General features: G+C 38.7%; 1 protein-coding gene and 1 non-coding gene across 4 annotated transcripts; one reads left to right on the top strand and one right to left on the bottom strand.

The window, feature by feature from the left end:
- Positions 1-941: 941 nt before the first annotated feature.
- On the bottom strand, positions 942-150,469 carry WNK3 (WNK lysine deficient protein kinase 3). Of its 3 annotated transcripts, none has more exons than XM_088833809.1 (22): positions 149,849-150,469; positions 123,804-123,976; positions 123,010-123,230; positions 122,016-122,173; positions 109,912-110,000; positions 106,189-106,408; positions 99,169-99,463; positions 98,175-98,368; positions 97,932-98,081; positions 49,323-49,387; positions 44,361-44,508; positions 43,606-43,722; positions 42,260-42,415; positions 42,127-42,178; positions 40,689-40,829; positions 39,201-40,129; positions 34,280-34,514; positions 33,756-33,886; positions 32,399-33,018; positions 29,807-30,018; positions 5,785-5,987; positions 942-1,271 (listed from the first exon to the last, which is right to left on the bottom strand). In XM_088833809.1, the coding sequence occupies exons 1-22, from the start codon at positions 150,383-150,385 to the stop codon at positions 942-944; spliced, it is 5,376 nt and encodes a 1,791-aa protein (XP_088689935.1). In that variant the 5' UTR covers positions 150,386-150,469. The 3 variants fall into 3 exon arrangements, with proteins under 3 accessions (XP_088689935.1, XP_088689936.1, XP_055249921.2); XM_088833810.1 differs by having other exon boundaries at positions 34,283-34,514; XM_055393946.2 differs by having other exon boundaries at positions 34,424-34,514.
- LOC129535329 (small nucleolar RNA SNORD52) lies at positions 138,770-138,835 on the top strand. Its single transcript, XR_008681604.1, has one exon. It is a non-coding gene; the product is annotated as a small nucleolar RNA SNORD52 (small nucleolar RNA).
- Positions 150,470-243,793: the final 93,324 nt, after the last annotated feature.

The raw sequence follows: 243,793 nt of genomic DNA, 5'->3' as shown, positions 1-243,793 counted from the left end.
AGTCTCAAAACCTACTGTATCAAGTAAATTTCTCTTCAGAAGAATGGATTAATAGAGGTGTAACTTGAATCATCTTTGTTAGGAATACAAAGATTCCCCCCAAACGAGATTCATATCAGCTGCAGTATATCCCTTGCAAAAGAATGCAAGCCAAACCAATGCCTCTCATGCTCAAATACAATGTAGTGTGCACATGAGAAACAAAGAGATAGCTGCTTTGAATTACTATGGAAATCCTAAAGCAGCTACATTATCTGCAGAATCAAGGAACTGTTACAGTTCTGTTTTTTCCTTCCTCTCCGCCTCACCTAAAACAAGGCTTCACTCCTACTGCTGTGACGACGGGAAGAAAATCACATTAAAAAGGGCTCATGTTCTATATTGGTTGACAAAGTTATTCTAATTTTGTACACCAAAACATTTCCTGCAGCAAGTTACCCTGCCATCTGTGATAGGTAAACCTAAGATAAACAACATGAAGAATCTCAGACCCTGCTGGAGAGTCTCACTTTGTCTATGTTTGGGGAATATAAATTTAAATAGTTCTTATACCTTTTAAAGAAAAGTATCATCTAGCTGCAGAGAACTGCAATTAAAAAAGGGGGGGGCTTCTCAGCAATGCATGGAAGTGTCCTGGAAATGATAATGCTCAAGCTGAGCATATTAAAGCATTCTGAAAGGTATTTTTAAAAAAATCAAGTATCAAAGAGGATAGGATTTGAAGTGAAAAAACATTTCTATGTGCAGTGTTCTATGTACAAACTGCACAGTTCTACAGGTGATGAGCTATATCAAATACTACATTGGAACAAAAAATAAGAGTGGAAAGTAAACTCAAAATGAGGGAAAATATGGCAGAACCCAAGAAGAAGAAAGCTTAATACCTTAGGTATCCTGAAAATAATTCTGGAAAAGTCTCCCTTTTCATTATCTACTCTGATTTACTTGGGACCAGGAGGGATCGTAGATGGATTCTGCAATGATGAAGCTGGAAATGCCTGCAAATTCATCCCTGGTTGGAACGGTCCCCCAGGTTGGTTAGGAATTACTAGAGACTGTTGTGGTGTTCCTGAAATTCCTACCCACTGTACTGGATACCCTGGCCCCACCACAGCATTATATTGACAAACATGGGGTATTCCATATGATGATAATGGCCCAGGAAATGAAGGGAGTGACAGTCCTTGTGGCAAGGAGGTTGGGACAGCTCCACGGATTTGGGACAGAGAAGAAATCCATGTTGGTGTGTAGCCCATAGTAGATGGAGTATTCTAACAAAAACAAAAATAAAAACAAAAACAAAAGATCAGTTTATTTGATAGATGCTTTTACTCTATATTCCTATTCTTTTTTATCTTACTACTACTCTCTCATTATTATTCTGAGTATCTACCATTTTGGGAGTAACTTTCTGTGTGCTCATAGTTATATACCTTATTTCATCTTCATAACTGTCCTGCAAGACAAAGCATTTTTTGATGAGGAAACACAAGCTCAAAATTAATAATGCCCATCACCACTTAGCAAATTAATAGTAAGGTAAGGATTTGAACACAGTTCCAGATAACTCCAAGGCCCCTGGTAAATTTCTGTTCACAGTTCAGTGTCTCCTTTCCTCATGCTAGCACTACTCTTCTATTTTTACTTCCTTCTGCTAGTCCCAGGCATTCTTTCATTCAGGGCCACAGACAATAGGTCATCTTACTACATAATTCTCTGAAGACAGAGGATCATAATTTAGTGTGGCATAGGGAAAACAGCCTGGCATATAGTAGGTGCTCAATAAATGTCACCTCCCTACCTCCTTCTACTACTCACTACTTGAAGTCTGATATTTCTATTATATTTTGGGAAATTTAAACTCAAGACAATTATGTTTTTGACAGTTCTGAGAAAATATATTCCTGCTTGATTCTTATTATATCATATTGTGATTATGTGTTATGTATAGAGATTACTAAAATCAACTGAGCACACACATAGAGATTACTGAAATCACATGGGAATAATATGTCTAAATGAAAGTAAATAATTCTTCCTTAAGGGAGAGCTTGGTATCAGTCCCAAATTCTTAGTTCTTTTAAATTGATGCTCAAGTTAAAACCCTTTCAACTAAAGTTTCAAGTTTAAGATAAAGGTTTTCTTGCTTGACTCAAGAATGAATGACAAGATCTCTTGAGGGGAAAAAAGAACTTTTATTTAAAGTCCAGCAATCCCATTTTTATATCAGTATTTTTGTTGTTAAAGTAAAATTAAATACTTCTGGTTTAAAAATAGCACATATAGTACGATCACATGTTTGTAAAGCTATTTCTATGTATCCATATATAGACATACAAAGATACCTGAAATGATGTTTATCTAAAGTTAGTGACAATCATTTCTGGGTGGTGGGATTTGAAGGTGGTATTTTAAAATTTTGTACTTTTCTGCATTGATTAACTTCTATAACACACATTATTATTTTACAAAAATACTAATGTGATTTTTATTTTTAACAGACTGAATTGGAGATGACTTGTTATACTTAATTTTCTCTTGGATATTTAAAAGGCATCTCAGGTTCAAATAACCAAAATCAAATGTATGATTTTTCTACTACCAAAACACACTGCCTGCTCATGTTCCCCTTCTTGATGATTGGTACACTGGAATGATAGCCAGTTATACCAGCCAGAAACCTAGCCTTGACACCTCCATCTGGTCCATTTTATCTCTTAAACATTTTTTGGAATCTGTTCATTTCTCTTCATCTCAGCTTCTCTCTCTTTTTGTAAAAAAAATAAAATAGTTAAAAAGTTCAACTTCTCTTTATCAGGCCTACTGTGACTAATTCTTGATTGGTCTACCAAGCTTATCTTCTTCAATAATCTTTCTTCTTGCTTCAAGTCAGAGTGATCTTTTCAAAAAGCAAATCTGATCATGTCAACCCTAGTGCTTCAATAGCTATCTATCTTTCTTAAAATAAAGACAAAGATCCTTATCATCACCACTTTTAAGACCCTATAGACCTCCTTAGATTCACTCTGCACCAACTCCTCTCTGCTCTCTTCACTTCAGCCAAATGGGTCTGCTTTCAGTCCTTTCAGTCTCTGTTTCCCCATACAGGGCTTTGCATATGCTGTTCTTCCTGCTTAGAATCATGTTCCCTCCCCTTTTCACTTAGTTAACACTTATCCTTCAGATCTCTGCTTAATCATCACTTTCTCAGGAAAGCTTTCATTGACTTCCCTTTACTAGGTCAAATTTCCCTTACTGTGTGATATCTTATATCTCTCTTTTGTAGTCCTTATTACCTGCTGCAATTTTATATTTTTTATACAAGTCTGTTCATATCTAACTTTCCCACCAGGATATAAGTCCCATGAGAATAGGGAACATACACTTGTTGTGACTAATCAAACCCAGTGCCTAGCAGAGGGCTTGGCACATAGTAAAGGACCTGGCACATAACTGTGACAGTTTTCTAAGGCTACATAACAGTAACATGCAAGATCATTAGATAGTGAGACAGGCTCTCCACATAAAGATATAATCAACTGAACTTAAAAATACAAAAATAGTTACGACATACAGGATACTACTATGTGCTAGGCACTTAAGATGTTAATCTTCACAACAATCTTGCAGAGCAGAAAGTATTATCTCTGTTTTAAAGGCATGGAAACTGAGGCACAAATGACTTGTCTAAAGTCACACAACTAGTAAATGACTGAGCTGACCTGGAACCAAGTCTGTATTAAGAACGTTTACCACTTTTATTCGTACTCCATTTCCTACGCACTCTTCCTCCAAGCATCCCTCATTATAACTGCAATAAACCACTCTTCAACTCAGCAACAAAGGCTTCCATTCACATAATGCTCAGAGCATCTTTCACTGGCAGCACAAACACATTTATGCCTTGAAATCTGCCTCTAATGGCTTCGAATTTCTACAATGGTGATACTATCTGTGTATAAATACGTGCCAGGAATAATATAAATACAGAGAGCCCTCAAGCAGATATACTGTTTACTAGTTTGGAAAATCTAGGCTTTTGAAAATTTTTATTGAATGTTAACTCTAAATGTATCTTCAGACTCTTTATCAAACTACATGCAATGACTATATATACACACATGTATGTGTATACAAACATAACAGACACAGACATATCTCTTTCAATTATATGGGTTCAGATTCTAAGCCCTGATTCACATTTTATTTATTTATTTATTTTTTTTGGTTTTTTGGTTTGTGCAGTAGGTTTGATTGATTGAGTCATTCATTCATTCGCTTAGCAAATACCTATTAGGACCTACCATTTATCAAGGTAAAGAGCACTGTAGGAGACCCCATTTGCCTTTCAAGGGGGAACCAAAGTGGCCATGTTTAGGAGGCAGTTGAATCAACTGATCTGAACTCAGAAAAGAGGCTCTGGGATTGTGAGTGCACATTGGTGATGACTGAAGCCATTGGTCAAAGATGACACCACTTAAGAGAGTAACAGACTAAGGAGATCTACAGGTGAGTCTTAGGGGGTCTGCTTTTGACACTGAGAAGAGACACAGAGGTGGCTAATCAGAGAAGGGGAAGAAAAGCCAGGACTATTTTATCACAGCCTCCAAAGGTCTATTTATCTTTCTCTCTTCTGTCACTATTTTTTTTATCTATTTTTTTTTATCACGCTTTAATATCTCTTTCAATTATATGGGTTCAGATTCTAAGCCCTGATTCACATTTTAATAGACTTATTCATTTTGAAAAAAAATGATACTTTAAAAATTCACACACAGAAAACAACAAAGTAAAATAAGATCCAAATTCCATCATCCAGGATATTTTAAGGGCTTTTCCTATTTATATGCATATATAGGCTAGGCTAAGTCGCTTCAGTTGTGTCTGACTCTTTGTGACACTATGGACCGTAGCCCACCAGGCATGCCTGTCCATGGGGTTCTCCAGGCAAGAACACTGGAGTGGGTTGTCATGCCCTCTTCCAGGGGCTCTTCCCAACCCAGGGATCGAACCTACATCTCTTATGTCTCCTGCATTGGCAGGTGGGTTCTTTACCACTAGTGTCACCTGGGAAGCCCATATGCATATATACATGTATCAAATATATATAATTTTACCTAAGTACTATATATACTATTCTGTGATCCTATCTTCTTTCTACTCCAGAATGCATTTTGGACATCTTTCTACACTTCGATTGCCATGTACACCTAAGACCAGATGCAATTAACCAGACATCTCATCCATAAAATAATAATTAAAGATCTTTAAAACTCTTTTTCATATTGAATACATAAAATAATTTATTGGCTCTGAGAATACTGATCTACCACTAACATAAGATAGCTTTTCCTTAAAATCCAAACTTCTTGTACCACAAAACTGAATTAACCCTTACTCCAGATGCTTTCTTTTTTGATACTTGATGTTTTTTCTTCCAGGTATAATAGCCTAAAACAAGGGTCAGCAATCTACAGCCTGCCAACTCTTTTTGCAAATAATCAAGTTTTAACGGAACAAAGCCATGCCTACTTGTTTATATACTGTCTGTGGCTGTTTTTGCAGCATTGAGTAGCTGCAACCCCACGGCTTGAAAATATTTACTAACTGGCTCCTTCCCAGAAAAAGTTTGCAGGCCTCTGCCCTAAAAGATAATTTGCATGAAGACATAATGAATCTAGACAAGGATAACCACTCTCTCATGGTAATTATAACCATAGACCTATGTGAGTCAATTTTTATGGTTTTAGTTCTCATAAATAGAGTCAGGTATAAACTACTTACTTCATATGCTTTGTTCCAGTTGTCTGTTTCTAGTTTCTGTTGACTCTGTTTAAGTTGGTTTAAACTTGGCTTAATAAGTGAATTTCCTACTGTTTCCTTTGTCCAGTCATCCACCAATTTGTGTAAGTCATCTGTGAACATTCCTTTTTTACTAACTGAAGATTGCTGGAATGATGCTGCGCTACTTTCCACACACAGTGGATCTATAAGAAGAAAAACAGAGAAACCATGAAAAGGAATTAAAACATAAACAAATACTCTTTTGTGGCTGATAATGCAGAACTACCTATTGGGTATAGATAGGGTAACCAGGTATTCTAGTTTATCTGGGACAGTTCTGGTTTAAAGCTATTATCCTGGTGTTAATACTAACAGTATGCCCTTCACTCTCAAAAGTTTCCTCTTGTTTGAATGGCAAATTATATGGTCACCTTAAGTATAAATCAAATATAATAAACAGTATCTCAAAAACATCTGTATCAACTCTATAATCTTTTCATCAGTTTCCTCAGATAGATACTTAGAAGAGTTAAAAAACAATCAGAATGTTAAAAAGTAGAAAGAATCTTAGAATTCTAATCCAAAACACCATTTGTTTTATAATGGGGAAATGTGGCTTAGAAAAAAATAAACTGACATGCCTGAGAGCTTGCAATTAGTTACCAGCAGAGTCAGGCCTGGAACTCTTAAAGTCTAAATGAGAACTCACTCTTTTCAATATATCATACTGACTTTCAAATTTTTCAGAAAACTAGAATCTCATTTTTTTTTAAATCAGTATTTCTGTTTATATCTAGAATAGCAGAAACCAGGAGGCAGATGGTTTGTTAGTCTCATGAGTTCTAGAGCACAAAATGTACAAATAGATGAAAGAAATCAATATAGATGTCTCTATCAATGAAAAGTCTCCTAATCTGAACATCAAAGTAAGTCTTTAATTTAGTACTCTTATACAAGCTAACCAAATCATTCTCATAGAAAAGATTCACAAAATTCCTCTGACTGATTTACGAGCCAAAACTTGCAGAGTGGGTCTAAAATGAATTTTAGGAAATGCAGTTGTGAAATTTAAGCACAATAACACTTCCAGGGATTTAATTAAATACATAAGTGACAAAATCTTGTACAATTGTCATGTTACTTTTTTTAATTGTGAAAAACTATTTAAAATGTAAAAGTTAAGGCAAGAACATCAGTATTAACACTTTCAAAGTACTTTTATCTTCTTTGAAACTCATAACAGGGCCATGATATAGGTTCAGCAAGTTATCATTCTGTTTTGGGGATGGGAAGACTAGAATCCAGAGGGTAAACAGCTGAGGTTATATGCTGGGGTTAGAACCAAGTATCCTGACTGTTTTGTCAATGTGCTTTCCATTATACCATGCCAACCCCATGCCTTTTCCCATGGGAAAAGGATAAGAAAATTCCTTAATAAGGAGGAACATAATAATCTCAATGATTGCTTATACATAGTCTGTCATTCTCTATGACTCCTGAGCTACTGAAGGCTTAGATTAAACGATATTAAAAATTAAATGGACACAGGGAACTATATTCAATATCCTGTGACAAACCTTAATGGAAAAGAATATGAAAAACTCTCTCTCTATATATGTACGTATGTATGTATAGCTGAGACTTTGCTGTAGAGAAGAAATTAACACAACATGGTAAATCAAATCAACTACACTTCAACCGTGAACTCCCAGATGTTCAAGCAGGTTTTAGAAAAGGCAGAGGCACCAGAGATCAAATTGCCAACATCCGCTGGATCATGGAGAAAGCAAGAGAGTTTCAGAAAAACATCTATTTCTGCTTCATTGACTATGCCAAGGCCTTTGACTGTGTGGATCACAATAAACTGTGGAACATTCTGAAAGAGATGGGAATCCCAGACCACCTGACCTGCCTCTTGAGAAACCTGTATGCAGGTCAGGAAGCAACAGTTAGAACCGGTCATGGAACAACAGACTGGTTCCAAATAGGAAAAGGAGTGCGTCAAGGTTGTATATTGTCACCTTGCTTATTTAACTTATATGCAGAGTACATCATGAGGAACGCTGGGCTGGAAGAAGCACAAGCTGGAATCAAGATTGCTGGGAGAAATATCAATAACCTCAGATATGCAGATGACACTACCCTTATGGCAGAAAGTGAAGAGGAACTCAAAAGCCTCTTGATGAAAGTGAAAGAGGAGAGTGAAAAGGTTGGCTTGAAGCTCAACATTCAGAAAACAAAGATCATGGCATCTGGTCCCATCACTTCATGGGAAATAGATGGAAAAACAGTGGAAACAGTGTCAGACTTTGTTTTTTTGGGCTCCAAAATCACTGCAGATGCTGATTGCAGCCATGAAATTAAAAGACGCTTGCTCCTTGGAAGGAAAGTTATGACCAACCTTGATAGTATATTAAAAAGCAGAGACATTACTTTGCCGACTAAGGTCCGTCTAGTCAAGGCAATGGTTTTTCCCGTGGTCATGTATGGATGTGAGAGTTGGACTGTGAAGAAAGCTGATCGCCGAAGAATCGATGCTTTTGAACTGTGGTGTTGGAGAAGACTCTTGAGAGTCCCTTATACTGCAAGGAGATCCAACCAGTCCATTCTAAAGGAGATCAATCCTGGATGTTCATTGGAGGGACTGATGCTAGAGCTGAAACTCCAATACTTTGGCCACCTCATGAGACGAGTTGACTCACTGGAAAAGACTCTGATGCTGGGAAAGGTTGGGGGCGGGAGGAGAAGGGGACGACGGAGAATGAGATGGCTGGATGGCATCACCGACTCTGTGGACATGAGTTTGAGTGTACTCCGGGAGTTGGTGATGGACAGGGAGGCCTGGCGTGCTGTGATTCATGGGGTCGCGGAGAGTCGGACACGACTGAGCGACTGAACTGAACTGAACTGAACTGAACACTTCAATAAAATTTAAAAACAAACAAACAAAAATCAATGGAGTCTGAGGACAGACCAAGAGGAGCTTAGAGACATGACAAATAAATATCAGGTGGTATCCTGGATGGGATCCTAGAACAGAAAAATAATTTATGTAAAAACTCAGGAAATAAAAATAAAGTATGGACTTTTGTTAATAAAAAATTAAATGTAAACATATTAGTGAAAATTGCTTAAAAAGAGTTTAATGAAATAAGTGGAACATATTCGAATATACAAAACAGTTTCACAAAATTATTTTTACTAATTTTGGGCAACCATGGTGTACTAAAACGATGTACCAACCTTGTTGGAATTACTACTTTTCTAAGTTTTAAAACCGAAGAACATACAAGTCAGCCTATAATAAAAGTATCATTTTTTCCTGTTTTCCCTCTGCACATTCATCTGATTCTCTGCCAACTACAATGAGCAAACAATTAGCACAACAATGTTGGGGAAGACTTTGGAGCTGAAGCCTTTTATAGATTGTGTTCTTACCCTGGAAAAATGTCAGTGGATAGGAATAAAAAGGAAACAATAGCCAGAAACATATACATATTATCATTCTATTCATATCATAATAGTCTATACATAATCTTCTATACATATTATCAAGTGCCAGCATTTCTATCCACACAGCTAATCTGGAGGAGGATTTCTGTGCTCATTCCCCTTTAGTTTCTATTAAAAAGCCCTGTTACAAACAGCTAAGTTTGGATGTCATGCATTTACGAACATTTCTGTACTAACGGAAAACCCAGTGTCAGGATTTTTCTTGTGTACAAATCTGGTGGAACAAATGATCTTGAGCACTCAACTGGTGGCCAGTGATGGCTGCTACACTAATGGTACAATTGCCAACAAGGGGAGGACGTATTTATTTATTTTTATTGAGGAAACATTGATCTACAACATTATATGTTTCATATATACAACACTGTATTTCTACTTTTGTATACCTTACTGAATGTTGTTCAGTGCCTAACTATGTTTTACACATGGAAGGAACATTTATTGATTGATTTCATTTAAAAGTTATTCATATCATATTAAAGTTCACAAACCAGAAATTAACCAACAAATGCACATTAAGAGAAATACACTTCAAATGTGTTTTATGATAGTAACATAACTTGTTAACTTCAAAAGTGCTCTTTTAATATTCATTTCTTATTGATGAAATGAGTAAAGTCAGAGTTTAGTCCTTGGTATTCTTTTTTGTTTTTCCCCCAAGTTAATTCCTACATTCAGGTAGTTCCAGTAATCACATTACTGGAATTTGCAGTAAAGTGCAAATGTTTCCATATCTTTACCTCAAATCTTGATCTTTCTTCAATCCAACCTCACATCCAACTCCCAAATGTGTTTCTCCAATTCAATTTCAATAAATTGTTCAATTAAATACACCTATCATTGTGTTAGAATGACAGTTTGCCTAAATGGTGTACTTCTGTTAAAGATACCACATTTACTCCACTCAGACTAAGACCCTTTGAATCTCCCCACAAACACACACATATTCAGTTTATCTCCACATCATTGCAATTCATCCTATATGACATCTCTTACCTATTTTCACTTCCATAATTCTCTAAATTCTTAATTATCTCATGCATGAACTGCTATGATGGCAATGATCTAAACAGACTGACTCCCTGGCTCTAGCTAACACACTCTTCACAATGCCATCAGATTAGTACCAGTTAAATGCTGTTTTCAGCATATCATTCCTCTGCTCAAAGAAAACCCCTCAAACCCAAACTTTAATAGTTTCTTAGAACTAACAATAGTGGGTTTTCAACTTGTTTTGGTGGCAAAGTCCTTGGGAGTCATGATTATCTTTGCAGAGCATGCAAACATACATTATCTTATTATCCTTAGACATTATATTGTTAAGCTTAAATACATAATAAAGTGCTAGATTAGATATATTATCTTACATCAAACTATAGCAATTTTTTTAAGGTGTGAGGGAAAACCTTCTAATGTAAAGCCCTCCATTTAACTCAATCATAAACTTAACATAAACTTAACAGTTTATGATTTGCATTTCTTTATATCATGCAGTTCTACCTACGGACAATACTCTTCACATTCCGCTTCATCAATTTTATTCCAATCCATTTACCTTTCAACACCAACTCAAATCCTATTTCCTGAATGCAACAGTCTCAGACCACTATTGCCTTTAGATGATCTCCTGTTGCCTCCTTTCAATCCAGGGAACACACAATTTCTGGTATTGAGAGGCAATGAAATATAGCAGTGAAGAACCAAGGCTTTGGAGTCAGATCTGCTTAACCCCATTAACTTTAGTCTCCTTGTCTGTAAGGACAGACTTACTTCTAACTAGTTGAGAGATGTTTTGAGGATTGAGATTAAGTAATGTGATTATGTTTCAGGGCTCCCAAGACTACTCACAGATTCAGTGATTCAACAGAAAGTCTTACAGGACTCAGCATATAGTTGTACTCACAGATGAGTTTACTAGAGCAAAAGGATGCACGACAAGATCAGCAAGGGAAAAAGACACAGGAATCTAGAGAAATTCATGCACAGATTTCCCTATGCTCTCTTCCGACGGTGAGGGAGCATTCTTAAGTATGCTTCTTTCTCTCAGCAACAAAAAATACAGTAACATATGGGTAAGTATCTGGCCAGGGAAGACCAACAGAGACTCAGGTTTTTGTTGAGACTCAGGTCAAATAAGCACCTTTTGCCCAGCATGAACCAAAATACCAGACTCTAAAATTAGAGTCTATATTCAGCATAAATCACATAATTTGTACCAACAATTTAGGCAAAGTGAACTATACTTATCAGGGAAGAAAGGGTAACCAAATACCTACACAACAGCCAAAGTCCCACCTTGGAAACAGGCCTTCCTAAAGACAGCAGTCGCGTACCTACTATACTAACTCTTTTCAGCATAGTTTAGCACAGTGCTCACATTCAGTATTATAAGTTAACCACACACCTACATTGTAAATACCATTACATTGCAATATGCATCATTTCATGTTTCTCAAAATAGGTATAACTCTGGGCAGACAAAGATGGATATGGATCTTAGTATATATGTTAAGGCAGTGCTTCGTTAAATGTATTCTGTGAAAAGTGGGTTCTCTGGTAAAACTGTTTGAGGAAGTGTACATTTATTTCCTTTCTTGAAAATTCTCAATACATATTAGTACATTAAAGGATCTAAGAGGTTCTACAGAGGAAAAATGATTTTTATATGACTGACTCCAACATTTCCTATTTGACCATGCAACACCTATTATTAACTCCTTGCTGACAGCTTATAAAATGTGTGCTAAGGCTAACAAATGTGTTCATTAATCATGGGCAAATGGGGAAAATATGAAACATCAGCAAACTTTGAAGGAAAGCTATTAGAACTAGAAATATGAAATTACTTGGTTCTATGATGGTCCATGAAGTAATAAAACCATTAGAAGCTATGTGTGGAACACTCTATATTTGCAAACTTGTCTTTAATAAATTCTTAAAGGAAAGAGAAAATGAAAATAATTTAGCTTCCGTTTAGGGAAATAATATTTTCATATTAGGTATGCTTAGGAATTAACCTAAACATTTTAATAAATAAATTATTTTAATGGAAGTTTAATAGATACTCTCATTTCTACCTGATGAAAAATAATTTCTGTCTTCCAGCATGACAGAGTGAGATTATCAAATTCTCTCCCTCAAAAGCAGTAATAAAAGTGGACAAAACTCTCGAAAACAATTATTTCAGCAATCTGGAATTTGGCCAAAGGCATGCAACAAAATCAAAAGTGTTATTCATGAACACCACTCAACTTTTAAGAACTATGTAATCTGTGGCGTTTTTGCCCAGGGCTGTTTCTGTTAACTCTGCATCAACTCTTCTTGAACAGCAATTCAAACACAGTGGTGGCGAGGCGCTGGAATGGCCCAGACGACATACCCCACATACAAGTTCAGGAGCAGCGGCCGAGAGGAGATACCCCACGTCCAAGGTCAGGAGCGGCGGCCGAGAGGAGACACCCTATGTCCAAGGTAAGGAGCAACAGGTGCACTTTGCTGGAGCAGCCCTGAAGATACACCCCACGTCCAAGATAAGGAGCAACACGTGCACTTTGCTGCAGCAGCCAAAAAGAGACACCACACGTCAAGGTAAGAGAAACCAGTAAGACAGTAGGCGCTGAGAGAGGGCATCAGAGGACAGACAGACTGAAACCAAAATCACAGAAAACTAGCCAATCTGATCACATGGACCACAGCCTTGTCTAACTCAATGAAACTAAGCCATGCCGTGTAGGGCCACCTAAGACAGACGGGTCATGGTGGAGAGTTCTGACAAAATGTGGTCCACTGGAGAAGGGAATGGCAAACCACTTCAGTATTTTTGCCTTGAGAACCCCATGAACAGTATGAAAAGACAAAAACATAGGACACTGAAAGATGAACTCCCCAGCTCTGTAGCTGCCCAATATGCTACTGGAGATCAGTGGAGAAATAACTCCAGAAACAATGAAGGGATGGAGCCAAAACAAAAACAAACCCAGTTGTGGATGTGACTGGTGATAGAAGCAAGGTCCAATGCTGTAAAGAGCAATTATGCATAGGAACCTGGAATGTTAGGTCCATGAATCAAGGCAAATTGGAAGTGGTCAAACAGGAGATGGCAAGAGTGCACGTCAAAATTCTAGGAATCAGCGAACTAAAAGGGACTGGAACGGGTGAATTTAACTCAGATGACCATTATATCTACTACTGTGGGCAAGAATCCCTTAGAAGAAATGGAGTAGCCATTATAGTCAACAAAAGGGTATGAAATGCAATACTTGGATGCAGTCTCAAAAATGAAAGAATGATCTGTTTGTTTCCAAGGCAAACCATTCAATATCACGGTAATCCAAGTCTATGCCCAGACCAGTAATGTGGAAGAAGCTGAAGCTGAATGGTTCTATGAAGACCTACAAGAACTTTTAGAACTAACACCCAAAAAAGATGTCCTTTTCATTATAGGGGACTGGAATGCAAAAGTAGGAAGTCAAGAAACACCTGGAGTAACAGGCAAATTTGGCCTTGGAGCTCGGAATGAAGCAGGACAAAGGCTAATAGAGTTTTGTCAAGAGAATGCACTGGTCATAGCAAACACCCTCTTCCAACAACAAAAGAGAAGACTCTACACATGGACATCACATGATGGCTAACACTGAAATCTGACTGACTATATTCTTTGCAGCCAAAGATGGAGAAACTCTATACAGTCAGCAAAAAGAAGAAAGGGAGCTGACTGTGGCTCAGATCATGAACTGCTTATTGCCAAATTCAGACTTAAATTGAAGAAAGTGGGGAAAACCACTAGACCATTCAGGTATGACCTAAATCAAATACTTTATACAGTGGAAGTGAGAAATAGATTTAAGGGACTAGATTTGATAGACAGAGTGCCTGATGAATAATGGACGGAGGTTCGTGACATTGTACAGGAGACAGGGAGCAAGACCATCCCCATGGAAAAGAAATGCAAACTGGAAAAATGGCTGTCTGAGGAGGTCTTACAAATAGCTGTGAAAAGAAGAGAAGTGAAAAGCGAAGGAGAAAAGGAAAGATATACCCATTGGAATGCAAAGTTCCAAAGAATAGCAAGGAGAGATAAGAAAGCCTTCCTCAGTAATCAGTGTAAAGAAATAGAGGAAAACAAGAGAATGGAAAAGACTAGAGATGTCGTCAAGAAAATTAGAGATACCAAGGGAATATTTCATGCAAAGATGGGCTCAATAAAGGACAGAAATGGTATGGACCTAACAGAAGCAGAAGATATTAAGAAGAGGAGGCAAGAATACACAGAAGAACTGTACAAAAAAGATCTTCATGACCCAGATAATCACAATGGTGTGATCATTCACCTAGAGCGAGACATTCTGGAATGTGAAGTCAAGTGGGCCTTAGGAAGCATCACTATGAACAAAGCTAGTGAAGGTGATGAAATTCCAGTTGAGCTATTTCAAGTCTTGAAAGATGATGCTGTGAAAGTGCTGCACTCAATATGTCAGCAAATTTGGAAAACTCAGCAGTGGCCACAGGACTGGAAAAGGTCAGTTTTCATTCCAATCTCAAAGAAAGGCAATGCCAGAGAATGCTCAAACTACTGCACAATTGCACTCATCTCACATGCTAGTAAAGTCATGCTCAAAATTCTCCAAGCCAGGCTTCAGCAATACACGAACTGTGAAATTCCAGCAGTTCAAGCTGATTTTAGAAAAGGCAGAGGAAGCAGAGATCAAATTGGCAACATCCACTGGATCACTGAAAATGCAAGAAAGTTCTTGAAAAACATCTATTTCTGCTTTATTGACTATGCCAAAGCCTCTGACTGTGTGGATCACAACAAACTGTGGAAAATTCTGAAAGAGATGGGAATACCAGACCACCTGACCTGCCTCTTGAGAAACCTATATGCAGGTCAGGAAGCAACAGTTAGAACTGGACATGGAACAACAGACTGGTTCCAAATATGAAAAGGAGTACGTCAAGGCTGTATATTGTCACCCTGCTTATATAACTTATAATAAGACCACATCATGAGAAATCCTGGGTTGGAGGAAGCACAAGCTAGAATCAAGATTGCCAGGAGAAATATCAATAACCACCACCCTTATGGCAGAAAGTGAAGAACAACTAAAAAGCTTCTTGATGACAATGAAGGAGGAGAGTGAAAAAGTTGGCTTGAAGCTCAACATTCAGAAAACTAAGATCGTGGCATCTGGTCCCATCACTCATGGGAAATAGATGGGGAAACAGTGGAAACAGTGTCAGACTTTATTTTTTTGGGCTCCAAAATCACTGCAGATGCTGATTGCAGCCATGAAATTAAAAGACGCTTACTCCTTGGAAGGAAAGTTATGACCAACCTAGTTCAGTTCAGTTCAGTCGCTCGGTCGTGTCTGACTTTGCGACCCCATGAACCACAGCACCACCACAGGCCTCCCTGTCCATCACCAACTCCCAGAGTCTACATAAACCCATGTCCATTGAGTCAGTGATGCCATCCAACCATCTTATCCTCTGTCTTCCCCTTCTCCGCCTGTCCTCAATCTTTCCCAGCATCAGGGTCTTTTCAAATGAGTCAGATCTTCGCATCAGGTGGCCAAAGAGTTTCAGCTTCAACATCAGTCCTTCCAATGAACACCCAGGACTGATCTCCTTTAGGATGGACTGGTTGGATCTCCTTGCAGTCCAAGGGACTCTCAAGAGTCTTCTCCAACACCACAGTTCAAAAGCATCAATTCTTTGGTGCTCAGCTTTCTTTATGGTCCATCTCTCACATCCATACATGACCACTGGAAAAACCATAGCCTAGACAGCATATTAAAAAGTAGAGACATTACTTTTCCAACAAAGTTCCATATAGTCAAGGCTATGGTGTTGGAATTATCTGACAGATACTCTGAAGAAGCTATTATGAAAATGCTCAAATAGGTAATCACAAAAACTACTGAACCCAATGACAAAACTGAAAATCTTAACAAAAAAATAGAAGAACTAGAACCAAAAAATATAGAAAAACAGTAACAACAAAAAACACCCACCAAGAAACCTCCTTGGATGAACTCAGTAACAGAAGGGAGATGACAAAAGAAAATTTAATTTTCCCCAGTTTTATTGAGATAGCACTGTATAAGTTTAAGGTATACAGCATAATGATTTGAACTAGAATACATTATGAAACGACTACCACAATAACTTTAGTGAACATCCACTGTCTCATATAGCTAACAAAGTAAAAGAAAAAAATTTTTTTCTTGTGGTAAGAACACAGATTTACCCTCTTAACAACTTTCATAAAATATATAGCAGTGTTAATTGTGTTAATCATGTTGTACATTACATCCCTACTACTTATTTATCTTATAACTGGAAATTTGTACCTTTTGCCCATCTTTTTCACCACAAAAAGATACGGCATTTTTATTGACTATATTTTTCATACTATATATTTCATCCCCATGACTGATTCAATTGTAACTGGAAGTGTGTACTTCTTAATTTCCCTCATCTAATTCACTCATTCCACCCACTCCACAAAAAATTCAATTTAAACAACAGAGAAATAATACTGAAGCTTAAACAGGCACAGAAACTAAGGGACCTACGGGACAAGAGCAAAAAGTCTAAAATTTGTGTCATCAGAGTCTTAGAAGGACAGAAAAAAAAGAGAATGATAAGAAAAAAGTATCTGAAGAAATATTTGCTGATAACTTGCTAAATTTGTCAAATGATGTAAATCCACATATTCAAGCTCAGTGAACTCAAAACAGAAATAAACACATAGAACCTCACACCAACATACATAATTATTACTGAAACAGAAATAATTTTCAGAAAAATTACTGAAAATTAAAGAGAAGAAAAATTCTGAAGGCGGCCAGAGAAAAACAATGTAGGAATTTTATACAGGAAAACAATGATTCAAATGTCTATGGATTTCTCATTACAAACCATGGAAGCTAGAAAGAAGTGGCATAGTATTTTTAAAATGCTAAAAGATATGTGTCAACCCAAAATTCTGTATACAGCAAAAATATCCTTCAGGAATCAAAGTGTGAAAAAAGACGTTCTCAGATGAAAAAAAGTTAAAAGAATTTGTCACCAGTAGATCTGTTCTAAAAGAGTAACACTAAAGGAAGGGCTTTCCCGGTTGGGCAGTGATAAAGAATCTGCTTGCCAATGTAGAAGATGCAAGGGATATAGGTTCAATCCCTGGGTGGGTAAGATTCCCTGAAGTAGGAAATGGCAACCGACTCTATTATTCTTGCCTGGAAAATTCCATGGACAGAGGAACCTGCCAGGCTACAGTCCATGGAGTCTCAGAGTTGGACGTGACTGAGCGCGTGCGCGCGTGCACACACACACACACACACACACAGGAAGAACATTAAAGGAGGGGAACTTATAAGAGTAGGAAACATGAAAGAGCATGAAATGAAGGCAGACAAATAGAAATGGTATATCAGATAGCCTGAAACCCAAGTGAAAATGAAAATTATAATGCAGTGTGATACAGCTTTCCATATATGTAAAGGGAATACTTAATATAATTATAAAGAAGAAAGAAACTATATGAATGTAAGGTTTCTACATTCCCCTTGAAGTGGTAAAAGATTGATGTTAGGTAGACCACAAAGCTATAATCCCTAGAACAACCACTTAAAATGTAAAAAGAAATGAAGAAAAAACAGAATAGATAAACTGAAATGGAATATTAAAAGTACATTCGAATAAACCAAATGAAGGTAGAAAAGGAGAAGGAATGAAAAACATGAACAGAAAACAGATTTAAAATATGACAGACCAAAATCCAAACATATTGATCAGTACGTTCACTATAAATGGCTTAAAAATAAATGAAAGACAAAGACTGCCAGAATGGATTCTTTTTCATGTGACCATAAGTTATCTGCAAGAAACAAACTTCAAATGTAATAATATAGACAGATTAAAATTAAAAGGATGAAAAAGATACACCATGCAAACACTAAGCAAAAGAAAGATGGAATGGGTATTTAATATCAGACAAAGGAGACATCAAAGCAAGCACAAATAACTAAGAAAAAGAAGGATTATGTAGTACTTAGTATTATGTAATACTAAAAGAATTAACCAAGAAGATATAACAATGTTGGGTCTGTACTGCAGCCTCAAATACATGAGGCAAAAACTGACAGAACTGAAAGGAGAAAGAGACAAATCTACAATTACACTTGGAGTCTTCTACACTCTTCTCTCAGTCAACAATAGAAGCAGTAATGTGGTTTGGGGAGAGGGCAGGTGAGATGAATGAGGAGATTGAGACTAGCATATATACATCTCTATGTATAAAACAGATAGCTAATGAGAACCTACTGTATAGCACAGGTATCTCTACTCAGTGGCCTGTGGTGACCTAAATTTGAAGGAAATCCAGAAAAGGGGATATATGTATACATAGAGCTGATTCACTGTGCTGCATAGCAGACTGATACAACATTGTAAAGCAACTATACTTCAATAAAGATTTTAAAAAACAATAGAAGTAGTGCATAGTAAATGAGCAAGGATATAGAATAAGTGAACAATACCATTCAAACACCTAGATCTAACTTTTATAGAAAACTCTACTAAAAAACAACAGGGTTTACATTATCATGAAACATTCACCTAAATAAACCATATCTTGGGTAATAAAACAAATCTGAACAAATTGAAAGTAATCAAAACCACTGAAAATATATTCTCTGATCAAAATGAAATTGAAGTACAAATTAGTAACAGAGATAATAAGAAAAATCTCAAAACATGTGGAAATTAAACAACACAACCAAATGAACACGGAAGAAAGAGGAAGTCTCAAGAGAAGTAAGAATATATTTGGAACTGAAAAAAAAACCCAAAATACAGCATATCAAAACATAGAGGCTCTAGAGAACAAAGAATAAAACTTAGTGTGTGGAAAAATTTTAAATCACTTAGGAGGTCATGAGATCCAAGGATAGGATGCATTTGTCAAAAAATATAGAACTTTACAGCAAGGAGATCAAACCAGTCAATCACAAAGGAAATCAGTTCTGAATATACTTTGGAAGCTTGAATACTTTGGCCACCTGAAGCAAAGAAATGACTCATTGGAAAAGACCCTCATGCTGGGAAACACTGATAGTGGGAAGAGAAGGGGACAACAGAGGATGAGATGGTTGGATGGTATCAGTGACTCAATGGACATGAGTTTGAGCAAGCTCTGGAAGTTGGTGATGGACAGGGAAGCCTGATGTGCTGCAGTCCATGGAGTTGCAAACAGCTGTACATAACTGAGCAACTGAAGTGACTGATAGAAATTTACAGCAGAAAGAGCCAACAAAATACAGGAATGAAATGTATGAAAATTTTAAAAAATCATTTAGGGGTCAGAAATCCCAGGATGCAATCCCAAAATGTAACAAAAGAACCTAATCATATTCAGTTCAGTTCAGTTCAGTCACTCAGTTGTGTCCAAATCTTTGCGACCCCATGGACTGCAGCATGCCAGGCCTCCCTGTCCATCACCAACTCCTGGAGTTTACTCATGTCCATTGAGTTGATGATGCCATCCAACCATCTCATCCTCTGTCATCCCCTTCTCCTCCCGCCTTCAATATATCCCAGCATCAGGGTCTATTGCAGTGAGTCAGTTCTTCACATCAGGTGTCCAAAGTATTGGAGTTTCAGCATCAGTCCTTCTAATGAATATTCAGGACTGATTTCTTTTAGGATGGACTGGTTGGATCTCCTACAAATGTATAATAGAGTCTCACATAAAGGAGCAGAGGAACAAGTGCTGACCTACATAACTTTGGAAATGAGTGGGGCCGTTAATATTAAAGGCAAAAGAAACTATACATAAGCACTGCATTCTAGTTGATAAAGGTATTTCCCACTGGGTTACAAATTAACAAATCTGAAACCACAACACGTTATATTGAAATTGAACAATTAAATGAAGGGAAAGAGGATGGTGAGGCCTCTCACTGTTGGACTGGGAGGTTACAGATAAACAAGAGAAGGCTATAAAATCTATATGTTAATGGATTAGAGTTGGAGATAATAATATCAATGTGTGTTTACTTTAATATAGATACAGATGATTACAAATAAAAATATTCAAAGACATGGATATATATGAGTTAGCATGCATAGATATATTCTTTATCTGTCAGCTAAAATAATCTAGAAGCAATGACATCCCAGAAGCAAGGAGTACACCAAGCCCATATCTTGGTTTCTAATCTGTTCTCCAATAAGATGAATTATGGTTCTTTGTGGAAACAATGGCTTCTAGGAGCAGGAAATATACAAGATGAGCTTGGAGAGTCTTCTGGTGTCTTTGTGAAAGTGTTGCTCAGTTGTGTCCAACTCTTTGCCACTCCATATGACTGCAGCCTGCCAAGCTCCTCTGTCCATGGAATTCTCCAGGCAAGAATACTGGAGCGTGGATGAAACTGGAGCCTATTATACAGAGTGAAGTAAGCCACAAAGAAAAACACCAATACAGTATACTAACGCATATATATGGAATTTAGAAAGATGGCAACAATAACCCTATATGCGAGACAGCAAAAGAGACACAGATGTATAGAACAGGCCTTTGGACTCTGTGGGAGAGGGCGAGGGTGGGATGATTTGGAAGAATGGCATTGAAACATGTATGTTATCATATGTGAAACGAACCGCCAGTCCAGGTTCAATTCATGATACAGGATGCTCGGGGCTGGTGTACTGGGATGAACCAGAGGGATGGAATGGGGAGGGAGGTGGGAGGGGGGTTCAAGATGGGGAACACATGTATACCTGGGGCAGATTCATGTCAATGTATGGCAAAACCAATACAATAATGTAAAGTAATTAGCCTCCTGGACGGAGGTTCGTGGCGTTGTACAGGAGACAGGGACCAAGACCATCCCCATGGAAAAGAAATGCAAAAGAGCGAAATGGCTGTCTGAGGAGGCCTTACAAATAGCTGTGAAAAGAAGAGAGGCGAAAAGCAAAGGAGAAAAGGAAAGATATAAGCATCTGAATGCAGAGTTCCAAAGAATAGCAAGGAGAGATAAGAAAGACTTCCTCAGTGATCAATGCAAAGAAATAGAGGAAAACAACAGAATAGGAAAACAAGAGATCTCTTCAAGAAAATTAGAGATTCCAAGGGAACATTTCATGCAAAGATGGGCTTGAAAAAGGACAGAAATGGTATGGACCTAACAGAAGCAGAAGATATTAAGAAGAGGTGGAAAGAATACACAGAAGAACTGTACAAAAAAGATCTTCACGACCAAGATAGTCACGATAACGTGATCACTGACCTAGAGCCAGACATCTTGGAATGTGAAGTCAAGTGGGCCTTAGAAAGCATCACTACAAACAAAGCTAGTGGAGGTGATGGAATTCCAGTTGAGCTATTTCAAGTCTTGAAAGATGATGCTGTGAAAGTGCTGCACTCAATATGCCAGCCAATTTGGAAAACTCAGCAGTGGCCACAGGACTGGAAGAGGTCAGTCTTCATTCCAATCCCAAAGAAAGGCAATACCAAAGAATGCTCAAACTACCGCACAATTGCACTCATCTCACACGCTAGTAAAGTCATGCTCAAAATTCTCCAAGCCAGGCTTCAGCAGTATGTAAACCGTGAACTCCCAGATGTTCAAGCAGGTTTTAGAAAAAGCAGAGGAACCAGAGATCAAATTGCCAACATCCGCTGGATCATGGAGAAAGCAAGAGAGTTCCAGAAAAACATCTATTTCTGCTTCATTGACTATGCCAAAGCCTTTGACTGTGTGGATCACAATAAACTGTGGAACATTCTGAAAGAGATGGGAATCCCAGACCACCTGACCTGCCTCTTGAGAAACCTGTATGCAGGTCAGGAAGCAACAGTCAGAACTGTACATGGAACAACAGACTGGTTCCAAATAGGAAAAGGTGTACGTCAAGGTTGTATATTGTCACCTTGCTTATTTAACTTATATGCAGAGTACATCATGAGGAATGCTGGGCTGGAAGAAGCACAGGCTGGAATCAAGATTGCTGGGAGAAATATCAATAACCTCAGATATGCAGATGACACTACCCTTATGGCAGAAAGTGAAGAGGAACTCAAAAGCCTCTTGATGAAAGTGAAAGAGGAGAGTGAAAAGGTTGACTTGAAGCTCAACATTCAGAAAACAAAGATCATGGCATCTGGTCCCATCACTTCATGGGAAATAGATGGAAAAACAGTGGAAACAGTGTCAGACTTTATTTTTTGGGGCTCCAAAATCACTGCAGATGCTGATTGCAGCCAGGAAATTAAAAGACGCTTGCTCCTTGGAAGGAAAGTTATGACCAACCTTGATAGTATATTAAAAAGCAGAGACATTACTTTGCCAACCAAGGTCCGTCTAGTTAAGGCAATGGTTTTTCCCATGGTCATGTATGGATGTGAGAGTTGGACTGTGAAGAAAGCTGATTGCCGAAGAATCGATGCTTTTGAACTGTGGTGTTGGAGAAGACTCTTGAGAGTCCCTTATACTGCAAGGAGATCCAACCAGTCCATTCTAAAGCTCAATCCTGGGTGTTCATTGGAGGGACTGATGCTAAAGCTGAAACTGCAATACTTCAGCCACCTCATGCGACGAGTTGACTCACTGGAAAAGACTCTGATGCTGGGAAAGGTTGGGGGCGGGAGGAGAAGGGGACGACGGAGAATGAGATGGCTGGATGGCATCACTGACTCTGTGGACATGAGTTTGAGTGTACTCCGGGAGTTGGTGATGGACAGGGAGGCCTGGCGTGCTGTGATTCATGGGGTCGCGGAGAGTCGGACACAACTGAGCGACTGAACTGAACTGAATTAGCCTCCGATTAAAATAAATTTAAAAAAATAGAAATTCTGGAGTTGAAAAGTATAGAAACTGAAATACATTCACTAGAGGGGTTCAATAACAGATTTGAGTGAGCAAAAGAAAGAATCAGCCAACAAGAAGATCACATAATAGAGAAATCCACTCTGAGAAACAGAAAGAATGAAACAAAATGAAGAAATCCTTGAAGACCTGTGGAATACCATCAAGCAGTACAAAATATGCATAATGGAAGTTCCAAAAGGTGAAAAGCAAGGGGCAGAAAAAATATCAATGAGATTCATACCTACGCATATCATAATTCAACTGATAAAGTCAGTGTTATCCAATATGTATCTCATTGAGTTTATTCTAGAAAAAACTTTTAAAAGAAGAGTAAACTAGAGCCTGTAGAAAGAGGGAAATAATAAAGATTAGAATGGAAATAAAGAAAAGAAAAACAATAAAGTCAGTGAAACTAAAAGTTTGTTTTTTTTTTAATATCAACAAAATTGACAGTCCTTTTACTAGACTGACCAAGGGAAAACAAAAGAGAGAAACGATTCAAAGTATTAAAATAAAAAATAAAAGAGGGGACATCACTACAAATCTTACAGAAATAAAAAGGATTTTAAGATAATTCTATGAAAAATCGTATGACAACAAATTTGGTAATTTGGATGAAAGGGCCAGATTTTTATAAAATCACAAACATTGATTCATGGAAAGAGAAAAATCTTAATAGACCTATAACAAGGAAGGAGACTGAACTGATATTTCTAACATACAAAACCAAGGTCCAGATGGCTTTATTAATTCTACCACACAATTAAGGAAAAATTAACATTCATTCTTTATAAATCCGTCTAAAAAAACAGGATACAAAAAATGGCAAAAGCCTGAAATAGGCACTAGACCAAAGAGGATATATGGATAGCAAATAAGCATAAGGGAAAATAATATCTAATATCACAAATAATCAGGGAAATGAAAATTAAACCACACACCTATTAGATTCGTTAAAATTAAGAATACCAGTAATATGATATACTGAGAGCATCCAGAGAAAACAGAAGTTTCACACATTACTGATGGGAATGGAAAATGATGCAGGTGCTTAGGAAAACAGTTTTGAAGTTTCTTAAAAATTTGAAATGTACATATATATGACCGAGCAATTTTACTTCTGAGTATTTTATCCAAGTGAACTAGAAAGCTGTACATGAATATTACAGCAGCTTTATTTGTAAAACCCAACATTGAAACAATCCTAATATCTTTCAACAGGTAAATAGATAAACAAGCTGTGGTACACCATACCATGTCATGCCATGGACTATTACTCAGAAACAAAAAAGGAACAAGCTATTAAAACAGAAAATAACTTAAAGACGATGTTTTGAGTCAAAAAAGGCAATCTCAAAAGGCATGATTTTTTACCATGAGATCCTATGGTTGATTAGAAACATGCAGTGCAGTGCAAGTGCCTACAATTAGTTTTTTTTTTTACTGTAATATAAGTGCGTGGCATTAAGCTTTTTTTTTTTCCCCATGGGTGTACATGTGTTCCCCATCCTGAACCTGGCTCCCACCTCTCTCCCCATCTCATCTCTCTGGTTCATCCCAGTACACCAGCCCCAAGGATCCTGTATCACTCATCAAACCTGGACTGGCAATCTGTTTCACATATGTTAATATACATGTTTCAATGCCATTCTTCCAAATCATCCCACCCTCGCCCTCTCCCACAGAATCCAAAAGACTGTTCTATACACCTGTGTCTCTTTTGTTGTCTCGCATACAAGGTTATTGTTACCATGTTTCTAAATTCTATATATATGCATTAGTATACTATTGGTGTTTTTCTTTCTGGCTTACTTCACTCTGTATAATAGGCTCCAGTTTCATCCACCCCATTAGAACTGATTCAAATGTATTCTTTTTAATGGCTGAGTATACTCCATTGTGTATATGTACCACAGCTTTCTTATCCATTCGTCTGCTGATGGGCATCTAGGTTGCTTCCATGTCCTGGCTATTATAAACAGTGTTGTGATGAACATTGGGGTACACGTGTCTCTTTCAGTTCTGGTTTCGTTGGTGTGTATGCCTAGCAGTGGGATTGCTGGGTCATATGGCAGTTCTAGTTCCAGCTTTTTAAGGAATCTCCACACTGTTCTCCATAGTGGCTGTACTAGTTTGCATTCCCACCAACAGTGTAAGAGGGTTCCTTTTTCTCCACACCCTCTCCAGCATTTATTGCTTGTAGACGTTTTGATAGCAGCCATTCTGACCGGCGTGAGATGGTACCTCATTCTGGTTTTGATTTGCATTTCTCTGATAATGACTGATGTTGAACATCTTTTCATGTGTTTGTTAGCCACCTGTATGTCTTCTTTGGAGAAATGTCTGTTTAGTTATTTGGCCCATTTTTTGATTGGGTCATTTATTTTTCTGAAATTCAGCTGCATGAGCTTCTTCTATATTTTTGAGAGTAATTCTTTGTCAGTTGCTTCGTTTGTTATTACTTTCTCCCATTCTGAAGGCTGTCTTTTCACCTTGCTTATAATTTCCTTTGTTATGTAAAAGCTTTTAAGTTCAATCAGGTCCTATTTGTTTATTTTTGCTATTATTTCCATTACTCTGGGAGGTGGGTCATAGAGGAATCTGCTGTGGTTTATGTCAGAGAGTGTTTTGCCTAAGTTTTCCTCTAGGAGTTTTATAGTTTCTGGTCTTACGTTTAGATATTTAATCCATTTTGAGTTTATTTTTGTGTATCGTGTTTGAAAATGTTCTAGTTTAATTCTTCTACAAGTGGTTGGTCAGTTTTCCCAGCACCACTTGTTAAAGAGATTGTCTTTTCTCCATTGAATATTCTTGCCTCCTTTGTCAAAAATAAGGTGTCCATAGGTGTGTGGGTTTATCTCTGGTCTTTCTATTTTGTTCCATTGATCTATATTTCTGTCTTTGTGCAAGTACCATACTCTCTTGATGACTGTGGCTTTGTAGTAGAGCCTGAATCTAGGCAAGTTGATTCCTCCAGTTCCACTCTTCTTTCTCAAGATTGCTTTGGCTCTTCGAGGTTTTTTGTATTTCCATAGAAATTGTGAAATTATTTGTTCTAGTTCTCTGAAAATTACTGTTGGAAGATTGATAGGGATTGCATTGAATCTACAGATTTCTTTGGGTAGTATACTCATTTTCACTATATTGATTCTTCTGATCCATGAGCACAGTATATTTCTCAATCTATCTGTGTCCTTTTTGATTTCTTTCACCAGTGTTTTATACTTTTCTGGCAATGGTTTTTCCCGTGGTCATGTATGGATGTGAGAGTTGGACTGTGAAGAAAGCTGATCGCCAAAGAATCGATGCTTTTGAACTGTGGTGTTGGAGAAGACTCTTGAGAGTACCTTATACTGCAAGGAGATCCAACCAGTCCATTCTAAAGGAGATCAATCCTGGATGTTCATTGGAGGGACTGATGCTAAAGCTGAAACTGCAATATTTTGGTCACCTCATGCGATGAGTTGACTCACTGGAAAAGACTCTGATGCTGGGAAAGGTTGGGGGCGGGAGGAGAAGGGGACGACGGAGAATGAGATGGCTGGATGGCATCACCGACTCTGTGGACATGGGTTTTAGTGTACTCCGGGAGTTGGTGATGGACAGGGAGGCCTGGCGTGCTGTGATTCATGGGGTCGCGGAGAGTCGGACACGACTGAGCGACTGAACTGAACTGAACTGATATATAGGTCTTTTGTTTCTTTTGGGAGATTTATTCCTAAGTATTTTATTCTTTTCGTTGCAATGGTGAATGGAATTGTTTCCTTAATTTCTCTGTTTTCTCATTGTTAGTGTATAGGAATGCAAGGGATTTCTATGTGTTGATTTTATATCCTGCAACTTTACTATATTCATTGATTAGCTCCAGTAATTTTCTGGTGGAACCTTTAGGGTTTTCTATGTAGAGGATCATGTCATCTGCAGACAGTGAGAGTTTTACTTCTTCTTTTCCAATCTGGATTCCTTTTATGTCTTTTTCTGCTCTGACTGCTGTGGCCAAAACTTCCAAAACTATGTTGACTAGCAGTGGTAAGAGTGGGCACCCTTGTCTTGTCCCTGACTTTAGGGGAAATGCTTTCCATTTTTCACCATTGAGAATAATGTTTGCTGTAGGTTTGTCATATATAGCTTGTATTATGTTGAGGTATGTTCCTTCTATTCCTGCTTTCTGGAGGGTTTTTATCATAAATGGATGTTGAATTTTGTCAAAGATTTCTCTGCATCTATTGAGATAATCATATCATTTTATTTTTCAATTTGTTAATGTGGTGTATTAAGTTGACTTGTGGATATTGAAGAATCCTTGCATCACTGGGATAAAGCCCACTTGGTCATGATCTTTTTAATATGTTGTTGGATTCTGTTTGCTAGAATTTTGTTAAGGATTTTTGCATCTATGTTCATCAGTGATATTGGCCTGTAGTTCTCTTTTTTTGTGGCATCTTTGTCAGGTTTTGGTATTAGGGTGATGGTGGCCTGACAGAATGAGTTTGGAAGTTTACTTTCCTCTGCAATTTTCTGGAAGAGTCTGAGTAGGATAGGTGTTAGCTCTTCTCTAAATTTTTGGTAGACTTCAGCTGTGAAACCGTCTGGTCCTGTGTTTTTGTTTGCCGGAAGATTTCTGATTATGGTTTCAATTTCCGTGGTTGTAATGGGTCTGTTAAGATTTTCTATTTCTTCCTGGTTCAGTTTTGCAAAGTTGTACTTTTCTAAGAATTTATCCATTTCTTCCAAGTTGTCCATTTTATTGGCATATAATTGCTGATAGTAGTCTCTTATGATCCTTTGTATTTCTGTGTTGTCTGTTGTGATCTCTCTATTTTCATTTCCAATTTTATTGATTTGGTTTTTCTCCCTTTGTTTCTCGATGAGTCTGGCTAGTAGTTTGTTCATTTTATTTATCTTCTCAAAGAACCAGCTTTTGGCTTTGTTGATTTTTGCTATGGTCTCTTTTGTTCCTTTTGCATTTATTTCTGCCCTAATCTTTAAGATTTCTTTCCTTCTACTAACCCTGGGGTTCTTCATTTCTTCCTTTTCTGGTTGCTTTAGGTGTAGAGTTATTTTGGCGTTAAGCTATTGATTGCTGAGGCTTGTATTTCAAAGTGGCTCGGTGGTAAAGAATCTGCCTGCCAGTGCAGAAGACATAAAAGATGCAGGTTCGATTCCTGGATTGGGAAGATTCCCTGGAGAAGGAAATGGCAACCCACTGTAGTATTCTTGCCTGGGAAATCCCATGGACAGAGGAGCCCTGCAGGCTACAGTCCACAGGGTCTCAAAAGAATGGGACATGACCTGACAACTAAACAATGCATTTCAAAGAAATCTATCTCAAATAAACACACTGCCAGCTATACAGCTAGATAAAGAGACAGGCCACCCCACCTATGAAGCTGCCCTTTTAGAAAGTCCTGGCTGACCTAGATAACTGATCATTTGGGTGATCCTGCTTTTCCCTCCCCATGCTTTAATTCCTGCTCTCTTTTTAAATTTACCTATAAGGAGTGAACTTGCAAAACCCTAGGTACCTTACCCTTAACCCAAATAAATGAAGAATCCCAGGTCTGCTAGTGTTTGCTCTTGCTCTCTAGTGTGTGCTTCTGTTTCCCGTATCCCGACTAAACCTCTCATTATGCAGTCCCACAGAATGTGTACCCCCCATAAACTGTGAATAATAAACCTTGTTTTTTCAAAGTTCCCCAGCCGTTTCAAGCTTCTAAGGGCTGCCTGCATTCCTTGGTTTGTGACCATTTTCTGCCACTTTCCAAGCCAGTAATGCTGCATTCTCTCTGATACTGCTTCCTTTTTCACATCTTTTCTCTGACCCTTTCTTCTGCCTCTTGTACTTCAGAGGAACCTTGTGATTACTCTGGGCCCACTCAGATAATCCAGGATATCTATTTTAAAATATTGATTCAGTTCAGTTCAGTTCAGTTCTACCATCTTTAATTCCATCTACAACCTCAATTACCCTTTGCCATACAACTGAACATAATCAAAGGCTGCAAGAAATTGTACATGGACATCTTTGGGGGGGGGAATCATTATTCTGCCTACCACAAATTCTTTTGAGATGTCATACATACCCTTATAGTTCACTCTCAACCCTTATAGTTCACTCTCAACCCTCACCTTGACTATGCAGATGGAACCAAGGAAGTCTGATGTGATTAACTTGTTTATTAGTTAAGTAGAGATCAATCCTCTCTTTTTACAAATTCAAAGACATACATTTTTCCTAATATTCTCATAATAAAGATCTCTTACATCAGATAGAACATGACTTTACTTTCAAGATTATCTTTGTTAGCAACAAACTCCTCAACAAACTCCAAATGCTGGACCAGTGGTTCCCATTGACTACCAACATTTCAAAAACTGTTTTGGGGATTGAAATTGGGCTTCCAGGTATTTGTTTTCCAAATGAAAACAACACTCGTCTGCTCTCCAAAATCTATCACCTATTCTTATCATTATTTCATAAAATAACATTCAGTACCAAAAAGAAAAGAATGTCAGAAAAATATGTACTTCTTTAAATAATCTTAGGTTAATAAAAAATAAGTTTATTAGTGTTCTTTTTCTAATTTTGCTGATCTTTGACCAAGTTTTTAAAATCATTTATAAGACTGATTTACCTGTAGCAACTGTGCCACTGTCCACACGTGTCAAAGACTGGGGACGGCTTCGAAGTTTGCTTTTTAAAGATCTTGGTCTACGTGGTGATGCAGGTGATACAGGAGCTTCTGATGATTGGACTTTGCTATCTTTAATTGCTCGAAGGCGTTCATAGAGCTCCTGTAGCTCCTTATTCTGCTGGGTTTGAAGATTTACCACCTCCTGAATATGTCTGAAGGAAAATCATGCAGAAAGCACTTTAATGGCACAGGTGCCATATAGATGAGCCAAGGAACTCTACTAGTACAAGTAAAGTTTAACAAGGAATTTAGATTAAGAATGTGGAAATACAGAATATTTTCACAAAATTAAGATGATCAGCGCATTCCTAAAGTGCGACATTAAACTAATCAGACATAAAGAAAAAGCTCAATAAATTGATAAGAACAAATTTATAAAACCTCAATAGAGTAAAAGATAATTAAAAAATTAAAGTTCCATAGTACTGATAATATTAACATGATTATATGTTGCAAGTGTAAACAGGAAAAATTTTTTCAACATAGTAAAATGTTAATATTCAGAACATATAAATATCTGCCAAAAATCAATGACTTTGTAGAAAAGGGAAAGAATAAGAAAAGCTAACTAAAGGAGAGGAAATACAAGTAGCCAATAAATATGAGATGATGTACAACCTTAGTATTAGTTAGAACACAAATTTTAAAAAATAATTTTTATTCATCTGATTGGAATAAAATTAAAAGAATCAATAACACCTAGTCTAATGTGAAGGAGTGGGAAAACAGGCACTTGTACAAACCTCTAATCCAGCAATTCCACTTTTAGGTATCTATCCTTCTAATATAAGTACACAAACATAAAAGGATGTTTACTTCAACATTTTTTATATAAGCAAAATATGGGATAAAACTGAAATTCTCATTAAGGAGGGATTAAATAAATTTTGGGGCTTTCCAGGTGGTGCAGTGGTAAAGAATCCACCTGCCAATGCAGGATACGAGGGGTCAATCCCTGGGTAGGGAAGATACCCTTGAGAAGGAGATAGCAACCCACTCCAATATTCTTGCCTCGAAAACTTCATGGACAGAGGAGCCTGGCAGGCTACAGTTCATGGGGTTGTAAAGAGTTCGATGCAACTGTGCACGCACACACACACACACACACACACACACACACACAAATAAACTTTAAATGGCTATATGCTATCCCAATGCATGGAATAAAGATTATTTGTGCAAACATGAAGAGGAGACAATGTTAAGCCAAAAAATGCAGAATAACATGTATATTATGATCCTACTTTTATAAACTTAAAAACTATATATTTGTAAATGCATAAAAAATTGACAGGTAAGTTATATACCAGTGGTCGCTTACGAGAAATGAGGTTAGAGCATGAGAAATAGACTGTTTTGTGTGCATTTTTTACTGTTGTGATATTATGATTTATAATAAAAAAACAAGATGTTATTTGGTCTTGGTCCCTATACCTGGCACACTGCTCCTAAAACCCTTGTAAATTTCTAAATGATAAGAGTGATGGGAGAATCTTTGGTTACAATGTTTGGTCTTTTGTCCTCAAATAGCTCCAGTTCCTGAAATATTTCCAGAGTGATAAAGGAGTGTTTCATTATTCAAAACAAGCCCCTTTAAATCACAAAGTGACTTTTGGATAGCCCCTAAGGATGGGTACCTCTAAGGATGGAAAAGAGGCTGAAGGTTGAATTAATTACCAATGGCCAATGATTTACTCAGTCATGCCTACATAATGAAGCTTCCATAAAAATCTGTGGATTACAGGGATTCTGAGAGCTTCTAGGCTGATGAAGGTATGGAGGTGCTGGGATAGTGGCACACCTGAGAGGCCATGAAGTTCCCTGCCCCTTCTATATCTTGCCATCTGGCTGTTCTTGAGTTTCATCCTTTTATAATAAACCAATAATCTAGTAAGAAAACTGTTTTCCTGAGTTTTATAAGCCATTCTAGCAAGTTAATCAAACCTGAGGAGAAGTTTGTGGGAACCTGTGGTAACAGCTTGGTCAGAAGCATAGGTAACACTTCTTGGACTTGTGATGGGCATCTGAAGGGGGCAATCTTGTGGGACTGAGCCCTTAGCCTCTAGGATCTGATGCTATCTTTGTAGTTTTCAATCATAATTTTTTTTTGAATCATTAAAATGTCACCAGGGCTTCTCTGGTAGCTCAGCTGGTAAAGAATCCACCTGCAATACAAGAGACCCCAGTTCAATTCCTGGGTCGGGAAGATCCCCTGGAGAAGGGATAAATTATCCACTCCAGGCTTCCCTGGTGGCTCAGATGGTAAAGAATCCACCTGCAATGCGGGAGACCTGGGTTCTATCCCTAGGTTGGGAAGATTCCCTGGAGGAGGGCATTGCAACCCACTCCAGTATTCTTGCCTGGATAATTCCCATAGACAGAGGAGCCTGGCGGGCTCAAAGAATAGGACACGACTGAGTGACTAATCACACAGCACAAAATGTTACCAGTCTCAATTAGCTACCAGTGAAATACTTAGTTCTATAAAACGCAAAGCAATCAGATTTGTGACAAAAGAGAAACAGTTCTTACTTTTCTCGTAATCTTTGAAGCTCCACCTTTAAGTCCTCATCCTCTATTTCTGACTCATCATCACTGCTCATTGGGGAAGATGGTGAATAGAAGTGTGAGCTCTGTGTTTGAACACAGGCTTTTTCTTCACAGAGTGGTAAGCACTTTTCTCTCTCTGTACCAGTCTTTGTCACTGATTTCCCTCTGTCAGGAAGAGTGGCTGAAAATTCACTATTAGAGCTAGGCTGTTTCCTAGCAGTAAGTATCTCTCTCTCTTTAAGCAGTTCAGATCCAGACTGCATGCTACTTCCTGTGGCTGAATTTTCTTTCAACTCCTTTTCTGTAGTCATTGAAGATATATCAGTCTCACAAGCTATACTAAAAGATGAAAAGTTGTCAGTTTGTTTTGAAATTCTTGGATCTTTTTTGAAGGTTTCATGAAGAGCTTGTAACTTCTGAGAAGAAAGTGAAGTTTGTGGATTGTGTGTGACAGGTTCCATTTCTACCAACTGAGACTTTGCTGTTTCAGTAAAGGCTAAAGCTTCTTCACTAGACTGACTTGTCATTTTATTGAATGCTGGTATGTGTTCTATTCCAAAAGATGTTACTTCCGCTGACTCCTGCTGGGGAACTGTAATCACCTGAAATACAAAAAGGCAGAGGTGGCTGGCTCTGCCTAACCAAAGAGTAAACCCACAAAGAAATTCAATGTAATATATGGCACAGACAATTGGATGGTCTTTTGTGATGTACACACATTGATAATACCAAAACTTTAAAATCCTATTTAGGACTTCCCCAGTGGTTCAGTGGTTAAGACTCTGCACTTTCACTGCAGGGGCCACAGGTTTGACCCCTAGTCAGAGAAGTTCTGCATGTCACATGGAGCAGCCAAAGGAAAAAAAAGTTTAAAAAAATCCCATTTATTCTTGCCATATTCAAAGGTTTTCAGTTGAGCCCTTTGTAAATTCAGTTGGCTACATATTGCTCAAATAAAATACTGCAATTAAAACATTCCACAGGTGCACATACAACTAACACCATTTTGTAAACCATCTATACTTCAATAAAAAATTAAAAATATTTTAATTGCCAAGATTCTAAAGGACATGAAATTAATTTATAAAAAAGATGACCCAACCACCCACCGAAAAATAATGACACAGATCTATGCTCTATTCCAGTTACTAAAATCCTCATTTCTTTACACTCACCTTTAGTGGATGGCTACAGAAGGTGAGAAGATGCATATAAGGGGGAAAAATTTAATATGATAATAATCTACATTTAAAATAATTACCATCTACAGACCTAGATCTTCAATGCTGTCACCTTTCATAATGCCCCTGTAGAAAATGATTCTACCAAAGACACAAACCTGAAACCGACCCCGCTGAAATGATCCACTCATTGCTTTACATTTACTCAAAGACCTAGTATCAGTTGTGGACTCTCCTGTCAGATGAATGGGGTCAGGAACAACTGCTGATCTCGTATCTTCCATTTCCACTGCAAGTTTTGCCAAATTGTAAGCAGAAAGGAGAAAATTGTTTGTTAATATTACATTTGTTTACGTTACCAGAAATGAAGAAAAGTAGAAAAAGCTTAACTCCTGCTAGACAATTAAAAAAGTGTTAATGTAATAAGCAACACTGTAGAAGCCCCTACCTCTAAATCAGACATTTCAAGATTTATCCTGAGACTTAGTATCTATATGAAATGAATACTTTAAAACTGAATTAGTTACAAAAGGAAAAATATGATGGAAATGACATTAATGGGACGTGTTACATACATGGGCTATATGGAAAAGGTGGCAAGATTTGTGTATGAATAACAGAAAGAAACAGAAGTAAATGAAAAATGATGTTACCTAGTCTATGTCCCTGACTGTAAGCACACTACCTTGACGGACTTTTGATCTCTTGAAAAAGCTGGTTGACTGCCGTAGCCTGTATGCCCAGCTTTTTAATTTGCGAGTCCAGGATTTCTTGCTAATAGGATTTTTGAGACTAGGACAAGTAAAGCTTAGGCCAAAATATCCACCTCCTGTCTGCAGATGAATGGCTCCACCGCTTGACACAGCAGCAGGATAGGCCTCTGGATCTCCTGGAAGTGAAGCATCTGGGGACATCTCCTAAAGGAGACAAAAAGAGGAAAACCAAAATGGTAATAATTTACGTGAGGTAGAGCAGTTGTTTATACCATTGGAGTTTCTTGTATGGACCAATCAGCAATCAAAAACAGAATGCTATGTATACTTCTATTAATAGTACTATGTCAGACTAAACCTGAAGTATTGAACTTACAGGAATTAAGCCTTCTTTTCTTTAAAAATATTATTTAGACTTCAGATAAATAAAATTGCAGAATATTAAATTTCCACCCTAGGATATTTTTTATCATAGCAACTTTGAAAACTGAAAATTAAAATTTGAAGTAAACAACCTTCATTGAACCAATTTACTAAAAAAAGTTCAGTTAAACCTTATGATCTTAAAATGGAAATTTTCATCTATGCTTATATTACTTAAGACAGTTAAAGATGCCTGACACACAAGATAAACATAGAAAATCAAGATATCTAGGCATTTAGATTTACAGAAATATATTACCAAATCAAATTTATTACATTATGTAATCACACAGAAATTTAATTTAAAATGGATCTCAAAATTATTTCAAATTCAAACTCTAAAAATTGTTAACATCAGGCCACAGCTGACTATAAAATCACACTTCCCTCTTCTTGTATTCCCATTTTCCCCCAAAAAATAAGAATTAACTGCTGTATTCTGAGTACTTTAAAAATAAATTCCTTATAATAACTCATACAAAAAATTAATATACATAGCAAGAAATACTTTGGGAAACCTGAGAATGGCCCCTACAAATTTAGAAAATTAAAAAAGTATTGAAAAGCTCAAAAAATAGGATTTAGCATTTGTCTGAAGGAAGACCGCCTGAAGTGAAGTTGCTCAGTCGTGCCCGACTCTTTCAGACCCCATGGACTGTAGCCCACCAGGTTCCTCCATCCATGGGATTTTCCAGGCAAGAATACTGGAGTGGGTTGCCATTTCCTTCTCCAAGATAGCCTAAAAGCAGCACTAAGTAAACTGCAGTTTGGGATAAGCATTTTTGATATTTAGAGTCAACAGTCATTAAAAGTAAAATTCTGAACAACTAGTTTTTATTTTCCAAAGTCCTATTTTAGACTAGCAATACTACTTTCATAAAGAGAAAAAAAACCTCTCAATAATATTACAATTTAGAAAGTGTTACATCGGTCCCACTGAAATTACAGAAAAAATTTTTATTAAGTAATAACTGGATCAAGATGATAAATTAAATACAAGTTCTAGCTTCTCTTACCAACCCAAAGCTATAAGTGCAACAGGAAAAACAGATGTAGACACAAGCATATAAGATTAAAAGAGGAAAAAGTAGCCTCCTTTAATCTGCATAATGACATATGCAAGAACTGTTTCAAAATGCAGTAAACTCAGGTGGGAGATATGGGCAGCAGGAGAGAGCGCCCTGAACAACCAAAAGGATGAGTAGTTGGATAGAATGCTTACAAAGCTACACACAATTTGTCTCCTATCTGTCACTTCAACATCATCTTGTAACACCCTACTACTTACTGGCCTTCTTTTGATTCCTAAAACAGGTCTCTACCTGTGAATATCACCATCACAAACAAATCCTTCCGTGACCACCCTATCTAAAGTAATTCCTTAGTCATCCTATCATAGCCCTTTTTATTTGTTTAGGATTTATTTTCCTCCACTAGAGTGTGAGTTCCACAAAAAACAGAGATCTTGACTTATTCACTGCTCAATAGATATCCACTGAATGGAAGAGTGAACTGGTTGGGGTTACCAAAGAAGGAACAGCCAGGCAGTTCTGCACCTTCCTACCCCATCTCCACAACAAAGAAAAGACATCAGAGGCATCTGCTCCCAAATAAGAGTGGCAAGAGGAAAATGTTTGTGGCCAAGAAAAATATCGGCAATATAGGGAGGAGATAAGATCTAGGTTTAAGGGGAAGCCCTGCTACTTTTGAAGACTAGCTATTAGACCTCCCTCTAGGCAGCATCAGAGACAAGTTGCAATAACCAGTGCCTGGAAGCATGTCCCACGCTTTCCTCATAATTACTACAGTATGACTATAGTAATTATATATAGCATTTACAAACAGACAAAGAGGGAATCTCAAGGAGGAAAAAGAAAAACTGAGTACACAATGAAGAATCACCAACACTTTTGGGAAATCAGTACTTTAAGAAAACACTAAACTCAACTAAACACTAAACAGAATAGCCAAGGAAATAGCATTAATAACATAGAATAAGGCTTTAATATCTTCAAAGACATGTGTGAATATAGTACATCCATAAGAAAAATAAATTATTAGAAATTAAAAATATAATCCTTCACATAAAAAATAGCTGAATAGGAGATTATAAACAGCTTATAAATAGAGAAATTCTCCCAGTACAAAAAGCAAAAGGACAACGAGATGGAAAACATGAAATGAAAAGTTAAATAGATAAGAAAAAAAGGAAATTAAGAAATAAAACTGTCTATTCACAGATGATACGATCTTATATACTATATAGAATATCCACCAAAAGCTATTACAGCTAATAAACAAAGCAAAGTAGAAGGATATAACATCAACAATCAAAAATCAATTGTATTTCTATATGCTACCAATGAAAAATCAGAAAAGTAAATTAAAAAAAGCAATTTCATTTATAATAAAAATAAAGAGAATAAAATAACAAACAGTGCTGGAACAACTGGATGATCACATGCAGAAAAATGAAGCTGGATCTTTATCTCACACCATATACAAAAATTAACTCAAAATGATGCTACTATCTATACTTGACTAAGTGTAAAACAAAATAAAGACATTTTTGGACATTTAAAAAAATCAAATTGCTAATCCATGCAACATATTTAAAAATATTATTTACAGAAGCATTTGAGGGGGAAAACAAAATGGAATTCTAGGACACCAGAAACACTGGCAGGTAATAAGTTTGATCTAGATGTAGCAACTGGACATTTGAAACGAATAAAAGAATCCATTTGACACTTGGAAGATTTTCTTTTGAGCAACAAAGCTTAAATGATAATTACATTTCATTTTTTATGGTTCTAATCACATTACATGATCATCAAATAACAAATATAATATGTTATTTACTGATTTTCAATTCTTCCAATCAACCTACAGACAAGGCATAACCAACTATTAAAAAATGCAGATGTTATAAACTTTGCTAATGCTAAAATGCAATTCAAGTAAATAAAAAACGGGAGGTGTATAGGGAAGAAATATAGAAGAAAGAGAAAATATAATTTCTCCATCACTTAGAGAAATGAGTCAGATTTTATTGTATGAAATTGCTAAATCCAAAAATCAGTAAGTATATTATTTACAAGTTATTAATAGCAATGACCACAAGAACTAAAACCAGGAACTTAAATGTTCGGGGACTGGGAGTGTCAACACAACAATTTCCTATCCTTCTGGATTTTTGTGTTTATGAATTAACTGCATAATTTTAAATTACTAGTTTACAAAAAAATAAGGAAGTTATTTTTATTCAATCAGATGTTATTCTGTTAGGTGAGGTAAAACTATGTATTCTGACATGGATAGATGTCTGTAAGTAGGGGAAAAAATGCAGAACAGCACATGTATATAAGGAAGGATATGTATATATAGTATATATCTGTATCTTTGTAAATAGATATAATACATATAAAAAAGTACTATATAAATATTTGTATGTTAGTTAAAACCATGTCTGGGAAGATTTATTAACAGCTCTATCTATAGGTTTGAAAGTGGGGTGGATTTTACTTTATATACATGCATATATTACTTACATAATAACAATAATAGAGATACAGTGATAAATATTTTTAAATATGTCTATGGTATACTATAAAATAAAAAATTAAGTTGTAGACCAATATGTTTATAGCACAATCCTATTTTATTGAATAAAATGTTATAGGTTTTTAATTAGATCTGTATAAGCTTAAGTCAAGAAGGATAAGTACCATACAGTGGATAAGCACCAGAGAGTGTTTATCCCTCTGAGCTGAAGGAACAGAAAAGAGAAGTTAAATTCTTACATTACATAAATTAAAAAAAAAAACAAGCCAGGAGATTAGGGGGGATTTTAATTTTCTTTTAAAAAATTTTTTCAAATAAATAAAAAACCCATAAACAAGATTATATTAAAACCATATTTTAAAAAGGAAACTGATAATAGGTATTTTTAAGTGGAAATCTAAAAGCAAGTTCTTCCTACCACCTAAAACAATCTATCAGTCCTGTTCTGTCATTAATATAAACATTGCTCACAAGTTCCTAGCTAATTCAACAGAGGGGTCTCTCACCAAAGATAGTTCTACTGCCTCTATTGAGAAGTTTTAGGCCCCTGCATCCTAAGCCATGGCCTTTTAAACACCTGTGACCTCAGAATCTTCAGTTCAGTTCAGTTCAGTTCAGTTTTCAGTCGTGTCCGACTCTTTGTGACCCCATGAATCACAGCATGCCAGGCCTCCCTGTCCATCACCAACTCCCGGAGTTCACTCAAACTCATGTCCATCGAGAAGGTGATGCCATCCAGCCATCTCATTCTCTGTCGTCCCCGTCTCCTCCCACCCCAAATCCCTCCTAGCATCAAACTTTTATCTTATGACATAGATAATTTCATTTCAAAGGACAGAACTTTAGAAAAGAAGGCATTTCTTTTAAAAGCATAAGGAATTGGTTAGAAAGAATGATACTTACATGTAAACATAATTCGCTGGGTATAGAAGTTATCACATTCAGGTCCCTTTTGAACACTGATATGTTAGCAGGCTGATTCACAGCCACATTGGACAGAATCTTAGAGCCTGTCTGCTGAAAATCAGGGGACTGTGCAAGACTATCTTGAATTCCACAGTGACTGGTGCCTATGACTTCTGGCACTGGACATGAGAGTACATCTTCAGCAGAGGAAGAAAATGGAGAGTCTATGCTTTGGGTATCCTTCTGACTCTCAGGGTAGATGCTAGGTATGTTATGCTCCTGATAGAGCAAATTTCTTAATTTTTCATCCAGAGTTTTAATCCGGTTGTCTGCAAATTCCATTTTTGGAGGTCTTTCCCCATCTGATTCCAGGACAGTAGAGGATAGAAGGCTGGTTGGTTCAAAGCCAGGATTCTGAGTGGGAACAACCATCTTAGGTGAACTTGCTTCCATGTTCACTGCAGTTTCTCCTTCTTGGGAAATAAATTCTGCATCCGTAGTTCGCTGCTGCACTAGTAAGGATTGAGGCTTTTGATCAGATATAAATGCCGGGGTTGTAAGACAGTTAGCAGCAGTCTGAGTTGACTCGCCAGAAGCTGCCTGACTGGCAGCTTGGTGACCCAGATACACAGGTAGAAATATGCCTGCTTCGTTGGTGAGTCCCTCACATTCAAGTGGAACTGCACGAACTGAAGTAGCAGTATGACTGGAACTACCAGCAACTGGTGCCATTATCTGCCTGTCATCTTCCACTTGATAAAGTGTAGCTGGCTGCTTAGTTTCTACACTGGCATATTCAGAAATCTTACCATCAACTACATCCTTGTGTTGTGATGCGGAGGTGAAAAGTACACGCTGGCACGGATTACTTTCTAGAGTAAGCAGTGTGTCCTGTGATATTTCCTTATTACTTATGTTTCTTGGACCTGAAATAATAACAAAGAATGGTTAAGCATATATTGGTAAGTACAAAGCATAGACTAATCCAAACTCAAAAAGGACAGGGAGGAACAAGGGGCAAATCAGAACCAGTGTAAAACTACTCTTGTAAATAAGAATCAAAATACACAGAATTCAACCTGACAAGGAGAAAAACCTTTTTTTTCATAAATAATAAAATTTAAATGGCTTAAGTTATATTCTAATATTAACATATTCGAAAATGCTTATGGAATTCTCACAAATGGAATAAAATACCCATGTTATTGTTCAGTCGCTAGTCATGTCCGACTCTTGGCAACCCTATGGACTGTAGCATGCGAGACTTCCCTGTCCTTCCCTATCTCCCAGAGTTTGCTCAAATTCATGTCCATTGAGTTGGTGATACTATCTAACCATCTCATCCTCTGCTGCCCCCTTCTCCTTTTGCCTTCAATCTTTCCCAGCATCAGGGTCTTTTCCATGAAAACAACTTAAAGATATTGGTATATATTTTGCATTCCCGTCTTCCAGAACTGGATAAAGGTGCAGACAACAAACACTTACTAGAATGTAGATTTAACCCAGGAGCTGTAGGCATGTACTGCTGAAGAGAAGGAGAAGATTGAACCTCACGGTTTCTTATTGTCTGATTTATACAAAATCGCCAACGACCAACTGGGGATGACTGAGGAGGAGCAGATTCATCTGTAGAAAGAATTGGCAAAAATTAATATGCTAAGCAATTGTCAATATGTTTTACTTGTTAACTAAGAAAATCAGGTTAAAACAACAAATTGTCTTTCATCTCCATTTCCAACAGCACTAGTAACTTATAAGACCAGACCTCCCAAATCTGACTGACAAATACTCTAAAAAACTAAGCACAAGATATCTTTACAGAAGGATTTTGGATTCTTCAGAAACAAACATTGCATGAGTAGTGATTTAAAGCAGGGCACTTCATTTTGGATAAAAACTAAAAGCATTTTTTCCATTAAAACCTACATCTTTGTTCTGTATCTTGATTATGGTGGTGCTTACACATATCTATAAGAGGACTAAAGTTCACAGAACTCTACACCAAAAGAAAAAAAGCAAATTTTACTTTATAACAACTTAAAAAATAAAGTAAAATAAGCCCCTACATCTGTATTCCTACTTTGTTAACTTATTCAGATAAGTAATTCTCTTTTAAACTTTACCCTACTTTGCCAGTTAGAAATCTACTCAAACTCCCACTAATAAGAAAATGAAGATAGAGGAGAACCCTAGCATCCTAAAACAATCTAACTTTCAGGATAATGGTATCTGGTTCCATGACTCCCACACCACCTGTTGTTTCTTCACATTATTATAATTCCTTCAGAGGTTCTCATTTGTCTATGGCTCTTTTCCCCCTCTCAGATACTCTAAATATACCTATGATCAGAGCTGAAAAGAATGGAGAAAAAAGGTTGTGAGAAGAGAAAACAGAAGACCTCATTTTTAGTCCATGGAAGTTTATCTGGTATCTGATTACAAAAACTTATTAGTGATCAGAGCAGGTAGAAGCATATCATTGGTGGAATGAAATCAAGAAACGAATGCTACTGATATTAAACATGAGGCAAACTCAGAACACAGTGATTTTAGTTAAGAAAGTCGCTGTCCATCTCATATCAGGAGAAAAATAAAACTTGCCAGTTAAGTTCAAACATTAAAGCTGTTAAAGGTCATCAGTACTATGACAGCTTTTCTGGTAACATACCATGCAACAACTCAGAAATAAATTAATCAGGTAAAGAACCAATACTTGGAGGAAATTTGGAGAAGAGTTTTACTTCTCACTTTTTTTTACTTCTTATTTCTGAGCTATAAAGTCCTTTCAAAGTGTGGGGAAATCTATATTAACAATTTATCAAATTCCTTTATTGGTTAATATCCTTCCCAAGGTATGTAAATTAAAAGTTTACAAATGTCTTGCTTCAAAAGCCAAATGGTAAATTTTGTTAAATATACTTACTGCTGGTTTGACTGGATGCAGAATTTATCTGTACTTGTTCAGATGATCCTGTCTGAATTAAAAATGAATAGATAAATAAAGAAGTTCCTGATACATATTTGAGAAGACCTATTTGCTATGCAACTGGTCTTACTTGGCTGCTGCTGGGTTCCACAGTAACAGAGTCAACTCCAACAGCTTTTTCTGTAGCACAGTGAACATGAAGGATCTCCTGGGCTTGACCTACAATAGCCCTCAATTCTTCCACAAATTTTTCTTTTTCACTTTCCAGGACAAAGTTATCTTCAACCTATCCAAAAGGAAAAGTAAGTCTATTCAAAAGAATCTATTTAGTTTCTTAGAAATTATAATATGGTGACTACCGTAAAGAAAAATTAATTGGTATTTAGATCCAATTGCCACAACAGAATTAAGAATGACTAGCAATAAAATGCCAGACAACACATTAAATTATTCTTTCTACTTGAGATCACCAACATTTGTCAGATTGGCACTACTTACCAGAAGCCAGCATTTAAAAAAATTTTGGCATTCTATAAATTAATTGCCATTTGAAGAACATAACTGAGGCAATGTTTACATTTAAAACTAGGATGTCCAAACCCAAAAGCTTTTAAATGAAAAATCACAAAATGAAACATCTCTAAAGATGATAAAGTATGGCCCCGAGACAGTTCAGAAAATACTAAGGTGAATAAGAGGCAGAATTCACAAAATTATTATCATTTTAAAATATTAAATTCTGCTTGGCCAGGAATGTATATCCAAAGAAAACTGGCAGAAACGAAAGTATTATGTACTCTTCCTGCCACCCTAGCCCATTCCCCTAAAAAAAGAGGGGAATACTAACTTAAGCCTAACAATTCAAAGACAAAAACTAAATGAAACGATGAACATTACTTGAACACCTATATGTAAGATGTTATAACTGCATAAACTATTAATGAGACCTCATCCCCCAAAATTCTAATTTAATTAGGGACCCAGGCAACAGAACTGTTTTTGTCTTAGGGTTTTTTTGGCCACACCATGAGGTTTACAGGATCTTAGTTTCCCGACGAGGGACTGAACCTGCGCAACTGCAGTGAAAGTTCCAAGTCCTAACCACTGGACCTCTAAGGAATTCCCCAAAGGACTGTTTTTTTTTTTTACTTTTTTTTTGAGATCTGCTTTCTTTTTTTTTTTTTTGATCTTCATTTTTAAAAGCTCTTCTGTTGATTTTGACATGCAGCTAGAGTTAAGATCCACTGACCTAGCTCCTCTCTTAATGAAACTCCCTCATATTTTAAACATAAATATACTGACACCAGAGGGGGTACAGTGACTTACTTTTGATCATAACCAATTTAGCTCTTCATGAATTTTAAAAAGCAGCAGTACCCTAAGAAAATATGGCTCTGAGTAAATGAGGGGGGAGAATTAAACAGGAAAAAGACACAGAATGCTGAAGGGAAAATAATTTGTCTTTTCTATACTTACCATATAGTCTGCAATATCCTCTGGTGCATCACCATCAACATCAAACTTGAAGGTGACCATCTTGTTATTGTGTGTCTCCAGTTGACACTCCACCATGTTGTCTCCAGAGGTTGAAATCTGGGCACAAATATTTTACTAGTTTAAGAGTCAGTCATTGCCTTCTCTTTGCAAATGGAACACGAAATATTTTGATGAGCTCACATAAAATATATGAAAAAATGGTCTAAAATATTGAGAATCTAAAAAGATTCTACTTTTCCCTTGGTGAAACACTGTCTAAATAACCACTGTATGACAAATCTAAGGCTCAAATTATTCAGCAAAAAAATCAGGAAAGAAAAGGAACACAACTTTTATAAAAATACAAAAAAAGTTACAATAGTCCCTATAACTATCTGCAATGCAAACATCTAAATCTGGCCAATCATTTTCAAAATTCTCCTAATCCCACAAATTGACCTTTAAGCAAAAGAAAATGCACTGATAATAGAAATGTAAACTGGTCCAACCTTTCTGGATAGCAATCTAGAAATATGTATTGAGAAAGTTTAAAAATCTTCATACTCTGATCAATAATTCTACTTCCAAGAATCTATCATAAGGAAATAATCAGCATAAATACAAAGATTTGTGCTCAAGGGTATCTGCTGAAGAATTTCTTAATACTCTACACTCACTGCCACAGCAACATCGCCCCTCCCTGACTCCCCAGACCTCAACATGCACTCTTAACCAAATCATATTTACACACTGACCTGAAGAACAGTAAGCTGAAATTTAGTTCCCTTCTCTGACCGAGGACAGGAAGCTCTTCTCTGTTTGATCCGATCTTGTTTGCCATTTCCACTTGGGTTATCAGGGGTATTTGTGTTTTCCTTCACAGGTGCCACATCATGATTCAAACTATTATTTTAAAAAACAAAAACAACTCCAATTCAATTTCTCAGAGAAGACATTATTCTATGATTCTCAAAGTCCAATATTTAACCCAAATCAGATTTATAACATCTGAAATTCCTGTATGGCTAGAATCATTCCACTTTGATGGTAAAATTCTAAGAAAAACCCTCGATTATAAAATAATAAATAATGAGTTTAAATAAAATATATAAGTAGTACAATATGTCTCAAAAAGTTATGATTGTACAACTTTGCAAATACACTAAATGCCATTGAATTGTACACTTTAAATGGGTGAAAATTTAATGGTATGTGAATTATGTCTCAATGAAGCTGTTTTTAAAAGTTACAAAACATTGAGATTATTTTGTATGTATTAGGCAAACATCTCATAGTAGTGGGAGTGAAAGAAAAACACTGCTAGTGATGGACCTCTGTGGAATCTTTTATTAGTAGATGTTCTTGACCAATTTTATTTTGTTTGTTTAGGGTTTTTCTTATTAATATGTTCAAATAAAATTCTAAAAACCAATTCTAACTCAAAATAATATACCTGTTCATGTAACGAAATCAACAGAGGATAGACGAGGTGTGGAAGACAGGAATAGTGCAGGAAACAGAACAAGAAATGAAAATGAGATTTTTTAAAAAATGAATATTATTTAGCTATAAAAGGAATTCCTGAAAAAAATCTACTCCTGATCATTGACTATACTAAAGCCTTTGACTGTGTGGCTCAAAACAAACTGTGGAAAATTCCTGAAGAGATGGGACTACCAGACCACATTACCTTCCTCCTGAGAAACTTGTATGTAGGTCAAGAAGCAACAGTTAGAACCGGTCATAGAACAACAGACTGGTTCCAAATGGAAAGGAGTATGACAAGGCTGTATATTGTCATTCTGCTTATTTAACTTATATGCAGAGTACATCATGCAAAATGCCAGGCAGGATGAAGTACAAGCTGGAATCAAGATTGCCGGGAGAAATATCAACAACTTCAGATATGCAGATGATATCACCCTAATGGCAGAAAGTAAAGAGGAACTAAAGAGCCTCTTGATGAAGTTTAAAGAGGAGAGTGGAAAAGCTGGCTTAAAACTCAACATTCAAAAAACAAAGATCATGGCATCTGGTCCCATCACTTTATGGCAAATAGATGGGGAAACAATGGAAACGGTGACAAACTTTACTTTAGGGGACTCCAAAATCACTGCAGATGGTGACTGCAGCCATGAAATTAGAAGACGCTTGCTCCTTGGTAGAAAAGCTATGACAAACCTAGACAGTGTATTAAAAAGCAGAGACATTCGTTTGCCAACAAAGGTACATATAGTCAAAACTACGGTTTTTCCAGTAGTCATGTATGGATATGAGAGCTGGACCATAAAGAAGGCTGAGTACCACAGAATTGATGCTTTCAAATTGTGGGGCTTGAGAAGACTCTTGAGAGTCCCTTGGACAGAAAGGAAATCAAACCAGTCAATCTTAAGGGAAATCAGTCCTGAATATTCATTGGAAGGACTGATGTTGAAGCTGAAGCTCCAATACTTTGGCCACCTGATGTGAAGGGCCAACTCACTGGAAAAGACCCTGATGCTAGGAAAGATAGAGGGCAGGAGGAGAAGGGTGTAACAGCGGATGAGATGGTTGGATGGCATCACTGACTCAATGGACATGAGTTTGAGCAAACTCTGGGAGATAGTGAAGGACAGGGAAGCCTGGCATTCTGCAGTCCATGGGTTGCAAAGAGTCAGATATGACTTAGCAACTGAACAAAAACATAAAAAGAATGAAAGTTTGCCATTTGTAACAACATACATAGAAGTTGAGGGCATTATGCTAAGTGAAGTAAGCCAGAAAGAGAAATACAAATACCATATGATCTTTTTGTGTAATCTAAAAATAGAAAAAAACAACCAAGCAAAAAATTCCCCAGGCTCAAAGATATAGAGGATAGACTGGTGGGTGCCAGAGGCAGGAGTGGGGGGAAGGTAGAGAGTGAGTGAAATGGGTGAAGGGAGTCAAAATGTACAAACTATTAATACCAGTTATAAATAATTAAATCATGGGGATATAATGTACATCATGGCGATGATAGTTTATAATCTGTGGTGTTGGAGAAGACTCTTGAGAGTCCCTTGTACCGCAAGGAGATCCAACCAGTCCATTCTAAAGGAGATCGATCCTGGGTGTTCATTGGAAGGACTGATGCTAAAGCTGAAACTGCAATACTTTGGCCACCTCATGCGACGAGTTGACTCACTGGAAAAGACTCTGATGCTGGGAAAGGTTGGGGGCGGGAGGAGAAGGGGACAACAGAGAATGAGATGGCTGGATGGCATCACTGACTCTGTGGACATGAGTTTGAGTGAACTCCGGGAGTTGGACAGGAGGCCTGGCGTGCTGTGATTCATGGGGTCGCGGAGAGTCGGACATGACTGAGCGACTGAATTGAACTGAACTGAACTGCATATTTCAAAGTTTCTCAGAGTAGATTTTTTAAATTCTCATAAGAAAAAAACTTTATTAACTATATATGGTGATGAATGTTTAAACTAGACTTACTGTGATCATTTCACAATATATAAAAATAGTAAATCATTATATTGTACATCTGAAACTAACATAGGGTGTACTTCAGGTCTACCTCAATAGAAAGAAAGAAAGAAACAAAAGAGGAGGGAGGGACGGAGGAGGGAAAAAGAAAAAATACACCACAATTTTGGTTGAAAAAAACTGAATGAATAATGTGAAAATGATTCAACATTATTAATTCTAACTAGCTATATTTTGCAGGTTCAAGTCAATATGATTATGACTTCACTTTCAGTTGATCCGTATCAAAGGTATTTTCAGTTGATCCGTATCAAAGGTATTTTTCAGCTTTTTCCTTAATAAATTTGAATATATTTCAATAAATACATTTGAAACTTAAATGAGGTCTGTAAGCACCAGATATTTTTAAAATTGATTTTTAGGTTAAATCCTTTCTCCTAAAGAACTACTCATGAAGTATCTGTATAAAGATATACAAGAAAAGATAAAAATAACCCCTAATATTTTTTCTATGTCCCTGTGAAAAAGAATTTTCATAACTACAAGTGGAGAAAGAAGATTCAGTAATACTGCTCTTAGTTCTTTAATAGACAGAGAAATAGCAGTAACACAACACCTTAAGAGGATAAAAGGGATATAATTTTAGTCAATGCAGTTGTATCATTCATTTTACAAAGTTATCTTAAAACACTAGTTTAGGGTTTGGAACAAGATGGCAGAAATTATACCCCTAAATATAACCATAAAATCTGGAAATAATACAATAGAGTATCACAGGAGGGCACTGAAGAGTGAAAAGTTGAAGGCAGACTGGCTAGGGACTCCCAGGACTTGAAGAAAAATATAGCAGCTAAGCAAAAGCAGTCCAGGTTCAGTGTCTCTTGACTCTTGGCCAAAAGGCAAAGGTAGCTCAAGCACAGTGGTCTCCTGAGCCCCAACTCAGCAACAGAAAGTAGTTAAAGTGGGCCCTTCCCTCCCTTGGTGATGCTGGTGGGAACTCTACCAGTAGCATGTGGTCTGGAGAGATAGCCTAGGGCAGTGGGCCTAGGGCACTGCTCTCTAATCTCTTGGTCCAGCAGTGGGTCCCAGTGATATAAGATGAACCAAAGCAGACCAGAATAGTACTACAGGGACTCTGAAAACTGAATTGGCATTAGAACCATAGTCCACAAAAGTATCGATAAATGAGTACCTTGGCACCTAAACACAGTGACTGCCTGCTAAAATAGAGGATTTAAACAGGATCCAGAATATCCTAACATAATGTCCAAAATGTCCAGGATACAAATGAAAATTCTTTGTCATACCCAAAACCAGGAAAATCACAACTTGAATGTGAAAAGTCAATCAAGAGATGCCAAGACCAGGATGAATCAGGATGAATCACAACTATCTGACAAGGATTTTAAAGCAGCCATCATCAAATTGTTTCAAAGATCAATTACAAATACTCCTGAAACAAATGAAAAGTCAGAAAATCTCATAATAATAGAATATATTAAGGAAGAACCAAATGGAAATTATAAAAGGAATATAATCATAGAAATAAACGATTCATTTTGTACAATAGCAGAATGAATAGGACAAAGGAAAGAATCAATATCAGTGAATTTGAACACAGAACAAATGAAATTAAGCCAATCTGAACAAGATAGGGACTTCCCAGGTAGCTCGGCTGGTAAACAATCTGTCTGCAATGTAGGAGACCCCAGTTTGATTCCTGGGTCAGAAAGTTATTACCAAATGAAAATACAATTGTATATATATATATATATATATATACACACAATACATAAAATTATGTTTTTTAAATAATATATTATTATATCTGGTTGTAAATTATTTATTTAGATTAGCTGGAACTTTAAATTACATTATTTCCTTTTTTAAATTCTTACAATCTTTTCTTAAGAACAGAATATGAAGAGAATTCCCTGGTGGTTCAGTGGTTCGGACTCTGCACTCTCACCGCCAAGGGCCTAGATTCGAACCCTGGTCAGGAAACTAAGATCCTGCATGCCAAAAAAAAAAACCTAGACTATTATAATAATGCGAACAAGAAAATGGTCAATAATATCACAATCCATATGATCCTTATTAACATAAAAAAGTAAGAATAATATCTACTATTTTTATTGAACATACACACAAATACTAGAACACAGAAGTTTCTGTAGTCAAGAGACTAATCACCTAAAGAAGGCAAATACTTCAATATGCCCTCATAGCTTTCATGGTATTAATTTGAAGATTCTCACCTTCGAACTAAATCTGGTTTTAGAAGAGTTGCTTGTTGTTCAGCTCCAACTGCTTGGGATACAGGCTGTAAACAGCACAGAAGTAAAATTTATTATAACAGCAAACTTCAAGTTGAATGTGCAATTTGCTATTATTGCAGAAAACATGTCTGTTACATTTCATATTTTGGTTACCACACAAACCAGGTAGAATGTCTACATTACTGAATGTCTATATCAATCCTACTACTGATGTTACTACCAGAAAAAGAAAAACAAAATGCAGCAGTATTGATACTCACCAAGACTTTTTCATAAAAAAGACAGCATTGTTTCATATACTTTTGTTTGTTATCTTTCAGTGGCTTCCAGTCCTAATTGTAAAACTACTAATGAGTTGCTATCACTCCAGAAACAGATAAATCAGTGATTCAAGGTTTAACATGTTATATGGTCTCTCTCTCTCTCTCTCTTGTTCTCTCTTCAGTAAACTACTGCCAACAATCCCTTTGAGGTGTTAGTATCCAACAGCTGCAATACTGGCTTCTAGGAGAAAAGTTTAAGCCCTTTACAAATGCAAGTTTCAAATCTGTTGGAAAATAATTTTAAACGTTTATCTAATCCATCCAATGTATTGCCACTGGTGACAGCAGAGTGACTTTAAAATGCAAATCTATCAAAATCAATCATTTATCTACCTAGTTCAAATTCTCTAATGATGGTACCTCATCTTCTATAAGGTTAAGTCCCTTTGGATGACAAAGTCCATAATGAACTGGTCCCTGCCTCATTCTCTAGTTCTTCTCTCCTTGAAGTTACACTGAATTCTAGCTCCTGTGAATGAGTCAAGCTCTTCCATATCTGGTGACTCTACTTATATTCCTTCATCTCCCTGGACTATTTATAACAAATATTATAATCACTACCATGTTAAGAAAATAGCATTCTTTGGTGATTTTTCCCCATTTTATTGATTTTTATGTTACTACTTACATTGTATAATTCAAAACTTTCAAAGAATAGCAAATACTAAGTGTACAGAAAAACAGGCATTTTCATAAACCACTGGGATTTATGGGATTGTAAACTGCTTAGACCTTTCTGAAGGGTAATTCAACAATTAAATTATCCAATTTTTTAAAATGTCTAGCGATTTCATTTCTAGAAATTTAATCCAAGGAAATAATCAAAACTGTATGTGAGTCACTGAGTTGTGTCTAACTCTTTGCAACCCCAAGGACTACAGCTGGCCAGGCTCCTCTGTCCATGGAATTCTCTATGCAAGAATACTGGAGTGAGTAGCCATTCCCTTCTTCAGGGGATCTTTCTGACTCAGGGATTGAACCTGGGTCTCCTGTATTGCAGGCAGATTATTTACAACGTGAGCCACCAGGGAAACCCTACTGATAAATACTCTTCCTATAAAAGGACCAAACTTAAAGAAATGCCATAACTGAATAGAAGCACACGAGAATATCAAGTGTGCTGACTGGAAAAAATGTATTCCATCTTGTTAATTCTCCTACTGATTTTAAGAAGTGTTTTGTAAACCAAGATATGAAATCAAATTAACAAAGTTCAAGTTTCTTCTTTCACTTTCACAACAAAGAATTTTTGTCACAACAAAGAATTATATCAGAATGGAAAAGTAGAACTGCTTCAAATGCACAAAAGTTAGCTACTACTCAAAGAAACACTGATTTTAACCCAATACTGTACAATATTTTATTTTAACAAAAATACTTAGGTGTGGCTTATAGCAATATATTATCATGTAGGTACTCACTGAGAAGGCTGAGTCTGATAAACTGTAAAATTGACAATATCTTACTATACATCCTATTAATCTGAGTAATTTGGGAGGGGGAAGAAGACATAAAAGCATCCCATTTTATATAATTCCATATTTTCCGCAGAGTTTATAGACAACACAGAATCAAAACAGCTGTAAATAATTCTAATTTTAACCTTAACATTAGAATCTGCAACATGTAAAAATTCTAGTCATATATTGCTAGGCACTGCCAAATGATAATCAAATGTTTGTCATACAATGGTTTTAAGCTTGTAAGATAATATTAAAAAAGTTTTATACTACCCTGGTCCTTTTGTCTAAGTAAATTATAGTAAAATCAGGAAATAAATCAAGAGTTCATACAAAGATTTAGCTATAAGGATGTTCTTCACAACATGGAATATAATTACAAACAGCAAAAAAGAAAAAGAAAAAAAATAGACACTTGTTTATTTTACCTGCTCCATTAAATAAATAATGGATGATGGGTAAACCAGGATAACCACAGAGGTGTGATCACTCACGTAGAGCCAGACATCCTGGAGTGTGAAGTCAAGTGGGCCTTAGGAAGCATCACTGCCAACAAAGATAGTGGAGGTAATGGAATTCTAGCTGAGCTATTTCAAATCCTAAAAGATGATGCTGTAACTGTTGCACTCAATATGCCAGAAAATTTGGAAAACTCAGCAGTGGCCACAGGACTGGAAAAGGTCTACTTTCATTCCAATACCAAAGAAGGGCAATGCCAAAGAATGTTCAAACTACCACACAATTACACTCATTTCACATGCCAGCAAGATTAGGCTCAAAATCCTATAAGCTAGGCATCAACAGTACATGAACTGAGAACTTCCAGATGTACAAGCTGGATTTAGAAAAGGCAGAGCAACCAGAGATCAAACTGCGAACATCTGTTGGATCATAGAAAAACTAAGAGAATTCCAGAAAAACATCTACTTCTGCTTCATTGACTACACTAAAGCCTTTGACTGTGTGGATCACAACAAACTGTGGAAAATTCTTCAAGATATAGGAATACCAGACCACCTTACCTGCATCCTGAGAAATCTGTATGCAGGTCAAGAAGCAACAGTTAGAACTGGACATGGAACAATGGACTGGTTCAAAATTGGGAAAGGAGTACATCAAGGCTATATATTGTCACCCTGCTAATTTTACTTATATGCAGAGTACATCATGTGAAATGTCAGGCTGAATGAATCACAAGCTGGAATCAAGATTTCAGGGAGAAATATCAATAACCTCAGATGATGACACCACCCTTATGGCAGAAAGCAGAGAGAAACTAAAGAGCCTCTTGATGAAGGTGAAAAGAGGAGAGTGGAAAAAGCTGGCTTAAAACCCAGCATTCAGAAAACTAGGATCATGGCATCCAATTCCATCACTTCATGGAAAGTAGATGGGGAAGCAATGGAAACAGTAACATACTTTATTTTCTTGAGCTCCAAAATCACTGCAGATGGTGACTGCAGCCATGAAATTAAAAAGACGCTTGCTCCTTGGAAGACAAGCTACAACAAATATAGACAGTGTATTAAAAAGCAGAGACATCTGTTTGCCAACAAAGGTCCATATAGTCAAAGCTATGGTTTTTCCAGTAGTCATGTATGGATATGAGAGCTGGACCATAAAGAAGGCTGAGCACCAAAGAATTGATGCTTTTCAACTGTGGTGTTGGAGAAGACGTGAGAGTCCCTTAGACAGCAAAGAGATCAAATCAGTCAATCTTAAAGGAAATCAACTCTGAATACTCATTGGAAGGGCTGATGTTGAAGCTAAAGCTCCAATATATGGCCACCTAATGTGAAGAGCTGATTCATTAGAAAAGACGCTGAAGCTGGGAAAGATTGAAGGCAAGAGGAGGAAGAGATGACAGAGGATGAGATGGTTGGATGGCATCATCAACTCAATGGGCGTAAGTTTGAGCAAGTTCTGGGAGATAGTGAAGGACAGGGAAGCCTCCAAAGAGTCGGACGCGACTGAGCAGCTGAACAACAACAAAAAATAATGGTATATCCATACTAAAGGGTTTATGCAGCCCTTTAAAATGTACTAAAACATATAAGACGTTATAAGTGGAAAAAGATTTATATTCATTATGGTTACATTAAAATTGCATGTATGCATAAGCTTATAAAATGATCTGGAAGAATACACACTTCGTGTTAAGCAAGCTTAACTACATTCATCTTGCTTTGGTAATAAGAACTTTATACAGATTTATCAACCCTGAAATCTGGTAATTTCAGGGCTGGTCCCCATTATTTCAGTGTACAACATTATAGTTGTTATAGACAAAAGTAAAAATGGAACATTTCACTAAATTTTAAAGACATCTACAAAAATGGCCAGGCATCTATTTGCAAATATTAATTTTGAACTCCCAGAAATATTGTGACAGAACTTGATATGAAGCTGGCAATTAAAAAAACAGATGAATCAACTATTAGCTTTGATTTTGAGGACCAAAATAATTCTGTTAATAATAAGTGGTTATAAAATATAATTCCAGATTGTTGTCATAGAAACTATGTTTTGTTTATGTTACCTCCAGATTTAAGCGTGAGGACACCATGTCACTGCTCCATCTTGCTAGGACTCCCCATAATTTTTTGAAGTTTCTTTAATACAAACATTTGTTAAAGCTGGATACAACAATGTTGTTAATGTGTACACACACAAAAAAGAAATCTCTTTGCCAAAGTATTTGCTTTCAAATACTTTGAAATGTTTAAACAGTGACTATATTAAAGAGTTAATCATCTAATTTCTAATTAGAAGCCAATCTAATTTATCCAGGGGAAAAAAACTTCAGTAAGAATTGACCAGGTTAGATGGGGGAAGGGGAAAGTGGGAAACAGTATATTCTTCTTATTTCTCCTCAGTCCTTACCTTCAAATCCAAATCAAAGACAAATCAAAGACAAATCCCTTTTCCTAATGAGACCTTGATATCTGGATATCTGAGACCTTGATAACTAGCTAGCAAATTTCAATAAAACTAAAGTACCTCTTATCACTTGTAGAATGAGGACAAGGCCAAAATGAGAAGCAAATCTAGACCTGAATTCCATGGGCCACACCATTCTCTCCTGTTTACCATAGCATTTAAAATGCTCTCTTGTTACTTCCCTAGTGGTCCAGTGATTAAGAATATGCTTTGCAATGCAGAGGATTCAGGTTCAATCCCTGGTCAGGGAACTAAGATCCCACATGCCAAGAAGCACCTAAGCCCCCATGCTGCAACCACTGAGCCAATGAGCCACAACTAGAGAGTCTGTGCACTGCAATGAAAGACCCTGCATGATGCAATGAAGACCCTGCCTACTGCAACTAAAACCCCAAGCAACAAAATAAGTAAATATTATAATAAATAAAATGTTCTCCTGAACTTGTTTCTTGATCTTTATTTCCTATGAGGAGACTGTGTCTGTAAGATTTATCACAATATCCCCAATGCCTAACCAACACTTGAAATAAGAATCTTTCACTATTATAATGTTCCCATTTTTACTGTTTTTATTGTTATTATAGCAATAAAACAATCACTATTTATTATTTATTAAGAACTAAAGTGAAAGTCACTCAGTTGTGTCCGACTCTCTGCGACCCCATGGACTGAGGCCTGCCAGGCTCCTCTGTCCATGGAATTCTCCAGTCAAGAACAGCCGTTCCTTTCTCCAGGGAATCTTCCCAACCCAGAGATCGAACCCTGGTCTCCCACATTGCAGGCAGATTCTTTACCATCTGAGACACCAGGGAAGCACTTTGTATTCATTATTTAACTAAATTCAACCCTTATGACAACTCTAAGCATAGGTACTATTACTTTTGTTTTACCAATAAGGAAACTGAGACTACAACTGATGGAGGCAAAAATTAGAAGAAAATGAATGAATAGACAACTGACTCCAAAGAATACTGAAGAGCAGAGACTTTTTGTGCATACCACAGAAGCTTTTCTGTTAGTTCTTAACCCTTCTCTCTCTTTTATAAGACTTACTTCACTATTACTTGCCCTCCTCCCATCAATGGTTCTTAGCCCTGAGTGCGCTTTAAAATCTTAAGGGAAGAAAAGGCAGAGGGAAGGAAAAAGGAGAAAAAATAAAACAGAAGGAAAGAAAATCCAAGCTCAGGCACATTCTAGAGATTCTTATTCAGTTATTCTGGAATGAAGGAGAGCAGTAAAACTGGGAAAGGTTTTTATTTTAAAGTTATTTGAACCAAAGCTTTCTTATCCATTCATCTGCAGATGGACATCTAGGTTGCTTCCATGTCCTGGCTATTATAAACAGTGCTGCAATGAACATTGGAGTACATGTGTCTCTTTCAATTCTGGTTTCCTCGGTGTGTATGCCCAGGAGTGCGATCGCTGGATCATATGGCAGTTCTATTTCCAGTTTTCTGAGGAATCTCCACACTGTTCTCCATAGTGGCTGTACTAGTTTGCATTCCCACCAACAGTGTAAGAGGGTTCCCTTCTCTCCACACCCTCTCCAGCACTTATTGCATGTAGACTTTTGGATAGCAGCCATTCTGACTGGTGTGAAATGGTATCTCATTGTGGTTTTGATTTGCATTTCTCTGATGATGAGGGATGTTGAGCATTTTTTCATGTGTTTATTAGCCATCTTTATGTCTTCTTTGGAGAAATGTCTGTTTAGTTCTTTGGCCCATTTTTTGATTGGGTCACTTAGTTTTCTGGAATTAAGCTGCAGGAGCTGCTTGTATAATTTGGAGATTAATCCTTTATCAGTTGCTTCATTTGCTATTATTGTCTCCCATTCTGAAGGTTGTCTTCTCACCTTGCTTAGAGTTTCCTTTGCTGTGCAGAAGCTTTTGATTTTAATTAGGTCCCATTTGTTTATTTTTGCTTTTATTTCCAATATTCTGGGAGGTGGGTCTTGGAGGATCCTGCTGTGATTTATGTCGGAGAGTGTTTTGCCTACGTTCTCCTCTAGGAGTTTTATAGTTTCTGGTCTTACATTTAGATCTTTAATCCATTTTGAGTTTATTTTGGTGTATGGTGTTAGGAAGTGTTCTAGTTTCATTCTTTTACAAGTGGCTGACCAGTTTTCCCAGCACCACTTGTTAAAGAGACTGTCTTTTCTCCATTTTATATTCTTGCCTCCTTTGTCGAAGATAAGGTGTCCATAGGAGCGTGGGTTTATCTCTGGGCTTTCTATTTTGTTCCATTGATCTATATTTCTGTCTTTATGCCAGTACCATACTGTCTTGATGACTGTGGCTTTGTAATAGAGCCTGAAGTCCGGCAGGTTAATTCCCCCAGTTCCATTCTTCTTCCTCAAGATTGCTTTGGCTATTCGAGGTTTTTTGTATTTCCATACAAATTGTGAGATTATTTGTTCTAGTTCTGTGAAAAATATTGTTGGTAGCTTGATAGGGATTGCATTGAATGTATAAATTACTTTGGGTAGTATACTCATTTTTACAATATTTATTCTTCCAATCCACGAACATGGTATATTTCTCCATCTATTCATGTCCTCTTTGATTACTTTCACTAGTGTTTTATAGTTTTCTATGTACAAGTCTTTTGTTACCTTAGGTAAATATATTCCTAAGTATTTAATTGTTTTCATTGCAACAGTGAATGGAATAGTTTCCTTAATTTCTCTTTCTATTTTCTCATTATTAGTGTATAGGAATGCAAGGGATTTCTGTGTGTTGATTTTATATCCTGCAACTTTGCTGTAATCATTGATTAGCTCTAGTAGTTTTCTGGTAGAGTCTTTAGGGTTTTCTGTGTAGAGGATCATGTCATCAGCGAACAGTGAAAGCTTTACTTCTTCTTTTCCAATTTGTATTCCTTTTATGTCTTTTTCTGCTCTGATTGCTGTGGCCAAAACTTCCAGAACTATGTTGAATAGTAGTGGTGAGAGTGGGCACCCTTGTCTTGTTCCTGACTTTAGGGGAAATGCTTTCAGTTTTTCACCATTGAGGATAATGTTTGCTGTGGGTTTGTCATATATAGCTTTTATTATGTTGAGGTATGTCCCTTCAATTCCCACTTTCTGGAGAGTTTTTATCAAAAATGGATGTTGAATTTTGGTACATATACACAATGGAGTATTTCTCAGCCATCAAAAAGAATGCATTTGAATCAGTTTTAATGAGGTGGATGAAATTGGAGCCAATTATACAGAGTGAAGTAGGCCAGAAAGAGGAACATCAATGCCATATATTGACGCATATATATGGAATTTAGAAGAATGGTAACCTGAACCCTGTATAAGAGACTGCAAAAGAGACATAGGCATTTAGAACACTCTTTGGGACTCTGTGGGAGAGGGTGAAGGTGGAATGATTGGAGAGAATGGAATTGTAGCATGTATATTGTCATAGGTGACCAGTCCAGGTTCGACGCATAAATTTTCCTCTGTTCATTTCTTTGCATTTGTGCTTTTTTAATAAAATTCTTTTTTAGAAATAAAAAAATAAATAAATAAATAAAAAATAAAGTTATTTGAAACATTTTATAATCTGCCTTGCTGCTGCTGCTGCTAAGTTGCTTTAGTCATGTCTGACTCTGTGCGACCCCATAGACGGCAGCCCACCAGGCTCCCCAGTACCTGGGATTCTCCAGGCAAGAACACTGAAGTGGGTTGCCATTTCCTTCTCCAATGCATGAAAGTGAAAAGTGAAAGTGAAGTCGCTCAGTCGTGTCCAACTCTTCGCGATCCCATGGACTGCAGCCTACCAGGCTCCTCCATCCATGGGATTTTTCAGGCAAGAGTACTGGAGTGGGGTGCCATTGCCTTCTCCGATAATCTGCCTTATTGTACTATTATTTTAAAACATTTTATAAACTGCCTTGGTACTACTGACACTATAAAACATGTCTCTCCCACAAAGTACTTTTAAACAACCATTATGTATTGAGCCAGAGAAGGCAATGGCAAGCCACTCCAGTACGCTTGCCTAGAAAATCCCATGGACGGAGGAGCCTGGTAGGCTGCAGTCCGTGGGGTCACTAAGGGTCGGACACGACTGAGCGACTTCACTTTCACTTTCACACATTGGAGAAGGAAATGGCAACCCACTCCAGTGTTCTTGCCTGGAGAATCCCAGGGACGGGGGAGCCTGGTGGGCTGCTGTCTATGGGGTCACACAGAGTCGGACACGACTGAAGTGACTTAGCAGCAGCAGCAGCAGCATGTATTGAGCATTACATGCTAGGCATTTCTCACATGTATCTCATCTAGTCCTAAAAAGCCTGCAAAATAGGCATTTTTTTCTAACATTATGAAAAATTTCCAACATACAGATAATCTGATAATTGCTTAGTGAAAACCCATACATCCACTGCCCACAGTCTACAATATTTTACTATATTTGCATTACCACATGTATATCCATCGATCCATCTTATTTTTTATGCATTTCAAAGTAAGTTGCAAATGCAAGATAGGCATTTTAAAACTTCATTTTAAAGATGAAAAGAACCTAAGCTAAAATAAATAACTTGCCTAAAATCATACAATAAATAATTCAAGGAGCAAGAATTCAAATTCAGGCCCAACTAAAGATATAAAGTAGCTCAAACCTATTTGTATGATGTATATACCTATTTAACAGTGAAATTTTGCTTATTTAATAAAAGAAAATTATCAGGTGAGAAATGTGCATGATACCCATTTCCATATTTTTTACAGAACCCCTTATATATAAAGTCATTGCTTATCTAATCCCATTTTTTTGACCAAGCCAAGATTCTGAATAATGAAATTTACCCTAAGAAATAACTGATTCACACACAGCATAGTTCCATGAATAAACTCACATAATGATGCCCAGGCTATTAAACAAATATGAATAAAAAGATGGAAACATACCATCAACACAGTGATTAACAGACAAGAGTAATAGAAACTGGAAGAAATTTCATTAATTATAGGGCAGGTAGTACTGAACTGAAGAAAACATTACTCAGGCTTCACTCTAGCACCTTTCTAGAGATTGCCTCATCAAAGAGAAGCTAACTTAAAGGAGACATACTTCATATTTTCCCCCTTAGTATCTGTTGCTAGTTGAGTTATCAAGAGTCTGTATCAACCAGCAAATTGCACTACTCTTGTTTCAGCCCCTCCAAACTTTCTATAAGTCCATGGAATTCTCCAGGCAAGAATACTGGAGTGGATAGCCATTCCCTTCTTCAGTGGATCTTACCAACCCAGGGATTGAACCCAGGTCTCCTGCACTACAGGAAAATTCTTTAACATCTGAGCCACAGGGAAGCCCCATACTTATTTGGAGAGAGCAACCAACATTGTTTTTTGTTTGTTTATTTTATTTTTTTTATTTTAATGGTAGAAGTGAGAATGCATATCGGAGATAAAAAGGAGACTGAGTCATTTGGCATTCTAGGAGGAGGAGTCTCCACAAAGTAAAGCCAACTCAGCAAGGATGCAGAAAAGGAAAAGTTTTGGTATCCATATATGTTGGATGGATCCACACATTTTTAGAAGGGCCACTCTGCTCACTATCATGATAAAAAGGTAATAAAAGAACAAAAGCACAAGGAAGAACAACAATCAGAAGTCTAATGAAATGATGCAAGAAAGAGAAAGTAGACTAGCATGGTTATCATTATGCTAGTAATTATGGTGGAGGTGGTGACAAGTACTCAGATTGTAGACATATTTCAAAGGAAAAGACAAAAGACTTTCTGATGATGTGAAGTGAGACATGAGAGTAAGAGAGGAATAAAAGATGACCACAGATATATGGCTTGAGTAACAGGAAAGACTGAGTTGCTATTTGCTGAGATGAAGACAACTGTGGAAAGAACAGGCTTCGGGTGGTGGTGGGAGGGGAGTGCAAAAAAAGTGTTTAATTTTGGACATATTAAATTTGAAATTCCTGTTATACAATCAAGTGGAGGTATTGGATGTATACTATGGAAATATGGCAAAAAAAATTTTCCTAGAAAACAAAGTCAAAACCAAAATGGACTGGAGGTATCAGGATGAAATACACAAACACACACACACACACACACACACACACACATCTGCATGTGCACACACACATTTTAATCTATGCAATGGGAATCCTAGGAGCTATGACTCCCAAGAAGCATCAAGCATTACAACATCCAGATTTTGATCCTTAAATTACCTTCCTCACTAAAAGGAATCAAGGCCCCATGAAGAAATGGAGAAATAACTGACCTAGGTAGCATATTAAAAAGCAGAGACATGACTTTGCCAAAAAGGTCCGTATAGTCAAAACTATGGTTTTTCCAGTAGTCATATATGGATGTGAGAGTTGAACTATAAAGAAAGCTGAGCGCCAAAAAATTGATGCTTTTGAACTGTGGTGTTGGAGAAGACTCTTCAGGGGCCTTTAGACAGCAAGCAGATCCAGCCAGTCCATCCTAAAGGAAATCAGTCCTGAATATTCATTGGAAGGTCTGATGCTGAAGCTGAAACTCCAATACTTTGGCCACCATATGTGAAGAACTGACTTGTTGAAGACCCTGATGCTGGGAAAGATTGAAGTGGGGAGGAGAAGGGGACGACAGAGGGTGAGATGGTTGCATGGCATCGACTTAATGGACATGAGTTTGAGTAAACTCCTGGAGTTGGTGATGGACAGGGTGGCCTCGTGTGCTGCAGTCCATGGGGTTGCAGAATCGGACATGACTGAGCGACTGAACTGAACTGCATTTTGGACTCTTTTGATGACTAAGAGGACTACTTCATATCTTCTAAGGGATTTGGGCCCACAGTAGAAGATGTAATGGTCATCTGAATTAAATTCTCCCGTCCACTTTAGTTCACTGATTCCTAAAATGTTGATGTTCACTCTTGCCATCTCCTATTTGACCACTTCCAATTTACCTTGATTCGTGGACCTGACATTTCAGGTTCCTATGCAATGCTGTTCATTACAGCATCAGATTTTACTTTCACCACCAGACACATCCACACCTGGGCCTTGTTTCCACTATGGCTCAGTCTCTTCATTCCTTCTGGAGCTATTTCTCTGCTCTTATCCAGTAGCACATTGGACATCTACCGACCTGGGGAGTTCATCTTTCAGTGTCATATCTTTTTGCCTTTTCATACTGTTCATGGGATTCTCAAGGCAAGAATGCTGAAGTTGTTTGCCATTCCCTTCTCCAGTGGGCCACATTTTGTCAGAACTCTCCACCGTGACCCATCCATCTTGGGTGGCTTTACACGGCATGGCTCTTAAGTCATTGAGTTAGACAAGGTTGTGGTCCAAGTGATCAGTTTGATTAGCTTTCTGTGATTATGGTTTTCATTCTGTCTTCCCTTTGATGGATGAGGATAAGAAGCTTGTGGAAACTTCCTAATGGGAGGGACTGACTGTAGGGAAAAATGGGTCATGCTCTGGTGGTCAAGGCCATACTTGGTAAGTCTTTAATCCAATTTTCCACTGATGGATGGTGCTGTGTTCCCTCCCTGTAGTTTGTCCAGGCCAAACTAGGCAGGTGTAATGGCAACCTCCACAAAAAGAACTTATGCCAGCATACTGCCCCTCCCAGGACTGCTGCAGTCAGTGTGCCTGACCCTAAGGCCATCCACTGTCAACCCACGCCTCTGCCGGAGACTCCCAAACACTCATAGGCAAGTCTGGCTCAGTCTCTTGTGGGGTCACTGCTCCTTTCTCTTGGGTCCTAGTGTGCACAAGGTTTTGCTCGTGTCCTCCAAGAGTTTCTGTTTCCCCAGTCCTGTGGAAGTTCTGTAATGAAATGCCACTGGCCTTTCAAAAGTCAAATTCCCTGGAGATTCTCAGTCCTTTTGCCGGATGTCCGGGTGGGAAATCTGTTGTGAGGCCTACAACTTTTACAGCAGTTCGAGAACTTCTTCACTATATTCTTTACAGATGAAGACGGAGCAGCTCTATACAGTCAGCAAAAGAAGGCCGAGAGCTGACTTTGGCTCAGATCATGAATTCTTTATTGAAAAATTCAGACGTAACTTGAAGAGAGTAGAGAAAACCACTAGGCCGTTCAGATGTGACCTAAATCAAATCCCTCACAATTACACAGTGGAAGTGACAAATAGATGCAAGGGATTAGATCTCATAGACTGCCTGAAGAACTATATATGGAGGTTTGTAACACTGTACAGGAGGTGGTGATGAAAACTATCCCCAAAAAAAGAAATGCAAAAGGCAAAATGGTTGTCTGAGGAGGCCTTACAAATAGCTGAGAAAAGAAGAGAAGCAGAAGTCAAAGGAGAAAAGGAAAGATATATCCATTTGAATGCAGAGTTCCAAAGAATAGCAAAAGAGATAGGTAAGCCTTCCTAAGTGAACAAGGCCAATAAATATAGGGAAACAATAGAATGGGAAAGACCAGAGATCCCGTCAAGAAAATTAGAGATACCAAGGGAACATGTTATGCCAAGATGGGCACGTTAAAGAACAGAAATGGTATGGACCTTTGCCAACCAAGGTCCGTCTAGTCAAGGCTATGGTTTTTCCCATGGTCATGTATGGATGTGAGAGTTGGACTGTGAAGAAAGCTGATCGCCGAAGAATTGATGCTTTTGAACTGTGGTGTTGGAGAAGACTCTTGAGAGTCCCTTGGACTGCAAGGAGATCCAACCAGTCCTTTCTAGAGGAGATCAATCCTGGGTGTTCATTGGAAGGACTTATGCTAAAGCTGAAACTCCAGTACTTTGGCCACCTCATGCGACGAGTTGACTCACTGGAAAGGACTCTGATGCTGGGAGCGATTGGGGGTAGGAGGAGACGGGGACGACAGAGAATTAGGTGGCTGGATGGCATCACCGACTCGATGGACATGAGTTTGAGTGAACTCCGGGAGTTGGTGATGGACAGGGAGGCCTTTCGTGTTGTAGTTCATGGGGTCACTAAGAGTCGGACACGACTGAGTGACTGAACTGAACTGAACAGAAGCAGAAGGCATTAAGAAGAAGTGGCAAGAATAAACAAAAAAATTATACAAAAAATAAGATCTTAATGATCCAGATAAGCATGATGGTGTGATCACTCACCTAGAGCCAGACATCCTGGAATGAAAAGTCAAATGGGACTTAGGAAACATCAAAATGAACAAAGCTAGTGAAAGTGATGGAATTCCAGCTAAGCTATTTCAAATCCTAAAAGATGATGCTATAAAAGTGTTGCACTCAATATACCAGCAAATTTGTAAAACTCAGCAGTGGCCACAGGACTGGAAAAGGTCAGTTTTCATTTCAATTCCAAAGAAGAGCAATACCAAAGAATGCTCAAACTACAATACAAGTTACACTCATTTAACATGCTAGCAAGATTATGCTCAAAATCCTGCAAGCTAGGCATCAGTAGTACATGAACTGAGAACTTCCAGATGTACAAGCTGGATTTAGAAAAGGCAGAGGAACCAGAGATCAAACTGCTAACATCCACTGGATCACAGAAAAACTAAGAGAATTGCAGAAAAACATCTACTTCTGCTTCACTGACTAGGCTAAAGCCTTTGACTATGTGGATCACAAGAAACTGTGGGAAATTCTTCAAGATATAGGAATACCAGACCACCTTACCTGCATCCTGAGAAATCTGTATGTAGGTCAAGAAGCAACAGTTAGAACTGGACATGGAACAATGGACTGGTTCAAAATTGGGAAAGGAGTATATCAAGGCTGTATATTGTCACCCTGCTAATTTTACTTATATGCAGAGTACATCATGTGAAATGTCAGGCTGAATGAATCACAAGCTGGAATCAAGATTTCAGGGAGAAATATCAATAACCTCAGATGATGACACCACCCTTATGGCAGAAAGCAGAGAGAAACTAAAGAGCCTCTTGATGAAGGTGAAAAGAGGAGAGTGGAAAAAGCTGACTTAAAACTCAATATTCAGAAAACTAAGATCATGGCATCCAGTCCCACCATTTCATGGCAAATAGATGCGGAAACACTGGAAACAGTGTCAGACTTTATTTTTGGGGGCTCTGAAATCACTGTGGATGCTGACTGCAGCCATGGAATTAAGACACTTACTCCTTGGAAGGAAAGTTATGACCAACCTAGATAGCATATTAAAAAGCAGAGACATTACTTTGCCAACAAAGGTCCGTCTAGTCAAGGCAATGGTTTTTCCTGTGGTCATGTACGGATGTGAGAGTTGGACTGTGAAGAAAGCTGATCACCGAAGAATTGATGCTTTTGAACTGTGGTGTTGGAGAAAACTCTTGAGAGTCCCTTGGACTGCAAGGAGATCCAACCAGTCCATGCTAAAGGAGATCAGTCCTGGGTGTTCATTGGAAGGACTGATGCTAAAGCTGAAACTCCAATACTTTGGCCACATCATGCGAAGAGTTGACTCACTGGAAAAGACTCTGATGCTGGGAGGGATGGGGGGCACGAGGAGAAGGGGATGACAGAGAATGAGATGGCTGGATGGCATCACCGACTTGATGGACATGAGTTTGAGTGAACTCCGGGAGTTGGTGATGGACAGGGAGGCCTGGTGTGCTGTGATTCATGGGGTTGCAAAGAGTCGGACATGACTGAGTGACTGAACTGACTGACTGACTGTTTTTTTCCAGCGTATGGATGTGAGGGTTGGAGCATAAAGAAGGCTGAGTGCCAAAGAATTGATGCTTTTGAACTGTGGTGTTAGAGAAGACTCTTGAGAGTCCCTTGGACAGCAAGGAGATCAATCCAGTCAATCCTAAAGGAAATCAACCATGAATATTCATTGAAAGGACTGATGCTGAAGTTGAGGCTCCAATACCTTGGCCACCAGATGTGAAGAGCTGACTCACTGGAAAAATTGCTGATGCTGGTAAAGACTGAAGGCATGAGAAGAAGAGGGTGACAGAGGACGAGATGGTTGGATGGCATCACCGCTTCAATGGATATGAGTTTGAGCAAGCTCAGGGAGATTACAAAGGACAGGGAAGCTACATGTGCTGCAATCCACGGTGTCACAAAGAGTTGGACATGAATGAACAACTGAACAACAACATGAGTCCATACTGATATAAACAAATGAATGAATTAATGAATTAGTGAATGAAGGAGGTAGAAAAGCCAACTAATTAATATAAGGAGGAATGATGAACTTAGATTATCATGAACAGATACTAAAACTAATGGGTGAAAATTTTGATGAGGAAAGGCATATTTACATGGCCTCAAAATATCTCCTTACAAATTACTCATAAATTTTATAAAGGAAAACAATGTAACTTTATTGTGGAAAAATCTAGCAGGCCTTAAAAAGAAATAAAAGTAATAAATTAATAAAATAATAAAGTAATAAAAGTTAATATCATCAATATTGGCATTACCAGTATGCCTAATAAGGTGGCCTGAGTAGAATACAAGGCCCCGTACATGGTATTCCTGTCAAAAATGCATGATTTGACTCTAATCATGAGGAAATATTAATCAAACCCAATTGATGGGCATTCTATAAAAAGCTGGCCTCTGCCTTCAATACTATCAAGAAAAGCAAAGACTGAAGAACTGGTTGAGATTAAAGCAGACTAAAGAAAACGATAAACGATTTTTTAAAAAATGACTTGATGAGGCACCTTTCACAGAAGAAGATATCTGAATCTCTAATAATTACATGAAAAGATGCTCAATATCATTATTATCAGGGACATGCAAGGTAAACCATGATATATACCACATCACATCCACCAGAACAGCTAAAATTTAAAGGACTAGCAATACTGTTCATACAGATGTGGAATAACTGTAACTTTTAAACACTGCTGCTGAGAATGCACTTTAGACAACTACTAATACAATGGAAAACTGTCTGGCATTATTCAGTATAGCTACACATACCTTTATCCTGTGACCCAGCAATCCCACTCCTAGGTACATACACAAGAGAAATGAGTGTGTGTGTCTATCGAAAATACATAGAGGAGCATTCACAGTACCTTTATTTTATAAGAGCCAAAAACTAGAACCAATCTTAATGTATTTCAACAGAATTGAACAATTCATACCAAAAAAGAAAAAAATGAAACACACTACTGATACATGCAACAATGTGGATGAATGTAAGTGAACCTTCTAGGGAGCTGGAAGTGCTCTGTATCTTCATTTACACTTCACACATCAAGCTGCACATTTAAGATTAGGATACTTCAATGTATATATGCCTTGAAAGTGTTAGTCACTCAGTTTTGTCCAACTCTGTGACCCCATGGACTGTATCCCACCAGGTTCCTCTGTCCATGGAATTCTCCAGGCAAGAATACTGGAGTGGGTTGTCATTTCCTTCTCCAAATATATGCCTTATATACTTCAATTTAAAAAAGAAACCTTTTTAAAAGCTACTATGATCCAATTCTGATCAAATAAATACTAAAAAATGTGTTTGTGTATGTCTATGCACAGAAAAAAATGTCCAAAACTTCAAAGGTTTTAATTTCTCAGAGGTGGGATTACAGGCAATTTTCTGTTATATTTTTCTGTATTTTTAAGAGTATAAGAATAAAAGTTATTTTTAAAAAATTATTTTCATATGAGGATTTAAATTATCCATACCAAAGACATATAAAAGACAAACACCAAAAGCCTCCTATAAGCACTAAAGAGGAAAAAGGAAGCAAAAATTTGACTAGCTTTAGGCTTCTCTTATGCAGCATTAACTAGAAACCAACAGAACAAAATATCTTGTAGAAATAAAGAAGAGCTGTTAACTCTATTTTTTAATTCAGTCAAGTAATATTTCATGTGTTATATTTCATGGGTTAATTTCAGAGAGCTACAGAATTAAAAACTGTATATCCAAGTAACCTTGAAATATTACACAAAGCCATTCTTCAAATTTAGCAAAGTTAAGAATCAAGAATAGGGAACTTGTGGTGTAAATACTGGAAGTTTTATACTAAAAACCAATATACAAAAATGAATAGTATTAAGTTCAAATTGTTAAAACTGTATTTTAAAACTGGTTGAACATATAAAAACTACTGACTTAGATGGTCAAGAATCAGCCTGCAAAGCAGGAGACTCGGGTTCGATCCCTGGGTTGGGAAGTTCCCCTGGAGAAGGGAATGGCAACCGACTTCACTATTCTTGCCTGGAAAATTCCATGGACAGAGGAGCCTGGTAGACTACAGTGCATGGGGTCTCAAAAGAGCCTGACATGACTGAGCGACTAACACTTTCACTTCCTTCATCCCCCAAAACAACAGTTCACCTTTTCCTTAAATACCTTATATAAAAGTAATCTACAGATAACCAGCCTCTCAGCTCTTTCATCAACCTCCATAATCGAAGATGTCAGTGGTGCTCCTATTTTGTAGGATGGTTCCCTCCTGGAGAATGGGATCAACCTGAAAGATTCCAATCCCTTCAAAGTCCTCTATTTCCAACTAATTTACATTCAGTTCAGTTCAGTTCAGTCGCTCACTCGTGTCCGACTCTTTGCGAACCCATGAACCACAGCACGCCAGGCCTCCCTGTCCATCACCAACTACCGGAGTTCACTCAAACTCATGTCCATCAAGTCGGTGATGCCATCCAGCCACCTAATTCTCTGTCGTCCCCGTCTCCTCCTACCCCCAATCCCTCCTAGCATCAGACTCTTTTCCAGTGAGTCAACTTGTCGCATGAGGTGGCCAAAGTATTGCAGTTTCAGCTTTAGTATCAGTCCTTCCAATGAACATCCAGGATTGATCCCCTCTAGAATGGACCGGTTGGATTTCCTTGCAGTCCAAGGGACTCTCAAGAGTCTTCTCCAACACCACAGTTCAAAAGCATCAATTCTTCGGCGATCAGCTTTCTTCACAGTCCAACTCTCACATCCATACATGACCACGGGAAAAACCATTGCCTTGACTAGACGGACCTTGGTTGGCAAAGTAATGTCTCTGCTTTTTAATATGCTATCTAGGCTGGTCATAACTTTCCTTCCAAGGAGTAAGCGTCTTTTAATTTCATGGCTGCAATCAGCATCTGCAGTGATTTTGGAGCCCAAAAAAATAAAGTCTGACACTGTTTCCACTGTTTCCCCATCTATTTCCCATGAAGTGATGGGACCAGATGCCATGATCTTCGTTTTCTGAATGTTGAGCTTCAAGCCAACCTTTTCACTCTCCTCTTTCACTTTCATCAAGAGGCCTTTGAAGGGCAAATAATGTGGGCTAAATAAAAAAGGCTAAATAATGTGGCTGTAAATCAATCCAAATGACTCATGTCCTTAAATTTACCAGTTTCAACATTATGAAGATACACTAAGCAACACGTGCCTTTTGGGAACTTTTTTTTTACAACGTTCAGAAAAAATACGCACTGTTTAGACCAATTTCCCTTCAATTAGAGCAAAGTAATTTCACACAAATACAATATTGTGCTAAATAGAATTTATATATAAATGGTCTAATAACCAGGAAGCCACAATATCTCTCTCCAGGAAAAGACATAACTTTAATGATCAATTTTTACTCAAACATTTTATTTAATGGAATTAACTTCTTTATAGATGAAGTTACAATTAAGACTGAATGAAATGACACTGCTTGATACATAGCAGGTCCTTAATGTCAGCTCCCTAACTGTAAGATTTATCCTTTAGAATGCCTTAGAAACTAATTACAAAACATTAAATAACAAGGGATAAAGTAAACATCTGAAAGGCACTGATATCTTCAGTAACTATCTTTATGGGTCTTAAACATATTATGGCTAGAATTAAAATCACCTGACTGAAGACTGAAACATATATTATTTCACTGATTAAGAAATTGGAGCTGAAAATTATGATTCCATAGAGATCAGCTACAAAACAGATAAAACAGTAGTAAAGTAGGAAATGCTAATAAGAAACACAGTTTCCACAGTAATTTTACAAATACATAGCTCAGATATGCTACCATGGCGGGTATAGCTTAGTGATAGAGCATATGACTACAGATATGTTAACATTCCTGCCTGGCGCTGGAATGGCGACTGTGCGGGGCTGGAGTGGCTGTGAGGAGATACCCCACGTCCAAGGGCAGAAAAGCCCAAGCAAGAAGGTAGGAGGGGTGAAATCCTATTTAGAAGCAAACCCCATACCCACCAGAGACCCTCAGAGTGCTCAAACATACCTTGTGCACACTGGGACCCAGAGACCCCGCAGAGACTAAGACAGAATTGTGTTTGAGTGTCTCCTGAGGAGGTATGGGTCAGCAGTGGACTTCTGCAGGGGCAGGGGCTCTGGGTGCAGTAGACCTGGGTATGGCATAAGCCGTCTTGGAGGAGGTCATCATTAACCCTACCATAGAGCCACGAGAACTTACAGAGGACTGGGGAAACAGACTCTTGGAGAGAGCACAAAGAAAACCTTGTGCACACCAGGACCCAAGAGAAAGGAGCAGTGACCCCAAAAGAGACTGACCAAGACTTGCCTGTGCGTGTCCAGGAGTCTCCAGCAGGGGCGTGGGTCAGCGGTGACCTGCTGCAGGACTGGGGGCACTGAGTGTAGAAGTGCATGCATGGGACCTTTTGAAGGAGCTTGCCATTATCTTCATTACCTCCACCATAGTTTGGCCTCAGGTCAGATAACAAGGAGGGAACACAGCCAGCCCATCAACAGAAAACTGGATTAAAGATTTACTGAGCATGGCCCTGCCCCATCAGAAGAAGACCCAGTTTCCCCCTCAGTCAGTCTCTCCAATCAGGAAGCTTCCGTAAGCCTCTTATCCTTCTCCATCAGAGGGCAGACAGACTGAAACCACAATTACAGAAAACCAACCAATTTGATCACATGGCCCACAGCCTTGTCTAACACAATAAAACTATTAGCCATGCCGAGTAGGGCCACCCAAGACAGACGGGTCATGGTGGAGAGTTCTGACAAAACATGGTCCACTGGAGAAGGGAATGACAAACCACCTCAGTATTCTTGCCTTGAGAACCCCATGAACAGTATAAAAAGGGAAAAAGATAGGATACTGAAAGACGAACTCTCCAGGTCAGTAGGTGCCCAATACTCTACTGGAGATCAGTGGAGAAATAACTCCAGAAAGAATGAAGAGACAGAGCCAAAGCAAAAACAACACCCAGTTGTGGATATGAGTGGGGATGGAAGTGAGTCCAATGTTGCAAAGAGCAACATTGCATAGGAACCTGAAATTTTAGGTCCGTGAATCAAGGCAAATTGGAAGTGGTAAAACAGGAAATGCCAAAGGTGAACATCAACATTTTAGGAATCAGCAAACTACAATGGACTAGAATTTAACTCAGATGACCATTATATGCTACTGTGTGCAAGAATCCCTTAGGATAAATGAAGTAGCCATCATAGTCAACAAAAGAGTTTAAGTGCAGTACTTGGATGCAATCTCAAAAACAAGAGAATAATCTCTGTTCGTTTCCAAGGCAAGCCACTCAATATTACAGTAATCCAAGTCTATGACCCAACCAGGAATACTGAAGAAGCTGAGGTTGAATGGTTCTGTGAAGACCTACAAGACCTTCTAGAACTAAAACCCCCAAAAATATGTCCTTTTCATTACAGGGCACTGGAATGCAAAAGTAGGAAGTCAAGAAATACCTGGAGTAACAGGCAAATCTAGTACAGAATGAAGCAGGGCAAAGGCTAATAGAGTTTTGCCAAGAGAATGCACTGGTCATAGCAAACACCCTCTGCCAATAACACAAGAAAAGACTCTATACATGGACATCACCAGATGGTCAATATTGAAATCAGATTGATTATATTCTTTGCAGCCAAAGATGGAGAAGCTCCACATAGTCAGCAAAAATAAGACCGGGAGCTGACTGTGGCTCACATCATAAACTCCTTATTGCCAAATTCAGACTTAAATTGAAGAAAGTAGAGAAAACCAATAGGCCATTCAGATATGACCTAAATCAAATCCCTTACAATTGTACAGTGTAAGTGACACATAGATGCAAGGGATTAGATCTGATAGACAGAGTGCCTGAAGAACTATGGATGGAGGTTTGTGACACTGTACAGGAGGCAGTGATAAACACTATCTCCAAGAAAAAGAAATGCAAAAAGGCAAAATGGCTATCTGAGGAGGCCTTACAAATAGCTGGGGAAAGAAGAGAAGTGAAAGGCAAAGGAGAAAAGGAAAGATATACCCATCTGAATGCAGAGTTCCAAAGAATAGCAAGGAGAGATAAGAAAGCCTTCCTCAGTGATCAGTGCAAAGAAATAGAGGAAAACAATAGAATGGGAAAGACTAGAGATCTCGTCAAGAAAATTAGAGATACCAAGGGAACTTTTCATGCAAAGATGGGCACAATAAAGGACACAAACAGTATGGACTTAACAGAAGCATAAGATATTAAGAAGAGGTGACAAGAATACACAGAAGAACAAAACAAAAAATATCTTCGTGACCCAGATAATCACGATGGTGTGATCACTCACTTAGAGCCAGACATCCTGAAATGCAAAGTCAGGGGGGCCTTAGGAAACATCACTACGAACAAAGCTAGTGGAGGTGATGGAATTCCAGTTGAGCTAATTCAAATCCTGAAAGACGATGTTGTGAAAGTGCTCCACTCAATATGCCAGCAAATTTGGAAAACTCAGCAGTGGCCACAGGACTGGAAAAGGCCAATTTTCATTCCAATCCCCAAGAAAGGCAATGCCAAAGAATGCCCAAACTACCACATGATTGCACTCATCTCACACACTAGTAAAGTAATGCTCAAAATTCTCCAACCAGGCTTTATCAGTACATGAACTGTGAACTTCCAGATGTTCAAGCTGGATTTAGAAAAGGCAGAGGAACCAGAGACCAAATTGCCAACATCCAATGGATCATCAAAAAAGCAAGAGAGTTCCTGAGAGTCCCTTGGACAGCAAGGAAATCCAATCAGTCCATCTTAAAGGTAATTAGTCCTGAACATTCATTGGAAGGGCTGATGCTGAAGCCAAAACTCCAATACTTTAGCCCCCTGATGCGAAGAACTGACTCACTGGAGAAGACCCTGATGCTGAGAAATATTGAAGGCAGGAGGATAAGGGGACGAGAGAGGATGAGATGGTTAGATGGCATCACCAACTCAATGGACATGAGTTTGAGTAAACTCCAGGAGTTGGAGATGGACAGGGAGGCCTGGCGTGCTGTAGTCCATGGGGTCATAAAGAGTCGGACATGACTAAGCAACTGAACAGAACTGATGCTAACATGGAGATTCATCTGTGAAAATAATTAATACACGCTGTCATTTCAATGACTCCTGATGCATTCAAAGAATGAAATCTGGCCAATCTTGTCACTGTTTTTTAAAAAAAATATCAACAAAAATATGAATGAAACCCCTGCCCCTGGTTATCATTGCTAACTGTTTACAATAACAAAAGTCACAAAGTGACCTTTTCCTTAAAATGTTAATGCATATTCTTCATGCAGATAAAAAAATTCCAAGAGACTGATTCAATATGGTAACAATGAACACATGATAACACTCTAATACTCTAGAAAGTGACAGTAACTACATTTTTAAGAAACTAGAATGAAGACATAATATCTAAAAAAACTAAAAGAGTGCCATCCACAAATCATAAATGATGGAGAATCTCCAAAGGAATAGAAACCAGTAGATCACATCCGTACGGAAACAAAATCTACAGAAACCAAAGGTTCAAACACATATATACAGGAGAAAATGAATACAATGTTAGGAGTGATTTGGGAAGCACCAAACCTACTCAACAGATACCAGAAGCATGAGCTGGCCTTGAGGATTCCAATTCATTAAATGCGAAGGTAATGAAGAGCAACAGTTCAGTTCAGTCGCTCAGTCATGTCTGACTCTTTGCAACCCCATGAATCGCAGCACGCCAGGCCTCCCTGTCCATCACCAACTTCTAGAGGTCATTCAAACTCATGTCCATCGAGTCGGTGATGCCATCCAGCCATCTCATTCTCTTTTGTCCCCTTCTCCTCCTGCCCCCAATCCCTCCCAGCATCAGAGTCTTTTCCAATGAGTCAACTCTTCGCATGAGGTGGCCAAAGTATTGGAGTTTCAGCTTTAGCATCAGTCCTTCCAATGAACACCCAGGACTGATATCCTTTAGAATGGACTGGTTGGATCTTCTTGCAGTCCAAGGGACTCTCAAGAGTTTTCTCCAACACCACAGTTCAAAAGCATCAATTTTTCGGTGATCAGCTTTCTTCACAGTCCAACTCTCACATCCATACCTGACCACGGGAAAAACCATAGCCTTGACTGGACGGACCTATACTGGCAAAGTAATGTTTCTGCTTTTTAATATGCTATCTAGGTTGGTCATAACTTTCCTTCCAAAGAGTAAGCGTCTTTTATTTTCATGGCTGCAATCAGCATCTGCAGTGATTTTGGAGCCCAAAAAAATAAAGTCTGACACAGTTTCCACTGTTTCCCCATCTATTTCCCATGAAGTGATGGGACCAGATGCCATGAATTTAGTTTTCTGAATGTTGAGCTTCAAGCCAACTTTTTCACTCTCCTCTTTCACTTTCATCAACAGGCTTTTTCGTTCCTCTTCACTTTCTGCCATAAGGGAGGTGTCATCTGCATATATGAGGTTATTGATATTTCTCCCGTCAATCTTGATTCCAGCTTGTGCTTCAGCCAGCCCAGCATTTCTCATGATGTACTCTGCATATAAGTTAAATAAGCACGGTGACAATATACAGCCTTGACGTACTCCTTTTCCTATTTGGAACCAGTCTGTTGTTCCATGTCCAGTTTGAACTGTTGCTTCTTGACCTGCATACAGGTTTCTCAAGAGGCAGGTCAGGTGGTCTGGTATTCCCATCTCTTTCAGAATTTTCCACAGTTTATTGTGATCCACACAGTCAAAGGCTTTGGCATAATCAGTAAAGCAGAAATAGATGTTTTTCTGGAACTCTCTTGCTTTTTCAATGATCCAACAGATGTTGGCAACTTGATCTCTGTTTCCTATGCCTTTTCTAAATCCAGCTTGAACATCTTGAAGTTCACAGTTCACGTACTGTTGAAGCCTGGCTTGAAGAATTTTGAGCATGACTTTACTAGTGTGTGAGATGAGTGCAATTGTGTGGTAGTTTGAGCATTCTTTGGCATTGCCTTTCTTTGGGATTGGAATGAAGACTGACCTTTTCCAGTCCTGTGGCCACTGCTGAGTTTTCCAAATTTGCTGACATATTGAGTGCAGCACTTTCACAGCATCATCTTTCCATCGCTGCTAGCGCGCTTCTGCATGGTCCATTAAGGTAAGGAGCAGCGGCTGTGCTTTTCTGGAGCAGCCATGAAGAGATACCCCACATCCAAGGTAAGAGAAACCCAAGTAAGACGGTGGGCAGTCCTATCTATCCCCAAACCCTTGTTGTGCTAAGTGCTGAGCAGCAATAAAATCTGCCCCCAAACTCAAGCGGTAGCCTGGGTGGAAGGACAGATCCACAGGTGACTACTGAAGAAAATATGCTCCCTCTATAACTTACTCCTCCTCTGCTGAGACTAGAGGGAGGAAGACTACTGTTTTCAAATCAGGTAGGTGAGCAGGATCCTTAAATACAAAGGACAGAAAATCAAGAATCACCAAACACATGAGAAACACCAAGGATTAGAAGAAAACAAGCACCAAACTCAACAAAGAAATTAAGTTTTTAGAACAATTAACTTCAAGTAGGTACTTGATGCTGTCTGGCAATATTACTACCTTTTATTCTACCACTCTCCTAGAAAATGACTTTATACCTTCTCCTCTATTCTCAAACTTTTAATACACATTCCCTCCCCAAAGTCATGCCTGGATGGCCGTGCTTGTACTTAACTGAGAAAATAAAAAAGCAACCAGGAGAGAATTTCCATAAGCTCCCATTACCATATCTACTCGCCCAATAGCATTTGTGGCCATATGCTCTGCCTTTGCCCATATTATCAGTATTATGGACAACCTATCTGGACTCCTAAGCTAAGGCTAGCTCCTTTATTTAGAAACTAAACTATCTCCTCGCATCTTCTCAAGGATATCAATCCATTAATTTTCCTTTCTCTCTCTTATCTCACCTATTTTTCCCTCACTCATAAATCATTCCTCTTATAAATATGAGATTATATCTCCAATAAAACAAACTCTCTCAGCTCACTGAAATACAACCAATTATGACGTTTGGGCAGGGAATAATAGAAAAACCATGGAATACTTTGTTGTATAAAGATAAGTTCAAAGAATGATGGAGACTTGTCAAAAGGATAAAGGAACCAGCCTGAAGAGGATCACTAGCCAAATCTGAGATGGCTCATTTACCAAAGTAAAAAATGATATTACTGGATTGTAGTTTATAGAATAAAATTAAAATCTACACAGTTACATTTAAATAAATGAATTAATAAATAAATGTGGAAGAATGGAAAGTTCTAATCCAAATAATAAGTGTTGTTCAGTCACTCAGTTGTGTCTGACTCTTTGAGACTCCATGGACCCCAGTAGGCCAGGCTTCCCTGTCCATAACTATCTCCAGGAGTTTGCTCAAACTCATGTCCATTGAACTGGTGATGCCATCCAACCATCTCATCCTCTGTTGTCCCCTTCTCCTCCTGCCTTCAGTCTTGCCCAGCATCAGGGTCTTGTACAGTGAGTCAGTTCTTTGCATCAGGTGGCCAAATTATTGGAGCTTAAGCTTCAGCATCAGTCCTTTCCATGAATATTCAGGGTTGATTTCCTTTAGGATTGATTGGTTTGATCTCCCTGTAGTCCAAGGGATACTCAAGAGGCTTCTCCAGCACTACACTTCGAAAGCATCCATTCTTCAATGCTCAGCCTTCTTTATGGTCCAACTCTTAGATCTATACATGACTACTGGAAGAACCATAGCTTTGACTATATGGACCTTTGTCAGCAAAGTGATGCCCCTGCTTTTATTTAAATAATAAATACAAATCCAAAAATCAACATTTGGCAATCACCATAGCGATTGCTACAGGTAAGAAATCTTCAATGGCTGCCAAAACTGAGTAAAGTTTTAAAATAAACAGAGTCTCAAAGTAACTTCCCACAAATTACCTAATCATAAAGCATGTGTGTGTGCTCAGCTGTGTCTGACTCTTTGCGACCCCATGGACAGTAGCCCGCCAGGCTCCTCTGTCTATGGAATTTTCCAGGCAAGAATACTGCAGTGGGTTGCCATTTCCTTCTCCAGGGGAGCTTCCCGACCCAAGGATCAAACCCGTGTCTCCTGTGTCTCCTGCATTGGCGGGCAGATTCTTTACCACTGAGCCACAAGGGAAGCCCAGTTATAAAGTAATAAATGATAACATTTCAGTGGAAAAACCTGATAGATACTGCCTTAAGCCAGTGATTAACATCATCAATAATAAACAAGGGACAACATGTGTCTCCTGATATGATACAGTGAAAAGGACCCAACATCACTGTTACAGTATTCCTGCCACAATGCATTAACTTGAATCTAATAACACAGAAATATCAGACCAACCCTAAAAATGCATTGAAATTCTACCAAAAAAACCTGACCTATACTCATCACAAATGTCAAAGTCATGAGATGCAAAGAAAGACTAAAAAAAACTGTTCCAAATTAGAAGAAACTATTAAAGAAGCATAACATAAAATGCAACCAGTTATCCTGGATTAGATCCTGAACTAATTTTTTTTGTTTGTTTGTTGGCTCTTATGGAGAAGATTCATATATTTAGAAGAAATTTTTTTGGAGAGTAGCTAAAACTGAAGTGACTTAGCAGCAGCAGCAGCAGCAGCAGCAGCAGCAGCAGCAGCAGCTAAAACTGAAGAACCTGACAGGCTTCAGAAGCAGCCTTTAAACATCACACACAGAACAGCTAACTACAAAAGATTTTTTGCTACTGCAGGCATTCTTGAGATACGAGGCAAAGCATTAATAAACTAAAAGCCACAAAGTTAACATACTTTAATTAAGGAAAGGAAGCCCAAATCAGCTCCTAATGCTGATCAATCAGACCTTCACTTTTAAATATAATAAACCCAAAAAAAGGCAAAACATGGGAGGAGGCTTAGCAACCATATATACTCTATCCCAAAGTAATGGTCCAGAAATGGAGGAATAAGCAAATTAATGGAAAGAATTCAATTGTACATCAATGGGAGAAGGGAAAATGAATGAACTATAACTATATATATCAACATGTAGCTTAATTAATCTTACAATGTTATTTTTTTTCAAAACTGCAGATATCATTTCAATGAAATTTTAAGTCTTATAGAAAAATACAAGTCTCCAGGAGACTGCAAATGCACTGGTAATTTTTTATTAAGTTAGGTGATGGGTATATGGGTGTTCCTTGTTCCTTAGAAATATATTTGCATTATAAATATTTTAAAAATTATCAATATAAATATTGTTATAAGTCAAGAATACAGGTTAACTATTGAAATATTTTAAGAATATTCAATTCTGTTTGATAGGACTTACACATACCAACTATGTAATCCTTAATGTAAAAGAATGAACTTGCTTTAAAAAGATATGTCAGGTATGCCATTAAATTAAGTTTGGCAACAAACAGAAGAAAGTCCTTTCAGTATATAGAAACTTACTTTACAATTAAAGCATTAAGGATCTACAATAAAAAGAAATGCAGAAAGTTCCAACCATAGTAGGAAACTTCAACACATTATTCTCAAAACGTGAAAGAAAAACTGGACCAAAAAATTAAGGATATACTGAATTTGACTATTATAATTAGGAAGCATGACATAACAAACATATAAAGAGCTTGGAATGTTCCTCCCAGAACAGAAAATATAAATCCTCAGCAAATAAAGCACAAAAATGTCAATTCCAAAAATAGCCATAGTCTGATTATGATACCATATATACAGAAATTAACAATGAAAATCCATCCAATTCAAAATTAATAATCATTTAAAATAAATTTTATTAAAGAGAATATCAGTGTTAACAATTTTAAACTTCTTATAAAAAACTAAATTGATCAAAATACTTATGTATTGTATAAGGATACAGGTCAAAAGAACAAAGAGTTTAGAAATGATTCAAGTATGCATAATAACTTCAGATATGATAATGACTGCATTTCAGATCAATGTGGAAATGATGGACTCTTTATTAATAAATGTGTTTAGAGAAATGTCTATTCATTTTGAGAAAATACAATTAGATCTCTACATCACACAGTTCATAGTAAACTAAAATCCAAACAGAACACAGAACTAGACAAAATTAAAATTTTTTAAACTATCAGAAGAAAATACAAAAGAGTATTTTATGCTTATGAGCCTTCCTAAGCAAGACACAAAATCCACAATAAAAAAGAACAGATTTGGCCTTATAAGAATAAAAGCTTCTGTGAAAAAGGGCCCTATAAGCTAATTAGAGACACACTGGTAGAAAGTAACTGCAATGCACTTAACAAAGGATTAGTATCAGAATGTATAGAGAAAACGAAAAAAGAAAGAGGAAGACCTCAGCAGACAAATGGGCAAAGAATATGAATGGAATCTGCAATGAAGAAAAAGAAATATTCAATAAACAAATTAAGAAGTAAAGAAATGATGATATAACCATAAAACTGAATATTATTCAATAATCAAAAGTAAGCAACTACTGATACATGCAACAACTTGAATAGATCTCAGTTAAAGTCAAAAGGTTGCACACTGTATGATTCTATTTATATAACTACTGAAATTATGTAATTACAAAAGAGTCTGAAATCCAGTACTTGGGTGCAATCTCAAAAATGACAGAATGATCTGTTTCCAAAGCAAATCATTCAGTATCATAGTAATCCAAGTCTAGGCTCCAACCACTAATGCTAAAGAAGCTGAGTATTTCTATGAAACCTAGAACTAACACCAAAAAAAAAAAAAAGATGTCCCTTTCATCATAAGGGACTGGAATGCAAAAGTAGGAAGTCAAGAGATACCTGGAGTAACAGGCAAGCTTGGCCTTGGAGTACAAAACGAAGCAGGGCAAAGGCTAACAGAGTTTTGCCAAGAGAATGTACTGATCACAGCAAACACCCTCTTCCACCAACAAACAGACATCACCAGATGGTCAATATAGAAACCAGACTGATTATATTTTTTGCAGCCAAAGATGGAGAAGCTCTATACAGTCAGCAAAAAAAAAAAAGACTGGGAGTTGACTGTGACTCAGATCATGAGCTCCTATTGCAAAATTCAGACTTAAATTGAAGAAAGTAGGGAAAATCACTAGGCCACTCAGGTATGACCTAAATTAAATCCCTTATGATTACACAGTGGAAGTGACAAATAGAGTCAAAGGATTAGATCTAATAGACAGCCTGAAGAACTATGGATGGAGGTTTGTAACATTGTACAGGAGGCAGTGATCAAAACCATCCCTGAAAAAGAAACGCAAAAAGGCAAAACGGCTGTCTGAGGAGACCTAACAAATAGTTGAGAAAAGTAGAGAAGTGAAAGGCAAAGGAGAAAAGGAAAGATAAACCCATCTGAATGCAGAGTTCCAAACAACAGCAAGGAGAGATAAGAAAGACTTCTTAAATGAACAATACAAAGAAATAGAGGAAAATAATAGATTGGGAAAGACTAGAGATGTCTTCAAGAAAATTAGAGATACCAAGGGAACTTTTCATGCAAACAGGGGCACAATAAAGGACAGGAATGGTACAGACCTAACAGAAGCAGAAGAGATTAAAAAGAGGTGGCAAGAATACACAGAAGAACTATACAAAAATAGGTCTTAATGATCCAGACAACCACAGTGGTGTGATCACTCATCTAGAGCCAGACATCCTGGAGTGTGAAGTCAAGTGGGCCTAAGGAAGCATCATTATGAACAAAGATAGAGGAGGTGATAGAATTGCAGCTGAGCTACTTCAAATCCTAAAAGATGATGCTGTTAAAGTGTGGCACATGTCAGCAAATTTAGAAAACTCAGCAGTGACCACAGGACTGGAAAAGGTCAGTCAGTTTTCATTCCAATCCAAAAGAAAGGCAATACCAAGGAAATGTTCAAACTACTGCACAATTGTACTGATTTCACTATGCCAGCAAGATTATGCTCAAAATCCTTCAAGCTAGACTTCAAGAGTACGTGAACTGAGAACTTCCAATGTACAAGAGATCAAATTGCCAACATCTGCTGGATCATAGAATAAGCAAGTGAATTCCAGAAAAATATCTGCTTTTCTGATTATGCTAAAGCCTTTGTGTGATCACAACAAACTGCAGAAAATTCTTCAAGAGATGGGAATACCAGACCACCTTACTTGCCTCCTAGGAAACCTGTATGCAGGTCAAGAAGCAACAGTTAGAACTGGACATGGCTCAAGAAGCAACAGAACTGGACATGGAACAATCAAAATTGGGAAAGGAGTACGTCAAGGCTGTATATTCTAACCTGCTTATTTAACTTATATTCAGAGTACATCATGCAAAATCCCAGGCTAGATGAAGCTCAAGACCTGGAATCAAGATTGCTGGGAGAAATATCAATAACCTCAGATATGCAGATGACACCACACTTATGGCAGAAAGCAAAGCGGAACTAAAGAGCCTTTTCATAAAGGTGATAGGGGAGAGTGAAAAAGCTGGCTTAAAACTCAACATTAAGAAAACAAAGATCACGGCATCTCTGTCCCATCACTTCATGGCAAATAGATGGGGAAACAATGGAAACAGTGACAGACTTCGTTTTCTTGGTCTCCAAAATCACTGTGGACAATGACTGCAGCTATGAAATTAAAAGATGCTTGCTCCTTGGAAGAAAAGCTATGACCAACCTAGACAGTGTATTTAAAGCAGACACATCACTTTGCTGACAAAGGACCATATAGTCAAAGCCATGGTTTTTCCAATAGTCATATACAGATGTGAGAGTTGGACCATAAAGAAGGCTGAACACTGAAGAATGGATGCTTCCGAACTGTGGTGCTGGAGAAGACTCTTGAGAGTCCATTGGACAGCAAGGAGATCAAAACAGTCAATCATAAAGGAAATCAACTCTGACTATTCATTGGAAGGACTGATGCTGAAGTTGAAGGTTAAGCTCAAATACTTTGGCCACCTGATGTGAAGAGGCAACTCACTGGAAAAGACCCTGAGGCTAGGAAAGATTGAAGCCGTGAGGAGAAAGGGATGATAAAAGATGAGATGGTTGAATGGCATCACCAATTCAATGGACCTGAGTTTGAGCAAACTCCCACAAATAGTGAAGGACAGGGAAGCCTGGCTTGCTGCAATCCATGGGGTCACAAAGAGTCAGACATGACTAAGCAAGTGAACAACAACTGAAACGATGCAGAGAACAGATCAGTGATTGCCAGGGATTAGAGGCAGGGGGATGGTGTGACTATAAATGCATAGCTCAAAGCATTTTTTTAGGTGATGGGTCTGTCTGCATCCTGATGGTGGTGGTCGCTACAGTCGTGTCCAGCTCTTTGGGACCCTTTGAACCATAACCAGGCTCCTCTGTGCATGGGATTCTCCAGGCAAGAATACTGGAATGGGTTGTCATTTCCTCCTCCAGGGGATCTTCCCAACCTAGGGACTGAACCCACATATCTTATATCTCCTGTATTGGCAGGTAGGTTCTTTACTACCAGTGCCACCTGGGAAGCCTACATACAAATCTATGTGCTCAGTCACTCAGCCGTGTCCAACTCTGTGACCCCAAGGACTGGGGCCCACCAGGCTCCTCTGTCCATGGAATTTTCCAGGTAAGAATACTGGAATGGGTTGCCATTTCCTTGTCCAGAATACAAATCTATACATGAATTAAATTCATTGAACTACAGACATGCATAAAATAAGGGAGTACATGTGAAAACTGGTGAAATCCAAAAAGGTTTATAGTTTATAGTATCATACCAATGTCAATTTCCTGGTTCTGATTATTGTACTATGGTAATATAAGATATTGACATTGGGGAAAGCTGAGAGAAGGGTACACAGAAACTTTCTATACAATTGTGGAAAATTCTATGTGAGTCTAAAATCATTTCAAAATAAAAACTTAACCATATGAATTCATGCTCAACATATTTAGTAATCAAGGAAATGTAAATTTAAAACAATATATTATTTTTCACCCATCAGCCTAGCAAAACACACCTGGTATTATTAAGTATTGACAGTAAGACTGTACCACTATCTGATGAGAATTTAAGTTGGTCAAGTCCCTTGGGAAAGCAATGTGGTAACATATATTAAAGTAAAGAATGTGTAGAAGTTATAGTCCAGTAATTGTGCCCAAGTGTCTCCTCCAGCATGATGTACTTTAGTCATTTTAATACTAATTAAAATAGTGAAAAGACTTCCCTGATGGTTCAGATGGTAAAGCGTCTGTCTACAATGCGCGAGACCCGGGTTCGATCCCTGGGTGGGTAAGATCTCCTGGAGGAGGAAATGGCAACCCACTGCAGTATTCTTGCCTGGAAAATCCCATGGATGGAGGAGCCTGATGGGCTATATAGTCCATGGGGTCACGAAGAGTTGGACACGACTGAGCGACTTCACTCGCTCACTCAAAATAGTGAAAACGTGGAAACAGCCAAAACATCCATTAGTAGAAGGAATAGCTAAATAAACTGCAGTGTAGTCTTACTACTGAATACTACAAGGGCAACTAAATAAAATCAAGTATATCTATATGTAATATCATATAGATATATATTTTCAAGATACATGATTGAGTACAAAGTTTATAAAGTGATACAAATGGTAGGATCTCTTTTATGTGCTTCAAGTAATAAAACAGAAAACAGTGCTATATTTGGGCTAAAGGTACATATCTATGCATGTAATTACACTGAAAAAGATCTAGAATGACAAACACCAGGTAAGAGAAAAGACAAGCACATAGGGAGGGATGGGGTCAAGTGAGATTCTGAATGGATGTTTGATGAGACCACAATGTCAACTAAAAAGGAAAGTTAAAGTGAAAGTCGCTCAGTCGTGTCCAACTCTTTCTGACCTCATGGACTGTATAGTCCATGGAATTCTCCAGGCCAGAATACTGGAGTGTGTAGTCTTTCCCTTTTCCAGGGTATCTTCCCAACCCAGGGATTGAACCCAGGTCTCCCACATCACAGGCAGATTCTTTACCAGCTGAGCCATAAGGGAAGCCCCAAAATACTGGAGTGGGTAACCTATCCCTTCTCCAGGGGATCTTCCCACCCAGGAACTGAACTAGGGTCTCCCGCATTGCAGGCAGATTCTTTACCAACTAAGCTATGCTGCTAAGTCACTTCAGTTGTGTCCAACTCTGTGTGACCCCATAGAAGGAAGCCCACCAGGCTCCCCCGTCCCTGGGATTCTCCAGGCAAGAACACTGGAGTGGGTTGCCATTTCCTTCTCCAATGTGTGAAAGTGAAAAGTGAAAGTGAAGTCGCTCAGTCGTGTGCGACCCTTAGCGACCCCACGGACTGCAGCCTACCAGGCTCCTCCATCCATGGGATTTTCTAGGCAATAGTACTGGAGTGGCTTGCCATTGCCTTCTCCGAACTAAGCTATGAGGGAAGCCCAATTGAAAAGGAACCAGTCTCAACTGCCAAAAGTACTAATACACTAGTACTAACACATCACACTCCAAGAGGTAAGAAATGCTAACCTCAGCAGTAGATAAAAAAAGTCAGAATAAGTGGTTTTCCATATTATTTGATGAAACAATCAAAGCTACAATTGGCACATCTGACCTCATGATTCACTTTCTATCTCCGATATGCCCTTGTTCATTGCTACATGGAGAAAGAAAATGGAGAAACAAGAACAAATCTTTGGTAAATGGAATATAATCTATAAAAATAGTGAATGACTGTATTGTACACCTGAAACTACTATAATATTGTAAATCAACTATCAGTGCAGTTCAGTTCAGTTCAGTCGCTCAGTCGTGTCCGACTCTCCACGACCCCATGAATCACAGCACACCAGGCCTCCCTGTCCATCACCAACTCCCGGAGTACACTCAAACTCACGCCCATCGAGTTGGTGATGCCATCCAGCCATCTCATTCTCTGTCGTCCCCTTCTCCTCCCGCCCCCAACCTTTCCTAGCATCAGACTCTTTTCCAGTGAGTCAACTCGTCGCATGAGGTGGCCAAAGTATTGGAGTTTCAGCTTTAGCATCAGTCCTTCCAATGAACACCCAGGATTGATCTCCTTTAGAATGGACTGGTTGGATCTCCTTGCAGTACAAGGGACTCTCAAGAGTCTTCAATTCAAAAAATAGAGAAAAAAGAAAATTATAACATAAAAAAGAGATACAGTAGATGCAACCAGCTACGGATATTGTGAAAAGTATCACAACTTTATTTTTTCAAATATCACAATTTTTAAAATTAAAATAGAAAATAGGGACTTCCCTGGCAGTCCAGAGGTTAAGACTTTGCCCTTTCAATGCAAGAGGTGTAGATTCAGTCCTTGGTTGGGGAACTAAGAGCCCACATGTTTGTGATGTGGCTGAAAAATGTTTTTAAAAAATAGAAAAATAAAATAAAATAGAAAATAAAAACACAAAAAACAGATCTTAGGTTGCCCACCACCAAAATACAAGCTCGTTATCAATTTGGAAGACCTGATTAGGCAACAAGAATGATAAACATCAACAAAGAATCTTCTCCGATTGAAAGCAGGCTAATAGATATATATACAGTCATTCTTATTGACAAATTCAACAAACATACAACAAGCAACTATTGTAACAAAACTCTGTGCTGGGTGCTAGGAATTAGAGATAAACTGGGTACAGATTGCTGCCACTAAGAATCTCAATTCTACTGAGGAGAAAGATACAAAATATAAACACAGCTTGCTAATATAAACACAGCTTGCTACTTGATCAGGCTGAAGATCCCTCTCCTTGCTGCCTTGGCAATTAAAAAAAAAAAACCCAAACATAGGAAATTCACTCCATTCCTGTCATCAGATTTGATGGCTATCTCAATTAAGTGAACAGTGATATTTTGCAATGATAAAAAATTATGAGAGAGAGGTTCTACTTCTGGTAATGGTCCCATCAGACCAAATCCCAAACACAGAGATATCAACAAAAAGTGCTGGACAAATGTAAAAAATCAACTGTCTGAAGGCATAAGAGAGCAATCAGAAGCAGGTAGAAGCTGGTAGAAGGCAACACTTATAAGAAAGAAAGGATAGTGGATGAGTTTGCTATTTTTGTGGCTTTTCATCTGGGGGCAAGCCCCACAGCAGCTAAAACTCAGAAGAAAAGCCACATTCTCACAAGACTGCAGAGACGGAGGAAGGTGTCTTCAAGACCCAACAAGCTCCTGGTGCTTCACCATGCAAAAGAAAAAGATCCATGTGATGAGTCTCCTGACCCTTCACCCAACAGCAGAAGGCAACTGAGGGCATTATGTCTCAGCCCTCCATTCAGCAGCAGCGAGCCATTCAGACTCCACAACTCCTGACATTTTACTCAGCAGTATACAGAGGCCAGGTAGGTATTTCCATACTCCAGAGGCACTGGCAGAAATCAAGTGTTAAGGGTACTTGCATCAAGTGGCCAGAAAAGAGAACAGGGAAAACACTCTCTGTCCTATGGGTCCAGTATCCTCCATTCCCCAAATCTAATACTTGGCAGCCCAAGAAGCACCTTCCATTCTTGCAAGTAGCACCAACAGAGACCTGGCAAGAGCTCTATCAGAGCCAGAAGACCAAGAAGACCAGAAGAGTACCACAAGAGCTCAGAAAACTAAATTATCATTGGAACTACATACAGCTCACAAAAGTAGGATAGTATGTACAGGCTAAATTTAACAGGGCAAATGTTTACTAAAATATAAGTCTTTAGTTCAGTTCAGTTCAGTCGCTCAGTCGTGTCCGACTCTTTGCAACCCCATGACTCACAGCACGCCAGGCCTCCCTGTCCATCGCCAACTACCGGAGTTCACTCAAACTCATGTCCATCGAGTCGGTGATGCCATCCAGCCAGCTCATTCTCTGTTGTCTCTGTCTCCTCCCACCCCAAATCCCACCCAGCATCAGAGTCTTTTCCAGTAAGTCAACTTGTCACATGAGGTGGCCAAAGTATTGGACTTTCAGCTTTAGCATCAGTCCTTATTCAAAATGTCCAGTGTACAAAAAATAGCACTTGTCATACCAAGAGCAAGAAAAATCACAACTCAAATGAGAAGACAGTCAACTGACCAATATCAAGATGAATATGATGTTTGAATTATTTGACAATGATTGTACAGCCAGTAATAGAAAAAGGGTCTCAGAGTGAGTAATTATAATTTATCTGGAAACAATGAAAAAAACAGAAAACCTCAGGAAAAAATGGAACCATACAGAAATTACAAAATGGAAAAACAAAATAACCTAAATAAAAATTAACTAGATAGACTAAGTAGCAGACTGGAAATGAAAGAAAATAAAATCAGTGAATTTGAGGACAGATTGATAAGAGTTTACTTAGTTTGAATAGCAGAGATAAAAGAAACTGAAAGATATTGAACATGTCCTCTGAAACTGGGGAACAATTCTTAAAAGACTGAAAATTCATACAACTGGACTCTTGGAAGGAAACAAGAAAGAATGTGGAGCAGAAAAAAACATTCAAAGAAATAATGGCTGAAAACTTTCTCCAATTTGGCTAAAGACATAAAACAGATTCATGAAGCTGAATGAGCTTCAAACAGGATAAACAAAAAGAAATTCATTCCAAGATATATCATAATTAAACTTCTGAAAACTAAACGTTAATAGCAACTAGAGGGACAACAATTTGAATGACAGCAAATTTCTCATCTGAATACACAGGGGGCCAGAGGGAAGTGGCATAACATTCTTCCAGTGCTGAAAGAAAGATTTGTTAACTCAAGAATTCTATTCCAGCAAAATATACATTTGAAATTGAATGAGAAAAAAGACAGACTCAGACAAAAGAAAACTAGGAGAATTTGTCACTATCAAATACAAATTTTATGGTATATAATATATGTAGAGGAAATACTTCAGGCAATTATATTTTAAAAGTGGGAAGAGTAAAAGGACCTACATGGACGTGAGCTTACAATACTTGAAGTAGAAAAATGTCCATACCAGTAGAGAGTGATAAGTTACATACAGAGAGGCTTCTGGATCAAAATGGTGGAGTAGAAGGATGTGCGTTTATCTCCTCCTGTGAGAGCATCAAAACTGCAACTAGCTGTTGAATAACCATTGACAGAAGGACATTGGATCCAACCAAAATAAGATACCCCACATCTAAAGACAAAGAAGAAGCTGTAGCAAGACAGCAGGAAGGGCACAATCATGATAAAATCAAATCCCATATCTGCCAGGTGGGTGGCCCACAGACTGGAGAACAATAATATCAAAGAAGTTCTCACCCTACTGTGAAGGTTCTGAACCTCAAATTTCCCAGCCTAGGGATCTGACAAAGGGACTGGGAATCCACAGGGAATCTGGCCTTGAGGGCCAGCAGGATTTGATTACAAGCCTTCCAGAGGACTGAAAGAAACAGAGACTCTAGCCTTTGGAGGACACAAACAAAATTTTGTGCTCACCAAGAACCAGAGGAGAGAAGCAGTGACCCCACAGGAGGCTGAACCAAAACTACCTGCTAGAGTCAGAGGGCCTCTGTCAATGCGTGTATCAGCAGGGGCTGACCATAGGGATGGGGACACTGGAAGGCCCCCTGGTGTAAATCTTCTTGGAAATCACCATTAACCCTACCATAGAGTCTGTAGACCCCAAGACTGGGTCACCTCAGGCCAAACTACCAGGGAGGGAGTGCAACCCCACCCATCAGCAGATAATTGGACTAAAGCTTTACTGCACAAGGTCCTGCCCACCAGAGCAAGACACAGTTTTGCACAGTCCCTCTCATCAAGAAGAGGTGGCAAAAATACACAGAAGAACTGTACAAAAAAGATCTTCACGACCAAGATAGTCATGATAACGTGATCACTGACCTAGAGCCAGACATCTTGGAATGTGAAGTCAAATCTTCAAATTTTATGAAAAATACAAATGATCAGGTATTGCTTTTTTTCATTGAATGCTCAGGTATTGCTTTTTCTCATCAGAGCTTCAGATACGTTTCTAATAAACAGTCATGTTTAAAAACAACTGGACTATATGATGATCTTTTACTTTATCTAGTTTGTTTCACTTTTTCTATTTCATATTCAGAGCTTCTATTTCATTTAGTTTATGTTCTACAATTTCTTCATCTCTCCTATTTTTTGATGTTCTTTCTCAAGCCTTTATCAAGTGTAGTAGAAAAGCTTTTGTATATATATACATGTATAATATATATTTTAGAAAACTTACGAATTTTTGCCTAACAAAAAATATTATGTTTTGATTCTACTTGTTTGACTTAATATGAATAGAATGCTAGATGTCTAATTAAAAAATAGATATGCAACAAGCAACAAAGGTTTACCATGTAGCATAGGGAACTATAGTCAATATCTTGTAATAACCTATGATGGAAAATAATTTCAAAAATAATATGTGTCTATTTGTATAACTGAATCACTAGTTGTGCACCTGAAACATTGTAGGTTAATGATACTTCAATAAAATATATACATTTAAAAAAAATAGAGCAATCGCTAAGTAAACTATATCCCAATATACTCAAAACAGTGTAAATAAAACAAGGAATTTGAAAAAATTTACAAGTAATCCATAGGAAAGCAAAAAAAGAGAAATAGAGGAAAGAAAAACATAGGGCAATAGCAAATACTAAAATGACAGAGAACAGACTTATGGACATGGGGAGAGGGAAGGAGAGGGTGAGATGTATGGAAAGAGTAATATGGGAACTTACATTACCATATATAAAATAGATAGCCAAAGGGAATTTGCTGTATGGCTCAGAAAACTCAAATAGGGGCTATGTATCAACCTAGAGGGGTGGGATGAGGAGGGAGATGGGAGGGAGTTTCAAAAGGGAGAGGATATATGTATACCTATGGCATATTCATGTTGAGGTTTGACAGAAAACAACACAATTCTGTAAAGCAATTATCCTTCAATAAAAATAAATAAATTTTTTAAAAAGTATGTAAAACATTAAAATAAATTAAGCAATAGACTAAGTCCTAAGATACCAATAATTATTTTAAATGTAAATAGTCTAAATATGCCAATTAAAAGGGAGACATGGGCAAAGTGGACAAAAAGCCAAACCATGCCCTCAAGAAAGCAGGCAGAGAAGGAACATACCTCAAAATAATAAAAGCCATATATGATAAACCTATAGAAAACATTATCCTCAATGGTGAAAAACTGAAACCATTTCCCCTAAAGTCAGGAACAAGACAACAGTGCCCACTCTCACCACCACTATTCAACACAGTTTGGAAGTTTTAGAAAACTTCCAAATCAATCAGAATATCAATCAATCAATCAATCTGATTCCAAAGCAATCAGAGAATAAAAAGGAATAAAAGGAGTCCAGATTGGAAAAGAAGAAGCAAAACTCTCACAGTTTGCAGATGACATGATCCTCTACATAGAAAACCCTAAAGACACAACCAGAAAATTACTAGAGCTAATCAATGAATATAGTAAAGTTTCAAGATATAAAATTAATACACAGAAATCCCTTGCATTCCTATACACTGACAATGAGAAAACAGAAAGAGAAATTAAGGAAATGATTCCATTCACCACTGTGACGAAAAGAATAAAATACTTAGGAATAAATTTACCTAAAGAAACAAAAGACCTATATATAAAAAACTATAAAACAACAATGAAAGAAATCAAAGAGGACACCAATAGATGGAGAAATATGCCATGTTCATGGATCAGAAGAATCAATATAGTGAAAATGAGTATAATACCCAAAGCAATCTATAGATTCAATGCAACCCCTATCAAGCTACCAACAGTAGTTTTCACGGAACTAGAACAAATAATTTCACAATTTGTATGGAAATACAAAAAACCTCAAATAGCCAAAGCAATCTTGAGAAAGAATGGAACTGGAGGAATCAACCTGCCTGACTTCAGACTATACTACAAAGCTACAGTCATCAAGACAGTATGGTACTGACACAAAGACAGAAATATAGGTCAATGAAACAAAATAGAAAGCCCAGAGATAAATCCACACACCTGTGGACACACCTTACCAAAGATAAGGATCTTTGACAAAGGAGGCACAAATATACAATGGAGAAAAGACAATTTAACAAGTGGTGCTGGGAAAACTGGTCAACCACCTGTAAAAGAATGAAACTAGAACACTTTCTAACACCATAAACAGAAATAAACTCAAAATGGATTAAAGATCTAAATGTAAGACCAGAAACTATAAAAATCCTAGAGGAAAACAAAGACAAAACACTCTCTGACATAAGTCACAGAAGGATCCACTATCACCCACCTTCCAGAGTAATGGAAATAAAAGCAAAAATAAATAAATGGGACCTAATTAAAATTAAAAGCTTTTGCACAATGAAGGAAACTATAAGCACGGTGAAAAGACAGCCTTCAGAATGGGAGAAAATAATAGTAAATGAAGCAACTGACAAAGAATTAATCTCAAAAATATACAGGCAACTCCTGCAGCTCAATTCTAGAAAAATAAACGACCCAATCGAAAAATGGGCCAAAGAACAGACATTTCTCCAAAGAAGACATACAGATGGCTAACAAACACATGAAAAGATGCTCAACATCACTCATTATCAGAGAAATGCAAATCAAAACCACAATGTGGTACCATCTCACACCAATCAGAATGGGTGCTATCCAAAAATGTACAAACAATAAATGCTGGAGAGGGTATGGAGATAAGGGAACCCTCTTACCCTGTTGGTGGGAATGCAAACTAGAACAGCCACTATGGAGAACAGTGTGGAGATCCCTTTAAAAACTGGAAACAGAACTGCCATATGACCCAGCAATCCCACTGCTAGGCATACACATGAAGGAAACCAGAATTGAAAGAGACACGTGTACCCCAATGTTCATCACAGCACTGTTTATAATAGCCAGGACATGGAAGCAACCTAGATGCCCATCAGCAGATGAGTGGATAAGAAAGCCGTGGTACATATACACAATGGAATATTGCTTAGCCATTAAAAAGAATACATTTGAATCAGTTCTAATGAGGTGGATGAAACTGGAGCCTATTATACAGAGTGAAGTAAGCCAGAAAGAAAAACACCAATATAGTATACTAACGCATATATATGGAATTTAGGAAGATGATAACGATAACCCCATATGCGAGACAGCAAAAGAGACACAGATGTATAGAACAGTCTTTCGGACTCTGTGGGAGAAGGCAAGGATGGGATAATCTGAGAGAATAGCATTGAAACATGTATATTAAGATATGTGAAACAGATTGCCAGTCCAGGTTTGATGCATGAGATAGGTTTCTCAGGGCTGGTGCACTGGGATGACCCAGAGGGATGGGATGGGGAGGGAGGTGGAAGGGGGGGGTGTTCAGGATGGGGAACACATGTACACCCATGGCTGATTCATGTCAATGTATGGCAAAAAACCACTACAATATTGTAAAGTAATTAGCTTCCAATTAAAAATAAATAAATTTTTTTTGTAGACCGCCATTAACAAACTGGGATTTAACATTTATTGAAACATCCTTTTCTCCCTAAAATCACCCTCATTTTTACCAAATATAACCAAATTAAGACTTGTTTAAAAAATAGATCTGTTCTCAATAAACTTGACCTGATTATTTATATAACCATAGACCCCCCCCTTTTTTTTTGCTGAGACTTTTATGGAGTCTCAAACTTAACTTTTTTTTTTTATTGGAGGCTAATTATTTTACAATATTATATTGGTTGGTTTTGCCATACATTGACATGAATCTGCCCCAGGTGTACGTGAGTTCCCCCTCCTGAACCCCCCTCCCACCTCCCTCCTCCCTTTATACTCCTTCTGGGTCATCCCCGCACACCAGCCCCGAGCATCCTATAACATGTATTTACCCTGAACTGGTGATTCGTTTCACATATGACAACATACATGTTTCAATGCCATTCTCCCAAATCATCCCACCCTCACCCTCTCCCACAGAGATGCTTTTAGTGTGGTCCTAGAGAAGACTCTGGAGAGTCCCTTGGGCTGCAAGGAGATCAAACCAATCAATCTTAAAGGAAATCAGTCCTGAATCTTCATTGGAAGGACTGATGCTGAAGCCGAAGCTCCAGTAATTTGGCCACCTGATGCAAAGAACCAATTCATTGGAAAAGGCCCTGATGCTGGGAAACATTGAAGGCAGGAGGAGAAGGGGATGACAGAGGATGAGATGGTTCGATGGCATCAATGACTCAATGGACACGAGTTTGAGCAAACTCTCGGAGATAGTGAAGGACAGGGAAGCCTGGTGTGTGTCCATGGGGTCAAAAAGAATCAGACACTACTGAGCCACTGAACAACAACAATTTAATCTTAGGTTGTAAAATTAATGGCTGCTGCTGAATAGAGGCTTAGAAACAAGGCTTCTCTAAATGCAATCTGGCTTTGTGGAACTGAAGAATCTGGAATTACAGACTTCTGATATACCACTGATTATGGCTAGGATACTGAATGTATCTTTTGTGAAGGCTAATGGGCTCTTAATGCACCTCAATGCAATTAGAAGGGAGCTGAGTTGTACCACCAGCATTCTGTGCGCTGCGCGCAAGTTGGGCAAAAGAATAATCTGACAAAGATGGAGGTGATTAACTGATAAGAAACTAGAAATTTGACTGGCATTTGGCAATTTGGTTAATGCCTGATTCCCATTTCTAGGGTCAAGTTCAAGTTGAAGACCAACCATTAGATCCTGGGAAATCATTTGCGAAGCACACAATGTCTAAGGAGAAATCGTAAACAAGACTGGCTGTGGAACTCCAGTAACTGACAAGTCTAAAGCCATAGGTTGAGCTAAAATTTGTACATCTGCTCCAAAACTCAGCTGTAGTTCCTGGTGCTGATGCAAAAGAATTCAAATTATAAATGCATGTACCATGGGAATTCTCTGGTGTCCAATGGTGAGGACTCGGTGCTCTCACTGTCAGGGCCCTGGGCTCAATCCCTGATTGAACTAAGATCCCACAAGCTGCAGAGTGTGGCTAAAAATTAATTAAAAATAAAATAAATGTATATACCATGTTCAATTTAATGGGGAGAGCCCAGACAGAGTGATAGGTAAAATAATGCTATGTTGTAAAGATTTGGAGGCTTCCCTGGTGGCTCAGACAGTAAAAGGATCTGCCTGCAATGTGGGAGATCTGGGTTCAGTCCCTGGGTAAGGAAAATCCCTGGGGAAGGAAATGGCAACCCACTCCAGTATTCTTGCCTGGAAAATCCCATGGTCAGAGGAGCCTGGCAGGCTACAGTCCATGGGGTCACAAAGAGTTGGACATGACTAAGCAACTAACACACTGTAAAGATTTCAGGAAGTTATCAAAAAGGTGCTGGGTATAGTGTTAGTCCTATAAAAATTCTATTAATAACACCATGAATAAATATTAGTGGAAGACACTAACAGACTGAGACCAGACCCCAACAATATATTGCTCATGGCCTCTCATTTACTGAAATTGCCACATAACTCATTCAAACCGTGGCAGAAATTCAGAATAACTGAATCTGACACCATCACACACCAGAAACTGTAAGTTCTAAGACAAAGCTCAAAAGGATTTTAATATCATAGCTAAAAGGAACAAAGAAGCTCTCTCAAGAGGAGAGGAGAGAGTTGGTTGAATACATATAGGCTGCCTATAATAATTCCTAGAACTTAAACCACTAGGTTTATAAAAAGACCACACTGGTCAAAGTGCTTCCTTATGTGGACTCTAAATATTACGTGAAAAAGGCAGGCTACAAAATAGTATGTATGTGACATACATATGTCTGCATAAACAAAGTTATATATGCATACACAGAAAAAAGACAAATCTAGAGTTCATTTATTCATAAAATTTAAGAACAGAAGTTCAGTTCAGTCGCTCAGTTGTGTCCGACTCTTTGTGACCCCATGAACTGCAGCACCCCAGGCCTCCCTGTCTATCACCAACTCCCGGAGTCCACCCAAACCCATGTCTATTGAGTCGGTGATGCCATCTAATCATCTCATCCTTTATCGTCCCCTTCTCCGGCCCACAGTCTCTCCCAGAATCAGGGTATTTTCATTGAGCCAGCTGTTCGCATCAGGTGGCAAAAGTATTGGAGTTTCAACTTCAACATCAGTCCCTCCAAGGAACACCCAGGACTGATCTCCTTTAGAATGGACTGGGTGGATCTCCTTGCAGTCCAAGGGACTCTCAAGAGTCTTCTCCAGCACCACAGTTCAAAAGCATCAGTTCTTCTGTGCTCAGCTTTTTTATAGTTCAACTCTCACATCCATTCATGACCACTAGAAAAACCATAGCCTTGACTAGACAGACCTTTGTTGGTAAAGTAACGTCTCTGCTTTTTAATATGCTGTCTAGGTTGGTCATAACTTTCCTTCCAAGGAGTAAACGTCTTGTCCATCCGCAGTGATTTTGGAGCCCAGAAAAATAAAGTCAGCCACTGTTTCCCCATCTATTTGCCATGAAGTGATGGGACTGGATGCCATGATCTTTGTTTTCTGAATGTTGAGCTTCAAGCCAACTGTTTCACTCTCTTCTTTCACTTTCATCAACAGGCTCTTTAGTTCTTCTTCACTTTCTGCCATAAGGGTGGTGTCATCTGCATATCTGAAGTTATTGATATTTCTCTCGGCAATCTTGATTCCAGCTTGTGCTTCCTCCAGCCCAGCTTGTCTCATGATGGACTCTGCATATAAGTTAAATATGCAGGGTGACAATATACAGCCTTGATATACTCCTTTTCCTATTTGGAACCAGTCTGTTGTTCCATGTCCAGTTCTGACTGCATACAGGTTTCTCAAGAGGCAGGTCAGGTGGTCTGGTATTCCCATCTCTTTCAGAATTTCCCACAGTTTATTGTGATCCACACAGTCAAAGGCTTTGGCATAGTCAATAAAGCAGAAATAGATGTTTTTCTGGAACTCTCTTGCTTTCTCCATGATCCAGCGGATGTTGGCAATTTATCTCTGGTTCCTCTGCCTTTTCTAAAACCAGCTTGAACATTTGGAAGTTCACAGTTCACGTATTGCTGAAGCCTGGCTTGGAGAATTTTAAGCATCCCTTTACTAGCGTGTGAGATGAGTGCAATTGTGCGGTAGCTTGAGCATTCTTTGGCATTGCTTTTCTTTGGGTTTGGAATGAAAACTGACCTTTTCCAGTCCTGTGGCCACTGCTGAGTTTTCCAAATTTGCTGACATATTGAGTGCAGCACTTTCACAGCATCATCTTTTAGGATTTGAAATAGCTCAACTGGAATTCCATCACCTCCACTAGCTTTGCTCATAGTCATGCTTCCTAAGGCCCACTTGACTTTACATTCCAGGATGTCTGGCTCTAGGTGAGTGATCACCATCATGATTATCTGGGTCATGAAGATCTTTTCTGTACAGTTCTTCTGTGTATTCTTGCCACCTCTTCTTAACATCTTCTGCTTCTGTTAGGTCCCTACCATTTCTGTCCTTTATTGAGCCCATCTTTGCATGAAATGTTCCCTTGGTATCTCTGATTTTCTTGAAGAGATCTCTAGTCTTTCCTATTCTATTGTTTTCCTCTATTTCTTTGCATTGATCGCTGAGGAAGGCTTTCTTATCTCTCCTTGCTATTCTTTGGAACTCTGCATTCAAATGGGTATATCTTTCCTTTTCGCTTCTCTTCTTTTCACAGCTATTTGTAAGGCCTCCTCAGACAGTCATTGTGCTTTTTCGCATTTCTTTTCTCGGGAATGGTCTTGATTTCTGTCTCCTGTACAATGTCACGAACCTCCATCCATAGTTCATCAGGCACTCTATCAGATCTAGTCCCTTAAATCTATTTCTCACTTCCAGTGTATAGTCATAAGGGATTTGATTTAGGTCATACCTGAATGGTCTAGTGGTTTTCTCCACTTTCTTCTATTTCAGTCTGTATTTGGCAATAAGGAGTTCATGATCTGAACCACAGTCAAATCTAGAGTCTCTACCCCCAAATATAAACAATAATTTATTTCTATCTGAAGACAGTAGATGATTTTCACTGTCTTCTTTATAACTTTGTAGGCTTTATTTTAAATAGGTATATAACACTTTTATAAATTTTTAACCTTTTTTTTCAAAATAGACATACCTGTATATTTATGTGGTTGAACCTAAGTTATTATTAATAATCTAAGCATCCATCCAACACACTTCACATTACAGTCTTAAAAAGAGATAAATCCAACCACAACATGAGCTCAAGAATGAACATATACCATACAAGCCACAAACACTAGCCAAACACCATGCACTCTCAACTATACCAGATTAAATATATCCCCAGCAGATTTTAAATGATCTGGCATTTGTCAAGTATGTGTATGTTTTCCCCTAAAAGATTGAGCTTCTTGAGTGCAAGGACCATATTTTATCTTGTTTTATATCCCCAGAGCTGGCAATTCTTAAAAGTGTGCTGATGAACTATGACTGACTATATACTAATCTCTTAAAACCAATAGATGTACCAGCTGCTAACTAAATCATATACAGAGAATGCCTAGGAGCTCAGTCCATCTCATTCCCAAAGACAGAAGACACACCAGGGGATGGTGAAGTTGAGAAAAGAAAATGGGATGGCAAAGAAAAGCCCAACCATGTATCCAAAGTCTATAACCTAGGAAACCAGGATACAGTATTGATATACGAACACTCAGAAAGACTGTGTACTCATTGTCAGAAATGGGGAATGTTGACTTTGACAGTCTATATTAAAAATCATTTTCTTCTACAGAAATGTGAACAAAAGAAGTCGAGAATTTACATCAAAGTGCTAAAAATTATAACAATCTATGAGATACTATTTCTAATTAACTACAAAAGACATCCCTCCACATCCAAATCAGGCTGAAAAGTCCAACACAAAAAACAAACCAAGAAAAAGGGATTAGAGTCCTAAATAAATTTTTTATCTGTATATGGAATTCTCAGTTTCTTTTCCAATTATATAAGCAGTGTCTCAAGATTATAGTTATATAATATTAGTCACATCCTCAAGAACAATGTCTTAAGTGAAGGAAAATATAAATAACTTTAAGCTTTCAGTGATTTTTATATAAACTAGGATGAATCTATGTAAGAGAGCCTTTGCCTGTCAGAAAATCTGTGCTGTGCTTAATTGCTCAGTCATGTCTGACTCTTTGTGAACCCAAGGACTGTAGCCTGTCAGGCTCCTCTGTCCTTGAGGATTCCCCAGGCAAGAATATTGGAGTGGGTTGCCATGCTCTCCTCCAGGGGATCTTTCCAACCTGGGAATCAAATCCAGGACTCCCAGATTGCAGGCAAATTCTTTACCATCTGAACCACCAGAGAAGCCCAAGAATACTGGAGTGGGTAGCCTATCCCTTCTCCAGGGGATGTTCCTGATCCAGGAATCGAACTGGGGTCTCCCACATTGGAGGTGGATTCTTTACCAGCTGAGCTACCAGGGAAGCCCAAGGTACCTGGGAAGCCCTGCTGCTGCTGCTAAGTCACTTCAGTCGTGTCCGACTCTGTGTGACCCCATAGACAGAAGCCCACCAGGCTCCCCCGTCCCTGGGATTCTCCAGGCAAGAACACTGGAGTGGGTTGCCATTTCCTTCTCCAATGTGTGAAAGTGAAAAGTGAAAGTGAAGTCACTCAGTCATGTCTGACTCGTAGCGACCCCATGGACTGCAGCCCACCAGGCTCCTCTGTACATGGGATTTTCCAGGCAAGAGTACCGGAGTGGCTTGCCATTGCCTTCTCCGTGGGAAGCCCTAGGCAGTGTTAAATATGTTTAACTCAATACAGAGCCTCTAAAATGTATCTTACCTTTATCTGTGAGGCCTTTGGGACAGTTAAAGGTGAAACCTGGGGTTGTGAGACAACTGGAGGTCCAAAGACATGTACAGGCAAAATAGTGGATCGACCTTGAACCAAAGGCAAAATTTGGGGCTGGGTCACCTTTGGCTGCTTCTGCAACTGTTAAATAAGAACAAAAAGATTAAAGATAAATTCTCCCATTTACAGTAAATATATTGATGATATATTTAAAAATATAATAGTTCATCTCACCCCTGAAATCTGCTGGTAATGTCCCACTAGCTGCTGGGATGGATAAATTTTCTCCAGAACATTTATTTCGGTCTGCGGCATGTTAGAAACCATTTGAGAGCCCATCATCTGGTCTGAGGAGTACGCTACACTGGGCTGATTTGAAGTATCTGAGTGTATAGCTGATCCTGCTCCTGCCTCAGACAAATTGTCACCTACGACAAAGAAAATAAGGTAGAAGGGAAAAACTCAAAACACAAGGTCCAGATGGCATAGGAAATGGTAAGCGCACTGTTTTTTCTTTTTTACTCTGACAACCTGAAACAGTTTCAAATAAGATATGTACACTGCAGAATTAATCAAAAACCATTGTGTAAACTTTCCATGCTGATATTATGGTATAACTAAAATTTTATTAGTAAAGCAAAACTACAAAGAATTACATAAAAGTTAACTCAATTTGCTGGCCATTTCAAGCATATCCTAACTAATCTATGTGTGCCATTAGGATTTCAGTTAATTTTAAGTAGCATATTCTCATTTTCATAGAACCTGGCTACAAAATAATACTGCCTTTATAGAACAACAGGTTATTACTATGAAAACACTCTGTCCTTCGAGAGAAGAGAATGCATTACAGCCAGAAAAATCAGAGAAACTGTTAATTTTATACTTGAGTCTAAAATACAAAAGGTCTTAAAGTCTAGAAAATTTCCTCTTGAAAAATAAGTTCTATCTTTAGATCCATATTTCCTTCATTAAAAGATTCATGTTAGACCCTTAAAAATGGTAAAAAGATTATAATCTTTATTCAACTAGTACCTTGGACAAGTCACTTAACAGAATAGTTTCTTAATTTTAAAGTAAGGAAACTAGCTAGCTAGTCTATTTAGGGATTTTGGAAAAGGATTAATGAAAGGACAGATAACAAAATGCTTTGAAACATACAAAAGTACTATTTAAAGATAATGGAATACAATTACATGTTTCCTTTTATACATTATAACTGTGTTACCTGTAATAGAGGAGCAATGATGTTGTGGTTTTCTTTGTAAAAGTTGTTGTCGCACATGTTGATCAACTTCAGTTTCTTCACATTCCGCCCCAGTGTGCTGAACAGGAGGAGGGGGCAAAGATGTATTTTGGGGCTGAGGGAGTATATTCCCTACAGACTTGTGCTGGGAATCCCTGCGTTCTTCCAAAGAGCCAGCTGGCTTCTTCTCCCTTGTCTTCTTTATCAGGGTCACTCTGTCTCTAATGGACTTGGCAACAGCTTTGGAATCACTTTCATGGAAGAATCCTGACTTGACCTACAAACAAAACATAATAAGCAAATCACATCTTTTGTCTCAAGTAATTAACTTTTTATTGAAGGATGATTGCTTTACACAATTTTGCTGTTTTCTGTCAAACCTCAACATGAATCAGTCATCAGTTCAGTTCAGTCGCTCAGTCGTGTCCGACTCTTTGCGACCCCATGAATCACAGCACGCCAGGCCTCCCTGTCCATCACCAACTCCTGCAGTTCACTCAAACTCACGTCCATCGAGTTGGTGATGCCATCCAGCTATCTCATTCTCCGTCGTCCCCGTCTCCTCCCACCCCCAATCCCTCCCAGCATCAGACTCTTTTCCAGCGAGTCAACCCGTCGCATGAGGTGAACCTCTCTCCCAACTCCCGCCCCATCCCACCCCGCTAGGTTGATACATAGACCCTGTTTGAGTTTCCTGAGCCATACAGCAAATTCCCATTGGCTATCTATTTTACATATGGTAATGTAAGTTTGATGTTACTCTTTCCATATATCTCACCCTCTCTTCCTCTCTCCGCATGTCCATAAGTCTATTCTCTATGTCTGTTTCTCCACTGTTGCCCTCTAAATAAATTCTTCAGTACCATTTTTCTAGATTCTGTATATGTGTTAGAATACGGTATTTTTCTTTCTCTTTCTGACTCACTTCTATCTCTATAATACGTTCTAGGTTCATCCATCTCATTAGGACTGACTCAAATGTGTTCCTTTTTATGGCTGAGTAATATTCCATTGTGTATATACACCATTACTTCATTATCCATTCATCTGTCAATGGACATCTAGGTTGCTTCCACGTCTTAGCTATTGTAAATAGTGCTGCAATGAAAAATGGGACACACGGCTCTTTTTCAATTTTGGTTTCCTCAGGTATATGCCTAGGAGATGCATTGCTGGGTCACATGGTGGTTTTATTCTAAGTTTTTAAAGGAATCTCCATACTGTCTTCCATAGTAGTGATATCAATTTACATTCCCACCAACAGTGTAAGAGAGTTCCCTTTACTCCACACCCTTTACAGTATTTATTGTCTGTAGACATTTTGATAAGGGCCATTCTGACCAGTGTGAGGTGATATCTCATTGTAGTTTTTATTTGCATTTCTCTAATAATGAGTGATCTTCAGCATCTATTCATCTGTTTGTTAGCCATCTATATGTTTTCTTTGAAAAATGTTTTCCCACGTTTTGATTCAGTACAGTTCAGTCACTCAGTTGTGCCCGACTCTTTGCAACCCCATGAATCACAGCAAGCCAGGCCTCCCTGTCCATCACCAACTCCCGGAGTCGACCCAAATCCATGTCCATTGAGTCAGTGATGCCGTCCAACCATCTCATCCACTGTTGTCCCCTTCTCCTCCTGCCCTCAATCTTTCCCAGCATCAGGATCCTTTCAAATGAGTCAGCTCTATGCATGAGGTGGCCAAAGTATTGCAGTTTCAGCTTTAGCATCAGTCCTTCCAATGAACACCCAGGACTGATCTCCTTTAGAATGGACTGGTTGGATCTCCTTGCAGTCCAAGGGACTCTCAAGAGTCTTCTCCAGCACCACAGTTCAAAAGCATCAATTCTTCGGCGATCAGCTTTCTTCACAGTCCAACTCTCACATCCATACATGACCACTGGAAAAACCATAGCCTTGACTAGATGGACATTTCTTGGCAAAGTAATGTCTCTTTTTAATATGCTATCTGTTCTGTTCTGTTCCGTCGCTCAGTCGTGTCCGACTCTTTGCGACCCCGTGGACTGTAGCCTACCAGGCTGTTCCATCCATGGGATTCTCCAGGCAAGAATACTGGAGTGGGTTACCATTTCCTTCTCCAGGGGATCTTCCCGACCCAGGGATCGAACCTGGGTCTCCCGCATTGGAGGCAGACGCTTTAACCTCTGAGCCACCAGGGAAGCCCAATATGCTATCTAGGTTGGTCATAACTTTCCTTCCAAGGAGTAAGTGTCTTTTAATTTCATGGCTGCAAGCAGCATATGCAGTGATTTTGGAGCCCAAAAAAATAAAGTCTGACACTGTTTCCAGTGTTTCCACATCTATTTCCCATGAAGTGATGGGACCAGATTCCATGATCTTAGTTTTCTGAATGTTGAGCTTTAAGCCAACTTTTTCACACTCCTCTTTCACTTTCATCAAGAGGCTTTTGAGTTCCTCTTCACTTTCTGCCATAAGGGTGGTGTCATCTGCATATCTGAGGTTATTGATGTCTCTCCAGGCAATCTTGATTCCAGCTTGTGCTTCTTGCAGCCCAGCATTCCTCATGATGTACTCTACATATAAGTTAAATAAGCAGGGTGACAATATACAGCCTTGATGTACTCCTTTTCCTATTTGGAACCAGTCTGTTGTTCCATGTCCAGTTCTAACTGTTGCTTCCTGACCTGCATATAGGTTTCTCAAGAGGCAGGTCAGGTGGTCTGGTATTCCCATCTCTTTCAGAATTTCCCACAGTTTATTGTGATCCACACAGTCAAAGGTTTTGGCATAGTCAATAAAGCAGAAATAGATGTTTTTCTGGAACTCTCTTGCTTTTTCCATGACCCAGTGGATGTTGGCAATTTTATCTCTGGTTCCTCTGCCTTTTCTAAAACCAGCTTGCAGATCTGAAAGTTCACGGTTCACGTATTCCTGAAGCCTGGTGTGGAGAATTTTGAGCCTGACTTTACTAGCGTGTGAGATGAGTGCAATTGTGTGGTAGTTTGAGCATTCTTTTGCATTGCCTTCTTTTGGGATTGGAATGAAAACTGACCTTTTCCAGTCCTGTGTCCACTGCTGTAAGTTTATTCCCAGATATTTAATTATTTTTGTTGCAATGGTGAATGGGATTTATTTCTTAATTGCTCTGATTTTTCATTGTTGGTATATAGAAATGCAAGTGATTTCTGTGTATTGATTTTGTATCGTGCAACTTTGCTAAATTCACTGATTAGCTCTAGTAATTTTCTGATACTATCTTTAGGGTTTTCTATGTACAGTATCATGTCATCTGCAAATAGTGAGAGCTTTACTTCTTTTTCGATCTGGATTTCTTTTATTTTTCTTCTCTGCTGTAGCTAGGACTTCCAGAACTATATTGAATAATAGTGGGTAAAGTGGACACCCTTGTCTTGTTCCTGATCTTAGGGGGAATGCTTTCACTTTTTCACCACTGAGAATAATGTTTGTTGTAGACTTATCATATATGGCCTTAACTATGTTGAGGTAGGTTTCATCTATGCCCATTTATTAAAGAATTTTAATCATAAATGTGTGCTGAGTTTTGTCAGAGGCTTTCTCTGCATTTTTTGAGATGATCATATGGATTTTATCTGTCAATTTGTTAATATGGTGTATCACAGTTATTGATTTCCATATACTGAAGAATCCTTACATTTGTGGAATAAACCCAACTTGATCATGGTGTACGAGCTTTTTGATGTGTTGCTGAATTCTGTTTGCTAAAATTTTGTTGAGGATTTTTGCATCTATGTTCATCAGTGATATTGCCCCCTAGTTTTCTTTTTTTGTGTTGTCTTTGTCTGGTTTTGGTGTCAGGCTGATGGCGGCCTTGTAGAATGAATTTGGAAGTGTTACTTCCTCAGCAAATTTTTGAAAGAGCTTTAGAAGAATAGACATTTTCTCTTCTCTAAATGTTTGACAGAATTCTCCTGTGAAACCATCTGGTCCTAGGATTTTGTGTTTTGGGAGATTATTGATCACAACTTCAATTTCAGTGCATGTAATTGGGTTGTTCATCATTTCTATTTCTTCCTGGTTCAGTCTTGGAAGATTGACCTTTTCTACGAATCTGTCCATTTCTTCCAGGTTATCTGTTTTATTGCCAACAGTTGTCCATAATAGTGTCTTATAATCCTTTGTATTTCTGCACTGTCTGTTGTAACCTCTCCTTTTGCATTTCTAATTTTGTTGATTTGATTCTTCTCCTTTTTTCTTGATGAGTCTGGCTAAGTGTTTGTACGTCAAGGCTGTATATTGTCACCCTGCTTATTTAACTTATATGCAGAGTACATCATGAGGAACACTGGGCTGAATGAAGCACAAGCTGGAATCAAGATTGACAGGAGAAATATCAATAACCTCAGATATGCAGATGATACCACCCTTATGGCAGAAAGTGAAGAACTAAAGAGCCTCTTGATGAAAGTGAAAGAGGAGAGTGAAAAAGTTGGCTTAAAGCTCAACATTCAGAAAACTAAGATCATGGCATCCGGTCCATCACTTCATGGCAAATAGATGGGGAAACAGTGGCTGACTTTATTTTTCTGGGCTCCAAAATCACTGTGGATGGTTACTGTAGTCATGAAATTAAAAGACGCTTGCTCCTTGGAAGAAAGTTATGACCAACTGAGACAGCATATTGAAAAGAAGACATTACTTTGCTGACAAAGGTCCGTCTAGTCAAGGCTATGGTTTTTCCAGTAGTCATGTACGGATGTGAGAGTTGGACTGCGAAGAAAGCTGAGTGCCGAAGAATTGATGCTTTTGAACTGTGGTGTTGGAGAAGACTCTTGAGAGTCCCTTGAACTGCAAGAAAATCCAACCAGTACATCCTAAAGGAGGTCAGTCCTGGGTGTTCATTGGAAGGACTGATGTTGAAGCTGAAACTCCAATACTTTGGCCACCTGATGCAGAGAGCTGACTTATTTGAAAAGACCCTGATGCTGGGAAAGATTGAGGGCAGGAGGAGAAGTGGACGACAGAGGATGAGATGGTTGGATGGCATCACCGACACAAGGGACATGGGTTTGGGTGTACTCCAGCAGTTGGTGATGGACGGGGAGGCCTCCTGGTGTGCTGCGGTTCATGGGGCCGCAGAGTTGGAGATGACTGAGAGACTGAATTGAACTGAATGTTCTTTCTTAATCAGACATGTTCAAATGCCAGAACCTGGAATAGGAAAAAAATTACTAGGCTCCAGAAACATAAGTGCCTATGCTGGTCCTTTTTCCTATAAGCACACACAAGCTGGTGGTAAGAGATGGATAAAAACTTAATTTAACATGAAATAAAAGGTAAAAATAAGTTGCTGCAAAAGCCGTAAAGGAGCACAAGCCTTTCTAGTGGAAGTATAGAAAGAATCACAGAAGAAGGTAAAGTCTGACCTTGAAGGCTACTGAGGGAAAGGTAGATGAAGTCCAGAAATCAGCACTCTAGGTAAAGGAAGTATGCTCATAGCAAAGTGCTATATCTTACTAGGTATTAGTAGAGTGACATGGGAAACATTAAGGGCTTGCTGTCTAAAAGGAACAGGGCTGAGTAGCAGAGATAATGACTTGAAGAGGTGTCATGGCATATCATTCTCAGTTCTACAATCTGTATTTTAAAGTATGTCTCAAGGTTCTACAGATTTGGGGAAATTTCGTTGTAGTTGAAAAATGATTAAAATGTTAGATGGAATCCATATATTTAGTTTCACTCCTTTACAAAGTTCAAAACCAACCCAGAGTAAATGGATTTTTAAGTCATAAACTCACAAGGATAGACAGAATAAAGTCAACAGCAAAAACAAAGGTTTTGGACATTTGGGGATGTGGAAAACATATAATAACTGGAAAAGGTGAGCCAGGGAAAGCTGAGAATCATCCTCATTTATACTGAATAATACTCATAATACATAGGAACTAGCCATACCAGGTACTTACAGAAGTGGGTAAAGTCAAAAGAAATGACTAAAATAAGGAAGACTAAGTGAAAGGGTTTTCAGAAGTAGTTAGGTATTAGGTTCCGATCTCCCAACCTCCATTCCACATCTTTGAGTGATTGCTTTTTCCCTACTCAAAAAGTCTAAATGTTCTCTGGAAAGGGTAAAGGAGGATCTCTGGACTAGGGAATACCAGGCCCAGTTGAAGGTACGGCTATCATTTGAAAAACAAGAAGATTAAATGACCATATGCATGCTGAATGCCATATGCAGAAACTGCCAGCACTCTTCCCCACTTTGCTACCAAAATGCACCAATAACCACATCCTTATCCTCCAGGCAGGATACTGAAAGATAATTCTCTGGAGAATCTGGCCAATTCAAGAAGAAAGATGCACACATATTTACATCAGAGGTTCCCTGATTATTGGCCCACCCAGATGCCTGAAAGTAGAGGTTAACAAGTCTGACCTTCCCAGACTCAGCTCTCATAAACTCATAGGGAAGTTTGAGCCAGACTATGACCAAGAGACTCTGTTTAGCTTACCCCTCCTGGGTATGTTCACCTAACAGTAACTTCAGTAACTAGCTAGGTGTGTGCTGGGCACTCTAGTTTTCAAAACAAAATAATATATATTATTTAGGTACACTATAATGAAAAGCAAAGGAAAGAGTAACACAAAAGTCAGGGTAGATCCATGGCTGATTCATGTCGATGTATGGTGAAAACCACCAAACTATTGTAAAGTAATTAGCCTCCAATTAAAATAATAAATTAATTCTTTAAAAAGTCAGGGTAGATATTATCTATAGTGATGAGGGAGGGGAATGCAAGTGGGAGGGGCACACAGACAACTTCTAAGGTACCAGTAGTGTTCCATTTCTTAACAAAAGTAGAGTGTTACTATTCTTTATACTGTACATAAAAATTTAATATACTCAGCTGCATAGATATATTTCACAATAAAATTTCAATTTAAATAACGAAAATGAGAGAAAAGAAAGCAATAAGAAAAGACAAAGGATGCAACTCATACTATAACAGGAGGGGGAGGCTGGGGATAGGATTCACTTACCATTTCATATGCTACTTCCTCGGGTGTATCTGTTTCTAAATTGAAACTGAATTCAATAGCTTCATTATCTTTATGTTTGCCTTTCAATTTTTTAGGGTCTTCAACCCAGAGTCTTAAAGCCAGGGATGAATTTGAGCAATCATCTTCCTCTGCCAACTCCACTCTTAGTCCTGTATCCTCCGCAAAAAATGCGTGGTTAAGTAGGTCCCTTATAGACAACCTAGTAAACAATATACAAACCTGTTATCAATTCTTCCAATCACAAACAAGACGTAGAACACTTAATCAGTATAAAATTTGTCAAACCAACAACTTTATTTAAAATTTTCTATTAATTAAACCATTAATTTGTCTTGTTATAAAAACCAAATCTTATATCCCACTTATTATTACCAAGGATGCAAACAAACCTCAATTAACATGCATTTGTAGTGATCTTAATTAAGGACCATTAACAGTAACATATCCAGATACTGAAGTTTAACATAAACGTATGCCTAGAGATAATTTGAAAAGTGCTGCAGTACGTTAGATGGATTCAGTAACTTCTAAATCACCGGCTTAAGTCACTAAAACTCTAACGATGGATTGTCAGCAAGGAAACTAAAAACTCTTCCAGATATATAAACTCTAAAGTAAATTAGCAATTCAAATTTTTTTTTACAAAATTTATAAACAGAACTCATTAACAATTAACAGTAATCTAGTCAGTGTACTTCATTCACTCTTTAGAGAATGCCATGGGTGAAGCTAATTTAGTTCAGCAAAGTCATACAGTTTTCTTCAAGTATTTAAGGCTAGTGTCCTAGGCCAAAGTATACACATAATGGATACAACTCCAGCCTAATATTAGGGATTAATCTAGTATTAGGTTAATTTTAGGTTAAGAGAAGGAAAAAAAGACAGAGGTTCAATTTTTTTTTTTATATGCTGGGAAAGGTAATTTTCCTTTCTTTGACCAACTTCTAAAATAGAGAAATAATATCTATATTACAGGCCAGTGAGAGCTAAAACTGATATATTCCATAATGTCTATGTAGAAAGCCCCTCCTGTACTATTTAAAACCTAGACAGCATATTAAAAAGTAGAGACATTACTTTGCTGACAAAAGTCCATCTAGTCAAAGCTATGGTTTTTCCAGTAGTCACATATGGGTGTGAGAGTTGGACCGTAAAGAAAGCTGAGTGCCAAAGAATTGATGCTTTGCAAGTGTGGTGTTGGAGAAGACTCTTGAGAGTGCTTTGGACTGCAAGGAGATCAAACCAGTCAATCCTAAAGGAAATCAGTCCTGAATATTCATTGGAAGGACTGATGCTGAAGCTGAAGCTTCAATACTTTGGCCACCTAACGTGAAGAACTGACTCACTGGAAAAGACCCAGATGCTGGGAAAGATTGAAGGCAGCAGGAGAAGGGACGATAGAGGATGAGATGGTTGGAAGGCATCACTGACTTGATAGATATGAGTTTGAGCAACTTCAGGAGTTGGTTATGGACAGGGAAGCCTGGCATGCTGCAGTCCATGGGGTTGCAAAGAGTCAGATATGACTGAGCAACTGAACTGAGACTGAACTGAAAGCATGTTGACAGCACGATATCCTGTAAGTTGAGGATTTTCAACCTTCTACACTTTAGTGACCAAGAGACAAACATTTAACTAAGATAGTTTTTATGAAAAGAATATGCTTGCTCAGACTAATTATTCTTAAGGCTGAGGTGAGATGTGTTTAAGAAGGTACAATCAAGTTAAGCATTCTACTTCTCAATGAAAGTTTTGCCTAGATATTTTTACTATGGAATAATCACAGCAATAGCAGCAAATAGTATCATTCATTAAGTATTTATTACTCTGTTAGGTATTTTATACTCATTATCTTTTTAATCATGAAAATAATACCTATTTTGAGGAATACCTAAGTAACTTGCTCAAGATCACACTGGCTAAGTGTGACTGCAGATTTGAATCTTCTTCTGCTGTGGAAGCCTAGGTTCTTTCCAAAACACTAATGTGCCATGAAACTTTTTTGAATATTCCAGTGTTCTTTGGTAATAGATCATAACTAAAATGCTGTATAAAAAACAACCAGAAACCAAACTAAAACAGCTATTTCAACACAGTATTTTTAGCATAGCTTAAAAAAAAAGCATGCCTAAACTCCTACAATTCAAAAACAACAATAAAACAACTCAATTTTTTTCTAAAGGCAAAGGACTTCAATAGATAATTCTCCAAAGAAAATATACAAATGACTGAGAAACACATGAAAGGATACTCAACATTATTAGTTCTTAAGGAAATGGAAATCAAAACCAAAATGAGATAGCACTTTACACCCACTAAGATGGATATTACCAAAAAACAGTTGGTGTGGATGTTAAGAAACTGGAACCATCATACATTGCTGGAAGGAATGCAAAATGATGCAGCCACTGTGTAAAAAAATTTGGTGGTTCTTCAAAAAAATTAAACATATTATTACCATATGATTCAGTAATTCTACTCTTAGGTATATACCAAAAAGAACTGAAAGCAGAGATTTAAGAAAATACTTGTTCACCAAGGTTAATGCTGCATTATTCACAATAGCTAAAAGGTAGAAATAACCCAAGTATCTATCAACAAATGAATGGATAAACAAAATGGTGTGTGTATTAGAACACAAAAAGACAAATATTATATGACACAAAAGGACAAATATTATTATTCCACTTGTAGGAGGTACCTACAAAAGAGGTAGAGACAAAGTAGAATAGAGATTGGCATGGGTTGAGGGGAAATGGAATGGGGAGTTACTATTTAATGGGCACAGTTTCTGTTTGGGATGATGAGAAATTTCTGGAAATAGTGATGACGATTGTACAACAATGTGAATGTGTATAATGCCACTGAATTGTATATTTAAGAATGATTAAAATGGTAAATCTTAGGTTATTTACATTTTACCATAATTAAAATATATAGATATAGCCTATTGGTACAAACACCAAGAATGTTGTATAATAAAGCTATAATTAAACAGGCTTTATCTTAGTGGCTTTTTATATTTTCAGATATGCAACAGTAAGCTTAGATAACTAATAAAAATGGGAGAGAGTCAGTGAAATGCTGGTGGAAATAACTTCTATAAAAGATCTATTATCTAATTTAATCATAATCAACTGGAGATAAAACACTAACCTACCAATTTAAGTAAGCAACTGTCCAAAGCTCAAATTAAAGGGAAAAGCTAAAACTAAAATTAATTGTGAGAAAAATACAAATTGTGACACAAATAAACTCAGAATTACTATTTCTTGAAAAAACTAGCCCTGTCAGCTTTACCATTATCATGACACAAGAACATATGGACAAATTAAAAAAAAAACAGTTGATGGTTAGTTTTCTTAAACTATCATAAAAAACCATTTAAGTACTTATGTGAAGTTGACAATGCAGAAACTCTCCACTATCTATCAACTGTTAGAAGATAGTTTACCTGAGAGGGAACTGTTAAACTGATGGCTAAAAGTGATAAAGCTTAATATCTGTTCAAGGAAAATTCAACACATAATATCAATTTAAAATGGCAACAAAATGCAATAATACACTTCACTATAGACAGTGTGGTTTCATTTCCACTCAAAAGTCATACCCAGCATGATTCAAAGGTCAGAAAAAGACCCAAAGCAAGATAAGAGAAAAATTCATCCATCAGTTATATAATTTCACTATATATGCACCCACCTTTCAGATTTGTTTTGACGAATACATCCCTCGATGATTTCTTTCACTTCAGGATCAGTGACTTTATCAAAACTGGCTGGTTTTATACCCTGGAAGAGGAAAAATGGTTTCTAGTCACAAATTAAGCAATTGAAACCCCAGGCAAACATGACACTTTATAAATATATATACACAATATAAGTTTAACAACTTTTTGACAAGGATTTTGTCACCATTCTACAAACAACAGTGAAAAACTATAAACAATCTAAATCTTTAATAACAGAAGTAATATTATATAAAATATGTGATATACATATAAATACAAATACTAATAAACAGAAACTAAAAATATTCTCACAGTAATTAAAAACATGGAGAATTCACATACTACAACATTGAGCAGAAAAAACACAGGATTTCAAAATGTACATACAGTATAACCACAATTAGTAAAATATAATAAATATTTCTTGGAATCAGAAAAATCAATGTTATTTAAAAAACACTTTCAGAAAATCTAAATAAGGAATTCTCTACTGCCAACATATCAAATCAGTATTTCAAAGTCTTCTAGAATGGCTAGACACAATCAGTAAATATACATATAAAATATATATACTTTGTTACATGCATAAACTTTTAAGAAATCTATATTGCTTTTATCCTTAAACAATATCAAAATATTGAGAAAACCTTAAGCTAATTATCAGGTTCTAGGAATTCAATATCAAATTAATGACGTTCATATAATTCAAAATGTTTTTATAATAACTGTGCTTGCTGCCTAAACCTGCTTATTTTACATTCTATCACCCTTAATTTATGAGTTTTAGATTTAAAAAATAATCCAAGATTGCTGCCATCACTTAATAGAAAATTCCAAATTAAGCTACAAGTAGAAAGATATAATAGAATAATTATCACAAAATGAGGCAATCTAAGATCTCAGTCTGGGTCTGTCACACTACCTTACAGTACATAGAATCAGAAAGCCAAATATCATACCCTAGATAAATCTGGTGAGATTGGGAGTTAATTTGGGCCTCAAATTCAAGAAGCTTTAGTAGAGATGGAAATCTGAATTGTGATACTGCATTTTTGTGACTTTAATATAAAAGAATAAAGTTACCAATCAAAAATTAGAGTTTTTAATTCTTAGAGAAAATACCCTCTTTGACCTTTCCACTGATCTCTTAACTACTCCCTGCTGCTGCTGCTGCTGCTGCTGCTGAATCACTTCAGTCGTGTCCGACTCTGTGCGACCCCATAGACAGCAGCCCATCAGGCTCCCCAGTACCTGGGATTCTCCAGGCAAGAACACTGGAGTGGGTTGCCATTTCCTTCTCCAATGCGTGAAAGTGAAGTCACTCAGTCACATCCGACTCGTAGCGACCGCATGGACTGCAGCCCACCAGGCTCCTCCATCCATGAGATTTTCCAGGCAAGAGTACCAGAGTAGCTTGCCATTGCCTTCTCTGAACTACTCCCTAGGCCTAGATAATTATTGATTTTCTCTGCTCCTGGGGGAAAATAACTGCAGAGCTGAAACTTACAAAATCAAGTACAGACTCTTCTATTTGTGACCCAAATTAAAAGGGCATTCTAGCCTCATTGCGGAGAAGGCAATGGCAAGCCACTCCAGTACTCTTGCCTAGAAAATCCCATGGATGGAGGAGCCTGGTAGGCTGCAGTCCACGGGGTCGCTAAGGGTCACACACGACTGAGCGACTTCACTTTCACTTTTCACTTTCACACACTGGAGAAGGAAATGGCAACCCACTCCAGTGCTCTTGCCTGGAGAATCCCAGGGAAGGGGGAGCCTGGTGGGCTTCCGTCTATGGGGTCACACAGAGTTGGACACGACTGAAGTGACTTAGCAGCAGCAGCCTCATTAGTTATCTGAAACATGTGAACAATCTCTTTTGCAGCCTACCTTGAGCTACCCAACTGAACAAGAAAGAGATCTATTTTGAACAACCCTAATACTTTGCTTCTATCTCCCTTAAATTCCTTCTATACTCCAATCCTCTTATTTTTGTAGTCATTTGTGAGTTTATATCATTGCCCTACTAAAAATGTAAACTCTTTGTAGGTAGGAAACACATCTTACTCACATTCCTTGTAATTTCTAATGTAAAAAATTACTCATAGCAGTGACTGTCATATAATAATCAGGCTTTTAGAACTGGAAAAAGTCTTCAAAAAATTTAGCCAATCTTTATTATTTAGCTTTGAAAAATAACATCCATCTAATAATTAAAAAGATCAGTTTTCATTCCAATCCCAAAGAAAGGCAATGCCAGAAGGTTCAAACTACCGCACAATTGTACTCATCTCACACGCTACTAAAGGAAAGCTCAAGATTCTCCAAGCCAGGCTTCAACAGTACGTGAATCGTGAACTTACAGATGTTCAAAATGGATTTATAAAAGGCAGAAGAACCAGAGATCAAACTGCCAACACTGGTTGGATCATTGAAAAAGCAAGAGTTCCACAAAAACATCTACTTCTGCTTTATTGATTATGCCAAAGCCTTTGACTGTGTGGACCACAACAAACTCTGGAAAATTCTTAAAGAGATGGAAATACCAGACCACCTGACCTGCCTCTTGAGAAATCTGTATGCAGGTCAGGAAGCAATAGTTAGAACTGGACATGGAACAGACTGGTTCCAAATACGGAAAGGAGTACGTCAAGGCTGTATATTGTCACCCTGATTATTTAACTTATATGCAGAGTACATCATGAGAAACACTGGGCTGGATGAAGCACAAGGTGGGAGTCAAGACTGCTAGAAGAAATATCAATCACCTCAGAAACGCAGATGACACCACCCTTATGACAGAAAGAGAAGAAGAACTAAAGAGCCTCTTGATCAAAGTGAAAGAGGAGAGTGAAAAAGTTGGCTTAAAACTCAAGATTCAGAGACTGGACTCGGAAGATGGCAGAGAAATAGGACAGGGAGACCATATTCTCCCCCACAAATTCATCAAAAAAACATTTGAACACTGGGCAAATTCCACAAAACAACTTCTCAATGCTGGCAGAGGACATCAGGCACTCAGAAAGGCAGTCCATTGTCTTTGAAAGGAGGTAGGATAAAATATAAAAGATAAATAGAGAGGCAAAAGAGGAAGGGATGGAGACCCATCCCAGGAAGGGAGTCTTAAAAGAGGAGAAGTTTCCAAACCACCCTACCTGGGGAGAGGGCACTAGCCAAGCACCTGGTTACCTGAGCTGCTGAAATGTGGGAAGGGCACAAAATGCAGGCCCACCTGAGTCTGTGCCTCTGTGGAGTACCGAAGAACCTGAACCTGAGTAGCTTAGACCTGGGAAGTGCACACAACCCAGGGCCCACCTCAGACAGTTCCCTGGCAGAGCAACCTAGAGCCTGAAAAGTTTAGACTGGGAAAGCACACACACCGTGAGTTGGGGGAAAACCCAGTGCGGCCGAGACACTGCAAGCACTCCCCACACACGCCAGTGATATTTGTTGGCAGTGTTCCTCCCTCCCCACAGCACGACTGAACAAGTCAGCCTAAATAAGTGACCAACTTCGCCCCCTTGTGTCAGGGCGAAAATCAGAAACCGAAGAGACAAGCAAACAGAAGAAGCTAAAATAAACAGAGGGGACCACTTTGGAAGTGACAGGGGCAACAGACTAAAACCCTGGAGTTAACACCAACTACACTGGAAGGGGCCTATAGATCTTGAGAAGTATAAGCCGGATCAAGGAACTATCTGAAACTGAACTAAGCCCACACTGCCCGCAACAGCTCCAGAGAAATTCCTAGATATATTTTTACTGTTATCATTTTTTTAATTGTCTAAAAATTATTTTTTAAGTCATTACACCTTTAATTTTCATTTTTATAACCGACTAATACCTTGCAAAAAAAAGATCCTATTTTTAAAGCAAACTTCATATATATATTTTATAATTTTTGTGACTTTGTTTTGTTTTTTTAATGTTGTATTTCTGAGAGTCCAACCTCTACTCTAGATTTTTAATCTTTCTTTTTTGGTATTTGTTATCAATTTTGTACTTTTAAGAACCCAATCTTCAGTACCCATTTTTACTTGGGAATGTGATTACTGGCTTGATTGCTCTCTCCCCGCTTTGGACTCTCCTTTTTCTCCACCAGGTCACCTCTATCTCCTCCCTCCCCCTTCTCTTCTCTACCCAACTCTGTGAATCTCTTTGTGTTCCAGGCTGTGGAGAACACTTAGGGAACTGATTACTGGTTGGATCTGTCTCTCTCCTTTTGATTTCCCCTTTTCTCCTCCTGGTCACTTCTGTCTCCTTCTTCTCTCTTCTCTGTGTAAATCCGTGAGCCTCTCTGAGGGGTCCAGACTGCAGACAGCACATAAAGAAGTGATTACTGGCTAGCTTGCTCTCTCCCCTTTTCATTACCCCTCTTCTTCTCATGGTCAGCTCTCCCTCCTCGCTCTTCTCTTCTTCATGTAACTCTGTGAACCTCTCCAGAAGCCCCTCACTGTGGAGAATCTTTTCGTCATTAACCTAGATGTTTTATCAACAGTGCTGTATAGATGGCGAAGTCTTGATGCTACTGTAAGAACAAGACAAAAAACCAGAGACAGGAGGCTTAAGTCCAAAACATGAGAACACCAGAGAACTCCTGACTCCATGGAACATTAATCGATAAGAGTTCATTCAATAGCCTCCATACCTACTCTGAAACCAAGCATCACCCAAGAGCTAACAAGTTCCAGAGCAAGACATACCACACAAATTCTCCAGCAATACAGGAACATAGCCCTGAGCTTCAATAAACAGGCTGCCCAAATTAACACTAAACCCATAGACATCTCAAAACTCAATACTGGACACTTCACTGCACTCCAGGGAGAAGAAATCCAGATCCACCCACCAGAACATGGATGCAAGCTTCCCTAACCAGGAAACCTTGACAAGCCACCTGTCCAACCCCACCCACAGGGAGAAAACTCCACAATAAAGAGGAACCACAAACTGCCAGCGTATAGCAAGGTCACCCCAAACACAGCAATTTAAACAAGATGAAAGGCAGAGAAATACTCAGCAAGTAAAGGAACATTACAAATGCCCACCAAAACAAACAAAAGAGGAAGAGACAGGGAGTCTACCTGAAAAAGAATTCAAAAAATGATAGTAAAAGTGATCCAAAATCTTGAAAACAAAATGGAGTTACAGATAAATAGCCTGGAGACAAGGACTGAGAAGATGCAAGCAATGTTTAACAAGAACCTAGACAAAATTTTAAAAAGTCAGTCAATAATGAAAAATGTAATAAATGAGATAAAAAACACTCTAGAGGGAATCAACAGTAGAATAATGGAGGCAAAAGATAAGTGAGGTGGAAGATAGAATGGTGGAAATAAATGAAGCAAAGAGGAAAAATTTAAAAAGAATTAAAAGAAATGAGGACAACCTGAGAGATCTCTGGGACAATGTTAAACACCCCAACGTTTGAATCATAGGAGTCCCAGAAGAAGAAGACAAAAAGAAAGGCCATGAGAAAATATTTGAGGACATAATAGTTGAAAACTTCCCTAAAATGGGGAAAGAAATGGTCACTGAAGTCCAAGAAACCCAGATAGTTCCAACACGATAAATCTAAGGCGAAACACCACAAGACACATATTAATCAAATAAACAAAGTTGAAACACAAAGAACAAATATTAAAAGCAGCAAGGGAAAACAACAAATCACACACAAGGGGAATTGCATAAAGATAACAGTTGATCTTTCAATAGAAACTCTTCAGGCCAGGAGGGAATGGCAGGACAAACTTAAAGTGATGAAAGAGAAAAACCTACAGCTCAGATTACTGTACCCAGCAAGGATCTCATTCAAATATGAAGGAGAAATCAAAAGGTTTAAAGACAAGCAAAACCTAAGAGAATTCAGCACCAACAAACCAGCTCTCCAACAAATGCTAAGGGATCTTCTCTAGACAGGAAACACAGAAAGGGTGTATAAACTTGAACCCAAAACAACAAAGTAAATGGCAACAGGATCATACTTATTAATAATTACCTTAAATATAAATGGGTTCAATGCCCCAACCAAAAGACAAAGACTGACTGAATGGATAAAAAACCAACACCCCTATACATGCTGTCTACAAGAGACCCACCTCAAAACAAGGGACACGTACAGACTGAAAGTGAAGGGATGGAAAAAGATATTCCATGCAAATAGAGACCAAAAGAAAGCAGGAGTACCAATACTCATATCAGATAAAATAGAGAAAAGGTTGGCTTGAAGCTCAACATTCAGAAAACAAAGATCATGGCATCTGGTCCCATCACTTCATGGGAAATAGATGGAAAAACAGTGGAAACAGTGTCAGACTTTATTTTTCTGGGCTCCAAAATCACTGCAGATGCTGATTGCACCCATGAAATTAAAAGATGCTTACTCCTTGGAAGGAAAGTTATGACCAAACTTGATAATACATTAAAAAGCAGAGACATTACTTTGCCAACAAAGGTCCGTCTAGTCAAGGCTATGGTTTTTCCCGTGGTCATGTATGGATGTGAGAGTTGGACTGTGAAGAAAGCTGATCGCTGAAGAATTGATGCTTTTGAACTGTGGTGTTGAAGAAGACTCTTGAGAGTCCCTTGTACTGCAAGGAGATCCAACCAGTCCATTCTAAGGGAGATCGATCCTGGGTGTTCATTGGAAGGACTGATGCTGAAGCTGAGACTGCAATCCTTTGGCCACCTCATGCGACGAGTTGACTCACTGGAAAAGACTCTGATGCTGGGAAAGGTTGGGGGCGGGAGGAGAAGGGGACGACGGAGAATGAGATGGCTGGATGGCATCACCGACTCTGTGGACATGAGTTTGAGTGAACTCCGGGAGTTGGTGATGGACAGGGAGGCCTGGCGTGCTGTGATTCATGGGGTCGCGGAGAGTCGGACACGACTGAGCGACTGAACTAAACTGAACTGAAAATAAAGTCTGTGAAAAGAGACAAAGAAGGACACTACATAATGATCAAAGGATCAACCCAAGAAGAAGATATAACAATTATAAATATATACGCACCCAATATAGGAGCACCGCAATATGTAAGGCAAATGCTAACAAGTATGAAAGGGGAAATTAACGATAACACAATAATAGTGGGAGACTTTAATACCCCACTCACACCTATGGATAGATAAACTAAACAGAAAATTAACAAGGAAACACAAGCTTTAAATGATACAATGGAACAATTAGACCTAATTGATACCTATAGGACATTTCACCCCAAAACAATGAATTTCACCTTTTTTTCAAGCACACCTTGAGAACCTTCTCTAGGATAGATCACATCCTGGGCCTTGAATCTAGCCTTGGTAAATTCAAAAAAATTGAAATCATTCCAAGCATCTTTTATGACCACAATGCAGTAAGATTAGATCTCAATTAGAGGAGAAAAACTATTAAAAATTCCAACATATAGAGGCTGAACAACACACTGCTGAATAACCAACAAATCACAGAATAAATCAAAAAAGAAATCAAAACATGTATAAAAACAAATGAAAATGAAAACATAAAAACCCAAAACTTATGGGACACTGTAAAAGCAGTGCTAAGGGGAAGGTTCATAGCAATACAGGCTTACCTCAAGAAACAGGAAAAAAAGTCAAATAAATAACCTAACTCTACACCTAAAGCAACTAGAAAAGGAAAAAAGGAAGAACCCCAGGGTAAGTAGAAGGAAAGAAATCTTAAAAATTAGGGCAGAAATTAATGCAAAAGAAACAAAAGAGGCCACACCAGAAATCAACAAAGCTAAAAGCTGGTTCTTTGGGAAGATAAATAAAACTGACAAATCATTAGCCAGACTCATCAGAAACAAAGGGAGAAGAATCAAATCAACAAAATCAGAAATGAAAAGGGAGAAATCACAACAAAAAACACAAAAATACAAAGGATCATAAGAGACTACTATCAGCAACAATATGCCAATAAAACAGACAACGTGGAAGAAATGGACAAATTCTTAGAAAAATATAACTCCAAAACTGAACAAGGAAGAAATAGAAAATCTTAACAGACCCATCAAAAGCATGGAAATCGAAACTGTAATCAGAAATCTTCTGGCAAACAAAAACACAGGACCAGACGGCTTCACAGCTGAATTCTACCAACAATTTAGAGAAGAGCTAACATCTATCCCACTCAAATTCTCCCAGAAAATTGCAGAGGAAGGTAAACTTACAAACTCATTCTATGAGGCCACCATCACCCTAATACCAAAAGCTGACAAAGGTGCCACAAAAAAGAAAACCACAGGCCAATATCACTGATAAACATAGATGCAAAAATCCTTAATAAAATTCTAGCAATCAGAATCCAACAACACATTAAAAAGACCATACATCAGGACCAAATGGGCTTTATCCCAGGGATGCAAGGATTCTCCAATATCCAGAAATCAATGGATGTGATATACCACATTAACAAATTGAAAGATAAAAAACATATGATTATCTCAATAGATGCAGAGAAATCTTTGACAAAATTCAACATCCATTTATGATAAAAACCCTCCAGAAGGCGGGAATAGAAGGAACATTCCTCAACATAATAAAAGCTACATATGACAAACCCACAGCAAACATTATTCTCAGTGGTGAAAAACTGAAAACATTTCCCCTAAAGTCAGGAACAAGAAAAGGGTGCTCACTCTCACCACTACTATTCAACATAGTTTTGGAAGTTTTGGCCACAGCAATCAGAGCAGAAAAAGACATAAAAGGAATCCAAATTGGAAAAGAAGAAGTAAAACTCTCACTGTGTGCAGATGACATGATCCTCTACATAGAAAACCCTAAAGGCTCCACCTGAAAATTACTAGAGCTAATCAATGAATATAGTAAAATTGCAGGATATAAAATCAACACACAGAAATCCCTTGCATTCCTATACACTAACAATGAGAAAACAGAAAGAGAAATTAAGGAAACAATTCCATTCTCCATTGCAGTGAAAAGAATAAAATACATAGGAATATATTTACCTAAAGAAACAAAAGACCTATATATAGAAAACTATAAAAGACTGATGAAAGAAATCAATGAGGACACAAATAGATGGAGAAATATATCGTGTTTATCAATCTGAAGAATCAATATAGTGAAAATGAGTATACTACCCAAAGCAATCTATAGATTCAATGCAATCCCTATCAAGCTCCCAACAGTATTTTTCACAGAGCTTGAACAAATAATTTCACAATTTGTATGGAAATACAAAAAAACTCAAATAGCCAAAGCAATCTTGAGAAAGAAGAATGGAACTGGAGGAATCAACCTGCCGGACTTCAGGCTTATACTACAAAGCTACAGTCATCAAGACAGTATGGTACTTGCACAAAGACAGAAATATAGATCAATGGAACAAAATAGAAAGCCCAGAGATAAATCCACGCACCTATGGACACCTTATCTTTGACAAAGGAGGCAAGAATATACAAAGGAGAAAAGACAATCTCTTTAATAAGTGGTGCTGGAAACTGGTCAACCACTTGTAAAGGAATGAAACTAGAACACTTTCTAACACCATACACAATAATAAATTCAAGATGGATTAAAGACCTAAATGTAAGACCAGAAACTATAAAACTCCTAGAGGAAAACAAAGGCAAAACACTCTCCAACATAAATCACAGCAGGATCTGCTATGATCCACCTCCCAGATAAATGGAAATAAAAGCAAAAATAAATGGGACCTGATTAAACTTAAAAGCTTTTGCACAACAAAGGAAACTATAAACAACGTGAAAAGACAGCCTTGAGAATGGAAGAAAATAATAGCAAACGAAGCAACTGACAAAGAATTAATCTCAAAAATATACAAGCAGCTCCTGTAGCTCAATTCCAGAAAAATAAAGGAACCAATCAAAAAATGGGCCAAAGAACTAAACAGACATTTCTCCAAAGAAGACATACAGATGGCTAACAAACACATGAAAAGATGCTCAACATCACTCTTTATCAGAGAAATGCAAATCAAAACCAGAATGAGGTACCATCTCACACCAGTCAGAATGGCTGCTATCAAAAAGTCTACAAACAATAAATGGTGGAGAGGGTATGGAGAAAAGGGAACCCTCTTACACTGTTGGTGGCAATGCAAACTAGTACCGCCACTATGGAGAACAGTGTGGAGATTCCTTAAAAATTCTGGAAAAAAATTGCTATATGACCCAGCAATCGTGCTGCTGGGCACATACACCGAGGAAACCAGAATATAGAGAGACACGTGTACCCCAATGTTCATCGCCGAACTGTTTGCAATAGTCAGGACATGGAAGCAACCTAGATATCCATCAGCAGACGAATGGATAAGAAAGCTGTGGTACATATACACAATGGAATATCACTCAGTCATTAAAAAGAATACATTTGAATCAGTTCTAATGAGTTGGACAAAACTGGAGCCTATTATACAGAGTGAAATAAGCCAGAAAGAAAAACACCAATACAGTATACTAACGCACATATATGGAGTTTAGAAAGATGGTAATGATAACCCTATATGCGAGACAGCAAAAGAGACACAGATGTATAGAACAGTCTTTTGGACTCTGTGGGAGAAGACGAAGGTGGGATGATTTGAGAGAATAGCATTGAAACATGTACATTATCATATGTGAAACAGATCGCCAGTCCAGTTTCGATGCATGAGACAGGGTGCTCAGGGCTGGTGCACTGGGATGATCCAGAGGGATGGGATGGGAGGGAGGTGGGAGGGGTGGTTCAGGATGGGGAACACATGTACATCCATGGCTGATTCATGTTAATGTATGGAAAAACCACCTCAGTACTGTAAAATAATTAGCCTTCAATTAAAATCAGTAAATTTTTAAAAAACTCAACATTCAGAAAGCTAAGATCATGGCATCTGGTCCCATCACTTCATGGCAAATAGATGGGGAAACAGTGGAAACTGGCTGACTTTATTTTCTTGGGCTCAAAAATCACTGCAGATGGTGATTGCAGCCATGAAATTAAAAGACACTTACTCCTTGGAAGGAAAGTTATGACCAACCTAGACAGCATATTAAAAAGCAGAGACATTACTTTACCAACAAAGGTCCGCCTAGTCAAACCTATGGTATTTATAGTAGTCATGTATGGATGGGAGAGTTGAACTCTAAAGAAATCTGAGAGCCAAAGAATTGATGCTTTTGAACTGTGGTGTTGGAAAAGACTCTTGAGAGTCCCTTGGACTGCAAGGAAATCCAACCAGTCCATCCTAAAGGAGATTAGTCCTGGGTGTTCATTGGAAAGACTGATGCTGAAGCTGAAACTCCAATATTTTGGACACCTGATGTGAAGAACTGACTCATTGGAATAGACCCTGATGCTGGGAAATATTGAAGGCAGGAGAAGGGGATGACAGAGGAATAGATGGTTGGATGGCATCATCAACTCAATGGATATGAGTTTGAGTAAACTCCTGGAGTTGGAGATGGACAGGGAGGCCTGGCATGCTGCAGTCCATGGGGTCACAAAGAGTCGGACACAACTGAGCCACTGAATTGAACTGAATAAATATTTAAAAATTCTTCACAAACAAATGGATATAGATAATTTATCTGTACATTTTCCCCAAAGATACAACATAGAGCATTTTATATGACCCCATTTGAGTATGGGTACATAGCATAAATCTAAAGCTTGTTTCATTACAATTATGTTAAATTTAGCACTAGATCAATCCTGGGGGTTCATTGGAAGGACTGATGCTAAAGCTGAAACTCCAATACTTTGGCCATCTCATGCGACGAGTTGACTCACTGGAAAAGACTCTGATGCTGGGAAGGATTGGGGGAGGGAGGAGACGGAGACGACAGAGAATGAGATGGCTGGATGGCATCACCGACTCGATGGACATGAGTTTGAGTGAACTCCGGGAGTTGGTGATGGACAGGGAGGCCTGGCGTGCTGTGATTCATGGGGTCACAAAGAGTCGGACACGACTGAGTGACTGAACTGAACTGAACTGATACAGAACTAAACCAAAGTTAGGTTTGACTAAGTTGACTTTTGTTGACTTTACCATGAAATGTGGCAATTTGTGGAGTAAAAAGAATAAAGTTATACTTACACTAGTTACTTTACGGTATATTTGAGCTGCATTCTGGCATTCCGAATAAGGGTACTCTGAAGTAGCCATTTCCAGCATACACATTCCAAAAGCATAGACATCCACAGATTCATCATAGTGCTCTTCATACATCTCTGGGGCCATAAACTCAGGAGTACCTACAAAATACCACAACCGCATATTTTTAAGAAAGAAAAATGTAGAGAATTCCCTGGCAGTCCAGTTGTTAGGACTCTTGTACTCTCACTGCCTAGGGCCCAGGTTCAATCTCTGGTCAGGGAACTAAGATCCCCCAAGTCATGTACTATAGAGAAAAAAAATCTATGCCAAGATCACATTCCCTTTGCCATAAGGATTACTTGAGATAATTTCTGTTCCCTAAAAGCAAATATATATATATACAATATATACATACATACATACACACACACACACACACATATATATATAATGTCCTTAATTTCCTTAATTTTCTATACTGATAAAGGACAGTTTGCAATGCTCACAGGTAATGATTACCAAAATCTGTTTTTCTTTCTATCCTTCATTTTAGTTATTTAAAATTTTTGAAGTAGTAAATCCTCTTTATAAGTCCTCAGAACTTTTCAATATTATTAAATACATCACAAAAGAAATACCCTGGGATGTCTCTGAAATCAGTCAATATAGAATAGATATTTCAAAGTAAACTCAAATTCTAGGCCAGGGGCAAGTAAACTTTTCTATAAAGGATCAAACAGTAAATATTTCAGGCTTTGCAGTCCATATGGGCTCTGTCACAACTAATTAACTCTGACACTGTAGTGCAAAAGCAGCCATACACAATATGTAAATGAGTGGGTGTTGCTGTGTTCCAACAAAACTTTTTTTACAAAAATAGGCAGGGAAGTTCGATTTGGCCCACAGGCTGTGGTTTGCTGATTCCTGTTCTAGAAATGTACAGTTTAAAAAAATCTTCCTTTACACAATCAATAAACTATAAAATGTTAATCACCAATGACACTTTTAGCAAATGATGTGCGCATTAAGGTGGCTAGTCCTAGATCACCAATCTTCACAGATCCAGTGGGTCCCGTGATGAAAATATTGTCACACTTCAGATCCCGGTGAATAATAGGAGGAGTCCTAGTGTGCAAGAACTGCAACCCCTTTAAAATCTGCCTGCACCAGCTCCTTAAGACCTTTGGTTTCATTACTTTAAATCGTTTTAAGTACCTACACAAAGAAACAAAAGATCACATGTAAACAAACATACCCAGCTTATTGTATAAGTACATTAGGGTAAATCACATAAGCCAGCCAATACAATATGTATTATGATTGCCATCACTGAGTTATTTTTTATTGTCTAACAAAATATTTTTAAATATAAAGCCTCAAAGTACACCCCCCCACACACCACATATAACAGTCACATATAAGTGGCTGTACCATCAGATGAAATGCTCTAGTCAAAAACAAAACAATAGACTATAATTATATAGCATTGCTCACAAGATATTTGAACCTGCCACATCCCCAATCTTTCATCCTCTACAAAATGACATTATCTATATAATGATTTCTAGTTCTTAAGTTCAATGATATGCCACAAACATTAATTTTTCAACATTTTATTTTCTAACAAACTTCATTAACACCCTGATTTTTCAACCTACCCTGAAACAGTCACTAGATTCAGATTCTACCAATTCTTTAACCATGCAGTGTTACTTTGCAAACAACTTTTGTGACTCTTGAAAATTATTTCCAAATAAAACTCCATTGGCACTATCAGGGTCAACTTACGTCTTTAAGGTTCCTGATGTCATAAGTTCCGTCACTAATACAATACATTTCTTTCCTTTTAATATAGACTCCCAGGAGTCATAAAATCGAACTATATTGGGATGTTGGAGACCCTTTAACATCTCTGCTTCTTCCTTGAACCTTTGCTGCTCGGCTTTGGTTAATTTCCGGTCCTAAAATGGAAAATCAAGTTCCAAATTAAAGTCTAGAAATTGTCTTGTACATTTATAATAACACTCAAATGAGTATTTTATTTATGCACATATATATGTATCTATTTTCACCTGTCAATCCTTTTCTCAGTACCTATAAAATCACTGATATTCTTTGTTAAGTACGTGCTCTGACTCCTCTCATAGAGCAAAATGCAGCAGTTGTTTGTTGTATTTGTTGTTGTTGTTTAGTTGCAAAGTCGTGTCCAACTCTTTTGTGACCCTATGGACTGCAGCCTGCCAAGCTCCTCTGCCCATGTGATTTCCCAGGCAAGAATACTGGAGTGAGTTGTCATTTCCTCCTCCAGGGGATTTTCCTGACCCAGTAATCAAACTCACATCTCCTGCATTGCAGGTGGATTCTTTACCACTGAGTCACCAGGGAAGCCCTGTTTGTTGTGTACTTTAAACAGATACATTGTTATATGTCAATTATATTGCAACAAAATTAGAAAAATAATAAAGTTTCTTTTGCTGGAAAAGAAAAATAGTATCTCAAAATGAGAAAAAGTAATAATCAAAACCAGTCCAGTCTGGTTCCAAATTGGGAAAAGAGTATGTCAAGGCTGTATTTTGTCCCCCTGCTTATTTAACTTATATGAAGAGTACATCATGAGAAACGCTGGGCTGGGTGAAGCACAAGCTGGAATCAAGATTGCTGGGAGAAATATCAATAACTTCATATATGTAGATGATACCACTCTAATGGCAAAATAAAGAGAGAGAGAGAAACTAAAGACCCTCTTGAAGGTGAAAGAGCGAGTGAAAAAGCTGGTTTAAAACTCAACATTCAAAAAACTAAGATCATGGCATCCAGTCCCATCACTTCATGGCAAACAGATGGGGAAACAATGGAAACAATGACAGACTTAATTTTCTTGGTCTCCAAAATCACTGCAGTGACTGCAGTCATGAAATTAAGATGCTTGCTTAAGGAAAGCTAAGACAAACCTAGACAGCGTATTAAAAAGCAGAGATATCACTTTGCCAACAAAGGTCCATATAGTCAAAGCTATGATGTTTCCAGTAGTTATGTACAGATGTGAGAGTTGGACCATAAAGAAGGCCAAGTGCTGAAGAATTGATGATTCTGAATTGTAGTGCTGGAGAAGACTCTTGAGAATCCCTTGGACAGCAAGGAGATCAAACTAGTCAATCCTAAAGGAAATCAACCCCAAATACTCATTGAAGGACTAATACTGAAGCTCCAATACTTTGGCCATCTGATGCAAAGAGAAGACTCATTGGAAAAGATCCTGTTGCTGGGAAAGATTGAGGGCAGGAGAAGAAGGCATCAGAGCATGAGATGTTTGGATGGCATCACTGATTCAATGGACATGAGTTTGAGCAAACTCCTGGAGATAGTGAAGGACAGGGAAGCCTGGCATGCTGCAGTCTATGGGATCACAAAGAATCGGACATGACTTAGCAACTGAACAACAACAATAATCAAAACAGATAATAAAAAACTTTCCCCTAAGAAATCTCTGCATTTCCACATCTAAGCATCTATAATGTCAGGGAAGGAATAGCAGAATGTTAGACACCTAGATATTTATTCTGGTTAAATATCTGAATTGGCAACATATTTCCAGACAGAAGTATAAGGTTACCAACCAGTAAAAGACATTCAAACAGGCATTGGACCTGTAATTTGCCACATTAAATACTAGAAGGCAAACGAGCAATATTTATAGAATTCTGAGGGAGGACTGTGACTCTCAAATTCTGAACCCAGACAAGCTATCAATCAAGTTTACAAGGGAAAAATACACACATTTCCATGAAAACAAGGACATAGGAAGTATACCATATCATTCACCAATCCTGAAAATTGTACTCAAAGAATTAAATGTGGCCAAATAATATCATTAGGAAAAGAGGGTGTGGCATGTAATAAATAGTAAGAAACTTTCAATAATGCTTTTTTAAAAAGAAGCTTAAGTAACTGTGGCTAATATGGTTGGCAATATTTTCTAAACAGTAATTAAAACTGAAGATATACACAGTTGACCTTTGAACAACACAAATTTGAACTGCATGGATCCACTTATACTTGGATTTTTTTTCAATAAATATTACAGCGCTACATGATACATTGTTCATTGAATCCTTGGATGTGGAACTGCAGATATGGAGAGTCAACTAAAAAGTTATCATGAGTTTTCAACTGCTTAGGGCTGGCACCCCTCACCCACACACTGTTCAAAGGCCAACTGTAAAGCAAAATGATAAATCCGGACTTACTTCATTAAAATCTAATAGAGAAGGAAGAATAAAAACAATTTCTATCTTCTGTAAAGGAGAGGAGAGAAAGGAGTGATAGAACTATTTTAAGTTTTGATTTCAATAGATAAATTATGTTAGTTAAAAATTTAGGTATGATTTCCATTTCAAGACGGTTGACAACATATTAATTCCCATCCCTTCTTACACCCCACCAAAATGACAAAAGAAATATATAAATAAATCCACAGTAGTACTTTAAATGTGAGATGGGCTCAAACTAAAGATTTTTTAAAGATAAAAAATATATACCCTGATAGAATGCAGTTTTATGAAACTCATGAGCGTATAAGAAATAGCAATTTGATAAAAGTAAAAGACTTTTGTTAAAAAAGGTTTTTTAAAGACTTCATAGTAACCCTAGGTAAGCAGCATAACCACAGCTCTGACAATTTCATTTTTGGTTACTTTATTCATATTATTCCTTGATGTGAAAATATGTAAAAGGAGAGTCGGTTGCAGCATGGTTTGTAATTGTGAAAAATTAGAAATAATCACAATGTCAATAACAAAGTCTATTATATGCCAAGCACTGTCCTAAATTTTTTTGTATATTAACACTTTTAGTCCCTACAACAACCCTTTGTGATAGACACTGTTATTACCATTTTGCAAATAAAGAAACTGAGGTTAAGACTGTTAAGTAATTTGTTTAGGATCAAATGGGTTATATAGAATGATAAACCTGGCTATAAAAAAATTTAACAGTTAAACGAATAAGCTCGATCTATGTGCAGTAATGTGGATAGATCTCTTAAGGCCTACTGTTGAGTAAAAAAAAATCTGAAAGAAATTTATAACACCTTGTACATAAAGAGGGGGTTTTCCTGGTGGCTCAGTGGTAAAAAAAAAATCCACCTGCCACTAAAACTAGTTTTATGTTTTACTTTTTAGGTCTATGAAGTTGAAGTGAAGTTGCTCAGTTGTGTCCGACTCTGTGATCTCATTGACTGTAGCCTACCAGATTCCTCCATCCATGGAATTTTCTAGGCAAGAGTACTGGAGTGGGTTGCCATTTCCTTCTCCAGGGGACCTTCCTGACCCAGGCATCAAATCCAGGTCTTCCGAATTGCAGGCAGATGCTTTACCCTCTGAGCCATGAGGGAAGCCCGTTTTAGGTCTGTAATTTGAGTTATTTAGGGCTATAATTTGAGTTTAAATTTTGTGCTGTGTAAAAGTTAGGTCAAGGTTCATTTTTTTTGAATATGTATGTCCAGCCCCTTTTGTTGAAAAAAACATCCTTTCTATGCTGAATCACCACTGTACCATTTTTCTTTCTAAAATCACTTGACCACATCTGTTTGGGTCTATTTCTGAACTCTATTCTGTTCCACTGATCTATCTGTGTGTCTACCTTTTTGCCAATATCATACATGTATTATTACTACACCTTTAGAGTAAGTCTGAAAATCAGGTAACATGAATTATTCAAACTCATTCTTTATTAAAATTGTTTTAGCTAATCTATTATCCTTGCCTTTGTATATTAAGTTTTTAAAATTTTTATTATTTTTTATTTTTATTTTTGGCTGTACTGGGTCTTTGTTGCTGTGTGCAGGCTTTCTCTAGTCGTGGCATGTGGGGGCTGCTACTCTCTAGTTGTGGTGTGCAGGTTTCTCATTGTGATGACTTCTCTTCTTGCAGTGCATGGGCTCTAGAACGCAAGTGCTTCAGTAGTTGCAATGTGCAGGCTCAGCAGTTGTGGCACACAGGCTTAGTTGCCCCAAGCACGTGGGATCTTCCCAGACCAGGGATCAAACCCATGTCCCCTGCATTGGCAAGTGGATTCTTAACCATTGGACCACCAGGGAAGTCCCCCATATTAGTTTTAGAATCAGTTTGTCAACATGTAAAAAAAATTCCTGCTGGGATTTGACTCAAATTGTTTTGAATTTCTAGGTCATATGGAGAGAATGAACATCGTAAGAACAGTGAGTCTTCCAACCAACGCATTTGTTTAGATCTTTGATTTCTTTTAACAGTGTTTTTTAGTTTTCAGCATACAGAGTCTACATATACTTTGTTATTTATACCTATGTATTTCATTTTGGGTGCTACTGTAGATAGTATTTTTTGAAAACTGAAATTTCCAATTATTTATTGCTACTGTAGAGAGATATAACTGGTTTTTTTTATATTAACCTTGTATCTGGCAACCTTGTTAAAATCACTTATTAGTTTCAAGTACTTTTTTTAGATTCGTTGAGATTTTTCATGTAGATAATAATGATATCTGCAGGTAAAGACAGTTTTATTTCTTCCTTTCTTCTGCATTCTATTTCTTTTTCATCCCTTATTTCACTAGCTAGCACTTCCAGAACAATGATGTTGACAGCATCATATCAGAAGTGTTGAGAGAAGACATCCTTTCCTTGTTAGAGGAAAAGCATTCAGTCTTTTCACCATTAAGTATGATGCCAGCTGTTTTAAGCCATTCTAATAGTTGCATTTTTTAAATAGGTGTCCTTTATCAGGTTGAGGTTTCCTTTTATAGCAAGTTTGCTGAGTTCATCATGAATGGATATTGAATTTCTTCAAATGCTTGACCTGCGACTATTGAAATGACCATGTTGATTCCTCTACAGGCTATTAATATGCCAAATTACATTGAGTTTCAAATGTTGAACAATCCTTGCATCCCTTGGAAAACTCCACACTAGTCATCATGTATTACTCTTTTAATATATTACTGGATTCAATTAGCTAATGTTATGTTGAACATTTTTTCATCTATGTTCATGAGGGATACTGGTCTATAGTTTTCTAGTAATGTCTTTAACTGTTTTGGGTATCAAGTGGGTAGGTGCTGGCTTGACTCCTGGCTCTGCTCTCTTGAGCAATCATTCCTCTGAAAGTTAGTATACAAATGAAGGTTTGGGCCTCCACTTTGTCATCCTATACCTTCTAACTTCATCTCCATGGGTCTTCTAGAGAGCAGATGTTAAAGACTAAGAATTTTCAGGTATTATATTCTATCATCAGCAAGAAGAGATAAAGTTATCTCTTCCCAAATGTTTATGCTGTTTATTTTCTTATCTTATTGATTCTGTTGAAACATCCACAATACTAAAAAATAATTGTGATAACAGTCACCACTGTCTTTTACTGTACTTTAATTAAAAAACAGCCTTATCTCATAACTTAGACTGTTTACAGTATTTTTTTAAATTTCCACAAATAGTTTAACATGTTGAAATAATTTCCTTATATTCCTGTTACTTTTATTTTTTAATTAGGAGTGGCTGTTGAATTTTACCAAATATATTGACAGGTTCCTGACATAGAATTATTCTTCAAATCTTAAAGCCTAGCACATTATTCTTTTGACCCACTGGTGAATTCTATTTGCTAATATTTTACTATGGATTTTAATATCTGCATTCATATATGAGACTGTGCTATCGTTTTCCTTTTTGTACAAAACTAGAATTTAGTTTTAAGATTATACAGCTTCATGAAATTAACTGGGATTAAACAGTTTAACATTGGAACAGCTTGTCAATTAAAGGTTATTTAGAAATCAAGCTGTGAATCTACTTTCTCCTGATGTGTTTTTTCTCTTTTTAAATTATAAAAATATTCAGGCATAAACAAAAAGGTGTAACAACTAGCTTTGTTGAATTTTTAACATTTTGCCAAATTTGCTTCCATTTTAACAAGACATTACAGAATTAAAGACCTCTACATATCACTCCTTGATTCGATCCCTTCCCTTTCCCTCCCAGAAGTAACCACTACTTGAGTTAGATTTTTAATCCATGAAAGTTTTTAGAAGTTTTAATTATATGCTTTTATCCGTAAGCAATATAGTTTTACATATGTTAAAACATATAGGTGGTTATCACATGGAATGTGTCCTTTTGCAAATTATTTTGCTCAATGTTACATTTTTTTATACTTATGTACTGTGATATGTATAATTTGAGCTTATTCATTTTAACTATTACACAGGATCTCATTAGACAGTTCTACCACACTGATGAATAAAGTTATCCATTCAACCCATTGATGGTTATTTGGATTGATCCAAGTTTACTTTATTATAAACAATTTTGCATTGCACATTCTTGGGATGGCTCATTGCCCTGGTATTGTGAAAGTCACTTAGTCGTGTCCGACTCTTTGTGACTCCATGGACTGTACAGTCCATGAAATTCTCCAGGCCTGAATACTGGAGTGGGTAGCCTTTCCCTTCTCCAGGGGATCTTCCCAACCCCGGGATCGAACCCAGGTCTCCCGCACTGCAGGCAGATTCTTTACCAGCTGAGCCACCAGAGAAGCCCAAGAATACTGGAGTGGGTAGACTATCCCTTCTCCAGTGGATCTTTCTAACCCAGGAATTGAACCGGGGCCTCCTGCATTGCAGATGGATTCTTTACCAGCTGAGCTACCAGGTATTAAGTGGCGGGGAAGAGCTTAAATCCCCTCTCTACATCATCGTAATACCTAGCCTACTTTTCTTCTTTTTCTCCTAATTAAAAGACGCTTACTCCTTGGAAGGAAAGTTATGACCAACCTAGATAGCATATTAAAAAGCAGAGACATTACTTTGCCAACAAAGGTCCGTCTAGTCAAGGCTATGGTTTTGCCAGTGGTCATGTATGGATGTAAGAGTTGGACTGTGAAGAAAGCTGAGCACCGAAGAATTGATGCTTTTGAACTGTGGTGTTGGAGAAAACTCTTGAGAGTCCCTTGGACTGCAAGGAGATCCAACCAGTCCATTCTAAAGGAGAACAGTCCTGGGTGTTCATTGGAAGGACTGATGCTAAAGCTGAAACTGCAATACTTTGGCCACTTCATGCGAAGAGTTGACTCACTGGAAAAGACTGATGCTGGGAGGGATTGGGAGCAGGAGGAGAAGGGGATGACAGAGAATGAGTTGGCTGGATGGCATCACCGACTCGGTGGACATGGGTTTGAGTGAACTCTGGGATGAATTCCAGGAGCCTGGTGATGGACAGGGAGGCTTGGCGTGCTGTGATTCATGGGGTCACAAAGAGTCAGACACGACTGAACGACTGAACTGAACTGAATCTATTAAGATTTAAAATGTGTTATCATTGTGAAAGATAGACTCTAGACAGTAAGTATTATGAATGTTCTAAGATTTTTAACTTTGTTCTAGATTTGAAATGTTTCATAAGAAAATGCTAGAAAAAATTATATTCAAATGTACATGTAACATTCTCTTATCATTCTTTTACTCTTCCATAGCTGGCTATGTTGCATTTCTCATTTCTTCTCTCATATATTTTTACCCTCATATTTTCCTTCATCAGGTTCATTAATCATTTTTCAGAGAGTCAAAAAATTTAGAATTTATCATATTTTATATTTATAATTTTTTATTAATTTCAATTATCTTATATTAACTCCTCTTTCTATTTTCCTTTCTTTTAGTGTTACTTCTCTAATGGCTTAAGATGGGTACTAAATTCCTTTTAGTTATTGTTCATTAATAATGAAGGCATTTTAGTGATAAATTTTCTTCTGGGTGTAGCTTTTGCAATGACTCACAAATTTTGTTGCAAATACCTTATTTTTCACTGCTTTCTAGGTAGTTCATACTTTCAGTTTTTATTTCCTCCTTGATCTAAATTTTATATAGGACTGTGATTTCTGATCTCCAATTAGTTAAGAATCTTCTTGTTACTTGTTTCATTATTTATTTCTAATTGTGAGTGATGCAGAATATAAAATCTCTTTTAACATAAGGTTTTCTTTGGGTCATATATTTAACCAATTTTTTAGTAGCTTGTAGACTATAAAAAGGAGAAGGAAATGGCAACCCATTCCAGTATTCTTGCCTGGAGAATCCCAGGGACAGAGGAGCCTGGTGGGCTGCTGTCCATGGAATCACACAGAGTTGGACACGACTGAAGTGACTTAGCAGCAGCAGCAGACTATAAAATTGTGTATTTCCTATTTGGAGGATATTTAAGGTTCTATATACACCCATCAAATGGAGTTTATGGATTATATTATTCAGTTCCTCTCTATTCACTTTTTGTCTGCTTGATCTGCCCTATTCTGAAAGAAGTGTATGAAATTTCCTACTACAGTTACACGTTTATCCATTTTCCTTTAATCTATTTGAGGTTCTGAATTTAAAATATTAACCAGAATATTTTTGGTGCCTACAAGTCTTTATCAATGGTATTTACCTTCTTAAACTATGAATCAAGTAACTTTATAATAAACAGGTATTTCTGTTTAATGGTTTAATTTTACTTTCTTTCTTCTGAGATAGATATTAATATCGGTTGGCTCTCCTCCTGCTTTCTCTTTGCTGGTTTATAGCTTCATCTTAACCTTGCTTTATCATTGTTTTAAGTATTTTTTCTAGTAAACAACACACGTGGGTTTTGTCTTTTAATCCCATCTGAAAATGTGAGTTTTTTAACAAACAAGTGTAATATGTCCACATTTGATACAGTAAAAGATATATTTCATTTTACTCCTTCCATTTTATTTTAAGTTATTTATCTTACTTTGCTACTTCCTTTTATTCCTGTCAACTTAAAAGTATTTCATATTGTTTCTCCTTTTTACTAGTGGTTAGCTTCCTTTTCCTGACATTCAAAATCAAATACAAATAAACTAATTCAGCAAAGTAGCAGGATACAAAATCAACACTCAAAAACAAATTGTGTTTCTAGAATTTAAAAGGATATCCTGCATAAAGTCAGGAACCCCAAGGGGAATAGTATGTAATGATAAATTATAAATAAATTTACCTTAATGAAAAAGGAAAAAAAGTTGTTTCTATACACTAAAATAAATAATTCTAAAAGAAAATTAAGAAAACAATTCCATTCATCACATCAAAAAGAATAAAATATGTAGGAAGAAATTTATCTAAGGAGGCAAAAAGACTTCTATCACTTAAAACTACAAAACATTGTTGAAATTACAGAAGGCATAAATAAATAGAAATACATCTCATATTTATAGATTGAAAATCCTAATACTGTTAAGATGTCAATACCAAAAGAGATCTGCAAATTCAATGTAATCTGTCAAAATCCCATATTTTTTCTGAAATTTTAAAAAATGCTAAAATCCATATGGAATCTCAAGGGACCTCAAATACACAAAACAATCTTGAAAAAAAAGAACAAAGTTGGAGTTCTGGACTTCAAAACTTACTACAAAGCTACAGTAATCAAAATACTGTGATACTGGTACAAAGACAGACATAAAGATCAGTGGAACAGACTACAGAGCTAGAAATAATCCCTTGTATAGTCAAATAGATAATTTTCGACAAGGGTATCAAGATTATTCAATGAAGAAAGGATTGTCCCCTCACAAAAAGTTGGGGAAATTGAGTATCCATGTGCAAAAGAATGAAGAACTTATAAAAAACAAAGTAGCACAGTGGTTACCCTTACCTTATGCCATATACAAAAATTAACTCAAAATGAATCAAAACATAAGAGCTAAAATCATAAAACTTTCAGAAGAAAGCATGGGGGGAAATCTTCATGACACTGGGTTTCACAATGAATTTCGAAGCCAAAAGCATGCAGGCAACAACAGGAACAAAGTAGATAAACTGAACTTAAAGACTTTCATGTATCAAACACACTATTAAGAGTGTAAAAAGGCAATCCATAGAATGGGAGAAAATATTTGCAACTCACATATCTGGCAAAGGATTAATTCTCAGAATATATAGAGAACTCCATCTCTCAACAACAACAACTCAATTCAAAAATTGGCAAAGGACTTGAATAAGTATTTTTCCAAAACAGAAATACAAATGGTAAATAAGCACAAAAAAGAGGCTCAACCTCTCTAGTCACTGGAAAAATGCAGATCAAATCCATAATGAGATGCCACTTCACACCCATAGGATGGCTATTTAAAAAGCACACACACAATATTGGCAAAGATGTGGAGTAAACAGAACCCTTATGCATTGCTGGTGAAAAAATAAAATGAACACTATGGAAAACAATATGGCAATTCCTAAAAAACTGAACACAGAATTATCATATGATACAGCAATTCTACCTTCTAGGTATATACCAAAAAGAAAGGAAAATAGAGACTTGAGCAGATACTTGTACACTAATACTCATAGCAGTGTTATTCACAATAGCCAAAATGTGGACACAATACAAATGCCCATCAGTAGATGAATGGACAAAACAAGTGTGGTATATACATACAAGTTCTTAAAAAGGAATAAAATTCTTAAACATGCTACAACGTGGACAAATCTTAAAAACATTACACTAAGTGATGTAACTCAGACACAAAAGAACAAATATTGTATGATTCCACTTAAATGAGATACCTAGAATAGACAAATTATTAATAGAGACAGAAAGTAAAGTAGTAGTTACCAGGGGCTGGGAAGAGTGGGGAATGGGAAGTTATTGTTTAGTGGGTTTCAGTTTGGGATGATGAAAAAGTTCTGGAGATGGGTGGTAGTGAGGGTGAATGTACTTAATGCCACTGAATTGTACACTTAAAATAATTTAAATGGTAAATTTTATGTTATTTACATTTTGTCACGATAAAAATTTATTTTAAAAAAGAGTTAAGGAACTCATATAGTGTTTATCTTTCTCTGACTTATCTCACCTAGCATAATATCTCATCTAGCATAATGTCTTCAAGGTCTTTCCATGTTGTCACAAATGGCAGGATTTCCTTCTTTCTTGAGGCTGAATAATAGTCCACTCTATACATACATACACCACATCTACTTCACTCAATCTTCTGTTGACAGACACTTAGGTTGTTTCCATATCTTGGCTACTGTAAATGCTGCAATGAACATGGGTATGCAGATATCCCTTCAAATTACAAATACCATATGACACCATTTATATGTGGTATCTAAAATCTGAACTTGTAAAACCAGAGAGTAGAATAGTGGTTACCAGGTACTAAAGGTTCAGTTCAGTTCAGTTCAGTCGCTCAGTCGTGTCCGACTCTCCGCGACCCCATGAATCAGCACACCAGGCCTCCCTGTCCATCACCAACTCCCGGAGTTCACTCAGACTCATGTCCACAGAGTCGGTGATGCCATCCAGCCATCTCATTCTCTGTCGTTCCCTTCTCCTTCCACCCCCAACCTTTCCCAGCATCAGAGTCTTTTCCAGTGAGTTAACTCGTCGCATGAGGTGGCCAAAGTATTGCAGCTTCAGCTTCAGCATCAGTCCTTCCAATGAACACCCAGGATTGATCTCCTTTAGAATGGACTGGTTGGATCTCCTTACAGTACAAGGGACTCCCAAGAGTCTTCTCCAACACCACAATTCAAAAGCATCAACTCTTCGGCGATCAGCCTTCTTCACAGTACTAAGGGTAGGGGAATGTTATTTCAGGGTACAAACTTACAATTAACAGAGAAGTAAGTTCTGGAGCAGAGAAGGCAATGGCAAGCCACTCAAGTACTCTTGCCTAGAAAATCCAATGGATGGAGGAGCCTGGTAGGCTGCAGTCCATGGGATCACTGTGAGCCGGACTTGACTGAGCGACTTCACTTTCACTTTTCACTTTCACACATTGGAGAAGGAAATGGCAACCCACTCCAGTGTTCTTGCCTGGAGAATCCCAGGGACAGGGGAGACTGGTGGGCTGCCGTCTTTGGGGTCACACAGAGTTGGACACGACTGAGGTGACTTAGCAGCAGCAGCAGCAAGTTCTGGAGATCTAACCAGCAGTGATTACAGTCAACAATATTGTACGTTTGGGACTCCCCTGGTGGCCCAGGGATTAAGAATCCACCTTTCATGCAGGGGACGGAGATAATCCCTGCAGGGTCAGGGAACTAAGATCCCACTTGCCGGGGCAACTAAGCCCACTCACCACAACTAGAGAAGCCTGCAAGCTGCAACGAACAGCCTGTCTGCCACAGCTAAGACTCGATAGCAGCCAAAAATAAATAAATACATTTAAAAAGCAACATTGTATGGTAAACTTCAAAGTTGCTAATAGACTAAATCTCAGCTGTTCTCAACACAATAAAGAAATAACTATGCAACATGCATGATAAAGGTATTAACTAATGTTACTATAGTAATCATATTGCAGTATATAAATGTATCAAACCAACAGTGGGTTGTTACACCTTAAATTTACAGTGTATCTCAATTTTTTAAGCCTAAAAAAAAGGAGTTAAAGAACTCAAAGAACAGAAGCAAGGAACAACAAATTTAAAAGACAGCTGAAAGCAAGTAAAGTGTTTATGCTTTTCTATCTAATCTAAAATGACTAATAAATTCTAAACGTCCCTGTAATTGGCTAGGAGTCATCCTCTCATGATAGATCAGTAGATCTGCTCTGCAGAATAACGAATAGATTTTGATGCTTTCTGATTAAATTAGCAGAATACAAGTCTTTCATGTACCAAATCAAATTACTGTATCTTTTGATCCTAGTCAGCATTAAAAGTAAACAACTTTACCAAATTACAACTGCTGTCCCAGACATATTGCTGGAAGTCCACTAAAAAAAGGTATGGCCAAGACCTTCAAAGGTCCACTTCTAATTCAGTGAGAGGAAAGTAACCTGTCAAACTAGCACCAAAATCCAGAGGAAAGTTTTCAGCTACTATAGTAATCTTAAAACACAGACAGTAACCTTAAAACACAGACAGATTGATACACATAGACACGCACACATACTCTATTGTATTAACGATAACCACTTTGATAAGTTAATTTTCATACATCGCCAATGAGTAGAGTTCATACTAAGAAATGAATAAGGATCTAGAAGGCAAACTATGAAAGCTAATGGAAATGACACAGTCAGAAACCAGAAAAATTATAGTCTACAAAAATGATCCCTAAATCTACTGTCTCTAAGCAGTAAGGTCACAAAAAAGTATCAAATATCAATTTTCAGTGTTATAAATATTAGTTTATATGACTGATAAATGTAATAGAGGTCAAACACAAATTTACTAAATAGATTTCAACTACTCCATACTTCTTTCAAAAGAAATACTGTCCTGTTATAAATGTTAACTAAACACTTTATTATAATATATGGAATGCTAAAAATGTACACAAAGTCTTTTTGAGACAAGGCACAATATCAACACGATTAACCTGCATATGTATTTATTCAAGATAAGAAGCATTTAGTTTCCAAAAGGTAAACTATGGCCTTATCAGCTATGTCTCTTAATACAAACACCGACAATGAACTACAGAACCAGGTCAGAGGCTATATGGATCTGTTTCTGCAAACATGAAAGAAGGAAGAAGAAATCATCAACATTGTTATAAAAGCTGTATTATAACTTGTTCAAGTAAAGATGAATGCTATGAAGGCTTCAAAATGGTTCTTAAATATCAATGAATATTTTGAATAAATATGAAGTTACTCAGTATTTTATCACTAACATTTATTGAATACTCAAATAGGTACTGCATGCTTTATAAGCATTATCTCTAATTCTCAACGTTTTATTTCTCAAGCTGAATAGTAGGTACACAATTTCCACCATATTATTCTTTATTCAGGTATCAGAAACATCTATTATAATTTTCTTTTTTTAAAAAAAAGTGAAAAAGTAAAGCTCAAAAATGCTAAACTACTTAGCGTGCCCACAGTACCTAGCCAGCACAGGTAAACTGGAACTTAGGTCTGCTCTATTATGAATTCTAAGCACTTCTTAGTTCAAAGCTCTGCCCCTCAGAAACAATATTCACAGTAATGACTACAGACACCTCATTCACAAACCACTTTCCATGAAGAGTTATGTGTAGCATCTTAGAACTAAAACTAAACGAAACAAACACACACGAGGGTAATTATAATTTGTAGATGGTAACATCAGAGTATTAATCTAGAAATCATAATGTAAAAAAAGAAATCAGCACATAATAATCACAGTTTGGCCATATGAGCATGTTAAAGCTTTTAGACAGCAATGGTATGTATCAATACCTAAACGAAAGTGCTCATCAACGGTGGTCAAAATAAGATAGAGAGGTGAAACACAGACATAGCCAGGTTCACTTGTCTTCCAGTACCACTGAACATAGAGGATTCTTCATGCAGTTAGGACCTGAACCTCCAGTTCATTTGGTCAGTATACTGCCTTAGCAGGACACACAGGAACATCTAGATCCTTTGTTCTGACCCTATACTTACTAAGCTAGCTTCTGATTATAATTTACCTTCCCATGTATCTAACCTACAGAGCATTAGAGCATAAGGTCTAACAACTATATCAGGTAAAATGAATTCATTAATTTGTTCTATACTAATAAATTTCTGTCCTAGATCTAGGCATTAGTTAGCACTAGTAAGTCTCCTCAATGTGTCTAACCTCTGGACACTGACAAAAGGTGAAGTCCAGATATTGACCCAGGGCAACCCAACCATGAAACTGTTCCTCAGAGTCCCCAAGCCAGAGAATGTCCTTAAATGACACCATTTACTAGTACCCCTTGAGCTTGAGCACTTAGTTTAATGTTAAGAACCTTATTTTACAGGAATGATGATTTCTCAGTAGAGTCTCTGATGCAGGTCTTCATGTCAAAAATTAAGTTCTAACTCATTGGGGAGAGGGAACCTTAAAGTGTCCATTTAAGAAATCCTTTCTTGTAAAATGGCTGAAAACATGAAAGAGTGATCTGTTCAAATAACTAATGAGGAGGAAATTCTTAAATCATCTATGTAAGTGTTGTATGCAGATACTTATACACCTGATGCTAAGACCCTGATGCTGGGAAAGATTGAAGGCAGGAGGAGAAGGGGACGACAGAGGATGAGATGGTTGGATGGCATCACCGACTCAATGGACATGAGTTTGAGCAAGCTCCAGAAGCTGGTGATAGACAGGGAAGCCTGGCGTGCTGCAGTCCATAGGGTCACAGAGTCGGACAAGACTGAGCGACTGAACTGACAAGTGTTATATATATACAATTGATAGAATATAAATCCTTGCTCTATCCCTTTGGGCAAGTTATTTAATGTATCTAAACCTCACTTCTACCACCTGAAAAGTAATCATTCCTATATCTTTTAACTATTGCAAGATTAAATAAAATATTCAATTAAGTACCTGTATAAGTGTTCAATTAATGTATTAATTTTGATAAATGCAAAAGTGTACAATACCATTATTAATAACTTAAGATACACTAAAATTCCTCAAAGCACAAATTTCCTAAGATTGTTGGGTTTTCAGAACCCAACTGTTATACTTAGGAAGAGTCCACAAAAAACTAAAAGGTAATTCCAATTAATAAATGTAGAAGGGTGGAAAATAGAAAATCACCATTAGAACACCAGAGTTAATACTTATTACAGGCAAAATATACTAACGGATGCCAAAATAATAAGGGAAAGTTTGAGGAGAAACAGATATTTGCATAGGCTCAAAGTATCTACTCCTAAGATATTTATTTATTAATATCTACAAAAGGAAAATATTAATTTATAAGAGAATACCTATCAGACATCACCCTAACCAAATGATGAAGGTTATCATAACCAGTAATCCATACATCATATACTCCCTGCTATGATGCACTGAGAATGGAGCATCATTTCTATGGTATTCTTGCCAAAACTCATAAGCCTAAAGCTAATCATGTAAAAACATAAGACAAACCCCAATTAAGGAAAACTCTTCCCTGATGGCTCAGATGGTAAAGAATCTGCCTGCACTGCAGGAGACATAGGTTCAATCCCTGGGTTGGGAAGATCCCCTGGAGAAGGGAATGGCTACCCACTCTAGTATTCCTGCCTGGAGAATTCCATGGACAGAGGAGCCTGGCAGGCTATAGTGGGGTTGCAAAGAGTGGGACACAACTGAGTGACTAACACTTTCACTTTCTACAAACTAACTAAGCAATATTCATTAAAACTTTAAGATCATGAAAAAAAAAAAAAGTTCAAAATCATGAAAAACATGGAAAGATTGAAGAACTGGTTCCAAATAGGAAAAGGAGTACGTCAAGGCTGTATATTGTCACCCTGCTTATTTAACTTCTATGTAGAGTACATCATGAGGAACGCTGGGCTGGAAGAAGCACAAGCTGGAATTAAGATTGCCGGGAGAAATATCAATAACCTCAGATAGGCAGATGACACCACCCTTATGGCAGAAAGTGAAGAGGAACTCAAAAGCCTCTTGATGAAAGTGAAAGAGGAGAGTGAAAAGGTTGGCTTGAAGCTCAACATTCAGAAAACGAAGATCATGGCATCTGGTCCCATCACTTCATGGGAAATAGATGGGGAAACAGTGGAAACAGTGTCAGACTTTATTTTTTTGGGCTCCAAAATCACTGCAGATGCTGATTGCAGCCATGAAATTCAAAGACGCTTACTCCTTGGAAGGAAAGTTATGACCAACCTTGATAGTATATTAAAAAGCAGAGACATTACTTTGCCAACAAAGGTCCATCTAGTCAAGGCTATGGTTTTTCCCATAGTCATGTATGGATGTGAGAGTTGGACTGTGAAGAAAGCTGATCGCCAAAGAATTGATGCTTTTGAATTGTGGTGCTAGAGAAGACTCTTGAGAGTCCCTTGGACTGCAAGGAGATCCAACCAGACCATTCTAAAGGAGATCAATCCTGGGTGTTCATTGGAAGGACTGATGCTAAAGCTGAAACTCCAATACTTTGGCCACCTGGTGCAAAGAGCTGACTCATTTGAAAAGACCCTGATGCTGGGAAAGATTGAGGGCAGGAGAAGGGGACAACAGAAGATGAGATGGTTAGATGGCATCACCGACTCAATAGACATGAGTTTGAGTAAACTCTGGGAGTTGGTGATGGACAGGGAGGCTTGGCGTGCTGTAGTCCATGGGGTCGCAAAGAGTCAGACATGACTGAGTGACTGAACTGAACTGAGAAGAGAATAAAGGGACATAACAACTACATGCAATGTGGGATCCTGATCTGGTAAAAAAGAACACCAGAAGGAAAACTGGTGAAATCCAAACAAGTTTTATATTTTAGTTAATAGTATTGAACTAATAATAATTTTCTAAAGTTTTGATAACTGTTCTCTGGTTGAAAAATTAGCATAAGAAGAAACTGAGTGAAGGACATACAGGAATTTCTATACTATCTTTGCAACTATTCTGTTAATAGCAAATTATCTCAAAATAAAAAAGAAAACTAATTGGTAAACAGTATCCCTGTTTCTCGGAGAAGGTAATGGCAAGCCACTCCAGTACTCTTGCCTAGAAAATCCCATGGATGGAGGAGCCTGGTAGGCTGCAGTCCGCGGGGTCGCTATGGGTCGGACACGACTGAGCGACTTCACTTTCACTTTTCACTTTCACACATTGGAGAAGGAAACGGCAACCCACTCCAGTGTTCTTGCCTGGAGAATCCCAGGGACGGGGGAGCCTGGTGGGCTTCCGTCTATGGGGTCACACAGAGTCGGACACGACTGAAGTGACTTAGCAGCAGCAGCATCCCTGTTTCTTGCTATTTCCAACCGTATCACTTCTTTCAAATAAATCTATATTTAACAGCTCTTTCATCTTTTCACTAATTCCAATTTCCAAGCCTTCTTTTTACTGACTATAAATTCCCTCAACTATAAGCTTTTATGTAATGGAGGCTGAATCTGCTTTTTCTCCCCATTATGTCCCTAGCACTTAGCACAACTCTGATACATTGTAGGTACTGAGCATTTACTTGTTGAATGAATGAACAATGAATGAATGACAGCTATTTGCTCTGTATTCATTTCTTATAGCTGCTACGACAAATTACTATAAATTTAGTGGCTTAAAACAACACAAATTTATTATCTTCCAGTTGTGGAGATCAAAAGTCCAAATGAGTCTGACTCAATTAAAATCAAGGTCTTGGCAAGGCTGTGCTCCTTCTGTATGCTCTAGGAAGAAACTGCTTGCCTCTCCCAACTTTTAGAGATTGCCCACATTTCCACCACTCCAACCTCAGCTTCCATTGTCAGATCTCCTTCTGACTAATGACCACCCTTCTTCTCATAAGCACCCTTGTGATTATACTGGGTCCACCCAGATATTCCAGTATAATCTACCTGTCAGAAGATGTTTCATTTAATTGTACCTGCAAAATCCATTAGGTAACATTTATAGGTGGAGAAGGAAATGGCAACCCACTCTAGTGTTCTTGCCTGGAGAATCCCAGGGACGGGGGAGCCTGGTGGGCTTCCGTCTATGGGGTCACACAGAGTCGGACACGACTGAAGTGACTTAGCAGCAGCAGCAGCAACATTTATAGGGATTCCCAGATAGCTCAGTGGTAAAGAATCTGCCTGCCAATGCAGGAGACAGATTTGATCCCTGGGTCGGGAAGATTCCATGGAGAAGGAAATGGCAATCCACTCCAGTACAAGCAAACTTACAAACAATGTGGAAAAAGTAAAATTCTTGTTTCTATAGAGGAGGAAATGGAATACATCAGATTATTTTTATGGCATTTAGTGCTCTCGTGTTCATTTAAATCCTCTCTCTATCTTCCACAACACTGAAAGGCCTCTCCTCTCCATCATTCTGTGTGTCTTTTTATATGACTACTTCATTGCCATAACTGTCTACTCTCCAACTTAGTTTGCCAACTTTACTTTCAGTTCAGTTCAATTCAGTTCAGTCGCTCAGTCATGTCCGACTCTTTGCGACCCCATGAATCACAGCACGCCAGGCATCCCTGTCCATCACTAACTCCAGAAGTTCACTCAAACTCATGTCCATCAAGTTGGTGATGCCATCCAGCCATCTCATTCTCTGTCGTCCCTGTCTCCTCCTGCCCCCAATCCCTCCCAGCATCAGAGTCTTTTCCAGTGAGTCAACTCATCGCATGAGGTGGCCAAAGTATTGGAGTTTCAGCTTTAGCATCAGTCCTTCCAATGAACACCCAGGATTGATCTCCTCTTTAGTTCAATATTTTTGGAAAATATTACAGTTGCATATTCCCTCCTCTCACTCAAAGTTCTTCAAAGTTAAAGAATGCCTTCTACTGCTTTTAAATAATTCCAAGACTCTCTAGAACAATGCTCTTCTTAGACTAGAAGTCCATTAAATGCTGTTGTTAGGGAGATAAGAATCTATCATGTTTTTAGTACTTCTGAAAAATGAGATTCCTTTGCCTCCCTTGGTAACACATACCAAGGTCTATAAGCATCAGGAAATTTGCTTGGGAAATCCCATGGACAGAGGAGCCTGGCAGGTTATATTCCATGGGGTCATGAAAGAGTTGGAAACAACTTAGTAACTAAACCACCACCACCAATATATTTATAGGTTCTAGGGATTAGGACATGGACATCTTTTGGATATACAACTATATGTATCAATTTGTTATCCATCAAGCAGATAGTTACCTCAAAACTAACTAACTCTTTGAACTGGGAAAATTAATTATATTTCTCAGACCAAGTCTGTCTCCTGCCACTCCCACCCTCTGTCATTTCATGAAAACATTTGCCTTTGGTTTATAGCTTTTTTTTTCAAATCTTTATTAAATTTGTTACAATACTGCTTCTGTTTCATGTTTTAGTTTTTTGGCCATGAGGCATGTGGGATCTTAGCTCCCTGACCAAGTATTGAACCAGCACCCCTGGCACTAGAAGGCCAAGTCTTAACTACTGTACTGCCTGGGAAATCAGAGCACTATCTATATTTAAGTCAGTTGTATTCTTCCTCCCTTCGATGTAATTATTCTTTGCCTATGACAGTATTTCACTTTGAGGGCTGAGTCCAAAGAAAACAGGGGGAAATTAAAATAACACTATTCAGGGTATGCTTGTATGTAATCAAGCATCGTCTTGATAGCTCTTGCAGAATCTAGAAACACTTCCAAAGGGTCATAACAAAAATATTTTAAGAGCAAAAGTATCCCAGTGTGAATACTTTGGACAATAATATTTATTCAGAAACAAATTCTAGCATATATTTTTAAATTACTTTTTCCTTTATTGGAAATTCAGGTATTTTCACACTATTTTCTAATTTCACAATTAAATGTAGGGCTGCCTAAAAATATACTTCTCCCCAAAGTGTTTTTGATAAATGAAAATAAAACAGAAACAAGTTTCTCCAAAATTTTGATAGATACTTCAGGCATGGAAGTACAGATCTTTAAACTGTTACTTCTACTACATTGCTTGGAATATATTCACTACTATAATCAAAGTGTATTAGAATGCTCACTCAACATGTCAACCTGCTATAGTCAACTGTGTCTTTTTTCTAATCTTTCTTTTCAGTGGCATTTTTAAAAGTTCAGTTCAGAGACTATAGCTGACTTGTTAGAGGTCTAGTTGTTAGATCTACTTAAAGATGACCTGTTTAATTACCTTGAAAAGCACATAATCACAGAATTGATCCCACAGTGAAGCTTATTATAAGCAAATATATTTAGAAACAGTCAACTAACAAAACTCACATATCTATGTGATTCCTCCAATTGGAAAACAGCCCGATTATATGAAAACTCAGTTCCATCAAGAAAACAAATGACATACTAGTGAAAGTAAAGCAGAAGCTGGTTGTATTCCCATGAGTAAAAGCAAAGTGCTACTGATTTTTCAAGCTGCCAGTGGAGGAGAAAACTATCACAAACCCATATGACCGACTCCTCCTAAAAGTTACTAAACAGGTCTTTCAGTAACATCTGACCAGGTCTTTCAACATCATGAACTAAAAAGTCTTCTACATAAAACATATGACTGACAGCCCTCACTCACAGTCAATTACCAATTTATCAAGTAATTACTAAGTAATCTATGAATTCTTTACAAAAAACAATAGATCAAAATCTTTCCACTAATGCATTAGAAAATCAAATTATGGAAGAGAAAAAAAGAAATCAAATTACGGAAACCATAAAATACAACAAACTGTTGAAATGCAGGTATTTATGGCCAAATCCTAAATCTGACACACATCATCAAAGGGTTTGTTTTTAACATCTCAAAGTCAAACATCAGCAGTACAATCTATATATCCTGATTCTTGCACTGCCCTAAAGTCAATGTATTCTAAATAAATGGGTATGAGGCTTTTAAGAATTGCTGGACAAGGCTCAAGTATCTACCATAGGGGGAAATACCATCAAGAGAAAAAGGTATAAAAGTCTTTTCTAAGCTATGAATTTCAAATCAAACATTCAAAAGTAAAATTTTACAAAGGAAAAGAACTGCCATATTTCAGGAGAGAAGATTAAGTGGTGGTATGTATGCAATAAAAATATAGCTTACATATATTAATGATGTTAATAAATAGAAAATACATACCAAGTTGATAAAAGAAAAGTATAGACACTCAAATTTTATATACTATACATACACACCTATATAAACAAAGGTTGGGAAAGAATCTAGAATAATTTAAACTGTTCACTGGGATATTTTTCAACAAACTTGCTTAATTACATAATAAAGAGTAAGATTTTACTGAAAAAAATATGAGAAATTGTACATTACAAATTACATAGTACTTACAGGAAAGTAATTAAAAGATGATGTCCTTATTTTCTTCCTGCGATTCTAAATAAGTTTGTTGTTGCTGTTTTCAGTCATTAAGTCATGTCCGACACTTTTGCAACCCCAAGAACCATAGCCCACCAGGTTCCTCTGTCCATAGGATTTCCCAGGAAAGAATACTGGAGTGGGTTGCTATTTCCTTCTCCTGGGATCTTCCTGACCCAGGGATTGAATCCATGTCTTCTGCATTGGCAGGTGTATTCTTTACCACTGACCCACCAGGGATGCCCTCTAAATCAGTTAGTTTTTCCTAATTCCAAAATATGCAAAAAATGACATGATATCTAAAAATAGTATCAACTAAGTCCACTAATTTCGACATTCCTTTCAGAATGTGCTCAGTCGCTCAGTCATATTCAATTCTTTGCAACACCATGGACTTTAGCCCGCCAGGCTCCTTTGTCCACGGAATTTTCCAGGCAAGAACACTGGAGTGGGTTGCCATTTCCTTCTCCAGGGGATCTTCCCCACCCAGGGATGGAACCCAAGTCTCCTGCATTGGCAAGTGGATTCTTTACCATTAGTGCCACCTGGGAATGTACTTTACACTTTAGAACTTCCCTGGTAGCACAGTGGATAAGAACTCGCCTGCCAATGCAGGGAGCACAGATTCGATCCCTGGTCCAGGAAGATTCCACATGCTGTGGAGCAACTAAGTCCCTACGCCACAAATACTGAGCCCAAGCTCTAGAACCTACAAGCTGCAACTACTGAGCCTGTGTGCCACAACTACTGAAGCCTGCATGTCTAAAGCCTACGCTCCACAACAAAAGAAGCCACCACAATGAAAGGCCCACACACCATAATGAACAGTAGCCCCTGATCGCTGCAACTAGAGAAAGCCTGCACAAAGCAATGAAGGCCCAGCACAGCTCCCCAAAATACGTACTTTATCTTTGTAAATTAAAATTTACATTTGCTCCCCATGACAGATCCCCAAATCTGGCTATATATCCGATTACCTAGAGAACTTTTTAAAGTAAATTCCTGGGGGAAATTCCCTGGTGGCCCAGTGGTTAGGACTCCACGCTTCCACAGTGGGGGCCACAGATTTGATCCCTGGTTGGGGAACTAAGATCCCTCAAGCTGCACAGAATGAATAAAAAGTAATAATAATAAAAATGCATTTAAAACATAAATAAATAATAAAAGTAAGTTCCTGAGCCTTATCTCCTAGAGATTCTGATTTATAAAGTCTGCAGTGGATGCCATGAAGCAGTATATATGATGTAATATTATATAAAGCTCATGTTGGTGTATTAAGGGAATTCCTCCTCTGATTCAGCTGGCTCTTGGAATTGATCCCTTATTTCAGGGCTTTTCAAGCTCTACTGTGCATAAAAATCACCTGCGGATGTTACTAATAGGTAGATTCTGATTCAATAGCTCTGGGGTGAGTCCTGGGGACCTGCATCTCTAAGTTACCAGGTGATGTCCATGCTGTTGGTCCAGAGAGTACACTTGGAGTAGTAAGACCTTATAGGATCTTTCAGTCTTTCCACATGTGAATAATAAAAGGTATTCCCATATGCAGTTCTTATTACTGAAATATTTTCAAGTTTTACAGAAACATTCTTTAGCATAGCTAGAGTATACAACTTGCAAAATATTTGATATATCTTTACTATGTGTCCTACTACCAAATGAATGGAAATTATCTCCATTTACAAACAGAACAACACTGAAAGATGAGTGTTACTGCAGTCAAAAGATACAAACTTCCAACTATAAGATAAATAAGTACTAGAAACATAATGTACAACATGACAAAGATAATTAACACTACTGTTTGTTATCTATAGAAATGATTAAGGGAGTAAATCATAGGAGTTCTCATCACAAGGAAAAAAAAATTTTCTATTTAATTTTGTATCTGAGACGATGTTCACTAAACTTACTGCCATACCCATTTCATGATGTATCTTAGTCAAATCATGCTGTACACTTTAAACTTACACAGTGTTGTATGTCAATTATATCATAATAATATTGGAAGAAAAAAGCAAACAACAATAACAACAACAAAGGAGCAGACAATAAGTATTTTACATTTTGTAGGTACCTAACCCCAAAATGGAGAAGGCAACGGCAAGCCACTCCAGTACTCTTGCCTAGAAAATCGCATGGACAGAGGAGCCTGGTGGGCTGCAGTCCATGGGGTCACTACTAGTCGGACACGACTGAGTGACTTCACTTTCACTTTTCACTTTCATGCATTGGAGAAGGAAATGGCAAACTACTCCAGTGTTCTTGCCTGGAGAATCCCAGGGACGGCGGAGCCTGGTCGGCTGCCATCTATGGGGTCACACAGAGTCAGACACGGCTGAAGCGACTTAGCAGCAGCAGCAGCAACCCCAAAAAAAGAGGAGTGTTACTGAAATCACAATGCAGAGATTAAATTAAAATTTACATAACTTTATACACACATACACACACACACATATATATATGCAAAAATATTTATCATGACCATGTTTATAATAGTAAAATACTGGAGAAAATCTAGAAGTCCAACAATAGAGGACTGATTAAATATCTTATAAAGGCATCTATCAAAAATAATGATGTAAATGTACAACTATCAGCAATGCAAAGATGTTCATGATTAAGTTTAAAAACAAAGTTTTGTCCAAACCTTATAGTATGGTTCCATGGGGGTGCATACAGTCATATATACATTTATTCAAAATAGTCCATAAAGATATATACTAAAATGGTTAAAGCATCCTCAAAGAATTATAATTTCAGGTGATCTTAATGTTTGTTTACTTGAAGGATCTAATATTCCTACTATGACACAGACTTTATAATAAAATTCTTAAAGGGTAAAAAGGGGTGAGAAGAAAACCAAGCAAACCCCACTTAGCACAGGCACACACCTTTCAAGAACTACTCTAATGGCTTGACTCCAAACAGTCATCAAGGGACTTCCTATATTCAAAGCACTTTGAAAAAATGTAAAGTAATTAGCCTCCAATTAAAATAAATAAATTAAAAAAAAAAAACTGTAGTCTTGCATCCCACCCCAGACTTACAGAATCTGAATCTCTGAGGATAGGCTCCTAAATCTGCATACAAAGCAAACTGTGACTCTTAAACACAGTAAAGTTTGGAAACAAAAAGATTCCTAGAAATGCAGGGACCAAGACTAAATTTCAACCTATCTAAATGGCAAACTATAGCAAATTCAGAATGGGTGAAATCATGATACATACCTATACACCCACACACAGCAACCACTGGAATATGAACAACAAAAACCTGTATTTAGCAACTAGCCTTATTTAATCTTAATTTTAAGCATCTCTTGTGAACACTGACCATTTCCCATGAGCTGACTGAGGTCACAAAGATTTTCCTTATGTTTGATCTACATCTGTCTGAAACTATTCCTATTATAACCTTTTCTATGCTGTTCTGTCTCCATTTACTCCTACATTAGTTAAAAGTACCATACAGACATTTACTATGGAACCAAATATCTAGATAATTCAACTATTCTTCTGAAGCTTTCACTTCTCCTTCCTAAACAACATTCCAGTTGACTAATCCCAGTAGATTCTGACGATTATTTCATCCAAAGATCCTCTCTGAGGCAAACTCAAAGGCATGGAGAAGAATTTATACTACTAGAAGCCTTCAAAGAAGCAAGGAAAGCATTTCCTGTTCTGAAAAACAGCACATGAACCCCAAAAAGTCTATTGACAGAGAAATGGAAAATATCATACTGAATATATTCCTAACATATCAACTCATAAGGCATATATTTACTAAAAGCTTTCAAAATGAGACATTAAGAGTTTTGAGAATTTCCTAAGGTTAATAAATAAGAATCATTTCCCCAAAGAAAGCCAGAACAGACTTTCCCCCCTTTAAAACAGAGAGGAAAACAGTAGGGAAAAAAAGTTTGGCATGAGCTCCTAAAAGAATTTAAGAAAGGAGCATAATTTCAGGGATGTGGGGACAAGTCCTTCATTTTATTTTAATCCATGATACATTTTAATCCTGGATCATTCAGAAGTCCAGGCCAGCTGAAACTGGAATTTATTAAAACCAAGAAGATTATATACCCACCTGCAGCTCACACCAAGCAACCTCAACCCATGTTTCAGTGTCCAGTCCTTTATATACTGTTTTAAATGCTCCTCTTCCCAGTTCTATGTCAAATTTCAGGAACCTGCCACTAGGAGAAGTAGCTACAGCCTTCATTTCTGCTTCTTCTTCCATCTCCTTTTCATTTTTCTCCTTGAAATAGTCTTTTGAGGATTCTGACATTCCCTTTGAACATTGCTCATATTTAACTTCTTGTCCTCCTCTTAGCACATTTGTAGGAAGCTTTTCTATTCTTGGAATATCAGTTGCAGTCTTTATTCTCTCATCTTTGGAGGAAGATTCAGCAACTTTGTCATCTTCTGTCATCTCAACACTCTTTCGAAAGAATCTTTTCTTTTCTATAGTTTCTCCAGAAGCAGAGAAGGTATTGCTTTTCTCCTTTAGTCTAGTTTCCACTGTCAAAGTTGCTGCAACCTGAGGAACTCTGTTTTCCAATGAAACTCCATCAGGTTTCTCGGAATCTTCTGTGCTAGCTGGCTCCCCTGAATCAGTAGCCATTGTAATTAAGGTTGGCACTAAAATTTTTCCTGTTCCACTCTTCAATTCAGTTGCATCTCAGGTATCAGAATTATCAGGATGGACTTCCTTTTATGTGGTCATATGTTTCCATAGCAACCTGAAGGGGGGAAAAAAGGATATATTAAAATCACCCCACAAAGGAAATCATTAAGGAGAAAAGTCACCTGACTGTTTAATCCCTTTTTTCTTAATAAGAAGTTTGTTCTTTTTCTGTCCAGTCTTAGCAACCAGCAGGCTCCAGGGACTATGTCTTATCTTGTTTATCATTGCAGTCCTCAGTGCCTAGCAAACTACTTGGCATACAGCTCAACAAGTCTTCATACTGCATTAACATTGTTTATAAACTTAGCTTTCAGCCCCTTCTATGAATCTATCATATTTAAAGCAAGTATCCAAACTCTGAATTTGCTTAGCTAGAAGGTAGTACACAAAATAGGCTTCTTTGGTGGCTCAGATGGCAAAGAAATCTGCCTGCAGTGCAAGAGACCATGGCTCAATCCCTGGGTTGGGAAGACCTCCTGGAGAAGGGAAATGGCAACCCATTCCAGCATTCTTGCCTGGAGAATTCCATGGACAGAGCAGCCTGGCAGGCTACAGTCCATGGGGTCACAAAGAGTCAGACATGGCTAAACACGCACACACATAATACACACAATAAGCAAAAATAGCACATAATTTCTCAGTAGGTGGTTTTTGTCTAAAATTCTGGAACTAATCCATAGATTTTTTTATTGTGGCAAAATTTAATCATTGTTAAGTGTACAATTCAGTGGCATTAAATACTCTGACAATGCTGTGCAATCATCATATTATCAATTTCCAAAATTTTATCCATCCTTCCAAACTGAAATCTATTAAAACAATAACTCCTCATCACCCCAGACCCTGGAAGCCTCTGTTCTATTTTAGGTCCTTGTGAATTTGTTTATTCTAAGTGCTTCATGTAAGGACTCATACAATATTTGTCCTTTTGTGTTTGGCTTATTTCACTTGGCATAATATTCTCAAGTTTCATTGATAAATATATATATATGTAAATATAGCATGTATCAGAATTTCGTTCTTTTTTAAGGCTGGATAATAATAGTCCATTGTATGTATATAACACATTTTGTTTACCCATTCTTCTAGTCAGTGGATTGTTTCCACCTTTTAACTATTATGAATAATGCTACCATGAACATCCAACAGTAGTTGTGAATAATGCAAATATTATACTTGTTTATTGAGCTTGCCTTCATATTTTAATAGGAAGATTTTAACTACTATCAAATATTAACACATTATACTACTTAAAAATGGCAAGAAAGACTTAAAATATATATCCTCTTGAACCAGCAATTCCATTCATAGGATCTTGTCACAGAAAACAGTCAAGAATCTGTGCAAAGATTTAACTATAAAGACATTCATTATAGCATTTATAATTTGGAATAACTATAACTAAATATAAGCATAATAGGGGTTTAATTAAGTATTTCAAAATGAGATAGGATGCAGCATTTTAAAAACACTGTAGTAGTGAGATGAAAAAACATTTCCCATGTGTTATATGGTTAAATGAAAAAAGAAATATATACAACAAACTTTCATTACACACACACACACACACACGATGTTAATTCTGAATGGTGGAATTAAGGACTTTTTTTTCTTTCTGCTTTTCTGTATTTTCTAACATTTTCCACAAAGAACATGTGGAAATAAGTGGAACACATAAGGGAAAACTGTTTAAAAGGTTTTTCAAATGAATGGTCAAACCAATAAGAAAATTCTTTCCTTCTCACCACAAACATACATCACAAAGTTAAGCATGTATATCTGTTATGATATTATATAGGCTAGAAGGCAGAATTTGTCCTATTAAACCAAAAATATACAATAACAAATTTGAAAAACTGAAGGAAAACAACTCTAAACTAAAACAAACAAAATTGGGTGAAATATCCTAAACTGTTCTATACATTCAACACAATTCCTGTCAAAATTCTAGTTGGTTTCTTTGAAGAAATTAACAAGCTGATCCTAAAATTCATATAAAACTTCAAGGGTCCCAGAATAGCTAAGTCCAAGCAAACCTGAAAAAGAACAGAGCTAGTGGACTCAACCTTTCCAATTTTAAAACCTACTATAAAGCTACAGTATTAAGACAGTGTGGTACTGACATAAGGACAGATGGATAGATAGATGGAATAAAAATACAGAGTCCAGAAATAAACATATAAATTTGGGGTTGACTGATTTCCAACAAGGGTGCCAAGACAATTCAATGGGGAAAGAACTCTCTGTTCAACAAATGGTGCTAGGACAACTGGATGTCTACATACACAAAAATGAAATTGGACTCTTGGGAGTCCAGATTAAGTACGCTTCCTGGAAAAGATGCCTGAACTGAGTCTCAAAGAAAGAAAATTAGCTCATCCAAGCAGAGGGAAGATGACAAGCAAAGTCATGAAATAGTAGAACAAGTATATAAACAATTCAGGTCGCACAGAGTCGGACACGACTGAAGTGACTTAGCAGCAGCAGCAATACTAGACCTGGTGGCTCAGACAGTAAAGAATCCATCTGCAATGCGGGAGACCTGGTTTCGATCCCTGGGTTGGGAAGATCCCCTGGAAGAGGATACAGCAATCCACTTCCAGTATTCTTGCCTGGAGAATCCCCATGGACAAAGGAGCCTGGCAGGCTACACTCCATGGGGTCACAAAGAGTTGGAAACGACTGAACAACAAAGCACAGCAATACTAGAAGCAGGAAGATGAGGACAAAGAGACAGATAGTCACCAAGGATTTCTACGATATACAATGTAAAACAATGAGATCAGTTAGAAAGCTACTGTAATAATCCAGGGAAGAGTTGCTGAGGTTTGAGTGAAAATAGTGTCAAGAGGCAAGATATATTAACGAAATACTAAATACAAGATTTACTATCTGAAGGAATATGATTGTGAAGAAACAGGAAGAGTCAACACTAACTCCTAGAAATTTGCCTATCAGATGACACAACTAGGACAGAGCATAAGAAACTAATAGCTCATGAGGTGCTTCATGAGGTTACTGCAAAATCAATAGATTTTGAAAGTCAGTAAGAGTCAGAACTGTACATGGAATAACAGACTGGTTCCAAATAGGAAAAGGAGTACGTCAAGGCTGTATATTGTCACGTTGCTTATTTAACTTAGAGGCAGAGTACATCATGAGGAACGCTGGGCTGGAAGAAGCACAAGCTGGAATCAAGATTGCTGGGAGAAATATCAATAACCTCAGATAGGCAGATGACACTACCCTTATGGCAGAAAGTGAAGAGGAACTCAAAAGCCTCTTGATGAAAGTGAAAGAGGAGAGTGAAAAGGTTGGCTTGAAGCTCAACATTCAGAAAATGAAGATCATGGCATCTGGTCCCATCACTTCATGGGAAATAGATGGAAAAACAGTGGAAACAGTGTCAGACTTTATTTTTTTGGGCTCCAAAATCACTGCAGATGCTGATTGCAGCCATGAAATTCAAAGACGCTTACTCCTTGGAAGGAAAGTTATGACCAACCTTGATAGTATATTAAAAAGCAGAGACATTACTTTGCCAACAAAGGTCCGTCTAGTCAAGGCTATGGTTTTTCCCGTGGTCATGTATGGATGTGAGAGTTGGACTGTGAAGAAAGCTGATCGCCGAAGAATTGATGCTTTTGAACTGTGGTGCTGGAGAAGACTCTTGAGAGTCCCTTGGACTGAAAGGAGATCCAACCAGTCCATTCTAAAGGAGATCAATCCTGGGTGTTCTTTGGAAGACTGATGCTAAAGCTGAAACTGCAATATTTTGGCCACCTCATGCAACGAGTTGACTCACTGGAAAAGACTCTGATGCTGGGAAGGATTGGGGGCGGGAGAAGGGGATGACAGAGAATGAAATGGCTGGATGGCATCACCGACTCTATGGACATGAGTTTGAGTGAACTCCAGGAGTTGGTGATGGACAGGAAGGCCTGGTGTGCTGATTTATGGGGTCGCAAAGAGTCGGACACGACTGAGCGACTGAACTGAACTGAACTGAAGACTAGTATTACCTGCAAGTGGGGAAAGGTAACTAACAATGTCTCATTTAGGTAGAGACTTTTTAAACTTATTTTTAGACTTGGAAAAAGAAGTGCAAGAATATACAAAGAATCTAGTATATCCTTCACTTACATCTCCAAATGTTAACATTTTAGATTGGACATTCACCTAACTAAAGATAACTTATTCAGAAACCTCAAAGCAAAGATACATAAGTAAGACAAAATGACTGCTGCTGCTGCTAAGCAGACAAAAACAGGTTTAAAAAAATCAAAGAATTTAAGTTGGAAAAGCCTTAAAGCTTTTTTAACTGCAGAACCTCTTTTTTAAAAAAATAGGAAATCTTACTCAGAACCCTAATATAAAAATAGAGGGGCAAGTAGTGGTGCCCTGGTATAATAACTATAGTTATAATGTCTGGTCACTTAGTTTCCCAAACCATGGAATAAGAAGCAGCAAAGAAGAGAGATGAGGAAATGAGTGTTCCTTTATTCTTAAAAACCAACCCCCAAGACAAAAAGTATTACTAAAAACAAAGAACACTTTATAAGCATGGAAAGATTAATTCATCAGGACAATGTAACAATTATAAACATATACACATCTAACAACAGAAGCCCAAAATACATTAAATAAAAACTGACAAAACCGAAGAGAGAAATAATTCAGTAGTAACAGTAGGAGATTTTAATACCCTATTCTCACTACTGGGGAGATAAACTAGACATAAAATAAGCAAGAATCTGGAAAACTTGACCAATACTAGCAATCAACTTGAACTGCCATCTATAGAACACTCCACCCAGAAAGAACAAAATACACATTCTTTTCAAGTACAGATGGAAAAATCTCCAGAACAGATCATGTACTATGCAATAAATCTCAAAAAATTTAAAAAAATTCAAAGTATACTCTCCTGCCACAAAAGAATTAAATTAGAAATGAACAGAATAAGTGTATATAGATCAGTGGAATAGAAATGAGAGTCTGATCAACTGATTTTCAATGGAGAGGTCAAGACAATTCAATGGGAAAAGAAGAGTCTTTCAAAAAATGTATTGGGACAACTGGATATCCACATACAAAAGAATGAAGTTGGACTCTTACCTCACACCGTACAAGAAATGAACTCAAAGTGGAACATGGACCTAAATGTAAGAGCTAAAACTACAAAACTCTCAGAAGAAAACATTAAATTCTAGGGACTCTGGGTTATGCAATAAAATCATGAAATCATACTGTACCAAGGTACAAGTGATAAAAGAAATACAAGTGATAAAAGAAAATTGAGAAGGTGGACCTTATCAAAATTTAAAACTTTTGTGCCTCAAAGGATGCCATCAAGAAAGTGAAAAGGCTGGGAGAAAATATGTTCAAATCATATATCTGTCAGAATATACAAAGAATTCTGACAACTCAACAATGAAAAGATAAATAATCCAACGGGCTAAAGATTAGAATAGGCCTTTCTCTAAAGAAGATACATTAATATCAGTCAGTCAGTCAGTTCAGTCGCTCAGTCGTGTCCAACTCTCCGCGACCCCATGAATCACAGCACGCCAGGCCTCCCTGTCCATCACCAACTCCCGGAGTTCACTCAAACTCATGTCCACAGAGTCAGTGATGCCATCCAGCCATCTCATTCTTGGTCGTCCCCTTCTCCTCCCGCCCCCAACCTTTCCCAGCATCAGAGTCTTTTCCAGTGAGTCAACTCGTCGCATGAGGTGGCCAAAGTATTGCAGTTTCAGCTTCAGCATCAGTCCTTCCAATGAACACCCAGGATCGATCTCCCTTAGAATGGACTGGTTGGATCTCCTTGCGGTACAAGGGACTCTCAAGAGTCTTCTTCAACACCACAGTTCAAAAGCATCAATTCTTCAGCGATCAGCTTTCTTCACAGTCCAACTCTCACATCCATACATGACCACGGGAAAAACCATAGCCTTGACTAGACGGACCTTTGTTGGTAAAGTAATGTCTCTGCTTTTTAATATATATAAATGGCCAATAAACACATGAAAAGATGTTCCACATAGTTACTTATTAGAGAAATACAAATAAAAATCACAATCAAATACTATTCCATACCCATGATGATTACAGTAAAAAAGACAAGACAGTAACAAGTGTTGGTAAGGATATAGAGAAAATAGACCCCTAATACACTACTGGTGGGAATGTAAAATGAAACAGAGTCTGGCAGTTCTTCAACAAGTTAAACATAGAGTTACTATATGAATACTGTCTACCCAAGAGAAATGAAAACTTATGTCCACATAAAAACTTATACAGAAGTGTTCACAGCAGCACTATTCACAATAGCTGAAAGGTGGAAACAATCTAAATGTCTAACAACAAACAGCTGGATAAACAAATATGTGTTATATTCATGCAATGCAATATTATTCGGCAATAAAAAGAAATGAGGTATTGATACATGCAACAGTAAGGATGAACCCTGATAATATTATGGTAGGTGAATGAAGCCAGAGGAAAGACCACATACTGCATGGTTACATTTATATGCACTGTCTAGAAAATGCAAATCTATAGAGACAGAAAATAGATTACTTGCTGCCTTAGGCTGGGGCATAGGAACTGGACTGACTGCAAACTAGCACAAGAAAACTTTCGGGGGTGATGAAAATGTTCTAAAATTAGATTGCAATCAAGGTTATACAACTGAATAAATTTGCTAAAAGCCACTGACACTTATACTGGTGAATTTTATGATATACAAATTATATCTCAATAAAATATGCCCTTTAAGAATCTTGAAATATTGTGACTAAAATCAAAACCATCATAATATCAAATATACCTTTTTAAAACTATACTCTCTACCTCCCCCACCACCACCCCCACCACATTCTGACCACTCTCCTCATCTTCTGTCTGGCCTCTTCAGTTAAGAATCATTGGTCTGAAGGGAAAAGACCTGATAACAATAGAATGTAATAGCTGGTGGCCTAAGGGTAAACAATGAATAAGAAAAACAAACTTTTAAAAAACAGGTAAAGAACTTCACTAAGCAGAGTATATCTGTGGCCTTTTCATCATGGATCCAATAGCTACTTGACCATAAAAAAGAGTTTCAGAACTCAGGCTTCTGAGTGGGAGAAACCTGGAATCAATCATGGTTCTGCCTCTCACTCCTCAGAGACTTGGGGCAAATTACTTAACCTCGTTCATTTTTTATTTCATTTGTAAAATCTCACAGGACTAACATGAAAATAAAATGGAAATATACATGTAAAGTACTTAACACGGTGCCCAGCACAATATAATAATAAATGGAAGCTTTTATTTCCTACCTCTTAATAACCCCTAGGGGCAGCACTATACTAAAAGCACAACTCAACAATACTCAAGAAAACATAAAATGATTTTTCAGAAGACTATTTAGTAAGGCTGAAAAGTATACAATACGTCCTTTTAAACCTTTCCAGTAAGAAACAATGGTGGCATTGCTAAAGGGATATGATCAGGATAATATCTCTTCTACACTCAGCAGTGCAGAAACATAGCTCAGTGACAAGGGATCGAAAATCAGGCCTCAAACTTGAAGTTTCTTTACTGAGTACAACAGCTATGTATCATAACCTACATGTGACCATTTTTTTCTTCATATAATGATAACACATTGATTTAAGCCCTAGGAGTATGCATAAAGACAATCATAAAAGCACTTCTATAGAGAAAGCCTCTATAGGGAAAATCTCACAAATCTGTGTCCCACAGCTAATCCTTCAATATATATGACATACAATCTTGAAGCATTTCAGTTAAAAGCTCAAGATAATTTCCCCCGCAAGCATATCATGGTTGTATCCATGGGAAATCCAGCACACAATCAGTACTTCATTGACTCAATAATTTCTTCAACTTTTTGAACCAGCAACTGTCAGACTGAATCTGTAGTCAGAAATGTGGCTTCCCTGGTGGTCCAGTGGTTACATGTCCACTTTGCAATACAGGGGACGTGGGTTTGATCCCTAGTTGGGGAACTAAGATTCCACATGTTGCAGAGTAATTAAGCCCACACACCACAACTACTAATCCAGCATGCCACAACTGGAGAGTCTGTGCACAGCAACGAAAAGATCTTGCATGAGGCTACAAAGATCCTGCATGCCGCAACTAAGACCCAACGCAGCCAAATAAATTAACAAATATATTTTTAAAATAAGGAATCAGAATTATATAATAAAATTTTCCACTGACAATTCTCTCTCATACACGTGTTCATACCAATAAACACTCTAAATGCCAAGCACCGGGTTAGGGTCTGTAGATAAAAGAACAAAAGTCAGTCTTTGTCCTTAAGGAGCCTATAGTTTTACAATCTTAAAATATACCACTGTTGACTTCTAGTTCAAGACAATGAACTGAACACCTATATCTCTTGTGCTTTCCAAGACTCTGAAAAAGTGATGGCAAGAGTAGAGAAGTAAAATTACAAGTTAAGGACAGGAATGGAAAACGGCATAGCAAATACAAGATTTCAACAATTTCTGACAGAAAGCAGACAAGAAAGAACTGACTGATAATACAAATCAAAGGAATGCTACAACCTAAAATATGAAATAGAAAGGGTTCCAACCCAGGAGGAAGCAGACTTACAGGGCAAAACCCCAGAGGGGTTCCACACTCAAAGAAGACTGATCCTAAAGAGGGCTAAAATGAGAACAGGCTAAATACATGGATTAACTGAAGCTCTGAATTATGACAGCTGATGAACTCTCCCCTCAAAATAAATTCCTGCATACAGAATACCAAATTCAACAAACTAGGAAGAATGAAAAACAGCAAGGAAGAATAAGGGCACCCTAGTACAAAGCCCTCTGCCCTCTGGCATCTGGGCCCTCCAAGTGTAAAAGCCAGCTGCCCACACACTCCCCCCAAAACCAGTTGACATCCCTGCCTAGAAACACAGAACTCCCAGTCAGCCCTTCTACTAGTTCATTATTTAATACAAACAGAATCAGGAGGCAGCCATTTGAAGAAAACCTACAACACAGAAGAGAAAGAATAAGAGAAAATGTCCTTGGAAGAGCTGAAATAATTCAAGAAATCATTTTAAATTTAATTTTTAAGATACAATCATAAGATTCAAAAATCAAAGAAAGAGGTATATAATGAACAGATTCACTCCCAAATCTGTTTCCTATCCATTCAATTCCCCCCAACTCTCTCCCCAAATAACCACTCATTAGATTTTCTGTAGCTCTCCAGAGCTTCTTAGGGCAAATAAGCAAATATATGTTCTCTTTCTTTTTCCATATGAAAAGTAGCATAGTATATATCAAGCATTTTTATAGTCAAAATAATTTAAAATACTTTTTTCCTGGTCAGTACACAGAGGTTCCTTCATTCTTATTTTTATATCTATATAGTAATAGTATTTGATTATTTGCTATGACAGACAATATTGCATATTTCATTTCACATATATGTATGTCTGTGTGTATATACACGTGTGTATTGTGTGTGAATGTAAGTTCCCTGAAGTGGGATTGCTGGCTCAAAGGAAATTTGCACATTTAGCTTTTATTGAAATACACTAATATATCAGTAAGAGTACACATAATTCATGTGTATCTTTATATAATGCCTCCAAACTGCCTTCCACAAGCATTGTACTAATTTAAACTCCCACCATTAATGTGTGAGACTGTCTTTTACCCCAGAGCCTTGACAACAACAAAAAAAGGTACTATTAAACATTTTGATTTTAAACTCTGAAAGATTTTAAAAAGGAATCACAGTGTGGTTTCAATTAGCATTTATCTCATGAGTGAGGTTAAGCGTTTTTCACATAAACAATAATTAGAGTCAGGAATAATCCAAGAATTGCTATTATCATTGCTAACACTTAAGGAAATAAAACATGTCATACAAATACTGGAGAGTAAGAGACAAAACTCAAAACTGACAGATTATATGATTATCTATCTAGAAAATTTAAGCAAATTCAACTAAAAAAACATGATAGGAACTAACAGCAAAGGTCAGCAGAAAGATTAAATGAAAAATCAACAAATAAATCAATAGCTTTGCTACACATCAGCAATAATCAATTAGAAAATATAATTTAAAAAACAACTGTCCTAAGGTAAGGGTTCCAGGGGAAGATGGCACCAGGAGAGGGCAGGAAGGGTGTCCTGTAAGAAAGGCAGGTCACTGCGATTACTCTCTCTCTCTCTCTCTCTCTCTATATATATATATATGTATATACACGCATACTCATAAGAGCAACAGAGCTATAAAATATTAATCTAGGAATAAATTCAAAAAGAAATATGCAACACTTATATAAAGAAGACTAAAATTTTACTGAAGTACATAAGATACACCTTTCTTTGTTTGAAAGACCCAATATTAGCATCTTCAGAAACCCTCCTCTCAGATTATTCCAAAGTCAATGTAAGTCCAACAGAAATCCCAGAGAGATGTTTTTGTCCCAAACTGACAAATTGGTTTGAAAAGAGTACAAGAAAAGCCAAGAAAATCTTGAAGAAGAACAATGAGAGTTTGCCTTACCAAATAATACTTATAGCTATAGAAAGTTAAACAATGTGCTTTCATCACAGAAATACACAACTGGACTAATGGAGAACAATCAGTAGAGAAACAGACACATGTATGTATAGCAAGGTACTCCATGGTAAAGATGGATTTCAAATTTATGAGAAATAGCATAATAAATGATGCCAGAATAACTGGCTATTCATTTAGGGGGAAGAAGTTAAAGCCCACTTAAAACTAGTCACAAAAATAAATTTCAGATAGATTAAAGAGCTAAACATAAAAAAACTATGTAACTATTAAAAAATATGGCAGAATATATTTCTAACCTGAAGAAAGGCTTTCTTAAAAAGATAAAAATAGGAAGACCATTAACAACAGTGACCAAAAAATACATTTGGCCATTTGACCATGAACTAGGTTAAAAGATAAGCAACAGACTGGGACTGGAAGCAAACATCTGCAACATGCATAGCAAAGCATTAATATCCAGAATATATAAAGAAATAAAAACTCAGTAATAAGAAACATAAATAGACAATACATGTATGGCAAAGGGATGGCTCAAACTCCTTAGTAAGCAGGTAGATGCAAATTCAAACAATTCAATATCATTTTTTGTCTATCAAGTGAGAGAAAATTACATTATCTGTTACTATCACATTTTGAGTGTGTGAGAAATTCAGTACACCATGTACTGTTGACAAATAAACTGGAATAGCCTTTTCTTTTTCTTTCTTTGTGTACATGTGTTCCCCATCTTGAACCCCCCTCCCACCTCCCGCCCCATCCCATTCCTCTGGGTCATCCCAGTGCACCAGCCCCGAGCATCCTGTATCATGCATCGAACCTGGACTGGCGATTCATTTCACGTGATAATATACATGTTTCAACGCCATTCTCCCAAATCATCCCACTCTTGCGGTCTCCCACAGAGTTCAAAAGACTGTTCTATACATCTGTGTCTCTTTCGCTGTCTTGCATACAGGGTTATTGTCACCATCTTTTTAAATTCCATATATATGCGTTAGTATACTGTATTAGTGTTTTTCTTTCTGGCTTACTTCACTCTGTATAATAGGCTCCAGTTTCATCCACCTCATCAGAACTGATTCAAATGTGTTCTTTTTTTTTTTTGGCTGAGTTGGAATAGCCTTTTCATATGGCAAATTCCAAATATCTAGTGCATACTTGTCATCCAACAATTCCACTTCTTAGTACTTACATGACAAATATTCCTGTATGTGTACAAATATGTATGTACAAGGATATTTTTACTGAAAATATTGTTTGCAACAGCAAAAAACTGAAGAAAATTTACATAAAGAAAGTGAAATAAAAACATAAACTACATAATAATATGCATCTGTTTAAAAACTGAGAAATGGTTATACACAGATGTATAAAAAATCTCCCACACATATATATACTGTTGAGAAAAGTAAGTTGTAACAACACATATATTATGTTATATATAAATATATATATATATATAAACAAACAAAACTTTATGTTTCTAAATGTACTCATATATGTGTAAATGCATATAAAGACTGGAAGGATATGCTCTAAACTTATTCTAGTGGTTAAAGAAGCATGTAGTATGAAATACGATGTCTCCTTTAAAAAGAACAAAGTCAACATACATATACTTACATGAAAGCATTAAGACATTTTTTGGGAAAAAATAAGTCATAAAATACATTTTTTAATTTGCATATGCACATACATATACATGTAAATACGAAGAAAAAGGACTGTACAAGTTCACATTCAATTCTTAGCAATGATTACCCACTGGGAGGGCAGGAAATTGGGTAAAGGAGGACTTGAAGGTTTTAATCTACCTCTGTATTATTTTAATTCATAAAAGCAGAATTGTCTATCAATAACCTGTACCAAGAACAAGTTAAAGATATTATAATTTCTTAAAATAACTGAAGGAAGGACAAAACAAATTAGGTATGTACAACTTATATCCAAATAAATATTATCAGTTAACACTTACTGAATGCTTTGGGCTAAGCACTCTAAGTCCTTTCATGTATTTTCTCATGTAATCATAAGAATCTTGAGATAAAATTATCCCCATTTTACAAAGGAGAAAACTAGGCTCAAAAAATTAAGTTAAACTTTCCTAAGATTACACAGCTAGTAAAAACCAAGGACAAAATTAAACCCAGGCAACTGACTCCCAAATCCACTCGTGTGTGTGTGTGTGTGTGTGTGTGTGTATGTAAGTCAGTTCAATCGTGTCCGACTTTTTGTGACACTATGAACCCTAGCACACCAGGCTCCTCTGTCCATGGGATTCTCCAGACAAGGATACTGGAGTGGGTTGCCATGCCCTCCTCCGGGGGATCTTCCTGACCCAGGGATAGAACCCCCATCTCTTACCATCTTCTGCATTGGCAGGCGGGTTCTTTATCACTAGCGCCACCCGGCAAATCAATATAGGGCTACACATAATTTGGAGCCACATATACATACTATACATAATTCTGAATTGCACAGATACATACATTAGATAACCACATCACAGTCCTTGGGAGTTTATAACTCTGTTTTCTTCCTCATTTCCATCTTCCAGTTTTGTTTGGCAAGGTCATTTCCTCAATTCTGGATCCACATTAGAAAAAGAATCTAAATCATCTCCATCTTCCTCAAACAATCTCTATCTACCAATCACCGAGATGGCTAGATGGCATCACCAACTCGATGGACATGAGTTTGAGTGAACTCCGGGAGTTGGTGATGGACAGGGAGGCCTGGCATGCTGTGATTAATGGGATCGCAAAGAGTCGGACACGACTGATCGACTGAACTGACTGACTGACTGACTGAATCCCTAATGACCACTTTACTCAGCTTAATCCTTTATAACAGTGGTAGCCAAACTATCTACAGCCCTCAGGCCAAACCTACCTCGCCTCCCAGCCTGTTTCTGTGAAGCAGGTAAGTTGAGAAAGATTTTTACATTTTTAAATGGTTGAAAAAAAAATCAAAAGAAAAATGGTATTTCATGACATGAAAATTATTCAAAATTCATATTTCAGTGTTCATGAATAGCATTTATGAATACAGCCACTCTCATCATTTATATATATATCTATGACTGCTACACAGAAGAGCTGAGTGGTGGCAAAAGAGATTCCATGGCCCACAAAGCCTAAAATGCTATATTCACTATCTGGTCCTTTACGGAGAATATTTATCAAATCTCGCTTTACAGTTTTCAAAAGAAGTTCATCTATTTAACTCAATTACTCCTAACAACAACCCTGAAAGCTACTTGGTATTTGCCTGAATTCTGAAAATTAAGAAGGCTCAAAGAAGTTTAGTGTCTTGCTTGTCACAGAGCTAGTAAGTAAAGGGAGAATTCTGGAACCCAAGTTTTCTAGCTCCAGATCCAACATATTTTTTACCACACTACCACTTTCAAAGAACCCAACCCCTTCTGATTAATCGATGAGTTTAGACATTTGGTGCTAAAATTTACCAGATGGGGAGGGACATAAAAGCTTTAAACTGGTTAGAAAACATATCTCAATTGACTCCAAAAATAGATGAATAGGATACATTGCATTTCATATGTAGTTGTATAATTTACAAAGTATATTGTTTCATTTAATTTGCAAAGAAACCCTGCTAAATAGGTAGTGATTTTGTTTAGTAACAAATAAGGAAATATACAGACTTGCAAAAGATTATCCTAAGGCAAGACCAGAACCCCTGCTGACCCCTACTCCAATGACAGTTCCGACAGTTCTACTCTGGAACACTGTCTCTTCTCACAAGGAATGTACTTGTTTTCTTTTTTTTTCCCCCCCTTAGAAATAAAAAGCAGTTAACTTAAAAAAAGAGCATTTAACTCACATATTCTAAAGAGAAAGAAACTAAAGCTTTATTTTAGAAAGGATAAACTAACAATTTAACAAAATAATACCAGAAAGGATACTCCTAAAATCTGGATCTCTGTTCAAAGTCACCTTCTCAAAGAAGCCTTACAAAATAACCATGTGAGCCAGAGGCTCCCCACAACACCCCAAAACTCTTTAAAATGTTTTCTTCTTAGCATTTATTTTCTGAAATATTTGCTGACCATATGTTGCCCTCCACTGTAATGTAAGCTCAAAGATAGCGGGGCTATTGCCTGCTTTGCTTCCTGTTCATCCATCCCCAACACATCAATCTGGGCATACAGGAGGAACACAATAAATATTTGCTGAATGAATGGTAGAACCCACATGTACACTGGGTAAATCATATTCTGTAAATCACAGATTCAAAATAAGTTATCGGCATATTTGAAACATTCCTTAGCAAATGAAATACACATCTTCAATAAGAGCTTTTTCTCTTGCCAGAAAGACACCATCAAAGACGAATTCAATGGAAATGCCACAATTGCCCAGCAGGACAAAAATTATTCTCTGGGTAGAAGTGGATATAATGAGCTGAACTAGCACCTTATAGATCTTAAGACTGATTAAGGAGATTTTTCATTCTTGTATTAAAACACATCCTCTAATTTAAAAATTCTAATTACTGTCTCTGTTTTAATCATATTTAACTAGAGGCAGAGAATTAACAATTGTGCTGTGCTAAATTTTAATTCTAATTTTTACAAGAAACCAAACTGAAATAATCTTACATTATCTCAATAATATATGATGAACGTAGTCCAAGCTACAAGTAAAAAGTCTCCACAAGGTACTAACTGTTAAATGTTTTCATCAAGAAGTTGGCTCACAAACATAAGCTATACAACACACACACACATAAATTACTTTTAGCATAAACCTGTTTGAGTGAACTCCGGGAGTTGGTGATGGACAGGGAGGCCTGGCGTGCTGTGATTCATGGGGTCGCAGAGAGTCGGACATGACTGAGCAACTGGACTGAACTGAACTGAATATCAATTTCTAGTAATTAAAAACTAAATCTACTTTTTTCCCCAGTTTTAAGTAGAGATTTCACCCTACACAAACAATTTTAAAACCACAATAATATTCTTTACATAAAAAAATCACTTAGGGGAAATTCCCTGGTGGTCCAGTGGTTAGAACTCTGTGCTTTCACTGATGAATGTGAGGGTTCAATTCCTAGACAGGCAACTAAGACCCCACAAGCCATGAGGTGAAGCCAAAAAAATCAAAAACAAAACAAAGGGAAAAAAATCATGTATGTAACTTTAGCATAAGGATCATCTAGTTTGCCATACTGAAGTTTCCTGATCATAAAAGTTTCACTGATTCACAAAGAGTTTTAGAATCTCCACACTTCAAATACAAGACATGACCTTCAAAATGCATTTAAAAACTTCCCCACAAATACCAAGAGTGATTTAATATCACCACGAATAGCTTTATTTAACGTACATGTATAGTACTATTCAGAGAAGGCAATGGCAAGCCACTCCAGTACTCTTGCCTAGAAAATCCCATGGATGGAGGAGCCTGGTAGGCTGCAGTCCCTGGGGTCGCTAAGGGTCGGACACGACTAAGCGACTTCACTTTCACTTTTCACTTTCACACATTGGAGAAGGAAATGGCAACTCACTCCAGTGTTCTTGCCTGGAGAATCCCAGGGACGGGGGACCCTGGTGGGCTTCTGTCTATGGGGTCATACAGAGTTGGACACGACTGAAGTGACGCAGCAGCAGCAGCATAGTACTATTGTGTATTTTATAGTTTAAAAATCTTCAAGTTAATCCACATGCAAAGAATGAAGTTGAACTCTTACCTCATACCAGATACAAAAATTAACTCAAAATGGTTCAAAGACCTAAATATTAAAGCCCAAAACTACAAAACTCTTCAAAGAAAATATAGACCTTCGTGATCTTGGATTTGACAATGGTTTCTTAAATATGACACCAAAAGCACAAGCAACAACAGAAAAAATAAACTGGACTTCATCAAATTTCAAAGCTTTTATGCACCAAAAAAACACTATTAAGAAAGAAAAAGATATATAGAGGCACATGAAAAGAAGCTCAATGTAACTAATTATCAGGGAAATACAAATTAAAACCACAATGAGATATCACCTCACACCTGTCAGAATGGCTCTTATCAAAAAGAAAACAAATAACAAGCATTGGTGAGGATGTGGAAAAAAAGGGAAACGTCATGCACTGTTGGTAGAACTGTAAACTAGTATAGCCACTATGGAAAACAATATGGAGATTTCTCGTAAAATTAAAAATAGAAGTATCATACGATCCAGCAAACCCATTTCTGGGTATTTATCCAATGAAAACAAAAACACTGATTCTAACATATAATACGCACCACTATATTGGTTCGAAATAGGAAAAGGAGTGCGTCAAGGCTGTATATTGTCACCCTGCTTATTTAACTTATATGCAGAGTACATCATGAGGAACGCTGGGCTGGAAGAAGCACAAGCTGGAATCAAGATTGCTGGGAGAAATATCAATAACCTCAGATATGCAGATGACACCACCCTTATGGCAGAAAGTGAAGAGGTACTAAAAAGCCTCTTGATGAAAGCGAAGGAGGAGAGTGAAAAAGTTGGCTTGAAGCTCAACATTCAGAAAACGAAGATCATGGCATCTGGTCCCATCACTTCATGGGGAAACAGTGGAAATAGTGTCAAACTTTATTTGTTGGATTCCAAAATCACTGCAGATGCTGATTGCAGCCATGAAATTAAAAGACGCTTACTCCTTGGAAGGAAAGTTATGACCAACCTAGATAGCATATTAAAAAGCAGAGACATTACTTTGCCAACCAAGGTCCGTCTAGTCAAGGCTATGGTTTTTCCAGTGGTCATGTACGGATGTGAGAGTTGGACTGTGAAGAAAGCTGATCGCCGAAGGATTGATGCTTTTGAACTGTGGTGCTGGAGAAGACTCTTGAGAGTCCCTTGGACTGCAAGGAGATCCAACCAGTCCATCCTAAAGGAGATCAGTCCTGGGTGTTCACTGGAAGGACTGATGCTAAAGCTGAAACTCCAATACTTTGGCCACCTCATGTGAAGAGTTGACTCACTGGAAAAGACTCTGATGCTGGGAGGGACTGGGGGCAAGAGGAGAAGGGGACGACAGAGAATGAGATGGCTGGATGGCATCACCGACTCGATGGACTTGAGTTTGAGTGAACTCCGGGAGTTGGTGATGGACAGGGAGGCCTGGCGTGCTGTGATTCATGGGGTTTCAGAGTCAGACACGACTAAGCGACTGAATTGAACTGATATTCATTACAGCATCATACATAATAGCCAAGATATGGAAGCAAACTAAGAGTCCATCAACAGATAAATGGATAAAGTAGATGAGGTATGAATATAGATAGATAGATACACACACACATCACACACACAACGAAATATTACTCAGCCATAAAAAGAATGAAATCCTGCCATTTCAACATGGATGGACCCAGAGGGTATCATGATAAGTGAAATAATTCTGAGAAAAAAGCAAAGCAAATGAACAAACATAACAGAAACAGAGTCACAGACACAGAAAACAAATAGGTGGTTGCCAGAGGGGAGAAGGTTGGAGGGAGGGAAGAAATAGGTGAGCATGATTAAGAAGTATAAACTCCCAGTTGCAAAATAAATGAGTCACACATATGAAATGTACAGAGTGGGGAATATAGTCGATAATTATGTAATATCTTTGTATGGTGAGAGATGAACTAATCTTGGTGATCACATTGCAATAAATAGAAATATTGAATCACTATGTTGTGAACCAGGAACTAACATAGTGTTGTAGGCCAATTATACTTCAAACACAAGCAAACAAACTCATACAAAAAGAGATCAGATTTGTGGCTACCAGAGGTGATGGTAGGGGAAAGGGGAATTAGCTGAAGGTAGTCAAAAAGTACAAATTTCCAGTTATAAGATAAAAAAGCATTAGGGATATAATCTGCCTGTAATGCAGGAGACCTCGGTTCGATTCCAAAGTCGGGAAGATCCCCTGGAGAAGGAAATGGCAACCCACTCCAGTATTCTGGCCTGGAGAATCCCATGGACAGAGGAGGCTGGTAGGTTCCCAGTCCATGGAGTCGCAAGAATCGGACATGACTTAGTGACTAAACCACCACCACCAGGGATATAATATTTAACATGATAAAAATAATTAGTACTGCAGCATGTCACACATGAAATTTTTTGTTTTTTCAGCCATGCCATGCGGCATGGAAGATCTTAATTCCCCAACCAGGAATTGAAACCGTACCCCATGCATTAAAAGCGTGGAGTCTTAACCATTGGACCTCCAGGGAAGTCTCCTTGAAAGTTGTTAAGAGAGTAAACCCTGCAACTTTACTGTATTCATTGATTAGCTCTAGTAGTTTTCTGGTAGAGTCTTTAGGGTTTTCTGTGTGGAGGATCATGTCATCAGCGAACACTGAAAGTTTTACTTCCTCTTTTCCAATTTGGATTCCTTTTATGTCTTTTTCTGCTCTGACTGCTGTGGCCAAAACTTCCAGAACTATGTTGAATAGTAATGGTGAGAGTGGGCACCCTTATTTTGTTCCTGACTTTAGGGGAAATGCTTTCAGTTATTCACCATTGAGGATAGTGTTTATTATGGGTTTGTCATATATAGCTTTTATTATGTTGAGGAATGTTCCTTCTATTCCCACTTTCTGAAGGGTTTTTATCATAAATGGATGTTGAATTTTGTCGGAGGCTTTCTCTGCGTCTATTGAGATAATCATATGATTTTTATTTTTCAGTTTGTTAATGTGGTGTATTACATTGATCAATTTGCGGATATTGAAGAATCCTTGCATTCCTGGGATAAAGCCCACTTGGTCATGATGTATGATCTGAATGTGTTGTTGGATTCTGATTGCTAGAATTTTGTTAAGGATTTTTGCATTTATGTTCATCAGTGATATTGGCCTGTAGTTTTCTTTTTTTGTGGGATCTTTACCAGGTTTTGGGATTAGGGTGATGGTGGCCTCATAGAATAAGTTTGGAAGTTTCCCTTCCTCAGCAATTTTCTGGAAGAGTTTGAGTAGAATAGGTGTTAGCTCTTCTCTAAAGTTTTGGTAGAATTCAGCTGTGAAGCCGTCTGGACCTGGGCTTTTGTTTGCTGGAAGATTTCTGATTACAGCTTCTATTTCTGTGCTTGTGATGGGTCTGTTCAGATTTTCTATTTCTTCCTGGTTCAGTTTTGAAAAGTTGTACTTTTCTAAGAATTTGTCCATTTCTTCCAAGTTATTCATTTTATTGCCATATAATTGCTGATAGTATTCTCTAATAATCCTTTGTATTTCTGTGTTGTTGGCTGTGATATCTCCATTTTCATTTTTAATTTTATTGAGTTGGTTCTTCTCCCTTTGTTTCTTGATGAGTCTGGCTAGTGGTTTGTCAATTTTATTTACCTTCTCAAAGAACCAGCTTTTGGCTTTGTTGATTTTTGCTATGGTCTCTTTTGTTTCTTTTGCATTTATTTCTGCCCTAATTTTTAAGATTTCTTTCCTTCTACTAACCCTGGGGTTCTTCATTTCTTCCTTTTCTAGTTTCTTTAGATGTAGAGTTAGGTTATTTAGTTGATTTTTTTCTTGTTTCTTGAGGTGTGTCTCTATTGCTATGAACCTTCCCCTTAGCCCTGCTTTTACAGTGTCCCAGAGGTTTTGGGTTGTTGTGTTTTCATTTTCATTCATCCTATACACTAATAATGAGAAAATAGAAAGAGAAATTAAGGAAACTATTCTATTCACTGTTGCAACGAAAAGAATTAAATACTTAGGAATATATCTACCTAAAGAAACAAAAGACTTGTACATAGAAAACTATAAAACACTGGTGAAAGTAATCAAAGAGGACACTGATAGATGGAGAAATATACCGTGTTCGTGGATTGGAAGAATAAATATTGTGAAAATGAGTATACTACCCAAAGTAATTTATACATTCAATGCAATCCCTATCAAGCTACCAATGATATTTTTCACAGAGCTAGAACAAATAGTCTCACAATTTGTATGGAAATACAAAAAACCTCGAATAGCCAAAGCAATCTTGAGAAAGAAGAATGGAACTGGGGGAATCAACCTGATGGACTTCAGGCTCTACAACAAAGCCACAGTCATCAATATGGTATGGTACTGGCATAAAGACAGAAATATAGATCAATGGAACAAAATAGAAAGCCCAGAGATAAATCCACGCACCTATGGACACCTTAGCTTTGACAAAGGAGGCAAGAATATAAAATGGAGAAAAGACAGTCTCTTTAACAAGTGGTGCTGGGAAAACTGGTCAGCCACTTGTAAAAGAATGAAACTAGAACAATTCCTAATATCATACACAAAAATAAACTCAAAATGGATTAAAGATCTAAATGTAAGACCAGAAACTATAAAACTCCTAGAGGAGAACATAGGAAAAACACAGCAGGATCCTCCAAGACCCACCTCCCAGAATAGTGGAAATAAAAGCAAAAATAAACAAATGGGACCTAATTAAAATCAAAAGCTTCTGCACAGCAAAGGAAACTATAAGCAAGGTGAAAAGACAGCTTTCAGAATGGGAGAAAATTATAGCAAATGAAACAACTGACAAAGAATTAATCTCCAAAATATACAAGCAGCTCCTGCAGCTCAATTCCAGAAAAATAAACGACCCAATCAAAAAATGGGCCAAAGAACTAAACAGACATTTCTCCAAAGAAGACATACAGATGGCTAACAAACACATGAAAAAATGCTCAACATCACTCATAATCAGAGAAATGCAAATCAAAACCACAGTGAGATACCATTTCCCACCAGTCAGAATGGCTGCTATCCAAAAGTCTACATGCAATAAATGCTGGAGAGGGTGTGGAGAAAAGGGAACCCTCTTACACTGTTGGGGGAAGGCAAACTAGTACAGTCACTATGGAGAACAGTGTGGAGATTCCTCAAAAAACTGGAAATAGAGCTGCCATATGACCCAGCAATCGCACTCCTGGGCAAACACACTGAGGAAACCAGAATTGAAAGAGACACATGTACTCCAATGTTCATTGCAGCACTGTTTATAATAGCCAGGACACAGAAGCAACCTAGATGTCCATCTGCAGATGAATGGATAAGAAAGCTTTGGTACATTTACACAATGGAGTATTATTCAGCCATCAAAAAGAATACATTTGAATCAGTTCTAATGAGGTGGATGAAATTGGAGCCTATTATACAGAGTGAAGTAAGCCAGAAAGAAAAACACCAATACAGTATACAAACGCATATATATGGAATTTAGAAAGATGGTAACCTTAACCCTGTATACGAGACAGCAAAAGAGACACAGGTGTATAGAACAGTCTTTGGGACTCTGTGAGAGAGGGTGAGGGTGTGATGATTTGGGAGAATGGCATTGTAGCATGTATATTATCATATGTGAAACGAATCACCAGTCCAGGTTTGACACATGATACAGGTTGCTCGGGGCTGGTGCACGGGGATGACCCATAGGGAGGATAGGGAGGATATGGGGATGAGGGAGGTGGGAGGGGGGTTCAAGAAGGGGAACATAGGTACACCCGGGGCGGATTCATGTCAATGTATGGCAAAACCAACCAATATAATATTGTAATTAGCCTCCAATAAAAAAATAAAAAAAGAGAGTAAACCCTACGAGTTCTCATCACAAGGAAAAAAATATTTTTTTCTATTTCTTTACCATTGTATCTCTATGAGATGTTAGGTGTGCACCACCTGATGCGAAGAGTTGACTCATTTGAAAAGACCCTGATGCTGGGAAAGACTGAGGGCCGGAGGAGAAGGGGACGACAGAGGATGAGATGGTTGGATGGCATCACTGAGTCAATAGACATGGTTTTGGATGGTCTCCGGGAGTTGGTGATGGACAGGGAGGCCTGGCATGCTGCAGTTCATGGGGTCGCAAAGAGTCAGACATGACTGAGCAACTGAACTGAACTGAACTGAAACCTATTATAGTAATCACTTCATGATGTCTATAAGTCAAACTATTATTTTATCTCAATAAAACTGGAAAATAGATAAACAAGTAAAAAGACAACTCACAGAGTGGAAAAAAATTTGCAATCATATGTCTGATCAGGTTCTAGTATTGAGAATATATTTTTAAAAAACTCTTACAACTCATAAATAAAAAGATAATCAAATGTAAAAATGAGCAAGACTTAGACATTTCTTAAAAGAAGAAATTTAAATAGACAAGAGCACATGAAAAGATGCTCCACAGAACGAGTTATTAGTAAAATGGGAATCAAAACCACAAGGAGATATCACAACACACCCACTAGATGGCCATAAAACAAACACACACACACACACACACAAACATACAATCCAAATGTAACAAATGCTGGGGAAGATGTGAAAATATTAGAACTCTTATACATTGGAGGTAAAAATGGTGCAGCCACTGTGGAAAAGTTTGATGGTTCCTTAACAAGTTAAATATAGAATTACCATATAACCCTGTACATACCCAAAAGAAGTGAAAGCAGGTGTTCAAACAAAAACTTGTACACAATATTCATACCATCATTGTTCACAAAAGCCAAAAGGGAGAAAGATGCCAAATGTCCATTTTGAATAAACAAAATGTAGTATATCTGCACAATGGAATATTATTCAACCATAAAAAAGAATGAAGTACTGACACATACCACAATGTGAGTGAATCTCAAAAATATGCAAAGTGAAAGAATCCAGACACCAAAGGCTATGTATTATATGATTCCATTTATATGAAATATCCAGAAGAGACAAATCCATAAAAACAGATTAGTGGTGACCAAGGACTGGGGGAAAAGAGGAATGGGGAGTGAATACCTAATGAGCATAGGCTTTCCTTTTGGGGTGATCAAAATGTTTTGGAACTATATATGCAACATTATTAAGGTATTTAATGCAATTAAGAATTGTACACTCCAAAACAGTAAATTTTATGTTATGTGAATTTTATCACAATAGAAAGTTATAATGTTAAAACAGAAAATTTCTTCATTTCTATTTTCTAAAAAGTTCATGAAAAAAATAATATATTCCTTGTAGAAAGGGGCAATAAAGGTTCACTTTTGCAGTAAATTAATCTCAACATTTTCCAAACCAAATATCTTATAACAAGCTCTACCAAAACAATTAAAACTGGTATCAGGACTTCCCTGGTGGCAAAGTGGATGGCGATCTGCTGGCCAGTGCAGGGGACACAGGTTTGATCCCTGGTCCAGGAAGATTCCACATGCCACAGAGCAACTAATCCCATGTCCACAACTACTGAACCCGCATGCTGCAACTACTGAAGCCTGTGCACCTAGAGCCAGTGCCCCACAATGAGAAGCGACCACAATGAGAAGCCCTTGCACTGCAACGTAGAGTAGCCCCTGCTCACTGCAACTAGAGAAAGCAACAAACACCCAGCACAGCCAAAAAATAAAACAAATAAAAATTTTAAAACCTGGCATCAAATTCTACTTTTCAGCTTTGGGAATTTCTTTATGAATGCCTTTATAGATGTCCTTTACAGTCATCAAATATCTCCTAACAGTACCATAAACTTTATGATCTCAAAGAAAAATGGAAAAGACCCACCCATTTGAAAGTATTCTGGTTTTTATCCAAGAGACATAATCAAGTATATCTGCAAACAAATACTTATACTACGTCTTCTTACACTAAGATGGGAGAGTGAGGAAGGAAGGGATTTTTCTTACACATTACCCCTCCTCCCTCACACACAAACATGCACACAAAAATTTAGGCCCTCCCTTATTTTTAAGTAAATTATCAAACTAGAAATTTAATAGTAATGTAACAGTTCTCATCTTTACTTCTGACTACTTTGATTCTGTGCAACCATTGGCTTTATCATTACCTGGCTAAGTGACAGACACCTAAATGAAAAGAAAGGTAAAGTCCACATAACAAAAATTTAACTCCTAAAACACTATAGAATAATTATATCAATGAATGTAGACTTGTGATACGGGGATCAACACTGGCCTAGAAGTCAGAACTCCAGGATTGACCACTTACTTACTAGGGTGAGTCTTATTTTTCTGAACCTTGTTTTCTCTCTCAGGTATGAAAAGGAAAATAACTTTCCTGCCTGCTTCCCAAAAGAAGTACAATAATAAAAACATGTACAAGGTGTGATAGGACCATTAAAGAGGGGCACCTAACCTAGCCCGATGGAGGATGCTGGGAAAAGGGAAAATTGGGGAGCAGTAAAGATTTCCATGAATAATGACAGAGGTCAGTATAAAAAGAATGAATTGAAGTTTAATGGGAGGGAGAGAGAGAGAATTCCAGATTGGGGGGGGGGTGGAGGATCAGAAGCAAAGCCAGAGAGAGGAATACCACAAATATGCTTATGCTATTCACTCCTCAGTAAATAGTCAAAGGCTCCTAACTCTGCAGGGTAATCCTTCACTCCAGCCTCAACCTAAGATTCCAGCCTTTTCTCATTCCATTCTCCAAATATACCATGCTTACACTTTCCTGCCTCAATACTTGAATGTTCTTTCATTCCAAGAACATCTAGTTTGAAACTGGGAGACCAGCTTGCCTGCCAGAGTTAGTGCAACATTTCCAGGCTTTCATGGTGCTTTTATACTTTTATTCTACTGCTTAGGAGAAGAAAATAGCAACCCACTCCAGTATTCTTGCCTGGAGAATCCCAGGGACAGAGGAGCCTGCTGGGCTGCCATCTATGGGGTCACACAGAGTCGGACACGACTGACGCGACTTAGCAGCAGCAGCAACAGTATACTAAGTATTCATTTAATCGAAGAGAATATGAACGTGGTATTAACTTTGTAAACTCTGGGTAGCCAAAACAAGGATTACACTCTTTTCAACATCAAAGCAGAATAAAAGAAAAAGGGCATGGGAAAGTTCTCAAATTTGCAACATTTCCAAGATAAATGAATATGTCATTAAAGTTTGTAAAAAGTAAGCATGAAAAGTTAGAAACCCATAAACTATTAATCTTGACCCAGAACAGAATGAGACCATCACAAGACATCCTCACCAGAAGATATGAATTTAGAGAACAGCATGTCCAAGTAATTTGCAGTGATTTAAACTCACACCAAAAAGTGTCAATTTTCAAACAAGGTAAATTCAGATTAATGGAAAAACTCACACATAACTATTTTAGCATTCAAAATCAGTATTTTAGCTATCCTTTAATGTAAGGTATCTTTCCTTTGGAGTGCTGACTTTAAAACAATTTTTAAATTCATCAACCCAAACGATAGAGACTGTCTAGAAGACATCTACTGCTTTGTTGTCATATATGGAGACCTCTTTAAAAGTTCTCTTGGTATTACAATTTACTATAGATGCAAAACAAGTAACAATGCCTCCCCAAATTGAGTGCAATCATCACTATACAGAAGATTTCCACAACTTAAAGGCTATTTAACATACAATTGCTTCAGTCCACAGTAACTCTTAAGAAGTAATAGTCATACCACTTGCATCTGTTTTGAGGGTTCAATCTCATTTTAACAAGGTCTATCGACTCTCAAGACAGGCAGATAAACACGTGCAGGATTTCCACCCACAACCCACTACATAAATGTTTCACCATTCTTAACTAGACAAACAAACCTCGTACAGTTCAGTACACCACTTTCATACTAACCTCACCATACCATCTCCTTCCCATCTGGTCACAGAACACACCGTTCCCAAATAACACCTCTCAATCTCCTTGAACCTAACCCATTAACACAACCAGCCAGCAGCATTCCTCACAACAATATAGTCCTATCGACCTTCACACATCAACTGAATCTCTAAATTAAATTCACTTTCCCTCATACACTGAAACTCAACTTCCAAAATCCGACACGATCCTCGCTTTCAGTAGCCCCAATCTCACTTAAATGATCACTCAGTTTTTTGTCAACCGTCACCCGGTCCCCTCACGTAACCGCCTCACCTTCCCCCCCACCCCCAGTCTCCCATCAACTCCCAAAGTTGCCACTCCTCAACAAAAATGACAAAAAAAAAAAATGTACCTCAACCTCAAACCTGCCCTTCCCCACTTTCCCCCTCCGAATTTTCCTCTCAGCCTGTTGGCTCACACAGAAAGCAGCTCCGACAATTCTTAACGACCCGAACCGGGCCTCGTCCCACACGTTTCGGCGCCTGCAATCACCCTGCCTCGGTCAAACCGCCCCCCACTAACGCGCTTACTCTGAACAGACTCTTGGTCGCCGCTGCCTCCCCTCCATTCATCCCCGGCCCATTCATCTCTCAGCCGGATCCCAGACACGCCCCCCGGCCTCCTCCCTCACTCCCACCGTCCCGGCCGGCTCGGGACCCTCACCAGATTAGAAGCTCTCGCTGAGGGAGACTCTTCGCTTCTCCCTCGCCCTCTTTCAAGCCTCCGCTCGCCCCTCGAGTAGCCACACCGTAGAACACGCAGATACACACACACCGCCTCCTCTGTCGCCTCCTCAGATGCTTCTTACTCCCCTCCTAGATGTCTCGCGCTCCGCTCCGCGTTGTGTGCGCGTGCGCGCGCGAGCGTCTCAGCGCGAGCCCACCCGGCCAGCTACCGCTGGTAGGTAAAGAGAGGGCGGGGTTAAGGGAGCGGGGTACGAGCCCAAGCTCGCGCTTGCCCGGGAGCTGAGCAGGCGCACGCGTACTCCTGTCAGGGAATTCAGATAGAGAGGGGGACCGAGGGGCGCGAGGAACGGAGGGAAAGAAAGGAGGGGGGAGGGGCGGAGAAAGCAGACGGAGCAGCCCCAACTCCGAACTGCCCCTATCGCAGCGAGGTACCGAGTGGCTACCCAACTAGAGCGTGCGCACTCCTCTCCCGCTCTCCTCAGCGCAGCGGGAGAGAGGGATGCTCGTCAAGAGAAAGGCTTCACTCTTTTCCAAAAAGAAAATCTGTGAGGAGCCACGCGTGACATCTCCTGTGTGTTCAAAAGCTCTCCACGGCTGCTTTACCTTCTTCCCTTCAAAAGAAAGAACCCAAGCACACACTTCTTTCTAGATACCCACCGCCCATTCTCAGTTCTCTACATGCCTCTAAATGCGGTCGCTCGGCCGAGATGTGGTACTCGCCAGCATCTTTTCACCCGCCACCCCTAACTCCCTTTTTCCAACTCTCGACTTTTCTCGCGAGACCCATACCTGCCGGCTTCGGGATTAGAAGTCGAAGCACACATTTACAAATACCGGTCTCCCGATTACGCTGCGACGGCAATAGCCATAGCATGTCCCCCCTACCCTCCAGGACCGCAGTGCGCGCGCGCGGGGGCTGGGCAACCACGAAAGCAGGGATGGGAAAGGGAAGCTATGAAACGGATTTTTGAAGGCATGTAACCGCTAGGCCTGGGCACGTGCCCTGCGCCTCGCGGGCGGGTGCGGTGTACCTTGGGAATTGTAGTTTTTGTTCCCACCTCCAGTCTCACTCCACCTCAGCCTTACTTAGGCCTCTGTCCAAGAGGGGGATTACTGACACCATTTTGCCGGGAACAATGCCCCTCGGCCGAGGCAGCGGAGGGTGGGGGAGGGAATAATGTTTTAAGGGTTCGGTTAACCTCCCCTGGCCCCTCGGTGCCATAGCAACCCCTCAGAAACCTGGCCACTCCCCCTCGCTGCTCCGCCGGGCTCCTAGATTGCGCGCATGCGAAAAGCCAACCTTCCCCTGAGGCTGGCTCTCACCGTCTCTTGCAGTCCACCTCCCAGATTCACTAGTTAGTTGTTAGTGACTGCTACCTTCTTTGAGCTTTCACAGCAGGTTAACCTCCGTGCAGTGACTTTATCTAAGAACTGCTTCCTGCACTGTATCAAGTGCAATACAGAATTGTTTCTGTCGCTCTCACGTGAGCAATCCTGACTCTCCAGAGGAGGAAACTGAGGCTCGGTGGGGCGGTGGGGGGAATGGACATGACTTGCTCAAGTTCTCCTATGTATGGAAGAGTCAGAACTTTAACCCAGGTGTGTTCACTCCAGAGCCCGTGAAATTTTCAATCCCTCAGGTTGCATCTGGTATCAGAGACCCCGAAGAAAACTCCTAAAGGGCGGGATTTCTTTCTGAATGCCCTTCAAGCTTTATCAGGATGCCCTGAGGGTAGGAGGCTATGTGGAAAATGTCAGGCTAATATTTTCAAATGCCCAACCTCGGGGCCCCATCATAGAGCTGTACTAATTTCTCCTCTCCACCATTTTCTTTTTCATACTGTACACCTCAGAACCTCAGCCTTTTTCAGCTCTTAAAAAAAAATCAATAAATTTAACTGAGGTTTCCGAAGTCCAAAAGGAGTGAAATGATGAGAGACCTTGTAGCCCTTGTTTCTTGTCTTTGCACCTTTCATTTTGAAGGTCATTTATTAATCCTAGTATTGCCAGAACATATAAGGACACCAGACCCGTGTGTGCCCTTAATAAATCCACCCCCTTTCCGTTTTTGACAAGGGAGGGAGACTCTGAGGAACTAAATTCAGGACTATTCAGTTCAGCTATCCCACCTGTAGCTAACATTGAAAGCGCAAGATGTGATTTTTTCAAATAGTGCAACCACCTTACCTGAAAGGTCTCTGCATTCCAAATTAGCTTTAGAACGGATGGGGTCTCCCAAACTCTGTCTTCCCTCACTGTCCCTGAAGATAGTTCCTTTTCCCTGTTGAATCCCAGGTGGCGCTAGTGGTAAAGAACCTGCCTGCCAATGCAGGATACATAAGACTGCTGGGCAGGGCAACCCAGTCCAGTATTCTTGCCTGGAGAATCCCATGAACAGAGGAGCCAGACGGGCTATAGTCCATAGGGTCGCACAGGGTCAGACACGACTGAAGTGACTTAGCACACACACACAGCACATGGGGAAAACAGGAAGTACAGCCAAAATCCACCAACGGGCACTATCAAAGGTTACCAAGTTATTTCAAGCTTTTGTAGGTCCCAACTCCCACTGAGATGGCAACTACAAACTTGTGCCCTTTTCCTTTTATTTCTCAAAGTCATCTTACTCCCACCACCACACACATCTATCCACCTTTAGAAAACTCAACAGGTACTTCCCTCAGTTGTGGCCTGCTCCTCTTCATTTGTTTCTGAGCCTTGTGTGTTAGCCCATCAACCTGCCCAGATGTGAACCCTTCTGCAAAGGTCCTCTTATTTAGTCAAACATTTGCTAAACAACTATGAAGTAGTATGACTTTTACAAATCTCATAAACTAGAAAATCAAATTTAAGTCTGCTTCCCATCCAAATACAGGCCCTTCTTAATTTAGACCTTTTATTGATAGATGTGCTCTTGTGTTTGAAAAAAACCTGTCCATAACTCAGCACAAATGCCACCATAAGCAGAAAGGAGAGTGGGCAATTATAGCTAGCCAGCAATGTATGGCAGGGACCATTCCTTTCTGATCCACTGGTTTCCATTTACTCTCAAATGGCATTTGTGATGTTTCTATTCACCAGACAGAAAATTTAATTCATATTGACCACTTGTAATTTGGCTTTACGTTATTCCAGGAAAACATCCTTCCAATAATCTAGTTTATTTTGTCTGAAGGCTCTGGTGCCAAGAAATTAGCAAAGGCTTCACAGGAACTATTTTTTGAACCCAGCATCCCACAGGGGTGGGGATGGAGGTTAGTTTCATGGCCCTACTAGGTGCTGATCTTTTTACCATACAGACTGTAACTCCTCAACCAACAAGACAGAACTAAGATGAACATCAAAGTTTGGCTGACTACTACAGCCTTGAGTAGAGTAGTGACTCTTTTTGGAACTCAGTTTCTGACCCTGAGCCCTCCTTTGACCAGATTTTTGGGAAAATAATATGTCGTTCTTTTCCCTTATCCCAGGTGATGCTATTGTTTAGGGGTCTTATGTAGTACCCAAGTAAGGGGGTACAGTAAAGGTTTATGCTTCCAAGTCCTTAGATCCTGTCAATAACTGCTAGCCCTCTGCCCACATGGAATTTTTCAGGCACTGTGTCCTCTCCAAGATCTCTTCCACACTTGGGGGCACAGAACTCAATGCCACGGTCACTTGCTATTCCATCTACCTAGACATTTTACACAGCTCTTTCTCTGTTGAGTCTTCATGCCAATCAAGTGTTGCTTCTCGAAGTATATGCTGCTTGAGCTCCCAGAGAGCACTCTCTCTCTGCATCGTTCACCCCAAGAAGAGGGGAGTAAGGAAAAGAAAAATCTTTTTTTTAAGTTAATGCAAATCTTTCTCCCTTCTAGTTTCCTGGCTCAGATACTTTGTCTCTGCACCTGCACCCAATCCACCTTTCCTAGGGCTTACACTTTTGGAACATGAAAGTCATAGAGACTGGCAGAGTGTTTGTTTTCCTACTTTTCTCCTCCCTCCCCTGAGATATACCACAAAGGTGACTACTTTGGGGAAGACGAGAGAAAATAGAAAGGGGGGAAGAAAAAATCCATTTATATCTCAAAATAATATTGCAGCACATTCTCCTTCAATTAAATGTTAGCATGTCAGCAAAGAAAATTTACTTGTCATCCAGATGCCTCCTCCCAGAGCTTGGATGCCTGGGTGATCTTTTCTCCAGGCAAGCCTTGGCACCTGGGGAGTTTCTCACCTGGATCATCTAGGGTATGTTAATGTCCTCCCGGGAGGCTCTCCTTCTTCTAGCACAAGTTGAGTGTTCCCTGAGTAAGAATAAGCATCGCTTACCTCAGAAATGAATGGGCTTTCCTGGTGGCTCAATGGTACAAAATCTGCCTACCAATGCAGGAGATGCAGGTTCGATCCCTGGGTCAGGAAGATCCCTTGGAGAAGGAAATGGCAACCCTCTCCAGTATTCTTGCCTGGGAAATCCCAAGGACAGAGGAACCTGGCAGACTACAGTCCATGGGGTCACAAAGAGTCAGACATGACTTAGTGACTAAACAACCTCAGCAATGACCTCAGAAATGAGCAGTTATCTTTGGTATAGTGACTGACTTAGAAACACTCCACCTTTCAGATTGGACAGTGTAATTTCTCAAGGCTTGCAATGGAGTCTGATCTCTCCTAAACACAATCTTCCCTAATGGGAAGGTCATGTGTGTGTGTCTGTGTGTGTGCTCAGTCATGTCGGACTGTTTGTCCTTGGGATTTTCCAGGCAAGAATACTGGAGTGGGTTGCCATTTCCTTCTCCAGGGAATCTTCCTGACCCAGGGATAAAACCCATGTCTTTTGTGTCTCCTGCATTGGCATGTGGATTATTTACCACTGAGCCACCTGGGAAGCCCAATCCATATTGTTGTTGTTCAGTCACTAAATTGAGTCTGACTATCTGTGACCCCATGCACTGCAGCACGCCAGGCTTCCCTGTCCTTCAGTATCTCCCAGAGTTTTCTCAAACTCTGAGCAATGATGAGTCCGTTGAGTCAATGATGCCATCCAACCATCTCATCCTCTGCTGCCCCCTTCTCCTCCTGCCCTCAATCTTTCCCAGCATCAGGGTCTTTTTCAACAAGTTGGCTCTTCACATCAGGTGGCCAAAGTATAGAAGCTTCATCATCAGTCCTTCCAATGAATATTCAGGGTTTATTTCGTTTGGGATTGACTGGTTTGGTCTCTTTGCAGTCCAAGGGACTCTCAGGAGTCTTCTCCAGCACCATAGTTCAAAAGCATCAATTTGATGCTCAACCTTCTTTATGGTCCAACTCTCACATTTGTGCATGACTAGTGAAAAAACCATAGCTTTGACTATACAAACCTTTGTTGGCAAAGTGATGTCTCTGCTTTGTCTAGGTTTGTATGCTGTTTAGGTTTGTCATAGCTTTTCTTCCAAGGTTCAAGTGTCTTTTAATTTCATGGCTGCAGTCACCATCTGCAGTGATTTTGGAGCCCAAGAAAATAAAATCTACCACTGTTTCCACTTTCCCTGTGTTTGTCATGAAATGATGGGACCAGATGCCTCAGTCTTAATTTTTTGAATGTCGAGCTCTCAGCCAGCTTTTTTCACTCTCCTCTTTCACCCTTATCAAGAGGTTATTTAGTTCTTCCTTGCTTTCTGCCTTTAGAATGGTGTCATCTGCATGTTTGAGGTTATTGATGTTTCTCCTGGCAATCTGATTCCAGCTTGTGCTTCATCTAGCCTGCCATTTTGCATGATGTACTCTGCATATAAGTTAAATAAGCAAGGTGAGAATATACATCTTTGACGTACTCCTTTCTCAATTTTGAACCAGTCCATTGTTACATGTCCAGTTCTAACTGTTGCTTCTTGGTCTGCATACAGGTTTTTCAGGAGGCAGGTAAATTGGTCTGGTATTTCCATCTCTTTAAGAATTTTCCACAATTTGTTGTGTCCCACACAGTCAAAGGCTTTAGCATAGTCAATGAAGTTTTCTGGAATTCCCTTGCTTTCTCTATGATCCAATGAATGATGGGAATTTAACCTCTGGTTCCTCTGCCTTTTCTAAATCCAGCTTGTTCATCTGGAATTTCTCAGTTCATGTACTGTTGAAGGCTAACTTGAAGAATTTTGAGCATTACCTTGCTAGTATGTGAAATAAGCGCAACTGTACAATAGTTTGAATATTCTTTGCCATTGCCCTTTTTGGGGATTGGAATGAAAACTGACCTTTTCCAGTCTTATGGTCACTGCTGAGTTTTCCATATATCAGGGAGAAAATTTAAGTTAAGTTCCTCTGCCTCCTCCTTTATCTGGAGGAGGAAATAGCAACCCACTCCAGTATTCTTGCCTGAAAAAAAATCTCTGGACAGAGGGACCTGGCGGTCTACAGTCCATGGGGTTGCAAAGAGCCAGATATGACTGACTAACTCTTGCAGAGCCTAAAAAAAGAGTAAGCCCACTTACTAAAACTTGCTAGATGTCTGAAATTGTAACTGCTCTGCAAAGACCCCATGTTTGCAGGATACAGAGCCTGAGTTGGGATAGCTGGAATAGACTTTTCCCTCTCCAAAAGAGGATTAGTTCTACTAGAAATGTACAGTATAGTACATTTTTCTGAGAATCAGAAAATTCAGTCTCCTGGGCTAATAAACAAGTCTGCCTTGACCTATCTACCGTTCCTTTCTCTCTCCTTCCCTTCCACTGGCCCTTCTGTGTATGTTCCAAAATTCCATAATAGTCTTTCAAAGCAGTTTTGTTATTAATACAAATCCTTCCTGTAGCAGGAATGGGTCAGAGTCTACCACCACTGCCACCACTACTACTATTAGAACAACTGCTACTACTACTAGTAATAAGACAAGATTTACTATGTGATTTATAAAAACCCATTGAATTCTATGAGGTAAAAGCTATTATTAACACTATTTTTCAGACTAGTAAACCAGTGCACAAAGGAGTTAAAGAATTCATCTTAACATTCCCCCACCACAAACTCATTCCACAATCCTGGTCTATTACACAATGCTGAGGCCTGGGAGCAGAGGTCCATTAAGTCCTTGGTCACCAGGCAGCACAACTTACCAGTCCATTGCCTCCCCACACAGTGTTCCTTTATGGTCTAGAAAGTCTTGGTTGCACAGGGACCCTGCCAATTACTTGGGAATTTCTGTTAAAGCTTCCTAGGATATTCTCTCTTCTCTCAAGTTTTCCTGTCTACCTAGGGGTTGTGCCACGAAACAGGACACAGGTCCCCTCTACCCAGGACCCAGGGGTCTGTGTAACATTACATTATCACCAACCCTAGTACCAGGAAAAGTTATCTCTAGGCTGGATAAAATCCTTCTCCCTTCATATTTTCTGGCCAAGATGCTTTGTCTATATTCCTAATCCTCTTCCTCTAAGGATGTAGGCTTTTGAAACACAAAAACAAAGAGGTTGGAAAGTAAAATCTGCTCTTTGTCTTGTGCGGCTCTTCCCGGAGACAATAAATCTTGGGTGGGAAGCAGGGTCAGGGAGAAGGAGATACAGATAGGAAAAGCAGTAACTACAGAAAACATAAAATTATTGGGACTTCCCTGCCAGTCAAATGGCTAAGATTCTGCACTTCCAATGCAGGGGGCATGAGTTTGATCCCTGGTTGGGGAACTAAGGTCCCACATACCACACAGCACAGCAACCCCCCCCCAAAGATATTTGTTTCAATTCTGTGCAAAAAAAGATAGTTTATTTAATATATGATGCTTTCAAATTTGGTCATCCAACTAGAAGATCACAAAGATCCCTACCTTATGCCACATACCAAAAAACTTCCAGATGAATGTTCTTTTCTCTGCTTCCATCCATTGCTGATGGAAGTATGACTCATTAATATCTTTTTTGCAAAGTAATCTAGAAGAATATAATAAAATAGAAAAAATCTCCAGTATCAGTTTGGAATGGTTTGGGCTGCAAGTGATAGAAAATCTGACTAATAGTGGCTTAAACAAATAAAGGTTTGTTTTTCTCTCACACATAACAAGAAATCTGAAGGGACACAGATGCTAAGCTGCTCAACAAAGTAGTCAAGAACATAAGCTTTAACTGTCCTTCTGTTCCACCACCCTTGACATGTTGGCTTTTGTCCCTAGACATTTTAATTCATGCTTATAAGATGGCTACTAAATCGAGATATCACAGCTGTATTTAAAGCAGAAAAGGGAGTAAGGGAATGGCAATGGCCAGGAAAGCAAGATGTACCACTCTCCTTTTTTTCAGGGAAGGCATTTTTTTCCAGACATCCCCTAAGAAATTACCCATACATCTCCTTTGTCATAACTGGATCATATAGTCCAGGGAACAGAACCAAATTCTTTGAGATCAGGGTTCTCTGCCTAATACCTGAACAAAGTTAGCATTCTGTTAGCAGAAAAGAAGGCAGAGAATGCCAGGTGATTAGGCAATTAATGTCTGCTACATACACTTACCCTCTGACTAAGCTGTTCAGAGTCTATCCTACAGAAATAAAAGCACCAAGAAACCTGCATTCCCATCAATAGGGTAGTGGCTATATAATTTCTGTTAATAATGCTGGTTAGTGGTATAGTTTTAAAAGAGTATTAGACTGTGAGTCAGGAAACCTGGGCAAAATAATTTTGCTGCTACTTGGAGAAAAGAGAAGTACGCAATTATAGTCCCTGCTTCAGGTAGACTTAGAATGCAGATGAAGAGATAAGGCATAAACAGGTGAAAAGGAAAATAATAATTCAAGAATTGTTACAGGGTACTGAACAACTAATTGGCATGTGCATGTTGCTTATAATAAGTGTTGCAAGCAGTCAGGCATTCATTCATTCTTAGGATTTTAGTACATAAGCTAATATATCAGAACTTCCCTGGGTAGCTGCCTTTGCATTCTCCCTTTTCTCAAAATTGGTGTCTAAGATTTAACTCTCATCTGGTTTCCAAATTCAGTGAATGATCTCCTGGCTTGTTACCATCTAACATAATCTGCCCTGTTCACTGGGTCTGGGGCCCAGCTTTGCTCTCCTCCTGTCCATCTCCTTACCAGAAACCAGTCCTAAAATCTGTCCTGGGAAAGGTTAAGTTTGTACTTCTTACTGTCAGATTTCCATGATGCTGCTTACATGAATCTGAACTGCATCAGCCTCCTTGCTAGTCTCTTTGCCTATGTTCCCATACCACCAGTAGGGGAATGGTAGCCATCAATGATTATTCTAAGCCACAGATCCATCCTATCATTTATCTGCTTAAAAACCTTCAATGGGCTCCTAGGGATTAACAGGGACCAGATTTACCCTCTGCATAAAACAATTTAAAAGTAGACAAAATATATGTAAAAATTATTTTCAGACATTGAACATCAAGCAGTACAGAAAAATAAGTCCTGAGAGATGGGAAATAAATGAGGTGAATTCTGTAATTGCCTCAGCTAACTCCTGAAGACAGGTTTCAGGCCACAGTTCAGGGATAAGGGATTCAAATGGAGCTTGGTGTTCTCCCTGAATTGAGGAGGTGGAGCTGAGGATTCAGGGAAGCCAGGATAGCCAGACTTCATAAAGCTAAATTCCATAATAGAAGTTCCAAAAAAAGAGGGAAGGTGAGAAATATATTTAAAAAACTGTTGGCAAAAATTTCCCACTTTGTTGAAAATTAGAAGGTCTAGTCAAGGCTATGGTTTTTCCCGTGGTCATGTATGGATGTGAGAGTTGGACTGTGAAGAAAGCTGATCGCCGAAGAATTGATGCTTTTGAACTGTGGTGTTGGAGAAGACTCTTGAGAGTCCCTTGTACCGCAAGGAGATCCAACCAGTCCATTCTAAGGGAGATCGATCCTGGGTGTTCATTGGAAGGACTGATGCTGAAGCTGAAACTCCAATACTTTGGCCACCTCATGCAATGAGTTGACTCACTGGAAAAGACTCTGATGCTGGGAAAGGTTGGGGGCGGGAGGAGAAGGGGACGACGGAGAATGAGATGGCTGGATGGCATCACCGACTCTGTGGACATGAGTTTGAGTGAACTCCGGGAGTTGGTGATGGATAGGGAGGCCTGGCGTGCTGTGATTCATGGGGTCGTGGAGAGTCGGGCACGACTGAGCGACTGAACTGACTGAACTGACAGGGAGAGTGTAGAACTGCACAGAGAAAGAACTCCAGAGACCTGCAGAGAGTTCCTCTTGAATCGTCAGCTGAACACTGGTCAGGACATTCATGTGAAGAAATTATCCGAGGCTCAGAAAAGAATTACCTGAAAGAAGCAGGGGGGTATTCTTGGGGCTCATGTAGAGCTGAGATCATTTACATTTCCAAAAGCTGGTGTGGAAAAAATTTCTAACATATGCAGCATCAGGAAAAGTACTCAGAGGCATATTACCTCAGTAGTAAGGCAAATTAGCCTAAAGACTATTCTGTTCCCATCTACAATGCATGAGAGTAAGCTTCAAAGGGATAAAATTGTTTCCAAGTGATTTATCCTTGTCCCAAAACAAAGTTCAAAATCATTTAAAGGAATAAAAAGAAAATCCAGAACCCAACATGGTAAAAGTCACAATGGCTCAGTTCAGTTCAGTCATTCAGTCATATCCAGCTCTTTGCCACCTCATGGACTGCAGCACTCCAGGTTTCCCTGTCTAACACCAACTCCCAGAGCTTGCTCAAACTCATGTTCACTGAGTCGGTGATGACATCCAACCATCTCATCCTCTGTCGTCCCCTTCTGCTTCCGCCTTCAATCTTTCCCAGCATCAGTGTCTTTTGCAATGAGTCAGTTCTTCCCATCAGGTACCGAAGTACTAGAGCTTCAGCTTCACCATCAATCAGTCTTTCCAACGAATATTCATGACTGATTTCCTTTAAGATTGACTGGTTTGGTCTCCTTGCTGTCCAAGGGACTCTCAAGAGTCTTTTCCAAACCACAGTTCAAAAGCATCAATTTTTCAGTGCTCAGCTTGACCTGATGGACAGAGTGTCGGATGAACTATGGATGGAGGTTCATGACATTGTACAGGAGACAGGAATAAAGACCATCCCCAAGAAAAAGAAATGCAAAAAAGCAAAGTGGCTGTCGGAGGAGGCCTTACAAATAGCTGTGAAAAGAAGGGAAACAAAAAGCAAAGAAGAAAAGCAAAGATATACCCATTTGAATGCAGAGTTCCAAAGAATAGCAAGGAGAGATAAGAAAGCCTTCCTCAGTGATCAATGCAAAGAAAAAGAGAAAAAAAATAGCACAGGAAAGACTAGAGATCTCTTCAAGAAAATTAGAGATACCAAGGGAATATTTCATGCAAAGATGGGCACAATAAAGGACAGAAATGGTAGGGACCTAACAGAAGCAGAAGATATTAAGAAGAGGAGGCAAGAATACACAGAAGAACTGTACAAAAAGATTTTCATGACCCAGATAATCACGGTGGTGTGACTACTCACCTAGAGCCAGACATCCTGGAATGTGAAGTCAAGTGGGCCTTAGGAAGCATCAGTATAAACAAAGCTAGTGGAGGTGATGGAATTCCAGTTGAGCTATTTCAAATCCTGAAAGATGATGCTGTGAAAGTGCTGCACTCAATATGCCAGCAAATTTGGAAAACTCAGCACTGGCCAAAGGATTGGAAAAGGTCAGTTTTCATTCCAATCCCAAAGAAAGACAATGAGAAAGAATGCTCAAACTACCGCACAATTGCACTCATCTCACATGCTAGTAAAGGGATGCTTAAAATTCTCCAAGCCAGCCTTCAGCAATACATGAACCATGAACTTCCAGATGTTCAAGATGGTTTTAGAAAAGGCAGAGGAACCAGAGATCAAATTGCCAACCAGAAATCATGGAAAAGCAAGAGAATTCCAGAAAAGCATCTATTTCTGCTTTATAGACTATGAAAAGCCTTTGACTGTGTGGATCACAATAAACTGTGGAACATTCTGAAAGAAAGATGGGAATACCAGACCACCTGACCTGCCTCTTGAGAAACCTGTATGCATGTCAGGAAGCAACAGTTAGAACTGGACATGGAACAACAGACTGATTCCAAATAGGAAAAGGAGTACGTCAAGGCTGTATATTGTCACCCTGCTTATTTAACTTATATGCAGAGTACATCATGAGGAACGCTGGGCTGGAAGAAGCACAAGCTGGAATCAAGATTGCTGGGAGAAATATCAATAACCTCAGATATGCAGATAACACCACCCTTATGGCAGAAAGTGAAGAGGAACTCAAAGGCCTCTTGATGAAAGTGAAAGAGGAGAGTGAAACGGTTGGCTTGAAGCTCAACACTCAGAAAACAAAGATCATGGCATCTGGTCCCATCACTTCATGGGAAATAGATGGGGAAACAGTGGAAACAGTGGCTGACTTTATTTTTGGGGGCTCCAAAATCACTGCAGATGCTGATTGCAGCCATGAAATTAAAAGACGCTTTCTGCTAGGAAGGAAAGTTATGACCAACCTAGATAGCACATTCGGAGAAGGCAATGGCAAGCCACTCCAGTACTCTTGCCTAGAAAATCGCATGGACAGAGGAGCCTGGTAGGCTGCAGTCCATGGGGTCGCTACTAGTCGGACACGACTGAGCGACTTCACTTTCACTTTTCACTTTCACACATTGGAGAAGGAAATGGCAACCCACTCCAGTGTTCTTGCCTGGAGAATCCCAGGGACGGCGGAGCCTGGTCGACTGCCGTCTATCGGGTCGCACAGAGTCGGACACAACTGAAGCGACTTAGCAGCAGCAGCAGCAGATAGCACATTAAAAAGCAGAGACATTACATTGTCAACAAAGGTCCATCTAGTCAAGGCTATGGTTTTTCCAGTGGTCATGTATGGATGTGAGAGTTCAACTATAAAGAAAGCTGAGTGCTGAAGAATTGATGCTTTTGAACTGTGGTGTTGGGGAAGACTTTGAGAGTCCCTTGTACTGCAAAGAGAGCCAACCATTCCATCCTAAAGGAGATCAGCCCTGAATATTCATTGGAAGGACTGATGTTGAAGCTGAAACTCCAAAACTTTGGCCACCTGGTGCAAAGAGCTGACTCATTTGAAAAGACCCTGATGCTGGGAAAGATTGAGGGCAAGAGGAGAAGGGGATGACAGAGGATAAGATGGTTGGATGGCATCACCGACTCAATGGACATGGGTTTGGGTGGACTCCGGGAGTTGGTGATGGACAGTGAGGCCTGGCATGTTGCAGTCCATGGGGTTGCAAAGAGTCAGACACACTGAGTGACTGAACTGAACTGAACAGCTTTCTTTATGATTCAACTCTCACATCCATACATGACTACTGGGAAAACCATAGCTTTGACTAGATGGACCTTTGTCAGTAAAGTATTGTCTCTGCTTTTTAATATGCTGTCTAGGTTGGTCAGAGCTTTTCTTCCAAGGAGCAAGTGTCTTTTAATTTCATGAGTGCAGTCACATCTGCAGTGGTTTTGGAGCCCCTCAAAATAAAGTCTGTCATTGTTTCCATTGTTTCCCCATCTATTTGCCATGAAGTGATGGGACCAGATACCATGATCTTCATTTTTTGAATATTGAGTTTTAAGCCAACTTTTTCACTCTCCTCTTTCCTTTTCATTGAAAGGCTCTTTAGTTCCTGTTTGCTTTCTGCCATAAGGGTGGTGTAATCTGCTTACCTGAGGTTATTAATATTTCTCCAAGCAGTCTTGATTCCAGCTTGTGCTTCATCCAGCCTGGTGTTTCTCATGATGTACTCCGCATTTAAGTTAAATAAGCAGCGTGACAATATATAGCCTTGACGCACTCCTTTCCCATTTTGAAACCAGTCTATTGTTCCCTGTCCTGTTCTAACTGTTGCTTCTTGACCCGTGTACAGATTTCTCAGGAGGCAGGTCAGGTAGTCTGGTATTCTCTTGAAGAATTTTCCACTGTTCGTTGTGATCCACACAGTCAAAGGTTTTAGCATAGTCAATGAGGCAGAAGTATATGTTTTTCTGGAATTCTCTTGCTTTTTCTATGATCCAATGGATGTCAGCAATTTGATCTCTGATTCCTCTGCCTTTTCTATATCCAGCTTGAACACCTGGAAATTCTCGGTTCACATACTGTTGAAGCCTAGCTTAGAGAATTTTGAACATTACTTTGTTAGCATATTAAATGAGTGCAATTGTGCAGTAGCTTGAACATCCTTTGGCATTTTTCTTTGGGATTGGAATGAAAACTCACCTTTCCCAGTCCTGTGACCACTGCTGAGTTTTCCACATTTGCTGGCATATTGAGTGCAGCACTTTCACAGCATCATCTTTCAGGATTTGAAATAGCTCAACTGGAATTCCAGCACCTCCACTAGCTTTGTTCGTAGTGATGCTTCCTAAGGCCCACTTGACTTTGCACTCCAGCATGTCTGGCTCTAGTTATCTGGGTCATTAAGACTTTATTTGTATAGTTCTTTTGTGTATTCTTGCCACTTCTTGTTAATCTCTTCTGCTTCTGTTAGGTTCATGACATTTCTGTCATTTATTGTGCCCATCTTTGCATGAAATGTTCCCTTGGTATCTCTAATTTTCTTGAAGAGATCCCTAGTCTTTCCCATTGTATTGTTTTCCTCTTTTTCTTAGCATTGATCACTGAGGAAGGCTTTCTTATGTCTCCTTGCTATTCTTTGTAACTCTTCATTCATATGGATGTATCTTTCCTTTTCTCACAATGTCTGGGATTCAATTTAAAAAATGATCAGGCATGTACAATAGCAGAAAAATGCAATCAATATGGAGAAATCAATCAATAGAAAGAAACCCACAAATGAAACAGTGAGAAAATTAATTGAAGAAGGTATTAAAACACCTATTATAAATATGTTTTATATGTTGAAGAAGGAGAGGGCAATGGCAAGCCACTCCAGTACTCTTGCCTAGAAAATCCCATGGGTGGAGGAGCCTGGGAGGCTGCAGTCCGTGGGGTCGCTAAGGGTCGGACACGACTGAGCGACTTCACTTTCCCTTTTCACTTTCACACATTGGAGAAGGAAATGGCAACCCACTCCAGTGTTCTGGCCTGGAGAATCCCAGGGACAGGGGAGCCTGGTGGGCTTCCGTCTATGGGGTCACATAGAGTCGGACACGACTGAAGTGACTTACCAGCAGCAGCAGAGAGAAGAGTGAGCATATTAAGGAGAAAGATGGAAGATTTTTTTAATGGACCCAAATTGAACTTCTAGAGATAAAAAGTCATTGTCTGAAATGAAAAATACAATGGAGGGGATTAATAGCCTCATTATTTTCCAACAAAGTGTTCTGACATCCACAGAAGAGATAACACAGTTCTTGAAAGCATAATGCTTATAAGCATAAGGCCTACTTTTGAAGAGAACTTCTGTACTCAGTAGGTTATATTGTTTCCAGACAGGAATTCTGCTATCATTTTATCATTGCTCAGCATATAAAGTATCTTTAAAAAAAAAACAAGTTTCTTAAAAGATTTTCTTCAACATTGGACATTGTAGAAGAAAAGATAAATGAACGTGAAAACATAGCTATAGAAACTATCCAAAGTTAAATACACAAAGGGGGGAAAAAGACCAAAAAACATGAACAGAGCTATAGTGAGCTGTGCAACAACTTCAAGGAGCCTTTATATACATGTAATTGAAGTTTCAAAAAGAGGGAGGGTGAGAAAAAATATTTGAAAAACTGTTGGCTGAAAAATTTCCCGGTTTATTGAAAATTAGAAACCACAGATCCAGGAAGTTAAAAAAAAACGCAAGCAGAATAAACATTCAGAAAACTAACACTAAGGCATGCCATAACCAAATTGCTTAAAACCAGTGATAAAAATCTTAAAGCAGCTTGTTTAAAAAAAGATACTTTATGTACAGGACAATGGTAAGGATGATAGCAGATTTCTTGTTGGAAACAATATAACCTGTTGACAACAGAAGCTCCCTTCACAAGTAAATCTTACATTTGAAAGCATTCTGTTTGAAGAACTGTTATCTCTCAGCCATGAAAGGGAATGAAATTGGGTCATGTGTAGAGATGTGGATGGACCTCAAGACAGTTATACAGAGTGAAGTAAGTCAGAAAGAGAACAATATGGTATCTTCCATACATGACCACGGGAAAAACCATTGCCTTGACTAGACGGACCTTGGTTGGCAAAGTAATGTCTCTGCTTTTTAATATACTATCAAGGTTGGTCATAACTTTCCTTCCAAGGAGCAAGCGTCTTTTAATTTCATGGCTGCAATCAGCATCTGCAGTGATTTTGGAGCCCCAAAAAACAAAGTCTGACACTGTTTCCACTGTTTTTCCATCTATTTCCCATGAAGTGATGGGACCAGATGCCATGATCTTTGTTTTCTGAATGTTGAGCTTCAAGCCAACCTTTTCACTCTCCTCTTTCACTTTCATCAAGAGGCTTTTGAGTTCCTCTTCACTTTCTGCCATAAGGGTAGTGTCATCTGCATATCTGAGATTATTGATATTTCTCCCGGCAATCTTGGACTGTGAAGAAGGCTGACCGCCGAAGAATCGATGCTTTTGAACTGTGGTGTTGGAGAAGACTCTTGAGAGTCCCTTATACTGCAAGGAGATCCAACCAGTCCATTCTAGAGGAGATCAATCCTGGATGTTCATTGGAGGGACTGATGCTAAAGCTGAAACTGCATTACTTTGGCCACCTCATGCGACGAGTTGACTCACTGGAAAAGACTCTGATGCTGGGAAAGGTTGGGGGCGGGAGGAGAAGGGGACGACGGAGAATGAGATGGCTGGATGGCATCACCGACTCTGTGGACATGAGTTTGAGTGAACTCCGGGAGTTGGTGATGGACAGGGAGGCCTGGCGTTCTGTGATTCATGGGGTCGCGGAGAGTCGGACACGACTGAGTGACTGAACTGAACTGAATGCATATATGTGGAGTCTGAAAAAATTGGTGTAGACAATCTTATTTACAAAGCAGAAATAGCAACACAGACATAGAAAATACATATGGATACAAGGGGGAGGGCAGGGTGTGATGGACTGGGAATTTGGGATTGACATATTTACACTACTGATACTTAAAATGGATAACTAATGAGAACCTACTGAATAGCACAGGGAACTCTACTCAGTTCTCTGTGGTGACCTAAATAGGAAGGAAATCCAAAAGATAGGGGATATGTGTATACATATAGCTGATTCACTTTGCTGTACAGTAGAAACTAACACAACATTGTTAAGCAACTATATTCGAATCAAAAATTTTGTAAATATAAATACAATTTAAAAAAAAACGGTGACATCTCTTCTGTTGACCTCAGCAAATATTTGCTGGAAAATAATGAGGCTCAGGTTTGTTTATTTATTTATTTATTACATCCATTAATTTAACACACTCCATGTTCAACTTAAGGTAAGAACCCAGGTGCATGCATGCGTGGTTAGTCACTACAGTCATGTCTGACTCTTTGCTACACTATGGACTGTAGCCCACCAGGCTCCTCTACTCATGGGATCCTCCAGGCAAGAATACTGTAGTGGGTTGCCATGCCCTCCTCTAGGGAATCTTCCCAACCTGGGGATCGAACGTATGTCTGCCTGTGTCTTCTGCATTGCAGGCAGATTCTTTACCCACTGAGCTGCCTGGGAAGCCCGGAGAACCCAGGACAGAAGGCCAAGTCCCAGCATTTGAGCTTACAGTTTAGTCAGGGGCCCAAAAAAGATCTGTGGTTTTATAATCTCCAACAAATTTTTTAAGTGTTTGGTCATTAGTTTTTTTTAACAGTTTTGGTTTTAATGTTAGGAATATGGACTTGTTGATAATGGCTTCCAAACGATTGAGCAGGGAATTTTTATGTGAACTTTAAGGTGTCTTTTCAACCCTCTTGGCAAATCAGTGGAATTGGAAAACCAGCCTTCTTTTTTCATTTGATACTACTGTATATAGCAAGTTGTATCCTGATCAGTAGCTCCGTGGAGCTGTGAACTTCTCTTATTCTGGAATCCCATATATATCAGTAGCAATCTATACCGATTCCCAATCCAAAACCTAACAAATTTATCCTTTTCCTTCATCATTACATTGTGCCCTTTGGACTCAGTTTTCAGTGATGTATTTTCACTCATCTGTACCTATTCTTTTACCTTGTTCTTTTCTTTCACACTAGAATCCTCTTGACCAGCTGCTCTAATATGCTTATCTGAAGAGTCTCAGCAAAAACACATTGCTTTTGATGTGTTTATTTATTTATTTTTAATATATTTATTTTAATTGGAGGCTAATTACTTTACAATATTGTATTGGTTTTGCCATACATGGACATGAATCTGCCCCGGGTAGTGTTACTAGTCTTTGTATGTTTTATGGTATTAGTTCTTTCACTGTTTTTGGCTTTCCATTTGTATTTTATATAAAATAATAAGAGAAAGTGTAGTAAAATATTTGAATCACTGCAAAATCTGCTCTACCACGATGGCTTTGTTGTCATAACTGGAGGGTTGGCTAGCAGGCAATAGCTTGAAATATTTGTCTGATGTGTTCAAGTCCAAATTTAGTCCAAAGAAGATGGTTTAGATATGTTAATATATAATGTATAACTGTGCAGATGTTATAAAAGTCAAGTGTATAAAATCTGGAAGCCTGTGAAACCAAATAACCCTAATACAAACCAGAAAGTAATGTGTGCTATAAACAGGTATCAACTTAGAAATAGCTATGGGGAGTTATGGGAGATCAGATTGAAGCAACATTGATGTGGGGCTTGAAAGACTGGTAAGATGTAGACAGGCCAAGATGATGGGAAAGGACCTTCTAGGTGGAAGCAAAGACTTGCTTGCATATTTGAAGTTTGTAACTTCCTTGGGTTGGTAGGAAAAATTCAAGCTTCCTTTATTCCTATCTACTCCCAAAATGGAGGACTTGTGATAAGGTTTAGGAACACAGAATTGAATCACTCTCTTAGGAGTAGAACTTGAGAGGTTAAAAGCTGTTGCCATAGGATCTCTACTTTGGCATATCTCTATCTTGACCTTCCCCTTGCTTGGATATCTTTCTTTGTCTAGTTAACCTGTTGGATTGTGCCTTTTCTCCAGTGCAGGTGAAAGGATAGAAATATCCATTCCTAGACCACCGTCCTTCACTGAGCAGGCCAACTGGGAACTTGGATAGAGTCCAAAAGATTGGAAACCTGGAAATGGAGGATGATATTGAGGCATGTTCTGCTCTAATCCCTCTAAGCCAGGGTTTCCCAGCTTTAGTACTGTTGATATTCTTTGTTGTGGTGGCTAGTCTGTGCGTTGTAGGTTGTTTAGCAGAGTCCCAAGTAGATGCTTGTAGCACCTCCTCCACAGAGAGGAGAAAGGGCAAAATCACCCATGTTGAGAACCACTGCTCTAAGCCTTATGAAAATGTTATCTATGATTCTAGCTACTCATAGTCTGACTAGTAAGACTGAGAGGGACAGAAAGAACCCAGGATATGAGCCCAAATGGAAGGACCAAGAAATTTAATTGGCCAGTCTCTAGTTTAGACCCTAAGCTGAAAAGCTTCATCTCTTTTAGACTCCTCATAGTTCATACATGCTCTAGAGTAAGATCTGGATGTCTTCCTAATCCTGCATTGCAGTTTCTTCTCATAGAGCACAATTAACATCTAATATGGCTCATCCACCTTTGGTGAACATCTACACACATACTGTGGTGATGCCAGTATCTCTGCTTACTGTCTGGGGAATGGTGGTAGATGCTTCTCAATATCCTGTGAAAGTTTGGAGAGTAGGCAGAGGTCATGGAAAGGGGTCTAATTATCTCTCACTAGCCAGTTTGTGAATCTTGCCATCTGACACCTCTCAGGGTAAGGAAGACCAGGGCAACATTCAGCTTCATCTCAGAAAGATCTAGACCTCTCTTCTTCCTGAGGACTTCTTCATTAAGAAGATAGCCCAAGTCATAGCATCAGAATTAAGAATTCAGGCCCCTACCAAGCACCCAGGTGACATTCTTCTGACTGAAAAAAAAGAGAGAAATAAAGTGCTTTGGATATATTGGGGGCTTTAAGTTTTTCCTTATGAAGAAAAGATTAATTTGCTCATGGAATGGACTTCCTATTATTAAATTTTATTGGGCATTATTTAGTCATTATATTAATAGTTACTTGAAACACATTGTAAAATTCAATATGTAGATCTGGGTTGCATAGCAGGTACATTGTTCTAAATTCCCCACTCCCCCTACAAAGTCACTCCTCACAGAGTTTTTCCACAGCCTCATTGAGTGGGCAATGGGCCTTTGTCACCTCACACCTGGGATATAGCTGATTGGATCAGGTTAGGCACTTAACCTGAGCTAATCAGCTTCTCTTCCCTAAGAATTTGGAAGGGGGACTCAGTAACTTCAGTTAGCGAGCCACAGGTGCTGGACTGACGTAGAAGTAGTTTTGGAGGCCATGTGTGGGCTATACAAACTGATGAGCTGGCAAAGAATTAAGTCTTCGGTCTGTTTAGTTTCTGTTTCCCCCACAAGGTTATAAGATCAAAGAACATAGGAACCATGTCTCTTTTGCACACTAGAGTAGTCCCAGAGTCTGGTACAGTGCCTGATGCATAATAGACACTCAATAAATATTCATCAAAAAAAGTTTTGACCAGTTTTACCCCGGTGGCTCAGCAGTAAAGAACCTGCCTGCCAATGTAGGAGACAAAGCGGAAGCCATGAGTTCAATCCCAGGGTGGGAAAGATCCCCTGGAGAAGGAAATGATAACCTACCCCAGTATTCTTGCCTGGAGAAGTCCGTGGACAGAGGAGCCTGGTGGGCTATAGTCCATGGGATTGCAAAACAGTCGGACATGGCTTAGCAACTAAACAACAACAAACCGCCTGAGAGAATGCATATGTGTGCTCAGTCATTTCAGTCATGTCCAACTCTTTGTCCTCTTCCAGGGGATCTTTCCGACCCAAGGATTGAATCCATGTCTCCTGTGTCTCCTGCATTGCAGGTGGATTCTTTACCACTGAACCACTGGGGAAACCCACTTAAGAGAATAAATAATGGCTATTTGTCTTCTTTCTCTGATTAACTGTTTAAGCATTCATCTGCCTTTATTAATAGGAAGTCACTGTTTCCCTTTTGAGGGCTCTATCCCCCCTAAACTTGGTAAAGAAGATAAGAACCTATTCATTCCAAGGTGATGAGTCCTATTTCTAAATTCTAGGCAGAGGGAGAGAGAACTGGAAAGCCTAGTCAGTGCACTAGCACCATTGTTTTTCTTGTCATCTCCCCTGGTCATGCATAGTGCAGGAGTTTTGAGTGTCAAGGTTACAGGTCTTTGAGTTAATTCTTCATGCTCAGCTATTGACCCTCAAAACATATCACTGTGTTTTGTAGATTCAGTCCTGGGGCTTTAAATCTTAGAATCAGCCCAAACCCCAAGAATCCTTAGGTTCTGGTGTTGATCCCAGATAAGCAGCCCAGATTTTTTCTGCCTAAAAGGTAATTTTTCCTTTGGGACCACTGGCATCCTTTCTTGCCATTCCGCAGATGTCTAAAACTTTGAATCTAAGCAAAAAGTAATTGGATTCTTGTCCCTTTCCCTCTCAGAAAGCCCTTGGCCTTCTTATGCAGATTTCTCTACTCTTTCCCCCAAGACTCTCCAGAACTCTGAATAACATTGTTAATACACAGCAGGGGAAAGGTCTCCTTATTTCTTGGCTAAGAGTGCCTTTCTGCCTTCCATTTACATGACTTAGGGAACTAGGCAAATCATTTTTTTCTATGATAAAATATCTGCCCAGAGTGAGTCACAGTCTTCATGACATCAAAAAGAGTGGGATTTTTTTTCAATTCCACTCTACTAGGTACCTAGCTATATAAGAACAAAGATGCAATTACCTGGAATGTGCTTTCAGTGTAACTCTTCCAGGAATCTGTAGAGGTTGTAGACCAAGGATCTGGGTCATCAGGGTTTTGACTCTCTGAAGTACCTAACAACATGCAAGGGCAAGAGAGGGGACTATCCAGTATTACTTCATTTCAACTTGCTTGCATCTGCAAAGACCCTATTTCCAAACGTCACCTGTACAGGTACTGGGAATTGGACTTAAATGTTTTTGGGAAGAGCACAGTTCAGCTCACAACAGAAACTAACCACCATGAGAAAACCGACATCTGTGTTAAGGCTGTGTCTCTTGCTGTTTCCAATCTTTGAGGTGCTAGAAATATGCTATGTTCTGCATGGTAGTGGGTAAGTTCCATCTTCTCCATTCTGTGTTACATTTATCCCCCTGTGTCTCATAGGGTCCCTTGTAAAATCAACTTCTTGTATTCTGCCTGAAACCTCTTTTCACCCAGGGTTTAGACACTAGTCGACCCAGCCCACAGGGACTTCCCTGGTGGTTCAGATGGTAAAGAATCTGCTTGCAATGCAGGAGACCCAGGTTCAATCCCTGGGTCAAGAAGATCCCCTGAAGAAGGTAATGGCTACCCACTCCAGTATACTTGCTGGGAAATCCCATGGACAGAGGAGCCTGGTGGGCTACAGTCCATAGGATTGCAAACAGCCAGACACAACTGAGCGACTAACACTAACACACACCACACAGTGTTAGTCAGGAGACATACATTACATGTAGTAGAGTGATCAAGCATGTAAGCACTGCAATTAGACTTTCTGAATCTACTAGTATGTGTGGTGTTCGTTATTTAATCTCCGTTAAGCTTTAGGCTCCTAATTTGGAAAGTGGGTATGAATGATAATCTACCTCACTTGAGGATTAAATGAGATATCAGACATATATATATAAAACATTTAGCCAAGTTCCTAGAATATAGTGAAGTGTGAAAGTCGCTCAGTCGTGTCCAACTCTTCGCAACCCCATGGACATTACAGTTCATGGAATTTTCTAGGCCAGAATACCAGAGTGGGTAGCCTTTCCCTTCTACAGGAAATATAGAATATGGTAATTATTTAGATGAGAATGAACTTACCACTAAGAATAAACATATTAATGTATTTTCACAATTGCTATAGATTTTTTAATGCCAATTCTTTCCATGGCTGGCTGACTTATTTATTTATTTGGCCATGCCATGGGGCATGCAGGATCTTACCCTGACCAGGTATCAAACCTGTGACCCCTGCAATTAAAGCAAAGCCTCAACCACTGGATCACCCGGGAAGTCTCCAGATTACTTTTGAAAGAAAGAAAACATTACAGATACTGCTCAAGCCCCACCCCACATCCCTTTCCCCGTTGTCCCTCCTCAATGGTTGCCATCATCCTGAACAGGGTATATATTATTTCAATGAATGCTTTTATACTTTTATTTTATATGTCAGTTGCCATAAACAATATTTATCATTGCTTTTGCAAAAAGGTCTCAAAGTGTATGTATGATTTTGAAGCTTGCCTTTTAAACTTAACGTTGTTTTCCAGGTTTATCCCAGTTGATTCATGTAGATCTAGCTCCATTGTATATTCTATTCAAATCATAGTTGATTTATCCATTCCTTTACTGAAGGACAGTTGAGCTGGTTTACATGACCACTGGAAAAACCATAGCCTTGACTAGACGGACCTTTGTTGGCAAAGTAATGTCTCTGCTTTTTAATATGCTGTCTAGGTTGGTCATAACTTTCCTTCCAAGGAGTAAGCGTCTTTTAATTTCATGGCTGCAATCAGCATCCGCAGTGATTTTGGAGCCCCCAAAAATAAAGTCTGACACTGTTTCCACTGCTTCCCCATCTATTTCCCATGAAGTGATATACCTAGAATTGGATTACTAGGTAATAGGGAATATATATCTTTTTCTGCAACATTTTATTAAGAAAATTTTCAAACATACAGAAAAATTAAAAGAATTGTACAGTGAGTTCACATGTGCCCACTACCTAGATTCTACAATTAACATTTTGCAATACTTGTTTTATGATACACAAATATCCATCTATCCATTCCTCTATTAATCCATCAATCTATCTTATTTTTCTGATGCTTTTTGAAATTGCAGACATCTGTAACTTCACTCCTAAATACTTCAGCACATACCTCATTAAATAGAAGTCAGTATTTTTTATGGTTCTTTTTTCTTTTGAGGTAAAATTTGTATGTAATAAAGAACACAAATCTTAAGTGGTAATACAATGAGCTTTGACAAATGCATGTACTTGCATTGTTGTAATTCCTTTCAGTACACAGAAAATTAGCATCAACCCAGAAAGCTCCTTCATGTGTGTGCATGCTACATCGCTTCAGTCATGTCCTTCTCTTTGCGACCCTATGGACTGTAGTCCACCAGGCTTCTCTGTCCATGGCGATTCTCCCCAGGCAAGAACAGAGGAGTGGATTGCCATGCCCTCCTCCAGGGGATCTTCTGGATCGGGGGATTGAACCCATATCTCTTAACTCTCCTGCATTGGCAGGTGGGTTCTTTACCACTAGTGCCACCTGAGAAGCCCAAGTTCCTTCACACCTCTTCCCAGTCAATTGCCTCTCCCCCAGGCAATCACTGTTCTGTTTTTTTCTGCCATAGATGAGCAGTTCTGTCTGTTGTAGAAACTCATATAAATTGAATCATGCACTATGTATTCTTTTGTGCAAGGCTTCTTTAACTCAGCCTTTTTATTAGCGAATAGTATTCTATTGTATGAATGCACCATACTTTGTTTATCCATTTTCTTATCTATGAACATCCAAGCTGATTCCAGTTTGGGGCGGTTTTGAATAAACTTGCTGTGATAGGCAACCTCTAAAGTGACCCCAAATGATCGCTGCCTCCTGGTACACATGAACTTGTGTAATCTACCTCCTTCAGCTGAATCTTCATATGAGAGCACAGCCCCAGATGATGCCTTGATTGCAGCCCTGTGAGAGATCTTAAGGCAGAGGCATTCAACTAAGCTGTGAATGAACCTGAGAAAATGAGAATCTGAGAAAATAAATGTTTGTTGTTTTAAGACACTGAATTTTGAGGTACTGTATTATGTGGCAATAGATAGCTAATACAGTAGCTGTGAACATTCTTATAAAAGTCTTTTTTCAAACAAGTGCTTTGATTTCTCCTGGACCTCAATATTTAATTTTACTAGGTATTTCTGAATTACTCCCCAAACTCTCTGTTCTTATTTATATTCCAACCATTAATGTCTGAGACTTTTTTTCTTCAATTTCTTACCAATACTTGATATTACCAGATCGAGTTAATTTTTAAATTTAATTAGATGTTGCTAATCAGATGGATGTGAAATATTACCAATTAAATTACATAGATATGGGAATAAGTTCCATCTCTTTCACTCTAATGTCATTTTACTTTTAATTTTCCTGGTTACTAGTAAGATTTACCATGTTTTCATATGTTTATTGGCTCTTTTGTAGTTCATTTTGTGTGAATTATCTTCATATCATTTTCCTACTTTTTAACTGAATTGCTTATCCTTTTTATTTATAGGAGTTCCTTATTTATACTGGATGTTAATCCTTCGTTGCAATATTTATGGCAATATATTTTCTCCCAATTTGTGGCTTAAATTTTCATAAAATTATCTCTCCATCCACCAGACATCTACTCAGCTATATATCCTTCTTGCTGTTTGAATTCATCCTACAGAGAGACCTCAACAATTGTTTACTCTGGTTATTCCTGGGTGGTGGAGTTTGGGGGGTATTTGTTGCCTTCTTTGTTCTTTTCTCTACTGCTTAACTTTTCTATAAAAAGCATATTTGATATTTGTAAAAGCAATAAAGTTTGCATCTCCTGTTTAGTTGAAGGTATGAAATGAGAACCTGTAGCAGGAAAAAGAAGGAAAAGAAGAAGATATTTGTAATTTGCTTGAGAGGTAAGACTTGACATCAAGTGAAGCTGGGCAGGGCAAGTAAGGTCAAATAAATCGATGTCCCTCACTTCTAGATAAGGTAAGTATGGAGTAAAATTTCCAGTGGGTGATCACTCACCATATTTAATGATAATCTACATATGTGGTCAGATTACTTTATTCAAAATTCCAGTAAGAGGATCTATAGAAGAAATTTTGCTGAGTCCTCTTTGTTTCAGGAAAAGCTGCATAAAGATAGCACTAGGAAAAATGGAAGGGCATACTTAAAGCAGCTTCAGGATGGCATAGATTACCTTGGTGAATTATATTTCAGAGCCTGGCCTCAGACTTACAGGCTCAATGTGGCTGGATATATTTTAGGTAAAAATTTTTTTCAGTTCAGTTCAGTTCACTTCAGTCGCTCAGTCGTGTCCAACTCTTTGCGACCCCATGAATCACAGCAGTATCACATACATATAGAAAAATATCCAGATCTTAAGTGTAGGGTTTAATGAATTTTCATAGAGAACACAGGCATGTAGTGAGCATCCAGATCCCAAAACAGAACATGACAAGAAACTCTCCTCATATGCCTTCCCAGTCACTACTCATCTCTAAGATAACCACTACTCTGATTTCTAAGATCAAAGATTAATTTTGCCTCTTTCAGAACTTTATATAAATTTAATCATACAGTATGTACACATGCCTGACTTCTTTTCTTTAATGTTGTATTGGTGAGAGTCTTCCGTGTTGTTTCATGTAGGGACCTATTCATTCTCATTGTTATATGTTGTTCCGTTGTGTGAATACACTATAGTTTATCCATTTTACTGTTGAGAATTTGGGTCATTTCCATTTGGGGCTATTATAAATAATGCTAACACAAATATTTTCATATATGTCTATTGGTGAACATATGTATGTATTTCTCTTGGGTATATATGAAAAGTAGAATTGCTGGGTCACTGGGTATATGTACGTTTAGCTTTAGTAGTTATTGCCGCTTTTCCAAAGTGATTGTACCAGTTTATGTTTCCCATCAAGATGTTCCACATCTTTGCCAACATGTGGTATTGTTAGTCTTTTCTATTTTAACCATACTAGTAGGTGTGTAATGGTGTTATATTATGATTTTTAAAAATAATTTTATTTATTTATTTTTGGCTGTGCTGGGTCTTTGTTGTTTTGTGAGGGCTTTCTCTAGTTGCCTCAAGTGGGGGCTATTCTTCATTGTGGTGCCCAGGCTTCTCGCTGCAGTGACTTCTCTTGTGGAGAACAGGGTCTAGGTGCGTGGGCTTCAGTAGTTACAGCACATGGGCTCAGTAGTTGGAGCACATGGCTCCAGAGTGTGGGTTCAGTAGTTATGGTGCAAGGACTTAGTTGCCCTCAGCATGTGGAATCTTCCTGGTCCAGGGATCGAAACAAGTACCCTGCATTGGAAGGCGGATTCCTATCCACTGGCCACCAAGGAAGTCCTATATTATTATCTGAATTTGCATTTTCATTATTACTCATGAAGCTGAACATTTGTTCTTTTGTGTGGTGCTGGTTTAAAGTCAGTTTTCAATTGAACTGTCTGCATTTTCCTTCCTTTAGATTTCTAGAACTTTGTTATATATTGTTAAAATGAATCCTTTGTTGGATATATATGGATTGGCCAATAAGTTCATTTGGATTTTTGGCTAAATGTTACAGAAAGCCTGAACGAACTTTTTGGCCAACCCAATATATTTCAAATATCTTTTTCATTTTTTGGTCTTGCCTTTTCAATCTCTTAACAGTGCCTTTTGATAAACAGTTGTTTTTGCAAGAAATTCAGTTTTTTTCACTCTATGGCTAGTACCCTTTGAACTATATTTTAAAAGTCTTTGCTTATCTCCAGTTATTTTGAAATACTAGAGTTATTTTCTCCCTGTATTTCGTCTCTTCTTTTCCCCCTTTCTGCCAGATAGCAGACTCTGTTTCATAGCCTTGTCGGAAGTATATGGCCAAGCTGAAAGCAGATTAGCTAGCAAGATATTTGAACATTCTTTTCTAAAAACTTGAGCACAGTAAGAAGAACTGGGCTTGAGGGAGAATGGGACTTCCATCAGATTCACAAGGAGTGTCCTTTGGGCTGAAGTTAGAGAAGGTAGGAGAAGTCAGGTAGAAACAGGGCCTTGCTTCTGGTGGCTTCTTGGAGAAGTCTCAGAGTGGAATGGCTGCTTTAATGAACTTGAGGGACAGAAATGCAAGGCTTGGGGTTATAAACACTAAAAATAGTCTTCTGTTTCCCAAGGCTGGCAAGAGATACTGCCAATCTAAAGATGCCAAGTGGACAATGTCACAATAACCTGTGAGGACAAATGGTCTTTCTCAATACCTACCTAAGTTCTGGCATTACATAAGACCCCAGAACCAGTTACGGAAGCCCCAAGAGTATAAATGAGACTGACCCCATTCTAGCCCCAACAGAAGTAGCTCATTTACTTCTTTATGTGGTAATTTCTGAAGTTTGAGGTTGATTTGAGAAAGGAGAGCATTCACAACTGTTTAAAAATGAAGAAACAGAACATGGCTGAAAATTACTTGATGTGAACTGCAGGTGAAAGTATAATCTTCTTAATAAATTCCAGTTTCAGCCAGCATAGCTTCCTAAATGACCTAGGATTAAAATAATAACATGGTTCAAAATGGAAGTTTTTTTCCTTTTCCCTGAATTGTATTCCTCTTCTTGATCCTCTTAGGAGCTCACCAAACTTTTCTTCCTCCTGTATTTTTCCTTTCCATTTAGAAAAATGAACTTTACTGCTTACTTTACATGTAAAAAAATGCTTTTAATTTTCCATAATAAAAAATAATACTCCTAATTTATCTTTAAAATATTTTAAATAAAGTAATATTTAATGCATACAAAATAATATTTGCAATTTATGTTTGTCATAAAGCTTAATATTAATAATAAAATCAACACCCTACCTTCAACTTAAAAACTATAACATTTCCAATACCTTGTATTTATCTGAATGTTTTTCTCTATCATATTTCTTACCTCTCCACTTAGTTAACCACTATTTTGAATTTTATATTGTTTTCAAAAAGCTCTATTGCTTGTGTATGTATTTATAAATAATATTTTGCTTAATTTTTCCTTATTTTTAACTCTATAAATATAATATTACACTCTACATACTCTTCTACATCTTGCTGTTTCTACTCAACATTTTATTTCTAAGATTTACCCATTTTGTTATACACAGCTGTAGTTCATTAATTTCCAAAGCTGATAGCTTATGGTGAACGATGTCAGATTTGTGATCTCCAAAGAAGATTTAGCTTCAGGACCAGGGACCAGAATTGATCACTCAAGAGCTTTTGTGTATCAGAGTTTTATTAAAGTGAGAAAAGGGATAGAGAAAGCTTCTGACATAGACAACAGAAGGAGGGCAGAGAGTGCCCCCGTCGCTAGTGTTAGCAAGTGTTAGCAAAAGTTATATACTTTTTAATTAATTATTACAATAAATCAAAAGAATGTCTCAAGTTTGTGAAAATTTTACCAGACCCACTCCCACAATTTACATGTTAGAATAACAGGATCAGAACTTAATAATTGAAAAATCCTACCAGACCCACTTCCATAACATACATTCTAAGATTTCAGTGTTAGGTAGTTGGAATAGGAAGCAGGAGTCCAAAATGGCAGTGGCTAAAAGACAAGGAAAGGAAAAACCCGCAAAAATAGAGCAAAGGAAGATCACAGGAAGGTCCGAGGACCTGAGTGAGGACCTCAGGTAGAACAAACAGCACTCCTGGCTAGCCCAATTTACATAGGGCAGGCCCAGGGTGAGGAAAAAAAAACATATAAAAAGAGGAGCCAAAGCGTGCATGCTCTCTCTCTCTCCCGCGCGCTGGCGAGCTCCCCCACTCTCTTCTCTTCGCATCTTTGGGTCAGCATGCCCTCACGCCTCGAGGATGGATTCTCTTACTATTTTCTAAATAAAATAGAGCTGTAACACTGATTTGTCTAAGGGCTATAACACGGTCTGTCCAAGACCTGAGAGCTGTGATGCGCTGAAGGCTTTAATGTCTATCACTCCAAATCTTTGTTGTGACTAGACAGAACCGAGAAGCATACACTAGCTTGACATCTGTGGTGCCGTGGCTCGGGTTTAACCTGGCTGACTGAAACAATCTCATTGCGGCCCCCTGCAAGGAGGAAGCCAAGCACAGCAGGAGTCCGACTCAGCGAAGCTCCTGCAGTAGAAGCAGAATGCGTAGAAAACCCAGCACAAGGGAAGTGACAAGAGGCCTATCGTGCTGGAAACCGAGTCAGCGAAAGACGAACTCAGCAGAAAGCTCACGTGGCTCAGTCTCAGATTCCAGAAGACCTCTGGTTAAGGTAGGAGATCCTCGCTCCTATGGTTGGAGGGACATATGCCTAACAAAATCTTAATTCCTTTACAATCTCGTTTCTTGTCTCCTCAACCCCCCGCGAACAGTTGAGTGGCAGTGGGTGAACTGAGGGACTCTGGAAAGGCTACTCTTTGGTATGTCCCAAAGGCACTATCTGCTGAGCCCCAGTAGCTGTTACCCAAGCCGGTGGGGGTTCTTCTGTCCTTACTCCTCTTTATGCCAAGGATCAGGCCAATGAAAACTGTGAGCACAGGTCGGGTATGAAGGGGATCTCTTGGCACGTTTTTCCCACTGCTTTTTCCTCCTGTCCTTCAGCTTTCTCCCCAGACTCGCGCCCAGCCAAAACCCAGGATGCCTGACTTCAGGACCTAATGAAACTCAGGCTCTGATGTCTCATTGCAAAAATTCAGTGAGAGACAAAGCAATAAGTAAGAGGTGGATTTGTTAGGATTCAGAGAGAAGCACACTCTTCAGGGTGTGGGCCATTGCCAAGGGCAAGGGCTAGGGCCATGGAATTCAGCCTGGCTAGGTTTTGCTGCAGATGGTGATTGCAGCCATGAAATTAAAAGACACTTACTCCTTGAAAGGAAAGTTATGACCAACCTAGATAGCATATTAAAAAGCAGAGACATTACTTTGCCAACAAAGGTCCATCTAGTCAAGGTTATGGTTTTTCCAGTGGTCATATATGGATGTGAGAGTTGGACTGTAAAGAAAGCTGAGCGCCAAAGAATGATGCTTTTGAACTGTGGTGCTGGAGTAGACTCTTGAGAGTCCCTAGGACTGCAAGGAGATCCAACCAGTCCATCCTAAAGGAGATCAGTCCTGGGTGTTCATTGGAAGGACTGATGCTAAAGCTGAAACTCCAATATTTTGGCCACCTCATGCGAAGAGTTGACTCACTGGAAAAGACTCTGATGCTGGGAGGGATTGGGGGCAGGAGGAGAAGGGGACAACAGAGAATGAGATGGCTGGATGGCATCACTGACTTGATGGACATGAGTTTGAGTGAACTCCAGGAGTTGGTGACGGACAGGAAGGCCTCGTGTGCTGTGATTCATGGGGTCATAAAGTGTCGGACACGACTGAGCGACTGAACTGAACTGAGGGGAAACTACAGTCCCCTCCTCTGATACTAATTGGAATAATAATGACCCTGAGCACATCTGGGAAAGGGATCATTTTCTAACCTGTGTGAAGGCAGGACTGAAAGCAGTCCAACAAAAAGTAATCAGCTATGCCCGGGTCTCAGCAATAACTCAGGAGCTCAATGAGAACCCCATTGCCTTTCTGGAAAGGCTAAAAGAGGCCCTCCAAAAGTTTACCAATCTGGACTTAGACTCTTACAAGGGACAGGTGATTTTAAAGGACAAATTCCTGTCCCAATGTGCCTCAGATATCAGAATTAAGTTACAGCAGCTTACAGCAGGACCCTGCTTCCTCTTTAGATGAGGTGGTCCAAACAGCCACCAATATCTTTTATAACAGAGAACAGGAGAAGGAGGCCAAGGCCCAGGAGAGGGAGAGAAGGAAAGAGACAAGGCATGCCTAGATGCTGGCCGCCCTCCAGGAAAGCCCTATGGCAAACCCCAAGTCCTTGAAGGACAAGGACTAGGCTGCCTAATCTGTAGACAGGCGGGGCATTGGGCCAAAGAATGTCCAAACCGTGACAAGTCTCCTAAAATGGCTTGCTACAAATGCCATCAACTGGGACATTGGGCAGCACTCTGCCCTCAGGACCCAAGAGCCTCAAGGTCAAGCACCAAGCCTTCCCTCACGATGGTTCAACAGGACTGAAGCAGCCCATTCCAGCCAGCCCGCCTGTCACAGATAACTATCACGGGGCTGGAGCCAAGTGTGCAACTGGATGTGGCAGGTCAGTCTGAAAATTTCTTGGTTGACACAGGGGCTACCTACTCTGTCTTGATCTCCTACTCTGGAACCTTCTCCTCCCAAACCTGTACCATTTTGGGTGCTACAGGAAAAGCAACTACTAAAAGATTCACCCAAGCACTTCTTTGTTGCTGGCATGGACAAATATTTTCCCACCAGTTTCTGATGGTCCCTGAGTGTCCTACTCCTTTATTGGGAAGAGATATACTCACTAAACTGGGGACCACCCTTGTGATGGGAAGCTTTTCAGCCCCTAGGGCCCTACAGCTTCTGGTTACTACTGAGGAACCCATTACACCTTCTCCAATAGAGAAGAACCAAAAACTATGGGAGGACAAAATTAACCCCTAGGTGTGGGACCAAGGAATTCCTGGATGAGCCCACCAAGCTGAACTGGTCATCATTGTCCTCCGAGATCCCACTCGGTTTCCTAACCAGAAACAATATCCCCTCAAAAGAGAAGCTCGGGAGGGACTACAGCCTTTAGTAAATAAATTCTTTTCTTGTGGGCTATTGGTCTCCACCAATTCACCATGTAACACCCCAATCCTCTCAGTAAAGAAAAAGGACGGAACCTGGATCCAAGATCTCCGGATCATAAATGAAGCTGTAGTCCCCTTCCATCCCACAGTACCCAATCCCTATGTAATCTTGGGAGAAATCCCACCCAGTGCCAAGTGGTTTACCATCTTTGATCTCAAAGATGCATTTTGTTTGCATACCACTGGTTAAGTGAATCCCAATATTTTGCCTTTGAGTGGGAGACTCCAGGAAAAAAACACCAACAGATGACTTGGACAGTATTACCTCAGAGGTTCAGAGATAGCCCCCCCTTGTTTGGACAGACTCTTGGTCAGGATCTCCTGGATATGGACCTGGTACCTAATGGGAAAATATTCCAATACATAGATGACCTACTAATCTGCTCTCCAGATGAAAAAAAATGCCCAACAACATACAATTCAGGTTCTAAACTTTTTGGCAGAAAGGGGATATAAAGTCTCCCATGCTAAGGCACAGATGGTCGAGACAAAGGTCACTTACTCTTACGTGGGAGTTCAGATTACACACGGGTCCAGGAGGCTGTCCTCTGATCGGGTACAAGGAATCCTCCAGTTGCCCTCCCCCATGACTCGAAAACAATTGTGAGCTTTCCTGGGGCTAACTGGGTATTGTAGAATCTGGATACCCAACTATGGTCTAATTACCCAGCCCTTATATGAAAGCTTAAAGGGATGGGATGATTCAATCCCACTGATGTGGGGAACTCCTCAAAAGAAGGCAGAGGCTATACTAAAACAGGCCTTAACTCAGGCACCTGCCTTGAGGTTGCCAGACCCAGAAAAAGCATTCCAACTTTATGTCCACGAAAGAGAGGGAATAGCCTTGGGAGTGTTAACTCAAAGGTTGGGATCTGAGCCCCAGCCTGTAGCTTACTTATCCAAGAGGCTCCATCCAACCGCCCGAGGCTGGCCCCCCTGCCTTCAAAATCTTGCAGCTATTGCAATCATGATAGAATATGCTTTGAAACTCTCCTTTGGGGACAAACTATTTTTACCAGCCATCAAGTAAAACAACTCCTAAATGGGAGAGGTCATTTATGGACATCTGATCAAAGAATCCTCAGATATTAAGTAATGCTGATGGAAAATCCAGGCCTCACTATATCCCCTTGTGAGGTTCTTAACTCAGCCACCCTCCTGCCTAACCCCGAGGGCTCTCTCCCCTTTCACTCTTGTCTAGAAACCTTGGACCACTGGACAAAACCCTGAGAGGGATTGTCAGAAGATCCTCTGACCAATCCTGAGGAAATCTGGTACACTGATGGAAGCAGCTTTGTCTTGGATAGAAAAAGAAGAGCCGGATATGCAATAGTCTTCAATTTTGAGATCATAGAGGCTAAGCCTCTGCCACCAGGTACTTCAGCCCAATTAGCTGAGCTCATAGCCGTGATTCCAGCTTTCGAACTGGGAAAAGGAAAAAGTATAGCCATTTACACTGACTCCAAGTATGCCTTTCTGGTGCTACATGCACATGCTGCTATTTGGGAAGAAAGGGGCCACTTGACCACCCAAGGGTCCCCAATCAAATATGGTGATCAAATTCTTAGATTCTTTGAGGCAGTCCATCTGCCCACTGAGGTTTCAGTCTCCCACTGTAAAGGACACCAAAAAGGGAGCATTGAAGTGGCACGAGGGAACCAAGCAGCTGATCAGGCAGCTAAGAGAGCAGCATTACAGAACAATGACCTAATAGGGGTTGCCACCCTAGTTCCACAGACTAATTTGCTAGAAACTCATTCATATATTGAAGGTGAGACTCTTAAAGCTAAGAGTGAGGACTTTCAAGATCATATGGGGTGGTTCCAAAAGGAGGGACTCCTTTTTCTGCCTGGGAACCTCCAATGGAAGTTGGTTAACTCCTTACATGCCACCACTCATTTAAGGGAAAAGGCCCTCCAAAGATTACTAGAAAGGTCCTTCAGAGGAACAGGCCTCCAAGCGACTATAAGACAAGTGGTCTCCTCTTGTCCCACTTGCCAATTAAACAATCCCCAAGGAGCTCGAAGACCCCAGCTGGCCCAGCCCATCCAACGAGGTGGGGCCTACCCAGGAGAGGACTGGCAGATGGACTTCACCCAGATGCCAGTCTCTCAAGGGTATAAATACCTATTGGTCATGATAGATACATTCACAGGATGGATTGAAGGCTTTCCCACCTGGACTGAGAAGGCTGAGGAGGTGGTAAAAAAAAAAAACTGCTCTATGAAATCATTCCAAGATTTGGTCTGCCCAGGTCATTACAAAGTGACAATGGGACATCATTTACTTCTAAGGTCACCCAAGGGGTCTCTAAAGCATTGGGCATTACTTATTATCTCCATTGTGCCTGGAGGCCTCAGTCTTCAGGAAACCATGTGGAAAACCCAAACTTTTAGTCAATCCAGTACTTACCCTCTCTGAGCCTGTTTTCTCGCCTGTGAAATGAGAATTGTGCTTGACCACTTGATCGTACTTGCTGTGAAATGCCTGGTTGTTCTGTGGAGACAATTAAAAATCATCTGCCTCAAGCTGCAAAAAGAAAAAAAAAATCATGGTTCTGATTGTTTCTTCCTTCATTTTGCTTCTCAGCTCAGTTCTCCTTTCATTGCACTCTGCTGCCTCCTACTTGATGTCACATTACATTCAGCAGCTAATGAATTTGTTTCTTTCCCTTCAAATTTCAGTGGTCTCTGTGAATGTATGTGTAAGATATCATGATTTCACCCATCCTTAATTTGCTGTATGTTGCCATTGAGATAGGCTGGAACTTATTCCATGTCCCTGAACTTCTAGGAATCTTTTAATTTGTTTATTTTTTAGGTGGCTACTTGGGCATCTATAGCAGAGGCAGGGCTGGAAGAACACGTGGTCTCCAGGATCCCAATACAGAGATTTCTCTGAAAGGTGAAATGAAGTAGATCTATCATTTTATTAGCATTTATTAGGTACCAGACAGTATTCTATGTCACACAGATTAATTTTTATATATCTCACAGCAACTTCAGAAATGAGGAAATTAAGGCACAAAGAAGGGAAATTATTTGCCCAAGGTCACATTACTAGTAAGTGATTAAGTCAGAACTAGAACTATGCAGTCTGACTCTAAAGTCTGTCCTCTTAACCTGTATGGTATTTTACACTTCCTCCCAAGAATAAACAAAGATCTTGGTTAATATGAGAAACCTGTATGCAGGTCAGGAAGCAACAGTCAGAACTGGACATGGAACAACAGACTGGTTCCAAATAGGAAAAGGAGTACGTCAAGGCTGTATATTGTCACCTTGCTTATTTAACTTATATGCAGAGTACATCATGAGGAATGCTGGGCTGGAAGAAGCACAAGTTGGAACCAAGATTGCTGGGAGAAATATCAATAATCTCAGATATGCAGATGACACTACCCTTATGGCAGAAAGTGAAGAGGAACTCAAAAGCCTCTTGATGAAAGTGAAAGAGGAGAGTGAAAAGGTTGGCTTGAAGCTCAACATTCAGAAAACAAAGATCATGGCATCTGGTCCCGTCACTTCATGGGAAATAGATGGGAAAACAGTGGAAACAGTGTCAGACTTTATTTTTTTGGGCTCCAAAATCACTGCAGATGCTGATTGCAGCCATGAAATTAAAAGACGCTTACTCCTTGGAATGAAAGTTATGACCAACCTTGATAATATACTAAAAAGCAGAGACATTACTTTGCCAACAAAGGTCCGTCTAGTCAAGGCTATGGTTTTTCCTGTGGTCATGTATGGATGTGAGAGTTGGACTGTGAAGAAAGCTGATCACCGAAGAATCGATGCTTTTGAACTGTGGTGTTGGAGAAGACTCTTGAGAGTCCCTTGTACCTCAAGGAGAGCCAACCAGTCCATTCTAAGGGAGATCGATCCTGGGTGTTCATTGGAAGGACTGATGCTAAAGCTGAAACTGCAATACTTTGGCCACCTCATGCAACAAGTTGACTCACTGGAAAAGACTCTGATGCTGGGAAAAGTTGGGGGCGGGAGGAGAAGGGGACGACCGAGAATGAGATGGCTGGATGGCATCACCGACTCTGTGGACATGAGTTTGAGTGAACTCTGGGAGTTGGTGATGGACAGGGAGGCCTGGCGTGCTGTGATTCATGGGGTCACGGAGAGTCGGACACGACTGAGTGACTGAACTGAACTGGTTAATATACACTGAACTCAGATGGTGTCAAGTGGGATTTTGGACCTGATGTCACGTTCCTTTCTCTCTTCAACCCATTGTGAGTTGGTCCCCACACATTCAGTGAAATTGCACTTGGCAAGGTCACTGGTGACCTCTAGGTTGCCAATTGCAATATTTTATCCTCATTTTACTCAACAACTTACCAAGTGTTATGGACTGAATGTTTGTGTCCCCCTAAAATTCATATGTTGAAATTCAAACTCCCAATGTAATAGTATTAGGAGGTGGGGCCTATGGGGTGATTAGGTCATGAGGGCAGTGTCCTCATGAATGTGATTGGAGCATTTCCTTTATAAAAAGAAATCACAGAGAACTATTTTGTCCTCTCTTGCTTTCTCTGCCATGTAAGGATATAAGGAGGAAATGGTTGTCTGCAGCCTGGAAGAGGATTCTCACCAGAACCATGTTGGCATCCTAATCTTGGACTTCTGCTTCCAGAACTGTGAGAAACCAATTTCTGTTGTTTATAAACCAGGCAGTGTATGGTATTCTTTTTTTAATAATAAAAATTATTATTATTATTATTATTTTGGCTGCACCGCGTGGCATGTGGAACCTTAGTTCACCAACCAAGAATCAAACCCATGCCCCCTTCAGTGGAAATGTGAAGTCTTAACCCACTGGACCACAAGAGAAGTACTATGGTATTCTATTATTGTAGCCTGAGCTGATTGAGACACCAACATTCAATAGAGTTAAGCATTCCATTCTTATAATGATTCCTTCTCTTAGTCTTCATAACACAGAAACCTCATAGTGTTCCTTTTATCTCCCTGACTGCTTCTTCACTGCTCCTTCAACTGACTCCAGCTTTTATTTTCTTTCCAGCCTCCAAACTTTGCAATGTTTAGGGCTCAATCTTCAGACATTTTTCCAACTCCAACACTTTGCGACCCCATGGACTGCACCATGCCAGGCCTCCCTGTCCATCACCAACTCCTGGAGTTCACTCAAACTCATGTCCATTGAGTCGGTGATGCCATTTAATTACTCCAAAATAGACATCCCCCAGCCTTAATTTATATCGTGAACACTTGTATACTCAATTGCCTGCTTGAACTTTCCACTTGGATATCTTATAGAATCCAGAATTCAGAATAGAATCTTATAGAATTCAGAATAGAATCTTCCCACCGGCACAAACCTGTTTCTCCTGTAGTATTCTCGGTTAATGACAGCTCCATCTTTCCAGTTGCTTAGACTAAAAACCTGAGAGACATTCTGGAAAATCCCATGGATAGAGGAGCCTGGTAGACTACAGCTCATAGGGTCTCAAAGAGGTGGACATGACTGAGCACACACATGCACACACACAGTTTTGATAGCTCCCTTCTCATCACACTTTACATCAAATCCATCATTAAGTCCTCTCAGTCCCATATCAAAAATATATCTGTCCACTTCTCACCATCTACACTGAGATATCTTGGTAATCATTGGTAATACAAGTAAGAGAAGGAGCATTTGTACCTTCTCTAATCAGGGAACAGTACATTTTTGTACCCATGACAAATGAGCCAAGGGTGAGGAGTGAAGAGCATCATAGTGTCTTGCTGCTATTAATCAAAATTGAAGTCCACGGTTTGATGGGCTCACTATTAGCTTTTTATTCATTTACTCAAAGGAAGATTTAAAAAATCTCCTTAGGAGCATCACATCTTGTCTTCCAAGGGGTTGAAAAGTGTTCTTCTTATATATTTGTATATTTACAGACGTTCTCTCCCTTGCAATTTCCTCTTCACACTTGTCTATCTAGCTATTAACTCCTCCTTTATGTCTTAGCCCAAATATATCTTTTCCACTCTATTAGTTAATAGTTAATTCAATGGTACCAATAGGCCAGGCTATGGCCTTAGGTGTTAGAAAGATAAAGATGAATGAAACTCTGTACATTTTAAAGTAGTGTCACAGGTTGGTATCAGAGAAAGAAACATAAAGTAAAAGTGCAACAAGACATCTGAATGGATTTCAATAGGTTCTGTGACGGACATCTGAATGGATCTCAATAAGGTTATGCCCAGTTATGCTTGAAGGCATCAGATGAATCTGGAAAAATGAATAGGTGCTTATCAGGTAGTGAGAGAAGCAAGACAAAAGATACAAATATGTGAAACGGCTTGGTAAATTCAAGGATGTCAAGCCGTTCAAAATTGTGACATTAGAGTGGCAGTTTGGGTGGTTTGAGAGATGAATTTGGTGAGGTCTGCAGTGGCTATATCATGAAGAAATGTGAGTGCTAAGTTAAAGAACTTGAGTTTTATCCTGTGTGTGTGTGTGTTCAGTCATGTGATGTCTGACTCTTTGCGACCCCACGGCCAGGCTCCTCTGTCCATGGGATTTCCCAGGCAAGAATACTGGAATGGGCTGCCATTTTCTTCTTCGGAGGATCTTCCCAACTGAGGAACTGAATCTGTGTCTCTTGCACCTCTTGCATTAGCAGGCAGGTTCTTTACCACTGTGCCACCTGGGAAGCCTTGGAGAGTCATTAAAATTTTAACCAAGGGGGCGATCTGATTAAATTTCCCTGTTACAAAGATTCAGTTGTACCAGTGGATTTCTGGAACTGGCTCATACCAACTACCATAAGAAACAATTCTTGCAATTTCAGGAATTTTGCAAGCCAACTGACATCTTAGTAGCTTGAACTCAGTTATATTTATATCATGGAAATCAGAAAATGTTACAAGTCATAGCTTTTTTCTTACAGAGCCTCTTGTTAAACATTTACCAGGACACAATTGGCAGTGGCCATTTTGGCAAGTGGACTGGAGAAGGAAAATATGAGTGAGAGAAGCAAATGTAATAATCAAGAAGAGAGGTATTGAGACCAGAGTTAGGGAGAATGTTATCGGAATGGAGAAAAGGGGACTGATTTGATACACCTTTAGTTGCAGGGTCAGCAGGCTTTAATTGGAAGAGTTGAGCAGGGAGAAAGAGAGACAATTACAACGTTCCTGGCTTAGGTCATTGTGTGGATGGTAATGTCACCAGTTAGGGAAGGAAACATAGTAGAAGAAGCAAGTTTGGGTAAGAAGATGGTGAGTTTGGTGAGACTTGTTGAGTTTGAAGTATTTATGGAATATCACAGAGAGACGTCCAGTAAGGAATTGGAGATCTGGGTCTGGAACTCAGGGAAGAAACTTGGGCTGAAAATGAAGACTGCACAACATCTGCATGAAAGGCCATGACACACTGCCTTTGTTTGTTTCATTGACTTATTTACGAATCTCATGCCAGCTTTGGACTTTAGGAAAATACACATTAACCCTATTTTTTATGTATTTGATTGAGAATAGCAAATAAAATTAATCTTTTCAAATAATTATCTCTGTCAATGTCATTTGTTATGCAAAGAAGGGCCAGTATCTTTGGAGGGAAGGGGGGAAGTAAAATGAAAAGAAAATATCAAAAGCAGATATAAAAAATCCTTCAATACTACTCAAAAGTAAATTTAAACTAATGATGTATAAAAAGATGTATAAAAAGAATTATAACCATGACCCAGTGGAATTTATTCCAGTTATGCAAGACTGATTCAATATAAGGAAATCAATATTATCCTTCATATCAACAAACTAAAGAAGAAAAATCATGTAATCAAAGCAATTGACACAGAAAAAGCATTTGACAAAATCCAGCACGTATTCATGAAAAAACCTTCAGTAAGTCAGGAATAGTGGGGAATTATCTCAACTCGATAAGGAGTGCCTACCAAAAAAATCTATTTTACAGATGACATAATTTCCTATGTGGAAAACCACAAGAAATCATTAAAAAAAAAAAAAAAGAAACAACCTAGAACTAATAGGTGAGTTCAGCAAAGTTGCAGGATACAACAGAAATCAATAATTTCTATACATTAACAATGATCATGCAGAAATTGATATTAAAACAAACACCACTTACACGAATTTCTAAGAAAATGAAATAGTTATGGATACACTTAATAAGATGTGTAAGGTTTGTATACCAGACATTATAAAATGCTAATGAAATAACTCAAAGAATACCTAAATAAAAAAGGAAAAACATACCATGTTCATGGACTGGAAGATCCAACATGGTATAGATGTCAAGTCTCCCTAAATTAATCTATAGAATTAATGCAATTCCTATCAAACTCCCAGCAGCATTTTTGTAGACAAAAACAACCTTACATTAAAGGGTTAGTCACTCAGTCATGTCTGACTTCTTGCAACCCCATGAACTGAGGCCCTCCAGGCTCTCTGTCCATGGGATTTTCCAGTCAAGAACACTGGAGTGGGTAACTGTTCCCTTCTCCAAGGGATCTTCTCTACCCAAGGATCAAACCCGGTCTCCCACATTGCAGGTGGATTCTTTACTGTCTGAGCCACCAGGGAAGCCCTGCAAAAAGACAACCTATGGACTGGGAGAGAATGTTTGGAAAAGATGTGACCAATAAGGGATTAATTTTAAAAAAAAACAAACAGTTCATACAACTCAATTACAAAATAACAAACAACCCAGTCAAAAAAGGTGCAAAAGACCTAATAGACATGGCCAACTAGCAAATGAAAAGATGCTCAACATCTCTAATTAACAGAGAAATGCAAACCAAAGCTACAATAACACGACTTCCAGTTCAAGATGGCAGAGTAGAAGGACGTGCGCTTATCTGCAAGAGCATCAAAATCACAACTAGCTGTTGAACAACCATCAACAGGAGGATGCTGGTACCTACCAAAAAAATGATAGGCGTCCAAAGACAAAGAAGAAGCTGCAGCAAGACAGTAGGAGGGACACAAACATGATAAATCAAATCCCATACCCATGATCCACAAACTGGAGAACAATAATTCCAAAGAAGTTCTCCCACTGTTGTGAAGATTCAGAACCCCACATCAGGATTCCCAGCCTGGGGACCCGACAAAGGAACTGGGAATCCCCAGGGAATCTGACCTTGAAGGTGAGCGGGGTTTGATTACAAGTCTTCCACGGTACTGGGGGAAACAGACTCCTGACTTGGAGGGCACAAACTAAACCTTGTTCACACCTAGACTCAGAGGAAAGGAGCAGTGACTCCATAGGAAACTGAACCAAAACTACCTGCTACAGTTGGAGGGTCTCCTGTGGAGGCGTGGGTGGGAAGAGGGTCACCACAGGGACAGGGCAACTGGCAGCAGCTGTCTGGGAAAGTCACCTTTCGTGTAAACCCTCTTGGTGTGTGTGCTAGTTGCTTAATTGTGTCCAACTCTTTGAGACCCCATTGACTGTAGCCCACCAGACTTTTCTGTCTATGGGATTTCCCAGGCAAGAATACTGGAGTGGGTTGCCGTTCCCTTCTCTAGGGGATCTTCCTGACCCAGGGATCGAACCTGGGTGTCCTGCATTACCGTCTGAGTCACAAGGGAAGCCCAAACCCTCATGGAGGTCTCCATTAACCTGACCATAGAGTCCATAGACCTGAGGGTTGGGTTGCCTCAGGCGAAAAAAATACCAGGGAGGGAGTGCAACCCCACCCATCAGCAGATAATTGGATTAAAGTTTTACTGAGCAAGGCCCTGCACACCAGAGTAAGACCCAGTTTTTCCCATCACCAGTCCTTCCCATCAGGAACCTTACACAAGCCTCCCAGTCTCCTCCATTAGATGGCAGACAGAAGAAGGAAGAAGAACCACAATCCCACAGTGTCTAAAACAAAACCACATTACAGAAAGTATCAGTTCAGTTCAGTCGCTCAGTAATGTCCGACTGTTTGCGACCCCATGGACTGCAGCACACCAGGCCTCCCTGTCCAATACCAACTCCCAGAATTTACTCAAACTCATGTCCATTGAGTCGGTGATGCCCTTCTCCTCCTGCCTTCAATCTTTCCCAGCATCAGGGTCTTTTCCAGTGAGTCAGTTCTTCGCACCAGTGGCCAAAGTATTTGAGTTTCAGTTTCAACATCAGTCCTTCCAATGAACATTCAGGACTGATTTCCTTTAGGATGGACTAGTTGGATCTCCTTGCAGTCCAAAGGACTCTCAAGAATCTTCTCCAACACCACAGTTCAAAAGCATCAATTCTTTGTCACTCAGCTTTCTTTACAGTCCAACTCTCACATCCATACATGACTACTGGAAAAACCATAGCCTTGACTAGACGGACCTTTGTTGGCAAAGTAATGTCTCTGCTTTTTAACATGCTGTCTAGGTTAGTCATAACTTTCTTTCCAAGAAGCAAGCATCTTTTAATTTCATGGCTACAATCACCATCTGCCTGATTTTGGAGCCCCCCAAAAAAATAAAGTCTGCCACTGTTTCCACTGTTTCCCCATCTATTTGCCATGAAGTTATGGGACTGGATGCCATGATCTTAGTTTTCTGAATGTTGAGCTTTAAGCCAACTGTTTCACTCACCTCTTTCACTTTCATCAAGAGGCTCTTTAGTTCTTCTTCATTTTGTGCCATAAGGGTGGTGTCATCTGCATATCTGAGGTTATTGATATTTCTCCCGGCAATCTGGATTCCAGCTTGTGCTTTATCCAGCCGAGTGTTTCTCATGATGTACTCTGCATATAAGTTAAATTAGCAGGGTGACAATATACAGCCTTGACGTACTCCTTATCCTATTTGGAACCAGTCCATTTTTCCATGTCTAGTTCTAACTGTTGTTTCCTGATCTGCATACAGATTTCTCAAGAGGTAGGTGAGGTGGTCTGGTATTCCCATCTCTTTCAGAATTTTCCACAGTTTTTTGTGATCCACACAGTCAAAGGCTTTGGCATAGTCAGTGAAGCAGAAATAGATGTTTTTCTGGAACTCTCTTGCTTTTTCCATGATCCAGCAGATGTTGGCAATTTGATCTCTGGTTCCTCTGCCTTTTCTAAAACCTGCTTGAACATCTGGGAGTTCACGGTTCACATATTGTTGAAGCCTGGGTTGGAGAATTTTGAGCATTACTTTGATAGCGTGTGAGATGAGTGCAATTGTGTCGGAGTTTGAGCATTCTTTGGCATTGCCTTTCTTTGGGATTGGAATGAAAACTGACCTTTTCCAGTCCTGTGGCCACTGCTGAGTTTTCCAAATTTGCTGGCATATTGAGTTAAGCACTTTCACAGCATCATCTTTTAGGACTTGAAATGGCTCAACTGGAATTCTATCACCTCCACTATACAGAAAGTATATCAGTATGAAAATTCAGAAAGTTACATCCCAGATGAAGGGACAAGCTAAAACCCCAGGAAAACAACTCAATGAAGTAGAGATAGGCAACCTTCCAGAAAAAGAACTCAGAATAATGATAGTGATTAAGATTCAGGATCTCCAAAAAAGAATGGAGACAAAGTTTGAGAAGGTGCAAGAAATATTTACCAAAGACCTCCAAGAACAAAAGAACAAACCAACAGAGATGAATAATACACTAGAAGGAATTCACAGCAGAATAACTGAGGCAGAAGCACAGATAAATGACCTGGAGGACAGAATGGTGGAAATCACTGCCACAGAACAGAATATAGAAAAAAGAATGAAAAGAAATGATGACAGCCTAAGAGACCCCTGGGACAACAGCAAATGAACCAACATTCACATTATAGGGGTCCCAGAAGAAGAGAGAGAGAAAAGCCCTGAGAAAATATTTGAAGAGATAATGGCTGAAAACTTCCCTAATATGGGAAAGGAAATAATCAACCAAGTCAAGGAATCCCAGAGAGTCCCAAGCAGGATAAACCCAAGGAGGAACACACTGAGACACATAGTAATTAAGCTCACAAAAATTAAAGACAGTGATAAAATATTAAAAGCAACAAGGGAAAAATGACAGATAACATATCAGGGAACTCCCATCAGGCTGTCAGCTGATTTTCAACAGAAACTATGCAAGCCAGAAGGGAATGGCTTGATATATTTAAAGTGATGAAAGGGAAGAATCTACAGCCAAGAATACTCTACCCAGCATGACTCTCCTTCAGATTTGATGGAGAAATCAAAAGATTTCCAAACCAGCAAAAGTTAAGAGAATTCAGCACCACCAAACCAGCTTTACAACAAATGCTAAAGGAAATTCTCTATGCAGAAAACAAGAGAAGGAAAAGCCTTACCTACAGAAAATAAACTTCAAACAATTAAAAAAATGGTAATAGGATCATACATATCAATAATTACCTTAAATGTAAATGGATTAAATGCACCAACCAAAACACAGACTGGCTGAGCAGTTGAGAACCTGTGTACATATGCACTTCCACTTACCACATCACTCTGCTTGAGCTTTCAAATTGTATGTAATTATTTTATATTATTAGATTAATCATGTTCCCATTATGGCTTACAATTGTAGTCATCTTTTATTTTTTGTCTGGCTATTGATTGTGAAAACTAATAAACATCTTTTATTATTGAATTATATAACTATTACTTAGTTAACACCATTGTATCATGATTGGTCAACAGAAAAATTATAGAATTCTATATCATAAAAGCTAGAATTTAATAGAAAAATCTGCAATCACTTTTTAAAATCCATATCCATATCAGAATTATCTTGGAATTTTTTGAAAAATACCAATGCCCATGTATTCTTTTTTTTTTTTTTTGCCAGTGCTCCAGATATGTTTATAATGAGAATCCATGTTCATTATAAAACAACTGGACTATATGAGAATCTTTTACTTTTATCTAGCTTATTTCACTTTTCCTGTTTCATATTCAGAGCTCCCGTTTCATTTAGTTTATGTTTTCCAATTTCTCCATCTCTTCTTTATGTTCTTTCTCAAGCCTTTATCAAGTATAGTAGAAAAGCTTTTGTACACATATATAAACAATGTTTATAATATATAAACCCCACTTTATATATTTATATATATTTATATATTTTATATATATTTATAATATATAAAATCCCACTTTTGAACATATATTCTACTATATATATATATATTGTGGAAACCTTATGAATTTTTGCCTAACTAAAAAAAATATGACTGGTGCGCGGTCCATCGCACCTGGTGCGCTTCTGTGCGAAGAGTCGGACATGACTGAGCAACTGAACTGAGCTGAACTGAAATTTTATAAATCTGTTAAATTATTGACATCATTCAAGATGCTCCTATTATTTTTTCTGCACTTGACAAAATATTCTCAAAGAAATGTTAATGTCTCACTATGATTATATATTTTTTCTTTTCTCTTGTATTTCTTCTGATTTTTGCTTTATGTATCCTTGTTTCTTTGTTGTTAAGCTGTCTAATGGTTTATGATGTCTTTCTTCTTTTTCAATTTTACCTTTTATCATTAAAATATTCATATTTGTTTCATTTAAAATAAATAAATTTTTTAAAAATACACTGACAAAAAAAATTACAATGACACCAGTCAGAATGGCCATCATTAAAAAGTCCACAAAATATAAATCCTGGAGAAGGTGTGGAGCAAAGGGAATCCTCCTTTGCCATGTTAATGGGAACATAAATTGGTGCAGCCACTATGGAAAACATGGAGCTTTATTCTTTACAAAACTGAAAAATAGAGTTACACTCTGATCCAACAATCCCACTTTTGAACATATATTCAGAAAAAACTCTAACTAGAAATCTAAGCCATATGCTCCCCAGTGTTCATAGCAGCTCTACTTTCAATATCCAAGGCATGGAAGCAACTTAAATGTACACTAACAGACAAATGGATAAAAAAGGTGAGATACACACACACACACACACACACACACACACACACACACACACACACAAAATGGAATACTACTCAGTCATAAAAATGAATGAAGTAATACCATTTATAGCCACATGGATGGACCTACAGATTATCATACTAAGTGAAGTAAGTCACACAAAGAAAGACAAATGTCATATGATATCATTATATGTGGAATCTAAAATATGATACAAATGAAATAATTTACAAAACATACTCACAGACATAGAAAACAAACTTATGGTTACCAAAGGATAAAAGGGCAGGGTGGTGAGGATAAATTAGGAGTTTTGGATTAACAGATATACACTATTATATATAAAATAGATAAATACTAAGGACCTACTATATAGCATAGGAAACTATACCCAATATCTTGTAATAACCTTCCCAGGTGTCTCAGTGGTAAAGAATTTGCCTGCCAATGCAGGAGATGCAAGTTCAATCTCTTTGTCAGGAAGGTTCCCTGGAGAAGGAAATGGCAGCACACTCCAGTATTCTTACCTCAAAAATCCCATGGACAGAGGAGCCTGGCAGGCTACAGTCCATGGGGTAATACCTCATAACCTGTAATGAAAAGAATATGTGTGTGTATATATGTGTGTGTGTTTATGTATAACTAAATCAATTTGCTGTATACCAGAAACTAATACAACATTGTAAATCAACTCTAATTAAAAAAAATAATAAATAAATTCATTAAATGTATATGAAAATGTAAAAGACCTAAAATAGCTAAACAGTCTAGATAAAGAAGAATAAAATGAGAAGAATCATTCTACCCAATTTTAAGAGTTATTATATTGCTATGTAATCAAGACTCTGTGGTATTAGTAAAGGTATAGGCATACAGACCAATGAAACAAAATATAGAACCCAGAAATAGATCCACACAACTATTTCAAACAACTTTTTTTAAAAATTTATTTTATTGGAGGCAAATTACCTTACATTAATATATTGGTTGGTTTTGCCATACATTGACATGAATCCGCCCCGGGTGTACATGTGTTCCTTTTCTTGAACCCCACCTCCCACCTCCCTCTTCCCCATATCCTCCCTCCAGGTCATCCCCGTGCACCAACCCCAAGCATCCTGTATCATGCGTCGAACCTGGACTGGTCACTTATGATAATATACATGCTACAATGCCGTTCTCCCCAGTCATCCCACCTTCACCCTCTCCCACAGAGTCCCAAAGACTGTTCTATATACCTATGTCTCTTTTGCAGTCTCGTATACAGGGTTAAGGTTACCATCTTTCTAAATTCCATATATATGCATTAGTATACTGTATTGATGTTTTTCTTTCTGGCTTACTTCACTCTGTATAATTGGCTCCAATTTCATCCACCTCATTAAAACTGATTCGAATGCATTCTTTTTGATGGCTGAAAAATACTCCATTGTGTATATGTACTAAAGCTTTCTTATCCATTCATCTGCAGATGGACATCTAGGTTGCTTCCATGTCCTGGCTATTCAAACAACTTTTTAAATGGAGAAAAGGAAATTCAATGGAGGAAGGATAGTTTTTCAATAAATGGTGCTGGAGCAATTAGTCATCTGTAGACAAAAATATGAACTTTGACTTAAATGTAACACCTTATATAAAAATTAACTAAAATTGATCATAGATTTAAATGTAAAGCATAAAACTTTAACACTTTCAGGAAAAAGGAGAAAATCTTTGGGATCTAGGGTTAGGCAGAGATCTTTAGACTTGACACTAAAAGCACAATTCATAAAAGGAAAATTTGCTAAATTGGAATCATCAAAATTTTTCTTACTCTGTGGAAGTCCCTGTTAAGAATATGAAAAGACAAACTATTGACTGGAAGAAAATATTTATCATCCACATATTCAACAAAAGAGCACTCAAAGCTCAATACTTAAAAAAATTCAAATAGAAAATGGACAAAAGATATGAAAAGACATCTCACTTAAGAGAGTACAGAGAGAAAAGGAACACATAAAAGGATGCTCAACATCATTAGCCATTAAGGAAATGCAAATTAAAACCACAATGAGATTTCACTGCATACATATCAGAATATCTGAAATAAAGCAGTGATGATATCAAATACTGGTGAGGATGTAGAGGAGCTGGGTCACTCATACATTGTTCGTGGGAATGGCATAGGCACTCTGGAAATGTTTGGCAGTTTCTTAAAAAAGAAAACTAAGTATACAAACACCCATTTATGATAAAAACTCTTCAAATAGTGGGTATAGAGGAAACATACTTCATAAAAATAAAAGCAATATATGATAAGCTCAAAGCTAACATGGTACTCAATATTGAAAAGCTGAAAGCATTTCCTCTAAGATTAGGAACAAGACAAGGGTGCCATTCTCACCATTTTTATTCAGCATAGTACTGGAAGTCCTAGTCATGGCAATCAGAGAATAAAAAGAAATCAAAGGAATCCAAATTTGAAAGGAAGAAGTAAAACTCAATCTTTGCAGATGATATGATACTATACAGAGAAAGTCCTACAGAGGCCAACAAACAACTACTACACCTGATCAATTAATTCAGTAAAGTTTCAGGACACCAAATTAGTATACAGAAATCTGTTGCATTTTTTCATACTGATGATGAACTAAAAAAGTAAAGAAGAAAAATTAAGGAAACAATCCCATTTGCAATAGCATCAAAAATAATAAAATACCTAGGAATAAATCTAACTAAGGAGATAAAAGATCTGTACTCAGAAAACTGTAAGACACTGATGGAAGGAAATGAAGATGACACAAACAGATGGAAATACACACTATATTCAGGGATTGGAAGAATTGATACTGTTAAAATGACCATACTACCCAAGGTAATCTATATATTTAATGCAATCTCTTTCAAAATACCAATGATATTTTTCACAGAACTAGAATAAATAGTTTTAAAATTTGTATGGAAACACAGACTCCAAAAAGCCAAAATAATCCTGAGAAAGAACACAGTTGGAGGTATCATACCTGATTTCAAACTATAGTAGAAACTTATAGGAACCTAAACAGTACGAAGCTGGCACAAAAACAGACACATAGATCAATGGAAGAGAATAGAGACAACAGAAATAAACCTATGCACTTATGGTCAGTTAATCTATGACGAAGTGGACAAGAATGTACAATGAGGAAAAGACAACCTATTCAATAACTGGTGCTGAAAAAACTGAACAGTTATATAAGAATGAAGTTAGAACATCTTCTAAATCCACATATAAAAAATAAAGTAAAAATGAATTAAAAACCTAAATATAAGACCAGAAACCAAAAAGCTCCTAGAAGAAAACATAGGCAGAAAACTCTTTGACATAAACCATAGCAATATCTTTTTGGATCTGTCTTCTAAGGCAAAGGAAATAAACAAAGGAGACCTAATTAAACTTAAGGGTTTTGCATAACAAAGGAAACCAGCAACAAAATGAAAAGAAACCTACTGAATGGGAGAAAATATATGAAAACTGTGTGACTGATAAAGGGTTAATATTCAAAATATATAAACAGTTCCTATAAGTGAAAGTGAAAGTCACTCAGTTGTGTCTGACTCTTTGCGACCCCATGGACTGTGTAGTCCATGGAATTCTCCAGGCCAGAATACTGGAGTGGGTAGCTTTTCCCTTCTCCAGGGGATCTTCCCAACCCAGGGATCGAACCCAGGTCTCCCGCATTGCAGGCGGATATAAAAAATAAGAAAAAAAAAACTGATTTAAAAATGAGCAGAAGACCCGAACAGACATTTTTCTAAAGAAGATATACAGATGGCCAACAGGCACATGAAAAGATGTTCAACATTGCTAGTCATCATAGACATGCAAATCAAAACCACAATGAAATACACCTCATACCTGCCAGAATGTTGTTTCTGTTTTTCGCTAAGCCCTGTCTGACTATTTGCGACCCCATGAACTGCAGCATGCTTGGCTTCCCTGTCTTTCACTATCTCCCGGAGTTTGCTCAAACTCATGTCCATTGAGTCAGTGATCCAGCCATCTCATCCTCTGCTGCCCCCTTCTCCTCTTGCCCTCAATCTTTCCCAGCATCAGGGTCTCTTCCAATGAGTCGTCTCTTCACACCAGGTGGCCGAAGTATTGGAGCTTTAACTTCAGCCTCAGTTCTTCCAATGAATATTCAGGGTTGATTTCCTTTAGGATTGACAGGTCTGATCTCCTTGCTGTCCAAGGGACTCTCAAGGGTCTTCTCCAGCACCACAGTTCGAAAGCATCAATTCTTCAGCACTTAAGGTCCAACTCTCACATTCATACATGACTACTGGAAACACCGTACCTTTGGCTAGATGGACCCTTTGTCGGCAAAGTAATGTCTCTGCTTTTTAATATGCTATCAAGGTTGGTCATAACTTTCCTTCCAAGGAGCAAGCGTCTTTTAATTTCATGGCTGCAGTCACCATCCACAATGATTTTGGAGACCAAGAAAATAAAATCTGGCACTGTTTTCACTTTTTCTCCATCTATTTGCCATGAAGTGTTGGGACTAGATGCCATAATCTTAGCTTTTAGAATATTGAGGTTTTTTTAAAATTTATTTTATTTTTTAAAATTTATTTATTTTAATTGGAAGCTAATTACTTTACACTATTGCATTGGTTTTGCCATACATTGACATGAATCTGCCCCGGGTGTACATGTGTTCCCCATCTTGAACCCCCCTCCCACCTCCCTCCCCATCCCATCCCTACACCAGCCCCGAGCATCTTGTATCATGCATCAAACCTGGACTAGCGATTCGCATAGAATGTTGAGTTTTAAGCCAGCTTTTTCACTCTCCTCTTTCACCCTCATAAAGAGGCTCTTTAGTTCATCTTTGCTTTCTGCTATTAGAATATTTAATATCATCTGGATATCTGAGGTTATTGATATTTCTCTCGGCAATCTTGATTCCAGCTTGTGATTCATCCAGTGCAACATTTTGCATGATGTACTCTGCATATAATTTAAATAAGCAGGGTGACAATATACAGCCTTGATGCACTCCTTTACCAATTTGGAACAAGTCTGTTGTTCCATGTCCGGTTCTAAGTGTTGCTTCTTGGCCTTCAAACAGGTTTTTTAAGAGGCAGGTAAAATGGTCTGGTATTCCCATCTCTTAAAGAATTTTCCACAGTTTGTTGAGATCCACACAACACATAGTGTTGTCAATGAAGCAGAAGTTAAGGTTTTCAGGAATTCTCTTGCTTTTCCTATGATCCAACGGATAATGGCAATTTGATTTCTGGCTCCTCTGCCTTCTCTAAATCCAGCTTGTACATTTGGAAGTTCTTGGTTCACATACTGTTGAAGCCTAGTGTGAAGGATTTTGAGCATTATCTTGCTGGCATGTGAAATGAGTGCAACTGTGTGGTAGTTTGAACATTCTTTGAAATTGCCTTTCTTTGGAATTGGGATAAAAACTGACCTTCTCCAGTCCTGTGGCTACTGCTGAGTTTTCCAAATTTGTTGGCATATTAAATGCAGCACTTTAACAGCATCGCCTTTTAAGATTTGAAATACCTCAGCCGGAATTCCATCACCTCCATTAGTTTTGTTCATAATAATGCTTCCTAAGTCCCCCTTGAATTCACATTCCAGGATGTCTGGCTGTAGGTGAGTGACCACACCATCGTGGTTATCTGGATCATTAAGACCTTTTTAAAAATAGTTCTTCTGTATATTCTGGCCATCTCTTAATTTCTTCTGCTTCTGTTAGGTCCTTGCTGTTTCTGTCCTTTATTGTGCCCATCTTTGCATGAAATGTTCCTCTGGTGCCTCTAATTTTCTTGAAGATATCTCCAATCTTTCCCATTCTATTGTTTTCCTCTATTTCTTTGCATTGTTCACTTAAAAAGGCCTTCTTATCTCTCCTTGCTATTCTCTGAAACTCTGCATTCAGGTGGGTATATCTTTCTGTTTCTCCTTTGCTTTTCACTTCTCTTCTTTTTTAGCTATTTGTAAGGCCTCTGATGCTGGGTAGGATTGGGGATGGGAGGAGAAGGGGACGACAGAGAATGAGATGGCTGGATGGCATCACAGACTTGATGGACATGAGTTTGAGTGAACTCCGGGAGTTGGTGATGGACAGGGAGGCCTGGCGTGCTGTGATTCATGGGGTCGCAAAGAGTCGGACACGACTGAGCGAATGAACTGAACTGAACTGAACTGAAGGCCTCCTCAGATAATCATTTTGCTTTGCATTTCTTTTTATTGGGGATGGTTTTGGTCACCACCTCCTGTACAATGTTAGAAACTTCTGTTCACAGTTCTTCAGGCTCTCTGTCTACCAGATCTAATCCCTTGAATCTACTCATCACCTCCACTGTATAATCCTAAGGGATTTTATTTAGGTCATGCCTGAATGGTCTAGAGGTTTTCCATACTTTCTTCATTTAAGCCTGAATTTTGCAATAAGGAAGTCAGGATCAAAGTCACATCAGCTCCAGGTCTTGTTTTTGCTGACTGTATAGAGCTTCTCCATCTTTGGCTGCAAAGAATATAATCAATCTAATTTCAGTATTGACCATCTGATGATGTCCTTGTGTAGTTATCTCTTGTGTTATTGAAAGAGGGTGTTTGCTATGACCAATATGTTCTATTGGCAAAACTCTGGTGGAATTGCCCTGCTTCATTTTGTACTCAAAGGCCAAACTTGCCAGAATGGCTATCATCAAAAGACCACAAATAACAAATATTGGTGGGGATGTGGAGAACACTTGTACACTGTTGCTGGGAATATAAATTGGTGCAGCCACTGTGATAATGGCATAGAGTTTTCTCAAAAAACTAAAAATAAAGCTACCATGTGATCCAGAAATTCCACTCTTGACTATATATCTGAAGAAAACAAAAACTCTATTTTGAAAAGATACATGCACCTCAACAGTAGTTGAGGTGTGAACATCCTGGACTGTGAATTCAAGGGGACCTTCAGTTCAGTTCAGTTCAGTTCATTCGCTCAGTTGTGTCTGACTCTTTGCGACCCCATGAATCACAGCACGCCAGGCCTCCCTGTCCATCACCAACCCCCGGAGTTCACTCAAACTCATGTCCATCGAGTCCGTGATGCTATCCAGCCATCTCATTCTCTGCCGTCCCCGTATCCTCCCACCCCCAATCCCTCCTAGCATCAGACTCTTTTCCAGTGAGTCAACTCATCGCATGAGGTGGCCAAAGTATTGGAGTTTCAGCTTTAGCATCAGTCCTTCCAATGAACACCCAGGATTGATCTCCTCTAGAATGGACTGGACCTTAGGAAGCATTATTATGAACAAAACTAGTGAAGGTGATGGAATTCCAGCTGAGGTATTTCAAATCCTAAAAGTTGATGCTGTTAAAGTGCTGTACTCAATATGCCAATAAATTTGGGAAACTCAAATAATACTAGCAGTATTATTTACAATAACCTATATATGCTCAAACTACCGCACAATTGCACTCATCTCACACGCTAGTAAAGTCATGCTCAAAATTCTCCAAGACAGGCTTCAGCAATATGTGAACCGTGAACTCTCAGATGTTCAAGCAGGTTTGAGAAAGGGCAGAGGCACCAGAGATCAAATTGCCAACATCCACTGGATCCTGGAGAAAGCAAGAGAGTTCCAGAAAAACATCGATTTCTGCTTCATTGACTATGCCAAAGCCTTTGACTGTGTGGATCACAATAAAGTGTGGAAAATTCTTAAAGAGATGGGAATACCAGACCACCTGTCCTGCCTCTTGAGAAACCTGTATGCAGGTCAGGAAGCAACAGTCAGAACTGGACATGGAACAACCAACTGGTTCCAAATAGGAAAAGGAATGCGTCAAGGCTGTATATTGTCACCTTGCTTATTTAACTTATATACAGAGTACATCATGAGGAACGCTGGGCTGGAAGAAGCACAAGCTGGAATCAAGATTGCTGGGAGAAATATCAATAATCTCAGATATGCAGATGACACTACCCTTATGGCAGAAAGTGAAGAGGAACTCAAAAGCCTCTTGATGAAAGTGAAAGAGGAGAGTGAAAAGGTTGGCTTGAAGCTCAACATTCAGAAAACTAAGATCATGGCATCTGGTCCCATCACTTCATGGGAAATAGATGGAAAAACAGTGGAAACAGTGTCAGACTTTATTTTTGGGGGCTCCAAAATCACTGCAGATGCTGATTGCAGCCATGAAAGTAAAAGACGCTTGCTCCTTGGAAGGAAAGTTATGACCAACCTTGATAGCATATTAAAAAGCAGAGACATTACTTTGCCAACCAAGGTCTGTCTAGTCAAGGCTATGGTCTTTCCCGTGGTCATGTATGGATGTGAGAGTTGGACTGTGAAGAAAGCTGATTGCTGAAGAATTGATGCTTTAGAACTGTGGTGCTGGAGAAGACTCTTGAGAGTCCCTTGTACCTCAAGGAGATCCAACCAGTCCATTCTAAGGGAGATCGATCCTGGGTATTCATTGGAAGGACTGATGCTAAAGCTGAAACTGCAATACTTTGGCCACCTCATGCGACGAGTTGACTCACTGGAAAAGACTCTGATGCTGGGAAAGGTTGGGGGCGGGAGGAGAAGGGGACGACCGAGAATGAGATGGCTGGATGGTATCACCGACTCTGTGGACATGAGTTTGAGTGAACTCAGGGAGTTGGTGATGGATAGGGAGGCCTGGCATGCTGTGATTCATGGGGTCGCGGAGAGTCGGACACGACTGAGCGACTGAACTGATCTGAACTGAACTGATATATGGAAGCAATCTCAGTGTCTGTCAACAGATGAATTGATAAGGAAGATATGGCATATATTTACAATGGACAACTATGAAGCCATTGAAAGAATGAAATTTTGCCATTTGCAACAACATGGATGGACCTGGAGAGTATCATGCTTAGTGAAATAAGTCAAATGAGAAAGACAAATACTGTATGTAATCACTTATATGTGAAATCTAAAAAATAAACTCCAGTTTAGTTCAGTCACTCAGTTTCTTTGCGACCCATGAACCGCAGGCCTCCCTGTCCATCCCCAACTCCCAGAGTCCACACAAACCCATGTTCATTGAGTCTGTGATGCCATCCAACCATCTCATCCTCTGTCGTCCCCTTCTCCTCCTGCCCTCAATCTTGCCCAGCATCAGGGTCTTTTCAAATGAGTCAGCTCTTTGCATTATGTGGCCAAAGTATTGGAGTTTCAAAAATAAACTAGTGTATATTTAAAAACAGAAACAGAATCACAGATCTAAAGACCAAACTAGTGGTTACCAATGAGGAAGCATGGGAAGAGGTAAGATTAGGGAATTAGGGAATACAAACTACTGTGTATAAAATAAGCTGTAAGAATATATTGTACAGCACAGGGAATATAGCCAATATTTTATAATCACTTTAAGTGGGGTGTAGTCTATAAACATTTTGAATCAGTATTTGTAAACGTGAAAATATTATAATATTATCAATCAACTATACCTCATTAAAAGAATCAAAAACAACAACAAAAACCCAAATATGCAATTACCATATGACCCAGCAATTGTACTTTTGGGCATTTATCCCAGAGAACAGAAAACTTATGTTCACACTAAAACCTTTATATGAATGTTCATAGGAACTTTATTTGTAATAGTGAAAACCTGGAACCAGTCTGCATGTCTTTCAATGGTCAACTGTGGAACATCTATATCCTTGAATATTTGCTGGCTTGCTTGCTAAGTTGCTTCAGTTGTGTTTGGCTCTTTGTGACCCTATGGACTATAGCCTGCCAGGTTCCTCTGTCCATGGTCAACTGTGGAACATCTATATCCTTGAATATTTGCTTGCTAAGTTGCTTCAGTTGTGTTCGACTCTTTGTTACCCTATGGACTGTAGCCTGCCAGGTTCCTCTGTCCATGGAATTCTCCAGGCAAGAATACTGGAGTGGGTTGCCACGCCCTCCTCCATGGGATCTTTCCGACCCAGGGATCAGACCCATGTCTCTTTCATCTCCTGCATTGGCAGGTGGGTTCTTTACCACTAGCCCCACCTGGATAGCCTATCCTTGAATATTACTCAGTAATAAAAGGAATGAACTACTGATAGATGCAGCAACTTAGCTGAATCTCCAGGGAACTATGGTGAGTGGAAAAAGCCAGTCCCCAAAGGTTACATATCATATGATTTGTATAACTTTTGGGGTTTTTTTTGGCTGCACCAGGTCTTAGTTGCGGCCCACAGGATCTTTAGTTGAGGAATATGGGATCAATTTCCCCAACCAGGGATCAAACCTAGGCCCCCTGCATTGGAGCATGGAGTCTTAGCCACTGGATCACCAGGGAAGTCCCCAGAATGACAGTTTGTTTTTTTTAAATTGGGATGTTCTGTATCTTTCTTTCTTTCTCTTCCCTCCAGCATGTAACTGGGTCAAAGTACCAATGTCTGTCTAGAATTTAAAACAATTTTAAAGAATTTTAAAAATTGGAAAGTTTTGGGACTTCCCTGGTGGTCCAGCGGTTAAGATTCTGAGCTCCCAATACAGGGGGCCTGGGTTTGATCCCTGGTCAGAGAATTAGATACCACATGCTGTAACTAAGAGCCTGCCTGCCACAACTAAAAAGATCCCACATGCCACAACGAAGATCCTGAGTGCAGCAACTAAGATCCAGCACAGCCAAATAAATAAATATAAATAAATATTTTTAATTGAAAATTCTTGAAGAAAAGAAAATTCCCCAGAAGAGATTCATCTTCAACTTTGTGGCCTGAGGACTCTGAAGGTCTCTTGCCTCTTGCTTCTGTGACCAGTTTTGACATTTGCTCTGGCTTTGGCTTTGCATTTCCTCCCAAGATGGCCATACCAGCTAGTCCTTTAAGGACCTTACAACGTCCATTTCACTTCCTCATGGCAATTGTCAAGAGATTGCTTCAGACTGAGGCTCCCACTTCATTGCCTAAAAACCTGACAGTTGTTTTGGGGGCTATTCAGTTTCATACTTTCCACTGTCTAGGCAGGAGGGGAATTCCCAACACCTGCTTCCCACTGCTGGCTCCTGTTACAAAAGCCAAGGGGGCCAGATCCTTTTTTTACCTCCACTCTGGTATAGATACTGTGTGGGCTCTTGACCCAAATTTGGCTCTCTTTTAGGACTTTGAATCATGAGTGAGTAATGCAATAATGGAGAATACTGGAAATGAGAGTGTTCACAGCAATTCCAATGATGTCACAAATCATTTTTTCTTCCCACTCCTCAGAATCGACTATCAAACTTATACTCTGCGTACTAATGTGTGGCTTATAGAACTAAGGGTTCCCTAACTATCAGCTTTGTTCTCCCGTGGGGGTGAGTATATTATATGAGACCCTCTACCTGAGGCTGTACTTTTAGTTACTAGAGAAAAGTCATAAATTAATTCACTCAACAAAAAATGTATTCAGTGTGTGCTTTGGGCCAGGCAGTGTTCTAGATGCTGGTGATACAATTAAGTACAAGGCAGATGTAGGCTCAGCTCTCATAAGTAAATAATAAATAAAAAAGGTAAAAATGATCTTCACGACCAAGATAATCACGATGGAGTGATCACTCACCTGGAGCCAGACATCTTGGAATGTGAAGACAAGTGGGCCTTAGAGAACATTACTACGAACAAAGCTAGTGGAGGTGATGGAATTCCAATTGAGTTACTTCAAATCCTGAAAGATGATGCTGTGAAAGTGCTGCACTCAATATGCCAGCAAATGTGGAAAACTCAGCAGTGGCCACAGGACCGGTAAAGGTCAGTCTTCATTCCAATCCCAAAGAAAGGGAATGACAAAGAATGCTCAAACTACCGCACAATTGCACTCATCTCACACACTAGTAAAGTCATGCTCAAAATTCTCCAAGCCAGGCTTCAGCAATATGTGAACCATGAACTTGCAGATGTTCAAGCAGGGTTTTAGAAAAGGCAGAGGAACCAGAGATCAAATTGCCAACAACCGCTGGATCCTGGAGAAAGCAAGAGAGTTCCAGAAAAACATCGATTTCTGCTTCATTGACTATGCCAAAGCTTTTGACTGTGTGGATCACAAAAAACTGTGGAAAATTCTTAAAGAGATGGGAATACCAGACCACCTGACCTGCCTCTTGAGAAACCTGTATGCAGGTCAGGAAGCAACAGTCAGAACTGGACATGGAACAACAGACTGGTTCCAAATAGGAAAAGGAGTACGTCAAGGTTGTATATTGTCACCCTGCTTATTTAACTTATATGCAGAGTACATCATGAGGAACGCTGGGCTGGAAGAAGCACAAGCTGGAACCAAGATTGCTGGGAGAAATATCAATAACCTCAGATATGCAGATGACACTACCCTTATGGCAGAAAGTGAAGAGGAACTCAAAAGCCTCTTGATGAAAGTGAAAGAGGAGAGTGAAAAGGTTGGCTTGAAGCTCAACATTCAGAAAACAAAGATCATGGCATCTGGTCCCATCACTTCATGGGAAATAGATGGGGAAACAGTGGAAGCAGTGTCAGACTTTAATTTTTGGGGCTCCAAATTCACTGCAGATGCTGATTGCAGCCATGAAATTAAAAGACGCTTACTCCTTGGAAGGAAAGTTATGACCAACCTAGATAGCATATTAAAAAGCAGAGACGTTACTTTGCCAACAAAGGTCCGTCTAGTCAAGGCTATGGTTTTTCCAGTGGTCATGTATGGATGTGAGAGTTGGACTGTGAAGAAAGCTGATCGCCGAAGAATTGATGCTTTTGAACTGTGGTGCTGGAGAAGACTCTTGAGAGTCCCTTGGACTGCAAGGAGATCCAACCAGTCCATTCTAGAGGAGATCAATGCTGGGTGTTCATTGGAAGGACTGATGCTAAAACTGAAACTCCAATACTTTGGCCACCTCATGCAACGAGTTGACTCACTGGAAAAGACTCTGATGCTGGGAAAGGTTGGGCATGGGAGGAGATGGGGACAACAGAGAATGAGATGGCTGGATGGCATCACCGACTCGGACATGAGTTTGAGTGAACTCCGGGGGTTGGTGATGGACAGGGAGGCCTGGCGTGCTGTGATTTATGGGTTCGCGAAGAGTTGGACATGACTGAGTGACTGAACTAAACTAACTGAACTAAATTTCAGATAGTAATGTTATATGAAGAAAATGTAATCAAGTGGGAAATGGGGTTGGAGTGGAAAGGTCTACGTTAGATAAGCTTATCAGGGAAAGCCTCTTTAAAAATATATTTGAACTGAGACCTAAAGGATGGCAAGTCAGTAGTATGGATATCTGGAGGAAAAGAATTCCAGGCAGAGGGAAAAGCAAGTACAAGACACTGAGATGAGATGGGTTTGGTATGTTTAAGAAACAGAAAGATGGGGATGTCCCTGGTGGTCCAGTGACTAAGATTCCACCCTCCTAATACAGGGGCCCCAAATTTGATCCATAGTTAGGAAACTAGACCCCACATGCCACAGCTAAGAGTTCAAATGCCACAACTAAAGATCAGGCACAGCCAAATAAATAAATATTTTAAAAAAAGAAACAGAAAGATGTCTAGTGCAGTTAGGATAGAGTGATTGATGAAGAGAGAGGTAAGAGCTAAGATTATGGAGGTATTGGGAAGCAGATCATGCAGGACCTTGTAGGCTACTATTGGGGCTTTGTTTTTTACTGTGAGTGCAGTGAGAGCCATAGGAGGATTTTGAACAAAGGAGGGATGTCATTGATTTAGGTTTTCACTGGACCCATTTGACTATTGTGAGATATGTTGATGGAGGCAAGGATGGAAGCAAGAACAAGGTTGCTGTTTAGGTGATATTTGCCTATCATCGTTTGACTTCAAAAATGGTGCCTTGTCCAGGTAGACATAACCCCTATGGCACTTGGCTTGGAGAAGAGGGCCTTTATCTAAAGAAGATGCCCCTTTTTGCTGCACATGCAGCCCCACACCTGGTACATGATTTAGAATCAGAATACATACTGGACTTCAGTCCCTACTGGGCCCCTAGCCAGATACCCTTGCACAGTGTACAAACCATGCAACTGTTGATAGTCCTGATCAAAGAGACTGGTGGAGGCTGTTGCAGTAATCCAGATGATAGATGATGATACTTTGGATCTAGGTGGCAGCAGAGTGGAGGGAGGAAAAGGCACAAGGCATATGCTGAGGAAGTCCTTTACCCTGGAACCAGTCCTAGCCCTGAGAAGAATGGACTGTTATTGTCTCTAAGAGAAGCTCTAACGTCTACCAAAACTGTGGGCTCAGACTCATTCCAGCCCTAAACAGTTCCCTCAAAGGAGAGGTGGGGGTGGTTACTGAGTGAGAGGTGGTAGTGGGCAAGGGAAGGAGGAATCCATAGTCTCCAGGAAGATTTGACCTTCCAGAAGAACAACAGGCAGTAGGCTAGCCCCACAAGAGAGTCCAGGAACAGTTGTACATCTATGAAAATTGTGAGAAATGTGGATATCAATCCCTACTTAACCTTACAAGGTGGTTATGAGGATCAAATATATGTTCAAAGCATCTAGATTAGGCCTGGCACTTAGTAGGCATTCAGAAGGCCTTGGCCCTAGTCTTGGTTCCTCCACAGACTCACTGAGACATCTTAGACAAATGGCTTTAGCTTTCTGAGGCTCAAATTCTTCATTTGTACAATGAATAAAATACTCCCTGCAAAGATAAAGTTGATGGAACAGACAGAATGAAACCCTGGATGTGAACGCAACAAAAATGAAATTGCCCTAAGAAAGTTGAGCAGAATGCTACCCAGAAAAATGGTGATAATTCCCCTAGTGGGGCTTAGAGAAGCTGGTCCACCACTTTTCTTTACTCTTTCTGGTCTTCCTTCATTTCTGTCTTTGTTTCCCTTGGTCTTTCTCAGATCTTTTCTCCTTCCTGGCTTCCCTCTGTGTTGCCCCTTTCATTTTTCAAATTTCTGCTTTTCTGTTTCTTTGTCTTACTCTTCTCATTCCCTTCAATGAGCAACAGTCTTTGGACCAATCTAACTCTCCACATTCCTTTCACCACTTACCCAACTCTGTCTATTTTGTCTGCTCCACCCCCACCCTACCCTTCGCCCCTCCTCCTAGATTTAAGGATGAGTAATGTCTGAGACTCTGGAGCTATTGCAGCTGTTCTGAGCCACTGGGGCCTCCCACCTCCCAGATCTGAATAAGGCTGATCCTCAGGAGGGGCGGAGGGGAGAGGATAGCAAGAAACAGGGAGTGTTGTTACATTTGTAGTCTCCTTTTTTGCCATTCATTTTGGAAGGGGAAAATGAAACAAAAGAGGAATTTAAAGCTTCTTTTATCTTGCTCCAGATGCAATTAAGATGCCCTAAGAGCTTGGTTTGACTTTCTAGGAAAGAAAACTCCTCTAAGAAACCACATTGTTTAAACATTAGGTTTGCCTGGACCACAGGATCTGATAAGACAATGAAAACAGAAAAGGCTTTTAAGACCAATTTAATCCACACACAAATGTAATTCTAATGAAGAATCAATAGTCTGGTGGATCATTTTTCCTGCTACTCCTTGGAGAAGCTTAAAGAGACTTTCAATCAATAGAGTAGATAGTGAATAAAATGTAATAGACAAGGTGGCACTTGATCTTGGCAAATTTCCTAAGGTGGTTCTTCAGTGGCTGCTGTTTAGGAAGCAATGATCTAATGAAATCAATATATAATGGGAGGTGGCCAGATGCCTACACAAATTAATCAGGGCCATGACCACATCTGAAGAAAGAATGGCTCCACTAACAAGTGTGCCCAGCCTTAAGAAGGAGAGATGCAGAACTGGAAGAGCATGGCTAGTCCTGTCTAGGGGAGAGATATTTGGAGATATTTCTTGTTGATTTATGGTTGCCTAGACCCACTTCTCCTCCTTCCTTTGTTATCTTTGGGGAATTCTGTCTGACCATTGTAAGAGGCCTTGTCCATTGCCACCTTCTTCTAGGTTGTCAGGGCTCTTCCTTGGTTCCAGGGCCCACTTTTCCCCTATATGATTCAGGACTAAGTCCTGAGTGATTTAAGCCAGTGGTTCTCAAACATGGTCTGAGATTCTCAGGGGATCCCCAAGACCCCTTTAGACTGCAAGGTCAAAACTCTTCTTGTGATGTTATTTTCCTTTTTCACCCTCATTATTTCACAGGTACATAATGGATTTTCCAGAGATTACGTGACATCATGATGTTATCACTCTGACAGTTAACAGAATGTTTGTGTATTGTTGTATGTTTTAGAATTTTCCAAGGTTTAACATATAAATATCTGTGTTTTTACAGATTAAATCAGGTTGACTTCAATACTTCTACTGTGCTGTTGTTATTATCTACAGTGGTCCCTGTGATAATCTCTTTAACTGTATTATTATTAAATATATTATTACTTTCATTTTTTTAACAGTATTTATTTATTTGGCTACACAAGGTCTTAGTTGCATCGTGAGAACTCTTAGTTGCAGCATGTGGGATCCAGTTCCCTGACCAGGGATTGAACCTAGGGCCCCTGCATTAGGAGAATGGAGTCTTAGCCACTGGACCACCAAGGAAGTCCCATATTATTACTTTTAAATCACAAAGGTTTCCTTGCATCTATATGGAAATACACAAGAAGTTAGTATATTTCATTGTTTGGTCTTGCAATCATGTTTTTAAAATTTCTCAGTCTTAACTTCTGATATTATATAAACTGATAGCTATCGCTCATATAAACAAAAGCTCTTTGAGATCTTCAATAATTTTTAAGAATATAAAGATGTCCTGGGGCTGAGAAGTTTGAGAACTACTGGCTGAAGCCAGTCACAAGAGGTCCCAATCTTCTTTGCAGAAATTGGTTAAAGGAAAATGTGTCACTGTCCCAACTCGTGAAACAGAAAGGGAGGTCTGCTGTGGAGTGGAATTGTGAAAAAGATTTTTTTGACCTGAAAAGAAACACACAAAGGAGCAACCATTCCTTTTTTATTTATTTATGATTGTACTGGATCTTTATTGCTGCCCATAGGCTTCTCTCGTTACTGTGGCCTCTCTTGTTGCAGAGCCCAGGCTCTAGGTACGTGGGCTTCAGTAGTTGCCACACACAGGCTTAGTTACTCCAAGGCAAGTGGAATCTTCCTGGACCAGGGACTGAACCTGTGTCCTCTGCATTGACAGGTGGACTCCTATCCACTGTACCACAAGGGAAGTCAAGAGCAACCATTCCTTGGTTTGTGGGGGGGGGGGGTTAATTTAATTAATCAATTAATTAATTTTTGGCTGTGCTGGGTCTTTTTTGCTACATTCAGGCTTCTCCTTGTTTCAGAGAGTGGGGGCTACTCTATAGTTGCAAGTTTGCAGGCTTCTGATTGTGGTGACTTCTCTTGTTGTGGAGCTTAGGCTCTAGGCTAGAGGGCTCAGTAATTGCAGTGAGGGCTTAGTTACTCCGTGGCATGTGAGATCTTCCCAGAGCATGGATCAAACCCATACCCCTTGCGTTGGCAGGCAGGTTCTTAACCACTGGACCACAAGGGAAGTCCCCTTGGTTTGTCTTTTGATACTGTCCTGTCTGGAAGTGATGCTGTGATCAGCAGCCAGCCAGGCAAGGTAGCCTAAGAACAAAGTCAGTGCACTAAATTTCACAGAATGGCAGGGTAGGACAAACTGAGTCCTGGAGGTACTTCTGAGTCCCAAAAGTCCCCCTACCTGAGGGATTAATTTTTGTGAAATAATGCATTTTTTGTTGTTTTCTAAGTCAGTCGAGTAGGGTTTGAAGCTACTCGCATCTTAATTAATTAATTGATATACCCATTGTATGTAGTTTTCATGAGACAGTAAGACTCATGAAGGGTGAAAACCTGAATAGGCTAGATATTAATTCTTTGCTCCCTAGTGTGTTGAAGGGAGTTGATTTATAACCTTAGTCAACTAGATGCTCTTTTTGAATTATAAGTAAAGAATACAAGAATGGGGGCGGGGGAAGAGGATGAAGTTTTTCACTCAGAGCATTCCTATAGCTCTCTTTCTTATTTCCTGCCCTGTTCTTAACCTGGTCCTCCAATCATGCATAGATTCTAGAAGCACAGAGTTGATTTTTGTTGTTCATAACCAAAAACCTTAATGGAGATGCAGGATCAGAGATAGGAATATACTAATCATTAAGTCGTGCACCTTATTTCCTTTTGTTTCATCAGACAAATATAACTCAAGGCTCTTCATTCCTGGGGGAATTTCCTGGCAGTCCAGTGGTTAGAATTCTGCACATCCACTGTAGGGGGTATGAGTTTGATCACTGGTCAGGGAACTAAGATCTCACATGCCATGTGGTGCAACCGGGGGAAAAAAAAACTCTCCATCTCTGTTGGTACTGGTTCTCTGCTCAACCAAGCAGCCACTCCATAAGTGCCTGGCTGGGTTGCAAAGAGTCAGACACGACTGAGTGACTTTCACACATAACATAAAATTTACCGCCTTAATCATTTTTAAGTATACAGTTCAGTAGTATTAAGTACATTCACATTGCTGTGCAACCATCACCACCATCTATTTCTAGAACTCTTTACCTCTTTAAAACCTGAAACCCTGTACCCATTAAACAATCACTACCCATTATCTTCTACCCCAACCCCTAGCATCCATCATTCTACTTTCTGTCTGTATGCTGCTAAGTCACTTCAGTCGTGTCCAACTCTGTGTGACCCCATAGATGGAAGCCCACCAGGCTCCCCCTTCCCTGGGATTCTCCAGGCAAGAACACTGGAGTGGGTTGCCATTTCCTTCTCCAATATGTGAAAGTGAAAAGTGAAAGTGAATTCCAACCCTTAGTGACCCCACGGACTGCAGCCTACCAGGCTCCTCCATCCATGGGATTTTCTAGGCAAGAGTACTGGAGTGGCTTGCCATTGCCTTCTCCGTTCTGTCTCTATGGATTTTGCCTATTCTATGTATCTCATAAAATTGGAATCCTACAGTATTTGTCTTTTTGTTACAGGCTTATTTCACCTAGCATAATTTCCTCCAGGTTCATGCATGTTGTAGCAAGTGATAGTATTTTCTTGGACCAACCCTTCTTAAAACATAATTCTGTGGCTTCTTGGACCTACTTTGATTAGCAAGATAGTAGGCCATACTAAAAATCTCAGGATAAGGTCTTGAAATCTTAATCTTGTGTTTTACTTTTTTGGCTTACCCTTCCTCTTTCACTGGGAAACAAGAGCATCCATGTTTGTATTAGTTTGTAATTAGTAATTATTGTATAATTACAATGCAATTATTTGTATTGGCTGTTGTAACAAAATACCACAAACTGGATGGCTTCAAACAACAGGAATTTATCCTCTCACAGTTTTAGAGGCCAGAGATCCAAAATCAAAGCGTCAGCAGGGTTAGTTCTTTTAGGAGGCTCTGAGGGAGAATCTGATCGATAACTCTCTTCTAGTTTCTGGTCATTGCTGGCAATCCTTGGTGTTCCTTGACTTATAGATCCATCACTCCAATCTTTGCCTCTGTCTTTATATAGTTTTCTCCCTATGTGTCTGTCTTCTGTGTCTCTGTGTCCTAAATTCCCTCTTCTTATAAGGACACTGGCCATTGGATTTATGGCCCACCTCAGTCCAGTATGACAACATCTTAACCTTGTTACATCTGCAAAGATCATATTTCCAAAGAAGGTAGTATTCATAGATTCTGGGTGGATGTAAATTTGGGGAGACGATGCTATTCAATACAGTATGTTGTTGCCTCTAAGGGAGTTTGGAATTAAGATCATTAGAGAAGGAACATAAAGAGAAGGAAATAGATAACACTCAGCTTTTTGTTTTGTTTTGCTCCTAACTTAGACCATTGTACAAAGTTAATGTACTTTGTGCAAAAGAAAAATCCTTGATTGGAACAGAACATAGTATAATAAAGATTAGAAAAAGAAGAGAGGAAAATAGAGACTCCCCCTACCAAATGCTACCCGAGAGTCTCTTGATCTGGTAAGGGGGAGGAAAGAGTAGAGACAGTGGCCTTAGAGGAGGTTAAGGGGGCCTAAGAAGAAAGGATTGAATGGTGGGACCATGAAGAGGAGCAGGAACAGGGTGAAAACAGTGTCAAGCACTGTTGCTAGCAGCTCAGGGAAGCCCCCCATGAAAAGGGCAAGAGTGGCTATGC

Source organism: Moschus berezovskii, chromosome X (genome assembly GCF_049115385.1).
Source record: "Moschus berezovskii isolate FMDL1 chromosome X, NW_MosBer_1.0, whole genome shotgun sequence".
NCBI lineage: Eukaryota > Metazoa > Chordata > Mammalia > Artiodactyla > Moschidae > Moschus > Moschus berezovskii.
Note: the sequence above shows the minus strand (reverse complement) of the source record. Positions and strands in the feature narration are given on the sequence as shown.

What these genes read in the sequence shown, in the direction of transcription:
- WNK3 (XM_088833809.1), bottom strand. Translation starts at nt 150,385, where the DNA reads ATGGCTACTGATTCAGGGGAGCCAGCTAGCACAGAAGATTCCGAGAAA. An exon ending in AGGAAGTAGCATATGAAATG is followed by an intron (nt 99,464 to 106,188) that starts GTAAGTGAATCC and finishes TTTTGTTTGTAG; the next exon opens with GTCAAGTCAGGATTCTTCCA. An exon ending in TGGAACCCAGCAGCAGCCAA is followed by an intron (nt 42,179 to 42,259) that starts GTAAGACCAGTT and finishes TTTTTAATTCAG; the next exon opens with ACAGGATCATCTGAACAAGT.